Source organism: Sus scrofa, chromosome X (genome assembly GCF_000003025.6).
Source record: "Sus scrofa isolate TJ Tabasco breed Duroc chromosome X, Sscrofa11.1, whole genome shotgun sequence".
Taxonomy (NCBI): Eukaryota; Metazoa; Chordata; class Mammalia; order Artiodactyla; family Suidae; genus Sus; species Sus scrofa.
In genome coordinates, this window is record NC_010461.5 from 18,476,787 (window position 1) to 18,765,144 (window position 288,358).

Genomic DNA, 288,358 nt, shown 5'->3' on the forward strand with positions numbered 1-288,358 from the left:
CAAAGACGTTAAGTTCCCAAACACTTGAGTTTTTTATCTTTACCTTCAGTTTTTATTTGCCTCTTATTGTCTCTATGAATTTTAGCTTCTTCAAACCCCCAAATAGAATAATGTTAGTTTCGTACCTTGTTCTAAGATTAGATGAGTCTTGGTCAAACCTGCAGGTGGGTTCCTATGGAGGCAGAAACACAACACCAAAGGGTAGCTTTGGGGCTTTTGCAGACCACCCTCCTCATTGTCATTGGCTACCTGTCATCTTTGACATGGAGGACAGTTGACATTTCTCAATTAAGTGTTGTACAAATAGAGATTTAGGCTCTCTGCATCACCCCTATCCCCCTACCCTCAGCTATTTCCTCTCTAAAGCTCATTTTATGTGGAAGTTCTGGGGCTAACATTGCAGAAACGGCTCAGGTGAATAGGAAGATATTTTCTCTCTCATAGACCTTTGTTTACAGCAGGCTTTACCTTAGAGGGCCATGAGTCATGTAAGCTGTAAAACCAGATGTGTGAGACTCAGATAATGAATTTATCTGGGTTATTCCTTTTCAACACATGCAACCCAATGTTCCCCTTCAGACTACGTAAGGTGTGTTAACCAGATGCTGTCACAATAATGCTGCGTAACAAATAACCCCCAAATTCAGTGGCTGTGGCTTATAACAACAAGCACCTATTCTGTTCACAGGTCTGTAAGTTGACTGGTTTGGCTGGTTAGAGCTGGGTGGCTGTTCTTCAAGCTGCAAATTGGCTGGACCTGGGTCTAAGTTGTGGGTTGGGTTGTGTCTTTATGGGGCCCGGGCTAAAGGACTGGTGGCTGTTGTGGCATGGTCTTCCCATAGATGAATTTTGGAGTGAAAAAAACCAAGCCCAGTTGCAGAAGAACATTTGCTTTACATATAAGGCCTTGTTTGCACCTGTCTTCTAACATGCTATTGTTCAAGGCAAGTCACATGATGAAGTCCAACACCAAGGGGGTGAGAAAGTGTAGGGTATCCACAGTGGGTGGGGGGAAGAGATGGGGAAGGAGTATTTGTTGAACCATAATCCAAACTATCACAGAAGGTACATGAAATTTCTCTCTGGATTTCAAAGGGAAGAAAGCACTTTATCTGCTGTCCTTATAAATTTTCTAAGTGAATTGAACACGAGGGTTTTTAGGAGTCATCTTCCATTCCATGCTCATCTCTGGGAGGCCGAGTTTTGCTCCCTGGAGTAGACGTTTAATTTCTTTACATGCTTATTTCCTCCTTGTTATATTAGTTCCTCCTCAACCTATTCTTGTAATATTTACCCATTAATTTTTTTATTCCTGGCTTATCCATAATATTTTGTCCTTCACTATCCTCCCCTTTATCTCCCTTTTCAGAAGTATTACACCCAAAATAAACTAAAGCAGAGCTGTTTTTCAAGAATATGATATCTGCTCAGCCATATTCTAGCGTTGGATTAGACACAGAAAAGTGTTCCTGCAATTCCCTACCCTTAGGAGCTCATAATTGAGTTTCTAAATTGGATTAAATATTGAGCCGTGTGATATTGACTCAGTGTGATAGTTCACAGGCAAGAGAAAAATTTCAAGGTAGAGTTAGTTAAGACAAAGGTGGACCTTGATGAATGGACAGAATTTTGCATAGATAGAAAGGAAGAGACGGAGGAGGGAGGGCATTCATGGAGGGTAGAGCAGTGTAAACAAGACCTGGAGGCAGGAGTGGGCCTGGGCTGGAGTGAGCTGTTTCTTAACTGAATTGATGTTGTTTAAGCTTTCGGCTTTCATACTTAGACACCATAATCCAGAATGAGGAGACATAGACATTGGCAAAGACATGGCCTGGATACTGAATGGGCTCTAGTAAACATGACTTTCTTGTGCATTTCCTAACTGCCATTGTGTTGACCACCAGGCACAGGAACCTGCACGAGGACAGTCCTTGGTCACACATGCTTCTGGTGATGACATCTAAGCCACTTGTGCTTCAATGGCTGGGACTCAAAAAAATCCTCTTTGTGTCCTAGAACCCTGATCTTTTAGGTTCCCTAGACAGGACTGTGCTGCCCTTTGGGGGCTCCCTACCATCCAAAGACTGGCCATGTTTCTTCTTTTCCAAAGCCCTCTTGTAGATGGAAAACCCTACTTGAGAAGATAAGTAATGTGCTATCAGAGAAAACTTTACTGAAGAGACACATTAGGATTATAAGCAGGGCACAGGGTAGCCATACTGGACTTGAGGCTTGGGCATATTGTTGAAGATTCTTTGCTTGACCAAACTTTAGTCAGCCTCCTGAACCTTCTCTTAGGCCTATCTGTGAACTTATTTGTAAAATCCAGGTTTGGCAAGAACACATTTTAACCACAACCATCCCCTCCCACCCTCCAAATACGGTCACCTTCGATATCTGATCGGCTTCCTCATCCTTGGTTGTCCCCCAGGTGATGTCTGACCACCCTGGCCTGTCTTTAGCAAGTAAGCTGTTAGATGGGTTAACTAGAACCTCCTTTTACCGTGATATCTCTCTTAGTGATTTTGCATCTACTGATTCTTTCCCTGTTCCTTGGCTATAAATTCTCCCTTGCCCATGCTGGGTTCAGAATTGAGCCTGGATCTACACTGGGGTCTCTTTTCCTCTATTACAGTAGTCCTGAACAAAATCCTTTTTAAAAAAAAAACGGATTTAACTATTGCTCAGCATTGTTTCTTTGACTGTACCAAATAGCCATTTGACCTTGAGGAGGTCAATTCAGCTTTTTGGGATTCAGGCTCCTCATCTTTAAAATGAAGGGTATTGTGGTAGGTATATCAGTCATTTTCAACTCTGGCTATACATCGGGATCACTAGGAGAGATTAAAAAACACCCCAGTGCCCAGACCCCACCCAGATCAATTCAATCACAATCTCTGGGGATTGGACCTGGAGGATCAGTACTAAAAAGAAATTAATACAATGATAGCAGTGGGTTTTTAATGGGGAGGCATTATTTTTTATGCTTTTAAAACCTCTACTATGTTCAGAGTTCCCTGGTGGCTCAGCAGTTTAAGGATCCAGACTTGTCACTGCTGTGTCTCGGATCACTGCTGTGCCACAGGTTCGAACCATGGCACGGGATCTTCTGCATACCATGGGCATGGTCAAAAAAAAAAAAAAAAAAAAAAGAACCCAAAACCCAAAAGAAAACAAAAAAACCCTCTACTACCTTTAAGGTCTGACAATTCCGTAGGATAGCTAAAATTATAGTAATAGATAGCTGTTATAATTATTGGTGATAATTGGGTGTGTATTATATATTGCTGCTAAATATTTTATTTGCATTATTCCATGTCTCACAACAACCCCATGAAAGACATACTACTCTTATCCCATTTGGCAGATGAAGAAACTGGGTCGTAGAGAGGTTCAAGTTATTTCTTCCAGGATTATATTGCCAGAAAGTGAAGGTGTTCGGTTCAAATCCAAAAGTCACTGATCTGACTCTTGGACCAAAAGTAGATAAATATTACAAAAATAATGCCAGAGGAGACCCAGTTGAGCCTGGGTATTTTGTCGTGTTGGGGCCACGAGTGGTGAGGGAAGTGCTGCGTCAGGATGGAAGGATAAGGTAAGGCCAGGCCTGTTTGTTCCCCCAGACTCATATCCAATACTTTGAGTGCTTTTAGATGGAGCCATTAATTTATTCTTGAAGACATGTCCTTTGGGTGGTAACTTCCTGCTGTGCCATATTTTGTTACTTAAAAAGAACAGGTAAAAGACTCAACATGGAGTATGAGACAGATGGCCTCTGCTAAGGGATATTTCTACTTATGAAGCGGGCTTGCCAATTTCCAAGGCTCTGATGTGCTGATAATTCACACTTTCTCCTCTTGGCTTGGCTCCCTAGCCCATCTCCCAGTGCCCGCATATTTAAAGCAAGGCCTATCAAGGGAAATTTGCAGGTAAAAGAACTCCACTACTTGGTGAGCTGATGGTCATTAAAACATGGTCATTGACCAAATCTCTTAATGCACAGAGCTCTTCGCTTGGCTTATGAATGCACTTTTGAGAGGATTAACTGCAAAGCATGTTTAATGGAGGGCAAATCACTCTGTCTCAAGCACCACAAATGGAATGCAAGTTTTAACATCCTGGAAAGCTTTCCTGGGAGGAAATGCCTATCATACTATGCCACAGAGGTTGCTCATTGTCATTCAACATCAGAAACGCCACAGTGCATACATTTGGGCATTTAGTTCTTATTTAGCAGATTTCTAAAGAAACATAGTGGTGAAGAAGAAAACACTGTAAATTAAGCTGTCAGTTCCCTGAGTTGAGTTCGATGTAAATATGCATATACTCTGTCATTAAAAGTTGAGCAAAGGGGAGTTCCCTTTGTGGCTCAGTGGTTAACGAACCCGACTAGGATCCATGAGGATGCTGGTTTGATCCCTGGCCTTGCTCAGTGGGTTAAGGATCCGTCATTGCCATGAACTGTGTTGTAGGTCACAGCCTCGGCTTGGCTCTGGTGTTGCTATGGCTGTGGCATAGGCCAGCACCTGTAGCTCTGATTTGACTCCTAGCCTGGGAACTTCCATATGCTGTGGGTGTGGCCCCTAACAAGCAAAAAAAAAAAAGCTAAGTGGTGCTCTCCACCACAGGAGGAGGCATTTTCTGTTAGTTTGTAACTTTGGTTTTCTCTTTTCCAGAGTTTGCTTTTTCAGTCCTAAAACATACTTTTCTGAAATTTTAAGGATTCTGTAACTGGCTTGCTTGCATTTGTTCATTCATTTATTCATGCATCCATTCATTCTGTTAAAAGCAAGCCAACAGGCCCCAAATGGAGTGCCTTATGCTTAGCCCCATGTCCTCAACCCGAGATTTAACCTGATTACAGCTTCAGCTTTCCGAGAAATGAAATTGTTGCTGCTCGCAAGTTAGTGTGCTTGAAACATAATAAGGCCAAAGAAACGGAAATGTTGGACTTTAGAGGAGAGAAAGGTTTATTGCAAGGGCCAAGCAAGGAGAACATGTGGCTTGTGCTCAGAAAAATCCCCAAACTCCCTGATGGTGTTACCTGAAAAACTGAGTTTGCCTCTTGGTGGTTGTTGAACCGAAAGACACAATCAAGCCAAAGAGCAGAAAGATTTACTACTTGCGGCAAGTAAGGAGAACGCCAGGGATCTTTCCCAAAGCAGTGCCACCCGAACGGCAAAACTGAGGAAGTTTTAAGCTAAGGGTACATGAAAATTCATGGAGGGGCTTGAGCAGAGGAAAATTCAGCATAGAATTGGGGCAAAGGTAGACAGAGTCCAAGCTTTAGTTGATGGAAGTCATGAGGGTCTGAAAAAGTCAACATCCTCATTCTATCCTCCATGTGGGTGGGACCTTAGTTCTGCAAGATATGTATCTTTTGAGGAAGAACTAGGACTGTTTTATCACTGAACTATTGTTTTTCGACTGCTTTTCCTTTGTTCCTGCATTTCTTTTCCTTTAAGATCATAATTACTGAGACCTGTTCAAGGGCAAGCATGGTGGCCAGGCTTAGCTCACAAAATGGCTTAGGCCAAAAATGGCTTCTCTTATGTCAAGAAAGCCATCTCTGGTTTTCTTTCTCCAGGGAACTCCTATCCTATCTTCTTACAGTGGTTTGGGGGAAAGAGCTTTTAAAGGAAAACTTTGGGGTGAGGGCTGCAGGGTGTGTGGCTTTATTCCAATTGGTTGGTGGTGAGATAACAAGGTGGGGGCTCCAGGAATCCTGTGGTGAGCTGGAAGTTCCCACCTTCCACATGGGTGGGGGCCTCAGTTCCCCAGAACTCCTATATACTCTTTTTTTTTTTTCATTTTTTTTTATTACTCAAATGAATTTATCACTTCTGTAGTTGTATAATGATCATAACAATCTGATTTCACAGGATTTCCATCCCACAGCCCATATACTCTTATGTATATATACATATACAAGCCTATATACTCTTATGTATATTCCTTGAGGAGGAACTAAGACCCTGCCCCCAGACCGCACCATTGTTTCTTGACCCCTCCTCCCTGGTTTCTGCATCGGCTCCCTTCCTTCCTTGATGAGCAACTGTTAGAGCCTGCCCTTTGCTACTCAGGCAAAGCCTAGGAGGCTGAAGCCTTTTTCCTACACACAAGAAAGAGGGGGCGTGGGAATCCTTTTATGCCCAGGGGCCCCACAGGATCCTGCTCGATGATTTCACTCGATTGGATGCTGCCTGATTCAAACTGATTTTTTGCTCAGATAAACTCAAGAAAAATGGAGTTCCCGTCATGGCTCAGTGGTTGGCGAACCCGACTAGCATCCATGAAGATGCAGGTTTGATACCTGGCCTTGCTCAGTGCTTTGCCGTGAGCGGTGGTGTAGGTCGCAGACACGGCTCGGATCTGGCATTGCTGTGGCTGTGGTGTAGGCAAGTGGCTATAGCTCCAATTCGACCCCTAGCCTGGGAACCTGCACATGCCGCGGGTGTGGCCCTAGAAAGACAAAAAGACAAAAAAACCCAAAAACCAAAAAACCCTCTTAAAATGTTTAATATGCCTCAGCTTATCTTTTAACAATTCTTTTATTGATCCTTTCAAACAAACATTTATTGAAGGCTGTCTGAGTGCAGTCTTCATGTTTCAGTGTGGCTGGGAAGAGTTTTCCTGAAGCTTGGATGGTATTCTCTAACTAAATTTCCTCCCGTAGATGACCAACTGTGCATGTTCCACACTGTAATTATCAAACGTGAATCTCTTCAGGCAACATATGATAAAAGGCACAACACTGAAAAAGGCTATTTAATTGCAGCTTGTAAGGCTAGCTGGCCTAAGTTAAAACACTTCCTTTGTTCACCATTTGATAACTATGAAAATGCCTGGCCTTCCTCTCTCTTAACTTGTACAACTTTAGAAAGGGAAACCTTTGGCTCCTTTTTTTCTCATCTGCTTGCTGTGGTGCTGAACTCCCTGAGCTCCTCCTGGCTTTACTGCTCTGTGACTTGGCTTTGATTTAAAGTCCTCAGAGCTTCTTCATTCACAACAGGGCTGCAGCTTTCTGCTCAGCCTCTCGGTCTCCACCAGCTGCCAAGGAAGATTCCTGGGGGTGGGGCGGGGGATGACACAGCATCTTTCCTCCTCTCCTCTCCCTGCACCTATTTCTCCTGCCTCCCCCTCTCCCCTCCCAGTCTCCTCCTCATCTCTCTTCCTCCCTCCCTTCCCCCTTCCCCCTCTCTTTCTTCTTTCTGGTTTATTTCTCCGCTAGGCAGAAGATGAAAAGAAGAGGAAAAAAAAAACAAAAAACCTACACAAGGAGTTTTAGATGGATGGAGTAATTTTCTCATTTCCTCCCACACCTTTTCTCTTCCCCTCTCTAAAGGAATAAGGGACTCTATTCCTTTTCACTTGCCCACCTCAATCTCTTTTCATCCTGATTTCTTGGTTGCATAGAAGCAGTGGCCCTGGATGTGATTTCGCCTTCAGAGAGTACTTTGCTTGGTAGTCCTAGCAAGAGGTTCCCTCCACCAAAATGTATCAACAGCCTCAATAACGAGTTATTCAGAAACAGGTTTTTTTTCTTTTTTTCTTTTGTCTTTTTAGGGCCACACCCGTGGCATATGGAGGTTCCCAGGCTAGGGGTCTAATCAGAGCTATAGCCACCGGCCTACACCACAGCCACAGCAACGCCAGATCCGAGCCTAGTCTATGACCTACACCACAGCCCACGGCAGCGCCGGATCCGTAACCCACTGAACAAGGCCAGGGATCGAACTTGTGTCCTTATGGATACTGGTCGGGTTCGTTAAGCACTGAGCCACGACGGAACTCCTTTTTTTTTTTTTTTTTTTTTTTTTTTTTTTAATAAACTATCATCCATGTTGCTGAACCAACCTCTGGCTCACCCGTGCAGTAAAGCTAATCTACTGACATTGAGTTATGGTGAAGGAAAATGCAGGTTTATTGTAAGATGCCAATAATATAAGGAGAATGGGTGACTCAGGCTCTAAAACACCAAACTCCCCAATGGTTTGCGGGGGAGAAAGTTTTAAAGGAAAATTTGGGGTGAGCAGTGTGTGTGTGTGGCTTTCTTCTGATTGGTTGGTGGTGAGGTAACAGGGTGGGGCTACAGGAATCCTGCGAGGTGAGCCTGAAGTTCCCACCCATCACGTGGGTGGAGGCCTCAGTTCCTTTAGAATAACTCAGATATATTATTATGTGTATCCCTTGAGGGGGAACCAGGGCCCTGCCCCCAGGCTGCACTGTTGTTTCTTGACTGCTCATTCCTGGTCTCTGCATCCCCTCCCTTCCCTGATGAGCAACTGTTAGAACCTGCACTTTGGAATTTAGGGAAAGTCATGAAGGCTGAATGAAACCTGTTTCCTTCAAACAAGAAACAGGAGACACAGAAAGGACTTATACCCAGGAGACCCCCACAGGGTCCTGCTCCATTTCATTCACACAGGGCAAAACACCTTACTGACTTTTCAACACTATTTTAAAGTGAGATGAGATGTCAACTGTTTTCCTTACACTCATTACCAATGTTAGGATGTTTTCCCGGTAGTATTGCTGAATTTGCGCTGCTCTATCCACACCATACAACTCAGGTGCCCTTGAGACCAAGGCAAGGATACATCCTGACAAGGTGGTGAAAAAGTAAGCTGAGAGGACAGCTTAAAAATTGCTAGTGAGGAGTTTTAACTCAGTCACTAGACCAGCTATCTTGATAGCATTTGTCATTTGCTCATCATGCAAGTATCTGTGAATAATCTGGATTTACAATGCATGGTTTAATAAATTGGTACTTGAAATAAAATAATTCAGGGTTGTAAACAGTGTTTTCACTCTTAGCTAAATTTTCACATACCTGAAACGGAAGTCTTATTTGGTGGTTTAAATCACAGATATATTTTTAAAATGTGAAATTTCCATCATGGGCAAATGTAAAAATCCTTGTAAAGTTTAAAACACGTTTGTAGTTCCCGTCATGGCTCAGGGGAAATGAATCTGACTAGCATCCGCGAGTTCGCAGGTTCAATTCCTGGCCTCGCTCGGTGGCTTAAGGATCTGGTGCTGCTGTGAGCTGTGGCATAGGTCACAGATGCAACCTGGATCTGACGTTGCTGTGGCTGTGGTGTAGGCCAGCAGCTACCGCTCCAATTCGACCCCTAGCCTTGGAACCTCCATATGCCATGGGTGCGGTCTTAAAAAGACCGAAAAAAAAAAAAAAAAAAAAAACCCACACAAAAAACCCAAAACAAACAAAACATGTTTTTCCCCTCCTCTTTCTACAGCTGCCCCTCCAACATATGGAAGTTCCTGGGCCAGGGGTTGAATTGGAGCTGCAGCTGGCGGCCTACACCACAGCCACAGCAATGCAGGATCCCAGCCACATCTTCAACCTATGCTGCAAGCTTGTGGCAGTGCTGGATCCTTAACCCAATGATCTAGGCCAGGGATTGAACCTGCATCCTCACGGACACTATGTTGGGTTCTTAACACACTGAGCCACAATGTGAACTCCTAAAACATTGCAATTGAATCTGAATAGTCATCTTAAACTTTTGAGCCATTTGATTTGCCCTGAGAGAATTAAAAATGTGTTTTAATAACTCACAGTGTTATAATTAAAGTACTGTATTCCTTTGGGTCACAATTCTTGACACAGTGTGGGTATTCATTAACATTATTTTCATTAGAAAAAAATCTCAGTGAAATTATTCATCTGTTTTGGGGAAAAATATAGCCAAGACATCTGTAGCTTTTTCTTCAACTTGATAACTATGAAAATAGAGGAGAATGTCTTTCCACACCAGGAGTCCCCAATTCCCCTGAATCTGCAGTATTCTAGCACAAAGGATGGAATACAAAGGGAGAATTTGAAACTGTCAAAATGTAAATGACACATTTAAGGTACATTCATCTGGCACAGTAACACCTAAAAAATTTTTTTTTATCACCCTGCACTTATTCGGTTTCCATCATTATCAAAATGTGACATTTTAATATAGGATTTTATGATTCAGAGTTTTTGCCCATTTATAGACATCTATCTTGATACTGTACAATAAAACTCTCTCATCTTTTCATGGACTAGATTTGAAGCTTAGGTTAAGTTCCTATTAAGATCACCCTTCCCCTGGCTGCAAGGGGCTGATGGCAGGACCAGGATGGAAGAGCAGCCGAGTGTACCGAGGATTCTCCCTCCACTTGCCATCCTGCTGGTGACTTTCCAAAGAAGGCGGCTGTGAGTAGGACTGATCGATCTTCCATCTCCTCCTCAGGACCAAGCCCATGATGTCCTACATCCCCCAGTCACCACCAGTAGCTAGTCTTCCAGTCCCTCTGACAGTCCAGACCTTCACCCCCAGGGCCTTGTTAGTTTCCTACACAGCTCAGCTTCCTGCAGCCTCTTGCCTCCTCAAGCCCTTTCACTCTGCCCCTTGAGGAGGCAAAAATCACACCTGGCTGAGAGAGAACCACTGGGTAACTGATCTCAAGACCCGGCTCTTCCCGCAGCTCTCCTCCCTCACCCATCTTACTTCTGGGCCGGCTGAGATGCTATCTTTTTGCATCCCCTCCACCTCAAACAGTAAGCTCCTTTGAAGCACATGCCACCGAGTACTAGCCTTGCATTCTATTGCTGTCCTTTTGTGGCATCTGCTGACATCCTGGTCGACTCCTGGCTTTTGCTGGGGGTTTTAGCCTATGGCCCTCTCCTCCCCTCCCTGTCCACTACTACTCCAGGGATTAGTCTCCCACAGCTTTGACATTCAGGGAGATCTTCTACTCAAACATCTGGCCTTTAAGTTAATTTGATCCTCCAAACACAGGTTAAACCCAAATCTCTGCCCATTTTACTTCTGAGGAGCTGAATGTTGCAGGAGAAAAAAAACATACAACGCTCCTCCTGCTGGCCTCCCCTGACAATCAGTGACTCTAAATTTAACATTTATTCCCTTCTCCCTTTGCTCTCCCTTTCTCTAAGACAACTATGTCATTCCTTCGCCTCTCCTCAAAACCTTTTTCTACTGCCTGCTGTCACATCGCACTGTTCTTGGAGTTCCCACTGTTTTGCAGTGGATTAAGGATCCTGTGTTGTCTCTGCAGCAGCTCAGGTCACTGCTGAGGTGCGGGTTCCACCCCCAGCCCAGCGCAGTGGATTAATGACCCAGCATTGCTGCAGCTGTGGCGTAGATTGCAGCTGTTTCTGGGATTCAGTTTCTGGCCTGGGAACTTCCATATGCTGTGGGTGCAGCGCAAAAAAAAAAAAAAAACAAAAAAAAACAAACCCAAAACCAAACAACAACAACAATAAAAACTCACTCTTCTTAATGATCTTGTTTCTTAATTCAGCAATCAAATGGAAGCACTGCCTCATCCTACTACCACTAACTGGACTCACTTACTTGCATGTACCTAGGACCCTGTATTTCCGCCCGCCCAGCCCCTGCCCCCCCCCGCCCCGCTCTCCTGTCACAATTAGTCTGTTACTGCTCAACTTGTCCCCTGTGCAACCCCTCCATCCCTTTTCAACTCCCTGAGGACTTTGGTCCGTCACTTATTTCCCTCTTTCTTGTGCACCATAATTTCTCCCCTCTCTGCCATTGATATACGAACATGCTCATATTTTCCATCTAAACAAACAACCACAGCATGACCTCTAAGTATTGTCATGGCCCAGTCCTCTGCTATCTCCTCTCTTCTCCCCCACTCCCACTTCTCTCTCTCCCCCCTTCCTCTCTTTGCCTTCTCTTTCAGTATTTATTCTCTAAATGGCCTCAACCAGTACCATGACTTTATATGCCACCTCTGTACTCATGATTCTGATTTATACCTCTACCTCTCACTTAGCCTCAGATGAATTCATCCTGCTGCTTATGTATATATTTACTTGCATGTCTCACCTGCATCTCCAACTTACCTTGTCCAAAGATGAACTTCTAGTGATCCTCTAAAGCCTTTACTTTTCCAGTGTTCACCCTTCCTATAAATCTTAAAAGTACTCTGGCGGTATATCCAGAAATCATGTTAATTTCCTTCTCCCCCTGCCCCCAACTTCCTCATCCAGTCTCATCAGCTCTACTTTCAAAATAGATCACAAATCTTGTTACCGAACGCAGGTCCCACTGCTTGCCTCTCAAAAATCAATACAGAGAGAGAGAGAGAGAGAGAGAGAGAGAGAGAGAGAGAGAAATGTTGGTACAAAGGAAAGTTGCTTTTGATCAGAATGGTAGCAGTCTGGGGGAACACTGCACTCAGCCCCCCGCCCCCCCCCATGCAAACCTTTTCTAAAAGTTCTGTTTGGCCATGGAAGATTTTAAAGGGAAAAAGGGAAGTCATCTCAGTGAATCATTGAGATGGGGGATCAGAGTCGTCAATGTTTCCCACTGTGTGCAGGCTTGTGTGGAGGCTTGTCGACTTTTTGTGATCTTTCTTTAGAAGCTATCTTGTTCACACTCTTTGTTCGAGAGATTATTGAAGGGGAAGCTGGGGAAGAGAACTGGTCATCTGTTAATTACTTATTCTTCATTTCTACTTTTTTTGATCTATGGAAAGAACCAACAGATTAGGCAAGGGATCGTGTGATCAAAAAATGTGAAAGGCGTGCTAGGGCAGGCGATGAGTAGAGCGGCAGGGTGCCTGGTTTAAAGTTGGTGACAAGTCTAAAGTGTGCCTCCTACAGAGAGTGCTTTCCTGCTGAAAGTGGCTCACAACCTTCCCCTCTCCTTTATTCCACATGATCCCCCACCCAGTCTAAGCCACCATCAACTTCTAGGCTCTCAATCACAGTAAGTCTCCAAGCTAGGGTCTCTGCTTCTACTTTTACTTGCCCAGAGAATCTTCTTCACACATCGGACAGGGTCAACTTATAAATCAGATTTTGACACTTCCCTGTTTGCAATCCTTCAATGGATTTCCACCACATGTGGAATAAAAGTCCATGTCCTACCATGTCCTGAGGAAATCTGGACCCTACTTAATTTATTTCTTATCAGGTTCCTCCTCCCTCACTTTGATCTGGTCACCCTGGCCTCCCTGCTGTTTAGCAAATACACTGGGTTCATGTCCGCTTCTGGGTTGCTGCCCTTGCTGTTTCCTCCTCATCTGAGATCTTTGCATGCTTGTTTTCCTCACTGGGCAGTGTGGCCATATCACAGATGGAAGCGAGCATGGCATTAATTGCTATGCAAGTCAAAAAAATGTGTGTGTTTATTAGACTTGCCTTCCTGACACCCTATGTTAAATCATCAGGGTAACTTGCAAAACAACTGGGAAACTGCTATAGCCATTGCTTGGATTTTATTATTCAGGTGGCTGCCACCTGATCCTGAATCCGAAAGAACCCTAAAGCATCTGATCTTGGACCACTTTGAGAATTTTGCCTGTGCCCATGTGACCTAGATCAAGAAATGATCAGTCCTCAAAGAGACTTGATAGTCCTTTTGGTAACCAGTCACATCGTGCCTTTTAGAATCCTGCCTTATTTGACCAAAACCTCCTCTTTTGACCCTATTCAGCCCTTCTGCTTAGGGAGACTCAGTGAACTCACTTTGGGATGACACCATTTCCCCTTGCCTGGTGAGTAATAAACTCGGCTTTGATCTTTCAGCTCTGCTGGTCTGGTAATTTCAATGTGACAGTCCTTTAATGATTTAATTTTCTTCCCCTGCACTGTTTTAGGCCTTTTTTTCTCTAACATTTCTGAAGCTCTGGTACTTAACATTCGTCTCTTTGTTTTCCAGAACCCCTTGTGGGAACAGAGTGTATTCCTTTCCAGGAGACGAAGGATTCTGCTGCCCTGGATTAGGGACAACCACGTGACTAATTTAGGTCGCTTTTTCTTCTGAGAAATTATTATGCAAAAATCCATTCCTAAAACTCCATTGTATCTGAATCCTTTTCAGGCACAACCCGAACTAACCCCCCCAAAACCAAACCGAACCCCTAAACTTTAATTACTCTAGGTATTTATTTTGGTTCCTCTCTGTGGGTGAGATTTACCTTAATTAGAGTATAATGAAGCCTCCCCTTTCAAACAAATCTATTCCTTTGTTTGCGCTCGTTTGAGTAAACCGAATGCACCATATGTGAGTAGCAAAAGGGAGGCATTGAAAATGGCTTCTACAAACCAGACCCCCAGACCTCACCTTCCCAGCCCTTCCTAAGACGCTTGCAGCTTTACCCACTGGAGATGTGTGAAGGGAGGCCTGTGGGTTTTTTATTTTATTTTTTTGTCTTGTTGTTTTCCTACCTGCAGAAGAAACACATTTTCTCAGAAAACATTTCCCACTCTGCGGCTTTCTGGTTAGTATTCAGGCCACCACCTCTGTTATCAGACGGTGGCAACAAAGCTTTTCCGCCTGAATCTTCTGCGAGGTGGCGGGGGAATGGATTGCACAGTAATGAGCTGTTTTTGCAGGCTTCCTTCGGGAGCCTTTTCTTCTATCCCTTGGCAAGAGGAACTAATTCAAAACAGCAACCCAACCCTTGGGCATCGAAAATTCACTGAAATTCAGCTGACTTGACAGTAAGAGGGTCTCCCTGAAAATCCGTGCTGTAAATCAGAGCTTCGTTCTTCAAGGGGAGGGGTGGCTAGAGGTTTTCTGGAACCGTATAGAAGTCTTTTATCCCTATCGCTGTTTTTGAGCCAACTGAAGATGGTAGGGAGCCTAATGGGAGCGGCTTTTCCTTCCTGATGTTGCTGTTTCATCCTCTAAACAATGTGAACCCAGAGTCTCAGAGCGTTTTTCCCCCAGGGGCCATCCTGGGCTGCTGGGCTCCGAAGGAGCTTGTCCGAGGAGACTTCAGCTTCCCGAGGGCAGGGTCAAGGGACTTCTCTCTTTATACCTTCAGCGGCTAACACAGCGCCTGACACTCCGAGGCCCCTCAGTGTGTGTTCGGTGGCTGCCCAGGGAACAGCGGCCAGGCTCGCAGTGGCTGCCTGCTTCCCCATCCTGAGCCATCGTCACCTGTCTCCTTTCAGCGGGTGTCCTGGGTTCCTGCGGTCCTTATCCTGCATGTGCTTGCATTTCTTCTGACTCCAGCCTCTGAATTTTGTCTCCTGTGTTCAGCTATTAGTTCTCCTTTCCACCCGGTCTCTTTCTCCTCAGAGCACAGTGATTCTGCATCTCTAGAGACTTCTCCTCCTCCACCCTGAGACACTTGCTGAAGACAAGGACACACACAGACACACATAGATACACACATTCACACAGACACACAGAGACACAGACACACAGACACACATAGACATACACAGACACACTGATACACACATTCACACAGACACACAGAGATACACACAGACACAGAGACATGCATAGACAGACACACACAGACATACTCACAGACACACAGAGACACCAATAGGCAGATACACACTTTCACACATAGATATACACAAAAACATAGAGACAAGCACATAGACACACACAGACACCCATAGACACAGATACTCGTAGACAGATATACACTTTCACACAGACACAAAAGAGACACACACAGAGAAACACAGAGAGACACAGTCACAGACGCACCCCCTACGGCTGTCTCCCCAGATGCCCTGTCTTTAGTAGCTTCCCATGTCTCCCTTCACTCTCGAGGGTCTCATTTTTTCAGTGCAGACTGACCCTCAGTAATCCCAGCTTCTGCCCTGACTTCTGAATTTTCTTATCCTCCATTTCTGCTTCTTTGGTGGGTTTCACCCCTTTACCCTCTGGCACTCCCTGTTATTTAATCTTGATTTAATTAACTTCCCTTATATCTTCATTTGCTGCCGGTTGGAATTGGAAAGGAGTGGTCTTTATGTTTCTGCCTGACATTGTTAACAAGTGACACAGCCCAGCAGAGGTAGTTTCAGGGTATTATGGTAGCTGTTATATATATTCCTTGTGAGTGTGTGGGATAATTATGAAGAGGAGAAAGCTGGATAAAGCCATAATGTTTTGTTTCATTTAAAGCAGTGATTCTCCACCAGGGGCAATTTTGTTGCCAAGGGGACATTTGGCAATGTCTGGAGACATTTTTAGTTGTCACAACTGGAGGTGGGGGAGGAAAGGTGCTACTGGCATCTGGTGGGTAGCAGAAAGAGAGGTGACAGATCTGCTTGCCCAGAGTTGTCATTCCTAACACCCTGCCTTGAATGGCACAGAACCCAGTCAAGTCGGGGTGTCCCCTCTACAAGGACAGGAAGGTGCATTGGCCATGCTGTGTGGCTGGTAGGGACCCTTGACAGAGCATTTGAGCCCCGTTGATCTGATTCCTGTCCTAGGTCAGGCAGTTCACGTGTATTTCTTTTTGACCAAAAGCAGTGAGCGAGTGGAAAGAGAAGACCGCAGGGCGGGGGTGGGGGGGGAAACCCCCTGCTTCAGCTCCCAAGGGATCAGCCCCTGAAGAGCTGTGTGACCTTTGCAAAGTCACTTCTCTTCTAGCCTTTTGCTCTGAAGAATCAGAAGGTGGATTAAAAAAAAAAAAATTGGAAGGCCATTCCTGCTCCAACCAAACCAGGATTCCATGAACCAAGGGGTGTTCAGTTGACACCATGGAGATTAAAACCAAGTGTGGGGTACTCTCCAGCCAGTGGGGATACCTAGTGATAAGGGGCCATGGGACACAAGTGACAAGATTAGGTCGTAAGGACCCAGGGTGTCAGGAGACAGGGTAGAGGAGGCCCTGGGAAAGAAGGGAGACGAATGTGTAAGCCAGGCTTTCTCAACCTCGGCACTAGGGATATCTTGGCTCCCACAATCCTTTGCTGTGGGGACTGGGTGCCATGCCATGCAGGGCAGGGCGTTAGGAATGACAGGTTTAGGTAAGCAGATCCATCACCCCTCTTCCTGCTACTCTGTGTAGCCAACGGGTCAAGAAGTGCCTGAATCTGGAGATGGACAAGAGCACAAACACAAACTTTCTGCCACCAGGAGCCCCAATGTGAGACAATTACAAGGCAGTTTGGGCAACTTCCACATCTTACTTCCCTCCCTCCCCTCTCCCCAAACAACCATATTATATCAGTGAGGGAAAGGACTTTGGGGTGGGAGGGAGAACAATGGGCCAATGTTTTTCCAAGTGAGGTTCTTTGACCTACAAGCCTCAGAATGGCTTGGGCGTGGATGTGGGCAGTTGGGGTGGGGTGTAAAAATGCATATTCCTCCACCTACCTTTACCACCTCGGAAGGGTGGGGCCTAACACTGAATTTTTTAACAAGTTCCCAGGGGATCCTTCTGCAGTTGGAAGTTTAAGAACCACTGGCCCAGACATTTGAAAACTTAGGCTCCCCTGCCCCCGCCACCAAACAATCTCAAAAAGTCAGAAACTTATAGGCAATGTACGAATCTCAGAGAGAAAATCTACTACTAAAAAAATGACGATGAAAAACAAATACCTCTCTTCTTGATGACATCTCATGGCCATAAGGCGACTGTGTTTTCTTGGGGCTTTGAAGATGTAAGGGCCACATCTGGGCATGCATACAACCCACCAGGGAGGGATCAGGCTTTGCTCCTGTTCAGAGCTTTGAAATGGCTGGCCCTGACCTGCTTCTGCTCTCCTGGCACCTCTTGGATCCCCTCTTAGGTGGCCTCTTCAAGAGCCCTTTCTTTGAGGGTTACTTTTTACCCAGCTCTCCAAGGGTGCTCAAGGTGCTGGCTCATTGATCCACCTTGAACAATTACCAATACGTTTTAATTAAGAGGATGTACAGGTCATGGACACAGCCCTCATTTTCACAGTGATGCTATTTTTTGGCTCTCGCCCAAGCATGAATGGTTTTCCAGGGGTGGTGATACTTCATCTACACAACTAGCACAGGTACTGGGTTGGTGTCTCTGATTATCATTTGTATTTTTCAGGACCAAGCTTGGATGCAGCTCTCCTTTCTGTCTTCCCCAAACCCTTAGTACTTTGCAGAGCGAAGCTGCTTGCTATCTCACTGCTCTGCTGTCCATGAAGCACAGTGGTTCCCTGAGCGTGGACCCTATTCTGTTTTCCTTCTGAAAGAGTTGAAGGGATCATTCTAAGTGAAGTAAGTCAGAGAAAGACAAATAACCATGTGATCTCACTGATATGTGGAATATAAAATATGACACAAATGAACTTATCTATGAAATAGAAACAGACTCACAGGCATAGAAAACAGACTTTTGCTCGCCAAGGGGGAGGGAGGGTGGCAGTTTGGGATTAGCAGATGCAAACCGTTATATATAGAATGGGTAAAGTGCAATGCCCTACTGTATAGCACGGGGAACTGTATTCCATATCCTGTGATAAAATTATCCATCCTGTAATGGAAAAGAATATACATATACATATATAATGGAATTGTTTTGCTCTACAGCAGAAATGAACACAACATTGTAAATCATCTATACTTCAATAAAACAAAAAAATTTAAAGAGAGGAAGGAAAAACCCAGAAAAAAAGAGAAAAAGAACACATATTCCTCTCTTTTGTGTCAACAAACTGCATAATTATCTGACCTTAGTTGAGTGTCACCTTAGTTTTTTATTTTCAAGTGAGGAGAAAAGGAGGGGTCACAGTACCCAAGTTAGTTTTATGAACTCCCCAGCAGCCCCCAAAACAAATGTCAACATTTTGAGACCCATCAGACCCATTAGATACCCACTTATTCACTGCTTCTCACATACCCCAGGGCCTTTGCATTTGCTGTTCTTTCTACCATATATATGATATTCATCTGGATAACCACCTGGCTAGCCAGGTTCCCTTGCTTCCTTCGGCTCTCTGCCTAAAGTTCTCCTTTTCAAGGAAGCCTTCCCTGACTATCCACTCTAAAATGGATGCTCACTTCCACCCCTCTTCTCTGCTCCCTCTTCTCCTGTTCTTGCTTCAGTTCTTCCCACACCACTCATCTCTCTCTGATGAGTTCTGTACAGAGTAGCTGTTTGGTTTTTGTGCATGCATCTGCCTCCAGCAAAATGTAAACTCCATGAGGGCAGGACCTTGTTTTTTTGGTTCACTGCTGTAGCCTCAGCATGTACAATAGTGCCTGAGATAGCAGGCTCTCAACCAAAACTGGATGTGTGAATGAGTGAATGGATATAGAAATAAGGCCCTAAACACTATCTTCTTTTTATATAAACTTTCTCCAGAATGGACATGCATATAAGGAGAGATGCCACGACTTAAAGTGGTCTGAAAAAAGATGGACCTCTGACCTACGTCTATGTCTGTGAAGGTGGTTTTACTTCATTAGCAACTGCTGTTTCCAGAAACCGTAGGAAATGTTTGCAAAAAAAAAAAAACCAATTAATAATCTCTTCACTTTCATTAGTAGAAACATTTGTATCTAGTATGCATAACAGAAACTCTCTATTTCTGCCTACTGAATTAATATTTGAATCTTGGTATTCACCTTAAAACTCCAGACTTTCACAAAGAATATTGGGCAAGGGATACAACTAAATGCAGGTGTCCCTTGGAGTTTCCACTGTGGCGCAGTGGTAACGAATTCAACTATTATCCATGAGGATGTGGATTCAATCCCTGGCCTTGCTCAGTGGATTAAGGATCCGGCTCAGTGGATTAAGGTCACAGATGCTGCTTAGATCCTGTGTTTCTGTGGCTGTGGTGTAGGCTGGCAGCTGTAGCTCTGATTATACCCCTAGCCTGGGAACCTCCATCTGCTGTGGGTGTGACCCTAAAAAAGCAAAAAAAAAAAAAAAAAAAAAAAAAGATTGCATATGTAATATCTATCTATCTATCATCTATCTATCATCTATCTATATCTGTCTGTCTATCTATATCTATCTATCTATCTATCTATCTATCTATCTATCTATCCATCTATCTAATCTCCTCACCATCGCTACCACATGCACACACTAATGTAAGAAAGAGGAGGGGAAAAATTTGTACCATGTTTTTTTTTGTTATGCTCAACCCATTGTCTCTCTTAAGACTTTGGATAACTGAAATGTATGATAATAGTAGTAACTATTCTTGCCAGTACGCTATAATGACCCATTTATAATATTTCCCAGTCTTGCCATCTTCTTGGATTGTCTAAAGCCAGTAGTTCTGAAAGCTATCAGATCATTAGAACTGCCTGAGGAGTTAAGCCTGAGTCTCTCCACCTTGGTACTGATTATAGCTGAGGCCAGATCATTCTCTGTTGGGGAGGCCATCCTGTGTGCTGTAGGATGTTGAGCAGCCTCCCTGGCCTTGAGCCACTAATCCACTAGTTACTAGTAGCACCCTACCATCCCTAGTTATGACAGCCAAAATCGTCTCCAGATGTTGCCACATGTGCCCTGGGGGCAAAATCATTCTCTGCACACACCCCACCCCCCGCCATTGAGAGCCACTGAGTTAAAGCAACAAGACAGATGCCAGGGATTCTGATTCAGCAGGAGCCTGGGTAGGTGTTCTTTGAAGAAGTTACCCCAGGTAAGTCTGCCAGAGTTTCCAAGTTGAGTTTCCAGAGTTGAGAAGTACCACCCAATTTATTCTCCCTGGTGATGACTACTTGTTTCTCATTCTGAGTCCTGGCGAGGATCCAGTGTTCAACTAGCTGAAAGTGGAGTGTCAGAAAAATATATGATATGCTTGGGGAAAAATAGAGGGAAAGACATTATCGCCATTTCTTTTCCTCTTTCTCCTCTCTCTGAGGTGAGAGACATTGACTCTGATGAAAGCCAATTGTCAAAATTGGAAGCAGTCTCAGCCTCACCCAGGAGATGAAGAGAGAAATGGGAAGAACATGCTTTTATCAGTCCATGGGCACCTGGGCACTCTGACCGATGCCAGGGGAAGCCCAGACCTTTTGCAGAGAAGGTGACACCAAGAACAAATGCTCTGGGTCGCAGCGATGGGTTTTCGTGTGGTCTCTGAGGAGGTGGACAGTCCACAGTGAGGACTCAAGGAGAGTGGCAACTCTGAAGATATGGTCTAGCATGAGGCCCTTTAGCCATTCATTTTGATATGGTTCTTTTTAAGCCTCCATCCCTTTCTTGTGAGTCTCTAAATCCTGACCCACCACATAATGGCCACTGGGTTTTCATCTCCGAAACTGGATGATCAGAGCCAGCATCATGGAGATGTAGGGCCCACATACATCCACATCATCCTTAGGTATAAGGCTTGTCATTACTTTCTCTCTCCCTCTCTTTTTTCTTATAAAAATGTGGGATGGTACTTAGTTATGTTGAAGTTGAACTCTATGAAATCTCTATTTTCATACATTAAAGATTTGTAGCGTATTTCCTACAGCTAGTCCCAATTTTTTCTGTAGATCTCCTCCTTCTTCCTACACCCTTCTCTGTCTGTCTCACTGTCTTTGCATGGCTCCCTTCTCTATTTTCTTGCCTTTGCAAGCACATGTGTATTATCCTGAATGCCAGCTGTGAAAGGCCATAGATATTACTGGGAAAAAATTAAGAAAAAGAGGTTTCAAATTTCATTAAGTGTTCATTTGAAAACTCACTGATGCACTTCATATATCTGGAGGAGGGGGAGGGTCCTGTGATCCAGCTGAAGCCATGGCTTGTGAAATTCTTCATCCTGCAGAATGGACCAGTTCTGAGGAGAATGTGAATTTGTTTGGGTTACCTTTCCTGCATGTGAATGGTGTTGCTTTTTTCTTTATTTGGGCTTTTAGATTCAAGGGTACTTTTCTGGATGTGGGGATGTCATTTTAGAGAAATAAGAGTCGTGACCTTAAGAGCAGAAATCTCCACATTTGTACTGACCAATAAAGCAGACCTGGATGGATGATCTTTGTCATTTCGTTCCACTGATGATCCATGTGCTTGGCATCTAGTTTCCCGTCAAAGTTTGCCTTCTGAATGATCACTCTGGCCCTTGCAGCATCTTTGCAAGCTTCTAATAAGGGGATCTTGTTGACTGTCCTTACCCTGCTTGCCAACCTCACTTTTGTTTCCCGGATCGCAAATGGAATCTGTCACCTCCTCATGGATAATACACCCCAAAGTCATAACACCTTTGTTCCTCTGTGCATACCATGCTTTCTTTCTCTTTAATTTTTAAAGATGCAACAGTTTTGAGCATATAAAAAGGCTCTAGGAAAGGAGCCATTTGAAAAGAGAGGTCAAACAGAAGTATGGGAGTTAAGATGGTTCTTAAGACGGTGAAAGGAAATATGGTCCAGTTTTGATACCTTTAGATATGATGTGTGACAAGCACAAAGAAGAGCAGAGATATTACAGTTGCATTTTCTTCTTGTCAGAATCTTTTGGGATTATGAGGATTATAGTCAGAATAGCAGTTTTGAGAAGGCTGCAATGTTTTGGAGTCATCTTTCCTTCTTGAATGTCATACTATGGAATCATGTCAGTCTTTTACTCAAATCTTATTAGGGTCAATACATTCAAACCAGTAGTTATTTATTTAGCACATTCTTCATGTTCAGTATGTAGCAGGTGGTGTGGGGTTTGCTATACTTATATATGGTGAAGTGCTAAAGACAGGTCACCAGTTCCTTGTACAAGACATTTAGAGCTAGAGCTTCAGGTTTCAGACATTTCTCCTCATTCTAGAAAGGTAGTATGGTTTGTAGCCTGTATAATACCAAATGATTCTTATGGGTAGGGCCACAGCACCCAATAACCAAACTATATGTATACTAAAATAGATATAAAATAAGAACAAGATGTAATAAATGAACTGTTATTAGACCAAGTTTGTTGCCAAATGAATTTAAACCAAGCCTAAGGGAAAAGGAAAAGTTCTTTTCTGAAATGTTTGGGTTTCAGAATTGTGGAAACAGACCCTGACCCTCTTTCAAGAGTATTGACTAATACAGGGAAAAGAAATGAATATTTATGGGATAGGTAGAAACTTTCCAAGTTTTTCAGCCATGGAATCAGAGATTCAAACTAAGGAGTAATGTGTTCAAATGCGGACAACTCAGCACTGTCCGCAAACTTGTAAGACATTGATTTCTTGTCCCCTCCCACACCTGCTGAATCAAAAACCTTTGGGTTGGGCCCCAAGTAATCTGTTTTAACAAGCCCTCCAAGTGATTTGGATTCATGTTCAAATTTTCAGAACAACTGACCCAGCAAGTACGTGACAAAGAGCCCGGATTCAAACTCAGGTGTTTCTGATTTCAAACTCCATGGTTCTTTGATGCTGTTATCCTCTCCCTCAAAGTAGAAAAAAACAAGAGATTGATGTGAGCTCAGATGGAAACAGCGACTTCAAAGAAGGTATGTTGAAACAGGCTTCACTTTAATCTAATAGATAAGAGCAAAATAATTTTGTAATGTACATCCCTAGCATATTAGTCTGTTCCTTAATTATGTCAGGAAGAAAAATAAACATTGGTAATCCCTGGTTTCATTTTTGCAATGTTAATATCTTGAAGATGGTACAATTTATTTCATAATTTCTTTAAGATCAAGGTAATAATTTAGCTTAATTATGAAAATTAAGAGTTAGGAGCTTTGTAAGGAAAAGAGGTTCTCAAATATTCCTTAGATGGTTACTGACCTCTTATTTGGTATCTCGGAAAAAAGCATGTTTTACTAAGTCGATACATCTTGCTTTTCTGCTTTCAGCATCATTCTTAATGTGCAAGCTGACAAACAATAAAAAAAATCCAGTTGAATACCATTAAAAGATCCCTTTGCAAGTAAATGAGTGTTATTTGTGTGGTCCCAGCTCTATTTAGAAGGCTCTACTTAAGAAGTTTGAATTTATAGGGTCAGTGTAGGGCACAGAGGAAAGGGAGAAATTGAAGACATGGGTCACATTTCTCCGGATTCACTGACAGATGGGATGACTAATTTCTGAAAGTGAACAGGTAGACGTTAATATGGATGTGCTTAGAATGAGACCTAGCAAAACACCAGTCTAATACGTCCTGAGGCTATGTCTTAATAACGCTGTGTCATATCGATCGCCTTCGGAAAGGGATACCATATTGGAAAAAAAATCATGATAGAAACAAAATGGCAAAAAAAATGCTACCAAACTCACACCACCTAAGAGTTCTCTTTTTACTGTTGTGAGTAAAGCTTTGATTTAAGGGATGAAATGGATATAATCCTGTATCTCCTAATGGCAATTAATCGTATCAATTTAGGATAGCTGTTCCAGTTACCTTTTGCTGCATAACAAATCACCCCAGGCCCGGGTAGCTTAATACAGTAACATCAATAATCACGCTCACAAATGTGCAATTTGGGAGTTCGCCTTGTGGCTCAGTGGTTAACGAATCTGACTAGGAACCATGAGGCTGCATGTTTGATCCCTGGCCTTGCTCAGTGGGTTAAGGATCCGGCGTTGCCGTGAGCTGTGTTGTAGGTTGCAGACGCGGCTCAGATCCTGCATTGCTGTGGCTGTGGTGTAGGCCGGCGGCTACAGCTCCGATTAGACCCCTAGCCTGGGAATCTCCATATGCCATGGGAGCAGCCCAAGAAATGGCAAAAAAAAAGACAAAAAAAAAATGCGCAATTTGGGAAGGGCTCAGTGGGGACAGCATATCTCTGTTCTACTCGGTGACTTGTGAGATAGCTTGAAGGCACTGGGCTAGAATTATCTGAAGGCATACTCACAGGTCATGCTGTTGGCTTAGCCATTAGCTGGGGCTCTCAGCTGAAACGTTTATACATGACTTCTTCATGGTGCCTGGGCTTCCTCACCAAATGGTGACTGAGTGCTCAGGCTGGGTATCTAGAGAGAGAGCCATGAAGAATCCGCACCACCTTTTATAACCCAGATACAGAAGTCATGCATTGTCTATTCTAGACATTGAAGTTGTAATAAAGTCCTGCCCAAGCTGGAGGGGAGGGTAAATGGACTGCACCTCTTTTTTTTTTTTAGCCATGCCCAGGCCAGGGATGAACTCTAGCTATAGCAGTGACAGTGCTGAATTCTTAACTGGTTGGCCACCAGGGAACTCCTGCACTGCACCTATTGATAAGGAAGTGGCTAGGTTCTGGAAGAGTAGGTGGGGCATTGTTGGAAAAGACAGTCACAGGAGCTAGAGAATTACACATCTGATTTTTTTTTTCTATTGTTGTTGTTGTTTTTTTCCCTTTTGGGCCCTCCCACAACATGTGGAAATACACTTGGCCAGGGATGCAATCCTAGCCACTGCAGTGATAATGCTGGATCTTTAACCTCCTGTGCCACAAGAGAACTCCTCTATTGTTTTTTAACTTATTACTGTGAAATAATTTCAGGCTTGCAGACAAATTACAAAAATAGTACAGAGTTCCCATGTACCCTTCACCCAATTTCCCCTCACATTACATCTTACAAAACTATAGAACAATTACGAAAATGAGAAATTAACATTGCTATAATACTATTATCTAAAGGATTTATTTGGGGGACTTCTTTGGTGGCCTAGTGGTTAAGGATCTGGTGGATTTTTTTTTTTTTTTTTTTTTTTTTTTTGCTTTTTAAGGCCGCACCCTTGGCATATGGAGGTTCCTAGACTAGGAGTCAAACTGGAGCTATAGCTGCTGGCCTGCACCACAGCCACAGCAATGCAGAACCCGAGCTGCATCTGCAGCCTACACCATAGGTCATGGCAACACCTGAAGGGATCTGGTGTTACCACTGCTGTGGCGTGGCTTCAATCTCTGGCCTGGGAACTTCCATATGCTGAGGGCATGGCTAACAAAAAAGAATTTATTTGAATTTCACCAATTTTTCCCCCAACAGCCTTTTTCTGTTACAGGATATGACACATAGTTCCACACTGCATTTAGTTGTTTCCTTGGTTGGCTGCAGTGTGACCTTTCCACAGTATTTTCTTGTCTTTTATGCCTTGACACTTTTGAAGAGTACTGGTTGGCCTTTTAAAAAAATTATTTTCTTGAAGTATAGTTGATTTATAATGCTGTATTAACTTTTGCTGTACAGCAAAGTGATTCAGTTATACATATATATTCTTTTTCATATTATTTTCCATTATGGTTTATTACGGGATACTTAATATAGCTTCCTGTGTCCTATATAGTAGGACCTTGTTGTTTATCCATTCTATATGTAATAATTTGCATCTGCTAACCCCAAGCTCACACTACATCCCTCCCACACCTCCTCTCCCCCTTGGTAACCACAAGTCTGTTCTCTATATCTGTGAGTCTGTTTCTGTTTCATAGATAGGTTCACTTGTGCCGTATTTTATATTCTACATATAGGTGATATCATATGACAGTGGTCTTTCTCTGATTTATTTCACTTAGAATGATAATTTCTAGTTGCATCCATGTTGCTACAAATGGCATTATTTCATTCTTTTTGTGGTTGCATAGTATTCTGTTGTATATATGTAGCACATCTTTATCTGTTCATCTGTTGAAAGACATGTAGGTTGTTGTTTCTATGTGTTGGCCGTTGTAAATATTGCTGCTATATGAGCACAGGCGTGCATGTATCTTATTGAATTATAGTTTTCTCTAGATATATGCCCCAGAGTGGGATTGCTAGATCATATGTTAATTCTATTTTTAGTTTTTTAAGGAACCTCTATACTGTTTTCCCATAGTGGCTGCACCAACTTACATTACTACCAACAGCGTAGGAGGGTTCTCTTTTCTCCACACCCTCTTCAGCATGTATTGTTTGTAGACTTTTTAATGATGGCCATTCTGACTGGTGTGAGGTGGTACCTCACTGTGATTTTGATTTGCATTTCTCTAATAATTAGTGATGTTGAGCATCTTTTCACATGCCTGTTGGCCATCTATATGTTTTCTTTGGATAAATGCCTGTTTAGATCTTCTGCTCAGTTTTTGATTGGGTTGGCTTCTTTTAGTTATTGAGTTCTATGAGCTGTTTGTATATTTTGTAAATTAAGCTCTTGCCAGTCACCTTGTTTGCAAATATTTATTCCAGTATAGAGATTGTCTTTTCATGTTATTTATGATTTTCTTTGCTGTGCAGAAGACCATTGTTTTTTAAATTTTATTTGTATTGCTTTGATAGATTAACCAATTTGTAGATTGTCCCTCAGTTTGGGTTTGTTTGATGTTTTCTCATGATTAGATTGAAGTTATGAATTCTTAGGACAGATGACACAAAGGCAATGTGCCCTTTCAGTAAAACATATGGGAGGGTTCCTGATGTTCACACGTATTACTGGTGATACTAATCTTGATCACTTGGCTAATCTGCCAAGTGGTATCTACTAGCATTCTTGATTATAAACTTACTATTGTTCTCTTTGTAACTACTAAATATTTTGGAGAAAATATTTACCAACTAGAAAAAATTTACCAACTAGAGTATAGGGCTTGTGTACTGCTCTTTTAGGACTTTAGTCTTACTGTTTTCCAGTGATTTAGGTCAGCTCTTTTTTCCTCACTACCTTCAGGGTGGTTATGTGATTCACCTGTAATACAGTTTAATTTATCATAGTCTTCCTTACATTTTCTCCCCCACATCTTATTTGAGTTTTTTTTTTTTAATTTACATGCAGTAAAATTCACTCTTTGTAGCATATAGTTCCATTGATTTTTAACAAACCTATACAGTCATGTAACCACAACCAAAGTCCCTTACAAAGCACTTCCGTTACTCCCCAAATCCCGTGTTGCTCACCCTTTAACCCCCCACAACCATGGCTCTGTTTACTATTCCTATAGTTTTTTCCCCCTAGGATATCATATAAATGGAACCATTCCATAAGTAGCCTTTCAGTTCTGGCTGCTATGAATCAGCAAAATGCATTTAAAATTAATACATGTTGTTGTATGGACCAATAATTCATTCCTTTTGATTGTTGAGTGGTATTCCATTTTATGAATGTACCATAGTTTGTTTATATGTTCATCAGTTGAAGGACATCTAGGCTTTCAAATTTTGGTAATTATGCATAAAGCTGCTATAAACATTCATGTATAGGTTTTCGTGTGGACACACATTTTCATTTCTTTCAGGTAGATATCTAGGAGTGTGTTGGCTGGTATATAGCATTGATGCATGTTTAATTTTATCAGAAACTGTCAAACTACCATCCAAACTGGCTCTACAAGTTTGCATTCCTACCAGCAATGTCTGAGAGTTCTGGTTGCTCTGCATCCTTGCCACTGCCTGGTTGGTTGGTGACTCCAACTCTTTGATGAGCTCAGAAAAAAGTCATAAATTTAAAGTTGTTTTGGCTATTTTTTTATTATCAGCATAAGAGCAACATTCCTTTTCACTCCCTACAACTAAGTGGGAGTCAGAAGTAGAAGAGCTTTGATTGTAAAGTTTAAAGAGGTAACATGAGTTTAACTGGGGAATTAACGTCAAAACAATATACTCGTTTTGGAATAAATAGAGCTTCACTGAATAGAAATATGATGTACTGAGAGGTAATGGAGATAAACACATCAATTTCTTGGAGTGGTCTCCTTCATATTTTCATGTCAAGTGACTGACTCCCTATTGGATGTTCCCAGGGAGCTCTCTGCCCTTACCTCTTTTACGCTGGTATCACAGTACTTCGCCTTTATTAAGTAATCACAGGTTGTATATCTGCATCTTATAGGGTCAGAGAGATTATGTAAATAGGCTAATCTTCCTGGATATGATACAGTAGAAAGAGTAGGTCAGGGACTAAACTAGGGAGTGCATACTCTGCTTTAACTTAATTCAAGTGAAAATACACATGTGCTTCTGTGTGTGTGTGCATGTGCGTGTGTGTGTATCTATCTCCCAACAAGTAAAATTGCTCAGAGCACCACTAGGGACAACAGTCAGGAGCTTATGATCCCTGATTCATTCTATATGGTTTGGCTGTTAATTCTTCAAGAAGTGGTCAGCACAGTGCCAGCAGCACTATGTAGTAGGGGTTCAACAGATCCTGAATGAATGACTTGAGTGTCGTAAATCTGGCAGTAAATCTAAAGCATCATTGATTATATTAAAATGGATTTTTCTTTCTAATACTTTGAGAATGTCAATAGCTTTTATAGATCTCATGGAACTTCTTCCCCATCATGGGTTTTGTGAAGATTTCTATGTCCCTGTGTCATAAGGAACTAAAATTAAAATATTGAAAGGAATAGGTTCAATTTCCTATAGCAACACATGGGATATTTCTACTTCAGTTCTAGAATTCAGTGACGACATAGGATGGATTGATTGATTTTTGCCACATAAAAGAGCTAATGTGGTTTATGAATGGCAGCAAGAAATTTCTTTTTTTTTTTTTTAATTTTATTTTCCCACTGTACAGCAAGGGGGTTAGGTTATCCTTACATGTATACATTACAATTACAGTTTTTCCCCCACCATTTCTTCTGTTGCAACATGAGTATCTAGACATAGTTCTCAATGCTATTCAGCGGGATCTCCTTGTAAATCTATTCTAGGTTGTGACTGATAAGCCCAAGCTCCCGATCCCTCCCACTCCCTCCCCCTCCCATCAGGCAACCACAAGTCTCTTCTCCAAGTCCATGATTTTCTTTTCTGAGGAGATGTTCATTTGTGCTGGATATTAGATTCCAGTTATAAGTGATATCATATGGTATTTGCCTTTGTCTTTCTGGCTCATTTCACTCAGTATGAGATTCTCTAGTTCCATCCATGTTGCTGCAAATGGCATGATGTCATCCTTTTTTATGGCTGAGTAGTATTCCATCGTGTATATATACCACATCTTCCGAATCCAATCCTCTGTCAATGGACATTTGGATTGTTTCCATGTCCTGGCTATTGTGAATAGTGCTGCAATGAACATGCGGGTGCATGTGTCTCTTTTAAGTAGAGCTTTGTCCGGATAGATGCCCAAGAGTGGGATTGCAGGGTCATATGGAAGGTCTATGTATAGATTTCTAAGGTATCTCCAAACTGTTCTCCATAGTGGCTGTACCAGTTTACATTCCCACCAACAGTGCAGGAGGGTTCCCTTTTCTCCACAGCCCCTCCAGCACTTGTTATTTGTGGATTTATTAATGATGGCCATTCTGACTGGTGTGAGGTGGTATCTCATGGTAGTTTTGATTTGCATTTCTCTTATAATCAACAGTGTTGAGCATTTTTTCATGTGTTTGTTGGCCATCTGTATATCTTCTTTGGAGAAATGTCTATTCAGGTCTTTTGCCCATTTTTCCATTGATTGATTGGTTTTTTTGCTGTTGAGTTGTATAAGTTGCTTATATATTCTAGAGATTAAGCCCTTGTCAGTTGCATCATTTGAAACTATTTTCTCCCATTCTGTAAGTTGTCTTTTTGTTTTCTTTTGGGTTTCCTTTGCTGTGCAAAAGTTTTTCAGTTTGATGAGGTCCCATGGGTTTATTTTTGCTCTAATTTCTATTGCTTTGGGAGACTGACCTGAGAAAATATTCATGATGTTGATGTCAGAGAGTGTTTTGCCTATGTTTTCTTCTAGGAGTTTGATGGTGTCCTGTCGTATATTTAAGTCTTTCAGCCATTTGGAGTTTATTTTTGTGCATGGTGTGAGGGTGTGTTCTAGTTTCATTGCTTTGCATGCAGCTGTCCGGGTTTCCCAGCAATGCTTGCTGAATAGACTTTCCTTTTCCCATTTTATGTTCTTGCCTCCCTTGTCAAAGATTAATTGACCATAGATGTCAGGGTTAATTTCCGGATTCTCTATTCTGTTCCATTGGTCTGTCTGTCTGTTTTGATACCAGTACCACACTGTTTTGATGACTGTGGCTTTGTAGTATTTCTTGAAGTCTGGGAGAGTTATGCCTCCTGCTTGGTTTTTGTTTCTCAGGATTGCTTTGGTGATTCTGGGTCTTTTGTTGTTCCATATAAATGTTTGGATTGTTTGTTCTAGTTCTGTGAAAAAGTCAAAAATCATATGATCATCTCAATAGATGCAGAAAAAGCATTTGACAAAGTTCAACATCCATTCATGATCAAGACCCTCGCCAAAGTGGGTATAGAGGGAACATTCCTGAATATAATCAAAGCCATTTATGATAAACCCACAGCAAATATAATCCTCAATGGGGAAAAACTGAAAGCCTTCTCACTCAAATCTGGAACAAGACAGGGATGCCCACTCTCACCACTGCTCTTCAACATTGTTTTGGAAGTCTTAGCCACAGCAATTAGACAAACAAAAGAAATCAAAGGCATCCATATAGGAAGAGAAGAGATCAAACTGTCACTGTATGCAGATGACATGATTCTATACCTAGAAAACCCTAAGGACTCAACCCCAAAACTCCTTGAACTGATTAATAAATTCAGCAAAGTGGCAGGATATAAGATTAACATTCAGAAGTCAGTTGCATTTCTGTATACCAGCAATGAAACATTAGAAAAGGAATACAAAAATACGATACCTTTTAAAATTGTACCACACAAAATCAAATACCTCGGAATACACCTGACCAAAGAGGTAAAGGACCTATATGCCGAGAACTATAAAACCTTAATCAAAGAAATCAAAGAAGATGTAAAGAAATGGAAAGATATTCCATGTTCCTGGATTGGAAAAATCAATATTGTGAAAATGGCTATCCTACCCAAAGCAATCTACAGATTCAATGCAATCCCTATCAAAGAAATTTCTTTAAGATTAAAATTTCCCTAAGCACCACTCGTCTCCACTGGCTATGCAACTATTCAGTGGGATATTTTAGAGACTCAAAAGCAATAGGATGGGTGTTTTAACCTGCCATTCATTCCAAAGGGGGCCATCTGGGATTTTAGATTAAGATCAGTACTTTGAGGAACACATGGAAGTGACAAGGCAGAGTCCAAGAACTGCCTGGGAGTCTAAACTGATTATTTTTAAGAAAAACTGAAGGGACAGTGAGGTTTTTTTTTTGTTTTGTTTTTGTCTTTTTGCTATTTCTTTGGGCCGCTTCCGCGGCGTATGGAGGTTCCCAGGCTAGGGGTCCAATTGAAGCTGTAGCCACCGGCCTACGCCAGAGCCACAGCAACGCAGGATCCGCGCCGCGTCTGCAACCTACACCACAGCTCACGGCAACGCCGGATCGTGAACCCACTGAGCAAGGGCAGGGACCAAACCCGCAACCTCATGGTTCCTAGTCGGATTCGTTAACCACTGCGCCACGACGGGAACTCCTGTTTTTGTTTTTTGACTTTACGTTTGTTATTTTATGTCCGAAGGATTGAGGAACTTTTCTTGAGGTAAAGTGAGAGCAAAATGAAGATTGTAGGTTAGGAGATAAAATGCCTTTTGGGCAGAAGAAAGATCATGGTAATAGAGATGGCAGATCTCAAGGTAAGAAGGATATATTTATACAGAAGAAACAACTCAGCTCTAATATAGAGTTCCCTGGAACAGGTAGGACACAAGAATAAATTAGATACAAAGCACAAGATTCTCTCAAAAATTGTAATGTGAGTGTAACCAGCCATTTTATCTGAGCTAGACATTTCATATCCACTTAGCTCATGGTCACCTACAACCAACATGACATTGGCTAAGTTTACATTAGTCAATCAGAGCCATGTATTTTCTATCTCTGTTGCTGCTACTTAAAAAGATAAAGACATCTTATTCATGCTTATGATTACCCTACTATCTGTACTCTGTCAGGCTCCTTTTTTGACATACAAAAAAACTGGTCTACAGTAAAAATGATCAGAGTCTCTTTGAACCTGCATTTCAAATGCTGCACATCCACACTACCAAAGCATTTTCTATTCATTGATGTAATTAATATATCTTTATGCCAAGTTAATTTGAAATCTTGCTTCAGTTTTCCCTTCATGTGATTAAGTACTTACGAATTAGGTCTCAAAGGCCAATTTACATAAATAATGAAGGACCCGATTCATACTCTTTACGTTGGCCCTTCCTTCTATTGTGGAAGTAAATGTTGTAATATACATGCATCCCGCATTTCAAGTTCTTTTACCTTTTCTATCCCTTAGAAATATCAATACTGAAATGCTAAAGAGTTTTGGCTTTCATGGGTACACTCCTGCCACATTTTATCAGTTCACAGAGAAAGAAATATGAATTTCACATGAAAAGGAAGCATTTGGGAGGATGGTATTTATAAATGACAATGGCTAAAAGGCTAATGTGTTGATCAGACTTCTGTGGCTTTGAAAAATAATGGAGTGCTCCCTCTGCATGGCTGTCACTGTGTAGTCCAGGGCATAAATCCATAGCATTTAAGGTGACAGGACCTTGTATTTACATAGAGACTTTCTCCAAGGAATTCACATCACTCCTTAGGAATGGCTCCATTAATTCTTATAGCTTTGGGAACTAGTGCGGGAAGATATATCTTTATGGCCAATTGTCACAAATGAAGGAACCATGCCCAAAGTAGGTTCGTAACTTTCTCAAGGTCATTCTAGCCAAACTGAATTGCCAGAAGTATGGAAACCCAGAGTAATATAAATTTCCCATGTCGAAGAAGGACTGTATGGGAGACTTGGGGTATGGGAGGAACATGGCTTTCCAGAAACTACCTGTCATCATTTTTACTCCCATATGTAATCTATGACTGAGAGACATTATTTATAATGTTTAGTGTTTCCCAGACCATGGTCCTCCGAACACTAGGCTATGGAAGACATCAATAGGTCTTCATTGAAAAAACAGGAGTTCTGTTGTGGTGCAGTGGTTAATGAATCCAACTAAGAACCATGAGGTTGGGGGTTCGATCTTTGGCCTTGCTCAGTGGGTTAACAATCCGGCATTGCCATGAGCTGTGGTGTAGGTTGCAGACGTGGCTCGGATCCCCCGTTGCTGTGGCTGTGGTGTAGGTTGGCAGCTACAGCTCCGATTGGACCCCTAGCCTGGGAACCTCCATATGCCACTGGAGCGGCCCAAGAAATGGCAAAAAGAAAAAAAAAAAAGAAAACATGTCTTCCATGGCCAAATAAGTTTGAGAACTGCTTCATCTTGCATTTACCTTTTTCTGATTCATAATTCCTGTTAGGGCAGTAAAAGCTCTGAGAAGTTCTTGTAGTGAGAACTATTATTAACTTTGCTTAAGCCACAGTTTCCCAGACTTATTTGAGCATGGAAATGAAATTTATTTTATAACAGCACCTCTCAGTGACTTATAGAACTGTTTTTCAATGGATTGCATTTTGAGGAAATAGATTTCTTAGATATAGGCTCTGGTGAAGAAATACTTTTCTAAAATCTCTTTTTAGTCTCTATTCTTTCCAAGGCCACACTCTATGTGGAGGCCTCATTTACAGATGATTTACAAATGACCTGGGTGCTGTTCGAGCCTTAGAGATGCAGGAGATGTTCATAGAGTTGCTAGATCAGTTTCCATGGAAGGAATGGGATGGTGCTGAAAAATGATCTGGGAAAAATACCTTAGCCTTTGCCCTAAACTGCTTCCAATCCCTTCCTAGTTCTACCTATTCCTCACCCTGATATGGAGCCATTGCCTGGAATGGTGCCACAGTGTCCAGAGGGGATTAACAGTCAGAGATTAAGTAGCAAATATAGCACAGACAAAGACCCAAGGAAGAATCAAGAACCAATTGGACAAGAGCTAGGAGGAGTCTATCGCTGGGGTGCAGAATGGAATATGGCTTCTCAGGGTAGAGACAGTGAAGAGTGGTAACATCAGGAAATGGGAAACATGGAATGTGACATTCTAACAGAGCAGTAAGAGTCTTCAATAGACCAAATCTTGATAGGTAGATAGGTGGCATCCAAGACAAGGTTTCATGGCCAGGTCAGGGTCCAAGATGAGATCCCACCAAGAGTTTTCCCTCAGGGAGCTCCAGCACAATGATTAGGCAAATTGGTATTTGCTTATTTTAGTTCCTCTCCTACAGACTGCGATAAAAATATTGCCTTATGAGTTGCTTCCTCAGAATCATTTGGAAAACAGGTATTTGTCAATATGGGGATTGATAGCCAGGAGAGACTGTTATTTTTGTAAGAGAAAAAACCCCTATGTCAAAATGACCAGCTGCCTTAATTAAAAAGATAAGGTGAAAATGCTTAGATGTTGGGCCATATTTAGATGCTAATTCTCCTTCCCTTATTTTTCTAGCCAACCAGTGTCATTCCTCCTCCCTCCACATATTTTTTGACACTATTGGAATCATAGGGTAGGAGCTCTTGTTCTTCAAATGTCATTTTATATAGTAAGAATGAGGTGCCTGGAGGATAGCATTGGAAAAGGACAGGAGGCCTGGGGACTGGGAAGGTAAATTGGGACCAGTCATAAAGGACTTTGGCTATCATAAAAGAATTATATATCCTGTCAAGGAGTTGTCTGGAAATGAGAATGCAGAATTTTCAAGTGGGGTTGTGACATGATCGAATGTTACCAACCTGCTCAGGTATTTACCAGCCCTTGTATTGTTCTCATGGTCTCATTCCCACCAATTGAAGGACTTTCTCCCATGGGAAACAGTCTACGCCATAGAGACATTAAAGTAAATGAGGTAAGTAATCATATTTAGTGAATCTTAGCTCATGTTTATACATGGTAAGTAAATGGGATTACTCTATGTAACTTCCTTGATTATTACAATAACAACAACCAAGAGATAGGTTTTTTTATTATTGTAATCAGTGATAAATAACAATTATAATAAGCAAATGCAGAGCATTTAATATTAGGCCATCCAGAAAGTTCATCGAGTTTATGTAAGAGTAGGTTTTCTTTCTTTCTTTTCTTTTTCTTTTTTCGGCCTTGACTGGGGCATGCAGAAGTTCCTGGGCCAGGGATCAAACCCACACCACAGTAGCAACCCAAGCTGCTATAGTGACAATGCCGGATCCTTAACCTACAGAGCCACAGGAGAACTCCAAGAATAGGTTTTCTTAAGAGCAGTGAGACCATTCTCTTCTGACCATTCGGCCCAAATGATAGGATGGGCGTATGTTACATGGTGGTCCCAGTCCTCTAAGAATCCGATGTTAAAACAGGATTAAATGTGCAGGGTTTTTATTAAGAGAAATGCATGTGAGAAAAAAATGGAGGAATTACCACTGTGGTGCAGTGAATTAAGAATCTGACTGCTGCAGCTGGGGTGGCTGCAGAGGCACATGCGTTTGATCACCAGCCAGGGGTAGTGGGTTAAAGGATTTGGCGTTGGAGTTCCCATTGTGGTGCAATGGGATCGACGACATCTTGGGAGCACCCCGTCCTGCCAGTGGATCAAGGATCGGGGTTGCTGCAGATGTGGCATAAGTTCCAGCTGCAGCTCAGAGGCAGTCCCTGGCCTGGGAACTTAGGGTGTGGGCATTAAAAGAAAAGAAAAGAAAAGAAATGGAGAGGGTGCTGGGCAAGGGTAGGGAGACATCAGACCACAACCAAGGGTGACCCGGAGTGAAGCGGGGAGGGAGAAGCTGGATGGAAGCATCCTAGACTGTTGTGTTCTCCAGCCATCAGAGATATCCCCACCTCCTAGGAGTGGGCTTCACTTACTCAGTATCCCTGTGGTGCTCAGTCATTGGTTCAGAGATGTGGCCCCACAAAAATGCACCAATGGCTTTCGGAGCGCACCGGGAGAGCCCCAGGCTCCCAGTAAGTCTGGGAAGTGCATCCTGTCAGCTGCAATATGTACATGAGAGTCTCTTACTTCATTCTGTGGTTCAGAGGGAGCATGTCACAAGGTGACGGTGGTTTTGCAAAGAGAGAGGCACTTGTGTTGTTGGTGAGGGCAGTCCAGAGATGGTCACGACGTTGAGTACCTCTAAACCTGCCCCCTGCCTTTTGAAAAAGCTCAGGCTGATTTGCAGCTAGTTTTTCTCTATACTCAATTCTTCTGAGAATTCCATGGCATCTAATGTCTTCCTGCTTAGAAAGAAAAATGATATTACAGAGGGGGGAAAAGGTAAAATGTTATTTTAAATTTCTGGGTAAAACTGTCAGACTCAGGAAGTTTTTGACACTTCATTATAGGTAGAAGCACTTTGTGTAGTCTCTTTACATTTTACACTCAAGATAACTTTGGGATTGATACAATTGTTCTAAAATAATGCTCCCGTCAGATTAAAGGCAAAAACAATTAGACAGAAGATACCTTTGTTTGAAATCAGTATGACTGCATAAAATGTATTAATAAAACACAGCGAATGATCTTGATCTCCTGATAAATTGCCTGCTCTAGAGAGCATGGGCAGCTCATGTAGCATCTATTGAGAAAACAAAGAAATGCTGTCAAGATGACATCTGCTTCTTCTGTGGAACGTGTTAGGAGTTATGAGGTTTTGAATATGATGCAGTTAGCAGCCTTGTGTACTTAATCAGCTGGCAAGGAGGAGTGTTTGTCTCCTTTCTTGAGCATCCGTGGATTCTAGAACATGGCTCACATTTGGCTTTACCTGAAAATCAGCAGGACACTTAGCTTGGAGAAGCTGACTGCTGTCTTCATCCCAGAATATCTGAGCCTACCACTGGCTCTGTGACAATTAACTGTGGCGAGATGGGGCTGGGATGGTGTTCCAGTTAACTATGACCACAGTAATGGTGCATAACCAACAACTGCAAAATCTTACCAAACAAGTGGGTATTTGGTTCACAGATCTGGGGGTTGACTACAGATTGACTAATCAAGGCTGAGCTTAGCTGGGGCAATTTGTTTTTGCTCTGTGTGTCTCTCATCTTTCTATTGGGATCAGTGAGCCACCTGAAGCACATGGTTCTCATCATGATGGTAAAAAGACAAAAGAGAAAGTGTCAAGGCTTAAGCTTAAAACTGGCACAACTATCACTTCTTCTTTTTTTTTTTTTTTTTTTTTTTTTTTTTGCTAAAGCAAGTCACATGGCTAAAGTGACAGGAAAGGTACAGAGAAGTATATTCTGCCCATGATGATGCTATGGCAAGGGTGTGCATGCAGAAAGCCATGGTGAAATGGGGCCAAAATAGGCAACCAACCACAGTGAGAAACTAGCCCTATCTTGTATCTGTTTAATCTAGGCTTCCCAGGAAAACTCTCAGGAACTCAGCCCAAACAAGGCACAGGCCTTAACTCTCCTTCTGTTGCAGGGACTGTTATCTATTCACTAAAATCCATTGCTTCTTCATCTTGGGTTGTTTGTCTTTTTGCTGTTGAGGTGTAAAATGTCTATGTATTCTGGAGACTAGACTCTTATCAGATACATAATGTGCAAATATTTTGTACCATTTTGTGGGCTATCTTTTCACTTTCTTTATGGTTTCCTTTGATGCACAAAAATTTCTAATTTTGAAGTCCAACTTACCTACTTTTTCTTTTGTTACTTGTGCTTTCCATGTCAGACCTAAGAATCCTTTGCTGGGTCTATGGTCATGAAGATTTACCCCTAAGTTCTCTTCTAAGAGTTTTATAGTTTTAGTTGTTAGATTGAGGTCTTTGGTCCATTTTGAGTTCGTTGTTATATATGATATGAAATAGGGGCCTAACTTCATTCTTTTGCATGTGGATACCTAGTTTTCCGAGCATCATTTGCTGAAGAGACTATTCTTTGAGAATCACAGGTTCAGATAAGAAATTTTGACAGTGGTTTCTCATTAAGGCAGGCTCAGGTGTAAGGCTTTATGGCTTGCTTGGTACCAGAGTGCCTTCAAGGCAAGGAGGAGAGATTCTGTGAAAATTAGAAGGCAGAAGGTAAGGACAGAATCGGGGTGGGGAGGATGGAACTGAAATTGCCCTGGAGGCTGGCCTCTTGGAGACATTTTATTAGTTTAGCAACAGTTCCAAAGGAATGTTACAATCTCAGTCCAACTTCTAGAAGTTTTGATATCACTGAATTCATGGACATGTATAGACTTAGTGGTTAGAAATTCAGATGGCTGTTGAAAACTTGGCACATGGGTATATATTACCCTATTTATTAGATTTCTATCCAGACATAGTGGAACCTTACTCAGTGGGCTCAGGTTTTGAAAATAGAGCATCCTGGAGAAGAGGCCTCCAAGGGTGAAGCTAGGCAAGGTATGGTAAATTGATGACTAAAATAGCTATGATTCGTCACCCGTCCTTGTATCCAGGTTTTTTACATTGTGACTGTGGCTTATTCCATTGGCAGGTAGAGGAAATTTCCCACACTTTAATCTGGGCTGGCATTATGATGCTTAATGGCTAGCAGAACTTGGCAGACATGACTGAGTGTCATCTCTGAGCTTAGGCATCAGTATGTTTTGTGCACTTCTTCTGTTTGCTCTGTCTGGGAGCCTTACCTACCTTCCTTGAGAACAAGCCCTGATTGGAGGATAAGAGACCTTATAGCGGTGATCTGAGGCAATCCAGTCAACATGCAGTCAACCCTCAGAAGGAGAGTCACCCAGCCCATCCACAGCTGAGGAAGGTTGCATGAAGGAGCCTGGCTGAGACCAGAGGAATTATTCAATTTAGCCCCGCCGAAGTTGCCAATTTCCAGAATCTTGTTATAAATCCATGGTTGTTACTTTAAGCCAGTGAATTGGGGGAATGGTTTGTTATACAAAAACAACTAACAATACACAGGGATCATTGAGGACCAGCTGAATGGTCTGCCAATCAGGATGGGCTTTCTCAGGGCTAGGACTAAAGTAAAGCAAGGGAGGTATCCAGGGTGCAAAATTCAAGGGGGCACTCACTCTTAGATGCAGACCCTGTATTTTTTTCCGGTCTAGGGGGTCTTCTTTTCTTGAGTGGGAGTTATTGAGAGTGAGAGCTAAGGGAGGCAGTTAAAACAGACTGTGTCACCAGGAAAATAAGAGTGATGGCAGGGAAGCCATGGACCATATTACAGGTGTGCTCAGAGATGGTCCTAGGCTTGGGTTGGTGAGGAAGATATAAGGTAGCAGGTATGGTTGGTGGTCATGGAAATCTCAGTTGCAGCACAGAAACTCAGCTATTGTGTCTGAACCTGTAGACCCTAAACCTTATTATGTGTCAGAAACTAGAAGACGCTTTGATCTGGGCTCTTAGCTTAGTTGCTAAGTTCTAGAGGGCAAGGAAGGACAAGGAAAGAGGTCTGGATTGTCATCAGCTGTGTGCACACTCCTTTGACTTGCTAGAACAAAATGGTTAAAATTCAAGAAATAGTGGGGCACTTTTAGTAAAGAGCTGCCTTGCAGAACATGCTTCAGAACAAGTAATTTTCATGATAAGAAGTAAGATTCTTTGCTCCAACTGCAGCTGCCACTATTTACACATTGCATTGAGTAGTGATAAGCAATTTTAGAAGTGACAGGGACAGGCCACAGCCATGTTTGCAAAAACCTGGGTCAGACCAACAATGATAATTCCTAAGCTCCCACATCATCACCATCTCTATGGTAATAAATGACAATGATGATGGCTCTTTAGATTTGGGGAGGGGAGTTGCCCAAATGGTGAAGTTGCAGAGTAATAAGGGTCTGTGTTTCTTGGGCTAAGGTGTGAACAGTTTTGAAGTTAGGGTCTACACTGTAAAACACCTAAGCCTCTAGGATAATAAAGACATATTTGAGACAAGTTTTCAGTTCTTAGCTTGTCAGTCTTTGTGGTATAGTCTCATCTTTCTATAAATTGGGAACCCAGCCTTCTCAGGCTTGAGTAGTTAATGAGAACAGAGGAAGGGTCATTTGGTTGCCTCATGGTTACACCTCTAGAAACTTGGCTTCTTACTCCCCAAACATGCAACCCCTACTTCTCTATTCTCCAGTGTTACTTTTATTCAGGCTGGGACTGTCCTGGCCCTCCATTTTCTTTGCCCCTGATAGTTGACCATATAATAGTTCTTGATCTTTCCTTTTGCCCTTGCTGCTTCATTGTAAATGGATGCCCTTAATATAGATCCACAACCACCCCTTCTCCTCCTACTTGAAACTGCAGCCGTGTGGGCAGTCTTAACTATAACTACTCCTGCAGGACCCAGCGCCTAGATGTAGACTGGCCACTGTCGTTTTACTTTTATTGGGAAACCACTTTCTAGAAGGCTCACACCAGCCAGTTGCCAAGACCCCTTTCTTTGCACTGTCATCTGCAGGCTACTTGGAGAATCACTGAGGACCTGACCCTTGGCTCCTTCTCACTTTCTTCCTCTCTAACCATGTGTGATCTTTATATCTGATGGCTAACAATGACTGGGCATGGCAGAGCCTATTTCAAGGTCGTCTCTTGTAGCTCATGTATCACCACTGATATTTGGGGTCTTTTGCCTAATATATCAAATCCCCACAACTTTTAACTGAATCAAGTGTGAACCATAAAACTTAAAGAAACTTGGGTAGCCATCTTGTGTGTAACTAATTCCCTACCTACTGAAAATGCTTTTCAAACTCCAGAGAGAGGAACTCCACTGCTCCCCTCCATGTATTACTCTTGTGTTTAATTTGGTTGCTTTTGATGGTAGCCTCCTGAATTTAGGGACCATGTCTCATTATTCTCTGTCCTTCATAGTGCTCAGGACACAATAAATGCCCGTTGGTGTATTGGCATAGTCATGTTTAAACTTGGACACAGTGGGAAATGGGCAGGTAGTCAACTTTTCCCTTAAATTTTTTTAAAAATTCTGAATGCCAAAGTTACTGTCATTGGCTTGACCTTCTTTCTCCATGCAGGAATAGGCAAGATTGAAAATAGAGTTGATTTTGTCTTACTCAATTTTGAGTTCAAAAGAATCTGATGACTGGTAAGGAAGAAAACCTACGGGGAACTAATGTATAATTTATTTGGTACCTGGTACCCACAGGAAACATCTGTTGTGATTTTATAAGCCTGTACAAATTCAAAACAAGATAAGTGAAGAAAATGCGCCTATTTAAAAGACAGCAGAGCAGTCTTCTCTAAGAACATTAAGGAGAGTGATGTCTGCAGCTTTATTTGGCAATTGTATATAATCTCACAGGCAACACAGCTATTTTGTTCATTTAATTAAAAATTGAAAATGTATTATAATGAAAAAAGTAAGCTGTGGAAAATGATGAACCACCCTCCCTGAGTTCCTCTTTTTCTTTCTTTTTTTTTTTTTCATTTTGTGTGGTTAAGCTTTCCCGGCAATTAAGATGTTTAAAATAATGGAACGAAAGTATAGAGTTATGGGATGGCTGGCTAATTTCCCCACAAAGTTATTTTTTAAATCCATTACCAATTACTCGATAAGCAAAAAACTTAAATATTGATGTTAATTACTTTCATTAGTGCTGACAATAGTGGTTTGTGCTAATGATCAAGTTTGTTCTCTGCCCCGTTGGCTGAGCTGAGTTGTGAATCATTAATGGGTATGAGGGCTACTTTACCACAGATGGAAATACTTTGTAAGCTCTTTTTTAAAAGGCGTGTCACCAAAATCCTCAATGTTCAGACCCACTTCCTTTAGCACATCCGTAAATTTGTGTAAAAAGAATCTTTTTCTCTCTTCATTTCTCCTAATCATTGGGCTTCTGATCAGTGTAGTTTAGCTTCAGATAGTATGATTCTGCATATCAAGCTTCATCAGGGCTGAGTTCCTGTGTCATTGTGAAACATTGGGCAAGTCAATTTTCTGGATTTCCTTGACCCGTGTATACATTATGAGAGTTGAATTAAGCCCTTCTCCTTGCACCTTGAAATTTGGTTGTGAGGCCAGCTAGGTTCATTTTTTTGTTTGTTTGTTTTAGGGCCAAACATATGGAAGTTCTCAGGCTAGGGGTGGAATCAGAGGTATAGCTGCTGGCCTCCACCACAGCCATGGCAATGTCAGATCTGAGCCTCGTCTGCAACCTATACCACAGCTCACGGCAACTCTGGATCCTTAACCCACTGAGTTAAGCCAGGGATTGACCCTGCATCTTCATGGATACTAGTCGGATTCATTTCCGGGGCACTATAACAGGAACTCCCTAGGTTTGGGTTTTAAATAAAAAGTGCCTTTAGCCCAGCCCAGGAGAATATAAGGTCAACATAACAAGACCCAATTCTGGTTTGATGCTCTAAAGATCATGAAACAGTACTTAGTATTGTCTTTAAGTGACTCACTCTCCCCCACCCCCGCCCCTATCCTGCCCAACCCCAGGCAGTCCCAGAGTGAGGGCCAGAGACATGACTAATTACTACTCTTGGACCAGTTGTAAGAGGAGTTATCAACCATTGAGTCATCAGAGAAGAGGATCACATGCCTGAGAAGCAGTCTGTGTCTGGGAATAATAATAACCAACCCTTATATTTGTACAGTGTTGTGAGCTCTTTCAAGTATTTCACACCTGTTTTCTCATTTTACCCAGAATAGAATGATGATCAAGATGGTTGGAAACACATTTTCAAGGAACACGAGTTAAGGTTTTCAATCTTAGGCAAAATGAAGGATTGCATTTTCCCTCAGGGATGAGGTTACATTTATGTCGTTCTTCCTGAATTTCATTACATTCTCACTCCCAACTTGAAAGAAGACTGTGAAAGGCAATGAAGACATTGAGAATATAGCAGCAAATGCTGAATATAAAGTAGAAAAAAATGGAACTCTTCCCTTTGAATTTCAGGGAAAGAATGGTATTGGCACTCTAATCATTGAGTTTGATATGGAAACAGCCTGCAGATTTTCAAAACTGGGGGAATTGCATGCATCTGGAACTGGAGACCAGATCTGCTTGCAAAGATAGATTGGCCCAAGGATGTGGCCAGGTTGCTGAGACTGCACAAATTTAGCAGGAGTAACTTAATTTTTTTGGTTCCCAATGTTCTTCTGCAACAAAACCTCCAAAACACTAAAAGACTATCAAGGCTTGAAACACATGGGAAAAGCAGATGCACCTTGGGTTTTCCTTCAGACAGAGTTCCCAAATACCCGGGGAGATGGGCGCAGAAGGATATGCCCCTGGAGCATTGTGGATCTGTCCGTCTCAAACTGCAGGGACCTACTAGCCTTGCCAAACAATGGCCACATTAACTGCACTTAAAAAACTTGATTTCATGATTTTTTCATAAATATTATTATGAAAAAGTGAACATATACGTATGTATGTATATATATACACACACATATATGTGTATGCATATTTTGTGTTTTTTTTCTCCTTCTTAAAGAGGTGGTGATGTGGGCTTTGGATTATGAGTTGTTTTGGCTTTGGTGAGCAGCAGCATGATGTGGGATCTCAGTTCTCAGACCAGGGATTGAATCCAGGCCACAGGGGTAAAAGAGCCAAATCCTAACCACTAGGTAGCGGGGAACTTCCTGATTCGAGGATTTTTCAGCCCGTTTCTATCAGTGCTGGTGGAACTTTGGGAAGCTTGCTTGGCATCCTTTGGCTATAAAAATACTGGTTAAAACCCTTAAAATTGAGCTCTAGGCTTAATTGTGTGAAGAAGCACAAACCCTACTTTAAAGTAGATGGAGAAAACTGGAGGGAGGGAACCACTTTTTTTTTTTCTTCCTTTTTTGCTGCCCTGCGGTACCGGATCAGGGAGCCAGATCCAAGCCACAGTTGCAAAGTACGCTGCAGCTGTTGCAACACCGGATCCTTTAACCCCCCTCTGCCAGGCCAGGGATTGAACCTACATCCTAGTGCTGCAGAGACACTGCCAATCCCATTGCACCATGGCAGGAACTCCAAGGAACTACTTTTTTTTTTTTTTTTTTTTTTTTTTTTTTTTATCTTTTTGCCATTTCTTGGGCCGCTCTTGTGGCGTATGGAGTTTCCAGGCTAGGGGTCGAATCGGAGCTGTAGCTACCGGCCTACACCAGAGCCACAGCAACGCCGGATTCTTAACCCACTGAGCAAGGCCAGGGATCGAACCCTCAACTTCATGGTTCCTAGTCGGATTGTTAACCACTGCGGCACGACGGGAACACCAAGGAACCACTTCTTAATGATGTGTGTGTGTGTGTTTTGGGGGCGTCCACCTTGCCGTGGAAACCTCACCAACCAGTTTTTAATCCTAAAGCCTCCCTATCTGAGAACCAGATGAGCTACTGTCCACACATTTTGCAGTGTGGTCAGCAGAATCACCTGGAAACTTGGTAGAGATGCAAATTCTAAGCCCTACTGTAGACATCCTGAATCAGAAAGCCAGCAGGGTGCAGCCCAGAAGCCTGGTTGCATCAGCGCTCCAGGGGATTCTGATGCAGTCTCGTTTGGGAATTTCTGGTGTTTGCTAAAACAGTGGGTCTCAATATTGCCCACACAGTGGAATCAGAAGACCTTGAAAAGAAACACCACAGGTCTGGGCCCCACCTCTGGAGATTCTAATTTAATTGGTCTGGGGTATGGTGTGATCATTGGCTGTTACAAAACCTCTCCAGGTGATTCTGATACTCAGATGAGCAGCGGACCCACCCACCCACTCTCTTATAAGGGTCAGTTTTCAAAATAGGAAAGGAGGATGCAGCATTGGCAGAAAAACAAAGCGAGCTGGGAGTTTGAAAAAGACAGATAAAGCATTCATACAGAATGCTTTCTGCTCTCTCTAAAGGCATCTGAGTCCGTCTCCACAACCTTTTCAAGGGATGATTAATTCTCCAGGTAAGAACATTCTTCTCTGTGTGAGAAATAGTCTTGCTTTTGTGGTTGATACAGTTCAAATTTTTGTTAGAAAATAAGATTCCTGTGGTATTCCAATGACAAAAAATATAGGGAAATAGCATACAAGTTTTGAAAAAGTTACTTTGCAACTAAAGAATATTGGTCAAATAGAGAACAGACTTGTGGTTGCCAAGGGGGTGGGGAGTGGGATGGACTGGGAGTTTGGGGTTAGTAGATGCAAACTATTACATTTAGAATGGGTAAGTAATGAGGTCCTATTATATAGCATAGGGAACTATATCCAGTCCCTTGGGCTAGACTATGATGGAAATAATATAAGGAAGGGAATGTGTATATATATATATATATATATATATATATATATCACTGGATCAGTTTGGTCTGTGGCAGAAATTGGTACAGCATTGTAAATCAACTGTACTTTAATAAAAAATAAAAAAAATTGGTCCAAAACTATTTTCATTGCTCTTGTTTTTTAGGATCTTAAATGACTCAACTTACATTTTAAGCCTGTGTTTATTTCCTTGAATCCTACAGTTGGAAGGGACATTAGAGGCCATGGATACTATAGGAACACCCCCTCCTGTTTCTGTGGGTTGGTGGCTTCCAACAGAAATTTGCTGGTGTCGCCTTAAAAAAATCACAACAGGAGAGTTGTGAGCTAAGTTTTATTTGAGGCAAAATGAGGATGATAGTCTGGGAGACAGCTTCTCAAGTAACCCTGAGAAAACTATGGGGAGGTGGGTGGGTGGGGAGCTAGGGTATATTGGAGTTTGGTAACAAAGGGCAGGTAGTAGGGAAAAAAGATTATTGTTAACAACATAAGGCTAGATTTCTCAAATTAAAAAATTTAGCACTTTTTTATGTATGGAAAGATGCAAGGATCAGGGCACAAAGAAGTCATTACTTTGTTACATTCTTCAGCTGTATGGGGCCATTATCCTATGTTTTTCACATCCTGAGGGCTCACCATTGATGGTGGCTGAAATGGATGATAGAAGGCAGGTGTTCGTTGTTTCCCAAGTTTCCTCAAGTCTCACAGGGGTCATAGGTAGCTGCAATCTCTGATGACCATGACATCCTTTGTTTACTGATACGGCAGGCAGGATTTTATTTCTCACTGGAAACTCAACGGAACCAGCCAATTGTTAGGAAGTTCTTTGATACTAACAAGTTCAAATTGAAATATTTCTTTTTACTAAGTTATATCCATTTATCTCGTGCTTGGGAGAACCACTCCTGAGAGGGGGGTTATTGAAAATACTTTGCAGGTCAAGGAAGGATATATCAACATAACTGAAAAGTCTGGTGGGGGTTTTGAAGGTTGGGGTCAGGTGGATAACTTTTCATAACATTTTCCCTTGTTGGTTTTGAGTCAACTGGAAATAGAAGTCAGATATCACTGGGAGGTCCACATGATTGTGGCTAAAATTGTGACTTTGACCTGAAAACATGATTTAGCTTCCACCACTTCCCTGCAAATTTGATTGGCTTTGTTGCAGGGCAGAAAAGCCATCTCTGTAAATATCTCTACCATGTCCTATAGGTACGGTAGAGAACTGCCCACGAATTTCAAAAGAAGAAGCCGGCAAGGTCAGGGGCGACATATGCCTGAGCCTCTTTTTTGTCATGTCCGCTACCGTAGAGGAGTAGTTAGAGGAAAGAAATCTAAAAAATTCCTTCCATACTGGTCCTTCCCAGGAGAAGAGAGAAAACTGGAGATGTGGTTATGAGCTCTGTTGCCAAAACTTGGCCTCTGTCCATCAGTGCCGAACAGAATTGCAGAGACAGTTTTGGGTGAAGGAGAAAAAAATAGCTTTTGTTGGTTTGCCAGGCAAAGGAGGCCATGCAGGCTAATGCCTTAAAAACTGTGCCCTCTTAGGGAGAGACTAGGATGTGGTTTCATAGTTTGGGAATAGAAGATAGGGCCACAGATAAGCATCAAGGCAGATGCAAGCTTGCATTGTTTTTCAAAGCTGGTACTTAGTGGCCCTGGGACTGGTTCTGGTGGTCCTTCTTTCCAGAATGAAGAATGCTTCGTCAGGTAGTTAATATCTTCTACTTGTTGGGGGTTTTAGTTGTGCAGAAGAGCTCAAAGATTGTGTTATATTCTTTGAGGAGGAACCAGGAACCTTCCCCAAGGCTGTACTATTGTTTGACTGCTCTTCCCTGGTCTCTGCATCGCCTTCCTTCACAGATTAGCAGCTGATTGAACCTGCCCTTTGGAACTCAGGGAAGGTCAAGGAAGCTGAATGAAGCCTATTTCCTAAAAAGAAATGGGGCACACAGAAAGGGTCCTGTGCCCAGGAGCCCCACAGGGCCCTGCTCGGTTATAGTTCTTATCCTCCAACATACATCAAGTCTTCTGAACGCTTCTGTACTTTAAATAGTTGAAGGTAGCTAGTTGTTGCCATGTAAAAATTTTCACTTTCTCACTTTTTAAAAAATTAAATAGAGTTTTGTCCAGATAGATGCCCAAGAGTGGGATTGCAGGGTCATATGGAAGTTCTATGTATAGATTTCTAAGGTATCTCCAAACTGTTCTCCATAGTGGCTGTACCAGTTTACATTCCCACCAACAGTGCAGGAGGGTTCCCTTTTCTCCACGGCCCCTCCAGCACTTGTTATTTGTGGATTTATTAATGATGGCCATTCTGACTGGTGTGAGGTGATACCTCATGGTAGTTTTGATTTGCATAACTGGAATCTAATATCCAGCACAAATGAACATCTCAGAAAAGAAAATCATGGACTTGGAGAATAGACTTGTGGCTGCCTGATGGGAGGGGGAGGGAGCGGGAGGGATCGGGAGCTTGGGCTTATCAGACACAACTTAGAATAGATTTACAAGGAGATCCTGCTGAATAGCATTGAGAACTTTGTCTAGATACTCATGTTGCAACAGAAGAAAGGGTGGGGGAAAAATGTAATTGTAATGTATATATGTAAGGATAACCTGACCCCCTTGCTGTACAGTGGGAAAATAAAAAAAAAAATTAAATAGCCCAAGTTAATGCAATCACTCAATATGCAAGATCTCCAGGCCCCTCACCATGCATTATGCTAGTTATCGTCACCTGGACGTGACTCTTCTTGATAATTTTCCTCTTAAGATGTGATCTTCAGAAGTAGGGGGAGGCAGGAGGTAGATGGGCTCCAGAATAGACATTTGGAACTAGCCTCTAATATAACACTTCTTGAAGCAGGAGATAGGTACAACTAGCCTCTTACTTACACTTCCTGAGGCAGGAGATAGGTGGGCTCCAGGACAAACAATTACAACCAGCCACCTATCTATACTTGAGGATAGAAATAACAACAGGCACAAGGCAAGTAACTAACTGGTACTTGTCTTCTGTGAACTTGATAAACATGGGTAATGACAGGATCAAAAGAGGTCCTGAGCCCTGCTTGGATGGAAGGAAGAACAAAGAAGTCACGTACATACTCCCCATGCTCGGGGTCAGGGAGACCCCAACTACACATGCACAGAGAGATGCCTCCGGGTCAGAAAGGGAGGGGTGCCAGGCCATAGTAAGTCTAGATAACCTTTCCCCCATGCTTTGCTTTGGAATCCATCCTGGCCAAAATATGAGCATGTAGATCAGGGGAGGGCCCTGGGTCTGGTCAGGTGTACAAGATAAAACAAGATAATGGGCCAAAGGAAGACAAAGAGCCAGAAGGACTGTCCTATATATGTGGTTTAAGTTAGCTCTCTGGTGTGCTCCTCATTCAGGGGGACGCCCAAACCCACACTTCTTTGGGTGTGTATTAGTGCTCTGCTTCTGCCTTAGATAAATAGACTAGTCTCTGTGTGCTTTCCCACATGTCGTACTGTGTTTCTAACAATAAACTTTGTACCTCTTTTCACAGTCTTTGCCTCCTTGAAACATTCTTGCTTTCAACAGGGGGCAAGAATCAGGGCAGTTCTGCTTTTAGCCTCTAGCCAGTCTAGTGGCTAGGATTCCTGGTTTTCATCCAGGCTGCCCAGGTTCAATTCCTGAGCAGAGAATTAAGATCTTGCTTCAAGTCATCACTCACTGCTGTCTCTCCAGAATTAGTGGTGGTGGTGGTGAGGTTGTTTTGTTTTTAATTTTTATTTTTTAGACAGATTTGAGCGGCTGGTATTTGGTGATGTTGTTTAGTAAATCTTTCCTTAGCCCAGTGACATAAAGATAGTCTCTTATATCTTGGAAATATTTTAAGGTTGTTGCCTTTCACATACAAGTCCTTATCTTATGGAGAGTTTATTTATTTATTTATTAAAGAAGAAATCCAAATTTACTTTCCTCTATATGTGTAACTAATTGTTTCAGCATATTTGTTCAAGAGTCCAACCTTTCCCCCAAATTCTTAGGACCCTTTGGTCAGGTACCAAGTTTCCATATAGGCATGAGTCTGTTTCTAGGTTCTCCATTTTATTACTGGGGTCAGTTTGCCTATTCTTAAGTCAAAACTACAATATTTGGGTTGCTATAATTTCTAAAAATTTTCATGTCTGATGTGAGATCCCACACCCTGTTTTTCTTCAGAAATGTCTAGTCTCTTGTTCTTCAGAATAAATCTTAGAATCAGCTTGTTGAATATGTTAAAAAAATTGTTAGGATGTTTATTAAAATATTGAATCTGTAGATGAGCTTGGTGAGGAGAGAGCCTTATTAAATCATGTTATTCTTATCCATGAATGTATTTCCCCATTTAACTCTTCATTAATGTCTTCTAATAGTTATATTTTATAATTTTCTTAAGGCTCTATCACAGTTTTTGTTTGATTTGTTCTTAAGTGCCTCATATTCTTTTGTTGCTATTTTAAATAGTTACCTTTTGAAAATGTATATTTGCTATTGGTTATTAGTCCCTCACAATGTGGTTGTTCTCTTGCTAAACTCTGTAAGACTAATTCTTTGTAGATAATTTTTTTTTTTTACATGGACCACCATAGCATCTCTCAGGTATATTTTTTCCTTTTGAGTTCTTAAAACTTTTATTTATTTTTCTTGTCTAATTACCTGACTATAGCATCCAGGACAGCACTTAATGGAAGTGGTGACACAGAGCAGTCTTTTTTCTACTTCCAAAGAGGATTCTTTTAACTTTCCCAGTGTGGTGTTTGCTGTAGGATTTCTTTTACTTTTAGGGCTCTTAGGCTCTCTTTTACTTTTAGGGCTCTTAGGCTCTCTTTTACTTTTAGGGCTCTTAGCACTTGATACCAGCTTCTTGCTGTGGGAATCTCTAGGTGGCCATTTCCATCACAGGTTGCTTTAAGCTTTTCAGGCATGAGACACTCAGAAGTCTTCCATGTCTTCCAATTACATGAAATACACTTAAGTATGCTGCATGGAACCATGGAAACTCGTCAAATTAGACTCAAAGTGGGAAGGTAGCACCCCCTTAATCCCCTCCCACAAGGGAAGTGGAAACCACGTCTTGGTAATAGCTTTCTCAAACGAGAAACCCTCATCATATCTTGTCCCACTTTTGTGTCCCAACTCTCCTTTATATCCCTTTTTCTGGGGGTATAAAGGTCTTGGCACTAGTTCTTAAATATTCCTTTGTGAACTCCATACCTGAGAGCTTCAGTTGCATACTCATCTTGGTGTCTGAGATTACCTTATTGTCTCAATTAGAAGTGAGTCAGGAAGAATCCAGCTGATCATCCAGTGATAACATGTGTATTTAGATTAGTGAGGTCTGAAGCTCAGAGGTAGTTATCCTGCTATTGAGGAATATGAGGACCTCAGAAAGCTTTGACTTGCCTTACCCAATCTTGAGTATCCTTTTATTGTCCACAATTTTAATTACATCTTATTTGTAATATCATGGGTTAGAAAGTAGGTTTGCTTTATATAGCTAGTATCTGTTTACATTTGCCCACAGTTCATCATCATTTTGGCTCACTATTCCTTCTTATATCTCAGACCTGCCTTCTGTGGTCATCTTCCTTCATCATGAAGTTCATCCTTTAGAATTTCTTTATTGAAGGTCTCTTGCTAGTGTTCTCTCTCCTGAGTGTCCTGTTTCCCCTGAACCAAATCACCTGCAACTCAGGATGGCCATTGCTGGGAATGAAGGAGAAGAGTTCATCCGCCAGCTTCTAGCTCCCAATGGGGACAGTTTGACCCACAAAGAGTTAGCTTTCTCTCACGACCAGGCTGTGTCCAGGTGATACGTGCATGGAGCTTCAGGAGGGAAGCAAGAGGTGCAACGTCCAGGTGAAAAATGAGGCACTGTTTGCTTGTTCCTATCTTTGGGAGTGTCGATGGAAAAAATACAAGCTGAAAGTCGAGAGTTAAGATTTAGTTGGGGTGAAATTAGGACTTAAACTCTGGGGACAGCATCTCAGCCCTGAGAAACTGTTCCATGGTGGTGAGGGGGAAGCTAGGGTAAGTGAGTTTTTAGCAACAAAGGGGAGGTAGTAGGAACAAAAGATTTACAGAGAACCAGATTTATAGAAAGTATACAGACAGCGATTTCTAGGGGAAGACATGGGGTTACTGGAATCACTCCTTTGATAGGCTTTTCTGAGTTCCCTCAGGGCTCACTGGCCCACCCTTGGGAGTGGCTGTTCTCAAAGGTGAAGATGACATCTTTTGTTTTGCAGTATTTCAGAGCTATTTTTTTATGTTCTAGGCTTGGATATCATAAGTCTGTTGCATTGTATTTGTTACAAGAGAGCTCCCTGAAATACTGCCCCCAAAAGGAAAGGTAATATCCAGATACAAGTCATAAAGGTGAAGGGGGAGGTGCATGCAGCCTGGCACACTTTTTACAGAAGTTTGCTGCTGGTCTCCTGAAGGTGACTGACTGCTAGTCACACACATGAGTCATCCTTGATGGATTTTAGTGTTTTTTTAGATGTGAGGAGATGCAAGAATTGGGCTCATAAAATCTTGTCCTGAAAATATCTACCTATCTGAAGGCCCATTCTACCAGTTTTCGCAGAGCACAGAGGGCCTCACTCCTGGTCTCCCCCCTGAGCTCCACTCAAGGGGTGCTGCAGGTTGGCAGCTGCAGTGGCTCATGTTCTAATCCATGTAGAGGCTGATGGCAAGTGCCAAACTTCAGTTCACAGGAGCATAGATTGCAGTTGGCTGGAACCTGTGCAGAGTTGGTTGTCACAGTGGCAACTTGCATAAGAGTCAGGTAAAGCCAAGAGGATATGAAGTGGTATCAAATAAGTGGCTTCATTGTGTGTTTTGTGACTGATACTCTTCCTTCCTCTCTTCCTCCTTTGCTCCCGTTCTTTTGTAGTGAGTATTATTTGTAGAAACTGTTAGCTATGAGAATTGTTTGAAACCTGGATTTAATGTGCTTTCTTCCAGAAAGCAATTGTGTTTATTTCTGTGAGATTTCTGGACATCTAGAGTAAATCTCTGATGGTGTTTTTTCAGTTCCTAGAAAGTGGGTGATTTCTAGGTCCAATTTTGCATGATTATTGGCTTATAGTCATAGATTATTATTGCCACTTCCACCACCAAAGAAAGGACTAAGAAAAACAAATGACTTTATTATCTGTCAGCTGGAATTTTCCCCCTTTTCACAGTTAGTACAGCTCTCAAGGGACCAGGCATTACAAAGGAAACTATTCAAGTTTTCTTTTTTGCTTGGGCACAATCATTTTTCCTTTAAAATCCAAACTCTAGGCAGCCAAGGCCCTGCTAATAACCTCAGGGCTGCTGTTGACTTTAGTATTTGGTTCTCTTTGGATTCTTGCTTTTGCTTTTTGGCTGCTATAGACTGTTTTCTTGCTAGTTCACCAACCCATCCAGTGAGTCTAAATATCTAGTTACCCAACTAGCTACCATCTGTGGAGGAGGGGTATGTGTGTATATATGTATAACATATGTTTATATACCAATGTTTTTAGGTATTTGTACCAGGAGTATTTTCTACAATATGATCTGTTATGTTAAACCAAGATCAAATTGCTACTGAATTCTAAGTTAACCATTGAGGAGTTGGTTATCCCTACTTCCTTGGCATTATGTGAAATTTGATAAGCATGTTCTTTGTGTCTTGCTATTGTTAAGGTATTAGCATATCTAGTGTTAAGATATCTTGCAAGCCCTCATTGACTCTATATTCCTTAGAGCTTATTTCTCATTAAGCCTGAAGTTCAGTACTGCCCAGTTTCCTACATTCTGTCCTATTCTTGAAGACATCTACAAAGGCTCTTGTCATTTTAAAAGAAACAGATGAGGGGTATGTCCTGGTTATCTTTTTCTGCAGAACAAATCAACCCCCAAATTATTTTATGTTTTATTATATTTTAGCATTTCACTATGTTTTATTTTGTATAATTTACTCTCTTTCACAATTTGAGAAGTGTTTGAGGAGTTGACCGAGTTTAGCTGGGCAGTTCTCGTTTGGGGCCTGTCATGCACTTACAGTGGATAAAGTTATCATGTCAGAAGGGGATGACTCTTAACTCTATGGGGTTAGAGTTGACTGAAAGGTTTCTTCACTCACAGGCTTTAAGGTTGGGGCTGGCTGTATACTGGGACCTCAGCTGAGCTATAGTTGGAGCACAGGGCTGAAGAAGTGGTGTCTCCATGTAGCCTGGGCTTGCTCACAGCATGGTGGCTGGATCTTGAGGGAAAGAGTAAGTTAGAAGCTGTATTGACTTTTTTTAAAGAGCTCAGCTTTTTATTATTGAATATGTTACAGAAGTTTAGTCAAAAAGACCAAAGTCCGTATCATCATTAGATTCCTCAGATTCTTCTTTCTTTGCTTCTACTTTCTTCTCCTCAGCTGGGGTAGCAGTAGTGGCTGGAGGGAGGGCCTCTTGGTGGTGCAGCACCAGCTGCTGGGGCAGGTCCACAAGCCCCCACATTGCAGATGAGGCTCCCAGTGTTGACCTTGGACAGAGCCTTTGCAAACAGCCTTGCCAGAAAGGGTCAACATTTATACCTGCTGCTTTAATGAGGGCATTGATCTTATCTTCCGTGACTGTCACCTCTTGTTGTGCAGGATGAGGGCATGGTGTGGATGAATGCTAAGAGGGCACTGCTGGGCAAGGTGTTAGTCACCGGATGAAGTGAGGGCCTCACCCCAATGTGGTCTTAGCTCCTTTGGGAGGACCGAGCACCTTAGCAGCAGCTGAGGAAAGGACTGTATTGCCGTTTTTATGTTCTAGGCGTGGATAGAGCATAAGTCTGTTGTATTTTATTTGTTACAAGAGGGTTGCCATGACTGGGCAAATTAATGAGGTGTGAAACTATCCTCTGTCGTTTGGAAAGAGGATCAAAGAACTTGTGGACATATAATGATAACAGATTTAAGTAGACAAACAGAATTTGAAAACATGAAACGTTCCTAACATGTTTTTTTATTGCCATGGTCATGGCTCTTCAATTCTTGATCCTTCTTGGTGGAAAAGCAAATGTGCATTTTCCCTTGATTTTAATTACTCACTAAATTTTCTCCTGAACCTACCTTTGGGTATATTCAAGCCCTGAAGATACATGCAACCTACAATAATTGTTAGGTCTTTCAAGGACTAATCAAACAACTTTGATCTGGTTTCTCTGCCTCCAGTTTTATGCTTCTCTTCTACACTCACATGCTTTTAAGCATCATATCTGATCATGTTTCTCTCATGACTGAAAAATGACTGGTGGGTCTTTATCTCCAGTCCTTCAACATGGTGCAAAAGACTTTGCATGATTGACTCCTTACCTATGCCTCATTTCTTGTTTGTTGGAGTTTCTTACACTCCAGCAAAACTATGCACTGTGTCTTTTCATATCTTTGTGCCATTGAATATGTTGATTTCCCCCTCCCTAGATTGTCCATCTCTGTCTGACTTACCTGGAGTTCTCATTTTGGCTTAGTGGGTTAAGGACCTGACATAGTGTCCATAAGGATGGTGGGTTCCATCCCTGGCCTTGCTCAGTGGGTTAAGGATCTGGCATTGCTGCAAACTGCGATGCAGGTCATAGATGTGGCTCGGATCAGGTGGTGTTGTGGCGTAGGCCTCAGCTTCAGCTCCTATTCAACCTCTAGCCTGGGAAATTCCATATGCTGTGGGTGCATCTGTAAAAAGCAAAAACAAACAAAAAACTCCAAATATATCAGATTCTTGAATTTATAGTATGCAGTTCTTCAGTCTTCTGGCTAGACCTAAATAGCCACTAAGTTCAAATCTGCTCTAATTCTCTCCTGTTCCTTTTTTGGTAGGATGTAATAAATACATGAGAAGCATAACTTGTCAGCCTGGTTAAGAGCTCAGCAATCTATGAGACCCTCTGGTCTTCAAAGGACACTGGTCAGTTTTTTTTTTTTTTTCAAGTATAGTCTTGCCTCACTTTCCTTTGGGGACAATATCTAGTCATAACCCCATTGTTGTCTCCAACTGTGAGACTATAGCTTTGCAGAATTTTCTTAAATATCAACTAGAACCAAGACTTACTCCCTGTAGAGAGACAATTTAAAAGGAAAAGTAATTCAGCAATAAAAAAGAAATGCAGTGGTACAAAACAGAAATAGCCTTATGGATATAACCTATATAAAAATTTTAAAGCATTAAAGACTAGGGAGAAGAAAATTATTAAAATGACAATGATTGATATACCATCATTTCAACTCCTCTCTTACTGGACATAGCAATATTTATAATTTTCCTAAATAAATAACTTGGAAACAAGCATCTTGATGTCCCCTAAGTTGTTTTCTCTTGATCTGATTCTTTTTGTGTTGACTTCCAGAGATGGAACTACTAAGTGAAATAATATGAGTTCTTTTAAATTTGTTGGCATAAGACCAAATTATTCTCAGCACTGCATAAGAATTCAACTTCATTGCACCCTCCCAAGCTTAGGCATCATTATGATTTTTTAAAAGTTTTGGTAACTTGAAAGTTAAAATCTTGCTTTAGTTTAGAGAAAATGCTCAACTTTATTGAATTCTATTTTTTATGGCTAGCAGATGGATTGGAACTTGAAGCACAAGAGAGATTTAGGTGGGCTTAGAAGAGCCAATTGAACGTTACAGATGAGAAGTACATTTAAAAAATTCTTAAAATGACTCTTAGTATCCAGATTAATTATTTTCTTCCAGATTATTTTCTTCATTAACTATTTTCTCTTCCATGGGTTTTTCAAAGATGGAAGAATTGTTATATGCTGTCTCATTTAGATGTCAAATATACCTTAAACAAGACTTTATTAACAGTTAAATTTTCCTCCTCCTCCCTCAGATTTCTATTAAAATATTTCTGTTCAGTTTTATCCCTTGTGTTCTGGAAAAGGTTGCCCATATTTATGGCCTCTTACAGGTTCTACACAGCTGGATTATGAAAGAGGATGAAATTTAAATGTTGATAAGTTGGTGCCAATTAAACCACATAGATGAATGTTTCTTGCAGCTTCTGTTTTTGACTTTATTTCTTTTATTTTTTTCTAACTAGCTCTATGTCTACTTATGGTAAAGGTGTCACAGGGGTGTGTTGACACAATAAGAATTTGGTTCTTTTGAGACACCTGGGAAATACACTCTTGTTGAAGAAATTAAATGAACACATCAACTGAGCCACTTGTCATATTATCCCCTTGTCCTGAGTCTTGCCAACTCTAATTTTTAAGATCTTTGGGGAAGTGATTCATTTAGTCTGTATCTTAGCCACCAATATCAGCGAGCTGGGTTCCCCCCTGCCCAAGGTGTATTATTCTTCCCTTATTTAAGTTTAATAAGCTTGATTTGAAGTAGAAAACAGATTCTTTGATAGGAGGTATTCATGTCAGGAGATTTTCTAGGACCTACATGTAATACCTTGCTTTACTGTGTTGTAGGAAGATAGATGTTTTTGTTGCTTCTCTTGGTCATTGAACCAATTTACTAAGGAAAGTACTCTGACATTGGAAGGTTTAAAATTTATAGATCAGGGAAATGATTTTACAGTGTGTCCCTCTGTTGTACTGAATGTTCACATCCTTATAAAACATCTTTTTTTTTCATTTTTTATTACTCATGAATTTATCACATCTGTAGTTGTATAATGGTCATAAAAATCTGATTTCACAGGATATCCATCCCACAGCCCAAGCACATCCCCCCACCCCCAAAACTGTCTCCTCCGGACACCATAAGTTTTTCAATGTCTGTGAGTCAGCGTCTGTTCTGCAAAGAAGTTCCGTCTGTCCTTTTTTCAGATTCCACATGTCAGTGAAAGCATTTGATGTTGGTGTCTCATTGTATGGCTGACTTCACTTAGCATGATAGTTTCTAGGTCCATCCATGTTGCTAAAAATGCTGGTATTTCGTTCTTTTTGATGGCTGAGTAATATTCCATTGTGTATATGTACCACCTCTTCTTGATCCACTCCTCTGTTGATGGACATTTAGGTTGTTTCCATGTCTTGGCTATTGTAAATAGTGCTGCAATGAACATTGGAGTACATGTGTCTTTGCGAGTCGTGGTTTTCTCTGGATAGATGCCCAGGAGTGGGATTGATGGATCAAATGGTAGTTCTATGTTTAGTTTTCTGAGGCATCTCCATGCTGCTTTCCACAGTGGTTGCACGAATTTACAATCCCACCAACAGTGTGCTAGGGTTCCTTTTTCTCCACCCCCTCTCTGGCACTTATTGTTTGTAGACTTGTGGATGATGGCCATTCTGGCTGGTGTAAGGTGGTACCTCAGAGTGGTTTTGATTTGCATTTCTCTAATAATGAGTGATGTTGAACATCTCTTCATGTGTTTTTTGGCCATCTGTATGTCGTCTTTGGAGAATTGTCTGTTTATATCTTCTGCTATTTTTGGATGGGGTTGTTTGTTTTTTTGGTATGGAGCTGCAGAATTTGTTTATAAATTTTGGAGATTAATCCCTTGTCAGTCAATTCACTTGCAAAGATTTTCTCCCATTCTGTGGGTTGTCTTACTGTGTTGTTGAGGGTTTCCTTTGCTGTGCAGAAACTTTTAAGTTTGAGTAGGTCCCATTTGTTTATTTTTCTTTTTATTGTCAATACTCTGAGAGGTGGATCTGAGAAGATGTTGCTGTCGTTTATGTCAGAGATTGTTTGGCCTATGTTTTCCTCTGAGAGTTTGATAGTGTCTGGTCTTATATCTAGGCCTTTAATCCATTTGGAGTTTATTTTTGTGTATGGTGTTAGGGAGTGTTCTAATTTCCTTCTTTTCCATGTGGCTGTCCAGTTTTCCCAGCACCACTTATTGAACAAGCTGTCCTTTTTCCATTGTATATTCTTGCCTCCTTTGTCATAGATTAGTTGTCTGTAAGTGCATGGGTTTAATTCTGGGCTTTCTATCCTGTTCCACTGATCTATATGTCTGTCTTTGTGCCAGTACCATGCCGTTTTGACGACTGTTGCTTTGTAGTATAGTCTGAAGTTCACGAGCCTGATTCCTCCAGCTCCATTTTTCTTTTTCAGGATGTCTTTGGCTATTCTGGGTCTTCTGTACTTCCAAACAAACTTTAAAATATTTTGTTTCAGTTCTGTGAAAAATGTCCTTGGTAATTTGATAGCGATTGCACTGAATCTGTAGATTGCCTTGGGTAGTATAGTCATTTTGATAATATTAACTCTTCCAATCCACGAGCATGGTATATCTTTCCATCTATTTGTGTCATCTTTGATTTCTTTCATCAGTGGCTTGTTTTCTGAGTACAGGTCCTTTGTTTCTTTAGGTAGGTTTACTCCTAGGTATTTTATTCTTTTGGATGCGATGGTAAACGGGATTGCTTCCCTAATTTCCTTTTCTGCTGTTTCACTGTTAGTATATAGAAACGCTGTTGATTTCTGTGTATTGATTTTGTATCCTGCAACTTTGCCAAATTCGTGGATAAGCCCTAACAGTTTTCTGGTAGAGTCTTTAGGATTCTCTAGGTATAGTATCATGTCATCTGCAAATAGCGATAGTTTTACTTCTTCCTTCCCAATTTGGATTCCTTTTATTTCTTTTACTTCTCTGATTGCTGTGGTAGGACTTCCAGAACTATGTTGAAGAGTAATGGCGAGATCGGACATCCTTGTCTTGTTCCTGATCTCAGCGGGAATTCTTTCAGCTTTTCACCATTGAGAATGATGTTTGCTGTGGGTTTGTCGTATGTGGCCTTTATCGTGTTGAGGTAGGTTCCTGTTATGCCCACTTTCTGAAGGGTTTTTATCAGAAATGGGTGTTGGATTTTGTCAAAGGCTTTTTCCGCATCTATTGAGAGGATCATATGGTTTTTATTCTTCAGTTTGTTAACATCTTTTAAAATACATATGTAGCTAAGCATCCCAGTTTGTTCATTTAGTGTTATTTTCTGTCTATGTACTAATGCATACATTTGGAATTACTATCCTAGCTAAATAGTCCTGTCTTCTTTCCTCCCTTGATACAAAAGAGTCTGTTCTGTTCCAAAGGCCAACGGCATCCACATAATGTTGTGGCTCAGCAGTTAATGAACCCGACTAGTATCCATGAGGCTTTGATGTGAACCATGATACGTCTTGGATACCTGGGGGAAGATACCCAAGTTGGAATATCAGGTTATCAATAGGATGTATTGGGGTGGTGGCTAGAAAGAAGATTTTGATGGGAGATAGAAATTTGGACATTGTCTGCAAGTAGATAGGTAAAATAAATTATAGGCAAATGCTTAGCAGAACCTAGGCCTTAGGAAATTGGTCTTTAGTGCAGGTAGAAAGGAAGGGCTAGCAAAAAAGCTGGAAGAGCAGTGCCCAATGAATGAGGAGGCAAAATCCAGAAAGCAAGACATTATGGAAATAAACAAGAGTATTTGAGAAAGGAAGAGAAGGGGTTAACAGTGTAGAATTCTCTAGAGAGGACTAAATGATAAGGTTCAGTGTAAGCTAGGAGTCTCCATATTAGATTGAATCGTGTGAAATTGCCAGTTTTGTAGTTTAAAAAAATAGTCAAATACTGATGCTTTTGTATGGTTTAACATAATGCAGAGTGGGCTCGAAAGGTATTTATTTCAGGGGAACATCTCTTCCATGAGGTCAGGAACATCTGTAACCACAATTGTTGTACCCACCCCCCCAAATATCCTTTGTCTTTCTGTTTACCTAACTTCTCTCAGAAAATTTCCATTTACCTGGGTTTTATTCTAAAGCTTAGAAAAGCCATTGAAGGATTGGCTTCAATGAAAGATCTGATTAGGTTTAGGTTTTTTGGGTTTTTTTTTTTTTTTTTGTAACTGTAAACCAGTATACCCCTGTCTCTTTTCACCCACAGTTCTTTGCCCAGCAAGTAGTTTATAGCAGGAGTTGGATACTTTATGTCCCAGAGAGGTTCTTGCTTGAATATGCAGCACCAATCCCAATCTAAGAGTATTTTCCCTAGTGTCTGACAATATTAGGGGCGTTTATGTCTCACCATACAGATTATATGACCTTTTCACCTTAACCTGTCATTACTTTAGATGCCCAAATGGTGGCATTTGCCATTTCAGTGTAGAGATGTCCTGAGTTACAGAGTCAAGGCTGGTTCACTTTGATGGCAACACAGACCCTGGATGAGGAGTTGGGTATCCTGGCATCTGGTGCAGCATCATGAGCTAGTTTTTAAATTTTTTTCCTCCAATTTTTTAAATAACTAGATTGAACAGAATGATTTCTTTTAGTTTTATTTTAGCTCTAATAGTTTGTTTATATTAATAATTTTATATTCAGACAGATGGAGTTCCCTGGTGGCCCAGTGGTTAAGGATCCTGTGTTGTCACTGCTGTGGCTCGAGTTTGAGCCCTGGCCCAGGAACTTCTGCATGCTGTGGCAGCATCCAAAAAAAAAAAAAAAAAAAAATTAAAACAGAATATAAGACTTCTCTTCATTTACTTATGTTTTGTCTCAGGAAGTAAGTGAGTAAGTGTCTCAGTGAGTAAGTGAGTTTCTCACAGGCCAGGACCTGAGGCTGATGCTGATATGCTTGTTTATCCTCCCCACCCCCCTGAATATATGTGTTTTTCTTTCTTGGCTGCACCCATGGCAATGTGAAAGTTCTGGGGCTGGGAATCCAACCCATGCTGCCGCAGAGACAATGCCGGATCCTTAACCCACCGCACCAGAGTGGGAACTACCCCCTCCCCCTGCCAAGTATTATTTAATGTGAGCCAGTTTTTTCAAATGCAAAATCTCACTTAAGAATTTAGATTTCTGGTCTCACTGTTAAAAAAAAAATCGCAATCTGTGGTTGCATGGGGCTGGCATTCCTACAGGGCAACGATCAGCTGGGTCTGAGCAGCACCTGCCCCCCTATTAGACTGGCACTTTATGTTCTAGTTCATGACCCTCAGCATTCTGTGCTCTTTCTCATACGCTGCACACTTCCTGCATGATTTTCCCATTTCTTGTAGCTATTTGAGTTTGAACGACCCAGCCTGACCCAAGCTGGAAAACATCTCGGTGATGAAACCTGAGTGTGATGTGAACCCTGTACAGGTGTGCAGCTCAGCTTCTCATTACTTTCTGTTGAGATTTCTGAGAGTCCTGTACACTTGGTCAAAGTATTGGCTAAAAATAGATATGTAAATTAAGGGAGCAGGACTTGGCTGTGTTGAGTCATGATTTTAACCAGTGCCCCTGAGCAGTATTGCTCAACCCTGGATACCCATTAGAGCCATCTGGGGAGCATTAAAAAAAATACTTTTAGGTGGAAAGTGAAACAAGGCCTAAAAGGACAAAAAAAAAAAAAAAAAAAATCAGCATGACCCAGCCGAATCCAGACTTGCAGACTCCTTCTTATCGAACAGGCCCTTGTAATGAATGAGTTCCCAATGACAAAGATAGCCCCAAGGCCACGAACTACATGGCTCAACAAAATGACCCCTGTCTATAAAAGACCAAGCACTCCCTGAGGCAGGGCCTGAGTCTTGCTTGCTCAGAGCTCCCAATCACTCTGTTGGTAAATAAACCCTGCTTGCAATCTCATTGCTCCAGCTTCTGCCTTCTTATTCCCCACAGTTCTAAAACATACCTATGCCTAAATTTCACCCCGGAGCAGTTAGAACAGAATCTCTGGAGGAGAGGCCCAGCTATCAGTATTTTTTAAAAAAATCAATTGTTCTAATATGCATCCAGAGTTGAGAAATACTGCCGTAGGAGCTATGAACACAGCAGCAAATCCTGACATCATCAGCCTTGAGAAATCCTCAGAAGGTCTGGGGAGTTAATTGTGGCTGGTTTACAGTTTCTCTGGAGTCACTAAAAATGATGCCAAATAACCTCCCTCCTCAGAAGTTGGGATGCCCATCTGTCTGAAATTCCCATCCTACCTGGTGGTATTCATGAGATGCACCCCCAGCACGGGTAATCCAGTCATTGATCTCTCCATCTATGCAAGTATGCAGGGTAGGGTGAGGGTGAGAAGAGACCTAAATGGACCGAGGAAAAGAAGCGAGAAATGGGACGTTGGTGTTTTACTGATCTCAGTGGCCATTTGCCTGTTAGGGAAAAATGTGATTTCCATCTTAGCTTTTCAGATGATTGATGAAAGAGCCCAAGCAACCTGGTGGTAAAACAAAGATAGAAACCTCACAAGTTGTTTTCCATTTAATGTTTTTCCTTTCCAATGTCCCCATTCGGGCTACTTTGATCTGGAAAGTCTGGGAGATGAATTCGTTCTGAGTACTGTTGAAGAATTCAGAGACTAGGGAAAAATCCAAAAGTCGTGGCAGTCCCATTGATTGTTGCCCAAGTTTTCGTCGATAAACAATTTTTCTGAACAACCCCGAATGACAGGGTGAGGAGAAGAGCTTGAAACTGTTGAGGAACTCAGTGACATTCTCCTTGTCTGCCTCCCCAGGAACATCAGAACAATAGGCTTTGATTCTGAGTCTAATATGGAATTGAAAAATTGCAGACTTAGGGTTGATGATGACTACAACCCAGCTGGAGCATTCACTGAACAATGGCAGGAAGGTTTGGTGGAGCCACAAGGGAACGATGAGCTTTAAAGGACACAGCCTAATTTCTCTCTGCAGCTGGGTGTCATTGACTAATGAAAATATATTGGCACGCTGCTCATGGGTTATTGTTCCCTGTAACTGCACCTCTTAGCTGGGGATTTGTAAGCAGGCCATGATTGAAAGCAATATGAGTGTGCTCAGTTATTAAAGTATTCCACATACAGCCTGCCCTATTTATTGGAAACAAAGTTTGACAAGATTATGTTGAAACGAAGAGCAGATAATGAAACATCACCGTGCAGAGGCACTGCCAATGTCAACTGGGCAGAATTACAGTCCTTAAATATTTATACAGGAAAATGAAATGCAACTCTTAATACTTCCAGGAAGTGATCCAGTGTGAGAGGAGAAATAGACATGAGGAATAGGACCCAGGGCCACTTGTAACAGGCCAATTTATCATTTTTATAAAATGGCTGCATGTCTCATTTGCAGGAAGTCTTCAAAGAATGGGGAAAAGCATAACTACCTCTAAACCTCTGAAAATGAGACATGTTTAAACAAGTGTCCAATAGCCTGATGACTAAATTTAGGTTTGAGAAGGACTTCATGTTTATGAGGGTTATGTCTTTCAGACTGACTTAAGATCTAGCCTATTTATTTAGTCATTTAAAAAGAACACTTAATGAACTTGGGTAATGTTATTTTGTTTTACTTTGGTATTTTTGGGGAGGAGAAATTGCTAGGAGCCAATGAAAGCAAAAGTTCCAACAGGCATATTCATCTTAAAAAGCTATAAAAAGCAACAGGAAAGGAATTACTAGTCTAGGGATCAAATCTGATTTTAATCCAAGGTTTGCCTCTGGTTGGACTTCAGAGAAGGTTGCTTTCTCATTCTGGTAGTGTATACTTTGTGTGTGTGCATGTGTGTGTAGGAGGGTTTGATAATTTTTGCCCAAGTAAAAATACTTACATGTCTTATAGTCAGCAATTTTTTTTAAGAAGTTTACATTTATTCATGCTCGAGGAACTAGCAAGGAAGGCCATGAAGAGCCTGAACTTTTCTGGATTCTGGGGTCTTAGGATTCAGCCCACCCCAGCCCTCACCCTTCAGTTCTCCCCATCTCTCCTTTTAGCAATTCCCTCACTCTGTCACATAAGCCTCATGTCCTTCAGGCTCTCCACTCCACATCTTTTCTCCACTTGCCCCCTAGTCTACTCATTCTTTGCCCTTTAGTAATCCTCTTCTAGGTGGGCAGCCCAGGAGTGACTTTTGCAGGCTGGAGATCCCCCTCCCTGCTGTTGAGTTGTAGGTTGATGGAGCAAAGTCAATTCGACGTTGCTTAAAATGCTGCTCTGAAAGCAAAATGACAACCACTCAACTGAAATTTAGCAGAAGCCTTCAAAAGGCTGTTAAAAGCATGACATTCAATATAGAATGCCCTGAACTACATAGTCATAAGAAATACATTTTGTATAAATCGATACATTTGATTAATCAGTCATTTGGCAAACTGCTCATTTGCTGAATTTATTTTCAATGGATTGCACTAGAGTGAAAACCGAACTCTTCTTTTGCTTCTCCCTTTCCTTCTTTCCATCCTCCAACAGGCTTTTTTATTTTTAATTGTCCTCAGTCAACACCAAGTCTGTTGATGACTTTTTTGATATTAAACTGAATAAAGTAATTGTCAGGGAAATGTAAAAGATGGAAAAAGAACATAGTTTAATTGCAGCTGTTTCCAAACTATGTTCCAGGAATAGTTTTCCAAAGCCTTTGTTTTTAAGAGTTTAACAGCAAAGTTTGATTCAAAAGCATTGTGAGGTTGCAAGGGGTATTAAAAACTGTTACTCTTGCAATTACTTTTCTGAGTCCAGATTTTCTCACTGCCATGTAATAAAATAAATTTGAATGCTGACACTGATTTGTTGGCATCCATAATCCCCAATTTCAAAAATTTTCAAAAATCTCATTTTTCTCTTTGATGGATGTTAAAGTAAATGCTGCACTTAAGACCTATAAATAATTTTATACTCATAAAATGCAGCCTTTATCAGTTATATATATTGAGTTACATAAAGGTTTGGTTCTGAGGAAAAATGGTTTAAAAATGCTTGAGTTTGCTTTGTGGCTCAGTGGTAACGAACCTGACTAGTATCCATGAGGATGCAGGTTCCATCCCTGGCCTTGCTCAGTGGGTTTAAGAATCTGGTTCTGAGCTGTGATGTAGGCTGGCAGCTGCAGCTCCAATTTGACCACTTAGCCTGGCAACTTCCATATGCCATGGGTATAGCCCTTAAAAAAAAATAAATACATAATGCAAACTATTGCTTTTACAATGGATTAGCAACGAGACATTGCTGTGTAGCATTGCGAACTATGTCTAGTCACTTATGACGGAGCATGGTAATGGGAGAAAAAAGAATGCGTGCATGTATGTGTAAATGGGTCACCATGCTGTACAGTAGAAAAAAAATTGGGGAAATAATAATACAAAAAATTAGGGGGCCTTAAGAGTTCTCATTGTGGATCAGCAGGTTAAGACTAGTATCCATGAGTATGCTGGTTCAATCCTTGGCCTTGCTCAGTGGGTTAAAGGATCTGGCATTGTCACAAGGCATGTGTAGGTTGCTGATGTGGCTCGGATCTGGCGTTGCTGTGGTGTAGGCCAGCGGCTACTTCTCCGATTTGACCCCTAGCCTGGGAAGCTCAACCTGCTGTGGTGTAGCCCTAAAAAAGAAGACAAAAAAATTGGGAGGCTTTAGTTTAAATCTGTGTAATAAGAGAGAACTGAACTAGTACCTTTTGAGGGGATATAATTTGGAAATGAATCCTTTGTTGGTTGCATAATTTTGCAAATATTTTCTCCCAGTCGGTAAGGTTTTTCATATTGTTTATGGTTTTGAATTAGTATCTTTTTTTGAAGAGCAAGAAAACAAAAACCTATGTGAGGATTAAGAATCCCAGGAGATATTTGAATGTTTAAAATGCTTGGTGCCAAGAAATGTCTAGTATGTGATAAATGGGGAGGAATAATCTTTGTCTCAGATTCATGTCATGCAGCTCTACACGGTACTCAACTCCTCTGGACCTTGGCTAATGGCCCTGCTTATTGTATTGCTCTGAAAAATAAAGAGGCCAGTGTGGAAAATTCATGAATACCCAAGGCTGATTGTGTAAGGTACAGTCTGTTTCTATCTGTGAGGACCTTGAAGTTGACGTTCAGTAAATGCTGAACATACTTGGTAAGGTTTTCACACACCCCAGATTGGTGAATACCTCTCATCTTTAACATGTACCTTGGCTTGTAAACTTGAGATGCTTGATGAGAGTGACTGCTTGAACAATTTTGAGCAGAAAATAATGGCCCCATAAGTATTCAGATATTTCTGCAGCCTACTATACTTGGTCATTAAGCATTCTTTTTTTTTTTTTTTTTTAAAAAAAAGGCTGCACTCATGGCATGTGGAAGTTCCTAGTCTAGGGGTCGAAATTGGAATTGCAGCTGTTGACCTATACCATAGGCCCAACCAGGCCAAATCCAAGCTGTGTCTGCGGCCTACCACAGCTCACAGCAACGCCGGATCCTTAACGCACTGGGTGAGGCCAGGGATCAAACCTGCATTCTCATGGATACTAGTCCAGTTCACTACTGCTGAGCCACAATAGGAACTCCAATCATTAAGCATTGTTGATTTAAATTCCTGCTTTATACAAATGACAAGTGACTATATATCTTGGTCCTGTGAAAGCATTCTAGAAGTGTCAAAATCTCAGATATTAAATACTAGACTTCTGAGGGTCTTCTGAATGGGCGAGTACTACTTGATGTTGAAGGCTCAGACTCCAGATTTTGAAAGAATCTGAAGGTCAGCTTTGCTGCTTAACTGCCTGAGTTTCTGTGGGCATGCTAGTGGACTTCAGGTTCATTCATTGTAAGGTAAGAATAATAAATTTCTAGGTCCAAAATAAGATTCTAGCATTTAGATAAAACCAGGAGTCTGAATAGTTGATTTTGTTAGTTAATATTTTTAAGTGACCAATTAGCCTAACTTACCAAAATCATCAATTTACCTAAAACTTAGGTCCTTGTATTAAATGTTTATAAAGCTCATTGCATTTAATATTGAATGGATGGTCCTAATAGCTTTGGGAGATTTCTGTAAAGTTACTTTTTTTAAACTTGACTGGTTTTCATTTCATTTTTGTAGCATTATTTTAAAGAATAGTCAATTGGTTGCAAGCTAGGATTGTCATGGTGGTTTGATAATTGTATAAATAGATGTAATAATCAAAATATTTTTTCATTATACTACATTTCAGACTCTCAAATGGGATTTTTTTTCAGTTTATTTCTAATTTCTTCGGATCCTTTGGTGTGCCATTTCCTATTTTATTCCTCTTCTATCATTTTTAGGTTTTTTTCTCCATCAAATTATCAAGTAGCAAATCAACTTCTTTTTGGACTTGTGAAGTGTAGATATTTGGCCAATTGATTTTCAGCACATTGGGCTGCTTCTGTTAAGTTCAGCAAATATTTCTTGTGCCTATGATATGCCGACCTTGGCTCTGGTTATCCTGTGAGAACAAGACAGACAAGGTCCTGCTCTTGAATTTTCCATTCCAGTGGAGGAGAGCAACAATAAACAAAAGGTGGTAACTGCTATGAAGAAAACACAATAGGTTGTCAAAATAGTGCTCCCACACTGGGGCAGGGGGTTGCTATTTTAAATAAAGGTGGTTGGAGAAGGCTTCTAGAAGGTGAGGATGCTGAGATCAGGAGATTGTTGGGAGGGGCAGTTGTAAACCTTGGGGCAGGAAAAGATTGATGGGGTAGTGAGAGAACAAAAAGCAGTGGCCGAAGACAATATTCACTTGCTTTGCTATTGTGGTTGAGGTGCGTGCGGCCTAAATGCATCTCTCTCTCTCTTTCTTTTTTTTTTTTTTTTTGTGGGATGCTTGGTTTACCAAATGACCATTCATCTAAAGATTGGGTATTTGTGGCTATGTTATTTTTTCCCTCTTCTGCCCTATAAACATTAAATATTGCCTATACTCAGGAACCCAGCAGCACTATGGGAACAAAAGATATGCATATATACAAAACAATCAATCAAGCTGGACAGTTTGGGCAAAAGGTTTCCAGAATACACTTTCATTGATAGAGTTTTAAACTGCTGTAGCAGCGTTTTAGTGCCTGATTAATGGGTTCATTTACTTCAAAGCCTGCTTCAAACCATAACCTCTTTGGGAAAAAAAGAGTATATTAAAAAGAAGTTTCAGGAAAACTCGTCAGCATTATTTCATTTATAAAACTTTCTTGTACTAATCTTCACTCTAACAAAAACTTCACTGGATGCTGATGTGATATAAGGACTTAAGTAGGAAAAAGCCTTTTATTTCAGAGCAATATATGGAGAGCCTACAGAAGAAAATGAAAAATGAGATAGGAAAAACATACTCGAGTCACTTTGAAAATAAAGGTGGGGGATGCCCTGGAATCATGTCTGCTCCTTAGTGTAAAACTTGGCTTCCAAATGAATCACAGTAAGAAGGCTGAAGAGTCACTTGGGAGTTGATCAGATAAAGCATTAAGTCAACATCTCCAGAGAAGGTCAATGAATCTTTGGTGCCATTGGAGATTCTTTGAGGGATTTTAATAGCACCACCTGTCTGAGCGGATTGGAATCCTGCTTGAGTGTCTGTGTCACCTGGGAAGCTTGTTAAAAAGATTTCTGGGCCCTAGCTCAGATCTCTGGGTAACAGTCTCCAGAGAAGGGACAATAGAGACATAAACAAATACTTTCCAGGTGATTCTGAGGCAGTGGGAATACAGCCTTATACTTCGAAATCATGATTGAGTGTTAAGAGAGAAAACCAAATCCTCACCAGAAAATTCTAGAGAAATAGTTTCCAAACTGTGTTTTCATAGAAAAATAACTGAGCTGGCAGTGGGGGTGGGAGTGGTGAGTGGCCAAACAGCAAGGTTCTGAAATCCATGGCCCTAATTCAACATAACAACTCCATTTTTATACATCTTAAACTGTATTTTTAAAAATATGAAATAATCTGATCTTGAACTTAGTTGTATTAAGGTAATATACCCTCATGCCAGTTGTGTGTAAGATAGATAGTAGCAGTAAAGCTGTGGGATACTTAAAGCAAGGCCTGACAAAGAGCTCTGGCTGGATTTAATTCCAGGCAAACTTAAGTGTTGTGGTCTCTAGTTTTCACATTACCATTTGTCCTCTGGTTGTCCAAAGCCGCACTACCTGCTGGGAAGATCTGGTAATTAAACTAAGCTCCTGGTAGGGCAATTGTCCGAGCTGTGACCTACGCTGCAGCTGCAGTAATGCCAGATCCTTTAACCCACTGCACCTCACTGGGGATCAAACCCATGCCTCTGACATGACCTGAGCTGCTGCAGTCAGATTCTTAACCCACTGTACCACAGTGGGAACTCCCAGGCTGCTGTTAATGGGAGGTCCTTGCTGCTTGCTGATAAGCAGGATAATAATTATAGCCCCTTTGTACAGGGATGAAGTGGGGGATTCCCCTGACCTTGTTGGATAGCTTTGGGGGGCTGCCTTAGCTTCCTTCTGGCTCTAGGGGTCTAGGTGGCTCTTACTTGAGCAGAGGCTATGATAGTTCTCAAGTACTGGCTCACTTCCTTTCTTTGCAATGATTTGAAATCTGGTCATCTTACCTCTTTTCCAATCAACTTAACTCCTGAGTAATGCTTCTCTTTTTCTCTCCTTTGCATGGGCAGCCCTTGTCCTCAGAGTGAATAATCTGGCCTTTTTTCCATTCTCTCTGGATTAAGGCATAAACTTTGTGTCTTGTTTCTTCAAGGTTTGCATTTTGAATTCCAAAATTCCTAGCTCTTGCTTCTCAAACACTTTGAATTTCAAGATGATGCCTCTGTCATGAGTTTCAAAACTAAAAATTTGACCAAATTCTCTGCACTTGACTGTGTCACTTGTCCCTGAAGCCTCAGTGGTTATGGTATCTTTTTACTGGGTTGGGGGTGGGGAATGATAATTAAGTTTTTTTTAAAAAAAGTAATTTCTTAGAATGTTACATTGTTTTTTTTTTTCTTTTTGGTTGACACCCAGGCATGTGGAAGTTCCCAGGCCAAGGATCAAACTTACATATAGCTGTGGCAGTGCTGGATCCCTAATCTGCTGTGCCACAGGAGAACTTGGTTTATTCATTAAAATATTACCCTATTGTGATATGGACCCCATGCTGAAGATGGAAGACATGTTTTGATAATATAGTAAATAACATTTTTAAAGCCAGTAATAAAAAAAAAAACTCCTGAAACAAGTGAGTACCTGGATACTGAGGAGCTTGACATAAGAAGACATTTTATGAATGAAACTTCGAATGGGTTGAAGGATAAGACTAGAGTCATTATACTTCGTGTCTGTGTTAAACTAATGAAGAAAGAAAGCCATGTATAAAAAAAACTAGTTCCAGTTTTATCCAAGCATTAGAAAGAATTAGTACTCACCCATGAACTGAGTGTGCATCTGCAATAATACGTACAATAGGTACATAGCACAGATAGAGACAACATGATGGCTATTGTCAGTCATTGATTTGTGGCTTGAGGAGGAGGAAAGATAAATCTGTTTTATTATCTTGCCTCTTTATGGATAAATTTTCATCCATAGGAAAATTGTCTAATTGGCTTGCTTTGTGGCTTAAGTAAGGCTTTATGCCATGGTCAGAGGTAATAGTCTAAAAAATGCTTTAAGTACTTGCCAGGGAGTATAATTTGAGTTCAGTGCCATGTAATACCTTATAATAGCTTCTCCAAGAGAAGCAGTATCTGTGGAAGGATTATTTGAAAGATAGGGAATTCATTCATTTGTCTTAATAATTCTCAATGAGGCTGCAATTGTCATTTGAGAACATTAGAATTCTGCATTGTGTGTAACTTTTTTATGCGCTGTGGTATGTTAAAATCCCCAGATGTTGTTCACCACATGTCACTGATGTCTACCACTCATCAACATAACAACTAACGATGGCCCTCTCATGGTTCCAAAGCCATACCACCCCTCGCTAGGTACAACTGCTGGCAAGTCTAAAATATACTAAATGACAACCCAGAGAACTGTGTACCTGAATAGATTATATAGGCAGCCCAATAGAATCCTAGCTAGTATAATTAAAAAAAATACATCATAGCTTTGTGATGAGCTCATATACATCATAGCTCCTTTTTTACCACACAGATTTTTTGGTCAGTAGAATTAAACTCTGATTTTTCTGAGATGGTATTGGGAGATACTTTGTTCTCTGGTATCAGCAGTGGTGCTTTTTGTGAATAAAATGGTTTTTTTTTTCTCCCCATACATTCTATGAAACCTGAGATTTCATTAAAAAAGAAAGAAATCGCATCCATAGTCGTATTGGCAGTTGGCAAAGCTTAGAGCCAAAAGTGTTGGTCTACCTCTGACATGAATGCCATTGTGTTCTGACCTCATTAGTGGCTTCCCATTAGTTTCCTGTAATTAGTTACCTTTTGGCTCATATATTTTTTAATTGTTAATGGGATTTTATTTTGCTTTGTTAGAGGAATGTTTATAAATGGCTTGAAATCCCTTTTAGATCAAGGTAAGAGAAAAATGTGTACTTAAATTTATATAATATAGCTTGTGGTGTGTGAAACTTGCGGATGTAAATTTGAGTGTATTTGTGATAGCCAGATAATTTTAGTTTCTAATCACCAGTAACAGTTGGAAATTAAAGTAAAACTTAATAGAACAGCTAAATTATGGAATTTAATTCCTATAACGGCACGATTGTTGAATTTCCTAATTGTCATTTCTTGGTACATAATCTTCATACATTAAAAATAGTGTAACTCCATGCTTCCTAGCAATCTTGTCCATTCTATTGCCTCCTCTAATTTTCTAAATTTGAGCAGAGTCACAAAATTAAAGGATAATTTATACTGACATGTGTTTGTTAATAATGCCAGTTTATGATTTTTGCAAAGTGCTATTTATATTTGAAATGAAGTGTTGGACTAACTATTTTTAGTCCCTTGTACCTCTAGAATTTCAACAGTTGGAAAGATACACTTACTTTCCCTTGGAGGTGTTTGTAAACAGTATCTCTAAGAGTTGGGAATGTTTTGGGGAAGAAGTAACTGATTTGAGATATGTAAAAAATTCTTCCTCATATTAAGTAAGTTTTACTACTTAATCACCTTTGTTTTGGCATGGAAACACAGAACACATGAATAAAGTTGAAAATATAAAGCCTTAAAACACTAATAAAAGATGCTTGTGTGCATAAATGAAATATTCTTGAAGGTAAGCATGCTTTTATTTGCAAAGATTTCTGTATCTTTGGTAGGAGAACGTTCAGTATTGATTTGAGAATGTAATGGTTTGAACTCTATTTAAGGTCACTGAAAAATTAAAACAAAACACCGAAACCTCAAACTTGCTTGACAGCTCAGGAAGCTAGATGCTCAGAAACAGAGGAAAGAGAAAAATAGAACATATTTGAACTAGAATTCAGGCAAGACTCTAACCCGAAAGTGTACATGGGCATGCATGCGTGTGTGCGTGAATATGCCGACACGCCCATGTGCCTGCATGGGTTTTCTCTCATTGTCCCTCTGTCTGACATTGAAATAGTGCCTTTTATTTGGACAGAAAGAACATGCCTGAAAAATACAGCTTTGAAAATCGAAATTACAAGTTATAGGCTGTTATTAGGATGTTAGACTAGACTGTGGCAGAGGGACAAGGCAAACAAGTCACAATGAAATTCAGAAATAAAAAGATATGCTGCCAAAGGAGAACTCACTGAGCTGCTAGCCCTGTTTTTTTTCCCCTAATAAAATGATTTTTGAGAGACTTCTCAGCCAGAAAGGTAAACCATTCTCAAAATTTAAAAGTGCCAGTCATCTATAAAGACGGAAGCCAGAACAGAAGGAAATTTGTGATGAAGGAAATTTGTGATGAAGGACAGAAGGAAATTTGTCACTTAAAAGTCAGAAGATGAGAGACAATAGAGCTTCTGTAGCCAAGTTAATTATTTAGGGGCTTGGACTCAGCTTCAGGATTTTCCCTCTCTTGAAGCTTCTGTTTTCTCTTCCTTGCTTTGGCCTGTCTTTTCACCATTAAACAGCAGTGAAAGGCAAGGAAAGAAGAAAAAAAAAAAACTACTAACCAAGCCTGTGTTGCAGCAATGGTTGGTCCAAAGCAATACAATTCAAGGGTAGAACAAAATAGTCAAGTTTTGCCTTTGACTTTTTAGTTCAACTCTTCATAACCAGATAATGATGACTTAATCATCTGTCAATTTGGTGAGTACAAATGGTGAAGGAATAGGTATGGAGCCTGACTGGGATGTGTACAAGCTGAATTGACTTCTTTTCTTAGAAGTAGAGACAGCTGGTGAAACCGAATCTCTCATTGTGGGGCCGATACACAAATTGCTCAGTTGGATAAATGTATATGCGTACATGGACATTAGAATAAATCATTCTGCCTGTGTTGCTCACACTGAGAAATCCTTTGGCACCCTGTGGTAATTTTAAAACAAAAATGATCATTCTTAAAGGAAACTTTTGATTTTGGAACAGTTTCTGATGTATAGAATTATTGCAAAGATAGAGAGTTCTCATGTACCCCATATCCAGTTTCATCTATTAACATCTTACGTTAATAGCAAACATTTGTCTGTGAATAAACCAGTATTGGTACATGATTATTAACTAAATTCCATACTTTAGTTTTTCTCAGTTTTTCTCTAATATCCATCCTCTGTTTCAAGATTACTTCCGGGATACTACACTCCTGACTCCTTGATCTCCTTTAGGTTGTCATGGTTTTTCAGACTTTCCATATTTGGGGTGACTGCCATTTTTTAGGGTTACCGGTCAGATATCTTGTAGAATGTCTTTCAATTTGGGTTTGTTTGATGTTTTCTTCTCATGATTATGGGGGTAATGTGTTTTTGGAAGCAAGATCACAGAGGTAAAGTGCTGTTGTCATCAAATTATAAGTACATACTGTGAGTATCACTTACATCACTGCTGATGTTGACCTTAATCACCTGGCTGAGGTTGTATTTGTCAGTTATCTCCATTGTAAAGTTACTCTTTTTTCCTCCCTTTTCCATTCTGTGCTCTTGAGAAGAAAGTCACTATGAGTAACACACACTTGAGCAAAGAGTTACGATGCTCCACTTCCTTAAGGCTGTTTATCTACATAAACTATTTGGAATTCTTCTCCTTGGGTAGATTTATTATCCCTTATTTATTTATTCAATCATCAGTATTAATTCCTAGCTATTTGTATTACAACTTGGGTTATAATCTGGTGCTATATATTTTGCTGTTTGGATTGTTGCAGTTCATTGTGACTGTGGGTTTTGTTGTTGTGGTTTTTGTTTTGTTTTGTTTTGTTTTTGAGCATTTTGAAACATTTAGACATTTTGAAATGCTCCAGGCTTATGCAGTGGATTAGAGTGATTTTTCTGAATATTGAACCAACCTTGCACACCTGGAATAACTCCCACTTGAATGTAGTACGTAGTTATTTTTGGATTTGATTGGTTAATACTTTGTTGAGGATTTTTGGATGTATATTAAGGAGAGATAATGGCTCATAGTTTTCCTTTCCTTATAATGTTATCTGGACCCTAGTTTTCCTTTCTTGTAATGTCACCTTGTTTTGTTATTAAAGTAATGCTGGCCTCATAGACTGAGTTAGGAAGTCTTCTCTTCGTCTGGGAAATACTGGTATAATGTCTTCATTACATGTTTGGTAGAATTTACCAGTGAAACCATCTGGATCTGGTGATTTCTTTTTTGGAAGGTTGTTTTACTCACTCACTTGCTTTAATGGCTAATCTAAATAGCCCTATATCTATTTCTTCTTGTGTGAATTTTGGTAGTTATGTGTTTCAAGAAATTGGTCCATTTCATTTAAATCATTAAATTTGTAGAGAGATGTTCAAAGTATTCCTCTATTAATCCTCTTATGTCCATGAATAGTAGCGATGACTCCTCCTTCATGTCTAACATTGGTAACTTGTGAGTTCTCTATTTTTTCTTGGTTAGCTTGGCTAAAGGTTTATCAATTAAAAAACATTTTTTTCCCCTCAAGAACCAGCTTTTGGTTTTGTTGATTTTAATCTATTTTCCTGTTTTTAATTTGACTGATTTCTGCTCTCATTTTTATTACTTGTTTTCTTCTGCTTGCTATAGGCATAAATTGTTTTTATCTCTAGCTTCCTAGGGTATAAGCTTAAGTTATTGATTTTTCATCTTTTTTTCTAATATGTGCATGTAACGGTATAAATTTCCTTTTAAACCCTGTTTTTGCTGCATCCCAGAAATTTTGCTAAGTTGTATTTTCATGTTAATTTAATTGAAAATATTTTAAAGCCTCTCATGAGAGTCTTGTGTGACCCATGTGATGCTTAGAAGTATATTGTTTAATTTCCAAATATTTGAAGATTTTTCCAGCTGTCTTTCTGTTAGTGACTTCTAGTTTAATTTCACTGTCGTTTGAGAATATACTTTCTATGACTTTTAATCTTTTAAATTTGTTAATGTATGTTTTGTGGCCCAGAATGTGGTCTATCATGGTGAATGTTCCTTGCAAGCTTGAGAAGAATGTTTTTTGTCATTGTTAGATAGAGTCTTGTACATAGGTCAATTAGATTATGTTGAATGGCAGTACCTTTCAAGTCAACTGTATCTTTACTGATTTTTTTTGCCTACTTGATCTGGCAGTTACCAATGGAGGTGGCGAGGGCTGAAGTAGTGAATTTTTCCTTTTATTCTTTCATTTCTATTGGGTTTGTGCCTCATGTATCTTGATGTTTTATTGTTAGGTGCACACATGTTTAGGAATGTTAGAGAATTGATTCCTTTATTATTCTGTAGTGGCTGTTTTTAATCTCTGATGTTTCTCTGTTGTGAAATCTGCTTGGTCTGAAATTAATAAAGCTACACCGACCTATTTTCTTTTGATTAGTGGTAGCATGGTACAACTTTCTCTATCCCTTTACTTTTATCCTATCATTCTATGTTTAAAAAGTTGTTTTCTTATATACAATATAATGATTGGGTCTTGTTTTGTATCTAGTATGGCAGTCACTGTTTTTTAATTGTTGAGATCATTCACATTAATTTTTGATATATTTGGGTTAATATGACCCATGTTTGTAACTTTTTTGCTTATTACCAGAGGTTTTATTTTCCTGCCTTTTCTGGTTTTTCAATGAGCATTTTATAGAATTCAATTTAGTGGTTACCTTACAGTTTAACATACACATTTTTAACTAATATAAGTCCACCTTCAGATAACATTACTGCATTTCATGTGTAGTTCAGTTACCTTATAGCATTGTTTTCTCAGTTCCTCCCTTCCATTCCTTGGGACATTGTATTTGCTTATGCTATAATCAAGCAATGCATCGTTGTTATTATTACTTTAAACAGACACTTGTATGTTAGAACAATTCAGAAAAAATATTTCAGCCTCATTTATTCCTTCTATGATTCTCTCCTTTTTGATGTAGAGCTAAGCTTCTGACTTAAAAGATTTTCTTCAGGCAGAAGGAAAATTATTTAGCATTTCTTGCAGGACAGATCTCCTGGTAATGAATTATCTTGCTTGTCTGAGAAAGCCTTTATTTCTTCCTAATTTGTGAAGGATAATTTCACTGGATATATAATATCAGATTGGTGTTTTTTTTTCTTTCATTAAGTTAAACATTTCACTGTATTCTTTTTTTTTCTTTCCCATGGGTTCCAATGAGAAGTCAGATGTAAATTATATTGTTATTTCTGTACAGGTGTTTTTATTTTCTAGTTTTTAGATATTCTCTTTGTCTTTGGTTTTCTGAAGTTTGAATATGATATGCCTGGATGTGTGTGTATATTTTTATTTCTCCTGCTTGGTGTTTTTTTAAGCTTCCTTGGTGTGGTTTTCTATATTTTATTAATTTTGGAAGGTTCTTAGCCATTATTAACTTTAAAATTTTATTCTGGTGTTCTTTTTTGTTTTTTTTTTTGTTTTTTTTTTTTTTGCATCCCTGGCATATGGAAGTTCCTAGACCAGGGATTGAGTCTGAGCCACAGCTGCAGCAACACTGGATCCTTAACCCACTGAGCCAGGAAGGGGGTCAAACTCACCCCCCCAGCAGCAACCAGAGCCCCTGCAGAGACAACACCAGATTCTTAACCTGCTGTGCCACAAGGGAACTCCTCTTCTCCTTTTTGTATTCCAAGTATACATGTTACATCTTTTCAAATCTCCCTCAATTCTTGGATGTTTTGTTATCTTTTTTAAAATTATTTTTTTCTTTTTGCATTTCAGTTTAGGAAGTTCTGTTGACTTACCTTCAAGCTCACTGATTCCTCTGCTGTATTGAGTCTACTAATAAGTCTGTTGACGGCATTACTCATTTCTGTTGGAGTGGTTTTGATTTCCAGCCTTTCCTGTTGATGCTTTCCATATCTTTTTACATTACTCATCTATTGCATGTTGTCCATTCTTTCCATTAGAGTCCTTATCCTACTGGTTACAGTTTTATTTTATTTATTTTTAATGTAATTTTATTTTTTTAAATTTATTTTTTAATTGTTATTTCCCCAAATACAATTTTTTTTCTACTGTTCATCATGGTGACAGTTACAGTTATATTTTAAATTCCACATCAGGTAACTCCATCTATGTCACATCTGAATCTGTTCTTATCCTTTCTTTGTCTCTTCAGACAGGTTTTATCATGGCTTGTAATTTTGTAAATAAAATGTTGAGTATGTTGTATTGGGTAATAGCAACTGAAGTAAAAGGGCCTCTGGTGTGATGATTTATGTTAATCTGGCTAGAAGCTGGGCTTTGTTTTCTCTTTGCTGTGGCTCTAGGTGCCAGAGGCTTCAAATTCCTTTAGCGTTATTGCTTTTGTCTTCTCTGTTGACTTTGGACTTCCCTAAGTACTGCTCAGTACCTCAGAGAAGATCTGTGTCTTTCAGCTCATTTAGCTGCAGTCTACTATTTTATACTGCAGCTTCATTGGTATGGTGATAGGTGTGGAGGAGGTGAAGCATTATATAATGTTCCATTGAAATCTGTCTTTTAGTAAACTTGACTCTGACCTGTGATCATCACAAATGTGTCGTCTTGTATAGCTTTTCCCCTCCCAATGATGTGAGATAGGAATGCCAGAGGGAGTCTAGTGAGAAGATCTGGAACAAGGATTTGGTAAAGTCTTTTCCCTTGAAGGCTAGGCCTTTGTTGCACAGAAGGCTCTGAACATAGTTTATTTAAGATCACTCTATTGCCCACTCTTTCTGAGCCATGAAGGGATCTGTCTTTCTTGGCTCTTCATCTTGAGAACCTCATGGGGATCCTGGAGATACAGCCCATGAAAGTGTGAAGCCCCTCCTAACCGTAGCCCTCAGGAGTTTCTCATTTTCAGGCTCGTCCCCACACTCAGTTTCCAGCAATCCACCGAAATTACTATCTAAGTGTTCCAACCAGTTAATGGCTCCATTGGCTTCTATTTCAGGTAAATAAGTCATGGCTATGACTCCCCTGATTTGCCTGTCTCTCCATATTTCATCGTGATGGTTTAGCTTGGAAACTCAGTTCTCTAACAGGTCCCAGACAAGTCATTAACTTTTAGTTTTTCCAGCTTTTTTTTTTTTGTTGTTGTTGTTAGGATGAAAGTTCTAAGCTCTTCATATGTCAGACCTGAAACTGGGAATCATAATGATTATTTTTCAGAATATTATCTCAAATCTTAATAATATTTTCCTTATTTTAAATAAACAAATGGGGCTTTAATTAGGTTAAGTTTTATGTCCAAGTTCATATGCCTGCAGGTCTAAATTGCTCCAAAATCTATATACCTTAGTTTCTTTGAAAAGAGGTAATAAACTATAATTTTTTATACCTATGCTTATATATTGAAATGTTTCTTGTGCTTAAATTTGTGTCTACATTTTTGGGACCTCAAGTATAGGAGTTTGAGTAATAGTACAGGGAAATTTATTAGTATTGATTCAATTAATTACTTTATCAATATATTCTTTTTTCCTCACTTCATCCTCTCATTCCCTCTCCCTCAGCCCCCATGAGGAGCACTCTTTGAAAAATGGTTAATATGTATCTTTTTATTCAAGTATGCTGTTGTAAATGTGTATTGGATTATGTGTATTTTTTCCTCTTTTAAAAAACTCAAGTTTAGTTGATTATGTGTATTTTAATTTGCACAATTGCTGTTTTCTTAACATATATTCAGTTTATTTCTTTTGTTTTCAGCACTGTATTTTTAAGATATATCTATGTCCATATTGCTCTGGATATACACAGTTGGTTGGTTTGAACTACACTATAGTACTCCAGTTTTCTTATTTTTATAAAAATCTTATGTATTCATTATATGAAAACTTGATACCAAAAAGTGAAAATAAGGGAATAATGATCACAGGAAACTGCATCCTAACGTAACCAAAGTTACCATTTTCGGTTCCTGTAAGATATCTCTGCACATACATAAAAATTCATTCTGTGTATTCAATTTTACTTATTTGGGACCACTCTGCGCATGTTGTTTTATCATTGGCCCCTTTCATTCATCCCATTTTCATAGACCTCATCCCATGTAACAAATAGAGATCCATAGTGTGACTTGTAATGACCACACAGTACACCATTATATGATTGTACCATACACAAACTGTTCCTTCATTTATGAGTATTTTGCTTTCATTTATTTATTATTATAAATAGTGCCTCAGTAAACAGTTTTCTGTAGACATCTTTTCCTCCTTGCACAATAATCTCTTCAAAGTAAATATTTTCTGTCCTTGCCTGGTTTGGGCCAGGTCTCACTCTACCCACAAAATCCGTGCCTTGTCTACTGCTTTATGCTGCCGAAAGACTAGAGAGCTAAAGCGACCTCCGCTGTTTAATTCTGTGAGTTTATGAACATTGGCAGTAGAGGAAGAAGTCACAAAAAAACAAGAGGCCATTTTATCAACTCTGCTCCAATAAGTGGTATTATGGGGAAAGATTTATGTGTGGAAATAAATCTGTGGTCTTTGGTGGCGCCATCTAGTGGTGCCCTTGGTTTCTATTGTTTGTTATCTCCTTGGTAATTAATGGCTGTGCACCAGGGTCTCTGGGGAACTTGCCTGCTTACCTGGCTTTCTACTATTCTGGTGCTGACAAGACAGACATCATCACCCCATCTCTCTCTCTTGCTTTGTGGCAGAAGAAATGCAGATAAATAAGCTGTCAGAAATTAGTAGTTTACATAATTTCATTAAAATTAGAGTTCAGCAGTAACTTTGACTAGAACAGAGTCAGATTCTGTTCTGAATGTTTTTCTTGACACTCGATGGTGCCAAAATTATTTAGAGAAAAATTGCTCTCCTAGTATTTACAACTCAGAAAGATGTATGCCAGGAAAACTCTTTGGTGTATCTGCTTTCTCAAGATCTTTTGGGCCAAGATTTGAAAACGCAGGAAATTTAGACACATGTGTTTGGGCACTTATTCTTAAATAAACCAAATATTTCCTCATTTCAATTTTTAACATGTTTGTTTCTTTATAGTTAATGAGATTCTAATTTGGAGTTCTGACAAATAAAATTTTCTGGGTACCAGTTTGCTATTTTGGGCGAATGGGGAACAAAATTTTTGTTCAGTTGGAAAAGAAAAGCACTTTTTTTCCCCTCATGGTGAAGGTAAGCATGGGATATTAAAATGTTTAAAGATAAACTGATTTTAGCATCGCGAGTCATTTAAAAACCCCTAATTACCTGTCACTGGGATGCTGGTGAAAACATTTTGTTAGAGCAGTTTAACTTATTCCATGGAAATAATTAAGCTTCAATTAAAAAAAATATTGAAAGAAATACTTGAATGTTTTTCTATTTTAGAGTAAACTAACAGTTTGAAGACTGCTGATTTTGCTATTTACTCTAATGGTTTATTTTTCTCCTGGGTCTCTGTGATGAAGTTATGTTTAGATATTATTTTGGGGGATCACACTAGACTAGTTTTAATGAGCTATAACTGAACTATAATATTTTATAAATTTTTAGTGTACAGTGTAATGATTTGATAATGTATAGATTGCAAAATGGTTACAGCTCTAAGTTTAGTTAATATCCATACTAACTAAACTATTTTTTTTTTCCTTGTGATGAGAACTCACAATCTCTTCTAGCAACATCTTTTCCCCACCTCTTTGGTGATTGTTCCATTTTCCTATTGTGATCTGACCCATGTGGGAGTCTGCTGTTCCCACCATGACCTGTACTTCTGTTCAGGTCTTAGATAACCTGAGCCAGTTTGGCCCCAAGTGGAAGGAGATTTTACCTTCTAGTGGGAAGCTTCTTCGCCCAGAGATACATAATCTAACTCCGAAATGACCCTTCTTTTTGGTCACCAACAGAGGCCTTGCTCTTTCAGTTTGGTAATTTTCTTTTATTGAGGGCCTTACACCGATTTCCTCTGGGACTGGGCTGCCATGGGTGTGGGTATGTCAGAATCTTGTCCCACTTTGTCGTCCCTAGAGCAGGCTACATGACCCCTGCCCCCCTATATCAGGGCTAGTCCCTTGCTCCCTGATGGAGAGTTTCTTTGGTCTCCTGGGATTTGTCCAACAGTCCCCCCCAGCCCCCTTTGTGCTATTTGCCATGGGGCTAAAGTTTTTGAGGAACTTGGCAAGTGAATTGGGCAAGCAACTTGGCCACTCTGTGCCTCAGTTTCCCAGTTTCTAAAATAGGGATAATAAGTATTCACATCAAAAGATTACTGTGAAGGTTAAACAAGCTAATATTTATAAAGCACTTGGAGCAGTGCCTTGGCCATAGGAAGGGGCATGTGAAGGACTAGGGATTAGTAATACCATCAGAATTCTGAGAGCTCACAATGATCAAAGCTGGAATTATGCTCTGTGGTTCACAGCCCACTGTGACCCTGATTACTTGAGCAATTATAAATGTTACTCTAAAATAACCTTTCAGGGACAAACATTTGCTCATAAATGAGGGCCTTTCAAATGGTGATTTAAAAGGGACCATGTGTTAAAATTAGGAATATGTGAAATAAGTATTTTCTGTTCTTTTTAAACCTGAGCCATTTGCTTTTTAAAGTAAAATTATTTATAAATTATTGATCGATATGAGTCTTGATGCTCTCATGGGCTAGAGAATGGTTTAATTCATGCCCACACATCCCCTCCACTACACACGTAATTGTTCCTATCTCTTAGAGAATATTTTCTGTAGCACTCCAGGAAGTATTTTGTATTGTCCTATGTTTTACAATCATTAGCACAACAAATAGTCTGATGTAAGAAGCATGCTGAGCCCATAAAATATTCTCAAATTCTCAAGAGATGGTTGTGATAGTCTTATTTAGAAAAGAGAAGCAGAGGGTGAAAACATAAACTTCTTTGCAGATATCATGACTCTAAGCAAATAACTGGGGTGGCAAATTAGCATACTTGAATTAAAGGGTTACCCCACCTCTTCCTGTGTCTGTCTGCAATACACTTGTGCAGGTGAGCTGTCACTGCTATAACCAATGAGCAACAGTCTTTTTTTTAATGATTTTAATTTTTTCCATTATAATTGATTTACAATGAGCAACAATCTTAGTGGCTTACAACAACACAAATTTATTATTTCACAGTTCTGGAGGTCTAAAATGGGTCTGTAGAGCTGTCTTCCTACACAGATGGGGCTCTTAAGGAGAACGTGTTTCTTGCCTTTTTCAGCTTCCAGAGACTGCCTCCATTCCCTGCCTCATGGCTCCTTCCTCCACTTTGAAAGCCAGCAACGTAGCATCTTTAGTCTTCTTCCCTTTGACTCTGACTCTCCTGCCTCCTGTCCTTATGATGACATTGGCCCACCCAGATGATCCAGGACAATCTCCACATCTCAAGATTCTTGACTTAATCCCACCCACAAAGTCCCTCTTGCCATGTAATCATTACACGGTAAAGTCGCAAATTCACAGGTTCTGGGAATTTGCACATGGACATCTTTGGTGGGGGGGACAATGTTGTGCTTTGCACCTACCACAGATGCTCTTCCAAATAAGACCTTCAATGCCATCTGTGCACTTGGCTCTGCCTACCTTACTTAGGAGTTTACACATCAGAACTGTGAGAAATTCCTACCAGTTGTTTTCCTTGCTCTTCTTCCCTTTCCCCACAAGTCATTCCACCCATGGAAACAAGTCGGATAACATTTAGTTTTTTTCTTAAATGATGCAAACACTCTGGAGTTTTGTGGGAAAGAATTAATGAGAAAGACACCCCCACACTCTGCGGCTTGCTTTGACAGACACATGGAAGAAAGTAAAACTCAGAAGATGAAAGTCTGTCAGCAAAGGCTTACATGACACTAGATGATGACGCGGGTCTTTGAAGCCACTTGGGAAGAGAGACAGGATTTGGTCCTTAGGATTCTTCCTGGGAGGGAAGTTAAGACTGTGGGTATCTGAATTAGCACACTAAAAGAGTTGCCACAGGGGTCTCGAGGGCAAAGACAGAGCCTTCCCGGCCTCTGCATTTCCAGCCCTGAGCACAGTGCTTGGCATGTTGGAGGTGGTTATTAAATGATTAGTTGAATAAATGGCTTGTTGCAAGTATCCAAGGAACAGCTTAGACTTTGGGAAGGATCTGGCCTTTGAAATACGACCTGTGGGAAAAAATGATGGGTTTAATATCCTCTGGAAGGAGTGAACCACCACATTCAGTTCTAACTGCTGACTCACATAGCCATTCTTCATTGATGCCTGCTCCCTTGATGCCAAAGAACCTAGCCTTCTAGTATCGCCCTCCTCTGTCCTTCTTTGAAAAAAAAAAAAAAAAAGAGCAGAACTGCTTCTTTGTTTATCTTGCTCATATATTACTGTTGTTTTAAGCATGATTTTCAAATTCATTTCTAGCTAAGTGGATTGATTTTTTTAAATACTCATGCTGAGCAGTTGACAGTAAGGATTTATTGCATCTCTGGGATTTCAGTAGCTCTCTATAACCCATGGTTTAATTCACAGGTTCCCTGATGGCTTTAGGGGTTTGCTCCAAGAGCTCTTGTGAAGTGATAGGCAGCTGGAAGCTCTGGCCTTAGTTCTCTTCCCCAAGCCCTGTGACTGCGGTGACTGTAATAGGAGAAAACCCTCAGAAACACAGGAGACTGGCCACCTTCTCCTTTCTTAGGAACCGCTGCTACTGTGGTGCTGTGCTCCAAGCTGAACCTTGGTTGCCTTAAAACAAGGCCTCGCTGGAGCTGAGAGAGAGGAGTAAATGTGTACATCTTAGGGAGATGGTTTACCTTCCAAACTTCCTAACAAAAATAGCAACCTACTGTACCAACCATGTAGCATGTGTTAGTTCAGGCCTTGGCAAACTACAGCCTGTGGGCTAAACTTAGGCTACTACTAGTTGTTGTAAATTAAGTTAAATTAGCATGCATTGATGCCCATTCATTGACCCAATGCTTAGGGCTTCTTTTGACCCTGCAGTGGCCAAGTAGAGTAGTGACACTGAATCAGTATGGCTTATAAAGCCAACATGAGAGGCCCTTTTCACAAAGTGTTTGCCAGTCCTGTCTTAGTCCACTTCATCTTCATGATATGAAGTAGATTTTGGTAATACCAACACCCTTTCACAGCAGAGGACCGGAGGATCTGAGGTGATACGTAATGTGCACAAGGTCTTAGTGCTGGTAAGAGGTGGAGAGGAAGCATTACAATCAGGGAGTCAAGCAGATTGGGCCCTGGGAAGTTAGTCAGAGACTGTGGTAATACATAAGGCTCTCACGTTAAGAAGTTCTACTTTCCATACTCCCAAGGTTTGGCTTGGTGAAATCTTTCCAGGTTATATAATTGTTATGTGTCTAATGGCTTTAGGGAACTTAGATTTTTAACTGACCAAACCATTTGTTGGTGGGAACTATTGGTTCTCACCCTTGGCTACCCAGGAGAGTCACTTTAGGAGCTCTAAAGTAATGATACCAGGTCCCAGAGCTCCTGGGGGGTTCTGACCTAATTGGCCTAGAGAACAGCTGGGCACAGGGATTTTAGAAGATTCTCCAGGTGATTCTAGTGTGCAACTAAGGTTGAGAGCCACTAGCATAGACACTTGTAAGTCCAGCCCTAAAAGATGTTGGTCATGGTAAAAGGTCTTCCATAATAAGTAAATTTTCAATATAATAGGAAGGAAGAAAAGAAGGACAAGTAATTCATATTGGAATCACCAGCCCAATCTGAAAATGTTGCACCTTGGTGAGACCAAGTACAAGAACTATTCTATACACTGTCTCTTTTGTGAGGATGAAGACAGTGTTACATTCTGGAATTAATTTTATGTATAATTATTCTGAGTGTGTGTGTATACCTTTTTTACTTTTTTGGTCTCGGGGAGAGGAGACACTCATAATTGGGGAGAAATAGTGGGAAAAACTGAACATCTTCCTTTAAAAAAAGTACAGTGGCTTGGGCATTCATTTGTAAGCTGCAGTACATTTCTTCTACAAAACAGGTATTTTGAGTTTCTCCATATTTTAACCTTTCCTGAAGGGCGAATTAAATCAGGGCTGATTTAGCCTCGCGGGGTTTGCTAACTGACGGCTGCCTTGTGGAATTACATCATAATCATTACCAGCAAATACTGAGCAAGCCCTCGTGGGGCCCTCAGTGGTACTGTGGGTGCCTCATCTCCCCGAAAGTGCACCTTCATTGCAGTGCCTTGGAAAACATAATCACGGCTGCAACTCCAAATAAATATCTCCTCAGATTCTTTCCACTGTTTCTATTTGCACTGATGATGGAGCCAATGTTGTTAAAACAGCGTGAGACTGAACATTTACTCATGAGCCGAGTTCCACAAGCTGTCTGCACCGGCTGGTATATCATTCCAGTAAGAATAATGAAATTATTAAACATCAGAAAGGTTTACAAGAGTTTTCTGCCCTATCAGAGGTCACATGTATTTTCTGGGAGGCTGCAAGAAAGAAGTGGGGTATGTACATAAAATAGCAGAGACATCAAGCAGGTTCCTGTCTACGCAGAAATGCCTCTCCTTTTCCTTTCTTAGGCATGACTGTCAAAGGAGCACAAGCATTTCTCTGTGCTCTGGCTGGTGGAAAGGAAATGTATGTATTGGAACACTGGAGACTTATGGGAGGTTACTATGTCAAGTCTTAGTAACCTCTCAAAAAGGCCATTTGTGAAGTCAGACTATTATCAGTCACTTAAACCAAGGCATCTGTCTTCTGAGAAATCCCTCAGAAACATCTTCCAGAAAGATTATAAAAGATGAAAAATCTCAATACAGTAAAAAGGTATTCTATATGTGTGAATTTTTGCTGCTTCTGGCAACTTCTGAGCACTCCCTCAGTTGAGAAATGACAGAATGATACATGCATAGAATCTATGGAAGAAAATATTTAAATTGATTAAAGGCAGCGGTCTAAGGATCAATTATTGGTTTTTTTTTCTTTTTTGTCTTTTTTTGTTGTTGTTGTTGTTGCTATCTCTTGGGCCGCTCCCGCGGCATATGGAGGTTCCCAGGCTAGGGGTCGAATCGGAGCTGTAGCCACCGGCCTACGCCAGAGCCACAGCAACGCAGGATCCGAGCCGAGTCTGCAACCTACACCACAGCTCACGGCAACGCCGGATCGTGAACCCACTGAGCAAGGGCAGGGACCGAACCCGCCACCTCATGGTTCCTAGTCGGATTCGTTAACCACTGCGCCACGACGGGAACTCCCAATTATTGTTTATTTGTGAAACTGACCCATCAAAATGGGGCTGTATTAAGTACATGTGTTAAAACACACATGTCCTACCACAGCACAAAGCAAACTTGGGCTCAGTTAGCTAAAATTAAATAACACTTCCTAGAGGCCCCAAACAAACCAACCTGACTCTAGTAGTGGATAAAAGTAGTTTAATAATGACATCAAAGGCAAGTCTATACAATGTAGAAAGAAGTGGATGGAAAAGGATTTAATCAAATGTTAAGTCTAATGAACTGGTGTTTTGGTTATTGGCACCTTTTGCATGTCAGACATAATCAGTATTCGAAGTTGGGATATGTTTTGTGGTTGTACAGACAAAGTAAATGAAATTGTGATCTCTGCTGTTATGGGCTGCTTTGACTGAATCAAACAACTTAGGACCAATTGCATCAATTTTATAAGTACCAGAGTAAGAATCCAGACAAAGTGGAGAATGAATCCTCTTTTGACCATGTGTTATTCATTGGATTCCCTCAAATTCAACTGAGTTGTCATTTTGAAGGTTCCTAACATTTTCCCATTCAGCCCAACATGGGCCCAAACAATAAATATCTTCATGTCACAGCAAAAGACAATTTATGAAAAGAGAGTCATGCTTAAGAATGGGTTAAAAAGGAGATAAAAATTGGAACAAGTTTCACAATTTTGTGGCCTTTTATCTTTTGGGTCTGTACAGCAGCATGGGGACTAGTCACTATCTGAGCTCTAGTGGATAAAGCCCATTACTTCTCTCTGACTCTTGTACTTAAAGAGTTAGTGCACACAGCATATCATCACATTGTAGAAAAATTTTAGCATACGGATGAACTAAAAGGGCTATAATGGTCATATTTAATTTCCTTTGTCATTCAGTCTACAGAAATGTTTTGAGCACCTAGGTGTCAGTAGGGCTCATTGCTCAATACACAGTGGTGAACAAAGCACTACTCTTCAGGAGCTGATAGTGTAGTGATGAAGACAGCTGTGAAAGGCAGGGTCCCCCATAAAAGATTGTAATGAATATTATATAGGAAAAGAATGGGATCCAATGTGTCAGATCCATAAGAGGCCATCAGTTAAACTTTGAGGTCTGGGAAGATCTCTTTGAGGAAAATGTAATGAGACCTGAAGGGCAATTAAAGAGTCTGTGGTGGGGGGGACGATTTATAGGAACTCTGCTGAGGCTTGCCCACCTCTACCACAGCTCACCCTTGTGTGATGGGCTCTGCTCTTTCCTTGGGTGAGGTCTACCACTGCAACATCAAGTTGTGATGACAGCACATTCTCCTGGTCCCCCTCCTTTTTTTTTTCTTTCACTTATTGGAGCCTCCGTTGGTTGAATCACATGCTGGATGCTAAGATGTTTTCTTGGCTTAGAGCAGTGGCTTTCACATCTGTTAGCAGAAAGATGATATTGTGGTATGTATTTTATATTTATTTTTATTCTAAAAGGTAAGAAACAAATCTTTATTAGGATTTACTTTAAGATTGGCATAGTATGAGTATATAGCATATAAATATCATCTAAAGATATGTGTTAACAATAATTTTACAGATAGGTGTGTGCAATCAAAATGTTAGATCACTTAAAACATCGAATAACCAGGAATCATTGCACAGAGTAAGCAGAGCTCAAACTTTGCAATCCCCCCTTTCACCTTTTTCTTTAGAGGCAGCTATTCCTCACACAGCCTGCTTAAACTCCTCTCTGATAATCAAGAAAGCTTCATTCTCTGATAACTTTGACCCATACTTAAATTGTTCATATCCCTGATAGCTCATAGCATTCCCTGTCTGATTCACTCTTCTGCTGTTTTAGTAATACTGCCCTTTATTGCTTTCTGATGTTTTCATCTGCAAATGTCTTGTCTTTCCAAGTAGACATGGGATGTTCTGCGGCTAGATTGGATCTAGTACATTTTTATCTGACATTGTGCTGGGCAAAGAGAAAGTACTCAGTGGATATTTCTGGACTAAATCCTCTTTGCTATTTAAAGGACCAGCAGCATCAGCATCACCTGGGAGCTTGTTAGAGCACTTATTACAATTTGCACTATACTAGTGCCTTTCTGTGTTTTTCTCATTTCCTCAGTGGTTCTCAGATTTTACTGGGCTGAATTACCTGTGGGAGGATCCTATTAAAATGCCGATTCTGACTCAGTACATCTGGATGAGACTCAAGATTGTGATTGTGATTTTAACAAGTTTCCAAGTTATTCTGGTGCTTCTGGTCTGGGAACCACACAGTTAGATTTAAGGTTCTAGGACTACACTCTCCAGTATGGTAGTCCTAGCCACATGGAGCTAGTGAGCACTGGATACATGGGATTTTGGAGCTTAATAGGGTAGAAAGAATATAAAACACCTCATCGATAATTTAAAAATAGTGATTATAAGTTAGATTGATAATAGTTTGGATATACTGGGTTAAATATAATATCACCTTTAATTTATCTATTTTTGCTGTTTTTTTTTTTTTTTTTTTTTTTTTTGCCTTCAGGGCTGCACCCATGGCAAATGGAGTTTCCCAGGGTAGGGGTCGAATCAGAGCTGTAGCTGCAGGCCTCTGCCACAGCAACACAGGATCCAAGCCTCGTCTGTGACCTACACCACAGCTCACAGCAACACTGGATCCTTAACCCAGTGAGTGAGGCCAGGGATTGAACCCACATCCTCTTGGTTACTAGTCAGATTCGTTTCCTCTGAGCCACAATGGGAACTTCTCTTTTTACATTTTTAATGAAGCTACTAGAAAATTTGAAAGTACATAAGCAACTCGTGTTATATTTCTATTGGACAGTACCGCTCTAGAAGATTCCCCCAGTTCTCTTAAACATGTTACCAGTATAACGGTAGCTGAAAGAAAATTTATAATTATGAATTACAAGACCATCTTCATAAAAGTATTCTTCCTTAGAAAAGTATATATCCTAGAAATGCTATTTTTTTCTTACTCAAAATACTGAGATTTTGTCAACATTTAGGATTCTTATGTATGTGTGATTCATAATATAGGCCTCCTTCTGCATGAATGAATATGCATATAAATATTGGATTAATCATTTGTGATTAGCTTCTCGACAAATACAGATGATGGATGAGAATGTTGTTACATGCAAGGTGTAATGTAATTGTCCTCAAGTTCTTGATATTCTCCATTTTTCTCATTTTTTTTCCCTCTGCATTTCAGTTTTGGAAGTTTCTATTGACGTATCTTCAGGCCCACTGATTCTTTCCTCAGCTGTGTCTACCCTACTAATGAATCCATTAAAGGCCTTTTTCATTTCTCTTACAGGGATTTGATTTCTAGCACTGTGGGTTCTTTCTTCAGATTTCCATTTCTGTGCTTATATTGCCTATGTGGTCTTGAATGTTGCCTACTTTTTCTATTAGAGCCCTTAGCATGTTAATCATCATAATTTTAAACTCCTAGTGTGACAGTTTGAATATCCCTCCCATATCTGAATCTGAATCTGACATTTGTTCTTTGTCTTCAAATGATTTTTGTTTTTTTTGCCTTTTATTAGGCTTCAGAATTTTTTTGAAAGCTGGACATGATGTATTGGGTAAAAGAAAGTGGGGCAAACAGACCTTAAATGATGCAGTGGTGAGGTGTAAGGGGAGGGGAAGAAGTCTATAGTCCTATGATTAGGTCTCAGGCTCTTAGTAAGCCTGCCCCCTGGACTGTGGACTTTACTAGCTCATCTCAGTTACCTACTCCCACCCCCTTAGGTGAAATAGGAAGGTCAGAGAGGCCTAGAGTTGGATGTTTCTCTCCCTCCAGGCCAGTTAGACTCTGGTAAAAATGACTTCTGGTGAAACTGTTTCCTTTGAGGGCAAGCCCTAAGAGCAGAGTGATCTGGTGTATTTCACAGTGGCTACTTTCCCCCTTCTTCTTTCTGGAAGCACCAGGAGATGTTTCTCATCCTCACCATGAGAACTGGTAGGGCTCCTCCTCCAAGTAAAACTCACAAAACTGTGAGAACCCCCTAAGACTGGGCTCCTTGGAGTTTTTCACTCTCAAACTTGTCCACACTGAGATTCCAGTAATTCATCGTTTACAGTGGAGGTTTTCCTCCTCCAGACTGGTTCCCTCAGGGGTTCTGCTCTTGAGTTTATGCTCTGATGAGTTGTAATTTTCTGTATTTGCCTGTCTGCCTGTTCAAATTTAGGAGGCAACAGTTTTCCCTCCGGTTGCAGTTCTTTGATGGCTATAGGAAAAATTGTCTTAAGTTAATTAAACTTTTTTTTCTTGTTGTGTGGATGGGAATGATGACTTCCAAATGCCTTACATGCCAGACTGGAAACCAGAAGTTCCGAAAGTATAATGATGTACAGCTAGGAAGGACCCAGCTATAGTTGACAGAAAAAAGCAAAAGTTTGTCATCAAACTGAAATGTCACGTGGGGTGATGATCAAGATGCAATTAGTAACCTTGATTCAGGGCTGATTTTTTTCATTTGTTAGTCATTATTTTAAAATTGATGGGGAGTTCCCATTGTGACTCAGTGGTAACAAGTCCACCTAGGATCCATGAGGACTTGGGTTTCATCCCTGGCCTCACTCAGTGGGTCAAGGATCCAGCATTGCCATGAGCTGTGGTGTAGGTCACAGATGCAGATTGGATCTGCCATTGCTCTGGCTGGCAGCTGAAGCTCCAATTTGACCCTTGGCCTGGGAACTTCCATATGTTGTGGGGGAGGCCCTAAATAAAGACAAAAAAATTCGATGGACACATCATTTTTCATATTCTTTACAGTTAAAATCCATGTTAGAATTATGAACAGCTAGTGTTTTTTTTTTTTTTTTTTTTTTTTGTAACCCATGCTTCTTGATTTTGCTTTTTATGTTTTCTTGAAAATCTTCTGCTCTTTGGGGATCTTGTGTTCATCTTAAGTGGTAGGCTTTAATATGATATTTCAAAGTATTTTGTATATTCTTTTCTAAGGCTTTGTAGTCTTTTTTTGGTGTATCATGTTGATGGGGAGGAATATGGAAGGGTAGTGGATAGCCATAAGTTAGGGGTTCTTTTCAGGTGGCCATACATCTAGAATTTTGGTTGGTTCTAGTGCTGGAAGCCAAATTGATTTTCTGATCTTCAGGGGAGTCAATCTCCTGGTATGATGTTGGGCAAGTCATTCAATCTATTTTTGTCTCTCTTTTTTCATTTATAAAGTGGAATTAATAGCTGCCTGCCTTACAGAGTTGTGAACATTGAATAGGTAAATTTGGGTACAACACTTAGAACTATCTGCAAAGCATTGTTCTATCTGCAAGGTATTATTTTTGTTCTTGTGTTTTGAAAATTCCTAAAGTCCTCTGAAGTATGGAGGGAAGGATCAGGCTTAAGGACACTGAATTTTTGCAGGTTCACTTAGGTCAACTGTCCTTCTGCTATATGCCCTGTCTTAGTGTGCTGTTTGTAGGGCCAGTGCCATGTGGAGATCAATTCATTCCTTCATTCACTCAGTAAATACATATAGAGTAGCCATTCTCTATCATATGGCTACACTAGACTTTGGGAAGATGATAGTAAACAAAATACTATTCAACCCTCAGAGAACACCAGTGTGTTGGGAGAGGCCAACTGATGGACAGATAATTAAGATACAGTGTGATATGTCCTCTATATGGGTAGATGTGCGAATGGTAGTGGTTCCAGAATTTCTATATAAATGGCAATCTTCTTAGAAAGGGAAGGGGGTAGAGACTTGTTTTAAAATTGTACTAGCCTTTGTAAGCCCACTGTTTTTACCTGCGTCAGTAGCTGAGAGTGGCTGATATATGTGTCCTAGAGAAAATAGTGGGTAAAATGAGACATGAAAATGAAAGTAGGGGGTAGCTAGGTGGGGAAGAGGGAAGAGAGTATTTGTCAAGTCCATGTAGTTTGGTTATCTGTGTCATATAACAAACCACCCCCAACACTTAGTGGTGTAAAATAACAATCTATTTTTTTTAATGGTCATGGGTGCTTTGGGTCAGGAACTGGGATAGGGTGTGATGAGAAGGGATTATTTTTGTTCTACAGTTTCTGGTTCCTCATCTGGGAAGACCTAGTTGGATGAAGTGGCTGGAGAACTGGTGGCTGTAATCATCTGGAGACTTCATCACTTACATGGTCTGTGATGACACAATGGCCAGGCTCAGAAGGATTGCTGACCAGAGGACCTACATACACATGGCTTCTCCATGGGGTTTGGCCTTCTTGCAGAATGGTGACTGGGTTCTAAGAGAGCATCCAAAAAAGGGAGTATCCGGAGCATTGAGTGTTCAAAAGCCCGAGGAAGAAACGGCAAGTCTTCTTCTCATCAGCCCTTGGAGGTCACAGAGATATTGCTGGGGACATGTTTGGAAAATTGAGTCCATCATGCCACACTAACAAAGTGTGGTTTATTTGGGATAACAGTCAGTTCTCTCTGTCTGGAGCATAACGTTTGCCTGGAAGACTTTTACTTGTCCTTTTCTAGGAGCTGTATTCTAGGGAAGGACGTTCTTTTGATTTTATAATAGGCCACCTGGTATATCAGAGAATCTAAGGACAATAGAATCAGCAAGACATGGTTCACTTAGTTTCTTTATTTTCTGTATTCATTGCACAGATTCAAGAGAGACATAATTTTATTATAAATACAAGAAATATAAAATTTTATATGTTGGATAGTATTTTTACACTCCCTTTTGTTAATTTTAAAAGCAGAGAACATTTAATCTTTTTCTCATTCTAAAACACCATAAAAATAAAGTAGCTGTTTCCTATGTGAGCTTTGATATATATTATCCATGGCTCACACAGGAACATTCTCTATCATTTGTCTGGTACTTCAGAATGGACGAATGTATGGATAGTTTTTTTCTGGTGCATATAGTCCCCCCCCTGCCTTTTTTTTTTTTTTTAGTTTTCACTTTTATATTTTTCAGTTCTTGAAAAATTGTATTAATATACTATTTTTATGGTGTTTCTTAAAAATACTTTGCCTGAATCTTCCCTTCCAATCCCTATAAACTAAAAAACCTGCCCTTTAGACAGTAAATGAAAGAAATCTTTTCTTTCAGTGGCTCTTGAATTAAATGAGTTCTCCTAGCCCTGGTATAAAACCGCACAGGGCTTGTAGTAAGGCAGTTCTCTCTGACCTGACATCTGGAGGGCTGAGTTAGAAATATTTTGAGTCCTTTTTATGGGCCATATTTTGGAATTTCTTCTTTTCCTAGGTCTTATACATACCATCATCACTTCTATAAAACACTGTCCAAATGTAAACCCCCAAATATCATCATATTCATCTTATTCATTTATATGTAGAATGAATTACTTTTAACCTTATTCTTCACTTTTCTGGGGGGCAGGGGTGCTGTTGTGTGCAGTGGCCTGATGTGGAATCTCAGTTCCCAGAGCAGGGATTGAACCTGCGCCACAGTGGTGAAAGTGCTGAGTCCCAACCACTAGACCACCAGGGAATCCCCAACCATGCACATTTTATAATAACTTATATGATAACTTATACACTTGAGGTAGAAGCCAATATCATTGCTGAATGCTGTCCATGAGCAAGATGCAACGCAGTCATTTACCGTATTTATGAATTCTACCTCCTGAATATGTCTCAAATTACATTTCCTACTGCATACGTGCCCTCCCTCTCTCTCTTGCTCACTCTCTTGCTGCTCTCTCTCACTCCCTCTTGCTCTCTTTATGTCTCCCTCTCCCTCTTTGCATCATGGTGTAGACATGAAAAGAACAAGAGTTCTTTTGGAACTACAGAGTCCCAGGCTTAGTCTCAGCTCTAACATTGTGACCTGGGGTGAGCTTGGCAAACTCTGATTCTCAATTCTGTGTGCATAAATTGTGGATAATTGTGCCCACCTCATAGTGTTTGTGATAATTAAATGAGATAAGACAGAGTATCTGGAACATAGCACACCCTTAATGATAAATATTGGCCCCTCCTCTGAGATCCTCATCCTCTCTTTCCAAAACTGTTTCATTGAATTCCAATCAGGAGTGTTGCTTTGGTAATTTCTTTTGTCTCCAATTAAGTGCAGACCCTTCACGTTTTAGCAGCTGTTTTGCTTCTCTATTGCTGTGTAAAGAACCAACCTGAAACAGTTGCTGAAAACAACCTTTTAATTTTATTTCTCACATTTCTCTGAGTTGGATGGTTCTTCTGCAGGCTTTTGTTGGGATCTCTCAAGTCAGATAGCAACTGGGGCTGGCAGATCCAAAGTGACACAACTCATATATCTGGCACTTTGGCTTGGACAGCTGTGTTCAGCAGGGGCCCCATAAACTTATGGTCTCTGCCTCCTCACTTGACCTTTCTTTTTCACATCTCCACCATGGTGACCAGAGTTCTTATGTGATGGTTCAGGGCTCCATAAATGATAAAACAGAAGCAGTCAGGTGTTCTTAAAGCTGAGACCCAGAACCACACAGGTCACATCTATTGCATTTGATTGGCTACAAAGGAGTCCTAGGGCTAGTCTGGGTTCAGTGTGGGAGAAGACTACACAAAAGCCTGGTTATGGGGAGGCAAGGTGCACTGGGGCACCAGCTAACAAGCAACAAATTTATTTTATACTTTGCTCTTCTGCATTTCTTACCAGAGTACTCTGTACTCCAAGTGTACAATCTCTCAAAGATTTCATTAATGTATGTGTAAGAGGTATCAGGGTACAACTTTGCAGACGGCTACTCTCCTTGTCTGAAATGCCCTCTTTTTACATAGATGTGAAGCTTCTCTGCCTACCTTCTGACAACTAAAATGTTCACCTCATCTGGGAGGCCTTCCTTCCTTTGCATGGAGAGTCATCCCTACCATGCTATCTGGCAACATTTTATATTGTTATAGAGTACTTGTCAGCTTGTTGGAGTCTGTCACTCAAACTGTATTTGAGCCTCTCAAGGGAATGGCTCAGTCTTTTCACTGTCTTATACCCAGTGTTGTAGCCTGGCTTCTTCCAGAAATAGACCTGAGACAAGGCTTTGAATACAAGCCGATTATTTGGGAAGGTGATTCCAAGATGCTCTAAAAGAGAGTGAGGTGTGAAGCAGGGAAGGGAAGGAAGGCAGTGTAGAATGTGTTGATGAGCATATTCCTATTGTGGGCAGCAGGGGTTGATGTCACTGGGGACCTCTGGGAAGCTGTAGAGAACTCCTGTCAGACTTGTCCCATTCAAGGGTGAGGGTATTGGGATGTTTTTTCACTGACTCCCATCCTGCATTCATTGAAGGGTATTAGCTCCTGGCATTTGGACCTGTGCTGTACTTTAGCTTAGCCCAAGAACATCGTGAGCTGGAAAATCAGGGTGGTTGCCGAACAAAGCCAATAGTGTGTCAGGGCATGGTGAGAGCTATGGAGAGGGTGGACAGAGGCATCTGGAACATCTGCAACAGCCAGTCATAGAACATAATATAGAAGCAGTAAACATTGACTGAATGGCATCAATGAATGAGTGAGTAAAGCTTGTAGGGATTTTTTTTTGGGGGGGGTGGTGAAGCCCAAATCAAGAAAATTGAAAAGACCTTTGAAAATATGTATTCAAAGAACATATCTTTGAAAAATCAGAACTTCTGATGTCCACTAATGTATTCACTATTCTTTTATTATTTTCCTCTCTTGAGTACTTTAAGCTTTCCTGGTTAAACTATCCCGTGGGACATTAGCAGAGTACAGGGCAGTACCTGTTTTGCTTTGGAATGTGTTGCATGTGAGATGGGAGGCAGACAGTCTAGAGGAGGGGTCTGAGAGATTTGGACAAGTTACGTTGGATGGGGATCTGTGTAAAGGATTTGGCACAGGCTGCATTAATACATTTACTGATGCATCATTTATTCATGCTAGTTGTAAATTATTCTTACATTTATATATGTAGTTCTGCTGTGGACAGACTTTGGCAAATATTCTACTACATTTTATTCTTACTTTATTTATAATAGTTGTCTTCAGGCCGCTTGCATTCAAGACTGGCAAAATTGCTTTAGGAAAAAAAAAAAAGAAATTAAAAGAACAAAAATTGCCAAAGTTAATTCACATAGAGTGGAACCTCCAGAAAACATAGATGTTGAGAAATGACATATTTATTAGTGTTCAGACAAGCATGTCTCCCTGGACTTTTTAACAGAGTTGGGAGGATGTGACTTGATTTATAAATGAACCTGTGCAGTAATGAGGCATCTTTTAAAGAAGCTAGGCTCTCCAACTTGAGTGAATGTCAGAATTACCTAGGTGCTTGTCACACATAAGGAACCCATCCTTCTGTAATACATATTTAATATGCAAGCCAGATTAGTCTGAAGATCTTGCAGGTTTGAGAATTGCTATCTCAAAGGCATGAGAACGACTTTGCCTGTCTGAATGAAGTTTAGTCTGCTTGGATTACTAATTCCTTGTGGGCTGTGGCCGTGTTTCCTACTGATTTGGCTTCCCTTATAGCACCAGCTCGGGGTTGAGTATATAGTGAACCATTAGTACATATTTATTGATGACAGCTATTTTAAGGCCAGCCTATTTGTACTTGACTTAATCAGTGGTGGAAAGGTATTCCAAGAAATGGCAGATCTTGGGTAATATTGAAAGTTTCTGCTTTCATTGTGCTGGATCTGCAATTTGGCATTTCATTGGAATATGGAAACAATTAGTTACCTTGCTATTGAACACAATTCTTTGAATCATTCACTTAAGGGTATGGGAGGGAGCTACCATGTATTGTGTTCCATTGACAGATGGGTTGTCTCATTCAATTCTCACAATAATCCTGTGAGGAAGGGCTATTATCCTCATGCTATAGATGGGAAAATAGTTGCCAAAGGATAAATAACTTGTGCAAATTCCTTACAGCAAGTAAGTGTCAGAGCAGGGGTTAGAGTCTAAGTTCATCTCTCCCCAGTGTTCATGCTTTTATCAAGACATAGATTCTTTTCAAGGCACCTTCCAAATAAAAGTCCATTGTGAAATAGCACTTGATAGAGAGTGGGGGAAGTGAAGGTGGGGCAAAATTTGGTTCTTTTTTAGCCTGACTGTATTTTGAGTGTCTTCTCACTTAACCTTTTTCTTACCCTGATCTTTTCCTTGGTCTTCATTCATTTTCCCTTCCAGTTCACAGCAAGAAATAGATAGATGGTGGGAGAGTAGCCAATAATGGTGGTAAAAGCCTTTTAGTTTCTTATTTTTATCTTTAAGGTCTTCCCTGGATTATCCAGCATTGCCTCAATTCCCCAGTTAAATTTTACAGTGGAAACCTGGCATAAGTGGGATGAAGCCCTTGACTATAAACTGAGTTACAAGAAGCAACACATGTTGAATTTTCAAAAACTGGTTAAACAAAATGATTAGAATTTACTAAAGTTGAGGATGAGCGAGAGTTTGGGACAGCTATAATAAAGAGAATTCTTATGTTCAAGAGGGATTTAGAAGGATATTAGGAAGCAGTATTGCAAGGGTTGACATAAGAAGAGGTCAGGATATATATGGGGATTTCAGTTTTATTGGTGGTCAAGGTGAGAATATTTTTTGAGTAGCATCAAAGGGAACTTGAAAAGCAGTCTCAGAGATAAGAGAAATGTGAGAATTGCAAGGCACGGATCATTCCAAGATTGCTGGCTTGGGAATCTTTGTGGATAAAGGGAATTAGGACTGGTTACACTTAAACTCTATCCTGCAAATTGTCCTGAAGCAGAGAGGGGTGTCAAAATCAGGTAGGTCATCTGATAAGAGACCAAAGTAGGTGTCAAAGGGTGTGTTTGAGTCATACGTTATCATAGCCAGAGTCACATCCTTAGTTGCTGTTCGTAGTGAGAAATCTAAGTGTAAAGTTAGCAAGGAACCAAAAGAATTCTTGCTCAGAAGGGTGGGCAGAGTGTCCAGAAGATTTACAGAATGTCAAAGGCATTTTTCACTTGATAGTTCTCTTGCTATATATATAAAGCTTATCACTTGGATTTTACTGCATGAGTGGTCCCTGCTTTCCCCTCTCACCTTCTTCCCCCCTCATGATTTTTGTTTTGTTTTCTTTCCCTTATATAACAAAAAAACCCATGTCTAATGGCAAATTTGCCTCAAAAATACTGAAAAGAGGATGTGATCTGAGGGTGATACCAGAGAAGCCAGGTTAGGTGGGTTCCCTTAATTTCTTTTGGTGTTTACTGGCTTGATTGTTCGTCAGACCTCTTTGCTTAACCCCATCCCTTCAATGTATAGAATATTCCATACTTATTCCACTCTCTGCCTAAATATGTTCCCTCTCAATGTGCCTTCTCTTTATTTTGATGCCTGGGTGTTCTTTGGCTCTAGCTGGTGAATTTTACTGTGAAAAGAATGACCTTTACTCTTTCTTTTATAAACACACCGTTGGAACCCTCCTTGACCCGATGCGGGAGCAGTAAGGGCGTGAAGTCCAGAAAATCAGGTAGGACGGATGTATGAGGAGTTAAAAAGAATCAGCCCCTGGAAGGTAGGGGATTTAAGGGACCTGCCAGAGGCAGGACAGTCATTAATTCCCCAATTAAACTGGAAACCACGTGAAGGCAGGATCTGTATCTGTCTTCTTCAGTGGAAAAATTTTCCTCTTTGCAGCAAAATTCCTGGCACATAATAGGTGCTCAATTATTTGGTGAATGAATGAATGAATGAAGACCTTCAGTCTTTACCACCAGACACCATTACAATAATTTAGATTCTCAGGGGTAGCCAATTCTATATTCATCTTATAGCTAGAGCCTAGGTCTCTACGTGTCATTCACTTTCCTGTATTACTGTCATGTACCCCTGTCACCTTGTACATTTTAAACATCATAAAGGGAAGGAACATCGATAGATGTCACTATCCTCAGATCTCAATTCCTAGCATAGTGGGCTTTATGTAGTGGGAAACTAGCACATCTTTTTAAATAAAAAAGAATTAAGTAACTTTCAGCATACTGATATGACTTCTCAGGGAAATTTTCAGACATTTGAAAGTGCTATGCTAAGAAATTTTTGGACCAGACTTTGAGATGATAAAATCTGGCCTCTAATGATTACCTTCTGCTGATATATACTAGTACTCTCCAGTGGAAACTGGAAATTCTAGCCTGATATTGATGATGACTAGTTTATTGGAATCTTACTTGAACAAATGTAGGTTAAATTTTGAAAGGATAAATTCTATTAATAAAGCTGGCAGAAGATAGCTTTTGATGGTCTAAAGCTTCCATGGTTGGTGAAATATTTGCAAGGGTATTGGAAAGATATGACAGTTCATTTTCTTAAGGAAAGGATTTAAATCATAACCCTTCCTGGTGCAGACATGGATTGCCATCTCCAGAGGGGGGATACATTAGGACCTACTAGGTACATGATGTTTTCTGCTTTTTGCTAGCTTCTATAAATACGTCATGTAAGTGATGCCACACGAGGAATGGCACAAGTTGGCTTATGTCAAACAACAGAAGTCAAAACATATGGCAAATGACTATACCACTTTCCTGCCTGATTTTATCAGAGGTCAAAGATTATAAATCGCTAGTAAGGAGGGGCGGGGTTTAGAGATGATTACATTAGGAGGAAGCCAGGTGGTTGTTGAGGGTCTTGATTTTGGAGCCAGTATGGGGTCCAGTCCTGATTCTAGCCCTTCCTACTGATGTGACCTCATTCAAGTTACCTAACCACCATGTGCTTCAGTTTTCTTCTTTAAAAAATGACGATAATAATAATAGTCATCATCTCATGCAGTGTCAGGAGGGTTATGTGAATTAACATCTGTAAAGCCCTCAGAATGGTGCCTGGCACATAGTAAGCCCATATCTGTGTTTTCTATTACCATTAGCTTAAGACCTCAATTGACATAGAAGAAACTGAGGTCCAGAGTTATGAATCCCTGTAGGTAAGGCCACAGAGTCTAGGCCAGAACCTAGCTCTTCTCATCCCCAGTTCAGGGCTCTTTTTACTGTGCCATGATGATGCCTTGCTATGTATGAAATGATATCATTAACCCCCGAGAAATAGGTATCTCTTGACTGCAATGCTTTTTGTTTTTTTAAGGTAACAGCCAGTGATACCTAGGAATAATATCAAGAAGCATCTTTTGGCCTTAGGTGTTGTTGCAAATATGCTGGTGCCCTGTCCATACCTTGTCCACTCACTGGATCAGTGTGTGTTCTTAGCATCCTTCTGTGGGCATCTGTAACTCTCTGCTTGTGGACTTTTTCTTGACCTTTGTATGGAAAGGCCAGAAATATCCAAGAGTTAATAACCCCTTGGGAATAGCCTCCCCCACAATGATGGAAATGATTTGAAGAATAAACACTCCGGCTACTTGCCCTTTGGAGGAGATAATACTGGGCTTATGCTTCACTCTCTCTCTCTCTCAGGAGTCCCCAGCAGGATGAAACCTCCAAAGCACACAGTAGACACCTGCTCAAACACCTGTTCACTGACAGCACATCCTGAATTGGTTGCTTGCTTTTTTCCCATCTCACTTCCCTTCTCTCCTGGTATTTTCTGGGATTACCTTGCAAGTAAACCACTTGCACCCAAGTCCTTGTCTCGTGGTCTGCTTCACCTCAGGCATGATGGTTCTAAAGAAGTGAGAAGTCTAAGAACTCTATGATTTTGAGACAGATAAACTCAAATGACTGTTAGGCATTCTAGAAGATGCTTGGGGAAAAAATGCGGGCTGTGAGGCCCCTCAGAAAAATATGGCCATGTTTTTAGAGTACCTTTTCCCCATACATAATAAGCTGGGCCTACTTAGAAATATAATGTTCTCAGAAACTTTTAAGCCCTGAAGGAAACTGGAAATGTTTGAACAAATAAAAATACTTACATAGCTTATATAATTTTTAACACCCTTCACAGATCTAAAGTCATTTTGTTAAATTAGGAACATAAAAATGCATTATGTATAACTTGGTTGGCTCCTAAAAGTATCATGTTTGATATCTTGAGAGATGTGAAGGCCTAGAAAATTTGAGGAGCAAAAAGACTATTTTGAAAAGGAATCTTGAAATGCCATGGTTAAATAAAATTCCAAGATTATTCTATAAGCTAGTTAGGGATAGGCTGCTGGTACACTTGGGGTCATTTCCTCTGTCCTGGAATTGCCATAAGAGATTGATTTCTAGGGAAATTTAGGAGCTAGAACTGTGGGCATGAGGCCCCAGGAATTGTGGGGTTTGTGGAATGTCTTGATGTTTCAATGTGGAAAACTTGGGAGTAGCTTTGAGTTATTCCATTGTGATACATTACCAAACCCCAAACAGTGGGCCCTAGACAGTTCTTATGCACCTCAGAAGACCTTCAGGCACCCCTATATTTACTTATAAATCCATCTCTAGTTATGAACACTGTAGAGAAAAGACAGCTATGATGAGATGCAGATGCTGCATAGTTTGTATGGCCCAGATACTGGCTGAGAGACCTGGTTCCTCACACCAGCATCACCTTTCCTTGCAAAATCATAGAAGTAAATCAATTATCAAATGATACTCCCCTGCCACAGGGATTGGTTTGAATGTGGCTTCTTTGGCTCAGTGGTCAGGGTTGTTGTCGAATGGTTAAAGGAACCCTCTCCTCTTGGATGTAAATTGCCACTCAAAGTCAGTGTTGGAAATCAGCCTTTAAAAGAGTGTATGCAGGGCAGAGAAAATTGCCTAGAGTTTAGGAGGGAAGTGGAACCAGAGGCATGATCCAACTGTACCTAAAACCACTATCTATGGACTTTGCAGTTACTTTAGCCTCTATCCTCTTGAGCGTTTTAGCCTATTTATATGAGGACTTCTATTTCTCATGCCAGAAGGCGTTCTTATGGACAGACTTAGGCATGATAGGAATGTGACTACTGGAACTTCCTCTTTGAAAATAATACAAATTTTGCTTAAAGTATCATCTATCACAAAAAGCTCTATACGCAAGCCCCATTTTATGGACTTTTCTGCAGTCGATGTTAAACATGGCTGAGAAATCTGAGCACCATTAGGAATTTGGCAGAGGTCAGAGTTCAGGGGTATTCTTGAAGTGGAGTTTTAGTATAAACATGGGGGTGGAAATTTTCTAGCAATCAAAAACAGTTTATTATTTTGCAAGCACATTTTACAAAACTAACTGGCTACATTCCAACTTGAATAAGCAAATTAGAATAAACAATTCCACCTGGCTTAGATACCTATTTTATTTGGGCAATTGGCCGTTCACTTGGCATGTAGTAGTAAGCATTCAACAGCTGGTGCTCTTCCACCCAGGGGGCCTTTCTTTTCAGAAGATAATTACTTCAGAGATTGACAAAGAGCTGGGATCTGAGCTGGGTTCATTCAAGACCAAGGATATACTAAAACCTTAGGAATCACGAATTTAAATAGTAGTCATAAAATGGAAATCTTTTTTCTTTGAGACACATTGTAAGAATTTTCCTCTAAGAGTGAGGAACATATTTTAAAAGGTTTTTCCTTTAGACACCAATTTAAGAAAGTATTTAAACTAATCAAGTGTGACCTTGTGCCGGTGATGGAGAATTTTCTCCTGGTAAGATGCTAGCAGTTTGCAGAATACAAAACAAAATGAAACATGATTGGCCACATGCATTATTTTTAATGTATGTAGTGTTTTTCATTGTATCAAGCTCTCTGTCTAGGAACACTCATCATGCTCCAATACATGCATGGCAAACTTGTACACATCTTCATTTCAGCTTATGGCTCTTCCTTCAGGAAGCCTTGAAATATCAGCAGCAGCACCACCAGTGAAAGATAGGTGTGCAGTGTTCTGTAACTGACCGTCATGACATTTCTCATACTCCGTTGGAAATTCCTCTTGACTTGTCTTTATCCCTAATTGTGGCAAATGGACTTTAAGGTGGCCCCCAATGATCCCAATTTCTTGGTGTTTACACTCTTGTATTATTTCCCCCCTGCCCCTTGATTTTTGGATGTATGATTTGTTTTAGTCAATGGAATATGGCAAACGTGATGGAATGGCATTCCCTTGATTAGCTCACATTATATAAACTCTGCCTTGCTAGCAGCTCATTCTAGAGACTCTCCTTGGTAGCTGTGAAGAAGCCAGGTGCCAGATATCCTAAAGCTGTAAGGAAATGAATTCTGCTAATGATCCAAGTGAGCTTAGAAGTCCTATTGTGGTTTCCCATTTTACAGATAGGAATTGGAGGTTAGATATGCTCAGTTTCTTTCCTTAAGGCACAGCGTGAGTAACGGGTAGAATCAGGATCTTTGGGTCCCCTGCATGCAGTGCAGTGACTAGCATATACTAGGTATCCAAGAGATGCCTCTCACATTAGTGTGTGAGGGCCAGGCTGCGACCGCCTACAGAGAACTTCTCAACCTGAGCACTTCCAAATCACCCATTCTTTCTAAAGCAAGCCCCTTCAGGTGGAGAATTAGAAGAGGAAGCCTAACTGACTATGAAGCTTTAAGACCTTTACTCTGAGGCTTGATGACCAGATTCATCAATAGTTAACTTGTTGAAAACTTGAGAGAGGACAGTCTTAATGTTATCACCATCATCTTAATATTTTAATATTATCACTAATTACAGGAATTAGTTCTGTGTTCTGCCTCTGGTTAAACGTTTTCTTGTTAATGCTCATTTTTCTCTGGGAGATGATCAGCTCCTCTTGGTGGTCACTGTTCTCTGGTTGAGGGACTGCACTGTGCTCTTCATGGTGAGTTTGGCATTGCACATGGAAACATGAGCAGTGGAAAGATGAGTGGGCAACACACTTAGCAGTTAAGCCTCTTGAGCTGTAATAATGATTGTTCATCCTTCATCATCTTTTATGAATGTCTTTTCCTCAAGATCAGAGTGTGATACTTTTTTTTTAAAGTTACTGGGTGCTGTGAATAATTTCATCCTCTGGAAATATCTATTGAGATACTGCTTGAAATCATTTTAAAATATTTTACAGCTTTTTTAATATAATGTTTTTTATTTTTTTCCATTATATTGATGATTGGATTAGGAAGAAGTTTTATATATACACAATGGAATACTACTCAGGCATAAAAAAGAACAAAATGATGCCATTTGTAGCAACATGGATGGAACTAGGGACTCTCATACTGAGTGAAGTAAAGAAAGAGTCCTGAGTCAGAAAGAGAAAGACAAATAACATATGATATCACTTATATCTGGAATCTAATATATGGCACAAATGAACCTTTCCATAGAAAAGAAAATCATAGACTTGCTTGAAATCATTTTTTGACAGATTTTTAAACGGAGTGCTTGGAAATGTTACACTCCTTTCTTTGACTCTTTCCTCTTCCCTCCTCTCCTCCCTTTCTTCCTCTCTCTCTCCCTCTTCCCCCCCCCCCACTCTCTCTTACTCCCTCCTTTGTTCTCCAAATGTTTATTGTGCATCTAATAGGTGCCAAAGTTAAAAGGTTATACAGGTCTGACAACATCTCCCATCTCCTAGAGTGTGTACATGTGTGTGTGTGTTCACAGAAATAAATAGGCAAATAAAGAATAAACAAAATATCCATAGTAAATACTATGAAGAGAAAATTGGGTGATATGATAGGGATTCAGGGTGAATTCCTTAGATTAGGTGAATAGTAAAGGTCTTTTCATAAGGTTTTAAGCTGGGACAAGAAAGCATAAGATCTGCAAAGATCTGGTGGAAGAGAACTTTAGGCAGAGGGAGTAGTAAATGCAACACTTCTGAGGTGAGAGTGAGTATGGGAAGTTTGAAGAACACCACTATCACAATGACTGTGCTGGGAGAGGGGAAGTGGGGGAGGGGATGAGGTTATAGACACAGGCAAGGACTAGATCAGATAGGGCCTTGTAAACTTTGGTAAAGAGTTGTTAATTCTAAACAAAATGGAGAGCAGTTAGATTGTTTTAGGTAGAGAAATTAAATGATCTGATTGATTATTACAAAATAGGTTTCTGGGAATTCCCGTCGTGGTGCAGTGAAAACGAATCTGACTAGGAACCATGAGGTCGTGGGTCCAATCTCTGGCCTTGCTCAGTGGGTTAAGGATCCAGTGTTGCCATGAGCTGTGGTGTAGGTCACAGACGTGGCTCAAATCTGGCGTTGCTGTGGCCATGGAGTAGGCCGGCAGCAACAGCTCTGATTAGACCCATAGCCTGGGAACCTCCATATGCAGTAGGTATGGCCCTAAAAAGACAAAAAACAAAACAAAACAAAAAACAAACAAAAAAACAAAAACAAAATAGGTTTTTGGGTAATAGGTATAAATGTCTTAATTTTTTATTTTCTGTTTGCATTTCTGAAATATTTCATATTTTTAAGATTATTTTTTATTACTTCACCCAAAGGAGAAGGGAAAGAATGGAGGGGGCAGGAGGCCATTGTATAATTTTAGGTGATAAAGGTAGCTGGGACTAGGGTGGGAGCAGATGTGATGGAGAGAAGCAGATGAACTCAGGCTGTGTTTTGAAAGTTGAGTTGTTAAGACTTGCTGACGACAGATTGAATGTGGATCATGAAAGAAAAAAACAGGAATCAAAGATAGCTTTTGCTTTGAGCACTTGGTTTAGAAGATGGTTCCATTTACTGAGATGAGGAAACTGGGGAAAGCAAAGGTTTTGGTAGAGGTTGGGTGGTTAAAAGTTCTCTTCTGGCCATATTAAGCAGGACATTCCTAGCAGATCTTCAAGTGGAAATGTCAGGGTTGGATACAATAGGCTGTGGATGGAGATCTAGGACCACCACCTTATCTATGATCTTTAAGGCCCCATAAGGGATGAGATCTCTGAGCTAGAGTTCAGATGATAGAAAAAAGAAAGGGACTTGGGAATAAGCTGTAGAACACGCCAGTATAGAAGTCACAGGGAAAAGGAGAAACCAGCAGAGGAGATGGCCAGTGAGATACAGGGACAATCAGAGTGTGATGCTGAGAAAACCACAAGCAGAAAATATTTCAAGTAGAAGGCAACAGTCAACTTTGTCTAAAGCAGCAGATTTTACACATTTTTATGCCATAACATCTTTTGTAAGATGGTGAGGCCTATGGAACACCTCTCAGAAAAGCATTTTTTTTGGTCTTTTTGCCATTTTTTGGGCTGCTCCCGAGGCATGTGGAGATTCCCAGGCTAGGGGTCGAATCAGAGCTGTAGCCGCTGGCCTACACCAGAGCCACAGCAACGTGGGATCCGAGCTGCGTCTGCGACCTACACCACAGCTCACAGCAATGCCAGATCCTTAACCCACTGAGCAAGGCCAGGGATCGAACCCGCAACCTCAAAGTTCCTAGTTGGATTCGTTAACCACTGAGCCACGACAGGAACTCCAGAAAAGCATTTTTGAATGGAGAAAAATAAAATACATGGGCTTACAAAGGAAACCAATTATGTTGAAGTAGAGTTATAAATGTAAAAATTTGATGGCCATATATGTTTTTATTAACATACCCTTTTTTTTTTTTGGTCTTTTTAGGGCCACACCCACAGCACATGGAGGTTCCCAGGCTAGGGGTCAAATCGGAGCACAGCAATGTGAGATCCGAGCTGTGTCTGTAACCTACACCCCAGCTCATGGCAATGCCGGATCCTTAACCCACTGAGTGAGGCCAGGGATCATACCTGCGTCCTCATGGATACCCTAACCCTAAACCTAACCCTCATTAACTTATAACTAGTCAGATTCATTTCTGCTGAGCCACGAAGGGAACTCCTCTTTTTTCATTTTTAAAGTTTTATCAAAGTATAGTTGATTTATATTGTGATAATTGCTGCTGTACAACAAAGCAAGTTAGTCATATGCACATCCATTGTTTTTCAGTCTTTCCCCATATAGATTATTACAGAATGTTGGGTAGAGTTTCCTGTGCTATACAGCAGGTGCCTGTTGGCCACTCATTCTACATACCACAGTGTGCTCTGTAATTAGATCTAGTGGCAAGTTAATAATTATTGTAGTCTCTAAGTAGTGGTGAGTAGAAATGATATTTTTAGATATGCAACATCTTTAACATACTATGTAAGAAGTAATATGAAAATATATTGTGTAGAAGTTGTAATATGAAACTACCTGTGATGCCGTGACAAAGGGACATGTGCTGCTAATACCACTATGGTTTTTTGACTATTTGAAATGCTAAATTTCAGTTAGTGATTAGTGAAAAGAAACACAAAATTTTTTTTTCCCATGTAAGCTCCTAGACTCTCTGATTTCAAAACCACTGGTCTAATGTTAAACAGTAAATTTTCATAAATGGCACTCAGTATTGTGGAGTCTTGTAAGTAGTGACCTATTTTGCTATATTTGTTAAATTTTGAGTGATACCCATAGCTTGTCAGTGTTCTATCTCACTGCTAGAAAATGACATTAAAAGGGCATAGGAGCAATGATAGAGGAAGTGGGTGGAGTAGGGAATGCAGAATATTCTTTTCTCTAGTTTCTTATGTTGAAGATTAATATTCATAAAGACGTCTAATATTAAAATAGATTTTGAATTGAATTCATTAGGGCAGAAAACTTAAATTTGCCTCTACTCCCATTATTTGATATTCAGAATCCTTTACAAGGAAGAAGGATAGACATTTGTATAAAGGTTTCCCTTTGTTCTTTTGTTCTTTCTATTGCCTCCATTAAAGTTCTAGAATATCTATGCTATTCCTCTCTCCATCTAAGTACATACTGATACACAAAATAATAGGTAACTTGGGGTCTTTAAAATACAATGCACAATTTATTAGAGTGCCGAGAATTCTGGAATTTCAATGGTATGTGCTCAAAAGATGTTCCTTTGTTGACTCCTGGATAGAGATTATTTCCTCCCCACCCCTCCGCTATATTTCCTCACTAGTGTAATATTCCGAATGTCTAAACCTGTAGACCTTTATAAATATATCCAACATAGCACGAATTCCATAATGAAAAGTCCTGCATATTCATGCTGCTTGTGCTATACTCTAGTGCAGTGGTTGGCAAACTGGCTTGTGGTTTGTTTTTGTATAGCCAGCAAGCTAAGAACACTTTTTGTGTTGTTTTAACAACTGTTAAAAAATACAAACAAAAACCAAAGAAGAATATGAGACTGGGACCTTATGGAGACTGCAAAACCTAAACTGGTTATAATTTGGCCCTTTACAGAAAATGATTGCTGACCCCTGCATAGTGGCTTACGAGTGTGTGTGTATGCACATGCACATGTGTATGCTCAGGAAACTTTCTCAGCACCCTTCTTTAAATAATAGATTTTGTCCCCTTGGGCACCAGAGCAGACAGGTGATCCTGAGGCAGGAGATAGGTGGGCTCCAGGACAAACAATTACAACCAGCCACCTATCTATACTTGAGGATAGAAATAACAACAGGCACAAGGCAAGTAACTAACTGGTACTTGTCTTCTGTGAACTTGATAAACATGGGTAATGACAGGATCAAAAGAGGTCCTGAGCCCTGCTTGGATGGAAGGAAGAACAAAGAAGTCACGTACATACTCCCCATGCTCGGGGTCAGGGAGACCCCAACTACACATGCACAGAGAGATGCCTCCGGGTCAGAAAGGGAGGGGTGCCAGGCCATAGTAAGTCTAGATAACCTTTCCCCCATGCTTTGCTTTGGAATCCATCCTGGCCAAAATATGAGCATGTAGATCAGGGGAGGGCCCTGGGTCTGGTCAGGTGTACAAGATAAAACAAGATAATGGGCCAAAGGAAGACAAAGAGCCAGAAGGACTGTCCTATATATGTGGTTTAAGTTAGCTCTCTGGTGTGCTCCTCATTCAGGGGGACGCCCAAACCCACACTTCTTTGGGTGTGTATTAGTGCTCTGCTTCTGCCTTAGATAAATAGACTAGTCTCTGTGTGCTTTCCCACATGTCGTACTGTGTTTCTAACAATAAACTTTGTACCTCTTTTCACAGTCTTTGCCTCCTTGAAACATTCTTGCTTTCAACAGGGGGCAAGAATCAGGGCAGTTCTGCTTTTAGCCTCTAGCCAGTCTAGTGGCTAGGATTCCTGGTTTTCATCCAGGCTGCCCAGGTTCAATTCCTGAGCAGAGAATTAAGATCTTGCTTCAAGCCATCACCCGCTGCCATCTTTCCGAAATCAATCAGACTTGGCCATTTCTAATATGTCATCACCCTGTTAACTATGATTGGTCCAAGTAGTGAGCATAGAGTTGATATGCAGATGTTGGAGAAAAGCTCTCTTTTTTTCACTAGGGTTGCTAAGCTAAGAAGGGATAAGCCTGGTCATGGTGGGGGGACACCATGGAAGAGCATCTGTAAGGACAGAATGGAGCTGTTGTGCACAGGGAAGTGGGCCTGATAAATCAAGCGTAGGAGGGCATAGACCACAGCATTTGAGCTCTGACGCTTGAGGCTCTATCCATTCTCTTCTCCATGTATTATCTGAGTCAACAGTTTCCCTTTGTTGTTTAAGCTTATCTGAGTTGCAGTTCTACCACTTGTACACAAAATACCTCTTTACAATTCAGAGACATCACTGCTCTTCTAAATGTACAATAAGAAACCTGAGTTTTTCTTTCTTGCTTAATTGGACAGCTTCAATAATCATGTATACAGCTACCAATTACTGGGCACTCTCAATGTCCTAAGCACAGGGCTGGTTGTTTTACAACAGTGAGGAGTACGTATTATTAGTGCCACAGGGTAGAGGTAGAGGAGGGAGTAAAAACTGAGAGTTTAAGTAATTGGATTTAGATCTCACAGCTAAATAGGTGGCAAAGCTGAGGTACCATCCACATTCTTTGTGACCCCAGAGTTCTTAGAAATTTTATAGTGGTCATGGCACTTGAGGGATAATAAAACCTTATCATGTTCTTCCCTCTGAACAAAGCATAATGACAAGTCAGTATCTATTTCCTCATTGATGTTTCAGAGTTTAAATGGAGTGACATTATTTTCTCATTACATATAAATATAAAAATTTCAAATATATGTTAATAACTTGACTGTGATTGCTTTGGGGACTTGAAACATCATAACGGTATACGAAATGTACTTTGCCCTATTATTTGGCTGAGAAATGCATGCATTTGAAAATGTAGGGATGATTTCTAACCAGCTGTCTTAGCTCACATGCCCTAGAGCCTGTGGCCAGGACTAAGTGCCAATACTTCAAACCCAGGGCAGTGAGAGTGCGAATACAGGCGGTAAAGCAGTGGGGAAGGCAAGCAAGCAACGCAAGGTGATGTGAGGCTCTGTTTTGCAATGAGCCACAAAGAGACAAAGATCATTGGGCAGATGCGTCCACTTAGAATGCCTATGCATTTTGTGCACGAGGTGTGTGGATCAACTGTGACTCCAAATAGTTCATGGAAGTGAGGATAGAGAATGGACATGCCAGGCTCTCTTCCATCTCCTGTTTTCCACTGGTTAGCACTTGCCCAAAGGGACTGAACTCTCCCATACTTCTGGGCTATATCATCCTGATCCTTTGGTATCTAAGATCAGGCTCCATCCATGCCCTGTGGAGTGGCATTCCATATTAATGCAGCGTATGAGGAGTTGGAAACATCAGGCAAGTGACTGGTCATGGGGCTGCATTGACAGAAGCCAAGGCCAAGCATCCACCTTTCCTAAGGCAAGTAACTGATAGATCCCAGATGGCAGAACCACACAGGCCTGAGAGGAGTTGATGGGCCATGGAAGTGGCTGAGATACAGCAAGCAGTTGTGGACCCGGGTGGCTATGGTACTGAGAAGTTCTGAGTATGCACAAAACTGTGGTATCGTATATCTGTTAATAAACACTGTAAATCATATATTTTCAAGTTTTAATATATTAGGTCAAAAGACCATGAGCTCCTTAAGGAAATGAGTGCTAGCTCACTTTGCATATGCAATAAGATAAGCAACTTAAATTTGATCTTGACCAGATATTAAAGAATTTCTCTTCAGTTCCAAGAGAGATGATTTATCTATGTCTGAACATTTACTAAAACTTAATTTCGGTTGATGCACTAAACTGGTATTTTTTCATTTTTAATGTGGTGAAGTGATATTATGAATTAGATCTTTCATCATGGAAACAGTAGCTTCCAGTTCTTGAAGACAGCCAGTGAATGATTATTTAAATAGTGGTTCATCTATCAGCGTAGATTGGATTCAGGGTGTGTGTGTGTGTGTGTGTGTGTGTGTATTTTTCTATCTCTCCAATGCTAACATAGTTGACAAGCATAGAACTTTGTATAGTTTCTATCTCTGGCTTCTCATGGGGACATCCATAAGACATCCACGGTGTCACATTGGTTTGGCTCTTTATATCTGGAAAGTTGAGAAAGTCATTGATTGCTTCAAATAAGAAAAGTATATTATCCCTCATGGTCTCAGAAGTGAAATCTGAAAAGCGAAACATTTACAAAGGCACAATTTGATCTTTCACATGAAGGAGTCTAAAGATGATAATACAGTCGGGAATGTACTCCTATTGTTTTTATTTTCCCCTTCCTGAGCATTCTTCCAGCTCAGCTGTTGTGGGCATCCTTGATGCTCCCTGAGCAGGGATTTTAAATGATTGCACAACAGATTGTTCTCAGGCTGAATTGTGTGCCACAAATCTTGGGCATTTTAGTTCACAGCAAATAAACGATACTCCTTTAGGATCAAGGAAAAAAAATCCCCGTATTCACTTTTTAGAATATGTTCATTTCTCTTATAAATCAAGTTGGACCAAAATGGTTTAGGGTTGTTTTCTGAGAAAATATGTTTTTGCGGATTGTTGCTCTGTAGTCTTAATGATCCCTGCAGAGTCTTGACATTTATAGCAGTATTTTGCCCAGTGAAAAAGCAGCTACTGTTTAGTGCTTTGATGACTGAAAATTTACAGCTATTTGTCCTTAAAGACTATTGGGGTGTGGCAAGGTGGGCAGAAGGCACTGAGATATAGTACATGTCCCTATCTTAAAAATCTCTGTCTCCCTTCAAAAATTTCTTTTTGATTTTTTAAAAGGTTGAACCCTAAAGTAATACTAACAGTCTTCATCACAAAGCAGTGCCATTGGCTTCTCCTACATAAACCCTGACTCAGTGAATGCAAATTCTGGGTATGGCTTTGGCTAAGACTAAGAAACCAATTGACATCAGGGATTTCATTAATAAAACAACTTCCAGGGAATGGTTCTGGGGCAGATCCATTAAGGCTGATTGTTTGCATGCTTTTTAGCCTCTCCATCTCCATCTGAAGTATGGTCAATTTTGCAATGAGGACCTTAGGACACCATACAGCCTTCAGTTGATAATAGTAACTCAGATTTACCAAGGTTTAAAAAAAAAGTTTGAAAAGTTTGGATTGCAGATGGTGAATAAAAGAGGTTTTCAGGTAAATTTTAATTGTTTTCTGCAAACACTCCACTCCCAGAGCATTTTAATCAAAGTCATGTTATTAGTATTAGTAACCATATGCTTTATTTGCAATATTCTATTTGTTATACTCTTTCACTGTGACAGATGAGCTCAACCCTCTGGTGGGCAAAACATTACCACTATTCCTTCATAGAAGAGTGTTGATGTTCAGTCTCCCAGAAGCTCTATTCAATACACTTCACCCTGCTTTTCAGCCTCAAATTAGGGCCATTACTGCCATCAGTGCAGGAATGATGATGTTACTACTTACTTTCTAAAGGGAAAAATATATGGAAAATGGAAAAAGGCAAAGGGCATTGCTTATTTTTTTTTAAACACCAAATAAAGGAAGAATGAATGACCAGATAGTTCTGGCCTCTGCTGTGGCAAAATTGCCCTACCATTTGATATTAACATTCATAAAAAGATACCTGTAATCCTCTAGAGCCCAGAAGCAATATCCCTTTCCATTCAGGTAATCCATCACTCTGAAGGGTGGGCAGATAATAGGAATGTATGTTTCATTTATCGCTCCCTGCCAGCAGAGGAAATGACAGTCATATTGAAACTCTTTCATATCTTGCTTGACGTGCAGGAGTGGGTTATTTGCCCAGGCTCCCATCCTGCCTGGGTTGCAGTCAGCATTCATCCTTTCTTAGACGGAGAGCATAAGAAAGGGGGTGTCCGTTTTAGCTGTCTTGGGTTGGAGCCAAAACAAATCTGTCTAGATCAGGTGATATACGTGCCTGTAGTGGAAGGAGAGTTGAATGGAGACCTAGGCTGTATATAAGTATCTCTGACATGAGAAATGCTGTATATTTAGCAAAATAACCACCACCACTGAAGTTGACAAATATGGATCAAGTTTGAGCAGGTATTGTTATCAGAAAAAATTGTTTTCTCCATTGAAGTTCAAGCAGTAATGAAAAATGAGATATTTGGGAGTGCCTTCCTTCTTCTCCCCCAAACAACTGACATGTTATATGCAGTTGATTGTATTTTCATTCAACTACATGCCCTGAGTCCAGCATTTCTTACGTTGTAGGAGTTTGAAAGACACCCTGAATGATTAGAGTTAGGCATATAATTATAGGGTCCCTGGATTATTGTACTTATCACATAATGAAATGAGAGAAAGTGGTCTCTTTCTACCACTTCTTTTCATTTGCTTCTCTTTTCGTTGCCACTCATTTTTGGATACTCTCTTACTAGAGTGTCATCACTCTGTTGGAAACCAGCCCTAACCATGTGGTGGTGGAAGAAATCCTTGGCTGCTAAGGGAGCGGAGGCTCAATGAGGCTCAGGGGCCTATCCAAGTTGACTCAGTGAATTAGGGTCAGAACTGGGATTCAACCTGAGTTCTGTTTACCTTCTAGGCACCTGGTTTTTCAGCTACCATATCCTGTGGCCAGGGGACATTTAAATGATTTGTATTTAAAATGTAATCATCCTTGAATTAATGAAGGCACCTACTAAACATGTGTAGATCTCTTTGTCTTAGGCTGAGTGCTAAGAATAAGTGAACAAGACATGGTTTTCCCAAGGCCTGGAAAACTACCTTCTAGCTAGGGCATCATCACCGATGGCTAAAACACACATCGTATCATAAAGATTATAGGAGCACTAAGATTAGAGTCTCTATCTCTGCCTGTGGAGTCTGGGAGGCTTCGCAAAGGGGGTGACATTTAAAATTGGGCTTGAAGAAAATAAAGAGGGATTTGTGGCGAAAGGAGTCTTGGCACTTAACTGTCTGGTATGACACTGGCCAAGCCAATTAAAATGTCTCATTCTTAGTACCCTCTCTCTCGGAATTGTTAGGAAGAGGAATAAGATTTGGAAGCACTTTGAAAACTTTCAGATGCTATTCCAAGAAGTATTTTCAAAAATTATGGCTCCCATGGACAAAAGGTGAGGTCTGATCCATGGAAAAAATAGAATGCATATATCATTTCTAGAAAAACACTAGGCTTTTATGTTATTGTTTGGAAAATTCGTAGTCTCCAGTGCAGCTGATATGGGTAATTGTCAATTTCATGTAACATATAGATAGGCCTATAAGCCACACTCAGAAAATTTCTAAGAAAATTGCCTCACAATCAGGAATGGACATTTGTACCAGCACTGAGAGGTTAAGGATGTGCCTTGTGAATGATTTTTGGCATCAGCTATAGGGGAAGGATGTTGCTTTGGCGCCTAATTCATAAAATGTCCATTTTTTAGGATAAACTCAGATCTGCCACTTTTCCATTCTTTTTATCTCCTAGAATAATTGATAGGTAGTAAAAAGGAGCAGAAAAATGTCCTTGGGTCACATGCGTTAAGGGTGTCATGGATGAAAGAATGGTTTAATCATTGTAAAATGCAAAGATGGTAGGAGCTGACGTAGGCTCTTTTGCAATCTCCATAAAACAGAAAGTAATGTAAAAGGTAACTTTTCATAAATCACGGGCAGTGTCCAAACTTAGGCTTTTTATGTTTGATAAATAATAGAGGGAGAGACTATACCAGATTGTGTGTGTGTGTGTGTGTGTGTGTGTGGTTCACTTAGTTATGAGTACAGGAATATGTCTTTGTGTCTTTCTTCCAGGGGACTTCTTTTCTTCACATAAGTTTTGCATAGTGTTAGTTTATTTATGATGAAGAACAAGCCCCGTTATTATTTAGCTATTGTTGTGTAACAAATTACTCCAAACTTAGTGGCTTAGAACAATATCTATTTGTTGCTGCTCATGAATCTACAGGTTGGTGGCAAGATCTTTCTTAACTGAGCTAGGCTCTATGGGACTTACTTATGCTTCTCTGGTCAGCTGTGGGCCAGCTAGGTTATTTTGATGTCTACCATGGCAATTAAAAGAGATATATGTGCCAGGGTTGTTACTTTTTTCATTTTGGGGAGGAGCAAATTTCACTTTATATGAATCAGATGCTACGTGAGTGTGGTTAAGTTTCTTATTAAACATTGATTATGAGAGCAGTCATTTTCTTTGTTGACACACCCCGTCAGGGAAGTCGATTACAGCCTACATGCACCACTTTGAGATGCTTCGTCTTAACAAATGTCCTCATGCGATTGCCACACTGTCTAATCTCCTTTTAGGTTAAGCACTGTGGCGGTTTTGGGTCTGTTTTGTTGCTGCTGCTGCTGCTGTTTGGTCTCCTGTAAAAAGTATGTTTTTGACAGAGCTTCAAAACTTAAGTGACTATCAATCATCAATGCTGTAGGGTGTGAGCACTCTGGGGAACTTGGTGGAGAAATGGGAGGACACTGAAAAGTTGGGCTACAAGAAAGGAAAGTTAAAATGAAATTCAACCAGCTTTCATTATGTTGCCCTAGGTAGACCCTTAATAGACCCAGTCCACCCCTGTCAGCCTTAGACAAGTCTTGTTATAGAATTAAATTTAAGAAGGTAGTTAGGATGTCTCATGAGAAAAACTGGATGAATGTGATGGAGACTGGTGGAGAAAACATCATAGACAGAAGGATCTCGGAAGAAAGTAGAAGCTAGTTAATGCCAAAACTAGAGCACTAAGCTCTGGGAACATTTACAATTCTATTTTCTTTTGAAAGGGAATTGAATGTTTAATCGGATAGGCTTGAGTATTATACAGAAAAAAGGAAATGGCTGCTTCTTATAACCTGCTACCAAACCCCTCTGATTGTAATTTAGTTTCATAATTATATTAAATCAAGTTGTAATCCCTTAAAAACTCAGCACTCTTTACCTACTAATAGTGCAATCAGTCTAAATGCCATTTAGAGTTAGTTTAAGGCAGAAAACAATATTTAAAACCAATTTTCAGTCTCAATTCATGAAAAAAATCCCATCACTCTATCTTATTTATAATAAACTCATTCGAGTAGATCCAGGCACAATATAAACAAGTGATGGAAAATCCCTAGGAGGTTTTGGCTCATACATTCCGAGCAGACATGCTCTGGAAAACACAGACATTCTCAGAAAACTGCAGTCTGCTGAAAATGCCAGGAGATTTCAGGAGCCTGGACTCTTCATTAGGGCTTGGCATCTTTCATTGTTTTTGCATAGGGAATAGGTTAACACTTTCTATCTGATCGGCTGTATGCCCAACTTTTTTTTTTTTTTTTCTGATCCTGTTTGAAATGGACAAGATCTAAGGGCAGAAGAGAAGAAATGTTCTTGGGCCTGAGGAATGTGGATGCTGCAGTGATCCAAATTGTGACCTATGAGAGCTCAGCTCATTCTTGGCGAGTTGAAAATGGGGCCCAGGCAGCATGGGAATGACAGCTCAATGAGACGGAGTAGAGTCGTGGGAAGTGCAGAGGCTATAAAGCTTGATGGACCTGTCTGACTTTTTGCTGTACTATTATAAGTTGTATAACCTTAGGCAAACAGTTTAACCATTCTGAGCTTCAGTTCCCTTATCAGTAAAATGGAAAAAAAGCATAACTATGTGCAAAGGTTGACAGGATGGTTGGCTTAGATTATATTAGTAAACACATGGAACCCAGAATTCTGCCCTTCCTTCCTCCTACCTTTTCTTTCTCTCTTTCTTTCATTCAAGAAGTCCTGACTGAATGCTATGCCAGATGCTGTCAGTGGCCTGTCCTTGTTCCCATGGATCCCTATGTAATTTTGGTGCACATGACTCCTGGTGTGTTTTTACTCCCAAGAGCCAGCATCTGTGTCTCTTTGTTAAAGGGTTGCCCTCAAGCTGCTCAAACCCATTTTGCCTGAAGAACCAAAAGGACTTTGGAATTTACATCCACTTGTGGGCATCAGTCACCAATCATTGAACTGGCAAGAAGGAATAAATATTCATCATTCCCTCCTAACAGAGACAATGCTGAAGTCAGGCTATCTCTAGAGGTCACTTGCCAGACCAAGCCTCTTAGCATCCTTGGGAGTTAATGTTCTATCCTTGCTTGGTCTCTTTCCCTTCTTCATTCCATTTCTCTCGTCCCCAATGAAGTTATTGGGACTACCTCCTGATAATCCATTTTCACATGAATCCTTAGCCAAGGGTTTGCCCTTGGGAAGCCCCATCTAAGTCATGGACCTTTCCTGTACTTCATTAGGTGCTAGGTGCTAGGGAGGCTGCCGGCCATGAAGGAGTCAGACATGGTCTTCCTCTCCTGCAGTATGCACATTTTACTACCTGGAAACACTGTAGTGAGAACACATGTAAAATACAGTAAAAGCTGTATTTTGGATGCTCTGTACAATTCTACACTTCCTCTATGGGGGGAAAGAATATAAGCTTTAGAGTTGGAACTTCTGAATCTGTGTCCTGACTTGTTTATGTAGTAGCTGTAAAACCCTGGGTAACTGCCATTTGATTCACTGAGCCTCATTTTTTCCATTTACAATAAATTTACTAATGGCTGCCCTGTTAAACTCACAGGGTTACCATAGGGTGACGGACCAAAGTAAAGTATAATATGTGAGAGGCTCCATAGCATGTAACCCCACGCTTAGTCATTACCCGGAGATATTACGTGAACAGTTGACAAGCAAGGGCTTTGAAAAATCAAAGTACATCATGCCATTTTATAGAACATGTTACATATTTTATAAGGCACTGCTTTAAAAATTAATTTTAATGTTTTTATCCTTGCTGAATTAAACAAGCATGATTTGATAGGGTCAGTATGTCATAAGCTTGATGTGGTTAAAATGAAGATCAGGCTGATGCATAAAGCAGGTAACACTATAGGTGACAGCAAAATGTAAACACAGCTCTTGGTGGTGTTCTGCTTAGTGTGAAATGTTGACAAAGAACAGAGTAAAATGAAATAAGTCCCATGAAGAAGCACTGCCCCTGATACTTACCTTCCCAAACCCCCTACTTCTGGGGGGGGGGGCATTAATAGGTGCCCAATGTAATTCCATCTTCTGCTGAACAACTGACACTCCTCTTGTCTCCTCTGCTGGTGTAGATAGCATCCCTTTGATGATATAATCCATTTTGGTATTCGAGAACCAGGTTCAACAGTTTTGTAGGAATCTCTGTGCCTTCATGGTATTGCTTCTGGAAGCTAAAGCCCTGAGATGGCTGATTCAGATTGTCCAGAGTTAATTACATCCATGGATGGTTTTGATGGGAGAATTCAAAGTGGGTTAAGTTAAAAGGGGACATTCTCTGGAGGAATACAAGAGTGTGTCTAAGATGCTAAGGGCAAGACATGCATTCACGCCTCACACAGGACCCAGAAAGTCAACATATAATTGAAGGCAGGCCCCCTCCTATCTGTACACATTTCTCTCTTGGAGATCACACAGTCTTTTATATCTGCTAATCTCTGTTACTGGCTTCATACTTCTCTCACTCTTCAGGCTGATTCTTCTGCTATGTTTATATTTGGCACATTTTAGCTGCCCTTAAATGGTGGCCTTCAGTTGAGTTTACATCAGCTTACAAAATGACTGTCTACAGCTAGTTGTCCTGACCTTTCTCTGTCCCAATACCAAATGGTGAAAGGTATTTTTCTTGCCAATCTAGATTCTGAATTGGTTTGCCTGGGTCAAGTGTCCATTCCTGGTCCAATCAGCTGGAGTCAATGAGTAGTGTGAGCATAGCAGTGGCATGGCTTCAGAGTCTCACCTCTGAAGGGGAGGAGTACTGTTACAGAGGTGGAGCTCAGGGTGGGCACACATCCTAAAACATATTTACTACAGTGATTTAGATGGCTTCCCAGGCTTGCTTGCTCTGTTTCTATCACCCACATCTATTTAGCTCTCAGGAAAAAAAAATCGCCACAAACCAAGCAGTCGAAGACAAGTCTGACAGGACCATCTGGACTCATGTAATCTGACATCACTCTGGCTTGTCTTAAACCCATCCTTCTTTTGAAACTTAGTCTTTTGACAGTTTGCTCCCAAGCAAGAAGGACTATATAAAGGAAAGGATACTATTTTACTTTTTCTAATACAGAATCTGTCATTATTCTGATATATTTTTTTCAAAGGGATTAAAATTTTTTTAACTCATTAGCTTCTTGGAAATGGTTATTTTCCCAGGAATTCTAGTGGAGCATTCATTTCAGTGACGAGTAAACAAGCCAACATTGCTGTCAAGTATTTCATCAGCACTAAAATTATACTTGATTAAGGCCAAGATGGGACTTTAATTTCTACAATCTGATTCATGTTTCATGGCCAAAGTAAAATAAGACAAAAAGGAGAAAAGAGGCAGGGAATCTGCTTTTGTGGCTCCAACAGATCTTTCTAGTTGGTGTTCCCTCATAAAGCCCTCTGGGGTGAGATACTCTTTCTTTCAGTCAAGAGGCACTTGCTAGAAGCTACAGGAAGTTATTGTTCTCTACCAGAATGCTTTCTCTTCAAATGATGAATCTGCTCTGAGAAGATACCCAAGTTCTTTTGTCTTCACAGAAGGAAGCCTATAGATCTGAAACCCTGCAGACTTGTCATTGTCAAGAGTTTGGAAACTTTGGGGTGGCCTGAGTTGTGACTGGGCTGTGGGCAAGACCACTGAGTTAGACACCTATGTAGCAGCTCAGTTCTCGAGTGCAGAGACTTCCTTAACGCCAAACATATACCAAGGCTTTAAAGTACAGTAGCTCCCACTTCAGGCCAAGCTCACAGGCCTCAAACTCTGATTTTGCCCTAGGCATGAGGACTCTTGCTTTTACTCTCAAGGAGGTGGAGTTGCAGAGACCAGCGATGAACACAAGATTTTGTGAATCAGGGGTCAGCTCTGAGCTTCTCCTGTTAAGAGGTGCGTGGAAGTTGCCACACTCATCAGTGAGCTATTTGAGTTGTGGGTTGGATCTTTGCCATTTGTCTCTGCAGATTCTTTCTGCTCTTTTCCCAAGCTGTTCTGTCCCAGTAGACTGATTTCTTATAGATCGTCTCTGTGAGCTCCCTTGCCCTTTGGCTTTTAGTTGGTTTTGGCCAATGTGAGTTCACAGTAGGAGCTAGGTGGGTAGGAGGAGAATGAGAATCTGGGCTTTCATTCCCCTTGGCTCCCCCCAACCCCCGCCCAGTCATCATGGGTTGGCTTCCTCTGCCAAAGGCAACAATTTGTCAGGTGGCTAGTGCCCTTGCCTTTTCAGGCTTGAGTAGTAACAGCTCCCTGCTATGCTGTCCTCTGAGTACTAGATGACCCACTGTTGGATTTCCTGAAATGGACCTTTGTAAAACTCAACCCCATTTGAGTGTGCCTTTATCTTTCCTGCCAGAAACCTGATACAAGAAGGATAGCCCTTACATCCTCCCATGGCTTTCTCTCCCTAGATATACTTCTAGTTATCTAACTTGCTTTACGGCTAGAGCAAAACAAACAAAAAAAAAAGTGAACCAATTTTAAAGGATACTGAAAGGATGCTGTGTGAAAAAATAACCTCCATTCCCTATTACTCTAATAATTTCTTTATTAGGAGATGGAATCTTTCATTCTATTTAGAGATAAGGTTTTAATTTAAAAGATGCCTGGAAGAGGCATCACATTCAGTACTTTAAGAATAATTGAGAGGATTAGAGCCAGGGCCTAGACATTGAGAATACAAAGATTACCTCTGCTCTCAGAGTTTATAGTGTGAGCCAATAACTGACAATACATTCCTTCTCCATAGTAGGTTTTGCTAGAGAAATTGGAAGGCTCTGGGCTTTTGGTGACAGAGACAAGCTTAGGGAAAGTGGAAAATGGGAGCAGCTTATATAAGCTCCAAAGACAGATAAACTACCTCTCTTATTCCCTCCTTTATTCTAGCATCTTTGGGTTCTTTTCAGAACTTGAAGGAATCTGAATGATCATTTATACTGTGTCTCTCCTGCACAGATGGGAAAACTGAGCTTCACAGATTATGTGGCTTACCCAAGTCAGGCAACTGAACCCTTGACCCCTCCTAGTTTATTCAGAAGGCCTTGATGACATTTCAAAGCACAACTTTTGAAGGGCTGGTCTGTAGCTGGGCTCAGAGAGGCCTGTTAGGATGCATCAAGAATGTCTGATAATGAAGAAGGGACTGAGTTAGAAAGAAAGGCATGCTTGGGTACTTCTCTGGGTGAGTGGTATAAAGAGAGGCTTTTATGTGAATCTTATGATAAATGATAAGGAGTAAAACGAAGCACTCATACTTAGTGTCTTGAAGAGTATGCACTATGTGTTTCTGGAACTGGAAAAAATTTAACACAGCACTCTAAGAATTCGGTTGGTCCAGTTTTCCAGAGCAGTCTGGGGACAGGTAAGTTACAGAATCGATTTTTCAGATCCTTGCCAGGTAGCCCAGTTATGAAGATGTATACAAACTGAATTCTGGTATCTGGCTCCCTTTGGCCACATTGATATGGGCCTTAGCAATTAAATATCCTTGTAGCAGGCACTCATCTTCAATAATCCCTTCACTGTCTATCTAACCTCAATATTCATGTCAGTGGAGAAGGCTTCAGAGAGATGAGTGAGAAGCCAGCAGCCTTGTGATAGAACTCTCAGTGAAGGCTAAAAGGACTCAAAAGGAGCATTCCTAGAGTGATGAAACCTCACAGTGGGTGGACATGAGGCTGGGAGACAGGCCAGATGAAATCTTTTGAATTAAGGCCAGAGCGATAAGGGAAGGATGAGGAATGACTTCCAGGTAGTGTGTTTATTGCTTTTAATTTTGTTTAGAGAGGATGTATTACCAAGAGAGGTGAATTGAGGGAGAAGCAGCCCCATATTATGTATTTTAGTTGGTATTTTACCATGTTGAGATCACAAAAATCTAATTGATGGATTTATAACCACATGCATGTGTAGACATAAACATAGATAGGTCAATGCTATAGAGTTTAGCCAGACAATTAAAAGATACATAGTTTCTCTGAAATTATTGAGGTTATAGTTGTTACAGGGGATGATAACCACTGTGTGAGCTTTTTCTCTCTCTTTGGGAGGCTGCTCTGCTGATGAAAAGAAGTAAAATCTCACTTTATACTCCGACACCTCAGGAGATGAACTGGGATTGGTGACCATGAAGGATGACCTGCAAAAAGATCAAGCATTTGGGCACTAATTTGACTAGGACATTAGAGGACACTCACCCTGCAACATATCAAGGGTTTAGAATCCTTCGTATTGAACTGTGTACCTAGTGGCAGATAGGACCTCTGGGATTTCCATGATCTATATGAAAAACTACTAATACTTCTAGGCTCTGACCTCACCCAGCACTTAGCCTACTCCACAAAGACTCCAGGGTTGGAGACAGACCTACACATCTTACCCCTACCCTAATCTCCTAACTTAGATTCCAATTTAAGACCAATGACACATAACAATTTTGTACATTACCAGGTGCTGTGACAGCCTTAGAAATGCATGATTTTCAACTTTTATGGCTGTCTCCTTAAGTGGGCTCTTAATCTCCATAGTCTTTGAATTGTGACAAGCTTTCAAAGGAAGAGATCCCCAAACCAATGGCTTGAGCACTTTGACGTTTTGAAAGGAGCGCTTAGTTGGAGCCATTAGTTCCCTGGTGGGAAAATGGCAGGCAGCCATCACACCCAGCCCCACATTCACAGCAAATGTAGGCTGTCAGGGGGGAAACTAGGGAAACACTGTTCTTTGTGGGGCCTGGGATTTCTTTCTGTGGCGAAGCCCGAAAGAACCTATAAAATGGATGATAAGTGGGTCTGAGATTCTGGTTTTAAAATCTTGAGAAACAGATGCTAATGGAGGCATTCTGAGTCAAAATTCACAGTCACTGCCTTAGTTTTCTTCTCTTCCATTATCATTTCATGGTTGTTCTAAGTTCCTACCTTTGGTCAAGTGATTCAGCAGTTCCCTGCAACTTGCTGAAAACAAAACAACAGAACCCTTCCAAATCTGGAGGCAGTGTCCCTTTGCCTTGATTGACTGAAGGCATCTTTTTCATTGGGTTGGATTTTCAAACTTTTCTTTGGCCCCTTGTGTCACCCCATCTCTGTTGACCTTGTCTTCTCAATTAAGCCCTTTGCCCATGTGACTTAGTGTCTTGTCTCTTTTGCTAACTCCTCTCCCTACACAACCTTATCTGTTTGGATTTCCTAGTGTCTCTCATTGCTTAAGGAACAGAGGAAATGACTTCTTATCTCTATCTCATTCACTTCTGCAAGATTATGCTACTAAGGGGGCCTTTTGAGAAGGGGCTTTGGCCTATTCAAAGGCACATAGCATTCACAGACATGTACAAACTTTGCCCCTAATATTTAATCTTTGAAATTATTCTTTGCCTTCAATGCTAGCCAGTGATCTAGAGATTTCTCAGGCCTCTTAAATGAAGCCAGCTCATCCTTGGGATCTGATCTTACCAAATGCTCAGAGTTGCCACTCCTATTCAGTTGATTCAGTTTCTTCCATTGAAGCCTCAGCAGGAGCTTGATGTTGCCTTTCCAAGCCTTCTCATGACTCATTGCCACCTAGGGCAAGTCACTACTGGAACATTCCCAAAGGCTGGAACACTAGAATCTGCAAAGCAGCCACCCACCTTCACACTAAACTTCCATGTTATCAGATCTATTATTTTGTTGTAAGGTCACATAGCAATGTGTAGCCTAACTGTTGTTCTCATCTATACAAAGGAGGGGGAGGCCTGCGGAGGCTTGGATTATATTTTCTACATTACTTCTGAGCAGCTGGGTGAGCTTGAATAAATGGCTTCTCTCTGTCCTCAGTTTCTTCATCTGTAAAATGAAGTGGTTGCATGCATGATAAAATTCTTTATTCTGGAATCACTCTTCCTCATAAATTTCTATGTGGATTTTCTTTAGTTATAAAACAGATCATATTTCTAAACTTTGATCCTCACTTTACTGGCTACTCTTTTTCCTATTGTCTTAATTTTCTTACTTTTTAATGAGGTATCTTCCCAGTAAAATAAAAAATTGCCTGGTATTAATATATTTTTGAATATAACAACATTCAAATTATCTTGAGTATTGATAAAATTTTTTCAAATTTCCTTTTTAGTTTTATGTTAGTAAATTTTTATTGCAGTGTTACATGTAGAAGAGTATTGAGCTAAATGAATTGTCACCAAGTAATCAGAACCCAGATCAAGAAACATAAGCTACTCAGATGTTCCCTTTACTTCCCATTCAATTCACTCCATTTCCTCCTCTACAAGGGTAACCACTGTGCAGATTTCTATCACTATATACTTTTATTACCTGTATTTAAATAAATGGAATCCTACTATATGTACTTTTTGGGATCAGGCTTCTTTCAGTCATTGAGATTGATGGATGTTATGTGGGAAACTATAATAACTGAGAATAAACATTAGCATTGCTGTACAGCAGTTTCACTTTTCAATGATTTTCTTAAACTAGCATAAAAATTTCAGCTCTGTGTTCTTATACCATATAAATGCTGGTGATGTGTCTCTATGGGGAAAAAAGTGTACACACACACACGCATATGCTAGAAATCATAACACTGGAATGGTAGAAGGTTTTCTAACTTTCTTCCACTTATGGCATGGCAATCATTGGTAATGCTGGAGAGCTTGGTGCTTAAAAGGGGCTACCAGACTTTTTTCTAGATATTTCAGAGGATCCTTAGTCTCCTCATATGTTAAGGAAACCTTACCCTAGTTCACTGAACAAAGTACCTGCAACAGATAAACGCTACTGAATACTGTGTTAGCAACACTGTTTTGAAAATTCAGATGGGTAAGCACATAATCAATAGACAATGATCAAGAGATCAAATACTCCGGGGTCGGGACAGGAACTGAAGAAGGAAGCAGCAGTGTAGTAGTTGGCTCCTCTGGAAGGCAAAGCAAAGAGAAAGCCCAGGTTCACTCAAGTTTGGCCATGCCTTTGATAGCTGGTTGATACTTCTTTGAAAAGCTAGTTGGTTGATAGATCCTTCTAGGAAAAGAGATTTCAGTAAAATTAAACACTTCATAATTGTCAGGATTATGTATTCTGGTGAGAGATTCGATGCCAATCTGAGATGGGCATTAAAAATACTCATTTTGGGAATTATTAATGAGAAAATGTGGGAGTCCCAAGTAGGAGTATTATCTCCAACTCTTCCTTCCACAAGCCCAATTTCTCCCATACTTAGGGACAAATAGACACCCTAGAATTTTTTAATGCTTCTTCACCTTTCTGCTAAGGGTGAGTTGTAACCTTCTTCCTTTAGTATTTTCAGCAATCTCTAAAGTGAATCCAAAAGGCAGATGCACTCCATTTAGATGGAAAGTACCTGGATATTTTCTTATTCTTTCCTGCTTATGAACAAAGAGTTCTTTTATTCATTTCCTTCCTACCCGTCAGGATTTATGGCGGAGGCAGCATATTTATCCAATGTGGAATAAGTGGATAACCCAGAATCCTTTTAAAATGTCATATGCTTAAAGAAATGTCAGCAGTTCCATGTCCTTCAGGGTTCATCTAACATTTGAGGGGGACATTTAATGACTCTGTTGAGGTTAATGTGAGTTGGGGCCATCTGTGCCATAGATAAGTGAATGCCACAGGCTTTGAAGGGTTTCAACAAGCTGATCTTAAAATTTGTTTTTAACTAGTGGACATCGAAAACATGATGATGGCTTTGGCATTCTACAGTGGGACATGACCGGGGAGTTATGAAGCAGGATATGGGGATATTAGGATTTTGAAAGTTAGTGTTTAGTTCAGTTTAAGGTCTAGGTTGCAGCAAATCCTGTGTTTGTGACTATTATAGTCATCTATTCCTCCCTTTTCCTGGTTTAACATTCATTTATTCTTTAATCTTATTTACAGTTTTTGAGATTTGTTTTTAGGCAATACGTACTATTTTCTACTACTATTCTTACTAACAAATAATGAATGCTTAGTATACATCAGGCATTGTTTTAAGTACTTTACATATATTATTCTACACTGTACTCAAAATAACCTGATAAGATAGGTATTATTATGCCCAGTTTACAAATGAGGAAACTGAAACTTGGAGATGTTAAATAACTCATCCAATATCACCAGCTAGTAAGTTAGAGAGACAGTATTTGAACCACAGGCAATTTTATGGCAAAACTAATAGTCTTAACTACTATTTTTTTCATGAGTGTGACTTTTGAAGATTGTTTTCAAGTGAATGCATCTTTAATCTTAATCTGTAACCTCAAATTCACCCTCAAATATAATCTTATGGACTTATTTATTCATTGTCTTACATGTCACTGAAAAACTGCTTCCCAGTTTGTCCCTCACCAAACCAAGAATCTAAGAAGTATCATTACGTGTAAAGCATCTTATGAGCTCCAGGTGATATTAAAAAGAAGAAATAGGTTTGTCCTTGGTTGATTCAGGAGTTAACGACACGTACAATAAATAACCTGAAGTCAAATATGTGTTAAGGTCAACAAGATGTAGAAATAAAATTATACAAATTGAGAAAGAAGTAGCGTTTACATTGAACATTAAGAGTGGCTAGGAATTTGACATGAAAAGAAATGGGGCTCACTTCATTATATACAGAGGCACAGTTCATTACAGAAAATGGTGAGGCATATTCATAGAGTTTCAATAAATTCATCTGATTGGAATATGGAGTGAATCAGCAGTGTGCTTGAGCTGGATAAACTCCTATAAGGTAGATAGAGCCAGTTGTTAAATATTCAGGACATTTTTTCAGGCCAATTTTCAATCTTTGGTAGCTTGAAATTGGTCATGGTCTGTGAAAACTGGCAGATACTACAAATCACAAATTTGTTTCTTAAACTCATGAGAGGTAGTTTTCCACATCACCTGAAAGGGTTTGAAGGATGAGATTGAAATGGTTGGAAATTATCGTTGAGAGTAGTGTCTGAATGGCCCTGAATTCCAGCCCAAGGTATATAGGAATTATTCAATAAGTACGGGTAGTTTTGGAAGGTCATTCAGCAAAACATCAAAGTAACTAGTAAGGAGAATAGTGATACTTAGATGTAATTCACTGACACTTAGGATCTCAGGTATGCAAGAGGCCAATGGTACAAATATTCATCTAATGGTAGAATTGTGACTCTCCTTCCATTTTCCCTGGATCTTCCAAGTTCTCCATTAAGGGGGTGACTGGGTTTTCAAAAAGTCAGTATTTGAATGTCTATGCATTTTCTTTGCATCTAGTTATTTTATTTAGGCTAGATGATGAAAACTAAGTTTCAGCACTAATTTTAAACATAAGGTACAGCTGTCTTGCCATTTTTGGTGCCAACCTTCACAATGGATAATTAGATTATGCACATTTTAAAATAATTTGTTACAGGTGTCCCGATGTGATTTAAAATGTGTATTTATTTAAAATGTGTTACTTATAATGTGTGCAGAGGTTGTTGAAACATTATGATGTTTTGAGGTATACATGCACTGGAAACCCAGCACCCTTTTTCTGTTCGATGGTTCCTTGCAATTAATATCGTTTCTAAAATTCACCTACTGTATAACCATAACATCTATTTTTCAGGTCATGATCCAATCAGGCTTTTTTTTTTGTATCTATATTATTAAAATGATTTACTATGTTTAGCACATCTTGCTTCCTGAGTCAAGAGTATAAATATGCTTTAACAATTTTTAACAGGATTTTTTAAAAAGTTGTCTAAATTTTTGGCTAATCATAGTATACTGAAAAGGCTATGGAATTTTCAGTTAGGAGATCTGAAAAATCAATTCCTGATTGTGTACTTAGACAAAAAACTGAGTCTAGGCCTTAGTTTTGTCATCTGTGATACTGGGATACTAGTTAATACTTGGCTTGCCTTTCTGAGTAGTTGTGAGGAACAAATAAATAACAGGAATTATTTTTTAAAATCTTCAAACTGAATTACTATTAACCAGTAAATTAATGGGTAGATCCCATTCCATAATCATTCTGATTAATTGGTATTTGATTCTACACATCTCCCTGTCCCTGCTTTCTGTTACAGTCTTCCTAGGTCATATCTCTGAACAAACCTAACCATTAGTTTTGGAATCATACATAATTTCTTACTCATATAGAATTCATATTTCCATATCCTATATTCTACTCTGCTCCTCTGTTTATGGTTATAGTCAGAGAGTTAGATCTTTTGTGTAGTATCTAGATTTGTATGTGTGGGTGAAGAGAACATAAAGTTATGGAAGCAAAGGACAAAAGGAAAAACCCTTAGTAAGGAAACAATAGTAGCATTCATCTCCTAAGTATTTCTCCATGCAGTGTAATAAATGTATTCAATATACCTGTATATCTCAAGCACTAGATTAGTCACAAATAAAATGAAAGATTCTACGTTTAGCTTGAGAGGCCACTAGTCTGTTCTATGAGATTTCTAAATTTTTTTCTATTTACAGCTTGAGGTTTGAGATGATGCAATCATTTTAAAGGCTGTGTTAAGAGTTGATATATTGAAGCTGCTGATTGAGATTGTCCAACGTTTGTGAGCTGTTAAAACACCAGGTTGGTAAGTCCAATGATGGTTAAAATTCTCTGAGGATTTATTTCAAGTATCACCATAGACTTTGGTCTCAATCTTGGGAAGCACGCTTGCAAGTATGTTTCATTGTTAGGGAAAAGAGACTAAGGTAAGGGCAGAAAAGGCAACAAACAGTGTGCAGCTAACTTGAGGTTTGTGTTGTAACCTAGTTAGGATGTGTCAATAGTCTCAATAGGATGTGAAGGACAGTTCAAAGAGAGAACACAGAAGTGATCGTCAGAAAAGCCAGTTAGTAATGATCCTAGGAGGGGAAACTGACAAACCACTCTGTTGTCTCAAAGTTTTGGTCTACAGGGAAGGCTGAGAGGTTTAAAAGAAACTCAGAACATTTTAGACTTAGAACATCCTCATTTTTTCAAGAGAGGGAACTAAAAAAGTTAAATAATTTACCCACAGCTGATGCCATTGGTGGTACTTTTCCAGTTTCAGGTGACCACTTGCCTATAGAATGTTAGAATTGGTTTCCTTTGTGATTCTCACTCTTACTTTGTGTCAATGCAGTTCTGATTACTACCATTTTGGTGTCTTCAGGCTAACTTCTCAATCCAAGGCAACTAGAGTTTGTATACTTCACAAGTATTTATTGAAGGCCTTCTTCATGCCAGGTCCTCTGCAAGGCACAGGTGACAGAATGGTGAGCAAGACATTGTGATGCAAACAAAGCGCAGTTACAACCAGTCATCACAGAGACTATTTTTCATGTAATTTATTCAATTTGTGTAAATTCAATAGGAAACTAAAATTGGGGATTACAAAGTGATCCAGTGATCTGCAATGTACCATTCCTCCAATTCAAACCATCCAAAGAGAAAAGGCATATTATATTGCTTAGTCGTGGAGAAGGACCATTGTTTACCTTTTAAATTTCTTACTGAGGTTTCCTAAGGGGCCAAAGGCAATACTGTTTTCAATTTCATGCATTTATGTCCTTGAGATTTGGATGCAAAACAAATTCATTTTTTGTAGGCCTTCCCTAGAGACCTGACTGGTTCAAGCTTATGTTCCAAATAGATTTAAGAATCCAAAGCATAATGAGACTGTCCTATTCATAGCTATGCCAGCTGACTCCCCCATTCATACCTGCCTGGGGCAAAAGTAGAACAAAATAATACAAATGCATTTCCTACCCCTAAGTAGCATATTGATGCCCACTGTTGAGTCTGAATATCTAAAGTGAAAACATAATTTGCATATTTAGCCAAGGCCAGCCCTGAAATGCTTTTGAAAGAGTGTTGCAAACCTAAACACAGCTTGAAATTTGAAACCTTTTGAAAATGTAAGGGTGATAGTTTGAAAATTCTGTTATCTTGAAAGAAGTAAAGAAAATGATGAAAATATCTTTAAAAAATCAACTTTCACTTGGTTTTCAACTAGAAAGACTGTTGCTTGAAATATTTTGGAAAGCATTTTCCCCCCAGAATTTGTGATAACATAATTATCAATGGGATATATGGTCTCAGATTTCCAATAAGGGGCTCAGGGCATTAGAGAACATTAAATACACCACTGCTGCATACACCTGGTAATGTGAGGTACAAGGCTACTAAAAAGATGCTCTTCTAACTCAGGGTTAGGATCAAATTTTCCCTAGGAATATAGTGACACTAGAGACTGCTCAGTGAATGGCACTGAAAGATTTTGGAGCAACATTATTTGCCTTTTGCAGTAAGTCAATAGTCATTTTTCAGAGTTCTGTCGTGGCTCAGTGGTTAAGGATCCGTTGTTGCTGTGAGCAGAGGTATAGGTCACAGACGTGGCTCAGATCCCATGTTGCTGTGGTGTAGGCTGGTGGCTACAGCTCTGATTAGACCCCCTAGCCTGGGAACCTCCATATGCTGTAGGTGCGGCCCTAGAAAGGACAAAAAAAGAAATAGTCACTTTTCATTAAAAAAATGATTTTCATATTAATTTGGGTCAGGTGCTTTCAAATGAGTATAGTTGATGGGATCCCATTGGACTGTTCAGTAATGACATTGGCCAGAATATTGAAGTACTGTTGAAGTATTGCTAACCAGTTGGGCAGCCTAAATAGAAATGAACCTCTTTGAACTATTCTTATGTCATAATAACTGCATTTTGTCACAAGGGTCAGAATCAAGGGTCAGATCAAAATGAAATGTTTCACATTCTCATACTGTATAAGAGAAGGAAAGGTGTGGATGCTCATGGTTTAAAAAATAGTTTACTAGGTATTTTCTGATCATACAATAAATTGATATACAATGTAGTAACTGTAAAAAATTAGTACAAAAAAACCAAAAATACCCATAATCCTACCACATGGGTAGGTAGGGAAACATGGTTAACATTTTGTTATAGGTCTACCTATCCTTTTCTCTAAGCTTATTTTTGCCTTAATTGAAATCATCTCCTAGATCTAATTTTGGTGTCTGAATTTTTGCCATTGTTATGCAGAATTAAGTTGCTGCCTGTCTCCAACGATTAGAGATTTAGTCATCTTTCTTTTCTTGGTACAGAGGAGACACCCTTACAAATGAAGATTTTCCCTGTAAATATGTTTCTTTTACACAAGGGTAACTTTTACTTGGTTTTCAGCTTTTCCTATGTTTGCTGTTTCTTCAAAATAGCCCAAAACAATCCTGCTGCCAAAGAAGCATATTTTAGGGTGATCAATTCTATTCTCCTTTAGCCTCATCTTTGAAATGTCCCTAAGAAGTTTCACAGTCCAGAACCTAAGTTGATATATTTGCTCCAGATCTCACTGAACCAATCTCTTAATCTTGAGAAAAAGTCAGTTCAGTTAAACAATGTCTCATTTCAGGAGGTGGTGATGTAGGTGGGCTTCTAAAGTTAGGCCTACATAGTATAAGCAATCAAGTATTTAATAAGGCATTTCTATGAAAACATAAGGAAAAAAAATTAGTGGTTGGAGGAAACTGAAAACCCAGACTGAGTCCTAAGGGCAGCCAGTAGAAAAGAGAAGATATGCAGATGCTGGGGTTGAAGCACCTTTTCCAGTTTGAATATTTCTGATAATGACAGTGGGCATTCAGGTAAGCTTTGAGAGTGGCCCACACAGCATCAGGCACAGATGTTTTTAAAGGAGCTGTTATGGTGATTTCTCTGAAGTTTACATCGAGTTGATCATACTCAGTTCATGGGGTTTGGGGGAAAGGGTAGCTTTTGTTTTTTGTGATGTGGAGCAAATCAAAAGGGTGGGAGAAAATGGGAAATGTTAATTTGTACAGTTGTAGTCAGATACTGGAGGAAACTAGAATAATTTAGGATCCAGTACAGATGTATATAACAAAATCTCAAGTCATAGAACCAGAATCTGATAACCACAAGTCTGTATTAGTTTCTACTGAAACAATTTCTCCTCCTTTCAGTCACCCCCATTTCTATCAGAGATAGATTAATTTGTTTGCAAAATATGTCTTGTCTCCATAAATTTGGCCTTATTATTTACATAATTAGAGCAAGAATAGTGATTGATCATATAGGCTCTGTTAAATCAGCTTTGCTGGACCTGTTCATGAGAAATCTCAGATTGGACTTTTATGTATTTTTTTACTCATTACTTTTTAGGGCCACACCTGTGGTATATGGAAGTTCCCAGGCTAGGGTCAAATTGGAGCTACAGCTGCCAGCCCATGCCACAGCCACAGTGACAACACCACATCCTTAACCCACTGAGTGATGCCAAGGAATGAACCTGAGTCATGAATACTAGTCAGGTTTGTTTCTGCTGAATCACAATGGGAACTCCTCAGATGGGACTTTTAAAAGCAGCTTGAGTCCAGGAAACCAAACCAAGGACTCATCATCAGATTTTGCCTGTGAGACCTATAGATTTGAATGAATTCCTCTTCTTGAGGTCCCTCAAATATCCTGAGGTTTCTGCATCTGCCAGGAGGTTTCCTTCCTTACTCACCTGGTTAGGCTGATAGGAACCCTGTTTGTTTTACAAGGGGCTATACTGGCTCCATAAAGTCAACCTTAGATCCTTAAAGCTGTTGGGTCATACCTGAGTCTATGAATATCATTCACATATATGATATGTCAGTCAAAACCTTGGTAATAAAACCATATTGAACTTATTCAAATAATATTGCCATGAAAATAAGAATATTGACTAATGGTTTCTGAGGTTTGGTGGGATCAAGGTAGGGAGGAAAATGTAATTGTTTCATCTTTGTTCACAAAGGTATACTTTATCAAGTTGCTGTACGTCCTACATGGCTTGAGAAAAGGTTTCCTTAATCTAGAAAAATAAACAGTATTTTAAAGTAAAAGGCATAAAATTTTATAATCTTCCTCATAAGTCTATTCAGTCCGATGTAATTGATTCCTGATTTGTCATTGTCATGAATCTCTCTGAAAATGAAACATGTTTATAAAATCATCAGAGTAAAGCAATAGCTGTTTGTAAATGACAAAAGACTTTAAAATGGCAATGGTTAAAGATATTATGAGAGACTGTTACTGACAAGGAAATTTGGTTAAATCTGTGACATAGAATTCTAGTTATTGTCTTAGAATCTAAGTTATAACATTATATCATGACATATCAGATTTCAGGAATCTCATACAAATTCTGGAACACTTAAAACATATACAGGTGCAACAGGAAGAAAGCTTAATATGAATCACTTCTTATTTGACAATGCTTCCTATCTAATTTAACACCTCAATTAAGCCTAATTAGTTTGGTATCTTTCTTTTATAAGGAGAGAACAGAAATCTTTTGAAATATTCCAAGTGCCCTTTGGAAAATCCCAAAGTTACTTCCAGCTCAAAAAGACTTAATTTAGTATATAATTTTTGAAAGTTCGGCAAACATATCAAATGTTCTGGATACCTGACTAAATAGGATCACAGATCATTATGAAAAATAATAATATATTTAAAATGACAAAATATTTTAAAGGCAAATATAGAGGGTTACATAGTTACGGGCAAAACTTTGCTCATTTAATACTAAGAAGATGGGGTTTTCTTAAGTAATCAAAGATCTGATTAAGACAACATGAAGCACAGGAAATTATTTTGACAAAACAAAATCTTTGTTTTTCTAGGCAGAGGAAATCCTTCACAATCTCTTTATCAAGAGCAGACTAAGCCGGTCTCCTGAAGATGGCGGAAGAGTAGGGGGACACGCTTGCCCTCTCCCACAAACACAACAACAACAACAAAAGCACATCTACAGGTGAATCAACTGGCACAGAACAGCAATAATCGCTGGCAAAAGAACCTAAACTCCAATAACCGCAAGAATCTCGTGACATAACTGGGTAAAACAAGAGAAAAGAGGAGAGTGAGACAAGGGGAATCGGGGCTAGACGGGCTCTCCTGAAAGGGAACTGTGGAGGAGAAAGGGATCCCACACCCTGGAAAGTCACCTATGATGGAAAGATCAACCAAATCAGAGAGATCTCCAGATGCAGAGAAGAGTGCAGCAGTAAGTCTGAGATCTGAAGAGTAGAGTGAGCACCAAACAGATCATCTGAAATACTGGCGCATTCACCAAAAACGGAGACTCTTGGGTGGTGGCTGGGCACCAAGACCTCGGCTCTGGAGGTTAGTCCCTGGAACGGGCTGGGGTGGGCGGTGCAGAAACTGCTTGGGGAACTAGAAACCGGTCAGTTGGGTTTGCAGGGAAGAGACTGCCCTGGGGGGTCTAGGAAGAGATCTGTCGGATTGGCTGGGCAGAGACTGCCTGGGAGTCTAGCAAGTGGAGCCTTGAGGGAGCAATATACTAAGGGCTGGGGAGTGGAAAGCCACATCAGAGGGTACTTGGGAGAAGAGCTGGATCTGCAGGAGAGACAAGGCACCAGTGTTGGGGAGGGTAGAGGAGAAGGGGTGGGCCACTATAGAATACTCCCCACACCACAATGAGCTCACTTGCCCACGAGCTATCAGAAAGCTGTGCTTCCCAGTGCATCTCCCCTCCCCCTACACCATGCTTGCATGCCAGACCTGGGGCTGGCCTCACCATTTGCAGGGAGCTGACCACCGCAGGGGCTTTCCCTGCCCTGGCCTGCCTGCCTCCTGGAGGGGCTACACCCCTGCAGAGCAGCACCCACCACCGCCAGCCCCTGGAAAAGGACTGTAGCCCAGAAAAGCTAGAACAAGCTCGGCCTGGCTGTGCAACATCTGCCTCCATCCCAAGGCGGTCCTCCCAATCCTTGGGTTATCAGTGGCCCAGCTAGCTGCTCCCACACTCAGGGGGTGCTGCACTCCTGTGGAACAGCTACTCAGCACTGCCAGCCCCCTGCAAGAGTCCCCACAGCCCAGAAAAAGTAGAACAAGCTTGGACTGGTCGTGCAACATCTGCCTTAATTCCAAGGCAGTCCTCCAAATTCAGCTGCCCTGGGGAAGAGCCCCTTGGGTTCTCAGCAGCCCAGCTAGCTTCTCCCACCCTCAGGGGCGGGTACTGCATTCCTGTGGAACAGCTGCCCAGCACTGCCTGCCAGCCACCTGGAAGAGCCCCACAGCCCAAAAACACCAGAGCAAGCTCTGTCCGGCTGTGTGAAATCTGCTTCCATCTCGGTGTGGACCTCCCAGTCCTGTCTGCCTCCTTTGCTTCAGAGAGACCCTTTCAGCCCCGCCCACCCTCATAAAAAGCCATGCTGCCTCCAAAGAAGACTGACCAACAATGCCAGCCCTCAGGAAACATTCCATAGCAGTGCCAAAGCAAGCCCTGCCTGGCCACGGGGAGTACAGCTCCACCAAGAAAAACAACAAGCAAGATGAAGAAGCTGAGAAACCACCCCCAGTTAAAACAACAGAAGAACTCACCTAAAGCAATCAACAATGAAACAGACCTCTGCAGTCTGACAGACCTGGAGTTCAAAAGGGAAATAGTGAAAATACTGAAGGAAGGAAGAGAAGATATGAACAGTAATGCAGACGCCCTCAGAAAGGAACTAGAAAACATAGGGAGGAACCAAGAAAAATTAGAAAATTCATTTGCAGAGATACAAGCTAAGGGCACTAACCAGAATGAATAATGCAAAAGAATGAATTAGTGATATGGAAGAAAGAATAATGGAAATCACCCCATCAGGTCAGCAGACAGAAAACCAAATCAAAAAACATGAAAGCAATATAAGAGACCTATGGGATAATATAAAGCAGGCCAATCTACGCATAATAGGAATTCCAGAAGGAGTCGAAAAAGATAAGGGAATGGAAAATATATTTGAAGAAATTATCACTCGAAACTTCCCAAATCTAAAGGATACTGAGTTCAAGATACAGGAAGCACAGAGGGCCCCAAAGAAGTTGAACAACCCCAATAGACCCACACCAAAACACATTATAATAAAAATGGCAAAGGTTAATGATAAAGAGAGGATCCTAAAGGCAGCAAGAGAAAAGCAGAATGTTACCTACAAGGGAACCCCCATAAGCTTATCAGCTGATTTCTCTACAGAAGCTCTACAGGCCAGGAGGGAATGGCAAGAGATATTTAAAGTGCTAAGAGGAAAAAATATGCAACCTAGAATACTCTATCCAGCAAGAATATCATTTAAAATAGAAGGGGAAATAAAAGTTTTTTCCAAGAAACAAAAGCTAAAAGAATACAGCAATACAAAACCCAGGGTAAAAAAAAATATTGAAAGGGCTTCTCTAAACCAAAAAGAAAGGATATTGAGGAACCCACAATCAGCAGTCACTCAAATAAGCCAGCATACAGATTTAATCATGAACATGTTTAAAACAAAATAACATTAAAAAGAAAAAAGAGTCATCAAAATCATTAAATGTGGGAAAGGGAAGTAAGGAAATAGACTCTGTTAAAAATTTTTTTTAATTTCTCTTCTTAATGTTAGTATAGTAATGAAGTGTTTGAACCTATAGGACCATCAGGGTAAAACACACGATTATAGGAAGGGGTTACCATACTTTAAAAACAGGGTACCCACAAACCAAAACCAAACATTGCATTCACAAAAAATGAAAAAAAAAACCACTCAAGCAGAAAATAATCAGAGACCATCCAACCAAAAAAAGAAAGGAAGAATGGAGAACCATAGAATCAACTGGAACACGAGGTTTAAAATGGCAATAAATAATCACCTATCAATTATCACCTTAAATGTCAATGGACTGAATGCTCCAATCAAAAGACACAGAGTGGCTGAGTGGATAAAAAAGCAAAAACCTTCAATCTGCTGCCTACAAGAAACTCACCTTAGGAAAAAGGATACATATAGAATGAAAGTGAAAGGGTGGGGAAAAATATTTCATGTCAATAGACATGACAGGAAAGCAGGAGTTGCAATACTCATATCAGACAAAATAGACTTTAAAACAAAAGCCATAAAGAAAGACAAAGAAGGACACTATTTAATGATTAAGGGATCCATCCAAGGAGAGGATGTTACTATCGTCAACATATATGCCCCAAATACAGGAGCACCCAGATACATACAACAAATATTAACAGACATAAAGGGAGATATTGATGAGAATACAATCATAGTAGGAGACCTTAATACCCCCCTCACATCAATGGACAGATCCTCTAGACAGAAAACAAATAAAGCAACAGAGATCCTAAAGGAAACAGTAGAAAAGTTAGACTTAATTGACATCTTCAGGATACTACATCCAAAAAAATCAGAATACACCTTCTTCTCAAGTGCACATGGAACATTCTCAAGAATCGACCACATATTGGGACATAAAGCTAACCTCAACAAATTTAAAAGTACAGAAATTATTTCAAGTATCTTCTCTGACCACAATGGTATGAAACTAGAAATCAACACAGGAAAAGAACTGAGAAAAAACTAACTACATGGAGACTAAACAACATGCTACTAAAAAATCAGTGGGTCAATGAGGAAATCAGGAAGGAAATTAAAAAATACCTTGAGACAAATGATAATGAAGACACAACCTCTCAAAATCTATGGGAGGCCACAAAAGCAGTGCTCAGAGGGAAATTCATAGTGATACAGGCCTTCCTCAAAAAAGAAGAAAGATCTCAAATTGACAACTTAATCTTCCACCTTAGCGAATTAGAAAAAGAAGAACAAAAAAACCTAAAGTCAGCAGAAGGAAGGAAATTATAAAGATCAAAGAGGAAATCAATAAAATAGAGATTCAAAAAACAATAGAGGGAGTTCCCGTCGTGGCGCAGTGGTTAACGAATCCGACTAGGAACCATGAGGTTGCGGGTTCGGTCCCTGCCCTTGCTCAGTGGGTTAATGATCCGGCGTTGCCGTGAGCTGTGGTGTAGGTTGCAGACATGGCTTGGATCCCGCGTTGCTGTGGCTCTGGCGTAGGCTGGCGGCTACAGGTCCGATTAGACCCCTAGCCTGGGAACCTCCATATGCCGCGGAGGCGGCCCGAGAAATAGCAAAAAAAACCAAAACAACAACAACAACAACAACAAAAAAGAATCTGACTAGTATCCATGAAGACACAGGTTCAATCCCTGGCCTTGCTCAGTGGGCTAAGGATCTGGTGTTGCTGCAAGCTGCAGTGTAGGTTACAGATGTGGCTCAGATCCCGCGATGCTGTGGCTGTGGGGTAGGCCAGCAGCTGTAGCTCCAATTCGACCCCTGGCCTGGGAACTTCCACATGCCACACCTGCGGCCCTAAAAAAAAAAAAAAAAAAAAAAAAAAAGAAAATTAATAAAACCAAGAGCTGGTTCTTTGAAAATGTAAACAAAATTGACAAACCCCTGGCTAGACTAAGAAGAGGAGAGAAAGAACCCAAATAACCAAAATTAGAAATGAAAAAGAAGTCACAATGGATACTACAGAAATACGAAAAACCATAAGAGAATACTATGAACAACTATACGCCAACAAATTTGACAATCTGGAAGAAGTGGACAATTTTCTAGAATCTTAACAGCCTGCCAAAACTGAATCAAGAAGAAACAGACCAACTGAAAAGACCAATCACTAGAAATGAAATTGAGTATGTCATAAAAACACTCCCTACAAATAAAAGTCCAGGACCAGATGGCTTCACAGGCAAATTCTACCAAACATATAAAGAGGATCTGGTGCCCATCCTCCATAAACTTTTTCAAAAGGTTGAAGAAGAAGAACACTCCCAAAGACATTCTATGATGCCACCATCACCCTAATTCCAAAACCAGACAAAGATACCACCAAAAAAGAAAACTATCAGCCAATATCTTTGATGATATAGATGCAAAAATTCTCAACAAAATCTTAGCCAACCGAATCCACCAACATATCAAAAAGATCATACACCATGACCAGGTAGGGTTCATCCCAGGTTCACGAGGATGGTTCAACATACACAAATCAATGAACGTCATACACCACCTTAACAAAAGAAAAGTCAAAAACCATATGACCATCTCAATAGATACAGAAAAAGCATTTGACAAAGTCCAACATCCATTCATGATCAAAATTCTCACCAAAGCAGGTATATAGGGAACATTCCTGAACATAATCAAAGCCATTTAGGACAAACCCACAGCAAATAGAATACTCAATGGAGAGAAGCTGAAAGCCTTCCCACTAAAATCTGGAACAAGACAAGGATGTCCACTCTCACCACTGTTATTCAACATAGTACTGGAAGTCCTAGCCACAGCAATCAGACAAACAAAAGAAATAAAAGGGATCCGAATAGGAAGAGAGGAGGTAAAATTGTCACTGTATGCAGATGACATGATACTATACATAGAAAACCCTAGGAACTCAACCCAAAAACTACTTGAACTGATCAGCAAATTCAGCAAAGTAGCAGGATATAAGATGAACATTCATAAATCAGTTGCATTTCTGTATACTAATTAAACTAAATTAAATAATAAATAATAAAACAAGGGAAAAATTATAAAAAAGAGCAGACTAAAAGTGTAAGAAAACTTTTTCCTTTTCATAAATGAAAAAAAAATTTAGTTGTACACAAGTATAGTATTGATATTAAAACTTATTTTTTTTTTGTCTTTTGTCCTTTTAGGGCTGGACCTGAGGCATACGGAGGTTCCCAGGCTAGGGGTCTTATCGGGGCTGTTGCTGCTGGCCTACACTGTAGCAACACCAGATCCAAGCTGCGTCTGAGACCTATACCACAGCTCACGGCAACGCCAGATCCTTCACCCACTGAGCAAGGCCAGGGACCGTACCCGCAACCTTATGGTTCCTAGTTGGATTTGTATTCACTGCGCCATGATGGGAACTCCAACTTTTAAAACCCTTATAGTAACAATTCATTGTGATCCAGCTTGATGACACAAGGTAAAATTATTTCCTTTCAAGTGCCCACATGCATTTGGTTTGTTCTTTATTCTCCTCCTCTTTCCCATTCTGAAACAACTAGCTTGAGGATAAAAATTACTTTCATTTGCCTTAACAAATGCATCTCCATACCTTATACCTTTTCTTAGCCCAAATCAATACTACTTTCCTCGCATACAACATTGTTTCCCTTATTATTTCTAGTAATTTTAATTATGTATTAATTAGAATTCTTAGAAACCTTAATTTCCAGTGAAAAGCAAGAAGAACGCAATTGTGAACTGGTATACCAGCATTCTTTAGATTGGCAAATTTACGAATACATTTCATAATCTTTAGCAACATACTCTTTTTTAATAGTGCAATTTTTCAAGATGGCACAAGAACAGACCAATATCTTTAGTTCCTCTATTAAGAAGCCAAAATAGGTAAACCTATGTTCAGTGATGTTTAGTATTTTATTTTTTTTGGAAATGATGTAGATATTCAATGAGTTTCCACCATTTAACTTAAATCAGCAAAACTCTAAATGTGGAAGTTACCAAAAAGATTTGAGAAACTTTGAAAGTAGCTATACCATATTTATTGCTGAGAATCAAAAATCTCTTATCTCACTTAGATGTATCTAAATCACTTTGTTCCTAAAATGTTTACTCAAAAATTTCATAAGACATTAAATAGCTAGCCATCATCTTAAGTTATTTTTCTTCTGCTGACAGATTTTGTAGCAGAGATAACTTATGACTAGCAAAGTCAGGCGAAAAACTGTATGTCTGCATTATATTTAATGCTGGTAACTCTGAAGACATACCTATAATTAAAACAACAAACTTGAGCCTTGTTTATCAAAAAGCTTATCTCAGATTGCATTAACTTGAAAAAACATTTGGGTTAGTTTCTATATTCTGAGAGTTTAGGAATATTTAATTCAGATAAGCACTTTTTTTCTACTTTAACCAATTAACTAGATCTCTTATAAATTAATTTTTGCAATAGCATCAGAAGGCAGAAAAACATCACACATCTACAACATAAATAAAAACAAATACAGATGCAGAGACTTTACACTTACCATTCTAAAATTTTAGCCATGAGTCATGTACAATAATACGAAACTCACTTATTGTAAAAGAACAGTAGGTCTAAACTGTGTTTCTGGCAGCTGGAATAAGTTTACCCACTGAGATGGCTAAAAAGTTTTACTAATAGATGTGGATAAGACAGTTAAGATTTTTCATTTGCCAAATTTCAAAATACCTCCTCTGCATTTCAATGAATAGCTCTTAGGTCCTAGAGAGGATGGCCTGGAAAATTTATATCTCAAAAGCACAAAGTTGCCAAGTTGTCTCCTAGGAGTTTGGGGTTATATTTGCCCATTATTAGAGGTCTAGGGTAATTGCTATGTAAATATTTCCTTCTTAAGAGCAGGTTTCTTAAGTGGAGCTTCAGGGGTTTAATACATGTCTTTCTAAAATCTGTATAAAGCACTCAGCGAAGGACTTCAAATACTCATCTTTTTTTTTTTTTCTGAATAAACAATTCAACCTAGGACCAATTCAGCTTAGGGGAAAAGTCTCTACTATTTTCTTCTTCTGGACATTGGCCTCCATCTGAGCCATTCCTGATCATTTGTAGGATGGCCTGGGAAAAATTCAGGTTATCTGTTTCCTCTGTTGAGGGAGGGGGAATCTCCAGGGAGCCACCTGGCTTGTCTAGTAACTGTTTAATTATGGGTGGGAAGAACACTCCTTAAGCAGCCAATCAAGGTTCCTGTGAGTAGGGTTGTGAATGTCCACTGATTTTTCTCTTATCTAAATTTGGTAGTACGTTCTGAAAATGAAGGCAAAGAGGCTTTGTAATTTCATCTTGTTAAGGGAATTCCTAATAATGCTAAGTGTTACACTCCCTTGTGTCCTCTTCAATTTGCTCTTTCTGTAGGTACCAATAAGACAAGTGCTTAGGATGAGAACTCTTTAAAAATATTTCAAATAGACATTTTTCCAATTCAAAGGATCTATCATCTGGCCATTGTTGAGCAGGATATTCATCTCAATGGCACCTCAAACCAATAAGCCATTTTTTTTTGGCTGAATTGATGCAAGATGTATCTCAGAAGACAGTGCAAAAGATGCAACTCTCACAACATGCAGAAAGTTCATTCTCAGAGTTAGCCTAAGAAAGCAAAGACCTTTGTTGTCGTGTAAATATTGTCTGGTTTCCCATGAGAATGTGAGATACCTCCACTAATGTATGATAGTAGGCAGATGCCAATGGAATAGGACTTTTCCAGCACTGATGAGATAATGAAGGTTGAGACAACAAAAGGCTGGGACCCCTAATGAGAAATTCTCCTGAGAGCTGGCACAACCAAACAAAGAGAATGCTGCTTCTCCAACCCACAGCCTATTTGTCTGCCAGATGCATGCTGTCACAAGCATCTTTCATCTGGTAGAGACCAGTGAGACTATTTTCACCAGTCACAAAGCCAAGCTTTTAAGACACAGAACAAGACAAAGGAAAAGCTCATCAGACATCTGGTTCCTCATTTGACAAATGACACAAAAAACAGATACAACAGAAAACAATGGCCATCTCAGAGGAAGAGGATCAGAGGAAAACAAGAGTACTCATATCAAGTCTTTGCCAGAGTCACTATACCCAAGGAACAAATGCACACAAATATTTTATCCTGCTAATCTAAACTTGGAAAAGAAAGGACAAGGTGAAATTTTTTACCTTCCTCTATTCACCAGGCACTACAGGGAGATCTGGGAGGGGTGACTTTGGTAAGAAATCTTGCCCTTCTTCAGCTTCTGCCAGCTTTCCAGGATCCCATATGCAAGCTCCAGAGCAAGTGGGCTATCTGAGTTAGTCCCATTATAGGTCGCCAAACTGTGGGGGAGGAAAAATAATTATCCCTCTACCCTTCCAGGTTTTTGGCTGAGACGCTCATGTAATGAAAAAGACAGATTAACAGGAGAAACCAAATGGAGATGGTACATGGGAGACACCCAGGAAAACTGAGTAACTTTTCTGCATTTTCACATAAAATCATAAAAGAATTTCCCTCATTCTTTGTATATTTTATTTTAAATGGCTGCATAATCTTCTGTCTTTCAGGTGTACCACGATTTAAGATATTATTTTTATTATTAGATAAAATATGGTATTTTTGTTTACTCTTTTAAAAGTGAAGCTGTAAGTGAGTGAAGCAGTACACAGTGAAGCAGTACACAGTGAGATGATAGGTTGAGGGCATACCAATATTAAAAAATTAAATTTCTATGGCTATAATCATACTGTCATCCCATTCAATGATGTTATCTCACTGAATTGGTACATAAGACTAATAGCAAAAGCTACAACCAATCATTTGAATGAAACTGGAATACTGGATCAAACATTTGTTGAATTTTCATCTGTCTACTGGATAACTTTACAGCTTTATTTGTCTCCTATCTTTGAAGGTAACTGGCTCAGAGATGGAGAACTGCCAATACTGGTACATTAGTAGTTTGGGATTAACATATACACACTACTATGTATAATACAGATAATCAACAAAAACCTGCAGAGCATAGTGAACTCTACTCAATATTTATGATAACCTATATGGGAAAAGAATCTGCAAAAGAGTATATATATGTATATGTATAACTGAATTTCTTTGCTGTACACCTGAAACTACCACAACATTGTAAATCAACTATACTCCAAAATAAAAAATTAAGAATTTATTGTAGAAAAAATATTTGTATATGCCTTTCCAAAAAACTGGGGAAAAACAGGAAATAAAAAATAACATAGGGAAAATAGTCTGTCAATGAGATTTATTTATTGTAATTATGTCTATGCTCTAATATATGCTTATATTTAAGAATAGGCATTTTTTTTGTTTTACTAGTTAACTAGAAAAATCATTCTGCTATAAAGTACTTAGAAATGTTGGGGAAGGAGGATACTTTTAAATGGATAGTTGAGCTTTTAAAAAATTGGAAGAAGTTTTTAAGGGGAAAAATCGAAAAGAAAACTAAAAATAAGAATCTAAGTAACTGAAATGAGCCTGAAGATGCCCTGGATGTAGATGGAATGAATACTGGTCTTTGTAACTTAGCAAATACTGTTTTTTTTTATGCATTCCCGGGGACAGGAGACAAGGCTATAGGCTTGTATGACAGGACAATTGGAACTGAAATATATATACATACTTAGATACATAATGTTGGACTCTCAAAAGACTATTTCCTTAGTTAAAGAAAGGGGGAAAGGGAGACAAAACTAGTTTGCTGTTCTGGATTCTGATGTATATATAATCTCCCATAATATTTTATAAATTTTATAGTTATTTCCAAATCCCCCTCCATAGTGATCATTCTGTTTTGCATTCCTACCACCAATGTTAAATGTTAAATGTTAAATTTTGTTACTACATCGATTAAGAAACCACTACATTATAAAATCCCACATTTGCAGCAAGAGATAGGGCATAGAGGTAGGTATGCAAAAGACCCAAAATCGTGATTATAGTCAAGATTCTGGATGCCTAAATAAATATTTCATCAGCATCCCTTAAAATGATGGCTTAAAAAGGCTTATTAATTTCATGGAATGGAAGACTTGATATTGTTTATATGGCAATACTCCCCAAATTGGCCTATAGATTCAATACTTATCAAAATTCCAACTGCCATTTTTTTACCAGAAATTGACAAGTTGATCCTGAAATTCATAAGGAAATGTAAGAGATATAGATGAGCTAAAAACAATGTTAAAGAGAAGAACAGTGTTGGGGGACTTAGAATTCCCAATTTCACATCTTACTATAAATCAATAAAGACAATTGTGCTAACATAAAAATAGACATAGATCAATAAACCCAGAAATAAACCTGTACATCTATGGTCAATTGATTTTTACTTTTTGGGCCATGCCTGTGGCATGTGGAAGTTCCCAGTCCTGGGAATCAAACCTGAGCCACACAGTGACAACAGCAAATCCTTATCCACTAGGCCACTGAGGAACTCCTACGGTCAATTGATTTTTGACAATGGAACCAAGGCCATTCTGTGGGGGAAATAATAGACTTGTCATTAAGAATATGTAATTCATGTGGAATATCAAAATCTATAATGTAATAACTGGATATCCACAGGCAAAGAATGAATTTGGATCCTCACTTCACATTACATACAAATGGACTGGGAATTTGAGGTTAGTAGATGCACACTATTGCATTTAGAGTGGATAAGCAATGAGATCCTGCTATATAGCCCAGGAAACTATATCTAGTCACTTGTGATGGAACATGATAGAAGATAATGTGAGAAAAAGAATGTATAAATGTATGTGTGACTGGGTCACTTTTCTCTACAGTGTAAATTGACAGAACAATGTAAATCAACTATAGTAGAAAAAATAAAAACCTAAAAAAAGTAAAAATAAGACTCTTGAAAAATAAAAAAATTAACTCAAATAGATCAAAGACTTAAATATAAGAGCTAAAAGTATGAAAATTTTAAAAGAAAACAATCTTTGTAACCTTAGACCAGGCACCCATTTTTTAAATGTGACATCAAAACCCAAGGAATCAAAGGAAAAATATACAAATTGGACTTCATTAAAATTAAAAGCTTGGAGTTCCCACTGTGGCTTAGTGGTTAATGAATCTGACTAGGAAACATGAGGTTGTGGGTTCAATCCCTGGCCTCGCTCAGTGGGTTAAGGATCTGGCATTGCCATGAGCTGTGGTGTATGTTGCAGACATGGCTTGGATCCTGCATTGCTGTGGCTCTGGTATAGGCCAGCAGCTACAGCTCTGATTTGACCCCTGGCCTGGGAACCTCCATATGCCACGGGTGTGGCCCTAAAAAGACAAAAAAAAAAAAAAAAAAAGAAAAAAGAAAAAAAAAGCTTTTTTGTTTCAAAAGAGCATCAAAGTGAAGATACTGATAGCATCAAAAACAATAAAGTATTTGGGAATAAGCTTAACCAAGGAGCTGAAAGATCTGTACACTGAAAACTATAAGATATTGATAAAAGAAATTGAAGGTGCAAATAAATGGAAAGATAGCCTGTATTCATTGATCAGAAAATTAATATTGTTGACACTTCCATGCTACCCAAAGCCATCTTCAGATTCAATGCAATCCCTATCAAAATTCCAATGGCATATTTTACAGAAATAGAAAAAAAAATCCTTAAACTTTATGTGGAACCACAAAGACCCTGAATTGTCAAAGCAGTCCCTAGAAAGAACAACACAACAAGAAGCATCACATTTCCTGATTTCAAACTATACTACAAATCTATAGTAATCAAAACAGTATGGTACTGACATAAAATGGACACAAAGACAAGTGAAACAGAATTGAGAGCTCAAAAATAAACCCATGCATATATGGTCAACTAATATTTGACAAGGGAGCCAAGAATACTTGATGGAGAAAAGATAGCATCTTCAATAAATGGTATTGGGAATATTGGATATCTACATGCAAAAGAATGAAACTGGACCCCCATCTTGTACTATGCACAAAACTTAACTTGAAGTGGATTAAAGACTTAAATGTAAGGCTGAAACCATACAACTCCTAGAAGAAAACACAAGAGAAAAGCTCCTTCACATGGGTCTTAGCAGCCGTTCTTTGGCTATGATACCTAGAGCTTAGACAACAAAATGGAAAATAAGTAGGTCTACATCAAACTAAAAAGCTTCTGAATATCAAAAGAAACCATCAATAGTATAAAAAGGCAACCTCCAAAGTGGGAAAAAATTTGCAAACCAGCTTTCTAACAAGGAGTTAATATCCAAAATATATAAGAACTCATACAATTCAATGACAAAAATACAAATAATCCAATTAAAAATGGGCAAAGAACATGGATAGACATTTTTCCAAAGAAAATACTACCATATGATCCAGCAATCCCACTCCTGGGAATATATCTGGACAAAATTATAATTCAAAATGATACACACACCCTTATATTCATAGCAGCACTATTCACAATAGCCAAGACTCAGAAACAACCTACATGTCCATCAACAGATGAATGAATTAAGGAGTTGTGGTATGTATATACAATGGAATATTATTCAGCCATAAAAATGAAATAAGGTCATTTTCAGCAACATGGATGCAACTAGAGATTATCATAAGTGAAGTCAGAAAGAGAAAGACAAATACCATGTATCACTTGTATGTAGAATCTAAAATATGGCACAAATGAGCCTATCTACAAAACAGAAACAGACCCACACACATAGAAAGCAGACTTGTGGTTGCTGAGGGGGAGGGAGAGAGAGTAGGATAGACTGGGAATTTGGGGTTAGTAGATGCAAACTATTTTATATATATATATATATATATGCCGAGTCACTTTGCTATAGAGCAGAAATTGGCACAACCCAGTAAATCGACTATAATAAAAAATCACACTGAGCTATTGCCTCACATCTTTTATAATGATTATTATCAAAAAGACAAGAGATAATATATACTGATGAGGATGTGAAGAGAATTCTTGTGCACTACTGGTGGGATTGTAAATTGGTATGGCTACTATGGAAGACAATACATAGATTTCTCAAAAAATTAAAAATATAAGTACCCTATCATCCATCAGTTTTACTTCTAGATGTATATCAAAAGGAAATGAAATCACTATGTTGAAGAGATATGACCCCTATGTTCACTGTAGTATTATTTACCAGCCAAAATGTGAAAACAACCTAAAAGTCCATCAATAGATGGATGGGTAAAGGTGATCAAAGAGTCCAAACTTCCTATTATAAAATGAGTTCTGGGGATCTAATATACAGAATTATAATTATAGTTGACAATACTATATTGTATACTTGAAAGTTGCTAAAATAGTATATCTTAATTTTTACCACACATTCAAAATGGTAACTATGTGAGGTGACAGATAGGTTAACTTTACTGGGTTAATCATTTCACAATACATACATATATCAAATCATCACTCTCTGCACCATAAACTTACACAATGTTCTGTGTCAAATATATCTCAATAAAGTTGGAAAAATAAAGTTGAAAGACAACCCACAGAGTGAAATATTTGCAAATTATTTATCTAAGGGTCTAGTATCCACAATACATAAAGAACTCATAACAATTTAAAAAACCCAATTAAAAATGACAAAGGAGAACTTTTTTTTTTTCGTCTTTTCTAGGGCCGCACCCACCGCATACGGAGGTTCCCAGGTTAGGGGTGTAATTGGAGCTGTAGCCAACAGCCTACACCACAGCCACAGCAACGCGGGATCTTAGCCGTGTCTGTGACCTACACTACAGCTCAGGGCAATGTCCGGATCCTTAACCCACTGAGTGAGGCCAGGGATCAAACCCACAACCTCATGGTTCCTAGTTGGATTCCTTAACTGCTGAGCCACGACGTGATTGGAGAATAGATCTGTGGATTCCCCAGGGGAAGGGGGAGGGGGAGGGTGTGGGATGGATTGGGAGCTTGGAGTTAACGGATGCAAACTATTGCTTTTGGAATAGATTAACGATGAGATCCTGCTGTATAGCACTGAGAACTATGTCTAGATACTTACAACGGAACATGACAATGGGAGAAAAAAGTATGTGTACATGTATGTATAACTGGGTCCCCATGCTGTACAATGGAAAAAAAAATTGTGTTGCGGAAATAACAAAAATTTTTTTTAAATGACAAAGTACTTGAATAGACATTTTTCCAAAGGAGATACACAAATGGGAAGTTATCACATTAAATGATGCTCAACATCATTAATCATTAGGAAAATGAAAATCGAAACTACAGGGGGATAGGATTTCATACCTATGAGGATAGCAATAATAATAATAATAATGGTGATGATGATAGAAAAGAACCTGAAAAAGAATATATATGTATGTGTATGTATAACTGAATCACTTTGCTGTATATCTGAAACTAACACAACATTGTAAATTAACTGTACTTCAATAAAATAATAATAAAACTAAATAATAACAGAAAATACATGTGTTGGTGAGGATGTGTAGAAATTGCAACTCTCATGCATTGCTGGTGGGACCAGGAACAGAGGAACCAGCCATACATAGCTTTATATCTGACCTACAAAACTGTGAAATAATGATCTTGTGTTGTTTAAACCACTAAATTTATGGTAATTTAAAATGGTGGCAATTGAAAGTAAACACATTAATACTACAAGACTACTGAGGCGAGGTTATAAAAAGCAGAAAAGCAGGACAATTTCAACCTGGCATGCTCTTTCTCTGGACTTACCTTTGGAGCACTGAGCAACCATGTAAGAAGCATGGCTAACCTGAATTCACCATGCTGGAGAGACCCCACAGAGATAGAGATGTGCCAGCTGTTCCATTCCTAGGGTGTCTGAGTCTTCCAGTTTAGGTGACAGGCATGTCAGAGGATACTTATTTAATTTTTTAAAAGTATAGTTGATTTACAATGTGTCATTTTCTGCTGTAGAGCTAAGGATTTAGCACTAGCTACCACTTGACTAAGAGACTCCTAATAAGAACCACCTAGTTTAGCCCAATTAACCCCCAGAACTATGAGATGATGATGATAAAAAGCTTTATGAAGCTAAATTTCTAGCAATCATTACAAGGTCATAAAAAAAAAAATCCAAGCATGTCTTCAGCTTTCTGTCCTTCCACAAAGAGAGGAGATTAAAAACTTTCTCTGTATAAGGGAAGGAGGAGCTGACTCATAGAGAACTATACAGAAAATCAGAGAGTAAGGTACTGATATAGGCTTTCAATCCTTGTTTCTCTGGTAGGGCTGAGGGAAAAACATTTCTCTCTTGGTACTTGTGGCTCACTTTTAATCTAAAAAAGCAGTTTGCAAACTTTTACTTACAGGCCAAGGCAGTAAGTATTTCAGGTTTCTTATCTAAAAAGCAAAATCAAGGCTATGGTGTAGCAGCTTACATAACCATTTAAGATATTACCATTTATTTTTATTGGCTAAAAATATGTACTATGCTTAATATTTTGTTCAAAACAATGATGCTTCTTTGCTTCCAAGTATCCTGCTATAGGTAGGCTGCTATTCAATGGAGTCTGTGTTTCTAAGTTCTGAAATGTGAGTGCATTTGACTCTGTAAACGAGGATTGTGTGCTCTGTGATTTTAGCCATCCAGTGGGTGGCCTGCTTGTCTTTGGAGTTGCCTACTCTGACCTGAATGTTGCCAGATACCTTGACTCAATCTGAGCAGAAAAATGGTAAATTGAATTTGAAACAGAAATGGTGGATTTTTCAAGTGTTTTCTCAATACTTTTGCACATGATGTCATTTCTAGTTTAGCAGAAAGAAAATTGGGTTTCAAGTCATGAGATTTGAATATGAGGCACTTTCTAGCTGCAGTGCAATGAGCATGTCAGTTAACATCTCTGAGCCTCAGTTTCTGTAACCTGAGGAGATTAATATTTGTCTGCTTGCTTACTATGAGGTTCAAATGAGATAAAAAAATATGAAGCTGAATTACAGCTTCAAAGTATGACACTTGCTAATTGTCACTAATATACCTATTACAAAGCATTTGGTCTTACTTTCTCTCCATTTCTCCCTCCCTTCTTCTCTCTTATGTTTTTCAATCTTCACTCTTCTTTGTTCAGCACAGCTCTGTTCTACTATTTGCTTAACTGATACATTAATTTTGGTGACTGCTCATTCAATATGCTCTCCTACTTTAATGTCTCCCAGTAGTGATTTTCTGGAAATAAGATGCAAAAAATGATGACCTCCAGTGGTGGAGATTGTGGATATGGGGCACATGATTGTGGAAGGTACACTGTATTAAAAGGATCTTTTGGAGCTTATGTTAGCCTTTTATCCATAAAGTCATTATTTCTCAAATGATTAAGAATGCCTGATCTCTGAGAGGCACTATGCTTGGTTCTGTAGATGAAGTAGTGGATGAGACAGACATGGTTCCTCCCACATCGATCTTATACACTAATGGAGAGTATATTAGTTCCCTATTGCTGATGTAACAAATTACCACAAACTCACTGGCTTAAAACAACACAAGCTTATCTTTCAGTTATACAAGTTAGAAGTCTAAAATACATTCTATAGGGCTCTATTCCTTCTGGAAGGCTCCAGGGAAGCATCTATTTCCTTGCCCTTTGTAGCTTCTAGAGGTTGCCTTCATGCTATGGGTCATGTCCCCTCTCCTCTATCTTCTAAGCCAAGAATGTAGCATCTTCAAATCTCTATCATTCCCTCTCCTTCTATCACAACATCACCTTCTGTCTGATTCTGACCTTGCTGCCTCCCTTATACAGGAACCCCTGTGATTACACTGGGACCACCTAGATAATCTGTCCAACTCAAGATCATTAGATTAATCCCATCTGAAAAGTCTCCTTTTTTCATACAAAGTAACATTTACAAGTTCTGAGAATTAGGATGCACACATACCTGGGGGTCATTATTCAGTCTACCACAGAGGGAGGGAGAAAGTAAAGAAGTGGATAAATACATAAGATAATTTTAGAATGTGATTTGTTCATGAAGGCAATAAAGGGGGTATTATGATAGAGCTGCATTGTTCAATGTGGAGGCCACATGTGACTACTGGATTCTTTAAATGGGACTAGTGTAACTACTTTAAATTCATATAGGTACAAATGACTAGGGTCTACCATATTGTGCAGCACAGCTTGAGGCTTTTGAGAGACCAGAGAAGAAATGTTCTTTTTTTCACCTAGCTAAATTGTGTGAACATCTATGAAAGCAGTCCATCCCCACTGACCTGAATAGATATAATGAGGCTAGTCAGGTGAGCAACTAGATATTTTTTCTTGAGTGAGCAAAAGAGAAGCATTCCCTACTCCTATTGCAATCTTCCAGTTTCAACCAGAGAAAATCCCTTCCATTTTGAGGGTAAGGTAGGGCACTGCTCATGATACTTCATTTTATTCCTTATATATCCCCATATTTGCCCTGGCTTTATGGTAAAATAAGTCTATTTCCTCACCTCATACTCAGGGGACAGGTGACTTGCTTTAGCCAAGAACGTGTTAACAGCTGTGACATAAATAAGTTTATAAACTTACTTGCATGGGTAAGTTTGGCCTCTTGCATTCCTCTGATTGCCAGGAGAACAGCCTATCCTGTGTAGCAACTGGTCCAAGGAGAATGTGGAGATGTGGAAAAATAAGTGAATCCAATCTAGAGGTTGACACCTTGAGCCTGGAGTCCATCCTTGCCCAGCTGAAGTAGTAGCCAATGTGCAGGTCTGTTTTAAGACATAGAATTTTGAGTCAATTTGTTACTCACCATTATTGCAGCATAGCTGACTCATAGAAAGGGAAATATAGGATGGATTTCTCATTTCTTGTAGTCCTTTGTACACTAGCCTTGCAGTTCCTCCAGACTACCTCTAGATTTTATATTTAATGTGGGGGAGACCAACAGGGATTATTTGCTTTCAAGGTAGTTTCTGTTAGTAGTTTTAAGAATAGGGAGACCTTCGAAGTCTAAGGATTTGTCGAACAGAAATTGCACAGCTCAGTGAGCAAGGCAGCTGAGTGGAACCCTTCACTTTAACAGGGTCTATTTCTGGCTTCAGTGATGCAAATTTCTCCTTCCTGAACTCACCATCTTTTAAGCTTTGTTACTAGGAAACCAAGGACAATATCACTTTCTAGCCTTCCTTCCAAACTAAGTGTGATAAAAAACAAAGATGGCCAAGACTTTTAAAAGCCCACAGTACTTTAAGTATGTGGCTTTTCTTTCTGTACCTAGAGTGGCTAAAAGTGAACCTGGAAATGCCTTGCAACTGGGCATTCTTTTCTTAGTGACTGAGGGCAAGCTTAGCCATTTCTCCTGTTGTTTTTCTGTATGGCCAAAGGTGAGTGAATTTTTTTCTTTCTGTGATTTTTGTTGCTTCCCGAGCATTAATAATGCTGAAATAGTATTGTAGTCTGCCCCCAGGTGCATCGATTTTCCTGCTTGAATTGATGTAGTCCCACAAAGAGAACACCTCACTGTTATTATCTTTTTGGATGCTCTATTGGTTGGCTTGGCCATTCCACTCAGCTTAATCAAAAGTAGGCTATGTCTATGGAAGAAAAGACAGCTTTTTAAAAATGGGAAACTTCTTGAGCTTGATGCACGAGAACAGAATTAGAGGAACAGGATTTCAAAAATTTAAAGTAGTAATTGATGAAATTATCAATGGAACAGAAAACTACAGACTGAAAGATTTTTTTTATAATTTCCCCCCACATTTATTGAGGCATAATTGACAGATAAAGTTGTAATATATTTAAAGTGTACAATGTGCAGACTGCAAGATTTTGAACTCTAGTTACATTTGCAAAGAAAAAAAATCACCTCTTGTAGGTTTGAATCTGGCAACAGAAGCCAAAAATCATGATTACTGCCTATATTTTCTCTATTTTGGATGAGGATATTTATTCTTTGAGAATGCTATTAAACTGGGGCAGATAATAAGCAGTATTTGCACAGGGAAGTTTGGCTCATTCCTCTGTGCTCTTATTGTAGTTGTCAACTCAGCTGTATTGTGCCTATTTGTGGTGTATGCCCAGAAACCTCTCCCCAGGCCAGAGGTCAGCCAGGCTATCATAGTCCTTTGGGTCCAGGACTAATGGAGCAATTCTTTCCCCTGAAGCTTCAGCAGGGCTGAAAGCAAGGAGGATGCATAGCTGAGGTGAACAGGAAGTTGACTCTATAAGCCAGAGTGGTTGAATCAAAGCAAATGGCTATAGTCACAAGGGGCAGAAGCAGATAGTAGCAGGGATTTGGTGCCAGGGAGAAGAGAAATTCACTTCAAGAAAGCAGGGAATTATCACATCTTGGCATAGGCACTGTTGTCAGAGCTGGCACCTATGTGCCTGTAGAAGTGTATTAAGAAGAAGCCAGCTACATAGGATAGAGATGGGACTTAGCCTCCAAGTCTGCCTCTCCTACAAGGCTGTGAGCTCCCTTAGAAAGCTATTATTTAATTACTCCTTATTCCAGTAGTGCTTATCATATATGAACTAAATAAATTTTGGCAGTATGAAAAAATATCCAGATTAAGCAGATACACAATATTTTTGTTAGTGTAATTCTTCAAGTAAGTCAAGTTGAGACTACTGGGTTAGGTGAGTAAACTTTCATTTATATAATTAGTTGCAATTTTTGTAATGGAAGAGCAGATAAGACAAAAAGGTGAAATGCACAGTTTTTGAAGGTAAAAATGCTGGTTATAACCTGGGGGTTTCTGGTAGCAAAATAAGTCCATATTTTCAAAAAGGCAAAGAGATTCTCTGGTGTTAGTAAAAACTGTGGTTCCTACTACTGTGAAAAGAAGATGGGACTTAAAATGCACCTTTAGGTTCTTTTTAGAGAAAAGCACTTTGAATGGAGAAAATGCCATATAAGTGCCAAGTCTTATCATTATTATCACTGCAATGAACACCTCCAAGACAACCCCCCCCAAAAAAAAAACCCAACCATGTTCATAAAATTAGTCTGCTTTGGAGATGTGCTGGTGGGGAAGTTCATTTGAGATACTCCACTCAAGCTGCTTGCATTTAATGCTATCTCCCTGAAATTCCAAATTACTGCTGTCACCCCTGTGTGCCATAAAAAATTCAGGTAAATAAAAAGCACTGAGGGAAGAAAATTTTAAATATTTATACAGTGGTCTAATGATAATAATCCCAGAGATTATTTACTTTCATGGTAAATCATTGTGTGAAAATAACAATATACATTCCCATTACTGACTGTTGTCACCAATCAACGTGGGACACTGGCTCTTTTTATCTTCCCCTACAACTGTCGAAAGCCTGAAATATATCTTCCACACATGAATGTCCAGTCTATTTGGCCTCCAGCTTTTCAGGAGCTGCTCAAGTTCTCATACCCACGTTTATCTATACACTCCTAATATTTTTACACATACACACATCTAGAGCAGGGATTGGAAAACTACTGCCTGTGGTTCAAATGTAGTCCCAAATGCCCACTGACTGTTTTTGTATGCCTCATGAGCTAAGATTTGTTTTTTCATTTGTAAATGGTTGAAAAAAGTATAAAGAAGACTAACATTTCATGACATAAATTAGATGAAATTCAAATGTTGATGTCCATAAATAAAATTTTATCATAACACAGTCATACTTGGGAGTTATGTGTCATCTATGGCTGCTTTCGCAACTATAACAGAGGGAGTGAGTTGTGACAAAGACTGCATGACACACAAAGCCAAAAATATTTGCTGTCTGGCTCCTTACAGAAGAATGTTGCCAACTTCCGATCTAGAGAATATCTGTTCCTCCTTTTTTTAAAAGTTACTTTATTGTTGGAGTTCCCTGGTGACCTAGTGGTTAAGGATCTGACATTGTCACTGCTGTCGCACAGGTTCCATCTCAGGCTTGGGAACTTCCACAGGCCATAGGGATGACTAAAAAAAAAATTACTTTTGTTGAAGCATAATGTAATACTTCAACTAAGGGTAAAGGGTACAAATTCTATGAACTTTTACATAGGTATTCACCTGTGTGACCACCACTCAGATGAAAATAAAAAAAGATTTCCAGCATCCTAGAAAGGTTCTCTCTCAGTCAACAGTACCTCCTGATGTGATCCATTTTTTTCCCTAAATGCCATTACAGGAATTAATTCAGCGTATTTTTGAAATTTATATAGATAGGGTAATACGTATGTTTTTTTGTCTGGTTAATGTTACTCCACATTGTGTCTGTGAAATTCACTCATGTTGCATGTGGCAGTAGTTTGTTCTGTTGTATGAATATACTATAATTTATTTATATAGTCTATTCTTGTTAGATATTGGGTGGTTTTTAATTTTTTGACTACTGTGAATATAGCTGCTATGAACATTTCTGTACATGCATTGTGGTGAGAGTATACATTCAATTCTCTTGAGTACAGGCCTAGAATGAAACTTCTGGGTGCTGATGGTTTTTTTAAAAGTAGAGCTCCAGTTTGATATAAGCAAGATACATTCAGTAGAATGTTTTAAAAGTATGAAGCAAAAGTACTTTTACTTTTAGAGACGCAAATTGAAGTATTTAGGGGGTATATTCTGCCAAGTCATTTATTTGTTTTTGGTTGGTTGTTTGTTTTTGGCTGCATCTACAGCATGTAAAAGTTCCTGGGCCAGGTTTGAATTTACGCCACAGCAGTGACTCAAGCAGCTGCAGTGACAATGCTGGATCCTTAACCCACTGCATCAAAAGAGAACTCCCAGAAGTTGTTTAAAAGACTACAGCAAAAGAGAAGATAAAGGGGAGTACATTTTTAAAATGACAGAATATTTATGCTGACTGAAACTATGTGATAAATCCATTAGGGTTCATTGTAGTCTCTATTCCTTAGTGCATCTGGAAACTTTTCCAATAAAAATTAGAAAAAAGAAGAAACAGGTTGAAGTAAATAATGAAGCAAGCCAACTATTACCAACTGTAATGTTAGGCACTGAGGAAAGTTTCAACTTCTATAACTGTGATTAGAAGTTACATTTTCCAGTATGGGAAGAAAATAAAAAAAACTTGTCTCATTTATTAATAATTCCAGATATCTAGCATAAGATGTGGGGTAAATATACAACTAAATGTATGAAATTCCATATCCGCAAAATGCTAGGTATACAGTCTTAGGCATTGTCTTTACCTTTGTCTGTAAAGTGGAAATTCTTAAACCCAGAATCACTAGGAAGATTATTAGATAAACAAGCATGAAACTTTTGTTAAGCATCTAGTACTTAGGAAGCACTCAATAAATGTTGTGTAAGCCTATGTCTATTGTGCACAGACTTAGAGGGAGTTCAACTTTTGGCAATGTAAACATGTCTCTGACTGAGAACAATATGAAAATCTGAAAAAAAAACTATTTAAAAACTTATTTGAAGGCACAGGAGAGCTATCAAGGTACAAGGATTAGGTTAGGGGCACTAAGATCCTATAGAGAGGAAAAGCCATACAAATGAGCCTGGAATTTGGCATTGCTTGTTACCTCAAGGTGTTTGACAATTCTAAAAGCAGGTGCTGACAGGCTAATAAGTGGAATAGAGCTTTCAATATACTCAGAAGCATCCTGGGGTGAGAATTCAAGTTAAAAGACCACCAACAGGGAGGAATCCTAACATATATTCCAGGATTACTGTTGGAACTCTAAAGGCATCTAAATATATAAAGCAAATATTAACAGAACTAAGGGGATAAATAGACAGCAACAAAATAATAGTAGGGGATTTTATTATCTCACTCATATCAATAGATAGGTCATTCAAACAGAAAGTCAATAAGGAAGTATCAGCTTTAAATGACATGTTATACCAGATGGTCTTAACAGATATATATACACAGAATATTCCATCCAAAGTGACAGAATATACATTCTTAAATGCATATGGAACATTCTTAAGAATAGATGATATGTTAGGTCACAAAATGAATCATAATAAATTTAAGAAGGCTGAAATCATATCCTGCATCCTTTCCAAACACAATGGTATGAAACTAGAAATCAGGTACAAGAAGAAAATTGGAAAATTCACAAATATTTGGAGATTAAAAAACATGATACTGAGCAATGAAAGGGTAAACAAAGAAATCAAGGGACATCCAAAAAGGCCTAAGACAAATGAAAATGGAAATACAACATAACAAAACTTAAGGGATGCAGCAAAAGCAGTTCTAAGAGAGATATTCATAGCAATAAATGCCTACCTGAAGAAACAAGAAATAGCTCAAATAAACAACCTAACTTTACACAAACTCTTCCAAAAAGTAGAAAAGTAAGGAGTGCTTTAAAATTCATTTTATAAGGCCAGCATTACACTAATACTCAAACCAAAGACACAAGAAAATTGCAGACCAAGATCCCTGATGAACATAGATATAAAATTCTCAATTGGAGTTCCCGTCATGGCGCAGTGGTTAACGAATCCGACTAGGAACCATGAGGTTGCGGGTTCGATCCCTGCCCTTGCTCATTGGGTCAAGGTTCCGGCATTGCCGTGAGCTGTGGTGTAGGTCACAGACGCGGCTCGGATCCTGCGTTGCTGTGGCTCTGGTGTAGGCTGGCAGCTACAGCTCCGATTCGACCCCTAGCCCGGGAACCTCCATATGCCACAGGAGCGGCCCAAGAAATGGCAAAAAGACAAAAAAAAAAAAAAAAAAAAAAAAAAAAAAAACTCAATAAAATATTTGCAAGCTGAATTCAATAATATGTAAAACAGATCATATACCATGATCAAGTGAGATTTTTTCCAGTGATACAGGATGGTTCAATGCCTGCTAATCAATCAAAGTGATAAAACACATTAAACAATGAATAAAAATCATATTATCTTGACAGGTGTGAAAACCATTCAACAAAATTCAATATCCACTTATGATAAAAACTCACCATAAAGTATGTATACAGAGAATGTACCTCAACATAATAAAGGCTATATATCTCAAGCCCAGCTAACATCATATTCAATGGTAAAAAGCTGAAAGCTTTTGAAATCGGGAGCAAGAAAATGATGCCCACTCTCACCACTTGTATTTAACATAGTACTGGAAGTCCTAGACACAACAATTAGGCAAAGAAAAGAAATAAAAGGCAGAAGTAAAAATGTTACTATTTGTGGACAACTTGATTTTATATAGAGAAAACTCTAAAGACTCCACCAAAAACTTTTAGAATAAACAAATTCAGTAAAGTTGCAGGATACAAAATCAGTATACGAAAATCCACTATGTTTCTATACACTTATAATTACCTTTCAGAAAGAGAAATTAATAATGCTACTTGCAACTACATCAAAGGGAATGAAATGCCTAGAAATAAATTTATCCAAGTAGGTGAAAGACCTATACCCTGAAAACTTCAAGACACTGATGGAAGAAACTGAAGATGATACAAATAAATGGAGAGATATTCCATGCTCATGGATTGGAAGAATTAATATTGTTAAAATATCTATACCACCCAAATCAATCTACAGATTCAATGCAACCCCTATTAAAATTCTGACTGCATTTTTTTAGAACAAACAATCCTAAAGCATGTATGGAACCACAAAAGACTCTGAATAGCCAAAGCAGTCTTGGAAAATAAGAACAAAGCTAGACACATCATGGTCTCTGATTTCAAACTATCTCAAAGAGCTATAGTAATGAACAGTATGGTATGGGCATAAAAATAGACACAAAGATCATTGGAACAGAATAAACAGCCAATAAATAAACCCATGCACATACGGTCAATTAATTTATGAAAAGGGAGCCAAGAATATACAATGCGGCAACTTTACCAAATTCACTGATATGGTCTAGTAGTTTTCTGGTGGCATCCTTAGGATTTTATGTGTATATTATCATGTCATCTACGAACAGTGACAGTTTTACTTCTTTTCCAAATTGGATTCTTTTTATTTCTTTTTCTTCTCTGATTGTCATATATAAGACTTCTAAAACTATGTTGAATAAAAGTGGTGAGAGTAGACATCCTTGTTTTGTTCCTGACCTTAGCAGAACTGCTTTCAGCTTTTCACACTGAAAATGATGTTAGTTGTGGGTTTATCATATATGGCCTTTATTATGTTGAGGTAGGTTCCCTCTTTGCCCACTTTCTTGGGAATTTTTTATCATAAGCGGGTGTTGAATTTTGTCAAAAGCTTTTTATGCATCTATTGAGGTAACCATGTAGTTTTTAATTCTTTAGTTTGTTGAGGTGATGACACTGACTGATTTGCATATATTGAAAAATCCTTGCATCTCTGGAATAAATCCCACTTAATTAATACACAGAAACCTCTTGCATTCCTATACAGTAACAATGAAAGATCAAAAAGAAATTAAGCAAAAAATCCTGTTTACCATGGCATCAAAGAGAATAAAATACCTAGGAATAAACCTATTGAAAGAGACAAAAGACCTGTACTCTGAAAACTATAGGACAATGATGAAGGAAATTTAAGATGACACAAACAAATAGAAATATATACCATGTTCTTGTATTGGAAGAATCAATAACATAAAAATGAGTATACTACCCAAGGCAATCTACAGATTCAATGCAATCCCTATCAAGTTACCGATAGTATTTTTCACAGAACTAGAACAAAAAAATTTTTAATTTGTATGGAAACACAAAAGACCCTGAATAGCCAAGGCAATCTTGAGAAAGAAAAACAGAGCTGGCTCCTGACTTCAGACTTTACTACAAAGCTATAGTCATCAAAACAGTATAGTACTGGCACAAAAACAGAAATGTAGGTCAATTGCACAGGAAAGAAAGCCCAGAAATAAATCCACACACATATGGTCAATTAATTTATGACAAATGAGGCAAGAATATACAATGGAAAAAAAGACAGCCTCTTCAATGGGTGGTGCTGGGATAACTGGACAGTACATGTAAAAGAATGAAATTAGAACACTCTCTAGCATCATATACAAAAATAAACTCAAAATGGGTTAAAGGCCTAAACATGAGACCAAATACTTTAAAAGTCTTAGAGGACAACATAGGTAGAACACACTCTGACATAAATCACAGCAATATCTTTTTGGAGCCACTTCCTAGAGTAAAGAAAATAACAAAAATAAACAAGTGGGATAGAATTAAGCTTTTGCACAAAAACAAACAAAAAACAAACATAAACAAAATGAAAAGACTACCCATATTATGAGAGAAAAATCTTTGCAAATGAAGTGACTGACAAGGGATTAATCTCCAAAACATACAAACATCTTATACAGCTTTATATATAAAAAAACCCCAAACAACCTAAGTAAAAATGGTCAGAAGATCTAAACAGACATTTCTCCAAAGAAGACAGAAGGCAGAAAAGCACATGAAAAGATGCTCAACACCGCTAATTGTTACAGAAATGCAAATGAAAACTACAATGAAGTATCATCTCACGCCAGTCAGAATGGCCATCATCAAAAAGTCTACAAACAATAGATGCTGGAGAGGGTGTGAAGAAAGGGAACCCTCCTACATCATTGGTGGGAATGTAAGCTGGTGCAACGACTATGGATAATAGTATGGACATTCCTTAAAAAACTAAAAGTGGAACTACCATATGACCCAGTAATCCCACTCCTGGGCATATATCCAGAGAAAACCATAAATCAAAAAGATACACAAACCCCAATGTTCACTGTAGCACTATTTACAATAGCCAACACATGGTAGCAACTTAAATTTCCATCAACAAAGGATTGTATAGGGAAGTAGTACATATACACAATGAAATACTACTCATCCATAAAAAAGAATGAAATAATGCCATCTGCAGCATATGGATAGACATAGAAATTAATCACACTAAGTGAAGTAGTTCAGACAAAGACAACATATGAGATCACTAATATGTGGAATCTAATAAAAATGATACAAAAGAACTTACAAAACAAAGAGATTCAAAGATTTTGAAACCAAACTAATGGTTACCAAAGGGGAAAAGTGGAGGAGGGATAAATTTGGAGGTTGGGTTTGACATACACATAGTACCATATAAAAAATAGATAGGTAACAAGGACCTACCGTATATCTCCTCAGTGTTGTTAATAACCTATATGGGAAACAAATCTGAAAAGGAATGGATATACATATTTGTATAACTGATTTACTTTGCTGTACATCTGAAACTAACACAACTTTGTAAGTCAGCTATGCTCCAATAAAATTAAACAAAAACAAGAAAAATATACAACAGAGAAAGTACAGTTTCTTCAATAAATGGTATTAGGAAAACTGGATAGCCACATGCAAAAGAATAAAACTTGACCACTATCTTATCTTATACACAAAAATGAACTCAAAATGGATTAAAGACTTGAAATAAGTCCTGAAACCATACAACCCTTAGAAGAAAATATAGGCAGGAAGCTGCTTGACATTGGTCTTGTTAATGATTTTTTGGATCCGATGCCAAAAGCAAAAAAAAAAAAAAAAAAAAAAAAAAAAAAAAAAAAAAAATTGGTACTCACCAAACTAAAAAGCATCTGCACAGCAAAGGAAATCATCAACAAAATGAAAAGGCCACCTACTAAATAGAAAAAATATTTTCAAATCTCTATTTTTTTCAGTTTTTTTACTTTGAGAAAGACTGATAATTGGTAATAATGAGGGTGATGAATGAAATAAAAATGGATACCTAAAATTTCTGCTAATATATTATTGCTGGTATTCAAGAGGCATGCTTATTTTGCAGAAGAGGAAAGCTGTGATAAGAATGAAATGAAGTAACTGCTCTTCTGGCTAAAGTTTGAAAATCCATATAGACATTAATTTCCATTATTTTAAAGATACAGTTTTGAAAGTGAGGCATCACTTGTGATTTTTTTTCCATTTTTTTATTACTCAAATGAATTTATCACATCTGTAGTTGTATAATAATCATAACAATCTGATTTCACAGGATTTCCATCCCATAGCCCAAGCACATCCCCCTACCCTCCAAACTGTCTCCTCTGGACACCATAAATTTTTCAGTGTCAGTGAGACAGCATCTATTCTGCAAAGAAGTTCTGTCTGTCCTTTTTTCAGATTCCGCATGTCAGTGAAAGCATTTGATGTTGGTGTTTCATTGTATGGCTGACTTCATTTAGCATGGCAGTTTCTAGGTCCATCCATGTTGCTAAAAATGCTGGTATTTCATTCTTTTTGATGGCTGAGTAATATTCCATTGTGTATATGTACCACTTCTTCTCGATCCACTCCTCTGTTGATGGACATTTTGGCTATTGCAAAGAGTGCTGCAATGAACATTGGAGTACATGTGTCTTTGCGAGTCGTGGTTTTCTCTGGATAGATGCCCAGGAGTGGGATTGATGGATCAAATGGTAGTTCTATGTTTAGTTTTCTGAGGCATCTCCATGCTGCTTTCCACAGTGGTTGCACGAATTTACAATCCCACCAACAGTGTGCTAGGGTTCCTTTTTCTCCACCCCCTCTCTGGCACTTATTGTTTGTAGACTTGTGGATGATGGCCATTCTGGCTGGTGTAAGGTGGTACCTCAGAGTGGTTTTGATTTGCATTTCTCTAATAATGAGTGATGTTGAACATCTCTTCATGTGTTTTTTGGCCATCTGTATGTCTTCTTTGGAGAACTGACTGTTTAGATCTTCTGCCCATTTTTTGATAGGCTTGTTTTTTTTTGTTTTTTTTTGTATGGAGCTGCAGAATTTGTTTATAAATTTTGGAGATTAATCCCTTGTCAGTCAATTCACTTGCAAAGATTTTCTCCCATTCTGTGGGTTGTCTTACTGTGTTGTTGAGGGTTTCCTTTGCTGTGCAGAAACTTTTAAGTTTGAGTAGGTCCCATTTGTTTATTTTTCTTTTTATTGTCAATACTCTGAGAGGTGGATCTGAGAAGATGTTGCTGTCGTTTATGTCAGAGAATGGCCTATGTTTTCCTCTAGGAGTTTGATAGTGTCTGGTCTTATATCTACATCTTTAATCCATTTGGAGTTTATTTTTGTGTATGGTGTTAGGGAGTGTTCTAATTTCCTTCTTTTCCATGTGGCTGTCCAGTTTTCCCAGCACCACTTATTGAACAAGCTGTCCTTTCTCCATTGTATATTCTTGCCTCCTTTGTCATAGATTAGTTGGCTGTAGGTGTGTGGGTTTAATTCTGGGCTTTCTATCCTGTTCCACTGATCTATATGTCTGTCTTTGTGCCAGTACCATGCAGTTTTGATGACTGTTGCTTTTCACTTGTGATTTTTGAGGTTAATTTATTTACGAAAGTTTTTTTTCCTCTTTTATTTATTTTTTTTCCGCTGTACTTTTTGCCATTTCTTGGGTTGTTCTCATGGCATATGGAGGTTCCCAGGCTAGGGGTCTAATCGGAGCTGTAGCCGCTGGCCTTCGTCAGAGCCACAGCAATGCGGGATCCAAGCCGCGTCTGTGACCTACACCACAGCTCAGGGCAACACCGGATCCTTAACCCCCTGCAACCTCATGGTTAGTCACATTCGTTAACCACTGTGCCATGACGGGAACTCCTATTTACGAAATTTAAAAAAACCCAAGAAGGTAAACCAATTTAAAAAGCGATCGTGACAGTGACTTAAGGAAGGTATTTAAGTAAAATACAACAATGCCCAGTTACTTTCTTTTGCAGCTATGAACACATTAAAAATTCTAATATTTCTTTATTACTCTCATTATCATTTTTGCTTATTTTAAATTGAAGTATAATTTATAATGTTGTGTTAGGTTCAGATGTACAGCAAAGTGATTCAATTATATATAAAAGTATATACATATACTTTTTCAGATTCTTTTCCATTGTATAGGTTATTATAAAATACTCTGTAGCATTCCCTGTGCTATACAATAGGTTATAGTTGGTTATCTATATTTTATATGGTGGTGTGTATATGTTGTCTTAATTTGTCCTTTTCTTAGCTTCCCCTTTGTTTCCCCTAAGTTTATTTTCTATGTTTGTGAATCTATTTCTGTTTTGTAAATAAATTCATTTATATCAATTTTTAGATTCCACATATATAAGCAATGTAATATGATATTTGTCTTTCTCTGGCTTATTTCACTTAATATGATAATCTCCAGGTCCATCCATGTTGCTGCAAATGGCATTATTTCATTCTGTTTTATGGCTGTGTAGTATTCCATTGTGTATATGTACCACTTCTTTATTCCTTCATTTGTCATTGGACATTTAGGTTGTTTCCATATCTTGGCTATTGTAAATAGTTTAGCAGTGAATACTGAGGTGAATGTATCTTTCCATTATTTTCTCTGGATATATGCCCAGGAGTGAGATCAGTGGATCATATGGTAACTCTATTTTTAGTTTTTTAAAGGAACTTCCATACTATTTTCCATGATGGTTACACCAATTTTCATTCCCACCAATAGTATAGGAGGATTTTCTTTTCTTCATACCTTCCCCAGCATTTGCTATTTGAAGACTTTTTGATGACAGCCACATTCTGACTGGTGTGAGGTGATACCTCATTGTAGTTTTGATTTGCATTTATCTAATAATTAGCAGTGTTGAGCATCTTTTCATGTGCCTGTTGGCCTTCTGTATAACTTCTTTGGAGAAATGTCTATTTTTGATTGGGTTGTTTGTCTTTTGCAAATTTCATTTTTGACAGGAGGTTAATATCCAGAATACATAAAGAATTCACATAACAGCAAAAATGCAAACAATCTGATTAAAAATAACACAAGATGTGAACAGACATTTTTCCAAAGGAGACACATAGATATCCAAAAGACATTCAATATCACTAATCATCAGGGAAATGCAGATCAAAGCCACAATGAGATATCACCTCACACCTGTTAGGATGCTTATTATTCAAAAGACAAGACAATAACAAGTGTCTACTAGAACATGGAGAAAAGGGAACCTTAGTACACTGTTGGTGGGAATATAAATTGGTACAGCCATAACAGAAAATTCTATAGAGGTTCCTCCAAAAATTAAAAATAGAATCACTACATGATCTAGCATTTCCACTTCTGGGTATTTATTCGAAGAAAATGAAAATACTAGTTCAAAAAGATATCTGTATCCCCATGTTTATGTGTTCATGGCAGCAATATTTACCATAGTTAAGATATGGAAACAAGGTATTTGTTTCCATCGAAGTGATAAAGAAAAGTGATACACACACATATATACATACCTATAATGGAACAATATTCAACCATAAAAAAGAATGAAATTTTCCACTTGTGACATGGATGGACCTTGAAGGCATTATGCTATTCAAATATGTTAGACAAAAAGACAAGTACCATATATCTCACTCACATGTGGAATCTGAAAAAATAAAACAACAACAAAAACTGAACTCTAGATCATAAGTATATTTGCCAGAGGAGGTAGATGGGAGAAATGGGTGAATGGTTATTTTTTCAGTTTAAATAAATTGTTTAAATAAAAAGACAAATTAACAGAAAAAAACAAGCAAGAGACTTAAACAGGCATTCCATAAAATGTGATATCCAAATGGTAAACTAAATTTTAAAAGGCACACTAAATATCTAAAGACTTAACAGAATGACTGAAATTTTAAAAAACCCTAAAAATATCTAATGTAGGCAAGAAGAATATGACCAAGGAGAATATGTATATACCACTGGTGGAAAGTTTAACTGATTCAATGACTTTGGAAAACTTTGTCAGTGTTTACCGAAGTTGAAAACATGCACAGCCCATGAGCACGAAATTCTAAAGCAGAACCGATAGAGAAGTACACGTTTGTACCAGACATGTTCAGAAAAGTTTATAGCAGTTTTACTTGAAATGACTAAAAACTGTGGGAAAAAACACCACAAATTTGTATCAAGTATAGAATGGATAAATATGCCAGTCACTAAAGAATAGATACTACTTGATTACATTTTCATAAAATTCAAGAACAAGCAAAACTACTGTATGTACTTGCAATTCAAGATAGTGGTAACAATTTGGGGAATAAATGGGTCTGACAGAGAGGAGGCATGATGGAGGCTTTTTGGTGGGTGATAATTTGCTCTCTTGGTCTGAGTGGTAGTTACTTGGGTCTGTTTACTTTGTGATGAATCACTGAGCTGAATATTAATGATTTTGGATATATGTTATACTTCAATAAAAAGTTAAAAAATAATTATAAAAAAGAAGGCAAGTAATCACGTATATCCTATTACACTTTCTTTTTTTCATAATCTCTGTGATCATGTTTTCTATATTTATGTACCAGTAAACTGAAGTGTCCTATTGACAAAACATCTCAAAACAGGTTGAAATGATTAGATGTAAAAATATTTTTTTACTGTAGCAAAAAAAAAAAGGTAAGATTTACCCTGTTAACAAGTTTTTAAGTGTACAGCAATGTTAAATACAAGCACTATGTTGTATAGGAGATCTATAAAACGTATTCATCTTGCATAACTGAAACTTTATGCCCATTGAAGGGCAACTTTCCATTTCTCTTAGCTCCTGGCAACTACTGTTCTTGTTCTTCTATGAGCTTGACTATTTCAGATCTCATATAAGTGGAATCAAGCAGTATTTATCTTTCTGTGACTGGCTTATTTCATTTAGTATATGTATTCATGGTTTATCCATGTTGTTGCATATGATAGGATTTCCTTAATTTTTAACGCTGAATAATATTGCAGTGTGTGTGTGTGTGTGTGTGTGTACTATCCATTCATCTGTCGATGGACATTTAGGTTGCTTCTACATCTTGGCTATTGGGGGAATAATGCTGCAGTGAACATAGGAGTTCAGATGTTTCTTTGAGATCATGATTTCAAGTCTTTGAATGAGTATCCAAAAGTGGAACCGCTGGATCATATGGTAGTTTTATTTAAGATTTTTGAGGATCCTCCATACTATTTTTCTTATCAGCTTCACAATTTTATACTCCCACCAAAAGTGCATAATTTTGTACTCCCACAAAAAGTGCACAAGGTTTCCAATTTCTCCACATCCTTTCCAACACTTGTTAATTTTTGATAGTGGTAATCCTAACAGGTGTGAGGTTCTATCTAATTATGGTTTTATTTGCATTTCCCTAATGATTAGTGAGGTTGAACACCTTTTTATGTGTCTGCTTGCCATTCGTATGTTTATTCAGTTCCTTTACTCATCTTTAAATTAAACTATTTATTTAATTTTGCCGAGTTGGAGGAGCACCTTATATATTCTGAATAACCTCTTTTCAGATAGGATTTGCAAGTGTTTTTTCTATCCCATACTTTGCCTTTTCACTCTGTTGTTTCCTTAATATTTGTTTAATGTGTAAAAATGACATCACTAAATTAATTTGGATTTACTTTTCTTGGATTTAAACACAGAGCTAATTTTCATCTTATGATTCATAGCTGCTGAAGAGTTCCTTTCACAGAATGGATGTGTAATTTAGTTTTTCTATTTTCTATGGATGTATTTGACTGCTTTATCTTTAGAAGTTCTAGCTCAGATATGTTTGGACACTTCAATGCATTTCTGAGACACAACACAGCCTAATTTTACAAAGCATTCTGTAACTCAGAAAGGGGGAAAAAGGTTATCTATAATATCTACTTTCATCATAAACTCTTGTTTGTGATTTGGGTCAAATCACTGAACATTGTCTGAAATTCTGATTTCCAACTTCTAATTGAGGGTTTTATGATAATCCTTTGACTCTTTTATTTTCTCACTCTTTGTGGTCTATTCTAGGTGAAGCACTTTCTTCTGGTAGGCCTGGCATAGCTTTCCCTTTTTAATGCTTAAGACTTATATTGTTACAGTTTCCCTTTTAACTATAGAATTTAATAATAAATATTAAATATTTTCCATTCTGGGCTCACTAGAACAGTCACATGTTTCTGGGCCTGCCTGGTCAAATTTTTGCTTGAATATTTTATATATATCACTTTTTAGAAAAACAGGAGATATAATTAGTGACACTGTGAAAATGACTGTAATGAAAATAATACAAGAGGAGGAGTTCCTATAGTGGCTCAGTGGAAATGAATCTGGCTAGCATCCATGAGGATGCAGGTTCAATCCCTGGCCTGGCTCAGTGGGTTAAGGATCCGATGTTGCTATGAGCTATGGTGTGGGTCACAGATGCAGCTCAGATCTGGTGTTGCTGTGGCTTTGGTGTAGGCCAGCAGCTACAGCTCCGATTCAACCCCTACCCTGGGAACCTCTACATGCTACAGGTGTGGCCTTAAAAAGACAAAAAAAAGATAGTACATGAGAAAAGGATCCAATTTTGTGGATAGTTGTTTATTCTGCATTTTACCATTCACAACAATTAAGTTGTTATATGCTTATATACCCACAGGCTATGTGTATATATATTATATATAATATATATACACATACATACATACATACATATATGTGGCTTTTTAGGGTCACAGGTGTGGCATATAGATGTTCCCAGGCTAGGGGTCGAATTGGAGCTGCAGCTGTCAGCCTATACCACAGCCACAGCAACATCAGATCCGAGCCAAGTCTGCAACCTACACTACAGCTCACGGCAACACCGATCCTTAACCCACTGAGTGAGGCCAGGGATCGAACCTGCAATCTCATGGATACTAGTTGGATTCGTTTCTGCTGAGCCACAAGGAGAACTCCTACAATATAATTTTAAACTGTGGCAAATTAGTATTTTATATAATAAGCCTATTAGAGAAACAAGCAAAGAACCTAATCTCCCTCCATTAAGTGAGGCAAATGCTGGTCTCAGGAGATGGCTTTCCTTTTCTCTAATAACTAAGAAACTATGGGATAATTTCCCATCCTTATTCTGAGGCCTGTGAGGCTGCTAGGATTGGTAGTTAATGGGCCATACTTTGGCTAAAGTTTCTCTTACTTACTGAACTACCCACTCAATAAGTATAGTTTAAACCATATTGAAATCCTGCTCCAACCTTAGCTTATTCTCCACTCCTATCTGATTACAGGAAATTGCTTTGCCATGGTGGTATGTGTATTTGGGTGTCTGGATAGGCTTGATAGTTCTGCCACTTTTCAATTTAATGAAAATCCACAATGAAATTACATTCTAAATGTCTTTCCAAAAGTTTGGATAATTATTCATTACTCCATTTGAGCAGTTCAGTAGCCTTTAGTTTTCGTCTAATTGGTAATGACCTTCAGCCAGCTTCCTTCTCTCTCAAATTCCCTAATCACATTTCATAGCAGTACCATCAGACAATCCTGGAAAAGCCACATGCTGAGATGCCAAGGAAATCCATGCTGGCTTGAAACTCTTAAAGAGAACTGGAATGGACAAGACAAAGAAAAACCATTGAACCTCTTCAAGTTTTAAAAAATGCAATCTCTGGCAATGCACCTCATTAGATAGCATTAGATGGTCCAAGAGAATTCTTCAAATTATTTTTTGAAGATAACAGAGACTTTATATTTCCAGAAAACCCAAGTTTGACAGTACTTTCCATTGTTTAGTATCACTTCAGAACAGTCACAAAGCTCTGTTTCAATCATTTCTTCATCTTTAAATGAGCCTGGTATTGCTTTCCTTATGATCAATTAACATAGACATGTAACATAGTCAAGGTCTATGCCAGTCATTATGGAAATGTTGGAAAAGTGACTTAAATACAGCATTAGTCCCCAGAAATAAATGCAACATTTTCAGAGAATCAATGGGGTTCCAGGGCATTACTGCTACGAAGCCAAGTCAGCAGACCAAATGCGAAAACAATGTAATCAAGCACCTAAATGATTTATCGGTACACTGCATGCTTGGTTTAATGGAGCTCAAACAACTTGCCTCACCACCTGATTGTTTCATATGTCATGGGTTGTTACAGGATCATGTAGTCACTAACTATATGACTCTAAGATCTATTTTTATTCAATAAGAATCGTGCATAGTATTGCACATGCCTTGAATTTATATAATGCTCTCTATCATAGCATTTTATGAGATGATTTAAAATGTACCATCTGACTTGCAAGTAAAAAGAGCATCTCTAAAATGATACTAGTTGCTGAAAATACAGCAGCAGAGAACTTGTTTCTAGGAAACAAGAAAATTATTACAAAAAGCTCAGGTGAAAGCCCTGTCCTGCAAAAAAGGGCTCAGGTGGTAGAGCTCTGCTCTTCATCTAGCCCTTCCCCTTCCTATCTCCTCCTGGTATTGCCTCACCCAGGGAACAGGTGTTCAGGTGAAGAATGAGAATGTGCTGACATACAAGGAAGCATTTTCTTGGAGCATCTGAATCCATTCTAAGAGTTGGCCTAAGACTGCCTCAAAGAAAGTGAGAGAAAATTATCATTCTAAAAGAAACAAAATAAACAGAGTCTGATCAAAATGGAAACAGACCTACAAATGTCATTTAAAGTGAAAATATAGCAAAAGTGTACAGATGTGAGTGGATGTTTCCATCTTACTGTCTTGTGCTTTATGATTTCAGCATTGGTTCTGGTTTTGTTCATTTCAAAAGAGCTGCATATTTAAGGATTTCCTCAACTCTTGAGACAAGAAAGATTAAGGATAGTTATTAAGGATAGCTAAGAAGAGATAAGCTCTTCAGAGAGTAAAGAACATTCTTTTAAAAGTTTATCTTCTGGATGGATATAATTTTTTTTCTCCTGAAGTCTTTGCAGTTTCAGAGTAGACCAAATAGTGTTGACAACACCTTAAAAATGATTCTAGTAATCATGGGTCTTCCTTCACCTCTTAGCTGGACCATAATAAACAGTTTAAAAATTGGCCTGAGTATGAAATAGCTTAGTATTATTGCCTCTGCACATTTTGACCAGCTGCTAGTTGAGAAACCTTTGGGGCAAAACTTTATAAGTTTATCTATTGGTTTATTAGGGTTACTGGGGGCAGAAAGAAAAAACAGTCTTCAAGTTGCTGCTAATTAAAATGATTGCCAAGACTTCTCCAAGGATCACTCTTTCAGTTATAAAATGCATGTGTAAATGAAGCACCCCAGGCCATCAGCAAACTGACAAAAACAACACAGAATCAGGTTTTCTGTTGAAACTGAGCAAATATACAACAGTTATGGCTGGAAAATTGGTGAGGGGATCTATTTACAAGGGTTCTGTAGATTTTCCAGTATGAGCAGCAGTTTTGAGGAATATTAGAAAATACTGGTCCCCCCCCCTTTTTTTTCCCTTAGGGCAGTTATTGGAACTTGGATTTCACATTTCTGATCCAAACTGACCTATTTGAAAATTTCATTTACAGGACTTCAAGTTGGTATTTTGGGGAATAACAGTGCCATCATAGATAGTGTCCCATTCACACACCAAAGGCATCTTACTATAGGCTTCTGCATCCCCCTGCCAGAGAGTAGTCTCCAGCCATAGAAGCTTGCTCAAGCTGTGCATAGGGCAGACCACTCTGGGGACTTTTGCTCCAGGAGCAGCTGTTCATCAATAAATGGCAAGCAGAAGTGTAGACATATACCATGAGCCTCCTTGGCTCTTGGGTGGGTCAGCTCAGAGGAGTCTTCTCTGCTGTCTCCTGGAGGTTCTCAGTGTGATTGTACCTCAGTCGCTTTCAGTGGGAACTTGCTCATTACGCAGCCTGTGCTGGTTTCTTTCCCTTGTCTCCCCTATCTTCTCCTTTTCCTCTCAGTAATTGCTGGAACCACCTCCCAAAATAAACTATCTGTATTTAAATCCTTGCCTCAGAGTTTACTTTTGGGAGGATTCAACATAAGACAAATGCTATTTGCTAAAATAGAGGTACAGAGATAGTCCAATTTGTATTGATCTAAATAAGTCACCTCTGATTTCATTTATTTGCATATCCATTTAACTAATCATATCCTTACCCTCCTCAATCATAACCCCAAAAGGAGTCCCCATAGAATATGAGAATTTTGGCAACTGAACAATGCATAGTATTATGATGTCTCTGATGCCTAAATATTCATACATGTTTGTGAGAGATGTTAAACCAACCTCAATAAAAGAACTCACTTGCAAGCATCTCATCTCACTCGAGATATTCTGATACAGCCATGGGGATTTCTGAAAGTTATATGACATACCTACTAATTGGAAGCATGATTAGTTCATTGAATACTCAACAGAGATCTAGTCAATGTCTCCATGACATCTTGCAGTTGTAAATGTTCAAAAATTGAGCTTTAAACCAGAATATTAGTATTTAACCCTCAACTCTACATATATTTAACTATTGGGGAAAACACCATGTTTGTTTCTGTTTCAACCAGATGTTTGTCCTGGCATTTTTAATATTGGCCTTTGATATAATATTAAACAATGTTTACAAGGCTCTTTTCTTCAACCCTCCTGAGTCTTTTAAACAAAGCAAAGTAGTAAACAGAAACTTTTAAGGTATAAAGGCAACCTACCTCTCTCATTCCCCCAATTTTTTCCTATCTGGATGTCACAGAGAAATGTCATTTTAGCACACACCATTTATTTGTTCAACTTACTTTCAAGTGCCTACACATGCAAACTATGAAATAGACTGAATTCCATCAACACAAGGTTATTTACAAAATATCTGACCCAGTAATCCAGTTATTAAACAGTTGGCAGGTTGTCAGAGAAAAGAATTTATGAAACCTACGCCACAGACACAGACCACCAGTATTTGAATGAGCTTGGTTCCATATGAAAATTGTGGTTTCACACTCAAATTAGCCAAACATCTTACAAATTCATTATTTTGGTCACCCTTAAGAAAAACCTTATACTCCTAAAGCAATTCAGTAGATGCCTCTCAGTTCTTTATGGTCCACAGTTGTAGTTTTGCTCTTTGGCTTATTTGACATCTCCAAAACCTTTGACTCTCATTCCGTTACATGTGGAGTGTTGATCTCAAGACAAAGTGATTAGAGTCACCAGAGGGAAAAATGAGAGTGAGTCTAGGCTTAACTTTTTCTGTAGAGCCTGCAATGCTACATTTAAAGTGATAGCCTTCTTTTCCTCTGAAAGCTTCTGCTTAACACTTAACATCTAAGTGAGGTTTTTTTACTGCAACCACTAAGTGTAAACAATGATCACAAGCCTAAGTATAAACCATATACAGTTGACCCTTGAACAACACAAGTTTGAACTGTGTAGGTCTACATATATGTGCATATTTTTTCAATAAAATATTTTCATTTTACAGATCTTGAAATTAACTAAGTGTGGGGAAATTTTGTGTTGAATTAAAGATCACAATATGTGGAATCAAAAGAACTAGGATTTAAGTCCTAATCTTATCCAAACTGTTTTAACTTCTTGCCCTTGGATGAGTCATTTATCAATTCTTTTGTTTTTAAGGCAGAGATAGCAGTACAAAGATTTTTGGACTGTGTAGGGGGTTGGCACCCCAACCCTTGTATTGTTCAAGGTTAGCTGTATTTTGTATTTTTCACATAAATTGACTAAGATTGAGTTCAAACTGCGCTTTGTGGTGTTTTGATGCTTTTCCTAAGGCATATATGCCTCTAGGAGATGAAGGAATACAGATTCTTTATATGGCTACTCCTGCTACCATCACACCTCTTACCTGTTCATTATCCTTTTCCACTGCTTCTCAGCACCTGGTCCTACCTTTCCAGAAAATCGGAATGCTATGAATTAAATGGAACCAATGCATTGTTAATTGGCAAAAATCCAAATAGAAAGAAAGATATTTTATGAAGAGGCATATGATGGAGTATGTTATCTAAAATAGAAAATATTTTTTGATGTAATAGAGGAAATACAAATGAAATTTGTGGATTAGGAAGCTGAAAGGGATCCCAAATTCTTTAGAAATCAAGATTAAAACAAAATGAGATCTTGATAAATCAGATAAGTCATCCTGGCTTCAAAAAAGACAATGATAAACTACTGATGGATATTTTTTTTTTAATTTTTTTTGTCTTTTTGCTATTTCTTTGGGCCGCTCCCGCGGCATATGGAGGTTCCCAGGCTAGGGGTCTAATCGGACCTGTAGCCACTGGCCTACGCCAGAGCCACAGCAACGCAGGATCCGAGCCGCGTCTGCAACCTACACCACAGCTCACGGCAACGCCGGATCGTTAACCCACTGAGCAAGGGCAGGGACCGAACCCGCAACCTCATGGTTCCTAGTCGGATTCGTTAACCACTGCGCCACGACGGGAACTCCTACTGATGGATATTAATACAAAAAATAAATCCTCACACAGAAGTTGAGGGAGTTATTATCCCCTATAGAAGGAAATTTAAAAGTTCAGATGAAATAGAAAATAAATGTGAAGAAAAATAAATGTCACTCAAATGTAATAAAAATATTAAAGTGAAACTAATACTGTGAACATCTTATTAAAGTAAGTTTGTATTGACAGTAGGAAAACCATTAGCTTTGAAGTCAGAAGAGGGGTTCAAATCTTGGCTTCTCTATTTGCTGGCTGTGTGATTCTAGATAAATTATTCATCTTCCTTTAGCCTTATTTTCTTCAGCTGTGAAATTGTGATAATACCATTTGTTTTACAAGGATTTTGCAACAGTTAAATGAGATCATGTAAGTCACTGGTTCTCAGGGGCAATTTTGCTCCCTAGAAAACATTTGGATACATTTTTGGTTGTTACAACTTGGGGGTGCTACTGGAATCTAGTAGGTAGGGTCCAGGGATGCTGTTCAACATCTTATACTGGACAGTCCCCTACAATAAGGAATTATTCTACCCAAAATGTCAATAGTGCTGAGATTGAGAAACTCTGGTAAAGTACACAGCACATCACCTGATATGTAGTAAACATGGAGGAAATTACAGGTACTATTTTACATATTGCTACCTAAATAAGAGTATAGCACTAACTTAATTTGATGGGAAGGGACAAAGGAAGAAAGCTGTAGGATTAAGTTGGGAAAAGCATGCTAAAAATGATCCTGGTTATAACCACTGAAGGCCCTTGTTGGACAGACTAAAATGCTCATTCCAAACCTTTTATTTTAAACACAAAGAATAAAAGGCAAAAGTTTAAGCGATTTACAAAGTGATGAGATCATTGAAAAATTCCTATTGCTACGGTGATGACAGGCCCTTGGAAAATTTTAACGTACACAAACAAATAAGACTGGATTAAACACATTTCAGAGTGTTAAAGCTATTAAGATTATTAGACTGTGAAATATGCTGCCAAAGAAGTGCCAGATCCACCTCTTGAGACACTTAAAACTCAACTAACAAAACACTAAGAAGTATATTTCTGGGAAAAGGGAACTAGCACAGAAGGGGAACCAAGCTACTAATTCAAGAGGTCTTTTTATTTTCCTTCTGATATTTGTGTTTCAGCAGCTACTTTTAAAATGGTAGGAGGAGAAATGTCAAATTGAAATAAGCTCCATGGGATCAAACCATAAAATCAGTTACTTGATTAGTTTGGCAAAGATTGGAAATTGGCAAAAGCTTATCTATTGTTAAAAAAATTAAGGCTGTTAAAGAAGAGGAAATATCTATCAAATTAGCTTTGGCATCTACAAACTAGCTAGCCAACTTGACTTTGGGCAAAAAAAAAAAAAAATTCTTCAGACATTAACAAAACAACCTGGAAATGGTTACATAGAAGATAATGATAAAATTCACTATAATAATTTTTAAATTGAATGCCTATCCCATCCCAGTCACAGTTTCTTTCCCTCACAAATGAAGAGTTGATAAATCTGAATATTTAAGGATATAATGTTTGAGAACACTTTGTAAACTGTAAATATAGCAAGTACAGGTTATTATGCCTGTATTTAGTAAACTATGCTTCATTCTCTTTAATAGAAAGTCATTTGACAAGCATCATCTCAACTGATTAAAACAAAACAAAATATATGCAAATTGACCATGTATGTAGAACACAGAAAATGCAGTGGAATCGGGCTGAATGACTTGCAAAGTTCACTTGATATGTTTACAAGGGAGATCTGGATTGATAACATTAAATCTTGCCTCTTTGAAAACTGGACTGGTGCCCTGTCTGCTGCTGCTTCAACACCCCCCCCTCCCCTGGCGCAAAGCCTCTACCCCACCACTGTTTATGGCCCCACTTTCAAATGAGTACTCATGGAAGGGCCAAACTTAAGGTATTATAATAGGAATCTAAATGTTATTCTAGATCTTAAGCTTCTAACTCATGATTGTGTCCCTACATAGAGCAGTTGGAAATTTAATATATAAGCTGAATTAATGAATAAACTTTGAGCTTTCACCAAAGAGATTCAATAAATAGACCACTGAGGTTTAGATGAAATGGATATATTTTCTTAAGAATCTCCTTTAGTCAAGATAATTTCTATTACATGTTAAGTTAAGTCTCTTTGAATTAGCAGCTATGAATTGTCAACTCTTCATTGTCTAAATTAAGAAGTATAATGTGGGAAAGTGTTTTGAAGCAGAAGAAATTTATAATGATTTGTTCTATTTTCATCATCATTAGCTGAAAGCCAGAATATGTTAGCTAAAAGAAAATATTTCTAAATACACAATGGAGATGACAAGGGGGAATGCCCTAGTAATTTTCCACTCTTGGAAAAGTAGTTATGTAAAGAGATACTGGGTTTACTCCTTGTGGTCCAAGAGGGCAGAACTAGAGTCAAACTAGCGCTATCCTAGAGTGGGAAGGGCTTCCTTAAAAAGAAATGATCATTTCATTTTGGGAAGTGTTCCAATGGAAGATGGACAATAACTCACTTGGAAAGCTGCACAATGATTCAGACACTGGTTAGAAGGGGGGCTTAAACTAAAAAATTCTTCTTTGAGATTCTATTATAATGATGTTAAATGGATATAAATTCATGAAACTGGTACCCAGATCCTTACCTCAAAAACTAGTATCAGCCAATGAAGCTGTACTTAAAGAAAATTGCAGACTATGTTATCAGTGGGGTCACACTTTATCAGAACAGTGCGGTCAAAATGCACTCATGTTTAGCCAGACTTTTCCTATTTGGGCACATTGTTTCTAATTGAAAGTAAGATAGATGGGGTACTGAAATCTAAACAGCACCAGTAATGGCTTCTAATTATTTTGTTGTAAAAACATAGGCATTCTTTCTCTTTTAATGGCTGTGTTTTCCTGCTGTTTGCAATTGAAATAGCTTCTTTCAGAAACTGTGTGAAATATTTCCTAGGTAATCATTTGGCTAGCCCCAAATGGGCAATTTATGCAAGATATGCTAAATAAAATTACTGAAACACAATGGTACTGCCCAGTCATAGGAAAAGAAAGTGTGGAATACAGTGCAGTTTAACTCTCTGCAGGATCATGGGTGTAATCTCACTGCTGGAGAGACTGTTGACTATGCAAACAGGTTTGCAAATAACCTAAGGAGTGGTAAATTAAATCAGTCAAATGTAAACACAAAGTTGGGGATGCTAGGGAGAATTAGAAATAATACAGTGGGAAAATAAAAAAAATATTAAAAAAAAGAATTTTTACCCAAAAGGCCTTTTTTCAAATAGTATGCAAAATCATCATCAGTGGATTTGTTAAAATGTCCAGTCATGGGTTCTACTCCAAATATTTTGATTCAGTAACTCTGGGATGAAGCACAGAAATCTGTATTTTTAACAAACAATGGGGTGGTGGTGGGGAAATTCCAAACCAAGTGGTTCATAGAGTCTATTTTGAGAAACACTGGTAATCCTGTAAAATGCACCTTAGTTTCTCCCTAGGTTATGAGCTACACACAGTTGTTTTTCATATGTAGGTGTTTTTATTTAGAATTATACTTCTTAGGACACTTAAACAATTCTATAACCCTTATTTTGAGTCAATCATTCTTTTTACACCCATTTGTAAGATGAGAAAACTGAGACTCATAGAATTAATCTCTATCTTCTAAGGGTCCCAAAAGAACAGGAAATTACCTTTGGTTAGCAAGTAAGTTTAACTTTTCAACTGCTAAACTCTAGTGAAGCCCTGTCCAATAAATACTACTTTCTGTGATGATGGAAATATTCTTTGCTATCCAATATGGTAGCCAATACCCACATGTAATTATCAAGCATGTGAAATGTGGCTAGTGAGACAAAAGAACTAATTTTCAATTTTTATTTAATTTAAATTTAAATTTATATAGGCACATTTGTCCAGAAGTTACTGTTTGGGGCATCACAGTTCTAGACAGGATTGCTGAGAAGAGCAATTTCTGGGAGTAAACTCTTACGACTGCTCCTAAGACAATGAAAGAATAGCGAAGGCTTCGGGAAGATATTGGGGGTGAACGTAGTACATCTGGAAAAGATTCTTTTTTTTTGCCCACCAGATATTGGCCATTTGCTCAGTTTTTTGTTGGGCTAAGCTACCACACTCTTAACAACTTTATATAATAAAACAGATGCCTTTAGCCTCTCGGACTAAATTTAGTTTGTTTTCCTGTGTTCTCTTTTTTATTTTTTACAGATGCTGACATTTTTACAGTGGATTACCTTTAATACACACTCATGAAAAGCACACATTCTCACAGCTGCAAAAATTAAAATACATTCCATTACAGTTTCAGTGACATCTCTCTTAGCAGTAGGTCTGTAAGTTCTGTTTCCCAAGTAATACTGCTTTGATCACGTTCTCAATTCTTCAAATGAAATATCCACTGGATAATGAAATGTCTTAGTAAGGCAAGTTTAAAAGAGAAGAAGGAAAACAGATGCTGAACCATGATCTAAGACTATGCTAAAAATGAAAAAATCAAAAAGAGATGGAAAAGATGCTATGGGTTTTTAATTAACCAATAAAAGTGTTACTAATTTTTATCTCATTTTTTTCTTGAAAGACTTTACTTTTTTTTTTTTTTACATCCCACATAAAACTACACTTTAACAACTTCTTCAGGCCTAACTATTAGTAATGCTGGCTGAATATTAAAATCACCTGGGGAGCATTTAAAAGCTACTGACATCCAAACTACACTCCTGGAAGTTCTGATTTTTTTTTGGTCCCACCTATTGGCATGCAGAAGTTACTGGACCAGGGATCAAACATGAACCACAGTAATGACAACAATGAATGCTTAACCTAGGCTAAGTGATCAGGGAACTCCCCAGAAGTTCTGATTTAACTGGTTTACTGGTTTGGGGATGGGCCCTCCCATAGCATCCTGTAACTTTCTATATTTTAGAAATCACAGGATTTTAGAAGAGGAAGGGAATTAGAAATCAATGAAACAAGTCCCCTTATTTTGTAGATGAGGTAAATGAGGTTCAGAGAAGGGCAGTGATTGGCTCAAGCTTATGTAACTTTTTTCTGCTTGGGTTAAGGTCAGCGTCAAGGGTCTGAGTCCCTGTACAATTCTCCTTCTACAATAGCAAACTGCCTCCAATGGTGTGTTTCCAAGGCACGGGTTCAACCTACCTTTATTTTGATGTTTCCTACTAGTCCTACTCTTCATAATGCCCTTCTAGCTTTCTCTATGGTATCTATTTCAAATATTCTTAGGTTATATTGACACAATTGAAGGGACTGTTATAATTACCTTTGGGCAGATTCCTCTATTTAGCATATCACAAATGAGGGGGTATATATTTGTTTAGAACAGTGGTTCTCAAGCTCAGCAGCACATTGGAATCACCTGGGGGATTTTTAAAAATACTGATGCCAACATTCCATCCATGCATTAATTTAGTATCTCTGCAGATTGACCCTTGGCATTTTAAAAAGTTTCCCAGGAGATTCTAATGTGATGCCAAGCTTGAGAACCTCTAGATTAGAGGAAGATGTCAAGGATGGCTTCAGAGATTTATTAAATGCTAGATAGTCAAGGAACGTAAATAGTTATGTTGTTTACATCCCCTTGTCATTTCCTCCAGCTAATTTAATATGAATCTGCCATGTTGGCTTTACCAAGGCCTCACAACTTAGGGAGTTGCCATGGTTACCACAAATGCAAGGTCATGTTTGGGAATACAGAAAAATCAATATTTCCTTCACAGCAAAATGTAAGCTATGCTGAACTTAGAGACCCTGTGACTTTTATTTCAGCAGCTTTGAGAGAACTGCTTTATGTTTAGCTTTGTCTGAGATGTATTGTTCAGACTCAGGGACTAAACCTAGGAAATTATTTTTAGTTCTCTTTTGACAGGTGTCTTTTTAAGAAAAATACTTTAGAGAGTGACATCACCAAGATGGTGACAGGTCGTTCCTGACCACACTGCACCTCCCCAAGGCCAGTGCAGCACCATGTGGAGAGGTCTTCCCTGAGCCTCTGGTTCCTCCAGGACAAAAAGAGCCCAGGGATGATATGCAGGCTCCCAGAATTGTTGGTCACTTCATGGGAGTCCCTACTACAGTTTAGCCCTGCAGGGATCACAGGGGAATCTAAGAGGCTCATCTATTGGGAATCTCATCATGATGGAGAAGAGGGGAGCAATTTATAGAAACCAGCACTTGGACCTTGGTGGACTGAGTGTCTACCTGCAGAGCCCAAGCAGTAGTCCTAATCAGCAGCTCCACTCATCTTTAAATCCAAGTTGGTTTGACCATAGAAATTAGCAGGGTGCAGGTCTGCCTGATTTGGGTCCTCAAAGGAAGAGTTTTGTGAGCCCTGGAGCCTAGTCTGTCCATGCCCAGGCAAAAGAGCTAAATCATAGCCCAACCCACTATGGATCATGGCCCCCAACCCTATCTGACATTAAGGGCTGGTGAGAAGGGCTGGAAGCTGCATAACCCAGCAATGCTCAAGCCAAGAGGCAGGTGGACAAAGCCGATGGTTCTCTGAGCAATCCAGTAGCCCTATTTGACCATGGAACTTGGGGCTTAGGTGAGCTAGAGGCAAGAACACAAACAAAGAATCTTAATGACCTTGGGGCTACTTCTCTAAGCAGGTCCTATCCTGCTGCCTTGCCAGAAAAGGGAAGACAGTTCATAGTCCCATCTTGTGTTAAGTATAATGTCTAGTAAGCCTTATCAGAGAATCCAGGCAACAGTGGACCCCATCCTATAGCCTTTCTTAGGCAGGGAACCAAGCTATCAGTCCTATATAGCTATTCTCAGCCAAAGGCAACTCCTCACTGTACCTCAGAGCTTGAACAAGTGCCTCTCCCCAAAACAGAGCCTAATAGCAAGCTCCATCCTCCCAAAGGCATTACCAGAGGACACTTCCAGAAACTCAAACTGAGCTAACTGGTAAAGAATTGTCTCTGCCAAAATGAAACTGCAAAGCCTGAAAAAGGAGACTATTTAAAGGGGCAGATACCAACATAAGGAATGAGGATCATGAAAAAAAGAGGTAAATATGACACCACCAAAGGAAACTAATAAAGGTCTAATAACTGACCCTAAAGAAATGGAGATCTATGAACTGTCAGAAAAAAAATTAAGAATAATCATCTTAAAGTTTAGTTAACTATAAGAACACACATATAGGCAACTAAATGAAATTAGGAAAACAATATATAAACAAATAAGGAGTTCAACAAAGAAAAGGAAACCATAGCAAAAACCCAGAAATCCTAGGGCTGACAAATATGTAACTAAATAGAAGAATTCAATAGAGAGCTTCACAAATAGACTCAAGCATGCAGAATGAACCAGTGACCCAAAAGATAGAACATTTGAAATTATCTAGTCAGAGAAGCAAAAAGAATGAAAAAAAATGAAGAAAGCCTATGGGATTTATGGGAAACATACACACACAAAAACAGTATTTGCATTATTTTTACATTCCAGAAGGAGAAGAGAAAAAGAAAGCAATAGAAAGTTTATTTAAAGCAATAATGGCTGAAACCCTCCCAAATCTGGGGAGAAAAATAAATTTCCTTTCCAGGAGACCCAAAGAACTTTATATAAGCTGAATCTGAATAGGACTTCATTGAGACACATTATAATTAAACTAAGCAAAAGTGAAAGAAAAAGAATCTAAGAAGCAGCAAGAGAAAAGAGAGAAGTTATATACAAGCCCCTCCTCCCCCAATAGACTATCAATGGATATCTCAACAGAAACTGTTCAGGCCAGAAGAGAATAGGATGACATATTCAAAATATTGAAAGAACAAACTGTCAATCAAGAATACTATACTGGCAAAGCTAACCTTCAGAAATAAAAGGGGGATAAAGATTTTCCTGAACAAACAGAGACTGAGGAAATTCATCACCACTAGACCTGTCTTACTAGAAATGCTAAAGGGAGTTTTTTGAGTGGAAATTAGATAATGCTAATTAAAATCATAAAAACAAAGGAAGACAGTGTTAAACTCACTGATAATGGTAAATTTATAGCCAAAGTTAGATTCTGTAATATGGTAATGGTGGTGCATAATTCACTTATAACTCTAGTTTAAAAGCAAATGTACTAAAAAAAACCATAACTAAAATATTGTATAACTATTGTAACTGTTCATTACATAATATAAAAAGTAAGTAAATTGTAACATCATTAACCAAAAATGTGAGAGGGAGAAGTAAAAGTGTAAAGCTTAGAATTATACTGAAGTCAAGTTCTTATTAATTTAAAATAGAATGTTATAATTTTAAGATATTATGTAAGATTCATGGTAACCACAGGGGAAGATTCTGTAGTAATTACACAGAAAACATGATAAAGAATTCAAAGCATATTTATATCATGAGACATCAAAACACACAGTCAGTGGGATAAGAAATAAGTAACAATGGATCTACAAAACAATCAGAAAACAAGATGGCAAGAGTAAATTGTTACTCATCAATAATTACTTTAAACATAAATGGATCGCCAATCAAAAAACATAGAATGGCTAAATGGATAAAAAACAAGATACAAAGAAATGCTGCCTATAAGAGTCTCACTTTAGCCTTGAAGATGCACACAGACTGAGGGCGAAGAGATGAAAAAGGACTTTCAAGCAATTGGTATCTAAAAAAAAAAATACAGAGGTAGCTATACCTATATCAGACAAAATAAACTTTAAATTAAAAACAGTAAAAAGCGACAAAGAAAGTCATTATATAATGATAAAGGGGTCAATACATCAAGAAGATATATCACTTGTGTAAATATTCATGTGTCTAACACTGGAGTACCTAAATACATAAGCAAAAAGAAAAAAAGCTAAAAGGAGAAATAAACAGCAATACAATAATACTTGGGAACTTTATTTAATACCCGACTGTCAACAATGGATAGGTTATCCAGACAGTGAACCAATAAGGAAAAGGCAAACAACACTATATACATAGTGGCCTAACACACATACACAGAATATTCCAACAACAGGAGAATACACATTTTTCTCCAGTGCACATGAAATATTTTCTAAGATAGCTCATATATTAGGACCCAGAACATGCTTTGGAAAACTCACAAAGACTGAGATCACACCAAGTATCTTCTCCGACCAAAATGGTATAAAATGAGAAAACATTAACAGGAATAAAACTGGAAAGTTCATGAATCCATGGAAATTAAATGATATTTTCCTAAACAAACAATAGATTAAAGATGAAATTAAAGGAGGGCAAAATATATTGAGACAAATGAAAATGGAGACACAACATAACAAAACTTAAGGGATGTAGCAAAAAAAAGTCCTATGAGGAGTTCCCGTCGTGGCGCAGTGGTTAACGAATCCGACTAGGAACCATGAGGTTGCGGGTTCAGTCCCTGGCCTTGCTCAGTGGGTTAACGATCCGGCGTTGCCGTGAGCTGTGGTGTAGGTTGCAGACGCGGCTCGGATCCCGCGTTGCTGTGGCTCTGGCGTAGGCCGGTGGCTACAGCTCCGATTCAACCCCTAGCCTGGGAACCTCCATATGCCTCGGGAGCAGCCCAAGAAATAGCAACAACAACAACAACAACAAAAAGACAAAAAAAGACAAAAGACAAAAAAAAAAAAAAAAAAGTCCTATGAGGAAAGTTCAAAGCAATAAATACCTATATTAAGAAGCAAGAAAGAGCTCAAATAAATAATCTAAATGTATATCTTAAAGAACTAGAAGGAAGAACAAACTGAGCCCAAAGTTAGCAAATGGAAGGAAACAATAAGGAGTGTAAAGTAGAGCAAAGAAAAACAACAGAAGCAATTAATCAAACTAAGAGTTGGTTATTTGAAAAGATAAACAAAATTGAGAAAACTTTAGCTAGACTAACCAGAGAAATAAAAGAGAGATTCACATCAATAAAATTTTAAATGAAAAAGGAGACATTACAACTGAAGCCATAGAACTACAAAGGGAGAGGCTACTATAAACTAATATACATTAACAAAGAGGACAACAAGAAGAAATGGAAAAATTCTTAGAAACATACAACTTACTAAGACTGAATCAGGAAGAAATATAACGTCTGTATAGAGCAATTACTACTAAGGAGATTGGGAGATTTTTTGGATTATGATTCAGTGAAGAAAAGTCCAGGACCAGATGGCTTCACAAGTGTATTTTACCAAACATTTAAAGAAGAATTAATACCAATCCTTTTCAAACCCTTGTTAAAAATCACAGAGGAAGGAACACTCCCAAACTTATTTTACAAAGTCAGCATTAGCCTAAAACCAAAGCCAGAAAAAGGTGCTACCAGAAAAAGTTAACTCCACACCATATCCCTGATGAATACAGATGCAAAAGTTCTCAATAACATAATAGCAAATTGAATTCAGTAACATATTAAAAGGATATGATCACCATAATCAAGTGGGATGTTTCCATGGGATGCAAGGATGGTTCAACTTAGGTAAATCAATAAATATGATACATCAGATCAATAGATTGAAAGAAAAAAATGCTATGATTAGCTCAAAAGATGCATAAAAAACATTTGATAAAATTCAACATCCAGTCATGATAAAAACTTTTAACAAATCAGTTATGGAAAAAGTGTACCTCAACATAGTAAAGGCTATATATGAATGCCCACAACCAACATCATATTCAGTGGTAAAAGATTGAGAGCCTTTCTCCTAAGGTCAGGAATAACACAAGGGTTCCCATTCTCACCTATTCAACATAGCTCTGGAAGTCCTTCCCAGAGCAATCAGGCAAGAAAAAAGATATCAGAACTGGAAAGGAGGAAGTAAAACTGTCTTGACTTGCAGATAACATGATTTTGTATATAGAAAATCCTCAACACTACAACAAGAAACTGTTAATCTAGTCAACTGTTTCAGTAAAGTTGCAGAATATGTAATTAACATTCAAAAATCAGTATTATTTTTGGAAGTTCCCTTGCGGCACAGCAGGTCAAGGATCCAGCATGCTGTGGCTGTGGGACAGGCCACAACTGTGGTGTGGGTTCAACCCCTGGCCTGAAAACTTCTACATGCTGTGGGCATGGCCAAAAAATAAATAAATAAAAATAAAAAAGAAAAAAGCAGTAGCATTTTTACATACTAACAACAAATTTTATGAATAAGAAATAAAATAATCTCATTTATTGTGGCATCGAAAATAATAAAATACTTGGGAATAAACTTAGTCAAGGAGGTTAAAGATCTCTACTCTGAAAACTACAATTCATTAATGAAAGAAACTAAGGAAGACACAGATAAGAGGAAAGGTGTCCCATGTTCAAAGAATAGAAGGACTATTATTGTTAAAATGTTTATACTACCAAAAGCTATCTAGAAATTCAATGCAATTCCTGTCAAGATTCCAGTGGCATTTTTTATAGAAGTTGAAAAACAATCTTAAAATGTGGAATTACAAAAGACCTCCAATAGCCAAACTAATCCTGAAAAAGAAGAAATGAGTGGGAGACATCACCATTCCTGATTTAAAACTATACTACAAAGCTAGAGTAATTTAAAAAAAAGTATGGTACTGGTGTAAAACCAGATACATAGATCAGTAGTACAGGATAGAGAGCTCAGAAATAGATGTACACATACATGGTCAACTAATATTTGACAAGGGAGCCAAGAATACTCAATGAAGAAAAGAAAGTTTCTCTAATAAATGGTGCTATGAAAATTAGATATTCATATGTCAAGAATAAAACTAGATCTCTGTCTTCCACCACTCACAAAATTAACTAGAAATGGATTAAAGACTTAAATATAAGACCTGAAACCAAGAAAAGTCCTAGAAGAAATTTTAGGGAAAAAGCTTCTTGACAAGGGTATTGGCAATCATTTTTTAGATATGATACTGAATGCACAAGAAACAAAATAAAAAATAAATAAATGGGAGTACAGCAAACTAAAAACTTTCTGCTCAATAAGAGAAGCAAGAAACAAAATGAAAAGCCAATCTGTATAGTGGGAGAAAATTTGTAAGCTATCTGATAAGGGATTAACACTCAAAATATATGAAGAACTCACACAACCCAAAAGTAAAAAAGCACAGTCCAATTAATAACTGGGTAAATGACCCAAATAGACAGTTTTCCAAAGAAGATATATAAATGACAAACAGGTATGTGAACAGATACTCTATACCACTAGTCACTAGGGAAATGCAAATCATAAACCACAATGAGATGTTACCTCAGCCTGTGAAAATGACTATCATTTAAAAAGACAAGAGATAACAAGTGCTGGTGAGTATGTGGAGAAAAGGCAACTCTTATACACTGTTGGTGGGATTATAATCTGGTATAGCCATTAGGGAAAATATCATGGTGGTTTCTCAAAAAATTAAAAATAGAACTACCCCATGATCCAGAAATAATTCCTCTTTTGGGCACATATCCAAAGGAAATAATAACACTTATTTGAAAAGATATCTGCACTCCCATGTTCATAGCAGCATTATTTACAACAGCCAAGACACAGAAACAAGCTAAGTGTCTACTGACAGATGAATGGATAAAGGGGTTGTGGTGTGTATATGTATATACACAGACACACATACACATACATACAATAGAATATTATTCAGCTAAAATAATCAAGGAAATCTTGCTATTTGCAACAACATGGATGGACCTTAAGGGCATTATGTTAAGTAAAATAATTCAGACAGAGAAACAGAAACATCGTATGATCTTGCTTTTATGTCGAATAACAACAACAAAACCCTCAAAGAAAGAGATCAGATTTCTGGTAATCAGATGTTGAATGTGAGGTGAGGGGTAAATGGAGGAAGGTGGTCAAAAGGTACAAACTTCCAATTATAAAATAAATAAGTACTAGAGATATAATGTACAATGTGATGACTATAGTTAATACTGTTCTATGATATATAGGAAAGTTAAGAGAGTAAATCCTAAGAGTTCTCATTAAAAGGCAAAAAAAAAAGTTTCTTTTTTTCTTTTTGAGAATTGCAGTAATCATTTCACAATATATGTAAGTCAAACCATTATGCATACACCTTAAACTTATATAGTGATATATGTCAATTATATAGAAATAAAACTGGAAAAAAAGAAAAAGAAGAAACATGCAGCCCACAAAACTGAATCAAGAAGTAACAGATAATTTTAACAGACTGATCACTAGAAATGAAATTGAATAAGTAATTAAAAAAAAAAACCACTCTATAGGCAAAAGAACAGGACCAGGTAGCTTCATAGGCACATTCTTCCAAACATACAAAGAAGAACTTATATCCATCCTTCTTAAACTCTTCCAAAAGACTGAAGAAGGAATACTCCCAGAGAAATTCCAGGAAGCCACCATCACCTTAATACTAAAACCAGACAAATATACTACCAAAAAATAAAATTATAGGCCAATATCTTTGATGAATATAGACAGAAATTCTCAAAAAATTTTAGTCAACCGAATCCAACAACATATAAAAAAGATCATACACCATGACAAAGTGGGCTTCATCCCAAGTTCACAAGGATTGTTCAACATATGCAAATCAATCATCATACACCACGTTAACAAAAGAAAAGTCAAAACCCACATGATCATCTCAATAGATGCAGAAAAAGCATTTGACAAAATTCAACATCCATTCATGATAAATCTTACCAAAGTGGGTATAGAGGGAACATATCTCAACATGATAAAAGCTATTTATGACAAACCCACAGCCAATATAATACTTGACAGAGAACAGCTGAAAGTCTTCCTGCTAAAATCTGGAAAAAGACAAGGATGCCCAGTGTGACCACTTTGATTCATCATAGTATTGGAGGTCCTAGCCACAGCAATCAGACAATCAGAAGAAATAAAAGGTATCCAAATATGAAGAGAAGAGGTAGAATTGTCACTATATGCAGATGACATGATTTAGAAAACCCTGAGAACTCCACACTACTTTTTAACTGATATATGAATTTAGCAAAGTAGCAGGATACAAGATTAACATTCAGAAACTGGTTGCATTTCTGTATACTAACAATGAAATATTAGAAAAGGAATATAAAAAATACCTTTTAAAATCATACCAAAAATAAATAAATAAATAAAATACCTATGAATAAACTTGAGCAAGGAGGTGAAAGACTTATACACTGAGAACTATAAAACATAATAAAGGAAATTTAAAAAGGATTCAAATAAATCGAAAGATATCCCATGCTCCTGAATTAGAAGAATTAATAATTGTTAAAATATCCATACTACCAAAAGCAATCTACACAGTTAATGTGATGTCTATCAAATTACCCATGACATTTTTCACAGATCTAGAAAAAATAACCACAAAATTTATATGGAAACATAAAAGACCCAGAATTGCCAAAGCAATCCTGAGGGAAAAAAATGAAGCAGGAGGCATAACTCTCCCAGACTTCATACAATATCACAAAGCTATAGTAATCAAGACAGTGTGGTACTTGTACAAAAACAGATATATGGATCAATGGAACACAACAGAGAGCCCAGAAATAAATGCAGACAGCTATGGTCAATTAATCTTTGACAAAGGAGGCAAGAATATAAAGTGGGAAAAAGATAGTCTCTTCAGAAAATGGTGCCAGGAAAAATGGACAGCTGCATGTAAATCAATGAAACTAGAACACACTCTTACAACATGCACAAAAATAAACTCAAAATGGCTTAAAGTCTTAAACATAAGACATAACACCATAAAACCGGAAGAGGATGTAGGCAAAAACTTATCAATATTTTCTTAGGTCAGTCGCCAAGGCAATAGAAATAAAAGCAAATATAAACCAATGGGACCTAATCGAACTTACGAGCTTATACAGAGCAAAGGAAATCATAACAAAACAAAGAGACAACCTACATATTGGGAGAAAATATTCACAACTGATGCAACTGACAAAGGCTTAATCTCCAAGATATACAAACAACTCATACAACTCAACAACAAAAAATGAACAACCCAATTGAAAAATGGGAAGAAGACCTAAACAGACATTTCTCCAAAGTAGCCATATGGATGGCCAGTAAGCACAGGAAAAGATGTTCAACATCACGAATTATTACAGAAATGCCAATCAAAACTACTATGAGGCACCACCTCACGCCAGTCAGAATGGCCATCATTATAAGTCTACAAATAACGAATGCTGGAGAGGGTGTGGAGAAAAGGGAACCCTCCTACACTGCTGGTGGGAATGTAAATTAGTACATTTGAATACATGGAAAACCATATGGAGGTTCCTCAGAAAACTAAAAATAGAACCGCTATATGATCCAACAATCCCACTCCTGGACACATATCCAGACAAAACTATAACTTGAAAAGATACATGTACCACTATAATCATTGCAGCACTTTTCACAAAAGCTAAGACATGGAAACAACCCAAATGTCCATTGCCAGATGAATGGATTAAGAAGATGTAGTACATATATACACAATGGAATACTACTGAGCCATAAAAAGAACAAAATAATGCCATTTGCAGCAACATGGATGCAACTACAGACTCTCATACTAAGTGAAGTAAATCAGAAAGAGAAAGACAAATAGCATATGAAATCACTTATATGTGAATTCTAAAATATGGCACAAGTCAGTCTATGTACAGAATAGAAACAGACTCACAGACATGGAGAACAGACTTGTGGTTGCTGAGATGGAGGAGGGAAGGAGTGGGACTGACTGGGAGCTTGGGGTTAATAGATGCCAACTATTACATTTAGAACAGACATACAACAAGGTCCTACTTTATAGCACAGGGAACTATACCCAATCACCTGGGATATACCATGATGGAAGATAATATATTATATTATATATAATTATTATATATATTAATTATAATTATATAATAATTATATAAATATAATCAATATATATCATACATCATATATAATATATATGACTGAAAAAAAGAAAAATGCTTTAGTGAGATCTTAAATATATTTTATGTAAAATGAGCTGGTTAAAGAATGAGTATAATAATTGGAAATAAGGAGTTCCCATCATGGCTCAGTGGAAACAAATTTGACTAGTATCCATGAGGATACAGGTTTGATCCCTGGCCTTGCTCAGTGGATTAAGGATCCGGCATTGCCCTGAGCTGTGGTGCAGGTCGCAGATGCAGCTTGGATCCCTGAGTTGCTGTGGCTGTGGCTGTAGTGTAGGCTGGCAGCTACATCTCTGATTTGCCCTCTAGCCTGGGAACCTCCATTTGCCACAGGTACAGCCCTAAAAAGACAAAAAAAAAAAGAATTGGAAATAAATTCTAAAGAAGTTGAATTGAAAAGGGGGGAAAAATAAAGCAGGGAGAAGAAGAAAATGAGAAGGAAAGATGAATAAAGAGAGAAAAAATTATAGATATTAACCTCTGAATTCCTACCATGTGAATATAGTTGTGCTAAAAAACTTTCAAGCATTATCTCGTTTGATCCTTAAACAACTCCTGGAGTTGGGTGTTATTACATTCATCATTGTTTAGTTGGGAAGATTATTCCTCAGATAAATCAACTTGTTCAAAGTTACCTGATTAGTAGGTGGAAAGCATATATTCAATTCTTCTGGCTGCTAGTAAACCCAAGGATTTTTATCAGTTCAGTATCTTTCTTTTCTGATTGAGATCCTCACTCCTGAATCAGGACATAAATTAATACTTTAGGGTTTTTTTCCTGTGTATTACATGCTATGCTCAGAAAATCCAAGAGGTTTGTAGCAGATGTCATTTATTGTCCCAGTTCTTCACTGTCTCTTATTTCTCTATTCATGCTCTTCAGTATGACTTTGTACCTCCTCTCCCTAAAGAGGTGAATCATATCTCCTCACCCTTTAACTTTGGTCAGATGACTTGCTCTGGCCAAAAGACTGAGAAAGAAGTAATGGTCAGCCAATTCCAATCCTAGACCTTGGCCTTTTGTGCCTCTGCCATTGTCATAAAGGGGCCATACCCTGGTTAGTTCAGTGTACAAAGCTGGAAGATGAGAAACATTTGTAGCCAACTCACAGACCCACAGTGTGAAGTTGGACTACCACAGACACCATATTCTTAATCAGTCAAACTCTAGTTGACCTGTTGACCTTTAAACACATGAGAGTGTTCAGTTGAGTTCAGCAAGCTACCCAACCCAACAACAGATACGTGATATGTGAGTAAGACCAGGTGGGGTCAGAATATCAAAAATGAATCAAATCCTAATTGTGTATACACTACTGAGATATTATAATTGTTTCTATGTCCAATAACTCATATTACAGGACAAAATGGAGCTAATACCTCTGTAATATTGAATATATGGAGACATAAAAAAATCCACAAGGGGCAGTCTACATGTTCTGAAGACCAATACTTCTACAAAATGACTACGAGGAGGAAAAAGCACCCCATTACTTATTCCTTCTAGTTGCACCATTCTGAGTAGCATTCGGCTACAGGGATACTTCTTTCCTCCATGGTAACTGATCCATAGTGCAGTACCTATTAGAAAGGTCACTGAGTCATAGAGAGAAGCCAAAGAAACCTTAACAGTCTTTAGGTTGATCTGTGGCATCAGGTGTATGCTCTGAAATATCCTATGGCCTGAAGGTATAGAAATGGTCAATGGGCTTTCTCTTCTTTGTAAAAGTATCATATATTGCTAAGTCTTTGCTCCCATTGAGCAACATCTGTTCATTACCTTTAGAGACTAGAGGTCTAGATTCTCAAGTTTGGATAGGTAGGAAAGAAGATGAGGTGAGAAAGAGCAATACAGAGAGAAAGTTTTTGTAATACACATGCCTACCCTACCAGGATTGCTACTGGGGGAGTGATATGCACATTTTACGAAATAAAATCACCCAATATACTCTGGTATTTCTGAGTTTCCAGTTGAGGGCAATTTCACTAATTTTAAGCTTTTTTTTGGTCTACAATCCATCTTTATTACTTTTTCCTACTTTCTAAAGGAAAAATGATAATGATATAAAAAATGATAACCATGATAATCAAGAAAGGTAGGGAAACAAAACAAATAATCTGTAGCAAAATTATTGTTGACAACATATGAGTCACTTATTAACTTTCAAAAAATGAGTTTTAAACATGTTTTTTATAGTCTGTACATTTTTGAAGTTTAGGAATATAGCTGCTTCAAAAATGAGGGATTAATGAATTTATGCTTAGACTTCAATGCATACACATTTTAAAGATACCTAGTTATTGGAAAATTATGCATCAAAAATATTGTTGATGCAAATATGTATCCCTTACTGTAAGGTGAACAAACAACTATTCCCAGGCTAAATTAATAATGATGAATAAATAGACAGTATTTATAATTAAAATGCAAGGATTAGAGTAATTGAAAACCACAATCAAATGAAGACAACACTGATGACAAAACTCAGTGATTTCAAATTGCCCATTCTGAAATTTGGTGGAATTCCGATTGCATGTATACCTAGCATCATATGTAATAGATTTGTTAGTAGAGTATGAATGAAAATCTTTAGTCAACTCTGGTAATAGGTTAGAGAAAAATAAAGTGTGGTCTGAATTATTTTCTTGTAAGAAAGCAAGGATGCTTTCAAAAATTCTGGGGCAGTTAAAGAGAGCCAATCTAAACAGGTTCCCAGTGGTCAAACTGTGGCATAGAAGCATGAAAAGAAAATAATAATTATAGTCAGTAGTGCTTCTGAGCATGATATATAATCAACAGAGAAATTGATATTAATAAGTATGATCATAAGATTTTCTCCTGCAATGCAGCAGCCATCTACTTGGGACACATTCATAGAGTAGATGATATTTTGTGCATTATCACAAATATTAATGGCTTGTGACAAGGCACTCAATTCATGGCTACAAGAACAGATGCTATTGGGCTATGACTGGATACAATTCAAGTTTCAGCAGAAAGGATATAGCTTCAGTTGTCTGGATTGAACCATACTAAGTCCTTTGAACCACTGACTCAATAACAAAGACTTATACTCTCCATTCCTAAATCTTTGTTTCCCTTTTGAGATACATGCCACAATCACAAGAGCTCCTTACTCTTAGTTTCATTTATGTTCAGCTCTGTATCATGTATCATGATGTATCATGTATCCAACCAATAAATGCAATTTTATTTGTTTTCTACTAGCCCCAAATTTATCATTTAGAATGCCCACCTCATAGATAAAATTATTAAGATCATAAACAGAATTTATCTTGCCTTCCGAAAGCAACCAATCCATAGGACAATCATATTTCCTTGAACATACCCCAAAAATTAAACAAAAGCCCATATCCTATACCAGGTCCTTCTGATACCCTCTTACAGGGATGCCTTGTGGTTTCTGTCTTCTGTCATCATATCCTCATGATATACTATTTTCTTCATCACAGAGCCAATAAGCCCAACTTTGTTCAACTGTAAGTGTGTTCCTGATGGTCTCTGGCTGGAAGAAACTAACATTACAAACAGAATTTCACCTAGACCACCTCCAAACAAAATCTAGGGTTACAGTTTTAAAGTACATATTATAAGATATGAATCTTTTGTTGATATATATATATATATATATATGAAATAATAACCACTGACACAATTAAACCTTAAAACAATCACTCTGATAATTATAACTTTCTATATTGAGTTTCCATTTCAGGTTGTAGGTAAATGTCAAAGAAAATTTCACTAACATCAAAATGATATATCTTTTTCTACTTAGTATACATTATTAAAAAGACTCTAAATATTGGATTGTGCTCTTAATAATCAGGACTCTAAAAGAGAAATTTCTTTAATTGAAAGAAAATTTATGCATACATTTAAAATAATGTATAAGTTATCCATAGTTTGATATCTACAGATACAGTGTAAAGTTAAATTTAAAGAAAAATGGCACTTAAAAGCAATGGGTGTATATTTGTTTGGAAATTCTCCTTTTGAGAAAAAAATATGAAAATGGAAACAGGTCTCTATTTAATATCTCTTTAATGTTGCCTTTGGGATGGATTAGCAATGGAATCCTGCTGTGTAGTACTGGGAACTCCACCTAGTCACTTATGATGGAACATGTAATGTCAGAAAAAGGAATGTATACATATAAGTGTAACTGTGTCACCATGCTGTACAGTAGAAAAAAATATACACATAAATAAAAGAAAAACAAAGAAAAACAAAACAAAACTACTCACTTTGATCTAAAATGCCAAACATAAATTATTGATATAGGATCTGCAGGTAACTGAGTGTGATGTTAAGAAAGGTGAATTTATAACCTGGTAAACTAAGAAAAAGCTTTGAATAGGTAACTAATCAGGATGAAGCAAATGTATCCAGTAAGATTAGACTGTACTAGAGTCTAACATCTGTTTTAATTGACAAACTTTTTTTTTTGCTTTTTAGGGCAGCTCCCATGGCATATGGAATTCCCCAGGCTAGGGGTTGAATTGGAGCTACAGCTGCCAGCCTACACCACAGCCACAGCCATGCAGGATCCAAGCTGCTTCTGTGAACTACGCCACAGCTCAGGGCAATCCTGGATCCCTGGCTCACTAAGCAAGGCTGGGGATTGAACCCACGTCCTCCCAGATATTAGTCAGATTCGTTTCCACTGTGCCACAGTGGGAACTCCTTAACTGACAAAATTCTTGTTGAACTTTCATTCTTTTGTATGTAAAGAGGTTCTTTTGTTGAACTGTTTGCCAATAAAAGGCAGTATCACCCCTTTGAACTTCAAACATGCAAGATACTGTGGACATCACATTTGGTGAAAAATTTTTTTAATTTATGATTTCACTAGTAAATTCTAACATTTTAAGAATTAATACCAATCCTGCTCAAACTCAAAATACTGAGGAGGAGGGAACACTTCCAAACTCATTCTATGAGGCTAGTATTACCTTCACACCAAAACCAAATAAAGACACTCTAAGAAAATAAAACTATAGACTAACATCCCTGATGAATACAGATGTAAAATTTCTTAACCAAGTATTATTAGACCAAATTCAAGAACACATTTAAGAGTTACATACCATGACAAAGTGAAACTTATCCCTGGGATGCAAGGATGATTCAGTTTATGCAATGCAATAAATGTAATACATCACATTAATAAAATGAAAGATAAAAATAACATGTACAGAGTGCCTGGTGTGGTGCAGTGGGTTAAGAACCCAACTGCAGTAGCTTGGGTCACTCCGGAGTTGTGGGTTCAGTCCCCAACCTGGCACAGTGGGTTAAAGGATCTGGCATTGCTGCAGCTGTTGTAGCTGCAGCTTAGATTCAGTCCCTGGTCTGAGAACTTCCATATGCCATGGATGTGGCCATTAAAAAAAAAATCACATGTTCATCTCAATAAACACAGGAAAAGAATTTGACAAGATCTGAAACCCATTTCTGATAAAAACTCAATAAAATGGTTATAGAAGGAATGTACCTCAACATGGTAAAAGCTTTATATGAAAAACCCACGGCTTGTAATTAATAGACAAAAATTGAAAGCTTTTCCTCTAAGATCAGGAACAAGGCATTGATGCCCACTCCCAGCATACCTATTCAATATAGTGCCAGAAGTCCTAACTATAACAATTGGGCAAGACAATGAAATAAAAGGCATCCAAATTGGAAAAGAAGTAAAATTATCACTATTTGCTGATATGATCCTATATATAGAAAATCTCAAAGAGCCAACCAAAAAACCACTGGAACTAATCAATGATTTCAGTTAAGTTGCAGAATATAAAATCAACATATAGAAATCAGTTGCTTGCTTTCTTTTACACTAATGATGAAACATCTGAAAAAGAAATAAAACTACCCCATGAACAGTAGCATCAAAACAATATAATATTAATGAATAAATTTAATTGAGGTAGTGAAAGATCTGTGCGATGAAAACTACAAGACTTTGATGAAAGAAATAGAACAAGACACAAATTGAAAGACAACCTGTGTTCATGGATTAGAAGAATTAATATTGCAAAAATGTCTATACCACTGAAAGCTATCTACAGATTCAATGCAATCCCTATCAAAATACAAAAAAATACTCTATGCATAAATAGAAAAACAATCCTAAAATTTGTGTGGAATCACAAAGGCCCCAAATAGCCAAAGCAATCTGGAGAAAAAATAACATACTTCCCGATTTCAAAGTATTCTACAAAGCCATAGTAATAAAAAAAAGTATGATACTGGCACAAAAGTAGACCTAAAGACCAATGGAACAGAATAAAGAGCCCAGAATTAAATCCTGGCAAGAGTCAACTAATACTCAACTAGGGAGCCCAGAATATCCAATGGGAAAAGGATAGTCTCTTTAACAAATCATGCTGCAATAGAGAAAAGACTTAAACGTAAGACCTGGAACCATAAAACTTCTAGAAGAAAATGTAGGGAAGAAGCTCCTTGACATTGGTTTTGGCAAGACTTTTTGGTTATCATGCCAAAAGCAAAAAAATCAACAAATAGGACTACATAAAAAGCTTCTGCACAGCAAAAGGGATAGTTAACAAAAGGATAGGAAAATCTACAGAATGGGAGAAGATTTTTCAAACCAGTATCAGATAAGGGGCTAATATCCAAAAAATATATATCTATAAAAATGTATACAACTGAAAAACAACAAAAAACCCAAACAATCCAATTTTTTAAAATGGGTAGAATGACTAAGTAGACATTTTTTCCCACAGGGTACATCAATGTGGTAAACAGGCACATAAAAAGATGCTCAACATTCCCAATCATTAGGGAAATAGAAATAAAAACCACAAAAGGACATCATCACACACTTTATAGAATGAACTAATGGGACAACATCAAGTGTACTGACATTCACATTATAGGGGTCCCAGAAGGAGAAGAGAGTGACAAAAGGGCAGAAAATTTATTTGAGGAAATATTGGCTAAAAACTTCCCTAACCTGGAAAAGTGAAAAGACATCCAGATCCACAAAATTCAAAGAATTCCAAATAAGATGAATTCAAAGAGATCTACATCAAGACATGATATAATTAAAATGTCAAAAGTTAAGGACATAAGGAGAGAAAATTAAAAGCAGCAAGAGAACTGTATCTTGTTATGTACAAGGGAACCCTTATAAGGGTATCAGCAGATTTTTTAGCAGAAACTCTGCAGGCAAGACAGGAGTGGCATCATATGTTTAAAAGGATGAAAGGAAAAAAAAACCTTTCCAACTGAGAATACTCTACATAGCAAAGTTTTCATTTATAATTGAAGAAGAGATAGTTTCCCTACAAACACTAAAGAGTTCATCACCACTAAACTAGCCTTTCAAGAAATGTTAAAGGGATGTCTTTAAGCTGGAAAGAAAGGGTGCTAACTAATAATAAGATAATATATGAAAGTATAAATCTCACTGGTGAAGATAAATATATAATAAAAGTAGTAGATCAAACACTTATAAAGCTAGTATGAAGGTTAAAAGACACAAGTAGTAAAAATAACTGTAACTCCAATAAATAGTTGACATACACAAAATAAAAAGACAACATCAAAAACATAAAACATAAGCAGCAGAGTTCCCACTGTGGCTTAGTGGGCTAAAGCCCTAACTAGTATCACTGAGGATGTGGGTTCAATCCCTGGCCTTGTTCAGTGTGTTAAGGATCCAGTGTTGCTGCAAGCTATGGCATAGGTTGTATATGGCTTGGATCTGGCATTGCTGTGGCTGTGGCTTAGGCAGGCAGCTACAGCTCCAATTCCACCCTGGCCTGAGAACTTTCATATTCTGCAGGTGTGACCCTAATTAGAAAAAAAAAAAACATAAAGGGGGGGAGTAAAATGTAGAACATATGAATACAAATTTAAGTTCTTTTCTTTAAATTTTTTTTGTCTTTTTGTCTTTTCGACAGCCGCATTTGCGGCATATGGAAGTCCCCAGGCTAGGGGTCTAATTGGAGCTGTAGCCACCAGCCTATGCCACAGCCACAGCAATGACAGATCAGAGCCGCATCTGTGACCTACACCACAGCTCACGGCAATGCCAGATCCTTAACCCACTTAGCGAGGCCAGGGATTGAACCTGCAACCTCATGGTTCCTAGTCAGATTCATTTCCACTGCACCATGATGGGAACTCCCAAATTAAGTTCTTATCAACTTAAAATAGACTGTTATAAATATAGGTTGTTATATATAAGTTTCATGGTAACCACAAAAAACAAAAACAAACAAACAAAAAACTGTGATAGATACACAGAAGAGCATGAGAAAGAAATCTAAGCATACCACTAAATGTAGTCATAAATGAAGTAAGGGAAGCAGAAAAGAACTACAAAACAACCAGAAAACAATTTTAAAAATAGTAATAACAACAAACCTATCAATAATTGCTTTAATGTAAATGGACTAAAATCTTTAATAAAAAGACATAGGGTGGCTATATGGATTAAAAAACAAGACCCACCTTTACGCTGCCTACAAAAGACTCACTGCATATATATGATACTATGGACTGAAAGTGAAGGGATGGAAAAAGATATTCCAAACAAATGGAAACCAAAAGAAAGCTCAGGTAGCTTTACTTCTATCAGACAAAATAGACTTTAAAACAAAGACTGTAATATGAGATAAAGAGGGGCACTACATAATGATAAAGATATCTCATGCTCATGGATTGGAAGAACTAATGTTATTAAAAGGTTCATAATATTCAAAGAAATCTATAGGTGAAATGCAATTTTGATCCAAATTCCAATGGCATTTTTCACAAGAGTAGAATAAACAATCCTAAAATTTGTATGGAACTACAAAAGACACTGAATAGCCAAAGCAGTCATGAGAAAGAAGAAAATTGGAGGCATCATGCTCCCTGATTTCAAACTATATTACTAAGCTATAGTTATCAAAACAGTATGGTGCTGGAATAAAAATAGACACGTGGAACAATGGAACAGAACTGAGAGCCCAGAAATAAACACAGGCTAATAAGGTAAAGTAATACATGATAATGAGTGAAGAATACTCAATGGAAGAAATACAGTCTCTTCTATAAATGGCACTGGGAAAATTAGATATTCACATGCAAAAAAAAATAGAAATGAAACTAGGCCCATATATTACACTACTTCCAAGAGTTAACTCAAATTTATTAAAGGCTTAAATGTAAGACCCAAAACCATGAAACTCATATAAGAAAATAATGGGAAAAAACTTCTTAACATGGGTTTTAATAATGATTTTTGGCTGATACCTAAAACTCAAGTAATATGAGTTCCTGTTGTGGCTCAGAGGGTTAAGAACCTGACATAATGTCTGTGAGGATGCAGGTTTGATCCCTGATCTCACTCAGTGGGCTAAAGATCCAGCATTGCCACAAGTTGTGGTGTAGGCTGGCAGATGCAGCTCTGATTCAGCCTCTAGCTTGGGAACTTCCATATGCCACAGGTGCAGCCAAAAAAAAAAAAAAAAAAAAAAAGCAAAAAGAAAGAGGGGGAAAAAAGAAAAAAATAAATAAAGCTCAAGTACTAAAATAAAAAAACAGAGAATTGAGATGCATGAAACTAAGAAGCTTCTTACCAAAATGAAAAGATAATTTCAGGATGGGAAAAACATTTGCAAACTATCTGATAAGGGTTAAATGTTCAAAATATATAAGGAATATATATGATTCAACATCAAAGAAAAACCCCCAAATAATCCAATTAAAAATGGACAAATGACCTGAATAAACTATTTTCCAGGGAAGATATACAAACGGCCAACAGGTATATGAAAATATGTTCAACGTAACTAGTCATTAGAGAAGTGCTATTCAAAACCACAAGGAGATATCACTTCATGCCTGTTAGAATGGCTATTACCAATAAGATGCTAGATAACAAACACTGGTGAAGGTGTGGAAAAAAAGGGAAATCTTGTGCATTTTTGATAGGATTGTTAACAGGTACAGCCACTATAGAAAAGAATATGGAAGATCCCCTCAAATTAAAAATAGAACTAAATAGGACTACCATATGATTTGGCAATTCCTCTTCCGGGAATATATACAAAGGAAATGAAAACACTAACTTGAAAAAACACCTGCACTTCCATGTTCATAGCAGTATCTTTTATAACAGCCAAGATATGGAAACAACAATTGATAGATGAATGGATAAAGAAGTTGTGATATATATATATAGAATATTATTCAGCCATTTAAAAATAAGGAGATCTTGCCATTTGCAACAACATGGATGGACCTTGAGGGCATTAATCTTAGTGAAATCAATCTGATAGAGAAAGACAACTACCATATGATCTAATTTATATGTGGAATCAGAACAAAAAAACGAGCTCATAGATAAAAAGAACAGATTATTGGCTGCTGGAGGTGCAGAGTGGGTATGGGTAAAATGGGTGAAGGTATTGAAAAGATACAAACATCCTGTTATAAAATAAACAAGATGTGAGGATATAATGTACAACATGGTCACAATGGTTAATAATACTGTATATAACACATTTGAAAGTTGCAAGTCTTTATCACAAAAAAGTTTTTTCCTAACTATATATGGTAAAGGATATTAACTAGACTTACTGTGATTAACATTTCACAACATATACAAATATTAAATCACATTGTACAGCTGAAACTTAAATAATGTTTTACATCATTTATACCACAATAAAAATTTCTGAATTCTTATTTTTGAAAGCTTTCAAAAAATAAGCACATGTAAAGCTATAAATACACCTAAGAATTGTTTTATTTGCCTTTCACAACTGTTATCATGAGGAATTTTCATTGTATTTGGTTGTACATTTACAGATTTTTTTCATTCTGATTATCTCTTAATTTAGAGGACCTAAGAGTACATATTTTAATTTCCAATTATGTCAGTGTTCTTTTTTTCACTATTTTTTATTGTTAATTATGTATACATGTATGTGACTGGATCACCTTGCTGTGCAATAGAAGATTGAAAGAACACTGTAAATCAGCTATAATGGAAAAAATAAAAATCATTATAATATAAAAAAATAGTGATTTATGGTCAGGTAATTTCTTGTTGTTTTATATAATTTGGGGTGAAATTCTCAAAACTTCTTTTGGCTTCAAATGTTCAATGTGTTTTGGAAATAATTCGCTTTTTTTTTCTTCAAAAATTTCACTTGAATATATAGTTGACTTATGAAGTTGTGTTTTTATTTTTTGTTTTTATTTATTTACTTATTTTTATTGTTATTTCCCCAATACAATTTTTTTCTACTGTACAGCATAGTGACCCAGTTATACATAAATGTATACATTTTTTTATCCCATTATCATGCTCCATCATAAGTGACCAGACATAGTTCCTAGTACCAAACAGCAGGATCTCTTTGCTAATCCATTCCAAAAGCAATCGTTTGCATCTATTAACCCCAAGCTCCCAATCCATCCCATTCCCTCCCCCTAGGCAACCACAAGGCTATTCTCCAAGTCCATGATTTTCTTTTCTGTGGAAAGGTTCATTTGTGCCTTATGTTAGATTCCAGATATAAGTGGTATCATATGGTATTTGTCTCTTTCTGACTTACTTCACTCAGTATGAGAGTCTCAAGTTCCATCCATGTTGCTGCAAATGGCATTATTTTGTTCTTCTTTATGGCTGAGTAGTATTCTATTGTGCATGTATACCACATCTTCCTAATCCAATGGTCTATTGATGAACATTTGGGTTGTTTCCATGTCTTGGCTATTGTGAATAGTGCTGCAATGAACATGCGGGTGTATCTGTCTTTTTTAAGGAAAGTTTTGTCTGTATATATGCCCAAGAGTGGGATTGCTGGGTCATATGGTAGTTCTATGTATAGTTTTCTAAGGTACCTCCATAGTGTTCTCCATAGTTGTTTTATCAGCTTACATTCCCACCAAGAGTGCAGGAGGGTTCCCTTTTCTCCACACCCCCTCCACCAATTGTTATTTGTGGACTTATTAATGATGGCCATTCTGACTGGGGTGAGGTGGTATCTCGTGGTAGTTTTGATTTGCATTTCTCTTATAACCAGCGATGTTGAGCGTTTTTTCATGTGTTTGTTGGCCATCTGTATATCTTCTTTGGAGAAATGTCTATTCAGGTCTTTTGCCCATTTTTCCACTGGGTGGTTGGCTTTTTTTTGATTTGCATTTTTATTTTATTTTATTTATTTTGCATTATTATTTCTCTAATAATCAGGGATATTGAGCATTTTTTCATGTGGTTGTTGGAAATAACTTGTAATAAAATTTAAAACTTGATCAAAATACTTATCTAGAGTTCATGTAAGGTTCTCAATGTATATTTTAGATCAAGTTTTATATTTTTATTCAGATATTTTATGTTTATTTATTTTTATTATCTTCAGCTAGCAGTTTCTTATAGTTGTGCTAAATATCCTGATATGAAGATAATTTTATTTTGATTCATATTCTTAATAGAATATGTGTTCTTATGGGCAGGGCTGCATTAATGTGTGTTTTTAGTCAGGGACAGGGCTACATTAGCTCAATGCCACGATAGTGAATCTGACCTGCATCATTTATTCTTTCAGGAGTTAACAGAAATGAAAACCTCATTAATTCAACAGAAATCATGAATTCTGTTAGGTAAAAAGATAGAGCTAGTATTTTATCCTGGACTTTAACTGCTACAGTTAGAAAGGATCTTAACAGATGATTAGGTTTATCTGTTATATGTTATGTGTTAACTGCTGTGAGTTGAATTACTGCTCCGTCAACTTTCAAATATGCTATACAGTATTATAGGGGGCTGTTTTACTTTTTTTATGTGGATATTGAGACGTAGAAATATTTTCTTTTGGAACTACAAATTGATGTTTTTATTAATTTAAAAGAATCTTAAAGAAACTTTCAAAATACTTTTTAATAATCCATTAATAGAAACCAGAGGGGAAGGCAAATAAAACAAGTTTATATCAGAGATTTAGTTAAGAGAGGAGAGGGAGGGGGGAAGAAAGGAAGGGTGGGGGGAGAGAGAGAGAGAGATACACCATGCCTAATTGTCCTAGGGTCAAAGTAAAATTTCTACTCAATTAAACCCTCCTTCTATCCCTATCTCTATTCTATTAGAACATGAGAATCGATTTTCTGGATGACCCTAGTGAAAATCCTAAATGATCTATGATTCAATTATATTCCCTATACTCAACTTACTAAGGTAAGAAAATATTTCATTTTATTTCAGAAGACATTTCAAAAATAGGAATTAGAAATAAGGGGGATTATACCTAAATTTTAATTTGTAGAAAAATTAACTAAATCCTCCATTTTTGAAGTACTTTAGTTAACTGAGATTTTACAATAGTAAATAAAATTCAGACTGCATTTTTACTGAGTAGGTGATTTCTCCTACACTCTAATTCAAAGCTATGAATAAATGCTATTTAATTTCCATTTAAATTTTTTGGACATATCTAATAAATAACAGCCATGAAGACTGCCTTTCTATCAAGTGACTTGGCCCAGGAAATTCCATTTATTCAGTGGTCTGCTAGGATATAAATATACACAAATATACATATATATATAGATTTTATCACCACATATATTCAATATTCCTAAACTGTGTCCCCAAGTCAAAACCTAAAAGATGTGGTTGAAGAGCGCATATCTTTACCATTTGTATATGTCACTTAAAAAATATTTTTCAAAAAAGTTTTTTGTTTCTGAAGGGAAAAAAATCAAAGAAATAATGACAAAAGAAACACAAAATAGTTTGTAGACTGACTTTAAAAATTTAAAAATATTCTTGTTTTATCATTTACCTTCAAAAAGTGTTTTACAAGTGTTTCCTTACCAGAGCTACAGATGGTCATTTCTATTTAGCATCCTCATCTCTATTAGAAAAAGCCAATTAATATCATATCCCTATACTTCTAATCAAGGCTGCCCTATTAGTGCTCTGTTGAATGAACTGTTGCTGATTAACTGAAAATTAGTTGGTGAAGCTAATGATTTTCTCTCCAGACCCTGTGGGCCCATAAAATGTTTGTCAGAATTAAGGACAGTTAATTATGGTGTATGATTTGCCAGCAGACTGAACTTACCAAGTCAGGTGAGGAGCCCAGGTTGGGAGTGTTGATTTGATGCAGGCTGGCAGGTCTCTCTTTCAACACTTGCTATTTTCCTCTTAGCTCATGTCTCTTCCAGGCATTTCTAGGAGATGGTGTCTGGCAGCCCTTTCACTCAGTTTACAAGATAATCTCCCCAGTGCATCACTCAAGGAAGAGCGAAGTAAGTCTTTCATCACCGGTAATGTATTCTTCAGCAAGAAGCAGAATTTCTGGGGGGTGACAAAGATCACTATAATTTTAATATGCTTTTAAGTTGCTGAAGTATGCTGCAGTCAAGATGGAGGTGACGTATATAAGTATATGCCATCCAGGTTATGCTGGTTAGGCTGCATCTGTGACAGTATAATGAACAGATGTGAAGTTGCCCTTCTAAACTGTTGCTCCTTGAACTCCCAAATGAAAAAAAAAAAAGAAAAAAAGAAGGCTGGGACAAATTTTTGAGTAAGGAACAAGAAGAAGAATGCCCAGCTTAATAACTTAATAAGACAAAACAGTCAATACACAGTGAAATGTCAAAGACAGAAAACTCAAACATACTGACTATAAGATATAGGAATTCGGGTTGTCTCCTCAGATCTCAAAATACATTTTTATATATGATATTGTTCTGAAGTTATGTCATTTTACTACTTTAGTTATTAAACTCACTGAATAGCATTTAAGTTGGGTGTGCCTTTTAATATAAGAACTAAGGACTGGCTGACAAAATATTTCTATTTAGATTTATCATATTTCAAAATAAAGACTGCCTAGCAGTTTTTCTCACACAGTCTACTAATGTATATGGTTAAACCAGAGGGAAATAGTAATTCATATAAGTCTAAGTAGCCTTTTGTTAAAAGAATCTTACTAGTATTCCATTAATATTTACTGAACCTGCCTTTTCTGGAGATAGATGATCCTAGGGCCCTAGTGAAGTTTTCTATAAGACCATCTCCTTTCATTTTATGTTTAGCATCTTGTACTAAAAGAGACTGTCTACTTATAGATGTAAGGGTGTAACATCAGAATTTTGTTTTGAGCTGAGGAATTAATATTAAATGAAATTTCTCCACATGTAAAAAATATCAGTGGTAAGATAAAAAACACAACCAAAAAAAATTCATTTTTTTCTTTATATTTCTTCAAATGACGAACTTGAAGAATTAGTTGCGGGTGTGAGTGAACCAGAAATTAGGTGAATCAAAAAAATAATTTCAAGACACCCTTAAATGTGATGCTTTATGATATGCTGAGATAAATCACTGAGATAGTGTAATGAACAAGAGGCACTCAGGATTTAAAAAAAAATAAAATTTGCTGAAATATTTCCTTCAGGCTTTGCCAAGGTAAATGTTGTGAGGCATGAATGAATGGATGAATTAATCAGGATTTCAGTCAACTTAGCTCGGTTAAAGCCCTGGCTTTAACCACCAATGTTCTATGTCATGTATCTTTTTGGCTGAGTCATGTATCTTTTTGGCTGAGTCATGTATCTTTTTAGTGTTCAATGAAAGCACTGGCCAAAACCTGTAGGGCTGATGTGGCCAAATATGTTTATCAAAAAGCAGAGTGGCAAAACATTTGGGTACCACTACTGTCTAGTTTACCCTCTTCCAATTTTATACCCCATCCTTGTTTGTCAACTAATTCTAGCATAGATATTAAATGATCAGGTATCATTTGTACCACCAGATCTTCATGCAACTTTCTTTTTTGGCAACCATGATGTACCAGACATTGACCTTTCTACAGCTAAAAAAATTAATTTTGGCTAATAAGCCTTAAAATGACAATTGATAAAGACAGGGAGGATACTTTATTTCATGCTCCTTCCCCTCTCTTGATTTCCTTCATGCAGAAACAGCTGTCTAGGTAGTAGCTTTAAGGTCATTCCATTTCTTCTCATTTTGCAAGAATGACTACAAATTGACTTTGGGTAACACCTATAAAAAACTTGAAATCCTTAAAATATCCTGGTATTTTGAAAGAAAGTCTTCATTATGTTTTAGTTCTCGTCATTGTTCCTGGAAGAAGATGTGAAAAAGATGGAAAAGTTCAAGAGAGTGGCAACTGAAATGATCAAGGGGTTTTCATAGTATATTGGGGTCAAGTAAAATTCTTAAAAAATAATTATCAGATCTATAGATTCCTCCACACTTTGAATTTTTAAAGTGAGACTGTAGCTGAAAATTACCTTAAAGAAGGTTTTCACATATACAATCCTTCAACAGCATTGAGGAACATATCAGGGTAGATATTATCTGCATTATATGGATGAAAAAAATGGAGGTCTGAGAGATAATATGACTTATTCAAACTCTGATGGCCACAGGTAATTCAAAGAACACAGCTTTGGAATCTGACCTCATACTTGTTCCACTTTTCCAAATTGACTAAACTAACATATCCCTCTTTAGTCTTGACAGGAAAGAGCCAGAATTATTTTTTCCAGTCTCTACTCAGTCTCTGAACATATTTTCTCTTTTACCTTCAACTGATGGTATATACTTCAATCTTCTTATGGTCTTGTTTTTAATCATTTCAAATGCAGTAGACATATTAGTATTAATTTACTGTATTTGACTTTGAGATTGGAAGCCCTCAGAGAAAGAGGGCTATTTTTAAGTGTTGTGCTCAACAAAATTGTATTAAAACAAACCAAATATGCTTGACACTTGTTTTTATAAATAAAGTTTTACTGAAATACAGACACAATCAGTCTTTTATGAGTTGTCTATGCTTTTGTATTATGGTAGAGTTGGGTAGTTTTAACAGAGATTCTACGGCCTTCAAAGCCTAAAGTATTTACTATAAGGTCTTTTACAGAAAATATTTGCCAACTCCAGGCTTAAATAATCACATATAGTGTCATTCCCTGAAAAGTTACTAAGGAACAAACAATGAAGAATGAGTTACCCTATGTTTCTTTCTAGGAATTTGATACTTCACAAGCTATTATTATTTCAGAGTATTTTTTGGTACTTATGGTACTAGGAAGTAGAAAGAGGAAATTACAGGAGAATCTGGCAAAATTATAGAGTACTTCAGAAGGGGAATTATACTTAGCAGAGTTAATCTTCCACAGTCAGTCAAGGGAATGAGAGGGAGAAATGCATGAAGTAAAGGTATTAACTAGGGTGGAGCATTGAAAAGTGTTTATGATAAACTGGTTGGTACCCTTTATAATACATAGTAAGTTTACCAGTGCCAATCAAAATACAAACTTGTTTAAGTTTAAACATCATTTAAATTACTAGACTATTTTTCTTCACTTTTAGCAAAGAAAAAACTTAGCAGGTTTCTTTATTACATGAGTAAATCCTGAGTCTTGGGACAGAGATTCAGGTTAAGCAGATGGGACCACAAACTACTGTCTATCAGCTACTATAAAAAACAAACTTTTAATATCCCATCTTTTGAGATTTATGGAGGTGACTTTCCTTTTCTTTGGAAATGATGAATGTGTGCCGACTGGCGCCACTTTTAATTATAGATGGCTAGCTGTGAGGAACGTGAAAATGATCTCAGCCATTTAAACCTCAAGGCAATATCCTGATGTGACCTAAAAGGTGGGCATGTTATTTATGTAGCTATTTTACCTACTCACCCAGGTTTCTACTGCACTCAGAAATTCTCAAGTGAAATATCTACAATTATTCTATAAAGGGTTTGAAATAATATTCACTTCCTTCTCATTCTCATTCCCAGGAATGTTTTGTTTAAAGCTGCATTTGGGAAATAGTGCCTGGGAGGCATGGTGGTATAGGGGAGCCCAGAACAGACTTGAGACTCAGGCATACTTGGAAGGCCCTCTGAAAGGTCACCATGTATTCAGGGAACTTCAAATGGCTCACCATGCCTGGACAGCAGAGTTAATGCTGAGTGTGGACAGCATCATATCTGCAGAGGTGGTTGTGAACCAGATAATGAAGAATGTCTTATTCCGTGCTAAGGAGGAGGGACAGTTCTTAAGGTAATATGGAACCCCTGAAGGGTTTTGAGACAAAAATGTAACAATCAAATGTATAATATTGAAAAATACTCTGGCAACAGGGCAGATGATGGATCAAAATGGAGAGAGTGAGGGTACATAGAAATTTGAAGGGGTGGAGTAGGCATTGAGGTTTTCAAGGAATGATGAAGTCTAAAGTTAGGAGTGTATCTATGAGGGCAGGGGACTGAACTGTTTAGGACATACCTGTGTGGCTTAACACTGTGCGATAGAACTTAATTTTAACAGAGACAAGGGAGAAGGAAGGGTCAGTTTAGGGGCTGAGTTGATTATAATAGGAAAAATAAGGAGGAGAACAAAGATTAATGCCTATCTGACTTACCACTGTATGCCCAGAATCTAGGCCTGCCAAGCAGGATGTTCTTGTGATTTTTCAAACAGTGATTTTTTTTTTAAAGTAAAGAAAACAAAGAAAAATTGGGGTGATAATAACAGATGATGGCAAGAGAGAGAGAGCATATATCAAGATGATGCACACAGTCATAAATAAAGGTGCCAAGTGCCAGCAAGAAAAATTAGACAGCATTATCTCCAAAGGAGCTGGTCTCTCTCGAGGTAACTTTGCCTTTATGAGTTTCCTTGTATAAAAAGAGTATCTGCCTGAATTCCCATAACTAAGACCCACAGACTAAGGTTTTAGCACATATTTAGGAGGTGATTACCAGCAGGGACTAGAGAGGTGAGAAAGAAAAGTTAAAGCAGCCAGTACAGAATGTGTTCATGAGTGATTACCACTGTGGGCAACTGGGTGTCAATACTACTGAGGACATCTGGAAGGCTACAGAACATGTCTCTGCATTGCCCCATTGGAGTGGCAAAGATGGTATTTATCTACCAATTCTAGGGTTTAATCAATGATAACTTCCTGGCCCTTCCAACCAGCCCTGTGCTTCAGCTAAGCATACTACCATGGGCAGAGAAATTTCTGAAACAAAGAGTTCTAGTTGTAGGGACTGTGAATGCAATGTCATATGAGCACGGTTCTGATAGGACCTACTGTGTGTACACACACCCCAACATGGGCAGTAGACCCACTATCCTTGTGCTTTGAGTTTGAAAGGGTAGAATCTTAAAACTAGACAAGTCACTTATTTCAATGAAGGAGTTTCTACCTCTTTTGGAATTTATCTCAGTATATAAATATATTGGGATTTAGAATATTCAAACTTCAAGACTGTCTCCAATGTATATTGATGATTTAAATCATTAGTAAATGGAGAGTTCCCAATGTGAATCAGCAGGTTAAGAACCCGATGTAGGCTCTGTGAGGATGCAGGTTAGATCCATGACCTTGCCCAGTGGGTTAAGGATCCAGCTTTACCACAAGCCACAGTGCAGGCTGCAGATGCTTTGGATCTGGCATTGCTATGGCTGTGGTGTAGGCTTGGGCTGCAGCTCTGGTTCTACTCCTAGCCTGGGAACTTCTATATGCTGCAGGTGTGGCCATAAAAAGTAAATAAATAAATAAATAAATAAATAAATAAAACATTAGTAAATGGTGACCCATGATGATGTAATCTTTGGCATAAATGCTGAAACTGTTGAGATAGGTATGAAAACACAAATGTAACCATAAAAATTGATTCAGATATATCTGGAGAAAGAACACATCTTAGGCTCCAAAATGTTACCATTTCCTAAAATGAAACTACCAATACATATTTTTTTTGTATAATATAAACATTTAATAACTGATTTTGGAAAAAATGAAATAGGCTAATGTGCAAAATATCTAAAACACAGTAAAGCAGCAGCTCCAACTCTGTTATTCTGGAATTTGATATAAGAAATTCAACAAAAATATGAGTTGAAAGAGAACAAAGTTATGAAGTCATATATAAAATAGAACAATTGGATTAATTGCTGAATAATCTAGAAATGAGAAAGAAAACACTGATGTCAATTTCTGATAATGAATGGATCAATATTTCCAGTTTTAATGTTTTCCTTTCTTTACATCTCCTGGTTCCCTCTTTAAATGCAAAGATGCTGGAAACCAGTTAGTAAAGAGGTCATTCATGTTGGAGTTTGATTTCTTGAAGATCTGACTCTGCCTCTCACTGGCTGTGTAACTTTGGACAAGTTACTTAACCTCTTTGTATCTCACTTTCCTCACCTAAAAAAATTGATAATTATAATAGTAACTATCCCAAGAATTGCAAATCAAAACTACAGTAATGTACTGCCTCATACCAGTCAGAATTAAAAAGTCTACAAATAACAAATGCTAGCGAGGGTGTGGAGAAAATAGAACCCTCTTACACAGCTGGTGGCAGTGTAAATTGGTGTAGCCGCTATGGAAAACAGTATGGAGGTTTCTCAAAAAAACTAAAATATGCCATATGATCCAACAATCCCATTCCTGGGCATATACCCAGACAAAACTATAATTTGAAAAGATAAGGCACCCCTATGTTCAGAGCAGCACTATTTACAATAGTCAAGACATGGAAACAACCTAATGTCCATTAACAGACAAAAGGATAGAGAAGATGTGGTATACACACACAGTGGAGTATTACTCAGCCATCAGAAGAATGAAATAATGCCATTTGCAGCAATATGGATAGATCTTGAGGTTATCATACTAAGGAAATTAATTTAGAAAGAGAAAGACAAATATCACTTACATGTGTAATCTAAAATACAGCATAAATCAACAAATCTGTGAAACAGAAACAGATTCATAGATATGGAAAATAGACTTATGGTTGCCAAGTGGTGGTGGGGTAGCAGAGGGAAGGATTGGGAGTTTGGGATTAGCAGTTGCAAACTAGTATATACAGGATGGATTAACAACAAGGTCTTACTGCATAGCAGAGGGAACTATATTCAATATTCTGTAATACACCACAATGGAAAAGAATATGGAAAAGAATATACATGTAAAACTGAGTCACTTTGCTGTATACCAGAAGAAATTAACACAATGTTGAAAATCATCTATATATATCAATAAAAATTTTTAAAAATAGTACCTACCTCATAGGGAGGTTGTGAGGATTAATAAATTAGTATATGTAAGTTAGAGTACCTGACATAATAAGAAATATGTATGTGTTTGTTAGTGTTAATATTAAGCATATATACTTCTCTTCTGGGTAAAGAGCCAATCGTCATAGCTTATGGAATTTGAGTATCGTAAATCTCTCAAGAAGTGTACTAGAGTGTTCTTTTTAATGACTTTTAACCTTCAAAAGAATTGGCTTATAAAAAGGATTCTTTTGCATTCTAGAGGCAAAACTAAAACCAATGGCAAAAGTTTCAGTTCTGACACAAGGAGGAAGTTTTAGTCATTGAGAGTGTCAAACAATGAAGGCCTTGAAATCATGCATTTGCTGACATGGGAGGTATAACAGACAGGATGATTGCTTATTAGTGCTGCTGGAGAGGGAGTTTGTGCAGCAGAGAAAAGGTATAAATAAATGAACTTTCAGATTTTTCTAATTTTGAAAGTCGGTGATTTCAGTTTGCCTCTAAACTCTCCTACCAATCTTCCACTTTCCTATTTCTTCATGCAAATCCTCTGCCCTAGACACACAAGCACACTCACACAGTCAACAAGTTTTATGCTTTTTCACCATTTGTATTTTTGGTCATTCTCTCTACAATGAGTGCCATCTTCTTAACGGAAGAGGGCAAGCATTTTAAAAGCATAAATCTTATTAAAAGTTATAGAGCTTATGGTGTCTTAAAGCTTAATTTCTATGTATGATATAACTAGGACATCCTTTTTGTAATAGCCATGTTACTCTTGGTTCGGAAATATTTAAATGAGTGTATATGGAGGCAGAAGAGACAAATCATCTCCCCAACCCATACATGCTCGTCATTGAAAAAGGAGTAAATAAGCCTTTGTGAGCTAATTTATATCTGAAGTAATAAAAATATCTCTAGTCTTTTAGATTTTAAATTTATTTTGGGGGGATTTTTATAATTATTTTATTTTTTTCCACTATAATTGGTTTACAGTGTTCTGTCAATTTCTACTGTATGGCAAAGTGACTCAGTCACACACATATATATATACATTCTTTTCTTCACATTATCCTCCACCATGTTCCATTACAAATGACTAGATAAAATTACCTGTGCTATACAGCAGGATCTCATTGCTTATCCACTCAAAATCCAATAGTTTACATATATTAACCCCAAGCTCCCAGTCTATCCTACTCCCTCCCCCTCGCCCTTGGCAACCACAAATCTGTTCTCCAAGTCCATGGGTTTATTTTTGGTGGAAAGGTACATTTGTGCCACATATTATATTCCAGATACAAGTGATATCACATGGTATTTGTCTTTTTCTGATTTACTTCACTGAGCATGAGAGTCTCTAGTTCTATTCATGTTGCTGCAAATGGCATTATTTTGTTCTTTCTTGTGGCTGAATAGTTTTCCATTGTGTATATATATATATATATCACATCTTCTTAATCCATTCATCTGTCAGTGGACATTTAGGTTGTTTCCATGTCTTGGCTATTGTGAATAGTGCTGCAATGAACATAGGGGTGCATGTATCTTTTTCAAGGAAAGTTTTGTCTGGATATATGCCCAAGAGTGGGATTGCTAGGTCATATGGTAGTTTTATATTTAGTTTTCTGAGGTACCTCCATACTGTTTTCCATAGTGGTTGTACCAATTTCCATTCCCACCACGCCCTCTCCAGCACTTGTTATTTGTGGACTTGCTAATGATGGCCAGATTTTAAATTTATATTGCAATTTACCTCTGAAAATATTTATACTTCAACACTGAAATTAAATAAAGGTAAGTGAAAGAGTACCTTTATACATTGTTTCATCAAAATTTATTTGTTAGCACTTCCAAGGAAAGATTCTGGGGGAAAGAAAGCAAGAGAATGAGCTGCTAGCCATTAACCAGTCCAACACTCTTACAGAGTGTTGGTTAGAATGCTTTATTTAAACCAAAGTTTACTAGGAAGGATAGTGGGGAAATTTCAAGCTGGTTTAATTGAGGAAGTGGTGGGTAGGAAACTGCTTGGAAGACCAAAAGGGTAATGCGAGTGCTCTTTGATATTGTGCCAATGAAGGGGACAATTCTTCTTGCCCTGAGAATCAGCACCATTTTCCTGGCCCCAAGGTAGCATCAGCTTGCTCTTATAGATATATTCAGAAGGGCACATGTGAAATTTTGTGTGTTTATATGAGCTAAAAAAGCATTTGAAACAGGCTCGGTGGATTAATAATATCATTTCCTGACATGACTTGAGACTCTACATTGGCTTCTCCATGTGGGTTTTAAAACCCCCAAATTATGTCCTGCCATCTTGATTGCCAAGGCAATTATATAAAATTGTTTACTTTTTCCAATTTTTTATTACACAGAACTTTAGGTCTTCCTGGGAAAAGTATTAATGCTACAATATGTGCTTTCCTATTAGAAGTAATAAAATAAACCACAGATATTTCCCTATTTTCCATAAAATTCCAAGAGGAAAAACATTTAGAAAATATAGACTGTAACTGAAGGATTAGACTGAGCATACATGATTAAAACAATCAAAAAATATTTGGGCAGGAATATGTTGTTTAGAGATCACTGTTGGGTTACAATTTTTCTCTGGATTTAAGAGTGAAAAAGATGAGTTGTTATGCTTTCTTTCTCTGCTGAAACTGAGTTTCATTTGGCCACATTAATATTTGTACAGTTATTTTTCCATTACTCATGAAATACCATACTCAGCAATAATCACACCTGCTTTTTTATGAGCATACATTTCCCCTGACAAGTTTTATGAATTCACATATGTTCTCAGAAACTTTTTATGATGCATTAATAATATGTTTGACAAAGCACATGCTTTCAAGTATAATTATTTACCGAAATGATCCTTTTCTACAGCCCCCTCTCAAACTGCCTACCTAAATGATTCATTAAAAACAATTTAGATAAAATTGAAGTGAGAGGCAGAGCAAGATGGTGGAGGAGTAAGAGGTAATGCCCACCTTCTCCCACAAACACATCAAAAAACATATCAACTGAATGCTGGCAGAAGAACTTAAACCTCTAAAAAGGGCAAGAAACTCTTGACATAACTGGGTAGAACATAAGAAAAAAAGAGAGAGAAAAGGAATCAGGATGGGGCTAGCATTCCCAAGAGGGAGCCGTGAAGGAAAAAAGGAACCCACCTCCTGGTAAGCCACCTAACTGGCGAAAGATTGCCTGAGTCCACAGGACCTCAAAGTCACCAAGAAAAACGCAGCAGCTGGACTGAGAACAGCAAAGCAGAGTGAGAGCTGTGCAGACCATCTGAACCACCACCTGGACACCACAACCTGAGATGCTTGGGAGGGGGCTGGCCTCAGAGGTCAGTCCTGGGGAGAGAACTGGGGATGGCATGAGGGGCTAAGGAGCAGTGGACCATGGGCTAAAGAGGGGAACGCCACAGCAGAGGGAACCTGGGAGAAGATCGGGACCTGTAGGAGAGGCATGGCATCATTTTTGGGGAGGGGAGAGGAAGAGGGGCAGGCCGCCATAGGAAACTCCCTGTTCTGGAGCATATGCATGCCCGTGGGCTTAGAGGGCAGGGCAGCTCTGCAGAGACTACGGACAGCCAAGAAGCCTCTTGCTCCTTTAGGGGAGATTAGGCACTTCTTGTGCAGGCTACTGGTGGCCAAGTACCTATTATGTGGCATAAGGGCATAAGGGGGCTAAGTGTGATGTGGTGCCTCTTGTACAATCCACACGTGGCAGGGACAGACTGCGGCAGTCTGTCATAGAGGCCAGAGGGAGGCGTGGCTTGCCACCACTGGGGGCCTGTGAGTGGGCTCCATCAGCGACCCCAGTCACCTCAGGGGTTGGCAGAAAAGAAAAAAAGAGGGCATTGCAACCAAGCACCATATGCTGTTGCTCTCACTCCCCTGGGAACATACCCACCCTGCAGATGCCACTGCCAAATGATCTAGGTGATGCCTAGACACTTGGTTACTGTCCCTTCCCAAGACCCTACAACTAGGAGCAACTGATGTAGCACCTCCTGTGTGGGCTAAGTGGGACAGGGTGCTTCTTGCAGGGTCTGCAGGCAGCAGGGGCAAATTGCCACAGTTATCCCTGATTCGAGAAGTGGGGGTGGCCCACTGCCATTGGAGATACCTGAACAAAATCACTTGCAGCCCCATTCACCTAAAGGGCACCACAAAGAAGGGCATTGTGACTGAACACCACCTCTTGGTACTCTTGCACCCCTGGGAACACACTCGCCCTGCTGCTGCCACTGCCAAACATTCCAGGCAGTACCTACACGCCTGATCTCTGCCACTTCCCAGGATCCTGCAACTAGGAGCACCCTGTACAGCACCTCATATGTGGGCTAAGTGAGACGGGTTGCTTCATGCATGGTCTACAGGTGGCAGGGGCAAACCACTGCAGTTATCACTGACTCTAGAGATGATCATGGCCCACTCCCACTAGGGGTCCCTGAACAGGAACTACCTGTGGTTCCAATCATCTCAGATGAGGGCACTGCAATCCAACACAAGCTGTTGTTGCTCTCACTTCCCTGGGAACTCATGTACCCTGCTGTTGCTACTGCCAAATGCTCTGTTCACCTTGTAGATCTGCCTAGTGCTCATTACCACTTCTCAGCCTCCTCCAACTAGGAGTAGCCTGTGCCACTTTACTGCAGGTCATTGCTGCTATTGAGAGCCCAACAACCAGACACTGACTTCCGGCCCTACCCAATGCCTCTGTCTCCCTGAAAACACACTGAGAACCCTGGGAACAACAGCCTGCTCACACTGAAGAAAGAGACAGCAAAGATTCAAACTCCCACCAAAAATAAATAGTAACCCCCCAAAAAATTACAAAGGGCTATTCTTGCATAGAAATAGACTTACAAGATTATAGTTTGGCTTCCCCAAACTCACAGAAAAAGAAAAACATAAGCAAGATGAAGAAGCACAGAAACCATTCCCCATTAAAGGAACAGAAGAATTCACCTAAAGCAGTCAACAATGAAACAGACCTCTGCAGTCTGACAGACATTGAGTTCAAAAGGGAGGTATTGAAAATACTGAAGGAATTAAGAGAGGATATGAACAGTAATGCAGATTCCTTTAGAAAGGAACTAGAAAATATAAGGAGGAGCCAAGAAGAACTAGAAAATTCATTTGCAGAGATACAAACTGAGCTAAAGGCACTAAAGAGCATAATGAATAATACAGAGGAATGAATTAGTGATGTGGAAGATAAAATAATGGCAATCACCCAATCCAGACAGCAGACAGAAAAACCAAATGAAAAAAAACATGAAAGCAATATAAGAGACCTATGGGAAAATACAAAGCAGGCCAATCTATGCATAATAGGAATTCCAGAAGGAGAAGAAAAAGAAAAGGGGATTGAAAATATATTTGAAGAAATTATGGATGAAAACTTTCCAAATCTAAAGGATACTGATATCAAGATACAGGAAGCACAGAGGGCCCCAAACAAGCTGAACCCAAACAGGCCCACACTAAGATATATTAATAATAAAAATGGCAAATGGCAAAAGTAAAGATAAAGAGAGGATTCTAAAGGCAGCAAGGGAAAAGCAATGCATTAATTATAAGGGAACCCCCATAAGGCTATCAGCTGATTTCTCTACAGAAACACTGCAGGCCAGAAGGGAGTGGTAAGATATATTTAAAGTTCTGAAAGGAAAAAATTTGCAACCTAGAATACTCTATCCAGCAAGAATATCATTTAAAATAGAAGGGGAAATAAAGAATTTCTCCAACAAACAAAAGCTAAAAGAGTACAACAACACTAAACCCATTCCAAAAGAAATACTGAAAGGGCTTCTCTACATTAAAAAAAAAGAGAGAAAAAGAAGAATTAGGATGGAGGAAACCACAATTGGAAAGCAGTCATTTAAATAAGCCAGCATACAGATCTAAACATGAAGATATTTAAAAAAAGACATAAAAATCATAAAATGTGGGGAAGGAAAGTAAGAAAATATTGATTCTTTTTTTTATTTTAATAATGTGTCTGACCCTATATGACTATTAGGCAAAAGCAAGCAGATGTAGGAAGCACTTAACGTGCTTAAAAAACAGGTAAACCACAAATCAAAACCAAAAATTACATTCATAAAACTGAAAAGAAAAGGACTCAAGAATAAAGTAAATGGAAACCATCCAACCAAAAACAGAAAACAAAGAAAAGAGAAACATAGAATTAAATGGAAAACAAGGTTTAAAATGGCAATAAATACATCTTTATCAAGAATCACCTTAAATATTAATGGACTGAATGCTCCAATCAAAAGACACAGAGTGGTAGATTGGATAAAAAAGCAAAAACCTTCAATCTGCTGTCTACAAGAAATGTACCTTGGAGCAAAGGACACATATAGATTGAAAGCAAGGGGATGGGAAAAGGTATTTCATGCCAGGAGACGAGACTGGAAAGCAGGAGTTGCAATACTCATATCAGACAAAATAGACTTTAAAATGATGGCCATAAAAAAACACAAAGAAGGACGCTATTTAATGGTTAAAGGATCCATTCAAGAAGAGGATATTACAATCGTCAATATATATATGCCCCTAATATAGGAGCACCGAGATACTTCCAACAAATACTAACAGACATAAAAGGAGAAATCGATGGGAACACAATAATAGTCAGAGACTTTAACACCCCACTCACATCAATGGACAGATCCTCTAGAAAGAAAATCAATAAGGCAACAGAGATCCTAAAGGACACAATAGAAAAGTTAGACTTGACTGACATTTTCATCCAAAAAAAAAAAAGAAAAGTTAGACTTAACTGACATCACATCCAAAAAAAAAAAAAAAATCAGAATATACATTCTCAAGTGCACATGGAATATTCTCAAGAATTGATCACATAATGGGGCACAAAGCTAACCTTAACAAATTTAAGAGTATAGAAATTATTTCAAGTATCTTCTCTAACCACAGTGGCATGAAATTAGAAATCAACCACAGGAAAAGAAATAAGAAAAAACTTACAACATGAAGACTAAACAACATGCTACTAAAAAACCAATAGGTCAATGAAGAAATCAAGAAGGAAATTAAAATATACCTTGAGACAAATGATAATGAAGATACATCCACTCAAAATCTGGGGTGCCACAAAAGCAGTGCTCAGAGGGACATTCATGGCAATACAGGCCTTCTTCATAAAAGAAGAAAAATCTCAAATCAACAACCCAACACCTAAATGAATTAGAAAAACAAGAACAAACAAAACATAAAGTCAGCAGAAGGAGGGAAATCATAAAGATCAAAGAGGAAATCAATAAAATATAGATTCGAAAAACAACAGAAAAAAACAATAAAACCAAGAGCTGGTTCTTTGAAAAGGTAAACAAAATTGACAAACCTCTGGCTAGACTAAGAAGAGGAGAGAAAAAACCCAAATAAACAAAATTAGAAATGAAAAAGAGAAGTCACAATGGATATTACAGAAATACAAAAAAAAAAAAAAATGAGAGAATACTATGAACAATTGTATGCCAACAATTTTGACAACCTAGAAGAAATGGACAACTTTCTAGAGACTTACAGCCTGCCAAAACTGAATCAAGAAGAAAGAGATCAACTGAACAGACCAATCACTAGAAATGAAATTGAAGATGTCCTAAAAACACTCCCTACAAATAAAAGTCCAGGGCCAGATGGCTTCACAGGCAAATTCTACCAAACATACATAGAGGAACTGGTGCCCATTCTCCTTAAACTTTTTGCAAAAGGGTGAAGAGGAAGGAACACTCCCAAAGATATTCTATGATGCCACCATCACCCTAATTCCAAAACCAGACAAAGATACCACCAAAAAAGAAAACTATAGGCCAATATCTTTGATGAATATTGACACAAAAATTCTCAACAAAATTTTAGCTAACCGAATCCAACAACATATCAAAAAGATAGTACACCATGACCAGATGGGATTCATCCCAGGTTCACGAGGATGGTTCAACATATGCAAATCAATGAACGTCATACACCACATTAAAAAAACGAAAGTCAAAAACCATATCATCATCTCAATAGATGCAGAGAAAGCATTTGAAAAAGTCCAACATCCATTCATGATCAAAACTCTCACCAAAGTGGGTACAGAGGGAACATTCCTGAACATAATCAAAGCCGTTTATGACAAACCCACAGCAAATAGAATACTCAATGGAGAGAAGCTGAAAGCCTTCCCACTAAAATCTGGAACAAGACAAGGATGTCCACTCTCACCACTGTTATTCAACATAGTACTGGAAGTCCCAGCCACAGCAATCAGACAAACAAAAGAAATAAAAGGGATCCAAATAGGAAGAGAGGAGGTAAAATTGTCACTGTATGCAGATGACATGATACTATACATAGTAAACCCTAGTAAACCCTAGGAACTCAACCAAAAAACTACTTGAACTGATCAATAAATTCAGCAAAGTAGCAGGTTATAAGATTAACATTCAGAAATCAGTTGTATTTCTGTATATTAACAATGAAATGTAAGAAAAGGAATACAAAAATACAATACCTTTTAAAATTGCACCTCAGAAAATCAAATACCTGGGAATACACCTGACCAAGAAGGTAAAGGACTTATATGCTGAGAACTATAAAACATTCATCAAGGAAATTAAAGAAGATGTAAAGAAACAGAAAGATATTCCATGCTCCTGGGTTGGAAAAATTAATATTGTAAAAATGGCCATACTACCCAAAGCAATCTACAGATTCAATGCAATCCCTATCAAATTACCCATGACATTTTTCACAGAACTTGAACAAACAATCCAGAAATTTATATGAAACCATAAAAGACCCAGAATTGCCTAAGCAATTCTGAGGAAGAAAAACCAAGCAGGAGGTATAACTCTCCCAGACTTCAGGCAATATTACAAAGCCACAGTCATCAAGACAGTGTGGTACTGGTACCAAAACAGACATATAGACCAATGGTACAGAATAGAGAATCCAGAAATAAACACTGACAGCTATGGTCAATTAATTTTTGACAAAGGAGGCAAGAACATAAAATGGGAAAAAGACAGTCTTTTCAGCAAGCATTGCTGGGAATCCTGGACAGCTGCATGCAAATCAATGAAACTAGAACACACCTGCATGCCATGCACAAAAATAAGCTCAAAATGGCCCAAAGACTTGAATATAAGACAAGACACCATCAAACTCCTGGAAGAGAACATAGGCAAACATTCTCTGACATCAACCCTATGAATATTTTCTCAGATCAGTCTCCCAAAGCAACAGAAATAAGAGCAAAAATAAACCACTGGGACCTAATCAAACTGACAAGCTTTTGCACAGCAAAGGAAACCAAAAAGAAACCAAAAAGACAACTTACAGAATGGGAGGAAATAGTTTCAAATGATGCACCTGACAAGAACTTAATTTCTAGAATATACAAGTAACTTATACAATGCAACATCGAAAAAGCCAACCACCCAATGGAAAAATGGGCCAAAGACCTGAATAGACATTTCTCCAAGGAAGATATACAGATGGCCAATAAGCACATGAAAAAAATGCTCAACATCACTGATTATTAGAGAAATGCAAATCAAAAGTACCATGAGATACCACCTCACCCAGTCAGAATAGCCATCATTAATAAGTCCACAAATAACAAATGCTGGAGGGGGTGTGGAGAAAAGGGAGCCCTCCTGCACTCTTGGTGGGAATGTAAGCTGGTACAACCACTATTTGGAGGTACCTTAGAAATCTATACACAGAACTACCATATGACCCAGGAATCCCACTCTTGGGCATATATCAGGACAAAACTTTCCTTGAAAAATATACATGCATCCGCATATTCATTGCAGCACTATTCACAATATCCAAGACATAGAAACAGCCCAAATGTCCACTGATAGATGATTGGATTAGGAAGATGTGGTAATATATACACAATAGAATACTACTCAGCCATAAAAAAGAACAAAATAATGCCATTTGCAGCAACATGGATGGAACTAGAGACTCTCATCCTTAGTGAAATAGGTCAGAAAGAGAAAGACAAATACCACATGATACCACTTATATCTGGAATCTAACATAAGGCACAAATGAACCTTTCCACAGAAAAGAAAATCATGGACTTGTAGATTAGATTTGAATTTGCCAAGTGGTGGGGGAGGGAGTATGGTGGTTTGGGAGCTTGGAGTTAGTAGATGCAAACTATTGCCTTTGTTATGGATTATCAATGAGATCCTGCTGTTTAGCATTGGGAACTATGTCTAGTCACTTAAGATGGAGCATGATATCTGTGAAAATAGAATGTGGTACATGTATGTGTAACTGGGTCACCATGCTGTACAATAGGAAAAAAATTGTAGGGGGATATAACTATTTATTTATTTATTTATGTTTATTTATTTATTTTTTGTCTTTTTGCCTTTTCTATGGTCACTTCCCACGGCATATGGAGGTTCCCAGGCTAGGGGTCTAATCAGAGCGGTAGCCACCGGCCTACACAATAGCCACAGCAATGCAGGATCCAAGCCACGTCTGCAACCTACACCACAGCTCACAGCAATGCTGGATCCTTAACCCACTGCGCAAGGCCAAGGATCTAACCCGCAACCTCATGGTTCCTAGTTGGATTCGTTAACCACTGTGCCACGACGGGAACTCTGGGGATATAACAACTAAAAAAAATTAAATTAAAAAAAGATTTAGATATGTAGATGACTATGCATGCATGCGAACTCACAGGAGGCAAGATCCTTCCTTACTCAACCTACCAATGATATATTTAGCCTGGGAACCTACATAACAGAATTCAACAGGAAAAATAATGTTTGGTTCCATATTAGAGAACAAACAAAAACCCCTACTGTTTTATCTAAATAATTAAGAAATTCAGTCCTTTTTTAAAAATTTTGGGAGTTCCCGTCGTGGCGCAGTGGTTAACGAATCCGACTAGGAACCATGAGGTTGCGGGTTCGGTCCCTGCCCTTGCTCAGTGGGTTAACGATCCGGCGTTGCCGTGAGCTGTGGTGTAGGTTGCAGACGCGGCTCGGATCCCGCGTTGCTGTGGCTCTGGTGTAGGCCGGTGGCTACAGCTCCGATTCAACCCCTAGCCTGGGAACCTCCATATGCCGCGGGAGCAGCCCAAGAAATAGCAACAACAACAACAACAACAAAAAGACAAAAGACAAAAAAAAAAAAATTTGTTATATTTATACAGTAGTCATTTCCTGTCTGAATTAAGAACAAAACTGTTGATTCATTACATGAATTTATATGAATAAGCAAATAAATTACTACCAATACCCAAATTCATTTTAATTCCTGTAGAATATTAACAGAGTTGTAGAGGATGGGAATCAGAATGAAAAAATGTTTTACTCTGTTCTTTTTCCCTCCTCACAACACAATCTGTTTTAATGATGTTACTGAAGAAATAAGATATGCCGAATTTTTTGAGTATCAACTGATGTTTTAAAATACATAAAATATATATGGTAAATAATGCTTATTTTTAATGGATGAGTTTTAAAACACAGTTTAAAAGTATATTTTAAATTTTGCAATATATCCTCAAGTAAAATAATGCATATTGCAAAAATTTTGTCAAAACTCTAAACAATCAGTAATTATATTTTAATGTAACTCATAAATCTTGAGATTTAGATTTCATGATCAACTTAGAAAGAAAGACATTCAAAATAGAAAAGAACATCTACTCAATGCCTATATCTATTCAATATAACTGTGAATTTAAAAAAGGCTAGAAGGGAAACTGGTTCTTAGTCATTATCTCTAGTATGACAAGTTGGGATATTCAGATAATTTTAACAGGGCTCTTCCTTTGGAAACCAGACATTCACACTGTCCCAATGGCTCATAATGGGGTGTACAGTTGAGAAAATATACAAAAAAGTATTATTGTAAAGAATACAGTTCATCAATTCATAATCATACCCTAACCTACATAATCTAGCGCTATAGCCATGACCTCCCTCAGCTTTATCTTTGTCACTGCTGCCCTTAGTACTAATTTGAACAGATTTTATCTCTTTGGGATAGAGTGGTGAGCAGGGAGCACACTGAATCACTGTGATATGTTATATGTTTTCTAAGGAAGGGCCCCAAGGGTCTCCCATGTGAGTGTAACAAATCCTATATGAATGTATCTCACTTTGCATGTTTATGTGCATTGCACACACATGCACACAGCAACAATTTAGCATGAAGCAAATTTTTCAACCTGATATAAACTCCCTTGGTTATTTAGGCTGCCTCTACTGCATGACAAAGATTTTGAAAAGGTTTGAAGACTTTATGCAAAATATTATCTACTTATAAATGTCTTACATTTTAGTCTATATGAAAGGGAAGCAAGAGCAGTTTGTAAAACTCTCTGAATATAGGTTTTAACAATAAATATAAATAAATAGCTTCATTTGGGTAAGAGATACGTTCAAGACATGACCAACTGTGGTATTCTACAAAGTACATCACTGAGTAGTCAGATCAAAATTTACAGCAGGAGAAATCCTAGAATATTTGTGCCACTAGGTTTGCATTGACCTACAAATATAAAACCATGGTGTAGACTTCCACCTTTTTATAGCCCGGTAACTTTGGCTTTTGTCTCCACTGGATGAGAACCAGTACACTGGTAGAGCTCCATAAAGCCTACTACTGGAAATAATTTAAAATGTCTAAGTCAATGTGACTTTATTTCACTTGCCTAATGACTTCCTCTCGTCATACAACCCAAACAGGTATGTATTCACATTACTGAGAGGAAGAAACTATTTATTTACACAAAGGAGTAATTTTTGCCCTTCTAATTAATCAGCATGAGCCAAATGTTTAAAAGGTTTCTTTTGAAACCGTGCTTTTAATTAACATTCACATTTTCTAAATTAATCATTGCTGACCTTTACATTCAGGATGTCTTAAAGACATGTTTCAAATAGAAAAAAAGAATTATCCCATTCAGAAAAATCTATTATCTATGTTTCTTAAGTCTTTGATCACTGCTTTTCTCCTATCAATGCATAAAATGTCCTAGAATTTTGAGCACCAGATAAAAGTCCCTGAACATTATCCTCATATCTCTATAATATCAAAATTAATAGTGACTTACTAATATCATACAGTTTGCAAAATATGTGCCATTCCACATATCATATAACCTGGATTTTCCTTCAGGAAAACAGTAGCATACTCAATTTCAGAATATACTCATGACTTTCTTTTAAAAGATGGAAGCATTATAACTGTTAGGGGAATCTGAATGTGGGTGGTTTACATTGAAAATCAAAGCAGAAATTGGCAGAACATTGTAAATCAACTATAATAAAAAATTAAAAAAAAGAAAATCAAAGTAAGGAGTTACCAATGGGAAATACTTTGCAGTGTACTTCAAGGATTCCATGGAACTAATGTCATCTTTCTTTAAGAAATCATAACTCTGGGGAGACTCAAAGATAGAATATTGCCCAATTTTACAATGAGAAAGAAAAGCTTTTCTAACAGATAAAAAAGAACACTGTCTATGATATGTACAGACAGGGACTTAGAGCATCATTGATGAACTACCAATTTGTGAGGCACATAACTTTTATCATCTTACAAAGCTCTGTTATTCAACATCTTTTTGCCTGCGGTACTGAAGGTAAATGCTCTTCTAGGAGTAAGCCAGTGCTCCAGAATCAGACCAGTGATGTCCAGGCAGGCTGCCAGGGTGGGCCAAGTGTCTCATCTTGAAACTTTGGCCCTGTATGTCTGACTCTGCTTCTTGAACTCCCTTATTCTGAGACTTATACTTCTGTTCTCAATGGTAGAAGCCTAATTATGTTCCTTTTTTTCCTCCCTATGTCAACTTGGATCCTATGCTCCCTATATTTATCTTGCTCTTGATATGTATTTTATCTTAACCTGATCATAGAATTTAAAACATGTTACTGCTTCAGCTTGAAAGAAGCAACACTAAAGTTCTAAAGTTGATCTAGTCCTATCCTTTTTTTTTTTCCAAAAAACAGGGAAAAAACTATAACCCAGAGAATGTGTCTTTCTGAAGGTCATACAGCTAGTTTGAGAAAGAGATGTAATTCCTTACAGCAAAATTTCACATAGTGTCCCAACTCTATATTCAAATGTTTTCTTTTTGTTAATGAATTTTAATTGTCATTCAGATGAATTAACCCTATTACAGCTATTTAAGGGGAAGAGTGAGAACTTTGGTCTACATTCTTCTTACATACATACTCACTATGAACTATATGCTGGAGACTTATAAAGCACATGTCCCTGAAAACTGTAAGTGAGACAAGCTAAATATATGACATCACAGAGAGACATTCCCCCTATGTAACCATCCCTGGGTATGTAATTAAGACTGTATCAAGTGAAAATAAATTTCAGGGAGGACCAAGTTAGAGGGCCAGAGTGGTTGTGAGCAGCAAACAAATTTTAATCTGGGAGGAGTGCAGCTTAGAGGCTGGTTGAAACAATTAGCAAGGTCTTCTAAAGGAGGTGTTCATGAACAGCTTAAAATGTCAGCAAACATATACATAAAAATACCACTGAAAAACTACATAGATACTACTTTTATAATGGAAGAATAAGTTTTATTTTTCTAATATGTTCTGGTTTAGAGAGCTTACTGTATTTCCCCCTGTTTCATTTAAGATGAGAAAACTGTAACTTATCTTCTTGCTGAATGAGCCATGAAAAATTTTATAGACAGTTTATAGATAGGCCCTGAGTCTTAGATTATTACCGTAACTGCCACGAAGGCATCTGCAATTCCTAGATTTCTCAGAACTCCTGCTGTAACCCACATACCACATAGTCTTTGTTACTTCTGCACTGAAAAATCCATAGAGTTGTGAGAGATTAGAGTTATTTCTTCAGTAATTATTCACGCCCTCTTTTCCCTACTTTATAGGAGGAGTACATTCCCATGCCCCATTGATGGTGGACTGGGCCATATGATTTGCTTTAGCTAATGGTATGTTGGCACATCTGACTGTGCTACTTCAAGATTATGGCTTAAGAGACATTGCTGGCTTTGCTCTTTTCTCTGAGAGATTTTTGCCTCGATCACCTTCAGAATATGCACAGGGTGCCCTTTGGTACAAGACTGACACACAAGTGGACGAGGTCTGTATCAAACTCAAGGCCTGGAGCCAATCCCAGCTGAGCTCAGCCTACATGAGCCAAATTCTAGCTGAATAACAGAGAAATCAATTCTTACTGTAAGCCCCTGAGATTGTGTGGTGAGTAGTAGCACTAGCTCACTGATACAATGGTTATTACACGTTACTCTTTGTTGCTCCATAAATCTTTGCTGTTTTTCCATTTGTATATACTTTGCCTTCCCATCAGATTGGAAGACATTTTGTGCAATTTGATACATGCTTTTTCTTTTTTTTGGTATCCCCAAAGTGCACACCACTGTAACTACTCAATATATCCTAGTTTCAGAAGCAAGTGTTTCCCCAGTACTGCATACTGGAGTAAGGTTTTACTGTACCACTGATAGATCTCAACAAAAAATGTTACATTTCAGCAGCAATCTCAGAATGTTTTAGGAGTGCAAAGGCTAAGCAACTCAACAGGGACAGTCAGAAGTATTGAGCAAGTGGAGAATCCTTCAGATGGGGGCATTGCTGGCATTTTAAAGACATTTTTCCATTCATGGTAGACCAAATTTCACACATAAATGAAAAGGCCGTTTTTCTCAAGGCAAAATAGCTGATTTTAGTAGCAAAAGGCCTGAAAAACCCTTTATGGAGAGAGTACTTTTTCCCATTGGATTTCTCTATGAATCTGGTATTTAGAGCTACCTCAAGGCTAAGAGCTGATATATTTACCATTACTGTTCACAAAAGGGCATAGATCAAGCAGGGCAACCACAAGGTGACCTTTACTTGTGCTCAGTCCAGCCTTACCCACACATTTATAGTAAGACACACAGTCCTGGAATTTATTCTGTCTTCCCTGAGGTAGGAAGGTCAAGGATCTATGACAGAGCTAAAGGAAACTAAGAGTGTGATGAGAGGAAGAGAAACAAGGGCACAAGTGGGAAGAGATGGCATTTGCACACATGTGAGCTCTGTAGAATCCAGACAGAGCTAGAGACAGAGCACTGAGTCAATGTTGTGCTGTGCAAGTTCCCTGCCTGAAACAGTGTTCTCATCCCCAAATCGGAAATGAAGTTTCCATTTCCACTTACTTTTCAATGCCTGGGCAAAAAGTCAGAGGAAGACAACTTAAAGTTACTTTGACACGTGATCTAATCTTTGCCATTTCTACTGTCTATCAACCCAAAATGTAAGGCAATAATACATACCAATGTGTACATGTCATATATACCACACACTGTTAGTGTTAGAAAAAATTACCAGCTAGTTATGTGAGGTGAATTTTCTTTATTCATCTGAGAAATGGCTTAACATTTCCAAGTAACACCAATTCTACTATGGGCTGATAGGCTTTTAAAGTATTCAAGATCATTTTAAAAATCTATTAAGGGAGAGGGTAAAGAAATCACAGAAACTCCCAAATTGTATCTATCAGTGGCAGCAGATGTGTGCTTAGCCAGTCTATTTGAAAAGATTTAATTACATCTCTTTCTTACCTTGCATGTCTGAATCAATTTGACAGGCCGCTTAAAGCAATGGCTGTCTAAAGAACAAACTTCCTGAGGCTGGTGAAGTAAGTCCCCCTAACAGTAAGACTTATTAATAGCACATTAATGATTGTCAAACCTACGGCTCAACAATGACAAAACTCTGTGGGAACTTACCATATTATTTCTGTGTCACATTTTTAGCTTTAAATGTTTGCCTGTTCTCTTCCTCGTAACTTTGACATGTAAAATCTTAATATGTCATCTTGGGAGCACTCCTAGTTAAGAGCCCAACCAGCTTAAGGAGGGAATAAAGGCTGAGAAAATCAAATAAGTAATCTGTTTTGTTTTTGGGCTATTGCTAACTTACCCTATGTTAGCATGCTATTTTTCTTTGGAAAAGAGCTAAAATAAACAAACAAAAAAAAATGAGCACAGATTCTCCAGGGCTTGAAACAAAAATAAGAACAAATCCTAAGGAACTTAGATTACAGAGAGGTAAAGTTTTCATTTAAAAAAGAAATTTAAACTTTTGGGATTTGATAATATTTTAGCTCTTGGCTTTTCACAGTCATTTGTCATGCTTGCCTAGAGACACTATTAAGGGTAGGTAGAAATGTTTCAGGATATTGTGTAAGCTATGGAAAATATTTGCTTATTAACAGATTGTTGGAGTTCCCATTGTGGCTTGGTGGTTAACGAATCCGACTGGGAACCATGAGGTTGTGGGTTAGATCCCTGGCCTTGCTTTAGTGGGTTGAGGATCCAGGGTTGCCCTGAGCTGTGGTGTAGGTTGCACACGCAGCTCGGATCCTGCGTTGCTGTGGCTCTGGCGTAGGCTGGTGGCTACAGCTCCGATTCGACCCCTAGCCTGGGAACCTCCATATGCAGAGGGAGCGGCCCTAGAAAAGGCAAAAAGACAAAAAAATAAAATAAAATAAAAAAGAAAACAGATTGTTGCAAAGTTTGTACACGATTCTTTGAGAATATTTATACTTTTTCTAGTATCCTATTAGTTTTGAAACATGAACTGTGTTTCTTGTCATTGCTCCCATGGGTACTTGGAATCAGAATTTGTTGAAAAGAGGCATCACAGCTTCTTTTCTATTCAAGTTTTTCAAGTTCAGGAATGAGGGGAAGTCTGAAGAATGTGGCTAGGCTGGAAATCAATGGAAAACATGTTATGGTTTTACAACAAATCAAGTAGCAGAGATTTGCTTTGTGTTTGGGAGTTCATCTACACTCTCAAAAAATGTTCCAAAATCCAGTTAAAGCAATTGAAATAAAGTCTTTGCTGGAACCCTCTAGAAAGAACACATGGCTATGTCACACGGCTCTCACAAATGAGTAGGCGAGATCATCTTAAACCTTAAACCCTGTATTTTAAAACGCATGCCAATTGCTCTGATTCTTGCCATTAACAACTTCAGAATTAGCTTACAGATGTTAATCTCCAGAAAGCAGTGACTTGGCTTGTGTGTGGAAAACACAGGGAAGAAACGTAGCCTTTTACTTTTTTTTTTTTTTTTTTTTTGCAGCTGAACACAAGTGAACTAGGAGCCCCAGCACCATGTAGGAAGTAATACCATATTCATGGAATTCAGAGAAAGGGTTTGAAAGAGGCTGGAAATAAACTTTGAAAGTATAAAAGCTGGAACCTAAAATGCTGAAAATTTCTTTGGCCACTTAAAAAATCATATAAACCAGTACACAGTTTCAAATCAACAACTTGGTGTCCAAATTCTAATATCTCCATTTTTTCTGCCCAATTCCAAATAATAATAGGCCTGGATATAAAACTGGAATAGGCCCCAAATATAAGAAATTGAGATAGAAAAATAGTGTAGCTGTTTATAGTAAAGTTAAGAAGTAGTCCCTAAAATATGAGTCATTTGTTTTATATTATTTAAAAAAATCCTCCAAACCTAGTAGCAAGGACTGCTGTATTTTTGCCTATAGTTTTAAGTGGTATAGTGTTTTACAACATGATGTAATTCTGCCCAGAAATAAGGGAGAAGGGAAGGATCATAAAAAAGGCTAAACTGGCCAGAAAGAAATGCCCTGCCACCCTTCCACAGTAGAAGACAGGTGAGGTAGATAATTCTAATCGTGACTGGTCCCCAAGTCATTTTTATTTGGCTTGGAATTACAAACAATGCAGCCTATTCACAGTTTTATAAAATGATCAAAAAGAAAATATCTGCTGTCATTAACTCCAGTGGCAGATAATCCACATAACAATATTTAGTGGTCAACTTGTTTATACCATATGCTCCTGTATCATTCACTGATCACCTCCTCACATCCCCACCTCCCCAAATGTATAGGAACGTGGCTTTCTAAGACTAATTCTAAGATGGCTTTTCATCATAATGGTTAGGAAGCAGGAACAAAGAACAAATGATGGGTTACATGTTATTTCAGAAAAATCCAGTGCTTTAAGTTATAGTGCTTGAAATTCAGGCACCTTCAGCTTAACATAAGAAATTTTCTTAGAGACAGTCCTTACTTGACTACTTTTGAAATGACATACTTCCATTTCACCCACCTTCTCAAATAATGGGGTGTCTCGGCTTATATTTAAATTCATTTTATTCCTCTTCAGTTCTAAGGCAGCCATACAACTCTTGTGATAACTCCGAAGGGCTCTATTTTCAAAATCTCTAAACCTGAAATCACTGCTCACTAGAGAGTTCTCTTTCTCCACTGCTTTCACTTCCTCACAGAAAGTTCTCTTCAAATATCTCCTCCCACTTCAATTAGATGGCTGACAATGAATATGTCCTTGATTAGAACTTCTCACTAATTTCCCATGACCAATGGGATAAAATATGAACCCCTTAACAAGGAAGGCAAGGCTCTCCATTGATCTAGTCCCATTAACCTCTCTAGTCTCACATCCTGCCTTCTACTGAGTTATATTACATCCAGTTTGTTTTTGTTTTTGTCTTTTTAGACATCCACGGCATATGGAGGTTCCCAGGGTAGGGGTCGAATTGGAACTGAAGTCGCTGGCCTACACCACGGCCACAGCAATGCAGGATCCAAGCCGTGATTGCGAACTACATCACAGCTCATGACAACGGCAGAACCTTAACCCACTAAGTGAGGCCAGGGATCGAACCTGGGTCCTCATGGATGCTAGTCAGATTCGTTTCGCTCAGGCATGACAGGAATTCCTACATTACATCTAGTTTATGGTGCAAGCTATTGCTAATCTTCTAAAAGAATATCTCACCCTTTACAGTAACACGCTAAAAGGCATTGTTTCCTTACTGCGTTGCCAATGGAAACTGACCTCTCAGCCTTGGGATTCCAGGTCCTCCATATCAATTCCAGGATTTCACAGCCCTACAATGGGAATTTTAGTTAATGCTAACTCTGAACTTTGGCATTAAGGGCAAGGATGAGATCAGAGGTAGGGATCATGTGACCCCAGCTACGAGAAGGAAAAGGCAGACTATAGGGTGGGGACCTGTTGGGACTGACACTGCAAATATTTTCACGCATATACCTCATGCATCCTTTGTGACATAGACATTTTTTTTTCATGAGCAAACTAAGACTGAGTAACTCCCCCAGAATTACAAAGCTTATAAATGTCAGAGGCAGGTTCCAATGCTAGGCATCTTTCAATCCAGAGCTCCCTCTTATTTCTGACAAACACAGCTGCCTTCTAGTATTTACTTCCACATTAAATGTTTCTTCCATCACAATCCTACTTACATTTCCAGGTCCAGACAATATTGATAAAGACTTCTTTGAATTGTCCAACAATATATGGTCATTTATTTCTTAGAGAACTATCTACATAAGATGGACATGGTTTGTATCTTTGCTGTCCAGGGTGGTAGCCACTAGCTACAAACAGCTACTAAGAACTTGAAATGTAGCTAGTAAGACTGAGGAACTACTTTTAAATTTAAATGCAATTATAATAACTAGCCACATGCTGCTAGTGGCTCAGTGGCCCTAGGTCTCTGCCATTCAAAAGTAGTAAATCAGCATTGGCATCACCTGATTATCATCTAATTAGCTATGCTAAATCTCAGGCTCCGCCTCAGAACTGCTAAAGGAGAATTTCAAACAAGCTCTCCAGGTGATTCGTCTGCACTTTAAAGTATGATAAACATTGCTCTAGAGCATTTGTTAGCAATCACATAGCTTTTTTAAAAAAATCATATTTCATATCATTTTATAATACAGGCTCCTGGAGGGAAGGAAACACCTTATTCAGATAGCTAAATAACAGTTAGTTGGATAGCACGTACTTTAGAAACAGAATCTATCTGGTCTTTCTTCTGTGGCCAGGCCCTGGGAGCCCTTTAGGTCACGTGCCCGTCTGCAAGCTTGGTTATAGGCTCTGCAAGCCATCAGATGGGAAACCAGAATCCTTTCGGCCACTATATGACCCTTGCAGTGTAGACCCATGGAATCTTTTGCACACATGCCATCTGTCCTTTCAAGGTCCAGGATGTCTTATGGCTGCCATCCTGCCTCAGCTCCAACTATAGGGTCTCATGTGGACTCTTTCTGTAGGCTCACCAGGGAAATGTAGCTTTTTGCGGGCATCAGCCTGATAGCTTGGGAAATCCTGGCTCTCTTCAGCCACTGTCAGCACCTTGCAGTAGTCTTGAGGGTACTTCTGGGTACCTTCTAGGAACCAGCCAACTGTAGCACCTGGATTCCAGATATCTTTGGGCTGCTAGCCTTCTGACTTGCAGGATAACTGAGTGGACATTTGGCTACCTTTACTGAACTGGCACTGGTGCTTGGAGAACCTACCAGTTACCAGACTGACCTCCCCTGGGATCCTGTAAGCCACAAACCTGTACATGTACTAGGGAATGTGGCTCCTTTTGCTTACTGTATTATCTCCCTGGTCCACCTAGAAAAACTACCCAGGCACCAGCCTGAACTTGTGTGCTATGGTCCTGATTGTTCTTCTGGCTTTCATGGGCCTTCCCTTCAGGCCATTTCGCATGCAGAGCACTGTCACACCAGGGACCTATCTGGTCCTTGTCCACCACTACCGTCCACCACTATCTTGTCCACTTTTCTGGGATTTTTCGGCCCACAAATGTGCCTTCTTGCAGGAATCAATGGCTCCTTTTGCTCATCATAGTTTTCTCAAGGTGGTGCACAGAACATACCTTCTGGCGCCAGTTCTGGTGGTCCTCCAAGACTTCACCTTCCCCCTTGCTGGGGAAATGGAGCATTTTTCACCCACTTTCCCTCCAGTACCTAACCACATGATAGGGTTTTGGGGATACTTGAGGCCATCGGCCTGATGGTGTTCTGGGAGAAATGTGGTCTTTTTGTCCACCATGACACCTTGATGATGATATATTTTGCAACTTTCCTGGCATTGGCTAGGCTTAGCACTAGGGTTCTGGTGTACTCAGGCCATCAGCCTCTGGTTTTGCTGGGGAAACTAGAGCACTTTCAGTCTCTTTCCCAGCAGTGTGATGACTCTTGGCAGGGCCTATATGGCCATTAGCCTACTCTCCTGCTGAGGTTTTGGTGACCCTTTTGGCCACAGTTTGGCTTGTGAACTGTAGAACTATGGCTGCTGTAGACTACCATGGTATCTTCTCAGGGGTGTTTTGGAAGAACTATCTGGGTGCCATCTTATCCCTGTGCCAATGTTCCAGTGATTTTTAAGCTCACTTTCCTTCTCCATGCTGTGGCAAAGGGTGAACTTTCAGCCCGCTTCCCTATACCACACTAATTCTCTGAGGACCTCTCTGGTTACTAACCTGCCAGTACCCTTGGATTTCTGAGACCTTTTGGGCTACAAGCCTGCCTGTTTATTAGGGAACTGTGGCTCCCTAAGGTTATACCCTTTACTCACTATGGTGCCCTGGGGCAACTGTCCAGGCACCAGTCTGTCTGCATGTTATGGTTCCTAATGTCCTTCAGGCCATCAGCTTTCCCTGTTGCTGAGGAATCAAGATTGCTTTGGGCTTCCTTCCCAGAAGTGCGTTGATTCTCCATAGAACTGGAGGGAGAGGGGACATCTGGTCATCTGCCTACCTACCACTTGATCCCTATGCTCTCAAGCTTCCCCACGTGCTGGGAAAACCTGAACCTTAGCAGCCACTGTCCTGTCCTCATACTGGTACCTCTGGAGAACAAGTGCTTGCAAGTGTGCTAGGGTTCCTTTTGTTCGCACACTTACCAGCCTTTTCCCTTGGAGAAGTGGGTAAACTTTTTGGTCACCTGCCCTCTGTGTGCAGATGCTTGATGGGGGTGTTTGGGGGGTAGGCTAGTTACTCCAGGGATTCCTTGGGTCATAGGCCTGCTTATGTGCTGCGGAACTATGGCTCCTTTCCTCCAGAGTCTTACGCTCGCCTTGATCTCCCTGGAGAACCTTTCAACCACCAGTCTGCCCCTGTGCTGTTTCCAGTTGTCTTTCTAGACATCAGCCTTCCCAGTCACTGGTAAACTGAGAACACTTTCAGCTGCCTTACCTGCAGCTCACAGTTTTCATGAATGCCTATCTAATCACTGGTCTGCCTGCCCTCTGGGTTTTCTGGGATACTTTTGGTCACAAGCATGCCTGTGCGATAAAAAATACTGTAGTCCATTCTTCCCATAGTTGTATCCTCCTTCTGGTGCCTTTGGGGGAAACTTTCCTGCATCATCCTGTGGACATGCTATGGTTCTGGCCTCCCTTATTGCTGCAGAACCAAGAGCACTTTAGGTCACCCTCCCTGCATAGCACTGATGCCCTGAGATCCCATCTGGTCATTAGCCCACCTGGCCCCTAAGATTCCTGGGATGGTTAGGGACACAAGATGGCCTATATGCTGGGAAATTGTGGCTCCTTTTGTTTACATAATTTCTTCCTGATGGTGCTATGGAGGGACCCTCTGAACACCTACCTACCCAATGCTATGGTTCTGGTGGTCCTCAGGCCACCTGTCTTCCTGCTTACTGGGGAAACAAAGGTACTGTGGGGCCATTTTCCTTTAGGTACAGTGGTATCCTGGTGACCCTTTGGCTTTCTTACCTGTTCTGTGCTAGGTACTGTGGTTCCTGTATTCCTTTTGGCCATCAGAAAATGGAGAAAACATTCAGCCATCTTTCCTGATGCCCTGGGAAAATATAAAATGGTACAGCCACAGCTGAAAATGGTTTGGCAATTCCTCAGAAAGTTAAGCAAAGAGTTACCATATGACTCAGTAATGTCATTCCTAGATATATGCCCAAGAGAACCAAAAACATGTCCAAACAAAAACTTGTACACAAATATTCATAATGACATTATAACTATAACTCATTATAGTGAAAAAATGGAAAAAAAATGAAAACTAATGGCTGGATGAAGAAAATATGGCATGTTCATACAATGAATATTATTCATCCATCAGAAGGAATGAAATATTGATACAGGCTACAGTATAGATAAGCCTTGAAAACAGTAGATGAAGCCAGGCACAAAAGGTCAGGTATTGTATGATTCCATTTACGGTAAAATCCAGAATAGGCAAATCTGTTCAGGAAGAAAGTGAAACAGTGATGAGGGGATGAGGGGAGGGGGCAATTATGAAGAGACATAATTTCTTTTAGAGGTGATGTCAATAGGCTGGAATTGGATAGTGGTGATGGTTGCCAACATTGTACTTATCAAAAAGCCCTACTGAGTTGTACAGTTTTAAATGGTTAAAATGGTGAATTTTATGTCAGGTAGATTTTTATCTTAAAAAACACATATAATGATATACAAACACACACACATATGTATGTTCATTCATTCGTTTATTCCAGGATCCCAGCTCAGAAATGCATTGTTTTAAATAGCTTTCTATGTGATTTTAATGGATATGTTCCATGGATTAGTGTTTAAGCAGCAGAGTGAGAAACCATGGATCCTAGGATAAGTGCTTCAAGCTTACTTTCTGAAAATAAAAGTTGCTGCTTACCAAGGGCAAACAAATCACTTTTTCAAAGATGTGGGTGAAACATAATGGTTTTCACAAGATCATTCTGGAATTTCTTTTTAAGAGGATATTATAGGACTGAAAGCCACACAGTGTCAGGGATCCCTGTGGAACAGTATAATCTACTGCTGCTCCCCCACTGGCCACTTGGAAAAGCAGTGTTAGTTGAGTGCTCTTTGCATATAAAAATAATATCAATCCCACTGTAGTTTCTGGCTTGGTAAGAAACTTAATGAAGCACCAATGGAATAGAGTAGGAGAAAGCCAAAAGAAAAAGAGCAGGGTTAACAAATACCTCTGCAAATCTTCTTCCACAATCCTGGACTTGGCCCGTGAGTAACAACTCTTCTAAAAGTGCTCATTCTGAGAGATTACTTCAAAGTCACAGCTGTAATCAGTTAATGAGATCATGCAACTGAAGTTCCCATGGTTTACGTCAACAAAAGAAACATTATCCGTGCAACTTCAATTGCCAAAAGGACTGTATTTGGATTCTAAAACAAAGCAAAACACTCCTGCATTATCAGTATAAGAAAATGGTCACAAACACTGGCTAAATCTAATATACTTGGTTAACATAATGTTACACCACACACAAGAAAATCTAATATTTTCCCCATTTTATTTCATTTTACAGGACACACAAAAAAATTGTTCTCCAGTTGCTTCATTTGCTGCCATACTGTGTTTCAAGCTCCATTTTGTTAATCTTCAGTAGCCACCTTTTACAGCCGCATTTTTGTCTTAATTTTTTCAAATAGTTATAAAATGCTTAATGTGTCCTCAGCTCTGGGGATATGAAGACAAAAACAAAACAAAACAACCAAAACACCCGATTCCTGTTTCCAATAAACTGCTACCAATTAACAGGAAAGCATAGAAGGCTGTAGTGAATTAAGAGATGAGATTGTTTAGTTTTTCACTTTTAGGGAAATTTCTCAATAAAGTCATTTTTATGAATCTTAGTTTTGAGATAGTAGTTTTAAAATGTATATTCTAAAGTTCAAAACGATTTCTTACTATTGCTTCCCACCCCACCCAGACTGCATGGACAGGCCAATGTTGGGATTGCAGAGGGGAGTCTGTTATGGTCCTAAAAGTGGATTTAATGCTTTTTGATTGTTGTTGTAGGGACAGCAAGAAGAAGGGAAGAAACCTATTTTCAATGATTTTTTACTTGTTTCCTATTTTTAAGCTAAACCTTTTATTTTCCAGCTGTAGTTATGTCAATAACTAAAATTTTAAGAACTCCAACCTCTTAGGTCTGTATAAGAAAAAATGTTGTCCCCAACTCCCTTGTCTTTTGCTGTTTAATAAGGCCACGATGCATTTTTTTTCCTTATGTATTTCCTCCCACTCAAGATTAGTTGTGGAGTAGCAGGATGGTCTCCGCTTCTTGGCCGAGAAGACCTAAAATCAATAATGCATCTTAACTGACACCTTAAAGAAGATACTAAATAGGGACTGTAACAATTTACTACAAGAATAACCCACTACAGTAAATCAGGGCTTATCTCAGGAATGCAGGAATGATAAAATTTAAGGGCATTCATTACTATAATTATGTTGACAATACAATAGCTGCAGGAAGGCATGTGCTAAAATTTAACATTTAAAGGTATTTTTAAATAAGGAATGGAAGGTTTTTCCCTTAATATATATATATAATTAATAGTCCTTATCATAAACCTGTCATCATTATAGTCAATAGAAGATATCTTAGAGAAAGTCCCTGTAAACTCAAGAACAACAGTAACAAATATCTGTGTTCATTGCATTTATATAGTAGCATTTTGGAACTTATTATTACTGTAGTAAGCCATGTCAAAGAAATAAGAATAAAAGTAAGTAATACATACAATTTTTTATTTTGAAGTGATTATACTCCTAAAAATGTAAGGCATTCAGCTAAAAATAACAATCTCTAGTGTTAATGAAAGCTTAATCAAGGTAACATGATATGATACATACTCAGAAGTCAATAGTACACACTGTAACTTTATAAAAAAGAGAAACAAAACATAATTTCAAGAAGGCCCATTGAACAGAAATATAATGCCCTTAAGAGCAGTAGGAACAAACCCAAGAAAAGATGTAGAGGAGCTCCCATTGTGGCACAGTGGAAATGAATATGACTAGTAACTATGAAGTTGTGGGTTCGATTCCTGGCCTCATTCAATGGGTTAAGGATCCAGCATTCCCATGAGCTGTGGTGTAGGTCACAGACATGGCTCAGATCCTGCATTGCTGTGGCTGTGGTGTACACCGATATCTGTAGGTCTGATTCAACCCCCTAGTCCGGGAACCTCCATATGCCACAGGTACTGCTCTAAAAGACAACAAGCCAAAAAAAAAAAAAAAAAAAAAGGAAATACGTAGAGGAGTTGAATAAATAAAACTGCCAAATTTTACTTGTTCATTGAAAAGAGGACTTGAATAAATGGCAAATTATGACATATTACCAGATGTAAAGACTGAGTATTTTTTTATTGTTCTCTCCAAGTTATATTTTAGATAACCTGCAACTCAATCTTTAATCTTAAATGATTTTTTTTCTGGGAGTTGACAATTTTATTCTACAGTTCAACTATGAAAACAAATAGTTAACATTTGTAAATACACATTTGTCAAAAGGGATCCTCACAAAGGGATGAAGAGTTCCAGAAATGTTAACTACATAGGTAAATATAGAGGATTTTAAAATTTAAATATTTTAAAATTTTATTTAGATCTTTTCAAAAGATAATTAACTGTTTTTAATAGAATTGTAATATAATCCAGCAACTCTACTTCTAGATATAAGCCCAAAGGTATTGAAAGCAGGAGCTCAAACACTGATGTTCATAGCAGCATTATTCACAATATCTTAAAGGTAGAAAACAACCCAATTGCCCATTATTAGATGAATGGGTAAACAATATATGAAATACACATAAAATGGAATATTATTCAGCCTTAAAAAGGAAGCCTGCTACATGCTACATGCTACAACATGAACCTTGAAAAGAGTATGGTAAGTGAAATAAATCCAGACACAAAAAGGACAAATATTGTATGATTCCATTTATATGAAGAATCTAGAGTAGCCAAATTTATAGAGACTGAAAACAGAAGAGTGGTTACCAGGAGCTGAGGAGTGGGGAAATAGGAAGTTATTGTTTAATGGGTACTGAGTTTCAGTTTGGGGTGATAAAATTTCTGGACATAGACAGTGGTGACTATCGCAGAGCAATGTGAATGTACTTAGTGCCGCTGAATTGTACACATAAAAATGGTTAAGACAGGAAATCTGATGTTATACATATTTCCTACAATGAAAAGAGTACTATTTTAAAAATAGTAACAATGTATTATGGAAACACACAGATACAAAGGTGAGAAATATAAGTATACTATGGTAAGGTTTGAATTCTTTATGTGAGGTTCTGCAGTTATACATGAGTGGTATACAGTTGAAAGTAAACAGAGTTAAAGATCTATGGTATAAACCCTAAAGTAATCACTAGAATAAGAAAACAGTGTTATAATAATCTAAAAAGGGTGATAAAATAGAATAAAATTATTCAATTAATCCAAAAGAAAGAGAAAATGAGAAAAAAGAGAGTAAGCAATAGTTGAGACAAATATAAAACAAGCAAGATAAAAGCCTTCAACCTAACTAAATCAATAATTATATTAAATATAAAAGTTATAATTGTCCCAATTAAAAGTTTGAGATTATTAGAGTGGATAAAAATTCAAAAGTCTGCAAGAAACATACTGTAAATATAAAGACATAAGTAGGTTACCAGTAAAAGAATGGAAATGTATACCATGCTAATATTACTCAAATAAAACTTGAGTAGCTATATTAATATCAAAGATTTCAGAGGAAATAATATTGCCAAGGAAAAAGATGATTATTTCATAATGAGGACAGGGTCAATTCATCAAAAGAAAATTATTATTCCAAACTTTTATACACAGATGGCAAATAAGCACATGAAAGGATGCTCAACATCATTAATTATTAGGGAAATGCAAATTAAAGCCACAATGAGATACCATTACACGCCCACTAAGAATGGCTAAAATTAAAAATATCGATCATACCACATGTTAGTGAGGGTGTGAAAGAACTGGAACTCTTATACAGTGCTGGTGGGAATATAATATGATACAACTGCTTTGGAAAACAGTTTGACAGTTTCTTAGAAAGTTACACACTTACTGACAATACAATTCAGTCATCTCACTCTTAGGTATTTACCTCAGAGAAATGAAAACATATATCCACACAAAAACTGGCACACAAATGATCATAACAGCTTTATGTGTAATAGCCAACAACATGAAATGAACCAAATGTCCATTGACAGAAGAATGGACAAACAATCTGTGTTATATCTATCTAATGGGATTCTACTCAGCAATAAAATGAATGAACTTGATACACACTACGACATGGATAAATCTAAAAATACTTACGGTAAGTGAAATAAACAGGCCCAAAGGGTTCATTCTGTATGGCATTATTTACACAGGATTCCAAAAAAATGAGATCTAATCCACAGTGTCTAGTGGTTGCCTGGGGTTGGTACGAAGAGGCCATGAAGGGCAGAAGGGGCAAGACAGAGGGAATACAAAAAGGGCAATAGAAAACTTCTAGGGAGTGATGGATATATTCATTATTTTGATTATGGTGGTGCTATATTTTAATTATGTGACATGTATCTAAGTATATCTCAATAAAGCTATTAAAATATATAGAACATACTGTATATACATTTAAAGTCATTTTGTATCTTTAATATAGGAAAAAAGGATAGATAATGATAGACAACATATAAAATTGGGATAGCTCATTAGCAAATGGACAACAGTAAAATGAACATAGACACTACACTAAATAGGAATGAAAAGTTATGTATAAATACACTTCTAATATAAATAAAGGGACAAAATCCAACAAACACAAAAAGGAAAGAAACTGAATTGCAATGATGAAAAACTGCAGAGGATACTGACTTTCTATGTATAGGGGAGAGAGAAATAGTCACAAAGAAAAAGATGGTCAAATAATTTTGTATATTTTATATGAAAAAAAGAGCCATCTGGGAGATCTATCTGCAGCAAAAATACCTGTGGGTGAACATCCTTAAAGGGTCCAAACAAATGGATCAATCCCAAGATCAGCAAATAAACAGGAAAAATATGTGAACAGATAATTCACAAAAGAGAAAATTCAACAAGTAAATGTTCAATAAAAAGGGGTAATATTTTTTACTGACTTAATTTGTAAAGCCTTAAAAATGAATGCTGGTAAATATGTGTTAAATCAGATACTGTTCTCTATTACTGTTACTTTGAACATCAGCCTACATTTTATATAATGTAAGAGTTTTAGATTTTAAGAACTACAAAACTATTCAAATCCTTTGATATAGTAATTTTCCTTCTGGGACTTTAGCCTAAGGAAATAATCCAAAGTCTGGAACAGTCTTATGCATTAAGACATTTTTCAAATAACGATGAAATTTAAGAACAGTCCAGATAGCTAAAATAGGAGACTTGCTAATTAAATTAGGGTATAACTGCTCAATGGAATATTTTATGTGTATTAAACAAAACAAAGACAATTTACAGCAATATGGATAAGGCGTATAGTAAAATGCTAGGTTTAAAAGTATGATATTAAATTTTATGCACTCCATGATTAAAATAATGTAAATTTGAATGTACTAAATGTGAAAGATAAATATAAAACCAATGGCAATATATTGGTGGCTGGTTTCCTCTTTTTTAACTTTAATGTTCTCATATTACTTTTTATATTAAAAAATTAAAAACAGTTTATGATAAACTATTTTACAGTAAGTGAGATATAAATGCCAAGAATCTTTGACAAATGTTTATGGGTTAGTAGCCATATAAACATGAGAGCTTTTGGTGTACAAGTTGAGCACTTGGGGGTTAATTTTCTGGAACTCATTTTTTTTTCTGAGTACACTGATTTCTAAAGGCCCTCTAAATCTCAGACTTTATGATTCTCAGTGCTCCATCAATATTAATCAAGTTAAGCTTGATTTCCACTGATTTTGTCTATTTGTAGACCAAAAAATGCTAAACCAATCAGTTTATACAAACTGATCTAACTGGTCAATTCAATGAAAAAAGTCAAGGTGCTAATTGTGCATCATATTGACTCAAAGAAAGCTATATGGATCTTGGTTCTTTAAGGGATTCTTTCACACTTTGGTTAAACCTTGAATATAGGCACTGATGAGGATTTGGCTATTATTAAATGTTAAAATGAGAATTGTAGAGCTCTTAGGGCCATCCTATATTGAAAATCACACTAATTTCTAATATAATTCTAGATGGTTCAGATGGAAAGAATTATTAGAGCTCTTCTTAGTGTACTTCTTATTAACCCTTAGAATGGATTTCTTTGGCCATCCTTTCCAAAATAGCCAATCCCCTGCTCTAATGCCACATCCCATAATCTTAAATAATTTTTTATCATCTTGTTCCCTTTTTTATTCACTTTAATCACATGATCTTAAATATTTCATTGACTAAAATATCCACTGGGTCTAGAACACTGTATAGTGCACAGAAGGTGTACAATTAATAAATGTTGAATGAATGAGTGATTGAATTTGACACCAGTAATGGTAAGGAATTAGCCATAATGGGAATGAAATCTATCACCCAGGAAAAGATGAAGATTAGGGAAAACTCATCCAAATCCAGAGTTGGAACCAAAAAGTATAGCCCAATGAAGATGAATCCCAATCTCATTGTGGAAAATGGTTGGCACCAGGGTATTCAACAAGATGGTCTTGTGCATGATGGGGAAATCTATACTATTCTGTGATTAAGGAGTAGAGTAAGGAAGTAAGGCAATTTGATCACAATTCTGAGGCTCATTTTCGAAAATCTCAGGAATTAACATCTTAGAGTTAGGTGAGGGTTAGCATGTCACCTCCAACTTGGTAATAAAATAAAGTCTCATACCAAATCTCACTACACACATAGGTATTCAGTAACAAGCAGGTAAGAAGAGCCATATAATTCTCAAACTAAAGGAATTCTAGATCCTGTCCTTTCTGGTGATCCATGAGTAACACACATAAAATGTTCACGTGAGAAAAATATGATATTATTGTAGCAGGGGGTTAACCATCCACTATAAAAGATGATCAGAGATATTCCAGAGCAACAACTGGGTTCTGGGTTTAGGATTAAACATGTTCCAAAACTAACGGTAACTGTAAAGGGCTTGCTAGATTCTCATACATTGTTTACTCAAAGATGGGTGGTGTCTTTAAAGTATTTTAGTCAATAGATACATCTTGAACACCATCAATTGCATCTATGATAGCCAATTTCCAAATTTATTAGCCTAATTAGAAAGCTATAAATTTCACTACTGAAAATCCATTTCTACCTTTGATGATGATAATTAGCAAAACTTCTAGTGTTGATTGAAGATAAAAGTAGTGAAGATATTTGTCATAGCCATCCCTGGAATGGGCTTTTCATTTTTTATTTTTTTAGGATTATTATTTTATATATTTATTTAGTTAGTTAGTTTTGGTCACTAAATTAATTTTATTTTTAATTTTTTAATTGAAGTATACTTGATTTACAATGTTGTGCTAATTTCTGCTAAACAGCATAGTAGTATAAAATATATTTATTTTAAAATATAAAATATATTTATTAAAAAAATTAAGTATAGTTGATTTACAATGTTCTTATTTCTGCTGCAACACAAAGTGACCCAGTCATATATACATACATACATACCCTTTCTTCAATTATCTTCCATCATTGTCTGTCCCAAGAGACTGGATATATTTCCTTGTGCTGTATAGCAGGACCTCATTGCTTATCCTGGAATGGCCTTTTAAATTCATTGTTACCTCACCATTCCTGGGATATGGATTTTTGATTAGGATCACTGATGGCTCCTAAGGGTAGATTAAAATGGACACATTTGAATCAAGAAGCCTGGGCTGAAGTATTTTAAAGAAAATTACAGTATTTCTTCAGCGATCCACTGGTTGTTTAGTAGCATGTTGTTTAGTCTCCACGTGTTTGTGTTTTTTGCAGTTTTTTTCTTGTTGATTTCCAGTCATATAACGTTGTGGTCGGAAAAGATGCTTGATATGATTTCAATTTTCTTAAAGTTACCAAGGCTTGATTTGTAGCCCAGGATGTGATCAATGTTAGAGAATGTTCCATGTGCACTTGAGAAGAATGTGTATTCTTGTTGCTTTTGGATGGAATGTCCTATAAATATCTATTAAGTCCATCTGGTTTGATGCGTCATTCAGGGCCTGTGTTTCCTTATTGATTTTCTGTCTGGTTGATCTGTCCATTGCTGTAAGTGGGGTGTTAAAGTCCCCCACTATGATTGTGTTATTGTCGATTTGTCCTTTCAATGTTGTTAGCAGTTGCCTTATATATTGTGGTGAACCTGTGTTGGGTGTGTAGATATTTAAAATTGCTATATCTTCTTCTTGGATTGATCCTTTGATAATTAGGTAGTTACCTTCCTTGTCTCTTAAAATATTCATTTTAAAGTCTATTTTGTCTGATATGAGTATTGTTATTCCAGCTTTCTTTTGATCCCGTTTGCATGGAATATTTTCTTCCATCCTCTCACTTTCAATTTGTGTGTGTCCATAGAAGTGAAGTGGGTCTCTTGAAGACAGCATATATATGGATCTTGTTTTTGTATCCATTCAGCCAGCCTGTGTCTTTTGGTTGGGGTGTTAAGTCCATGGACACTTAAGGTAATTATTGATATGTATGTTCTTACTGCCATTTTATTAATTGCTTTGGATTTGTTTTTGTTGCTTTTTTTCTTCTCTTCTCTTGTTCTCTCCTCTTCTGGCTTGATGACTATCTTTAGTGTTGTATTTGAGTTGATTTTTCTTTGTGTATCAACTGTAGATTTTTGGTTTGCAGTCATTCTGAAGTTTTGATATAAGAGTCTATATGTATATGAGATTATTTTAAGTTGTTGTTCTCTTAATTACAAGTTCATCTCCAGTGACCTGCATTTGCACCCACCTCTTCTCATGATTTCTGATTTTGGTGGCATAATTGTGCATGGATGATTTTGCATCTTTACTGTATATATACCTTTACTGGTAAGCTTTGTCATTTGTGGTATTTTTGTTTCATGTTGCTGTCTTTTATGCCTAGAGAAGTTTCTTTAGTATTTGTTGTAAGGCTGGTTTAGTTACTGAATTCTCTCAGCTTTTGCTTATCTGTAATGCTTTTGATTTCTCTTTCGAATCTGAATGAGAGCTTTGCTGGGTAAAATAATCTTGGTTGGAGGTTTTTTCCTTTTATCACATTAAGTATATCGTGTCACTCCCTTCTGGCCTGCAGAGTTTCTGCTGAAAAATCTGCCAATAACCTTATCAGGGTTCCCTTGTATGTTATTTGTTTCTTTTCCCTAGCTGCTTTCATGATTTTCTGTCTTAATTTTGGTCAGTTTGATTAATATGTGTCTCAGGGTGTTCCTCCTTGGGTTTATTTTATATGGTACTTCCTGGATTTGAGTGAGTGATTCCTTCCCCATGTTAGGGAAGTTTTCAGCTATTATCTCTTGGAATATTGTTTCTGTCCCCTTCTCTCTCTTTCTCCTTCTTGGAGCCCTATAATACAGATGTTGGTACATTTAACATTACCCCAGAGTTCTCTGAGACTCTCTTCATTTGTTTTCAATCTTTTTTTTCTTTTCTGTTCTGCATCCGTAATTTCTACTCATCTGTCCTCTACCTCGTTTATTCATTCTTCTGCCTCCTGTATTCTGCTGTTGGCTGCTTCTAGTGAGTTTTCAATTTCAGTTATTGTATTTTGCATCTCTTCTTGTTTCAGTTTTACATCTTGTATCTCTTTGCTCAGTGTTTCCTGTAAGTTATCCATCTTTGCCTCCAGTTTATTTCCAATGTCTTGCACCATCTTCTGCATCAACAGTCTAAAGTCTTTTTCCTGGAGGCTAAGAATCTCCTCATTGCTTAGCTTATTGTCTGGGGTTTTTTTCTTTCCCCCTTATTTGAGTTATAGTTTTCTGTCTTTTCATTTTTGTAGGTTTTTGGTGTGGTGACCTTTTTACAGATAATAGAGTTATAGCCTCTCTTACTTCTGGTGTCTGTCCCCCTTGTGGCTGAAGTTGGTATGGGGACTTGATGTAGGCTTCCTGATGGGAGGGGCTGATGCCTGCCCACTGGTAGGTGGAGCAGATTCTAATCCCTCTGGTGGGTGGGACTTTGTCTCTGGATGGGATTAGAGGCAGCTGTGTGCCTGAGGGCTCTTTAGGCAGCCTGTTTACTGAGGGGTGGGGCTGTGATCCCTCCTGGATTGTTGTTTGCCTTGGGGCTTGTCAGCACTGACTGATGGGTGGGGCCAGATTTTCCCAAAATGGCCACCTCCAGAGAAAGGCATGCTGCTGAATATTCCTGAGAGCTTTGCTTTCAATGACCTTCCCTCACAACAAGCCACATTCACTCCTGTTTTCTCAGGATGTCCTCCAAGAACTTTAGCCAGTTTTGACCCAGATTCCTATAGAGACTTTGCTTTGCCCTGGGACCCAGTGCACGTGAAAGTCTGTGTGCACCTTTTAAGAATGGGGTCTCTGTTTCACCTAGTCCCATGGAGCTCCTGCACACAAGCCCCACTGGCCTTCAATGCCAGATGCTCCAGGGGCTCTTTCTCCCAGTGCTGGATTCCCACACATGTGAGTTTGATGTGAGGCTCAGACATTCACGCCTGTAGGTGTTTCTCTGTTAACCAGTTACTTTCCAGTCCTTGGGGCTTCCCATCAGGGAGGTATGGGGTTGCTTATATCATGTAATCACCCCTCCTACCTCTTGATGTGGCCTCCTTTTGTCTTCTGGTGTAGTTTAAGGTTTCTGGTCCATTTGGTTGAAGACTGCTCAGCCTTTAGTTGTGAATTTTGTTGTTTTTAGGAGAGAAGTTGAGCTCCAGTCCTTCTATTCTGCCATCTTAATCCTATTGATTGTTTTCCAATATATTTAATTTTATGAATTTATAAACATTCTGAGATGTGTCCACAGGCTGCTTAAGGATTTCATAGCATAAAAAATGTTAAGAACTCATGAGTCTGTGTGTGTGTGTGTGTGTGTGTGTGTGTGTGTTGGAAGACCTCTGTGAGGACTAAGATGTTGAGTGAAGCTAAGCTGAGTTAAGTCATCAGAAGATTCATCAGCCTGCAACAGGGGGAGTTGGAGAAGATGCTAGGGTATGAGGCAGGAGCCAGCCCCACCATTTCTATCCAAATGAGATCAAGTGAAATTAAACCACAAGGGGAAAAGCTGCCACAAGTGGCTAATATCCTTGGTTGGGGTATATAAAAGCCCTTGGACTATACGGATATGAACCTCATCTAACAAAGCAGCTCATCCTTTTCTTTTAGAGTCCACATCTCAAAATTGTGTCTTAGAAGCCAACTCTCAGGCCTAGATTCAAGGGCAAGTAGTTTATTTAGGATGTGATCTCAGGAGACACAGTAGAGGAGCTGGGGAATGAAGCAAAGAATGGAATCCAGACAGTAAGGTTGTATTATTACTACTGCAGGCAATGGTAGTTAATCTCACTGGGGGATCTTGGGACACAGAGCAGGATAGCCCCTCAGAGATAAACCCACCTGAGGTACAAGGGTGCTGAGAAATTTAGGCATCAGTTTTAGTCAGTCACTGCTCAAAGGCTGTTCTTATAGGAGGCATTTATTTCTTTGCATTTCTGGCCTGATGTTTATTTGGGAGAGGAGAAATGCTGAGGAGTTGAAGTCCAGAGAAAGGCCAAGGGCAAAGAGAGGCAGATGCTAGCAGTTGGCAGGGCACTGAAATGGTGAGGGCTGAGGGGATATGGGTGTGGTGGGAGTGGTGGGGGGAGATCTACCATACTTGATAAATAAGAGTTCAACTAACTCTACCTAATAGATTGTCAGAAGTCAGATTAAGGAGGAATTCAGATTTTGTGCACCTCCCTTCTGGTTTCAGCTTTCTTATCCACTACTGTGGCCCTCCTCTGTGGCAAAGAGAAAGAAGTAGAAAGTCAAAAATTTCTTCTCCAAAATGGTTTTTTATAGTTCCCAGAGTCTGAGCAGTATATCCCTGGCTGAAACCAGAAGTAAACATTGAGGCTATTCCCAAAGACTGCAGTGCTATTTGTCTTCATTACCAGTGGGGGTATAGTGGAGGGGAATTAACTGAAGGTTGAACATAGAAGGTGCTTTCAGAACCACTTCTTACTAGGCAAAGGAGGGAGATTCCTCTGTTCAGCTCAGAGCTCACACTGTTGTCCATCCTCTTGGATGACTCAGGAGAATGGATCTCTTCAAAGGCATTAAAGGGGCCTGTGGAAGGAAAAATGGTTTTAAAAGCATGATGAAATTAAGAGGAAAACAAAACAAAACTCCTGGTGTCTGTGCTCTGAAACATCATCCAACTCCTGAAAGTGCGTCAAGCACAGCCTTTCGCTTGAGAGTGCTTATGGTCCTGGCATTCTTTCCTCCTTGAAAATTGAGAAAGCCATCCCTATACCCAGGTCACTGAATAAGAAAGTTTATTTTGCTACTACTGATATTGATTTTGCCCTGACCACAAAATGCGAGATTTCTTTGAGAATCCACAAAGACTTGAATTTTAGAAGGTGAAAGTTTTTTTTCTTTGAATAATACATCATTATTATTACCCAAACTGCTCTTTTCTGGATAAATGTATGAAGTCTAGAAAACATTTTAAAGCTGTCATCCTAGGGTACTAGTCCTTGCTAAATGGAATATGATAAGGCTCTTGCTGTAGGTGGGCCTCCAAAGTTTTAACGGGGTTAGAAAAGAAGGAATTAACCCTTTATAATCTGAAAATTGGGGTGTGAAGTTGGTTTTTGCCTTTAAAAAATAAAAAACATTATATAAATACATTTTAAAAAATAAAAAATAAAAAAATAAAAAATAAAATAAAAAAGGCAAGTCTTGTTTTCAAAGGCTTTAAATCTAAAACAAGACTTGCCTTTTTTTAAAAGGCAAAAATCGTCCTCAAAACACACTTTTCAGATTATAAAGGGTTAATTAATTCTCTTCTGACCTGATTAAAACTTTGGAGGCCTACCCGCAGCAAAAGGCTTATCATATTCCATTTAGCAAGGACTAGCCCCATAGGATTCCAAACTTATGGTAACCAAAGGGGAAACATTGGCGGAAGGACGAATTAGGAGGTTGGGATTAACATATACACACTACTATATGTAAAATAGACAAGTAACAAGGACCTACTATAGAGCACAGGGAAATATACTCAATATTGTGTAATAACCTATATGGCAAAAGAATCTGAAAAAGAATGGATATAACTGAATGGTATAAATGAATCACTTTGAAACTAACACGACACTGTAAATCAACTACACTTCAGTAAAATAAAATAATAAAAATAAAAGGCAAGTTTTTAAGACTATCCAGAAGTCTTTAGAACATATATGGGCTCAGAAGCAAGGTTTCTTGTGAATGCATGTTTCTAAATGCTTCTATTGACACTTTCCAATCAAGGATCACTAGCAAGAAGAACACATTAACCAGAAGTGGCAGTGAGGATTCACAAATACAAATGGAGAGGTTTTTTTTTTTCTCACTAAGTAATTGAAAATATCTTTATAGTCATCACTGAAACTCTTCTTTTAGTTCTAGAGGTCAGAGTTTACCTGCTATTATTGTCTAGGTATGTACCTAGTATTTTTAGTAGGTTCTTTGGTTTGAAATGATAATAAGAAGACCTGTCATTTTAAAGAAGAAAAGTCACTGATGATTTATTAGGAATTAGGTAGGCTTCATTTATCTGAATGCTGATGCCAAAATGAGGAAAGAATGTAACATATATTTCATCCAAATTGGCCTGTGATAATATTCAACAAAGTATCCACCTGTCTTTATGTCCGTCTAGCTGAGGATTTCACAATTTTTTTATTTTTAAATTTTTGTTGTGGCTTTGATTTAGGTCAGCTTTTAAGGACATGTGCATAAGGATGTGACTCAAGGGAAGTGGTTCAATCTGGCCTTGGAGAAGTCACTGAGAAAAAGGGTCACTTAACTGTAAAATGATGACTTCTCTGAGGTCCTTTCCTCAATTACAGCAAGTGTTCTGTTTATATTATTTACCTTTGTACTTATCTCCTGGTGAATAAGCTAGTCAGAGGGGAAAGGAAGGCTCTGAAAAGGAGGAAGAAAGAAAAATAGAAAGGAAGAATATTTTACCGCTTTCCTCTGGAAGTAGTTTTTTGTTTGTTTGTTTTTAGCTCAATTCTGATTTACAGTAAAAAAGGAGGCAGCTAACCTAGTTCATTATTTATTTTACACCTAAGATGGCTATATGAACACTGTTTCTCAGATTTCCCTCAACAGCTGCAACATTTTCTCTAGGACTTCAGTCTGGAATACAAATGGGAGGTTGAATGGAAGATATATTTGGAACAGGATGACAGCAATTTTACTACAGGACTAGACCTTCAGGAACATGCATCTCCTTTCCCTTATTTTCTCAAAATGTAGAGAGCCGGCATTGAAGACAAATTACCAGTATACTGCATCAGTGTAGTAATGATTCAGCTGACTAGGCCAATATATATTTCTTCTGATAGACTAGGAAGGTACTTTTGGTTTCAGGACTACTGGTTAAATGGTTTTCTTTTTTATTACCTCTAATCCAGAAGGTTCTATGTAACAGCCCTTAAGTTGGTTGCACATAAACTCACATGCCTCTTTAAAGTAGACTCTAACTTATAAGTAAAATTTTGGTGGGTATAAGCCTATAGATTGTTTTGGTCCTTAATGAAGACCAAGTTTTTCAGTATTAAAACTCAACACAGTTAAAAATAGTACCCCATTAAGGTTTTAAACTGTCAGTCTTGATCCTAGTTAATTAAACTTAAATACTTAACTTTAATTGAATTGTTTTTCTTTCAGTATATCATATAAAAATGTTATCATTAACATTCACTCAATCTGAGGTCTTCAGTGTAGCCAGTTGCTAGTGAGCAGCATGTCTGTAGAACCAAAGAGTCTCTGAATTAAGAATACTGTCCATAATCAGTCCTACTAAATTGCAGATAAAATGTCAGCCCATCTCACATGGACTTAGTATTTTCTGGAAAATTCATTAAATTATCTCCAGAAAGAAAGGCAAAAGGGCACATTTCTCTATACTGACGGAAATCAGATTTAAAAGAAGAAAAAAAAGACTCTAAGAGCCAGGGATGGAATGGATGGTATCCCACTTTCTAAATGTCTATACACTGAGGACAGGATTGATAGTCTTATTAGTCTGTTTTTTGTGTACTTAAAACATCCCAAGTCTCTGGTGCTAAAAGATTTATACATCATTTTATATTTATAACTCATTTCTATTCATTATTCTTCAGGGTAGATGCAAGCAGGTTGTTCTGGAACTGGCCCCAGGTTTCAGAGAAGATGACAGCCACTGAGAGATTATGTGATGGGATAGAAGCTTGCATGTGGCAGCAGTATGGTTATAATTAACTGGGTTTTTATTGTCTCAGAATATGTGGTCAGAAGAGAAAGAGAAATTTTAGAGATTCAGAAGATTATGCTCAGATTAGATAAATTCCTCCAAACTTTGGTGGCTAGAACCCTACTCATTATTGCCAGATCCTTAGAAGTCTACACCTCATTAGGAGCCATTAGAAGTCTCCTTGGGTCTATGTATTGTAGCTACTAAATTAGGGCATAGTTAGAGGAGATGGTTGCTGTTTATCAGCCCTGAACCCCCTCTCCATGTCATCACTCCCTGACATCATATATTTAAAGATAGAAAGAAGACACCAATATAACAATATAATAAAGACTTACCTATCAGGAAATGGAATGTAATTGTGATTTTTATACACTTTTAAGAAATAGGAGACAAGTGGGTGCTCTACTACAATGATCATCTTAAAACTTAGTGTGCTGGAAATTGCACAGAAAAGGAAAGTTAACAATCACAATTTCTTCCTGTAAGAATGGCTTTGCTCACATGTTATTGCTTTTGGTAGCAACATCCTATGAAATTGTCTTGCCATTGTTTCTAAAAATACTTTCTTTGAGGATACTGCTCTTTGAGGTTAAAAATTAATTGTGGTAAAATACACATAACTGTATAAAACTTACTATCTGAAGTATTTTTTTGGTGTGACTGGCTTATTTCACTTATAATGTCATCAAGGTTTATTCATGTTATAATACATTTCAGAATTTTCTTCCTTTTTAAGGTTGAGTAATAATCCGCTGTATGTTTATAAAACATTTTGTTTATCCATTCATCAAGAGGTGGATGGTTGGGTTGCTGTTCTACCTTTTGCTACTGTTAATAATACCACTATACATGGGTATACAAAGATCTCTTTGAGACTCTGCTTTCAATTATTTTGGGTATACACTCAGAAGTGAAATTTCTGGACAATATGGTAATTCTATTTTTAATTTTTTGAAAAATTGAACATCTGTTTTCCATAATGGTTGTACCATTTTACATTCCTACCAGTAGTGCACAAAGGTTCCAATTTATCCATGACCTCACCAATGTTTGTTATTTACTGCTTCTTTAGTACTAGCCATCCCAATGGGTGTGAGGTAGTATTTAACTGTGATTTTGATTTGCATTTAACTAATTATCAGTGGTGTTGAACATCTTCTTATGTGCTTGTTGGTTTTCTTTTTTTCTTTTTGTAATCTTCTTTGGAGAAATGTCTATTCTAGCCCTTTGCCTGTTTTTAAATCCAGGCTTTTGTTGTTGTTGAGATATGTGAAATTTTGTGGTAAAAGTTCCCATGGTCAAAGAGTATGGGAAACCCTGTTTTTTTTTTCACCTTCTTAAAGATCTGCAGTGTACCTGCATCATGTTAAAGGCTCTGGGAATTACTACAGTAAATAAAGTTGCTAATTCTGTGTTACACAGTATTTTCCATATATAACTACCGTAGAATCCTTCTACACTGAATGCTTATTCCCATCTTGAGCCGGTAGGTAGCTGCTGAATGCAATTCATGGTAAGCTCTTCTAAGGGTTTAAGAAAATAGTTCATGAAGAAACATTTCTATATGAGAAGGAATAGCTGCTGTAGCAGGCTTCATCACACTGTCTCCCACCCAGATGATCTTTTCTCTTTCATCACTTTGCAGATATTTATTGAGTGCTGACTCAGTATTGGGGCTATGGAAAAAATAAGTTTTAGCCACTTACTTCAAGAATCTCGATGGGGAGGTAAATAATCACTGTAGGTGCTGTGATAATGGCAAGGCCCATTATCTTAGGCTGTTTGGACACAAGTAACAGAAAGAAAATCAAACTAGCTTTAGCGAAAGAGAGGGATATGCTATCAGGATAGAGAGGTGTCTCATGAAACTCAAGGGCAGGAATGCAGCCAGTTTAAGGAAAGACATGGAAAGCAGCCAGGACTTTCTATTTGTCTTTTCTTCTCTCTGAGGATCTGTATAAATCTTCCACTATGCACTTTATATGACTGCCACAAAACTTTTTATTTTACATATTATTATAGTTGTATGCGCTTGCAGAGAATATTTTTTTAAGTACCAAGTTCTGAGTAAAATTTTTTAAAATTACTTTTCTTTCATTTATTCCTTCTTCACATGCTTCCTTTCTTTATTTTGATGGAAGTTTCTAATCTACATCATCTTCCTTCTCCCTGAAGAGCTTCTTTTAATATTTCTTGTAAGGCAAGTCTGCTGATAATGAATTATCTCAATTATTACTTGTATGGAAAAGTATTTTTCTTTCACTTTTGAAGGATAATTTTGCTGGATATAAAATTCTGAGCTGGTGTTTGATTCTTTCAGCCCTTTAAATATTTCATTCTGCTCTCTTCTTGCATAGTTTCTGACAAGATGTATACTATAATTCTTATCCTTGTTCCTCTAGATAAAATTTTCCCCTCTCTGGCTTTTTGCATATTTTCTTTGTTTTTGGATTTCTGCAGTTTGAATATAATATAAATAGGTATGATGTTTTTGGTATTCAACTGTTTGATGTTTTCCAAACTTCCTGGATCAGATTGTGGTTATAAAACACACATTAACAAATTTAAAAGAAATGGTATACTCTGAGTTATATTACTCAGACTGCACTGGAATTGAATTAAAAATCATGAAGAAAAAATAGCTGGAAAATCTCCAAATATTACGAAATTAAACAACATACCACAAAGGTCAAAGTCTCAAGGGAAATGAAAACCTATTTAGAACTAAATGAAAATAAAAATATAACATCAAAATTTGTGAGATATGGCAAAAGGAATACGTAGAGGGAAATTTATAGCAGTAAAAGTACATATTGGAAAAGAAGAAAGTGCTAAAACCAATACTCTAAGTAAGCATTTACTTTAGGAAATTGAGAACGCCTAAAGCAAGAAGAAAAAATATAATACAAATTAGACCAGAAATCAATGAAATTAAAATCAGGAAAATAATAGAGATCAATGAAACCAAAGTTTGTTCTTTGAAGAGATATAAAATATTAATAAATCTCTCCAGGCTAACCAAGAAAAAATGAGAAGGCAATAAATTATTAGCATTAGAAATTAAATGGGAAACATTACTAATACCATGGACATTAAAAGTATAATAAAGGATGACAATAAAAATTCAGTGTCTCTCTAAATGCAATAACATAGAGGAAATAAACAAGTTCCTTGAAATCCACAGACTACTAAAATTCACAAGGAGAAATAGATTATCCGAATAGGGATATATATTTTAAAGAAATCGAAATCATAATTAATATCCTCCCTCAAAAAAAAAAAAAAAAAAAGGCCCAGGACCAGATGGTTTCACTTGTGAAATCTATCAAGTATTTAAGGATGAAGGGATACCAATTCTCCATAACCTCTTCCAGAAAATAGATGCAAAAGAAACACTTTCTAACTCATTCTATGAGGCCAGCATTACTCTAATATAAAAACCAGATAAACACATTATGAGAAACGAAAACTACAGATCATTATCTCTTATGAAAGTAGATACAAAATTCCTTAACACAATACTGCACACTGTATAAAAGAATTTTAACACTATGACTAAATGAAATTTATTCTTGCTTTGTAAATGTAATATATTTTAAAAAATCAATTCAATAATACACATCCAGAAGCTAAATAAGAAAAATCATATTATTATATAAATTGATACAGAAAAAATTGTATAAAATCCAATAACCATTCACAATAAAAATTCTCATCAAACTATAAATAGAAGGGAACTTCCTAAACTTGATAATAACAGCTACAAAATATCTACAGCTGATATTATACCTAATGGTGATAAACTGGACAATTCTACCTCTAAGACTGGGAACAAAGCAAGGATGTCCTATCTCATTTATCCTATTCAATATTATAGTGGAAGTTCTAATCAGTGCAAAAAGACAAGAAAATCAAGTAAATATTATATCTACTGGGAAGAAAATATAAAACTACCTTTGTTTGCAAATGACATAATTACCTGTGCAGAAAATTTCAAAGAATAAAAAATAAAAAAAACTCCTGGATCTACCTGCTGAACAGCATTGAGAACTATGTCTAGATACTCATGTTGCAACAGAACAAAGGGTGGGGGAAAAATGTAATTGTAATGTATACATGTAAGGATAACCTGACCCCCTTGCTGTACAGTGGGAAAAAAAAAAAAACTCCTGGATCTAAAAGTAAGTATACATCAAGGTTGTATGATGCAAGTTTAATATACAAAAGTCAATTGCTTTCCTACATGTGGGAAATCAACAATTAGAATTTGAAAATTTAAAAAATACCATTTACAATAGCACTAGGAAAAATGGAATAACTAGGGTTAAGTCTGAAAAAAGTTAAGTTGTATATGCCAAAACTACAAAAATCTAATGAAAGAAACAAAAAATGATCTAAATGGAGAGATATTCTATGTTCGTGGATTGGAAGACTTAGCATTATTAAAATGTCACTTCTGGAGTTCCCATCATGGTGCAGCAGAAATGAATCTGACTAGGAATCATGAGGTTGCGGGTTCCATCCCTGGCCTTGCTCAGTGGGTTGTTGTGAGCTGTGGTGTAGACTGCAAACACGACTCTGATCCTGCATTGCTATGGCTGTGGTGTAGGCTGGCAGATGTAGCTCCAATTTGACCCCTACCTGGGAAACTCCACATGCCATGGGTGCGGCCCTAAAAAGCAAACAATAAAAACAATAAACCAAAATCAAGCAAACAAAAAAGATGTCACTTCTTCTCAAATTGACCTATAGAGTCAATACAATCCCTATCAAAATCCCAAAAAGCCATTTTGTAATTAACAATTTGATTCGAAAGTTTATATAGAAATACAAAACCTAGAACAGTCAGTACAATAGTGAAGAACAAGAACAATGTGGAGGATTCACACTACCCAACTTTCAAGACTTACTATAAAGCTGTAGTAATCAAGAGAGCATAGCACTTGCAAAATAATAAATAGATAAATGGAACAGAATAGAGACCCCAGAATTACCCATACAAATACAGTTCACTGATCTTTGGCAAAAGATTAGAGACAATTCAATGAAGAAAGGATGGTCTTTTAAGCAAATGGTGATGAGATAAATGGGATAATAGGGTATCCATGTGTATAATAATAATATCGTCATTTAGCTATGGGCCCAACAGCTTTCACAAAATTAAATCAAAGTGGTTCATAGACTTGAAAATAAAAGTGAGTTCCTGTTGTATCCAGCAGTAACAAACCCACCTACTATCCATGAGGATGTGGGTTCGATCCCTGGCCTTACTCAGTGGGTTAAGGATCCAGCATTGCCATGAGCTGTGGTGTAGGTGGCAGATGTGGCACAGATCCTGCACTGCTGTGGTTGTGGTGTAGGCCAGCAGCTACAGCTCTGATTCGACCCCTAGCCTGGGAACTTCCATGTGCCATGGGTGAGACCCTAAAAAGACACAAACACACAAAAAAAGTGGATCATAGACTTGAATATAGAATAGACAACTATAAAACCTCTAGAAGGGAATATAGGAAAAAAAATCTAGGTGATCTTTGGTTTGGTGATATATTTTCAGATACAACATAAAAGAGAAAAAATTGGTAAGTTGGACTTAAATTAAAAACTTCTGCTGTACTAAAGATCCAAAGAGAGAGATGGACAAAGAAGATATACAGTTGGTAAATAAGCACATGAAATTATCACTTATCATTAGGGAACTGCAAATTAAAACAAAAATGTGATACCACTATATACTTATTAGAATGGCTAGATGTGGAAATTCTGGTGATCTAATGTATAGCATGGTTAAATTATTTAATACTGCATTGTATATTTGAAAGTTACTAAGGGAGTAGATCTAACTAACTAACTTCATTGTGGCAATCATTTCACAATATAAATGTAGTCTATCAGATCATCACGATGTACACCTTAAATTTACACAATGTTATATGTTAAATATATCTCAATAAAGCTATAAAAATGGCTAGAATAAAAAAATGACAACACTAACAGTTGGTGAGGATGTGAAGTAACAGAAAGTCTCGGTCATTGCTGAATAATGTTATAGCCACTTGTGAAAACAGTGTCTTACAAAGGTAAGCATAATCTTGATTCAGCCATCATATTCATAGGTATTTACGAAATTAATTTGAAAACTTATGTCTGCAGAAAAATAGGCATGTGAAGGTTTAAAGTAGCTTTATTCATACTTGCCAAAAACTGGAAATAATCAGGAAGTTTTTCAATAAGTCAATGGATAAACAAACCTTGATACATCCATGTAATAAAATATTATCCAATGATAAAAAAATATGAGCTGTGAAACCATGAAAAGACAGAGGTGAATATTAAATGCATACTGGAAACTAAAAAGGAGCCAAGCTTATTCTAATCTTATATAATTCCTAATTGTATCACCTTTTGAAAAAGGCAAAACTATAGAGATATTAAACTTTCTGAATGGTCTCTAAAGTTGAATAGATAAAACATAGGGAATTTTTTGTGAAACTATTCTGTATGATACTATAATAGTGGACATGGACACATGAATTTGTCAAATGAAATGAAATTTGCAGCACACATACACAGTGAACCTTAATGTATCCAAATTAAAAACAAAATCATTTAGGAGGTCAAGGAATCCCAGGGGCGATGTATAATATGACAAGATAATCTAACCACATCACAAATGTGTGAAACAACTTCACTAAAAGTGCATGGGAGGGACAGTAGTGACCTGAGTAATTTTGGAAATGAGTAGAAAGAAACTGTACATAACCACTCCATTTTACTATGGAAGTATAGGTTAAGAATTCTGGTACCACTACACATTGATACTGGAATTGAAAAATGAAGTAAATAGCAGATGGTGGAAGCCAGGTTTCTCAATGTTAGAGTCGGAGTTTATAGTTAAACAAGGGGAGGAGGTTAGAATGATTTTGCTGGTAATTGATTAGAGCTCAGGACATCAGTATGAACTTATGTTCAGGTTAATATAGAGACAGATGGTTACACATCAAAAAATTATAGATATGTGTATATGCCCAGAATAGGAATACACATATATTCCCTTACTCTACCAGTTGAGAGGACATAGGAGCAATGATACCTCAGTAGCAATAAGCACACCTAGCACCCAGGTATTGGTTTCTAATACCATGCTCTAATAAAAGGAACCAGGCCTCCTTAGAGAAATGGCTATTTCAGCATTTGGGCAGGCAAAACAGAAGACGAGGCTGGATCATCTTACAGTGCCAAAAACTAAGCAAGTACTCAACAAAGAAAAAAAAGAAATCCAAAAAGATTTGTATATTTGGATATGTCAAAGGAACATAGGAGCCAGAGAGTCCTTTTCAAAAAGACATTTTATATATATATAAATGGAGGAGAAACTAAGTGGAGGAGAAAAGACAATTCTCCCATGAAGAATTCCGAATAATTTATGCAGATATTCTGTGCTCAATTAATGTAGCATCACTCCCCACTCCTTAAGTGTGGAGTGTGCATGGTGACTCCCTTCCAAACATCATAGTACAGAAAATACAAAAGAGGGAAAGAAGAGTAACTTTATTTATTTATTTGGCCACACACATGCCTGTGGCACATGAAAGTTCCAGGGCCAGGAATCAAACCAACAACACAGCAGTGATGCTAGATCCTTAACCTACTGAGGCACTAGGGAACTCCAAGAAAACTAACTTTAGAGTGGAGACAAACACTACCTCAGTTAAATGATCAAGGTCAGCATCAACAGCAATGTCATACTGATAGTATACTGTAGTCATGATACTGTGTGATGAAAATACCGCTTTACTTCTGTGATCTTCCTTCCAAAAACCTGTAACACCAGACTAATCTTTTTTTTTTTTTTTTTTTTTTTGTCTTTTTAGGGCTGTACCCACGGTATATGGAGGTTCCCAGGCTAGGGGTCTATGTTCCTAGACAGATTCATTCCCGCTGTGCCACAACGGGAACTCCAACACCAGACTAATCTTAAGAAAACATCAGAGAGATTTCAAATGAGGAACAGTAGTTCTCAAAATTCTCAAGGTCACCAAAAACAAGAGCATCTAAGGAACAACTTAGAGAAGCCCAAGGAGATATAATGACTAAATGTAACATGGTCTCCTGGATGGGGTCCTGGAATAGAAAAAGGACATTAGGGACAAGTTAAAGGAATCTGAGTGAAGTTTGGACATTAATAATAGTGTGTCAATACTGGTTCATTAATTGTAAGAAAGGTACAAATGTAATATATTCATAATGGGGGAAATGGGGGTTTAGTGTATATGGGAACTCTATACTCTCTTTATAATTTTTCTGTACATCTAAAATTGTTCTAAAATACAAAGTTAAAAAAACCTTTCCTGACCCTACTTTAAGTGAAAGAAAAAAGGAAGCAATTGGTTTGTGCACTATTTTATGGGAGGATAAAAAAAAAAAAAGTGAACTTGTTAAAGGAAGATAAGATGATTTGAGATTATCTCCAACTATTGAAGAGTCAGGTTTAAACCCTGATTCCCCTCCATGCAAAATTAACTATCTTTCGGCGTGGGAAGATAGCATATTGCTCAGCATAGGAAATTGGAAAGAAATATACAAAATATTGTGATATTCAATGCAAAACAGTTACTTGCAAATATGTGACAGGGATTCATTACATAAATCCTTTACTTTTAAAACTGCAATTTAATTTCCCAATTTTATTATATTTAAAGGAGAGAAGTATTTGTTTATAGAAATGGATTCTTATCAATAAATGGAATTAAATGTGAATAAGGGACCCTTCTGATACCAGGCAAAAATTGGGAAAAATTTATTGCATAAGGTAAATGCAATGGAAAATTCATTACTTTTTTTGAAGTAACCCCACAGAGTTAATTCCTTCACGGTCCTGAAGGCTTTTGCTTTGAAATTCATTTTATTGACCTAAAGCTTAAACTGCAGGGTGACGCAGAGATAATTGACAGGAGGGAAAGAACATCACGCTAGCATTGTCACGTATGTCCTCACTCATTCCCTTGTTAAAAGATGCATTATGTAAATGTATCCACCACAGAATTTTGCTAGCATTTTTAAAATATTTTTAGTCTCTGGTAAAGTATCACCCATGTTTGTCAAAGAGAACGGGTAAAATCCATCCTTTCAAATGGTTCAGTGATTATGTCCCTACACTTTAATTTCTGCCTGAAATTCAAGCCCTCATAAAAGGTTTTAAAACCTAGAGGTAGTTTTACTTTGTACCTGGCTCATGTATATAATGTGGGTTTAGAAAAAATAAAGAATATTTAGAAGCAGGAAATAGATGTAATTAGACTCTGAGACACGTTTCTTTAGAGAAGTGCTTTTCCAAAGTTACCTTGCAGCTGCAATCTCCATCACACCAGCCAAATAAATAATCAATTATCCATCCAGTTATGTATATGTCAATCAAAACATAAAAAACACAGAGAGGGACAGGTGAAGAGTTGAAAGTAGCAACAGCATGTTAGACTATTCATTAATCAGAATCCAGATTACTCTTCAATTAAACACTGTGGAAATTACAGGTGAAGGAGTGGTCATCTACCTCTGATGGAGTGGTTAAAGTATTTCTCAATGAAACAGATTATTCTTGTGAATGGTTCTTACAGAGCATGTAAGAAAGCATCTATGCTGGAAGGAATAAAAAGTATGGTGGGCTTTTATGAAAAATAGATGCAAATGATGAATAAATTAAAAATGACTTCAGTTTACCTTTGAGCTGATGTTATCCATACTTTAATATCAGCCTTTACTAATGGGATCCCCTGAGAATTGATTCTCTGTTTTAAGGCCATAGAGAGAACCCAATTAATACAGAGGACACATAAAAACTAATTTGAAAAAATGCGCTATGTCCTTGGGTTTTGGAGATTTAAAAAACTAGCTTTTGGTTCTTTATTTGTAGTGTTTTCCTAGCATTAAAGGAAAAATAGAATCTTGTTTTATAGTCTTAAAACTCTCTCATATTTGTTCTTTTTAATATTGATATATTCAAAGAGAAAGTAATTTGAACAAAATAAATTATGGACATGATCTCAATTGACTTTTACCTTGTGTTTCCCAGAACCCAGAGCTATTCTGCAAGCCTGTTTTCTTTTAAATCTGCGCATGTACCACATAAAACAGCTCATTATAAATGAATCAGAACTGGATCATTCCAGGATATACACATTTTGGAGAAGGACTTAAAAATTAAAATCCTGGATAAAACTTTGGTCAGTTTCATTTATATTTAAAGTGTAATTTGAAATGCTTTCTTACAGCAAAAGAGTAATTAAAGCTCTTTATTTTTATTTTTTTGTCTTTTTGCTCTTTATTTTTAAAAAGGGAGGGGGGATTGACTCAATGTAGGTACATGTTCAGAGTCAAAACTTAGTCATGCAAGGAGATGAGGGCTTATTAACCAGAGGTAATCAATACAGGCATTAGGTCAAATAGCTGTGGAGTCAAGAGATTGTGCCTTTCTTGAGCACGCTTCTTCCCTCATCAAGCAGCTCATTAGTATGCAGCTGAAAATACCAGCACAGAGCATGCCAAAGCAGACAAAGAAACAACTCAAGGGAGATTTAAACCCCATGACTATACATATTCCCATAAAGTTTAAAGAACATAACTACTCACAGCAGGACAAAACCTCACAGCTTTTTCTCAGTGAAACAATCCACATGACCCCTGTAGCTAGAATGATGAGAAAATGAATTTGAAAATATGTGCAGAACAGTGCTGATATCTTTGGTCAAGAAATGAGAGCGGGAATCCCTTTCATCTTCCCAGATCTATAGCTTGTTCCTGATACAAAGCAGCCTAGTGAGGTTGTGAACTGGAACATCAGACTGGAGAGGCTTGGGTTGTAGGCTTATATCCACATTTCTTAACCACGACTATTTCTCTGTATTGAAAGTAAAGCAGAAGATGGTGGCCATTATCAGAATATTGAAATTTACAGAAGCAATCTTGCTTTATGTGGATATCTTGAGAAAACGTATCATTTTTTTCTTCTTACCATTAACAGTTATCAAGTATTGTGTGCTAATATGCACCAGGCTGTGCACTATGGGCTTTAGGTACATTATTCATCAAATCCTTACAAAAATATAAGAGGAAGACATTATGATAGACATGTTACAGATGAGGAAGCAGAGGCTTACAGGGGTTAACATTCTTTGTCACATATTTTACAGTCAGAAGGGACAGAATCTTACCAAATCCCAGGGGTGTGTGTGCATGAGTGCACATGCAAACGCCCTTACATCCAACATTCTTCATTTTACAGACTTACTCCCCTGCCTCAATTCTTCACATTTTGCCAACTATATGCACACTGCGCAATAGTGGAACATGTGTTTGTTATAACTTGCTCAAATTAAAGCGTCCAGGTCTGAAAAATTAAATTACTGTAGCTTGATGGTGATAGAAACATAATTGATATATGGAAATACTTATTGAAATGATTGGAAATAACCTCTGTAAAGTCAATTAATTGATTTTTGTGACATCATGACCTCACTTTTTTTTTGGCTGCATTCACGAAACACAGAAGTTCCTAGGCCAGGGATCGAATTTGAGAGGGTGAGAGGCAGCTGAGACCTGCACGGCAGCTGTGGCAATGCAGGATCCTTAGCCCACTGTGCCACAGCAGGAACTCAGCCATGATCTCATTTTTGAAGATCATTTTGCATTAATCTTTCACGCACTGACTGCAAGCAGAATGTAGCTTACATTGCTTCGCCTAAAAAAACGAGCCCAACTCTGACTTGTTTTCTCCTATTTCATTTCCTCAGAATAACTCTAGATTTATTTATTTCCCTGGATTATAAAGAGAAAAGGACAAGGCATTTTTCTTGGAGGCCAAGACAATTACATTTTGAATAAGTGAATAATACAAATATGAATCAGTAAGGGCTAAGGGCTTTATTGGAGCAATAAGCAAATAATTCCCAATTCAACACGACAAAACACTTGGCTTTAGTCATCCAAGTTCGTGACTAGGTTATTTTAATCAAATTCACTACATAATGACTTGCTTGTCCTCTATTTTGCTGGCAGCATTATTAGAACAGCTATCAATAGAAATCTTGGGAAAGTTACAAAATTAGCACTGAGATATTAGAGGTTCATGTGGAGAACCTCATTTATTCATTATACAAATGTAACTGAGTGCTTTCTGTGTAGAGACACTGTTTTAGGTGTTGAGGATATACTAGTAAACAAAACAGAATAATCCACATCCTCATGGAGCTTGCATTCTGATGAGGTAATGCATATACATAAAATACTGTATAATATTAATGCTGTGTAAAAAATAAGGCAAACAGAGAGAAAGACAAGGAATATTGAAAGTAAGGGAGTAACTTAGATATAGTAATTTTAGACAGAGTAGTCTGGTTAAAACATGTTGGCAAATTCTTTGACACATTTTCCATGGAGAGAGGAACCATATATACGATCCCCTTGAATATGGGCTAGTCTCTATGACTTGCTTGTAACCAAAAGAGTTCAATGAAATTGAAGTTGCATGATTTTTGAGGTGAGGCCATAAAAAAGCAATGTGCAAAACATTCTCTGACATCAACATCATGAATATTTTCTCAGGTCATTCTCCCAAAGCAACAGAAATAAGAGCAAAAATAAACCAATGAGACCTAATCAAACTGAGAAGCTTTTGCACAGCAAAGGAAACCCAAAAGAAAACAAAAAGACAACTTACAGAATGGGAGGAAATAGTTTCAAATGATGCAATGGACAAGGGCTTCATCTCTAGAATATACAAGCAACTTATACAACTCAACAGCAAAAAAACCAACCAATCAATGGAAAAATGGGCAAAAGACCTGAATAGACATTTCTCCAAGGAAGCTATACAGATGGCCAACAAGCACATGAAAAAATGCTCAACATCCCTGATTATTAGAGAAATGCAAATCAAAACTACCATGAGATACCACCTCACCCCAGTCAGAATGGCCATTACTAATAAGTCCACAAATAACAAGTGCTGGAGGGGCTGTGGAGAAAAGGGAACCCTCCTGCACTCTTGGTGGGAATGTAAGCTGGTACAACCACTATGGAGAATAGTATGGAGGTACCTTAGAAATCTACACACAGAACTACCATATGACCCAGAAATCCCACTCTTGGGCATATATCAGGACAAAACTTTCCTTGAAAAAGACACATGCACCCGCATGTTCATTGCAGCACTATTCACAGTAGCCAAGACATGGAAACAACCCAAAAGTCCACTGATAGATGATTGGATTAGGAAGATGCGGTGTATATATACACAATGGAATACTACTCAGCCATAAAAAAAGAATGACATAATACCATTTGAAGCAACATGGATGGAACTAGACACTCTCATACTGAGTGAAATAAATCAGAAAGAGAAAGACAAATACCATATGATATCGCTTATAACTAGAATCTAATATACAGCACAAAAGAACATTTCCACAGAAAAGAAAATCATGGACTTGGAGAATAGACTTGTGGCTGCCTGGGGGGAGGGGGAGGGAGTGGGAGGGATTGGGAGCTTGGGGTTAACGGATGCAAACTATTGCTCTTGGAATGGATTTACAATGAGATCTTGCTGTGTAGCACTGAGAACTATGTCTAGATACTTACATTGCAACAGAACAATGGGAGAAAAAAGTATGTTTACATGTATATGTAACTTGGTCCCCTTGCTGTACAGTGGGAAAAAAATAAAAAAATTTAAAAAAAGCAATGTGGCTTACAGTAGAGGCACAAGTGTTTTCCCAAATGTACCCTAGGAGGTGCAGGAGCCTACCCCACCTTTGAGAACCACCTGTCAAGTACTTTGATTAGCTTAAGTACACTGTAGGTGATTTCTTCTTGACTTAAGTAAGGATGGTTGGTTTTTATCCACTTAGAGAAAGTATGATAAACATGTTCCTATACATTTTTATGTACCTTGCAATCCTAGTAGAGGAGGATAAGGAAAACTTTAAAGCTGGATGTTAGTTCTTGGGGGAAACTTGTGCTCTATATTCTCTTAATTATACTTTGTTACATATTCAGTGCTTTCTCTACCTGCCCAGTGGTCTTCTCCAATCCCATGGAGTTCAGTCTATGCTCCAGATATAGATGTGCATCTTGAAAGATGCCAAGTCCCAAGGGCACTTTCTTCTTCCTCTTACAACCAGGAAAACAGAAGTTGTTCTATGTATTTCAAGTTTGAAAGGTTTTAATACAGGAAATGAAAAACGTATATAAACTTGGGAAGATCTGAGGGAGCATAATTCAGGGAAGTGGCCAGCTAAAATCTTGGTATGAAGCACCCATATAGGTGGTTCTTCAGAACTAACTTGGAAACTTCTACAAATCAAAGCATCCCTGGAAGATGCCAACAACCACCTTAATCTGCATCAGTGAGGTGAGGAGTCCTCAAATGATCTCCCTTAGAAACTCTATAAACTTTATGTTTGTTCACACAGCTCCCAAATTTCCTCAATTTCCCCCCCTTTTTTTGAAGACTCAACCCTGGAACCCAGTACAAAGAGGGCATTCTAGAAAATGCAGTTTCTATTTTCTCTTATGCAATGTACTAGGAGAAGTTAGAAGGGGGTGATGATGGACAAGTTAACAACAGAAAATCCAGCCCACTTACTTTATAGAGTCTTTGTGGTGATTAAATGAAATGGTGCATATAAAGTGATGGAAGAGCATGTTGTCTATTATTAGTATTAGTATATTATTATTGGCATTTGTATGCCTGAGGAGAAAGATGATATAATCCTGTTATGTTCTGTTATCTTTAATTGGAAGTAGAAATTTTGGCCAAAAACTCAGATTCTTTCTCTCTTAGAATTATACAGATTGAGGTTCCTTTCCCTTTATCCCAGATTGAGGTTCCTTTCCAGAAGAGGATTATGAGGTACATATATACAGGAATTAAATGTAGGTCTCAGAGGAACTTAAAATACCCATCCAAAACTCTAAGCTGATATAGCTTAGGACTTTGCATACTAATTCAAAGATAAGAAAACTTTCAAGAGGCTACATAAAAGAGAAGCAGTTGGAAAATTATAATTGGAAAATTATAATGTCATTTTTACCTGACAGAGAAAATATTTCCTAGCCTCTCTTTCAAACTAACAAACACATACTTGATATAAAGTGTTTAAACTGTTCTAACATATTTAATTTTTAAGTTGGGTAAACAAAGAAACAAATGTTACTTTTCAGTTATAAAGGAGAAGATAATGAATGAGTAGGTCATTTATATGAAACAGGACACTTTTTATGCCTGAGAATATATTTTATATTTCTCCATTCACATGAGGTAAGCATTAACTGTGGATTTTTTTAAATTTTATTTTTTAGGGCCACACCCGCGGCATATGGAGGTTCCCAGGCTAGGGGCTCTAGTCGGAGCTGTAGCTGCCAGTCTACAAGACAGCCACAGCAAGGTGGGATCTGAGCCATGTCTGCGACCTACACCACAGCTCAGGGCAACGCTGGATCCTTAACCCACTGAGTGAGGCCAGGGATCAAACCCGCATCCTCATGGTTCCTAGTCAGATTCGTTAATCACTGAGCCACAACAGGAACTCCAACTGTGGATTTAATTGGAGCTTTCAGAATGCCTCAGTGAACACTTCATATATAATTTAAAAGTATTTACATAATCAAGCTTTGCACCAGAATTGTTCCCTCTTAGTGCTAACAAGAGCATGATCTGATATTTAGTTTGGAGAATATGACCAAAATGGTCAATATAGTTGTTGGTACTTCTGCTCTTTTGAATAACTTTGTTACTTTTTTAAAGTATTCAAAGCAACCATAAAATACAATAAATGAAGACAGTTTGGGAGTTACAGGAAATTCTTCTACTTTGCTAGCTGAAAGAAGAATGATGTTTTTCCTTAAGTCAGTCTCTTGTGGAACGTTCCATGTCTTTAATGGATGGAAAACATGGACTAGATTTCCTCAGTCTTCCAGGATTAATTTCATCAAGACAGTCTTAAAGATTATTCTGTAGGCTGGACAAAGAGTCACTTTGTTGTTACTTTTCAATCTTCATAAAATATCTATATTTGATATGTAAAATAAATGTGATGCAAAATGCTGCATTTATTTTTTAATTTTTTTGTCTTTTGTCTTTTTAGGGCCGCTCTTGCATCATATGGAGGTTCTCAGGCTAGGGGTCGAATCAGAGCTGTTGCTGCTGGCCTATGCCAGAGCCACAGCAACGCCAGATTTGAGTGCGTCTGTCACCTACACCACAGCTCACAGCAACACTGTATCCTTAACCCACTGAGCAAGGCCAGAGGTTCCTAGTCTGATTCGTTTCCACTGTGCTATGATGGGAACTCCTGCATTTAGTTTTAAAACTCTGAAAAATATAAGACTTTAATGTTCTTCATTCAAGTGCAGAAATATTGCTTTAAGGTAACTATATAATAAAACTGCTTATATTTAGTTCAACTGCTTTCGCAAATAATAACATTTTCAAGTTGCTGGTTACTTCTAGAGCTAAAAGAAGAGGATATTGGTGGAAAGGAATAAACATGCAGGGAGCTTTACTCATTTGGTAATATCTGTTTTATTAGGCTGGATCATGGGTGCATGGGTGTTTTTATTATTACATTTTTATTATATATATATGCATGTGATTTTATGTTTGAAATATTTTTTATGATAAAGCTTCTGGGCTATTGGTTGTAGAATCTCTTAATTTAATACTGTTTCCTAAAGCAGTTATACTAATTAATAATAATATTTACATATTAGTGCATATTAGTTTACAAAACTGTATTTATATTTATACTGATTTATACTTCCATGGGTAGTGTATAAATGTTCCATTTGTTTGACACTTTCACCAAAACTGGGCATAATCAAACTTTAATTTTTTTGGTACCAGTTTGGAGAGGGGGAAATTATATCTCCAGATGTCCATGTAAAATGGCACATTGAATAAATGCCTTTATGTCTACTTTCCCCTCAAGTCAATTTAAACAACAGTGTTCCTCCTGTATTGGACTCTGCTTCCTGGATTTGAGTGTTTAAATTTTTAGAGGCAAAAGGCAAAGAAAAAGGAAATTAAAGAGAATACAACAGGAACAAAATCTTGAAATGTGTGAATGATTTCCTACCTTTACTGTATGTTTGCTTTTACCTGTGAAATATTTTATTTCATAATTTTTTTTGTTTCTAGTTGCAGCATTTCCTTTTTCACTTAGAGAAGTTCCTTTAATACTATTTCCTAAAGCAGTTACACTAATAAAAGTTGTAAAGCTGGTTTGGTGGTGCTGAAGTCTTTTAGTTTTGCTTGTCTGTAAAGCTTTTGATTTCTCCATCACATCTGAATGACGACCTTGTTGGGTAGAGTATTCTTGGTTGCAGGTTTTTCCTTTGCAGAACTTTAAATATATCTGTGCCACTACCTTCTGGCTTGCTGATTTTCTGCTGAAAAGTTAGCTTATAGCCTTTTTGGAGGCCCACTGCATGTTATTTTTTACTTTTCCCTTGCTGCTTTTAATAATCTCTCTTTAATTTTTGTCATTTTAATTACTGTGTGTCTTGGAGTGTTCCTCCTGTATTGGACTCTGCTTCCTGGATTTGAGTGTTTTCTTTCCCATGTTAGGGTAGTGTTCAGCTATTATGTCTTCAAATATTTCTCAGGCCCTTCTTCCTCTCTTCTCCTTCTGGGACCTTCATAATGCAAATATTAGCACACTTGATGTTGTCCCAGAGGCCTCTTAAACTGTCCTCATTTTTTTAATTCTTTTTTTTTGTTGTTGTTCACCAGCAGTAACTTCCACTACTCTCTTCCAGGTCACTCTCCATTCCATTCCTCTGTATGATTTAGTTTCCTACTGATTCCTTCTAGTGTATTTTTCATTTTAGTTATTGTATTATTCATTTTTGTTTTGTTGTTCTTTATAATTTTAAGTAAAACCTTCTAGCTCCTTTCATATCACTGGGGAAAGGGGTCTAGTTCCTGACTCAGCTGGATATGGGGTCTAGGGGTCCTGAAGCTTGTGTTCCATCCTAAGCATTATCACCCAAGATTGCACTAATATAATTCTTTGGCTTAAGAATTTTTTTGACAACTAAGGAAATATAAACTAGTGTCCCAAGCACATATTACAGGATATTATCCCCCCATCCAGATATAATGTTCTAATGTTTAGAGATAGGAAAGTTTCTCTGCTTTATCCTTTTGTGAGATACAATTTAAGAATCTCTTTGCTGAGGGTATAACCTTTGAGGTTCTAGATATATTCAAAAACATATGATCTGATTTTACACATTTCACAGACCCTCAGCTTTCACTCCTGCTCCCCATATGGCTGAAGTTCTAGGCAAGCACTGGTTTGAAAGCTTGATGACATCTCTAGAGTCAATATTTTATTTTACTTTTGACCTCTGAACATCTCCCTTACTTTCTTGTTGACTCATTCACACATTTACAAATATCAAAAAGTATTATATCTTGCTTTGTTATTTTATTGCTAGAAATTTTTTTTTTCTGGGTATTTAGTGGCATCTTGCCCTATATTTTAGAAAAATAATTCCCAAGAGAGCATATGATCTGTATCAGTCCTTAAGACAGATTGAATAACATTAGTCCCTTCCTTTAAGCTTATAGTTCCTGTGGGAACAATTTCAGAAATCCACTGAAAATCTCCAAAGTCAGTTTTTCTAGTGACACAAATAAAACCACTCTGCTCTCAATAGATTTCTGCACTAGTACCTAGCCTTAATGAGGGTAGAAACTTCTTTGAGTGAAAAAGAAACCAAAACATGTTGGTACATATTAACTACCCAGCTTTGAACAATAACAACTGTAAAAATGATGTAATATGAGGGATTATGTTGAGTTTAAGACCTTGGACAATGGATTCTACAAACTATTTCTGAATGAAAAAAGTCAACTGTGCATGTAATAAAACAGAACTAGCTTCATTCTTAAATGCCTATTAAGAATATTGGAACACTCTCCAGATCTGAGTGAGAATGCCTGCTTCTCCACACCTTTGCAAATACAGGACTTGTACCCTATTACTGGATAAACTAATGTGCATTTGATGTAAAATAACCATCTATGAAATTTAAAGCTCTGGAAAAAAATCACCCTAGGGTTATATGAAGTTTTCCTTTACTAAGTGAATAATCTCACAAATATCTGGCCTATGTAGAGTGAGGAGACACCTTGTTATCATTGGTATTTGTATGTTCCCTGATGATTTCTGTTTTCTTTTTATTGAAGTAATATTTAGGTACTGTCAATATATGAAACAAAATAAGAGGGTGACTGAGAAGCTGTTTTAAAAACTTGAGTTCTAGAGTCCTCTAACTTGCGTCTGATCCTGAGATTTGTCACTAATATCTATATGAATAGGGGAAAATAACTCAAACTCTCTGAGGCTCAGAGATCTAAAATGCTTATAAATTTCTTATAGCAATTTAAAAATAAAATACAATTTAGGAATAAACCCTAATTTTTTTTAACCTGGTATATTGACATATTACTTTACCTTTGTATTTTTCTTCATACAGAGAAAATAAAATTAGCAGAAATATGGAGAATAATTTTTACCTTTGTTTCTAAAGATTATAAAAAATGCAAGATAGACAAGCATATCTATATTATTTCAAAGGATATTTGTACATTAATGACAAGAATAATAACTTTTTCCTGTTTGTCAAATCCCCCCAATATTTTCTATTTAGATATTTCCCACAAGAGTCATTCATGAGGTATTTGTGTATCTTCTAAAAATGATTCACAGCTCAAGTGGTATGATTTCCAACACCATATGCTTGGGAAAAAATGCTATACAAGTCTAAATAATGGGGTTCCCTTCCCAATGAGACTCTTTCACTAGTCTAACAGCCAGCATTTTCTAAGTTTGCAAACTTTTTCTAACTAAACACAGGTTGTGTGACAGCTTCTATTATTTGCCCAATAACAGTTCTTGTATGCCCCTCCTTCTTAGGAGCAGTGCCAATGTTTGATCACAGCTGTGAGCAATTTGAGTCAAAAAAGAAGATGATTAATTGGGGCAACCAAGTCATGGAGCATTGGGTGCCTGCCAGAGAACTGATGAAGGACTTGGATTAATACCTGTGAATCATAGCTGTATCTAATGCTTATAAAACCAAAAGCATAAAATATGCAAAATATGACATGTTCCATGATTTCAATGATCCCTTCCAGCCAAAAAATGGGTATTAATACCTGTTTAGGTAGGCTACACTCAGCATAGCTGGCTCTTAATGTAGCAGGTGTTATGTCCCTCTGTGAGTTAACGTCAGTGAAAACTGGATTTGGACCATACTTGATGATACATACTAATTAACTATTTTTTCATGAGATAAACTTTAAGAATCTTATTGAGACTACTCTTATCCAATATCAGAATGGAGTGAACATAATTAAAAATTCAGAAAATTGTTGAGTTATTTGGCAGGTGACGTCCTTGTTTTACAACTGTGGAGATTAGGCCAAATTTCATTTTGTTCTCCAATAGCAGTCCCATGTAACATAACCAAGCTAAAAATGGTGTCAGCACTTCTCAATTCCCCCAAATGAATTACACTCTTCACGTACTATATAAATTAACTGTAATCCAAATGCCAGCCTAGCCTAGAGAAGTTTACCTCTCAATTTCATGTCTTATAGAAAGTTCAATGTCATTTTCTAAATTTCTGCATATTCTCAGAGAGGTCATACTCATGATTACTTCTGGCTTTACTCTCTAGTTCATTTTGAATTAGTGCATTGTATAACATATTTTACTAGCCAGTGTATTCTGAAGAGTATCACTTATTCACTTACAATTTACCAGATATTTTTGAGGGTCAATTATTTGTTAGGCCATGTTATATGCCAGGCACTAGGCTGGTTTTAGGGAAAATAATTGGCTGGTGTGGAGAGGAGACATTTGTTAAATAATGATACAAATAACTAAAAAATTATGAATGATAAATACTGCAGTGGAGAAGAGAATGTTTACAAAAACTATTTCATCTAGTCTAGGAGGTTAGAGACAGCTTTCTTGAAAAAAAAAAAAGACAATTAATATGTGATCCAAAGAGCTGTAGGAGCTCACTAAGCTAAAAATTCCATATTTCATTTAATGACTTAATCACTTGAGCCCTAATGTATTCAGTTCCATGAGAGAGTTTTGGATATGATACTGATAAAGGAAAACAGAAAATGTACAATTCATCAGGTGGAAGGATTTACCTTACATAGGAGGAGAGGCAGCCGTCTCTTTTCTCAGACGGAAAAGAGGATATCCCAAAGTTAGAGGTTCCTTGATTTGGTGTGTTAGGTGGGCTGGGAAGGTAAGGAAGTTATCATTTGGTGCAAATGAAGAGTTTCATATTGTAGGAAGGAAATCACAAAGGAAGGTCATTGTGGCTGAAGTACATAAATCCGGAGGAATTGTGGTATGAAATGACATTGGAAAAATAGCAATGTCATGTAAAAAATTGTAGGTCATGTTATAGATGGTGGTCATTGTCCAAACAATAATGAAAAGCCAGTGATATAATGGAGATATGAGCTAAATCAGTTTGCATTTAAAATCAGCAACTTGATTATGACAATTTGGAGTATGAATGAGGGGAGAAGCCAAGAATTAAAGTAGGCTACTGTGGTAGTCCACTTGAATGTTGGAGATAGCTTTCTTGGGCTAGGGTGGTAACAGTAGATGTAGAATGACAAGGGAAACCTGACATATATTTAGGAGATAAGATCGATAGCTTTGTGATTATTTGGACATGAGGGTTAAAGTTTAACGAAGAGTCATGGATTACTCCTAAATTTCTTCCTTATATAAGTAGTTGGATGATGATGCCATTCACTCTTGAATAAGAGGACAAAGTAGGGAGATCATAAATTTTATTTTTGATATGGATTTGGAGCATATCGAAATAAATGTTAAATAGGCATTTGGAATTATGTTCCAAAGCTCCAAGGAGAGCTTCATTTGTAGAAATAAAATTTTGAGTTTCCAGGTTATGGTGCTAATTGAAATCCTGAATGACAGTAAGATCACTAAGAGAACACAGAGTAAGAACAAAAGAGAAGTTTTAGTTTGGAAGAACTTCAACACTGGATGTTCTGGGAACAGAAGAGTATGAAACCGCAAATAAGGCAGTCAGACTGTCAGTGAGAAGTTAGAGCAGAGGGGAAAAAACCCAAAACAAAAAACAAACAAACAAAAATCAACAAAAAAACAAAGGAAGGTAATGACTTCCAAGTCAAAGGATTAAAGTTTTGAAAGAACACAAGAACCAAGCAGTTAACAATGTCTAGAGCTGTGGAAATCTTGAAAAATGTAAGAATTTAAAATTTTCCATTGGATTTATGAGATTACAGTACTGGAAAAAGTCCATATTAGAGGGGTTTTAAAAGTTAGGTGGGGATTAGGGAAATAAGGACAATTGTGCCAACTACTCTTTCAAGAAGCTAAGTGGTAAAACAGAGAAGAGAGGGCAGTAGATATAGTGGAATGTGGAGCAGAAGAAGGTTTTTTTGTTTGTTTGTCTTGTTTTTAATGATCATGATTTAAGCATTGATGTAAAAGATTCATTTCCAGAGTTTTGAGAAAAGAATGATAAGGGATAACAAACAGTGTATAGTTTCATGAGGCAGAAATTTCCACCTTATACAGGAGGAGAGGCACTTCTCCCTCTCTTTTAACAGAAGGGAAGAAACATACTCCAAATTTAGAGGGGGAAGGATAAATTGGGAAGTTGGGATTGGCATATACACACTACTGTATATAAAATCAATAAGTAACAAAGACCTGCCGTATAGTACAGGGAAATCTACTCAATACTCTGTGGTACCCTATATGCCTATATAGGAAAAGAATCTGAAAAAGAATGGATATGTGCATAAATGATCCACTTTGCTGTACACCTGAAGCTAACACGACATTGGAGGTCAGCTATACTCCAATAAAATTAAAAACAAAAACAAAATTAGAGGTTCCTTGGTTAATACGTTAGGTGGTAGGAAGATAAAGGAGTTACCATCTGATGTTTTCTCTTTTCATCTAAAATTCCTGGTTATCATATAAGTGGAGAGGATGAGGTGAAGGCTGGATGCTTTGAATGGATAAGGTTTGAAATAGCTGTTGCAATGAGTCTGTGGGTACTACTGAGACCCCCTCTGAGGTTTGAGATTTTTAAATTTATAACTGGACTAATATGCCCTATTAACCAGACCTTCTCTGGTGTTGTTTAACTATTGGAATAGAGAAAACAGATGGATGAGCTATCAATAGTTGGGTTTAATTACACGCCACACACATAAGAATTGGCCCAGATAAAATTCAACTTCCTGACTTAATTCCTCCTACTCTTCCACAAACATCTTCAAAAGCCCATGCATAAAAGGCCTTTGAATTGTGCATTAGTTTTATTAATTTTTGAGGCCAATAGGGAGTATGCATTGTAGAAATACAGTCAATTAAAGACTAATTAGACATTTTTCATAAAATGCCTTCTTCTACCATGGTATTCTGTCAATTGGCTCTTCCCTCTTTCCCTTCTCTACCTTCCTTCTCTTTTCCTCTAATTATGGTTCCTTTCTAATACAGAGCCACTGAGCCATCCCTTTTACTTCACTGCTTCTTCTAAATTCAGCCCTCAGAACGTCACCTTCTCCCAGAAGTAGCTCGCCAAAAGACAGTCCTTTTCCTAAAATAAATTCAGGTGCCAGCATTTAAATGAATAATTTTTTTCACCCATGACATATTTATTTAACTCTTTCCTATATGCAACAATCAGCTCTAAAGATGTCTTTATTGTTTTCAAAGACAGAAGAAGCATGTTTGTCCTCTCTGCTGTCATCAACCACTGAAACTGTGACCCTGGGAAAGACACTTCATTCTTCTAGATAACGGATAGGCAAACTACAGACTTGAGGACAAATCTTACCTATTTCATGTTTTTGTAAATAAAAGTTTTATTGGAACATACCTGCACTCTTTGTTTGCTTACTATTTATGGTTGGTTTTGTGCTACAATAGTATAGTTGAGTAGTTATGACGCAGATTGTCTAGTGTATAAAATAAAAAGTTTACTATTGGCCTCTTTAAAGAAAAATTTTGCCAATCCCCATTTTAGATCCCAGTTTATCCTTCTGTAAAATGCTCTGTATATCCTTCAGTAATATGCTCTCTCATTATCTTTTCAGTATTAATGTTAGAAGATGTTAAATCTATAACTATTAGGTCTTTGCATAAAACTAACTTCATCTGACAGGATTTATTTAACTACTATTGAAAAGCAGCAATTCCGGGCCTCATAATCCTCTATACTTTTAATCTGTTTTATTTTTATTAATATATTATTCTGGCATGATATGATATATGGTATATACATATTATAAGTTTCATGAAGAAATGTGTTTTGTTCACTAGTGTACCTAAGTGGCATATAATAGATGCTCAATAAATATGTGTTAAATAAGAGAATAAATGAATGACTGCAATACTTCTCATTGGAATTTCTTTCCAGTCTCATACATAGAGACAGAAAACACTTGGAAATAAATGGAAGTGAGTACTTACTATTGAAGCTTTTGTAAATTTTTCAGGGCTTCTAGGAGATTGTTATGGATCAAGTATATCATTCCAAAATTCATATGCTGAAGCTCTAACCTCCAATGTGCCTGTATTTGGAGAGAGGACTCTTGAGGAGGTGATAAAGGCTAAATGAGGACATGAGTGTGGGGCCCTAATCTGAAAGGGTAAGTTATATTATAAGAAGAGAGGGAGACACATACTATCTCTCTCCCTGCTAGAGAGAGGAAACAATGAGAAGGCAACTGTCTACAAGCCACGAAGGGAGATTTCACCAGGAGCCAAATGGATTGGTACCATGAATCTGGACTTCCCAGGCTTCAGAATTGTGAGAAAATTTATTTCTGTTGTTTAGCAACTCAGTCTGTGGTATTTTGTTATGGCACCTTGACCTGGCTAACACAGGGGTGTTTGCAAATAATCCCTGGACATATGCCTTGATTACCTCTTCATACTCTTTTCTTCTGTGAGGACAAAAACATTCAGGCATGTCCTACTGGATTAATAAGCAGTGGGCTGTATGCATTTGAAAATGATTTGTCTTTTGTCTTTTTTGTTGTTGTTGTTGCTATTTCTTGGGCCGCTCCCGTGGCATATGGAGGTTCCCAGGCTAGGGGTTGAATCGGAGCTGTAGCCACCAGCCTACGCCAGAGCCGCAGCAACGCGGGATCCGAGCCGTGTCTGCAACCTACACCACAGCTCACGGCAACGCCGGATCGTTAACCCACTGAGCATAGGGCAGGGATCGAACCCGCAACCTCCTGGTTCCTAGTCGGATTCGTTAACCACTGCGCCACGACGGGAACTCCTGAAAATGATTTGTAAACACTAAAAATATGTCAAGGTTAAGTGAATCAAAAGTAATAATTACCTCTCTATGCTTAGAAATTAAGTACATGGCTCCACATGATGTTAGAGGACATTCCCTCTTCATAAGTGTATTACCCACAGTTCTATATAAAATGGTGGCTAAGTATGTGAACAATGGAGTCAGAATGCTTGGTTTAGCCCCAGTTAACTTCTATTTAACTTGTGGTGTCATCATGGATTAATCACTTACCCTTATTTTTCTCCTTTGTAAATTAAAAAAAATAGTAAAAATAATTACCTATACCAGTTAGAATGGACAAGGCTATGCTAAAGTAACAACCCTCAAAATCTCAGTAGCTTTATACAAAGTTTATCTCTCACTCCCTTTACATTTCCATTGTAAGGCAGCTAGGAACTCTGACCAAGTGGTTATCACTTTAAGATGTAGTCTAAGAGAGTATCACTCTTTGGAACATTATTAATTGTAATGGCAGAGGATAGATCCTGATGAATTGCATATTGGCTTTTAAAGCTTCCACACAGAAATGGCAAGCATCACTTCTGCTTACATTTCATTGACTAAAAGCAAGACATATGATCATCCTAACTCCAAGGAGAGAAGCGCAATCCTACCACAGCCCAGAAGAGTAAGAAATATTTGTGATGGTTCTAATGAATATATTATCTCATAGGGTTTTGTCAAAATCAATTAAGAAAAAGCATTCAAAGCATGAGATGAAGTTCCTGATACAAAAGCAAGAGAAGTGTACTAAATTCTAGCTATTGTTATTATCCAATACTGAATTATGCAGAAAATGCTCTTACTGGGAGAAATGCTTACCATTTTTAGCCTTGCAAGGAAACTTTGACCACAGCAAATATAAGAGATTACCGACAGCGTTAACAGAAAAATCTCCTTTCTTTTTCTAACTACCTTTACAATTCCCCAGAGGAGAACTCAATCACCTGGCTGCAACAAATATTTTCATTGTCCTCCCTTCAAACTGATTTTTTGGAGAACACAATATAAAAGGAATACAATGGAGAGGCATTATTCTGTAATTTGATTTTGATAAGATGTCTTACCTTTTTCCCCTTAAGTACATAATTTTGTTTGTTTTTAGCTACATGGTTTACTCCTTCTATGTTGGGCTAATATTAATATGTATATGAAAGACCCTTAATCCCATATCTTCTATACATTAACATTATTTCAAACCTTGGCTTGCTCATAAGTTTTATTCCTGTCAGTTTTCTGAAGCACCAAGTAGCAAGTAAAATAGTGATGTGACCATTATTTTTAAAGAAAAAAAATTAAATTAGTGGACTGCATATTGACACAAGAATTAAGCCAATTTGGTCCCAGCCCTTGATTTACCTAACTAGTTATGCTATTTTGATCAAGTAACTTAATCTCTTATAAACTAAGATTATTTATCTGAAGAATTAAAGGAGTTAATTTAAACTTACTTCCACTGTATCATCTGAGATGACTGGAGATAATCTTTAAACTCTTCTCAAACTTCAAATATTAGTTAATGATGCTAAATTCTTGGCCCATAGTTATAACAGCACACAATATGTAGAAATTAAATCAGATTCCTCAATGTTATTTCAAGCCAATTTTCTAGAAGCTCAGTTGATTGGAATGAATTTAATTGCCCAATTGTTTGACTTTTCTTATTCAAGTGAAACCAAATTTCACAATCCTGTGCAATTCATTCATCAATAATTATTAGCAACATAATTTGAAATATATTCAGCCTGCAATTAAAAAAGAAAATGCTCTGTAACAAAGTCAAAGAATGGGAATGATTCATCCAAACTATTGAAGCTTGATTAATTGTTTGTTTGAGGCATCCTCATTAGAAATCTAATGATTATAGATTCCACTGACATCCATTTAATTTCTCAAATCTCTATTTAGCATATTATTTTTCAAAATTGAAATTTTTGGTCAGGAACTTATGCAGCTGAATTTTAAGTTAAAAAAGAACCAATTCCAATAATTTTCTTAAAATCTCTTTTTAGCATTTAAATTATATTTTATGTTTAATAGGATGACTGACATTTGTAATAAATCACTTTTAATTCATGATAATTTTTCCCTATTAATGAACCCAAGGATTTACATACAGAAAGAATAGTTTATCACAATAAAGCACTTCAAGAAGTTTTCTCCCACAATGCCAGTTTTCATGAATTTATCTGTTGGAGTAACAAAATGGTACATAAGACAAGGATTCACCAAACCCAATTAATTTAGTTTGGGTAGCAGATACTCTTGATTATCTACTCTAATAGCCACCCAAACCCTTCATCCCTTTCTCTTTTCTCACTATAAAGGATAAAAATACCAGAGAACCAGTTCATGAAGCTAGAAGTGACCATACAATCATCAAGAATTGAGTTGCAAGGGATTATATGGCAGTGTCCTTCTAGGGAAATCTCACTTTTCTGGTAAAAGGGACACGTGTGGCAGTATGAGCTATTTTCCATCTTCTTATATTGATCATAGACTTCATGATGGAGCTAAGGAAACTCCATTGACATCATGATGTCAAAGTATGCAGACCAAGGGCCAACACACCCGAGATTATGGAACACAAAAAGAAAGAATCTGTGTCCTTAATGACAATAAGGGGCAGCTGCACCAACAACACCTACCTACCATTATCACCTCTGAAAAACTTGGGTGAAATTTCTGTTTCTTTTTTCAGCCAAAAGCATCTCTTGCCAATACAATTGGCACGTTAGTGTGTTTTGATTTCCATGCTTAAAAAATTATGACCTATGACTCATTAAATGTATCATTCTTCCTATTGTAATTTAGTTTAAAATGTTTGTATAATCATTGGAACAAAAGGTCCTCTGAGACTACTAGATCTTTTTACCCTCACATAGAAGCTAAAAAGTCCCTCAGATATTATTTTTTTTCACTCTAAGTTTAAAAGGAAAAATATTCTACACCTTTATCATTAACCTCTTCCAATGACTTTTGGGAAGATTAAGAATATGGAAGAGGATGTAGAGAATAGCCTGGAAAAACCTCAGTTCGCTTCTGACAGTTGCTCTAAATCATAAGAGAATGTATAAAGTCAGGCAGTGTGAATTTAATAGCATCTCTGGGCATCCTGGGAATCTCCCACAGTGCCTCAATATGGCAAGCAGTTATTTGTTGCTAGTGACCGTTATGCTTCCACTTATTTTAACTCTGGACATACCCTTTATTTTTTTTTTCTCTAAAGTTGTTTCCCTGACTCTGTATGAGATATATTCTATTTTGGGTTATTAGAGCAATAAAATTTGATGTGTGAGATATGAAAAAAATCACAATAAATAAAAGAAGAAAGTAAAAGAGTAACACTCAATGTTATATCAGCCATACTTAACATTCACAGATAATCTAGTCAGATATGCATATATGGGATATGATCAATTGTATGGAGAAGCAGAATCTTCTGCTTCCAAATACATGGATGAAAAAAACCTATAGGAGAAACTTGAATTATCCTGATTTAACTTCTAGGATCTTCTGTAATTTTATCCCCCTTCAGAATCAATAGGTCAATCTGATAATGAAATATGGGACTATATTGAAAAGAGTAATTTGGGTTGTGGATAAGGTGGCAATTCTCAGAAAAGTAGACAGTCAGGTCCCTAGTTACATTTTTTTTGGTCTTTTTAGGGCTGCACCAATGGCATATGTAGGTTCCCAGGCTAGGGACTGAATCAGAGCCTTAGCTGCTGGCCTACACCACAACCACAGCAATGCAGGATCCGAGCCATGTCTGTGACCTACACCACAGCTCATAGCAACACCGGATCATTAACCCACTGAGAGAGGCCAGAGATAGAACCTGCATCCTCATGGATACTAGCCAGGTTTGTTTCCACTGAGCCAAGATGGGGAACTCCCCTAGTTACATTTTGTAAATGTGGAAAAGAATCATATATGTGTTTTCACATTTCACAGATGTAGTAGATTTTAAAAGAGCATAAATTATGGGTTTTTTTTGATAAATTTCTTCCCCAAATTTGTTATTTTGTGGAACAGTCCTACTTAAGCCATCAAGGAAATAATATTTTAATATTTTCCCTCAGAGTCAGCAATAGTGATTTTGTCCTATATTCTTTTTTTACTTTACCAAGACCTGCCACAATGAAGAAAATAGATTTATGTAATCTGAATATTCTATGCAAAGATAAGTTGATACGAAGAGAAAAACACATCAGATATACAGATGGGAGTGGATGAGGCTTAAGATTTCCCCTCCTCCTAGGAGTTCATCAGGTGTCATACTCCTTGAGTAAAGAGTAAAGAAAATAAAGTGGGAGAATTAAATGAAATATGAATTTATTTAGCTGATAAAAGATAAGGTTTTGTTCACCCTAGACAGCAATGTGAAAGAAGGGATGCTGTATGTGAGTTTGAGAAGAAGGTGTATTCTGCTGCCAGTGAGTGAAATTTTCTATAGATGTAAATTAAATACAGTTGATTGACAGTGCTATTATGTTCCACTATGTCCTTACAGATCTTCTGCTTGCCAGATCTGTACATTACTGACGAAGGGGTGTTGAAGCCTCCAGCTCTAATAAAGGATTCATCTATTTCTCCTTGCAGTTCAACCAGTCTTTGCCTTATGTATATTGATGTTATTTTGCTAGGTGAATGCAGATTAAAGGTTGTTATGTCCTCTTGGAGAAATGACTGCATTGTCACCAAGTAATGGCCCTCTTTATCTCTGATAATTTTCCTTGCATTAGAGTTTGAAATTAATAAAGCTACTCAAGCTTTCTTTTGGTTATTGTTAGCATGGTGTATCTTCCTCCATCCTTTTACCTCTAATCTAAATATGTCTTTATATTTAAAGTGGGTTTCCTATAGATAAGATATATAGTTGGGTCTTGTTTTTTGAAAATCCACTTTAAAAATCTCTTTTAATTGGTGTATTTAAACCACTGATGTTTAAAATGATATAGTCGGATTAATAATCTACCGTACTTTTTCCCCTGTTTTCTATTTCTTGTCCTTGTTCTTTGTTCTTATCTTTGTCTTCCACTTTTTTCCTGACTTTTGTGTTTTACTGAGCATTTTATATGATTCCATTTTATCTCCTTTCTTAACATATCCACCAACTTTTTTACTTATTTTGTGGTTACTCTAGAGTTTGCAATATACTTTTACAACTAATCTAAGTACACTTTCAGATTACACTATACCATTTCATGGTGCAACCACATTACAATAACAAAGTATACCTAATTCCTCCCTCCTGTCTCTTTTATCATTGCCACCATTCATTTTAATTATCCATAAAGTATAATCAATGAATATATTGTTGCTGTTATAATTTTGGACAAGCTATTATCTATTAGATCAATGAAGAATAAGGAAAAGAAAAAAATTTAACTTCATTGATTCCTTCTCTAATGCTTTTCCTTTCTTTATGTAAATCCAAGCTAGGGCCTGAATAATTTCTCTTTTCTCTGAAGAAGTTTTTAAAACATTTCCTGCAAGGCAGGTTCACTGGCAACATTTTCTCCAATTTTCGTTTGTCTGAGAAAGTCTTTACTTCTTCACTTTTGAAAAATAATTTCACAGGGTATACAATTCTAGGTTGGTGCGGTTTTTTTTTGTATCAACACAATAAATACTTCAGTCCACTTTTTTCTTTCTTGCATGGTTTCTGAAGATAAGTCGTATGTAATTCTTATCTTCATTCCTCTATAGGTAAATTTTTTTTTTTGTCCTAAATCTGTCTTCTTTCAGAATTTTTTAAATCTTTTTTTGGTATTTGAATATGATATGTCTAGGTGCTGAATTTTTGTGGAACTTCCATTCATGATTGTTTGAAATATTTCTTCTGTTCCTTTTCTCTCCTTCAAGTATTCCCATTATGGGTATATTACACCTTATAATTGTTCTACATTTCTTTAATTATTGTGTTCCATATTTTCAACGTTTTTTTTTTCCTCTTTCTTTTTCAGCTTTGGAAATTTCTATTCACATATCTTCAATCTCACTGATTCTTTTCTTAGCTGTGCTCATGCTACAAATGAGCCCATCAAAGGTATTTCTTCATTTTTGTTAGCATTTTTTATTTATATCATATGCTAAGCACTCTAATGGAAGTAGAGTGGTCCTCCTCTTATCTTTGGGGGATACATTTCAAGACTCCCAGTGGATGCCTGAAACTGCAGAGTGTACCACACTCTATATATACTATGTTTTTTCTGTAATACCTATTATAGAGTTTAATTTATAAATTAGGCAAGGTAAGGGATTAATAGCAATAATAGAATAATTATACTATTATAAAAGTTATGTGAATGTACTCTTTCTCAAAATATTTTATTGTATGCATTTAGTGCCTTTTCCATATTAACTAAGCACTTATCACACATTGTGACTGTAACTTTTGAAGTGTTGAGGTCCAACGGCAAAACTAGCATGAATTTCTTTTTCCTTCTTCACAATTTCATGGATAGGAGATTTGTCCTTACTGTAGATTCTAGCAACCTCAGCATGTGAATTTTTCTTTCCTAATTGAGAACTTCCACCTTTTCACTTACAGGAAGACTTTATGGTTTATCTCTGGTGTATCTGAATTGCCAGAATCATTATTCTTCTTTAGGGCTGTTAAGTAAGTGTCACTTGAACAGAGACACTTAAATGTGCCAACAGTTGATCTGTTAACCTGGATGGCTACTAAATGCCTATAGGTAGGATACACTGGACAAAGGCATGGCTCATGTCTTGATGGGATGGAGTGGGATGGCACAAGACTTCACCATACTGCTCAGAATATCATTCAATTTAAAACTTATGAATTGTTTATTTCTGGATCTTCCCATTTATTATTTTAAGACCATGGTTGACTGTGGGTAATGAAAGTGCATAAAGTAAAACACTGGCTAATGGGGTGGGTATACTATAGTAGGCAACATGCAAGAATAGTTGAGTAATGTATGAAGAGAGATGAAAATTCTAAGAATCAAAAAGTAATGTTAGAAATAGTTTCATATGGTAGCATTTTAAATTCTTTAAAAGCTAATATGTATTCAAAAGAATGTAAGTTAATAGAATTTTTCCAGTATGATAAAAACAATTCTAAATTTTACAGCAATAATTTGGGCTCTAGCATATGATTACTTGAGCTAGAAGATAGAAATCAGAAAATATTCCAAGACATAAAAGACAAATATAATCTTTCCTATATATAGGAAATATAATGACATCTTTGTCCTATTATAGATAACCACATGCTTTACATTTCCTAAATCAAGAGATGTATTTTAGATTCAGTACAAGGCCAAGGAGTATAATTCAAAGCATGTGTGCCATTTGAGTTTACAATATTGGAATGCAAATCAGGTATTCAATAGTCAATGAATTTTTAATGTTGTAGTCCACAGTAATGGTTATGTCACATATTGGTGCCAAGAGTCTACAATATTCAAACTAAAAACTTCCATTTAATTATCTAAACAATTAGTACCACTAGTGTTCAGTGTACTTATTGATGATGATTCTCTGCTTCCCTCACCTTCAACCTCATGATTCATCCTCTGGCCCCAGATATTGCCTTCATTTATCCCTATGTTCATCACATAGAAGTTAGATTTATTATTTTTCAATTATAGGCATACCTCTGATTAACTGTGAGTTCATTTCCAGATCACACATTAAAGCAAGTCACACAAATATTTTGGTTCCCCAGTGCATATGAAGGTACATTTACACTATACTGTAGTTTTTTAGTATGGATGTATCTAAAAAATGAAAAATATCTTAATTTAAAAATGCCAGTCATCCTCTGAGTCCTTAATGAGTTGTAATTTTTGCTGCTGGAAGGTTTAAAATATTGTGAGAATTACCAAATTGTGATATAGAGACACAAAATGAACAACTGCTGTGGAAAAAAATGGTGCCAAAGGGTTGCCACAAACATTTAATTTGTAAAAAAAAAAAAAAAAAAAAAAAAAACAGTATCTACAAAGTACCAAAAAGTAAGTACAATAAAATAAGGGGTATGCCTGTATTTCACTAAATGGGAAACTTTAATATGGTGATACTAAATAGCATTTGTTTTTCAATGACTTTGAAATTTTAAATTTTGTTTTCTTAAGTTACAAGTTATGGCTGACTGAGCTAGGGTTCATTTCTAGGTTTCTACAGATTTATCTTTTATATTTGTGCATTTTATCAATAAAGAAATGTTGGGCCTGGTGAAGATGAGCACTTTGTAGTCCATGGAGTGAATGAAGGTGCTGATGTAGATGTTCTATTTTATTCTAATTGAAATTATTCTTAAAATAAATAGAGGCATTTCAGAACAAAGGACAGATGGACAGAAATATAAGATATTATAGCAAGAAAAAAAATTAAAAAGATTAATCCAGGAAGTTCAATAGTCCAGTAATGAGTTTCAGATATTGATAATTAATGTAATGAATAGAGGAAATAAATGGAGAAATAATAAGAGAAAATTTTCCCTAATCTCAATACATATTCTCTACTCAAAGTATCCTCCAGTTGCAGATAGGAGTAATGCAAATAACTTACACTCAGACTTGTTCTTGTGATATGTTTAAACCATCATGAAAAATAAAACTCTAAATGTTTACGGACACAGAACAAAGAAGAGTCATACAGTGTGTGTGAGAGAGAGAGAGAGGGAGACAAAGACAAGGAGATAGAGTTTATATTCAGATGAGTTATAAAGGAATCAGGTTTTACATATGCATTAGTGCAAGATAGAACATTATGCAATTATGCAACAGGCCTTCAATATTCTGAAAGATAAACTTACAATTTTATATCTAGACCAATTATCCATCAAACAGTCAACTAATAAACTTGTAAGAACTCAGAAATTTTGATAACTCAGCACCCTAAATGGAAAAAGGAACTGTAATTTTTAGGAATAAGGAAGGCTATAACCCCTGACCAATCCCAACACTGTAAACAAACAAAATGCTGACTAAAATAAACAACCCCCCCACAAAACCTTTTAAAATGCATTTATGAGCTGGAAAGAAAAGAAATGCTCCCTAGTTTTTCGGAATTAAATGAAAGATAGAACTTGAAGAGGTAAGTAGGTCATTTGTCCTTGGACTATTTGACAAATCCATGTGATTTGGGGTACAACTTATAGCCTCTTGGTGAACAGGAAAGAGGATGTAAATGGAGAGGCTGTCTCTTAAGAATTAAAAGTTACAAGACATCCCTCACATTGCCTAAACTCATAGTGGTAGGTCAAAAAAAAAAAAAAATCTCAAGCTCATATTTATTTTAAAGTGATGTTCTGTAGGTGGGTCTCCTAGTAGAAGCAAATACAATTCACTTCTAGTGTACTGAAACTTCAACACATGCCTCAAAGTTCTAAAGAATACTAACTCAGAGTAGAAGATAAACATAAAAAACCCACAAAGAAGAAACCATGAGCAATGGCTAGAAGAAACAACAAATAGTACAATAAGAATGACACTAACTTCAGATACTGGAATTTTTACACATGAATTATGAAATAATTCTATTTGATATGTTTAGAATAATAAAACAGGAGATTGAAAGTATGAATTAGGGTATAGGAACTATTAAAAATGATGACTAACTTTTCAAAAAGGACCAAAAACAATTTCTAGACATGAAAAAATGAAAATAAAAGCATCATTTTAATGTTAAAATTTGGTTTAATAGTTAATTTTTAAACATGGAGCTAGGCAACAAGATGATGAACCTGAAGAAATGATTCAAGGGGAGGAATGCAAGGACAAAAAGATGGAAAATATGTAAAAAAAAAAAAAAACCCTTGGAAAACAGATGACAAGATTTACTATATTTCTTTTTCTTTCTTTTTTTTTTTTTTTTGTCTTTTTGCTATTTCTTTGGGCCGCTCCTGTGGCATATGGAGGTTCCCAGGCTAGGGGTCGAATCGGAGCTGTAGCCACTGGCCTATGCCAGAGCCACAGCAACGCGGGATCCGAGCCATGTCTACAACCTACACCACAGCTCACGGCAATGCCGGATCGTTAACCCACTGAGCAAGGCCAGGGACCGAACCTGCAACCTCATGGTTCCTAGTCGGATTCGTTAACCACTGCGCCACGAGGGGACCTCTGATTTACTATATTTCTACTTGGAGTTCCAGAAGGAGAGAAGAGAGAGGTTCATGTGAGAGAACATTTTAAAAGACACTTGATAATAATTTCCCAGAAATTAAAGACAGAGTTCTTAGACCTCAGAAGCCCAGTGAATCCCAAAAAACCGAACTTTATGGTGACAAGCTATGGGGGGTTGGAAGGGAGAGTGGATTTGATATTATGACCAATTTTGATTTATTCAAGGATTTCAAGGTTAATATAATACCAGAATATAAACTTATA

The 288,358-nt window shown here is 38.0% G+C and overlaps 2 long non-coding RNA genes across 2 annotated transcripts; one reads left to right on the top strand and one right to left on the bottom strand.

Moving 5' to 3' along the window:
• LOC106506923 lies at positions 44,548-144,471 on the top strand. The gene is made up of 4 exons (XR_002340835.1): positions 44,548-45,226; positions 129,448-129,553; positions 134,630-135,131; positions 143,731-144,471. It is a non-coding gene; the product is annotated as an uncharacterized LOC106506923 (long non-coding RNA).
• LOC110257826 lies at positions 140,692-239,197 on the bottom strand. The gene is made up of 5 exons (XR_002340834.1): positions 237,314-239,197; positions 236,088-236,172; positions 205,447-205,682; positions 152,882-153,063; positions 140,692-143,690 (listed from the first exon to the last, which is right to left on the bottom strand). It is a non-coding gene; the product is annotated as an uncharacterized LOC110257826 (long non-coding RNA).